Source organism: Carettochelys insculpta, chromosome 4 (assembly GCF_033958435.1).
Source record: "Carettochelys insculpta isolate YL-2023 chromosome 4, ASM3395843v1, whole genome shotgun sequence".
Lineage (NCBI taxonomy): Eukaryota > Metazoa > Chordata > Testudines > Carettochelyidae > Carettochelys > Carettochelys insculpta.
The window spans coordinates 34,940,013-35,206,218 of NC_134140.1; the positions used below are offsets into that span (position 1 = coordinate 34,940,013).

Genomic DNA, 266,206 nt, shown 5'->3' on the forward strand with positions numbered 1-266,206 from the left:
CCGGATATTTTTGCAGCCCGACCCAACTAGCAATAAATTTATGTGGGAAATAAAAACTAGAATATGGCCATGTAAGAATTATAATGTCAAAGACAAATTTGCACTTACATTTTATCCATATTTCAATCAGCATAGGGCTCTTTTTCCCTGGACCCAACCATTTTGTTTTAGATTGGCAATTGGTGGCTACTGGGGAAAGGGAAGAAAAGCAGGCTATGTTAATCCAAAATCATGCACTTTCCAAACACAGCTCAATGAGCAGAATTTTTCAGGACAAGTTCCAATGAGCGTTGGGCTCAGGGACTCCGGAATCTTACAATGTTCGCATGGCTATCTGTTAAAGAAAGTCACATGGGCCTTACTCCCTTCATGTAATAAATACTTGGCAGTATATTGTTTAGTTTTGTGGAACATTAAAAGATTAAACTAAATGGCATATTGTGTAAGAGGTCATTTTCTCCTGGTGTGAAAGATGCATAATAATTCTACTGAGGTTATATCTAGTATTCTGAACTGTGTAATTACACGTTACTAAAGACAGATACAACCCTTATGTTGCTGTGTTGCTTTTGTTATGATTCATGTTAGTCAATATTTATATAACTTTAAAAGTTTTATTTTAACTGTATATGATCTGAATTTTTCTACTGGAATATATTTGTACATGTTCAGGGATAAATATTGTCCCTTGGAGACAGATGGGTTTATACTTGTTTTGCCCTCACTAGAAGTCTGTGTGTCACCAGTTTGTTAGGGGATGTTGTAAGAGTGCTTGTAGCATTTTGTGGCATATCAGACATATTTCTTGACTGTTTTATAGGCTCCTGATGAAAATAAGTGTCTTGACAGAAATCATAATTCAGATAACTTACTGGAAGCTTTAAATGACCCATTGTTTAAGTGAGTTCTTTACACAAACACGAAAGGACTTCAAATGAGGTTTGTTTCAAGAAACTTGAATTGTGAGTAACTATTCTCTGCAGAATAGCTAACGGACCTTTTGACAGTTCAAATGAAACAGAAAACCACATCCATGGAGTGAATTTGTTTATTAACTCTTCCCTTACCAGATACTTTCCCCCTCTCCTTTTGTATAGGGTGAGATAGTCCAAAAGGCTTCTGCTTCAAAGTAAACCTTAGCTGACAAAAATTAAGTAAAAGTGTTATTTGCTGTCAATATTACCAGTAACTCCCAGGTTTCTCCCTGTTCATGCCCCATTTCCATTTCCCATCATACTTTGCTAGGACTCTGAGCTCTAGTTCCAGCCAACCTGGGCGCAATTCAGCTGGGTGAACTGGTTCTCAGAGAGAGAGGTTGCTGGTACAATTAACAGACACCTTGATCCTTCACTACGGAGAGGGAAAGGGAATGTAACATGATCAGCCACCTCCTCATGACCACAGGTCATGTACCTCAGCCTATATCTGTTTCTTTCCTTGAGGGCCCCTTACAAACTGCTCAGTTCACAGTGTTTCAAACAGAATTACCCCTTGTGTGTGTGGGTCTAATTTATTTAATGGCTATAAATCTTTCCTTCCTGACTAGAGAAACCGTGTACACCTTCTGGGCTGTTCTTTGTCTTTAATTCACCTTCCGCTAGTTCCACTCAGGCTGACAATGAAGATTGCCATAAACGGGACTTAGTGATCTCTCTTGCCTGATGTGCCAAGAAAAACACGAAGTCTTTACGCCAGGTTTTAACTGGCCCCTCCCCCTTTTTTGCAAGAGATCAGTCTTCCCTTCACTAATTCAACCATCTTGCTCAGGATTTTCTGGTTCTGGCTTCAAAAGCCCTCCAGTGTCAGCATATTGCTGGTGGGAGTCTTTCTTTCTCTGCAATTTCCTGAGCTTCTCCAGACTCCCATTCCCTTCTGACTCTTTGTAGGAACGCTTGTCCTTCATTGGGCCCCATCAAGGCTATTAGCACAAGCAGATGGGCTGGAGGACTTCCTTTTTAGGGTATTTCTATACAGCCACTGGGCAAGAGTCTTGCAGCCCTGGCTGACAGACTTACGCTAGCAGGGCTCGGGGTATCATGCTAACTACCTGTGTAGAGGTTGGCTTGATGTTTGGGCTTGCCTGGAGCTTGGTTTCTGAAGTCTGTCCCTGTCCCTAGACTGAAACGTTCATATTGCTATTTCTAGCAATTTAGCTTGTGCTGCTAACACAACTCTGTTGTTCCAGGCTACAAGACTTGCTCCCACTAGTTGTGCAGACATACCATTAAAGGCCCAGTTTACCCTGTGATACAGAGTAACAGCCCTCTGCTCACAAGGTATCATTCTTGAGCCCTAAACAGGCTGGAATAAATGTTATCCCAAGCCTCAGCTCAGCTTCTTTTCCTAAAGATATTGTTTCTGGAACAGCAAAGTGCTCATCCAAGAGGGGTCACTGTCCTAAAATCTGAAAAGGCCAGTATACCTTATTACAGGATGGTTATATGTTTGACACCTAGAACAAAGTATCTCAAATTAAAAACTAACTGCTGAAAAGGTAGGCACATATCTGGTTGAACATTTACCATGTGATTGGAGGATACATGCTCACAAAACACAAAGGTTTTCCTGTTTTAAGCTATTCAACTATGTACTGTTCTACAAATGGGGGAACAATTAAAATCACTTTTTATGTAAAATTAAAGTGTAGTTCTGCTAGGAAAAGTGATTATAAAAAGGGAATTGTTGGTTTCCGGGTATGTTGTCTGTCATTTATTTCTATTTCAAGTGTTTTCAGCTTTATAAGTATTTTTATTAGCCAACTTTGCAAGCCCCAGATGGGATCTGAGATCAAACTTGGGTGCTTTGCTCTAGTGCATCGTAAGCGGTAATAAGGCTTATTTAGCTTCTGGTTACATTTATGCAGCTCTCTTGTCTTTGAATTATGTACTTACCCTTTTGCCAGCCCGGTGCCTCCTTAGTGTAGCATGAGTTTAACAGTTTAGAATTTAATAAGTTATTCTGTTGGTTATGTATAAGGCATATAAGATTCCAGCTCACACCTTATCAGCTGTTTTGTCTCTGCAGGCAAACAGGAATGAAAAGCAACAATAACTTCTTTTGTCACCAAACTACTTTTCTTGGTAGATATGACCTGCATGCATATAGAAGGAGATCTCTTGGGTAAGATGCTGCTTCACATAGTTACTTTTCTGTGTGAAGCTTCTCTTTAAGAGTGAGTAGGACTGTAAAGCAAAATATAATTGTAATATTTGATGCTACCTGGTCAGTACCCAGATCCCCTACAAACCCCATTGTGCACTACAGTTCTTCGGCTGAGTTATTTGTTTGTATAGTTCATGAATCTTTAATATTGTACTAAGCATATTCATACCTGTCCTACTTTCTAGACTTTGGGATACAATTACCAGGAGCAGTCTTACATCTTTAAATCTCTGTAAGAATGAGAACCACACCAGCAATGGCCGAAATGCTAATGATCACTGTAGCTTCTCCTTAATTGGAAACACTGACACTGATAAGAATGAAAACGATTCCTTTGTTCTGAAAGTGATTCTTACAGGTTTTCTAATGACTGTTTTTTTATCTGATTCTCCTTCACTTCTCTTCTTAGACAGATCTATAGGCAAATGGAATGTACAGAAAGAATAATAGATGAACAGACTGATAGCAATACCATCTCCCAAACTGAACTTTTTTGTTAAACTTCTGATATCATAAAACATGTTTGGAAAATTCTTATGAGAGAGATTACTGAATGGGATGATGCCCAGAAATTTGTCAGAAGTGGAACAAATAGCTCCACAGCATTCAGAGGAACATAAGAGCTGTGCTTGGTTAATGCTGATGAGACGATGTTTCCTACAACAAGATGAGTGTGAAACAATTTGAAGCTTAGTACTGTTGGTTACTGCCCTGCTGGAAACAGCTGATTGAGATCATTAAATTGCAGGTAGGCAGTGCCTCCCGAGTGTAAGGTAGGAATGTGAGTGTGTGGTGATGACAGCAGACTTTGCTCAATACCTGCGTCTATATATATTGTAGGTTTCAGTAGATACCTGGCCGATCCCTTCACTCTATTGTCTGGGAAGAAAGAAGTGGTAAGTAAAAGCCACCCAGACAAACTCTCATTTTTTAAAAACTTTACATTAGTTTGCAAGTCAGAATCTCCACAGAATTCATTTGAAGCTCACATGAAAAAGTAGCAACTAGAGTTCACAGAGAAGTAGAATTGCCCAATGTGGTATAAATGAGTTCTTAAAACGTTCAGCTTCAGTCCTTTAATTTGTGCTCCTCATATTTTAAAATGGATGATATAAGAGTATACATTGTGGCATAATAAATATTTTTAGAAAGGAACTATATTTTTATTGAAGAATCCTAATGGGGAATTAAAAGTTAATTTAATAGTGGTAAAGTATTGTGTTAACCTTTTATTTGGTGAGATTTTAAAATAAAGACCCGTGAAGAGTGGTAGTACATATTGCAGGGGGGAAAGTCTAGAATGTAATCGGTAAAGCATTTCATGTAGTTAGTATAATAGAATAATGTTTATGTGCAACACTGTAGCAGTATCAAGCAATTTGTCCAGGATACATTTTCTTAAGCTAATTCAGTTTGATACATTGAGGCAAAAGGAATATATTAGTCTGATATAGTTAGCTGAATTAACGTGACTGGAACTAGAAGTCCACAAATATCGAGGAACTTTATTAGAGGCTCTTCTATTAGATCAGTCAGCCTTTTCTTGAGATTCTTTACGATGTGCTTCAGGTTAAGTCCTGATAAGCACCTGTTTTAATTTCCCTATTTATTATTAAGATTTTGTTCCTTTTAATTTTCAAGAATTATAGCTTGTTTTATTTAGGTACCTTTCTTCCAAGTAGCTCACTGCAAGTTTTATTTAGTAGTAGTTGTGAACAGTATTTTGTGAACTGTTTGTTCATGAGTTGATGGATGATTATTATTATTATTTGCTCTATTTTTGCATTGGCTTAGACATTAACTTTATTTATTATTTCATGTTATCTATGATTTATTTTTGACATGCTTTAGATTCTATTTTGTGAGGCAACCAGAAGCCTAAGGGCTCAATATAAATGAAAAAATGAATCAGTTTATTATCCATACACTGTAATTTTCCTTCTGTGAGGGGAAGTTTAGAAGTTTTACATTGTGGCTAGATTCTGATCACTTTATTCAGTCCCACTGAAGTCTCTGTTGCTAAAGCAAGGAAGAAACTTGTCCCTAGCAAGTTTGAGTTTGCATGTATTTAAATTACTCCCTTCTCTGTTATGCTTATTGGATTGGAGCATCAATGTGACAGACACTTGGACCAAATCCATAGCTGATGTAAATGGATATGAAGTTAAGTTAAAGATGAACTTGATCGAAGTTAATAGAGCTGCAGCACTTTACACAGTTTGACAAGTTGGCCCCTGTGTCTTTACAAGTCTTAAGTATTTTTCTAGTTATACATTTTAAAGAAAAATTCAACGTTTATTCAAAACAGCTATTGAAAAAGGGTTGATACATAATTGCTACTGAGATGGTTAGGTGATGAAATAGTATTGATTCACGTAGTTAAAGGAGAATATCGAACTGGCTTTAGAAATGACATTTTTAAAATGGTATCTCTACACCACGGTGAATGACTATAAAGTACTGTGTATATGTATAGAAGTCAACTTAGAAGAAAGCTTTCATTAAGTGGATTTTCCATGTCTTGCCTTGGAAAATGTATGAAAGATCTGGAAATAATTTTCACGTATGATAATCCAACTGATTACTATGTTTACTAATGGTTGCACATGAACAAATCAGTACTTTCTTCAGAGAGAAAACCTTTCCTGCCCTCTTCCAGCCCCCAGCATTTCATCTCAATTTTACTTCATCCAATTTCCCTGCAATTTTGACTTCTCTAAACTTTACTGTTTCCCAGTACTAGTTTCAAGTACAACTTGCCCTTTCACTGAACTGTCATGGATGGAAAGGTACAAACAATGCTTTGTGGACACATGGCAATTAGTAGTTTATATCTCCTTAGGTTAACTCCAGCAAAAGAGAGAGACTTGCAGCTGCTTTTAATGTAAAATTGAGAACTACTGATAGTTAAGCTCTACAACACAGGAAATGTGGAAATGGTTTAATGAGATATCTGGGAGTAATACCTGGTAATTCCATGATACCTAAAGCTGCTCAAGATACTGACCAAAGAGTTCAACTGTTGTGAATGTGTACTACTGTAAGTTTTCATACAAACTAGGGGGGGTCAGCCTTTGCTGGCATATGCCAGTGGGCCACTCATATCAGTATCGGAGAAGTAGCCGAGTTACTGCGTATCTTCAAAAACAACAAGAAGCCCCATAGCACGTTATAGACTAATGGATATTTTGGAGCATAATCTTTCGTGGGCAAAGACCCGCTTCATCAGATGCGTGAGGGTGCGGAGGGTTTCATGACCCATTGGCATATGCCAGCAAAGGATGGGTCTTTGCCCATGAAATGTTATGCTCTAAAATATCTGTTAGTCTATAAGGTGCCACAGGACTTCTCATATTTCAGGGTTGGTTTAAAATATTTCACTTTTTGTTCTTCTGCTTTGTGCTCTTTAAGGAAGGGACTGCTTTTGTTTATATTTGAAAAAACAATTAGCCCACAGTGGTCATGACCAGAAGCAAGAGTTGCAACTATAGAATCAAGAACAACAAGAAGTATTGTGGCACCTTAAGGACTAACAGATATTTTGGAGCATAAGCTTTCGTGGGCAAAGACCTGCTTCATCAGAGGCATGAGTGGGGGGGTGGTTTCAGAGGGGTATTTAAAGAGTGGGGTCCCAGTAAAAGGGAGGGCCAGAGCTGACAAGGTCTATTTAGCAAGGTGGAAATGGCCCAGTATCAATAGTACTTATCAAAAGAGGAAAAAACAAGTTAGATCAGATGTGAGCCTTTGTCAGAGTCTAATGGGGAGATATTAACTCCCAGGACAGAGAAGCTGCCTTTGTAAGCTGTGAGCCACTCCCAGTCTCTGTTTAATCCTTTGTTAGTGGAGTCAAATTTGCAAATACATTGCAGCTTGGAGATTTCTCTTTCCATTTGATTTTTGATATTTCTTTGTGTCAAGACTGTCACCCTTAAATCTGCCACTGAGTGTCCAGGGAGATTGAAATGTTCACCCACAGGCTTCTGTACATTACCGTTCCTGATGTCTGATTTATGTCCATTTATTCTTTTATGGAGAGACTGTCCAGTTTGGCCAATGTAAATTGCAGTGGGGCATTGCTGGCACATGATGGCATATATTATATTAGTAGATGTGCAGGTAAAGGAGCCCCTGATGCTATGGTTGATGTTAGGTCCTGTGATGATGTCACTGGTGTAGATATGTGAGCAGAGTGGGGCAGCGTGGACAATTGCATCACAGGACCTAACATCAACCGCCTCCTGACATCAATACCCCTCTGAAACCACCCCACCAACTCATGCATCTGATGAAGCGGGTCTTTGCCCACAAAAGCACATGCTCCAAAATATCCGTTAGTCTATAAAGTGCCACAAGAATTCTTGGTGGTCTCAAAGCTACAGACTAACACAGCTACTAGAATCATACACTTATGACTTATGAGGATGCCTAGAGGCCGACTAGATCACAGCTTTCATCAGTGTTAGATTTCCTACCTTGGAAATACTCCTTTCATACAGCATGCTAAGAATCTTCTGACGTGCTACTTCATGAAAGAAATACTTTCCATTTCAGTCCCTGCATCATTGTTGGTGAGAGCCTCTCAAAGTAGCATTTAAAATCCTGTCTAAAGTAAATTATTATGTCAAGGACTGTGGAAATGATTTTCCATTCCCTTACACTTTGTATAGTCATTTATATCTATGCAAAGCAGATATAAACAGCTACTATTTTGATGTGAAGTATCAGAGGGGTAGCCGTGTTCGTCTGGATCTGTAGCAGCAACGAAGGGTCCTGTGGCACCTTATAGACTAACAGAAAAGTTTAGAGCATGAGCTTTCGTGAGTTAACTCACTTCTTCAGATGCTGGTCAGCTTCTGAAGCATCTGAAGAAGCATCTACAGCATCTGAAGAAGTGAGTTAACTCACGAAAGCTCATGCTCTAAACTTTTCTGTTAGTCTCTAAGGTGCCACAGGACCCTTCGTATTCTGATGTGGTGAGAGAGGTGCCCGCTGACTTTACACAGGTATAAATAATATAAGCTGTGTCTACACGTGCATGCTACTTCGAAGTAGCGGCACTAACTTCGAAATAGCGCCCGTCGCGGCTACACGCGTCGGGCGCTATTTCAAAGTTAACTTCGATGTTAGGCGGCGAGACGTCGAAGTTGCTAACCTCATATGGGGATCGGAATAGCGCCCTACTTCGACGTTCAACGTCAAAGTAGGGACCGTGTAGACGATCCGCGTCCTGCAACGTCGAAATTGCTGGGTCCTCCATGGCGACCATCAGCTGGGGGGTTGAGAGATGCTCTCTCTCCAGCCCCTGCGGGGCTCTATGGTCACCGTGGGCAGCAGCCCTTAGCCCAGGGCTTCTGGCTGCTGCTGCGGCAGCTGGGGATCCATGCTGCAGGCACAGGGTCTGCAACCAGTTGTCAGCTCTGTGTATCTTGTGTTGTTTAGTGCAACTGTGTCTGGGAGGGGCCCTTTAAGGGAGCGGCTTGCTGTTGAGTCCGCCCTGTGACCCTGTCTGCAGCTGTGCCTGGCACCCTTATTTCGATGTGTGCTACTTTGGCGTGTAGACGTACCCTCGCAGCACCTATTTCGATGTGGTGCTGCGCAATGTCGAAGTTGAACATCGACGTTGCCAGCCCTGGAGGATGTGTAGACGTTATTCATCGAAATAGCCTATTTCGATGTTGCTACATCGAAATAAGCTATTTCGATGTTGGCTTCACGTGTAGACGTAGCCATAAAGGGCAAGGAAATGGAATATGAGGCCATGTGGCACCTGGTTTCAGCTTTTCTGCAATGTCCACTTTTTCTGTGAAATAATGTTTCCAAAGTTTCAGTGCTTCTCCTTGGGGAAGACCATAAACTTGGAAGTGAATATTGCTGTGATACATTCTGCACCAGAGTGAGATGAGACTTTATTAAATTAACTGTGGATAGCTGAAGGCCAGAATTCTGTTAATCAACCTACCTAGTTGCTGCAATTTACCTCCTCAGACATTTACCATTTCATTTAGCTAGGGTTGGGCTTCAGGGAAGTGGACATCTTTAGGTGATACTTAAGTCCAACCTCTACATGGTTGTATTTTGAGACTTATCAGGCTGTTAGGGTTTGCTGCTACTGTGGTATTGTCCCTGGGAACAACTGCTGAGGGCAGTTGCTTCTAGGAATTGGGGTATTTGAGGCATTAGATTCTGTTCAGCGTCTTGGACATTGATCAGACTTCAAATTAAATAAGTTTGATGTGTATATTTCATTCTATATTACCTCTCTTCTACCACCTATTCCCTTCCTGTCTTCCCCCCAACTCAATTTGCTCAGCATGCTTCATGATAATGAAACAGAAAGTATTTAAATATCAATAATAAAACTAAATGTCTTACCTGTGGAACTCCAGACCCGTTAGTGTTATCAGGCATTCTAATTATGAACTGTGTTCTGCTAAACTCTTGTGCTTAGAAGATTTCTTATGTAGTGATATGAAAGAGCTGGTCACCAGGTATAGTTTTCAAGCCCTCATGACTCTTCAGATCATACTGGTCTCATTTTCATGCTGCCCCAGTATCAGGGTAGGGAGAAAGCTCAAGTTCCACTTTTTGGTTGTAGCAAAACAGTTCTACATGTGTTTTGTAGGCAATAGAACCTGACCTGATGTGTGATGAAAACAAACTGCCAATCCAAACCTACACATGGATTTTAAACACTATTTTAATGTTCGCATTTAGATTTTTGATGTCTGCTACTCTTAAGAAATTTGTTCCAAGCTGTTTTAATGCTGAACATAGACTAATTCAACTTGTCTAACAGGGCTGGGTTGTTTTGACATGCACATGACTACGAGAATGGCTCCAGGCAAACAGAGAGAGACTGCTGAAACAAACAAGTGTGGGTTCTTTTCTCCACCTGTATAAAGATCATTCTCTGTGTGCTCTCCAAGTTGCTGTGTCTACACTACTGTTAAAACTTGACATACAGCAGTTGTGCAAAGGCACTGTTGTTGCCATCAGGATATTACCATAATTTTCCCAACCAGCATGGAAGGAGGAAAAGGTGTCTATGCTATAGAAGGAGGTGACTGATCATTCTGTGCTTGACTTTCTGCCTCAGCCATGGTTGAACACAAATACCCATTGGAGAAGGGACTGGAACCTGACTCTCCTCCCTCCCACATGAGTGCCCTAGCTACAGGGCTATCAAGACATTCTCACTCTCTCTCTGGCCCAGTGACCATTTAATTATTTACACAAAGAGGAATAGCTTCACAGCAGCAATTGTGACACCTACCCCTTAACCCAGTAGTTCATGTACTATCCAGGGAAGTAGGGGAACTGGGACCAAGCCTCTGCTCCCAATCAGACTGAATGGGGATTTAAAGATGGTTCTCCTGTATCATCAGTGAGTACTCTAACTAGGATATTGGATAGAAAGGGGAAAGGACGCCACCACCTCCTTCTTTTACGTAGGCCCAGATCTGACCCTACAGGCAAGATAAGCAGTGGAATACCTTGTCAGAAACTCCAGCTAGAGTTTACATGTGAGCTGGGCATCAGGGCAGAGTTGGCTTTACACACATCCAGCAGCAGGAATGTAGGCACCTACAGGATTTGAGGGGCAACTGCATAGGGTTTCGAAGATCTGATTTCTGGATTTAGGCACCCAAATCCGTTGGTAGGTCTATCCCTGAATTGTGTAACTGCTCAGGGCAGGGGCTATACAATACAGAACTTAAAATTCCAGTGACCTCCAAAGCATTGTTCATGTTAATACTCTTGGTAGTGTTAACATATGTGGAGCTGAATTTGGTGGTAGCAGCCAAGTGATAATTTAGCAAATATTCCCGACACGCATAGGCTGCATCTACACTAGAGAGTTTAGCTGACAGAAGTTACTGTCGGGACATGTTTCCCGACAGAATCTCTGTCAATAGAATGCGTCCACGCCTAATGGAAGCTCCCCCTGTTGACGCCCTCTGTCGACAGAACAGCCAACTGGAAGCTCTGCAAACAGGGCTGCTCAGTGAACTGGAAGCCCTCTCGGTCGACAGAGGACACCAACATTATCTTTTTGTCAACAGACTCTGTTGACCGAGGCACTATGCCTTGTACAGGAGCGACATAATGCTCCCGAGAAAAGTGCTGCATTCTGTTGACAGTTTCTTGACAGAATGCATTTGTAGTGTGGATGCTCCATGAGTTTTCTTGACAAAACCCCAGTTTTGTTAGCAAAACTGTAGCGTAGCTGCAGCCCTAGTCTTTACTTGCTTTGTAAAGGGCCTGCTCAAAGGAAAGGCTGAGACATTAGCCATATTTACCCATATTCTGTGCTAGAAGAGCACTATCGTGGTTCTTTTCTTACAGCTATGCTATAATTGTAACTGTCCAGTGTTTAATTTGTGTGGGATTTGGCAGGGCTGAGCCCTGGCGCACGTAGGCTTGGCACCTCTGGGCCTCCTGCATCAGTTATTAATGTAAAAAAATTGCTTGAGCCCTGGCACCTCTTTCATTACAAATTAAGCTCAGTAACTGTCTGTAACAGAGGTGTATAACACTGAAGTGATGTATATATGGAGTAATTTAGCCTTTGTTGAAAACAGCTGTCAACAACAGATGTGGCTGGACCAGTGCTAAAATCCATTACATGTGTTAAGACCCAATCCTGACCAGCATGCAGGCTATGAAAATGCAAATAGCCTCTCATTTGCATAGTTATACGGCTAATTTGCATGCCCCCATGGGACAAGGCACTGCTGCCAAAGGGTTTTTTCGCCAACAGAACCATGTCTACTTGCCATGTCTTCTGACAACAGCAGCCTCTGCAGGCAAGCAATCCCATGGAAGTATGCAAATTAGCTGTGCCACTACACAAATGAACATCCATTTGCATTTGCAAGAGCCCTCCTTTGCATCATGCTGCCGGCAGCATGGCTCCATGTAGGTGTAGCTGCAGAGTATAGGCATGTGCCTGAATAGCACAAATGGGCGCTATGATTTGGGTCCTAAAATAAGACATCCTGGAAAGATTAATGGAAATGGAGAGAGCAGGGTTTTAATTTCTATGGCTGCGTCTACACGTGCACGCTACTTCGAAGTAGCGGCAGTAACTTCGAAATAGCGCCCGTCACGTCTACACGTGTTGGGCGCTATTTCGAAGTTGAAATCGACGTTAGGCGGCGAGACGTCGAAGTCGCTAACCCCATGAGCGGATGGGAATAGCGCCCTACTTCGACGTTCAACATCGAAGTAGGGACGTGTAGACGATCCGCGTCCCGCAACATCGAAATAGCGGGGTCCTCCATGGCGGCCATCAGCTGGGGGGTTGAGAGATACTCTCTCTCCAGCCCTTGCGGGGCTCTGTGGTCACCGTGGGCAGCAGCCCTTAGCCCAGGGCTTCTGGCTGCTGCTGCTGCAGCTGGGGGTCCGTGCTGCATATACAGGGTCTGCAACTAGTTGTTGGCTCTGTGTATCTTGCACTGTTTAATGAAAGTGTGTCTGGGAGGGGCCCTTTAAGGGAGCGACTTGCTGTTGAGTCCGCCCCGTGACCCTGTCTGCAGCTGTGCCTGGCTCCCTTATTTCGATGTGTGCTACTTTGCCGTGTAGACGTTCCCTCGCTGTGCCTATTTCGATGTTGGGCTGAGCAACGTCGAAGTTGAACATCGACGTTGCCAGCCCTGGAGGACGTGTAGACGTTATTCATTGAAATAGCCTATTTCGATGTCGCAACATCGAAATAAGCTATTTCGAAGTTGGGTGCACGTGTAGACGTAGCCTATATGTTCAGTCCACAATAAAAATAGCAGGGCCCTCTTCAGATCCATACACTCAGGTACTATTTCAGCATGACACTTACACAGTTACACGTCAGAAAATAAAAAAAAAAAAAGGTTAAAGCAGCAATTGAAGTGGTTTTCTACAGGAGGCAAAATGAATGAAGAATTATAGCTACCTATAGCTGCATACTTAAATTTCTGAAAGCCTCATGTTGTTTGCTTCACTAGCAGGCAAAACTGAACTCATTTACAAATAGGGAGAGGAAATCATATTGTTGCTTCTTTTTAACATGTTGAAATCGCTGGAGCCTGGCATTCTCTTTGATGCAATCTTGTTTATTTATGAAGAAAAAGACTTCCTTCTCTGACTGCAGGAAGAACCAAGAACAAAACAAGTTCTGTAGTTAATCCCCCAAGGCACTTTAGATGATAAACTGGAAGGCTTCTCTCTAGCTTTTCCCAGGTCACATCATGCTCACAGTCTGTTGCTAAGTTTTTTTGTTCTTTGGCCCTGCTTCTCCTTTTCTGTGGTCCCAATTTCTCTGTGTTGTGCCTTCTCCCACTGCCACACCCCCACACACACCTGGTTACAATATGCCATGGAATCTCCCTGGCCACATGGTACTAGTTTGTAGACAGACTTTATTAGGCCTTGTTTTAGCTGTGGTCCCTTAACTGTTTCTTACAAATCTGTTAAATGAGGGGTATGTTCACACATAGTTTGAATGAGGTTTTAACTCAGCCCATAACAAGGAGTTACCCTTAACACGCCTCTGTTCCATTTCACTTATCTTCTCAGTGAGACCTAAAATGGTGATACCTAATAACCCCTCTGGAACAGAAAGAAAATAAATAATTTAACAGATTACAAATATTACAAACTAAAATATTTACAGAGAGGAAGCTGTGCTAATCTATACACTATCAAAACAAAAAGCAGTCAAGTAGCACTTTAAAGACTAGCGAAATAGTTTATTAGGTGAGCTTTCATGGGACAGACCCACTTCTTCAGACCATAGCCAGACCAGAAGAGACTCAATATTTAAGGCACAGAGAACCAAAAACAGTAAGCAAGGAGGACAAATCAGAAAAAGATAATCAAGGTGAGCAAATCAGAGAGTGGAGGCGGGGGGAAGATCAAGAATTAGATTGAGCCAAGTATGCAGACGAGCCCCTATAGTGACTCAGAAAGTTCCCATCACGATTTAAACCATGTGTTAATGTGCCGAATTTGAATATAAAAGCCAGCTCGGCTGCTTCCCTTTCCAGAATGGTGCGATAATTCTTCTTCAGTAACACACATACCTTGAGGTCATTGACAGAATGCCCCATTCCATTAAAATGTTGACTAACTGGTTTGTGGATCTGGAGTGTTTTGATGTCTGTTTTGTGCCCATTGACCCTTTGTCTAAGGGAGTTAGAAGTCTGTCCAATATACAAAGCATCTGGGCATTGTTGGCACATGATGGCATATATGATGTGAGTAGAGGATCATGAGAAAGTGCCTGTGATTCTGTGAGTAACCTGGTTAGGTCCAGTGATGGTATTTCCAAAGAAGATATGTGGACAAAGCTGACAGCGGGCTTTGTTGCAGGGAAAGGTTCCAGGACTGGTGTTTCTGGGGTGTAGACTGTGGCTGTTAGTGAGGATCCTTATGAGGTTGGGAGGTTGTCTGTAGGAGAGAACAGGCATGTCACCCAGGGCCTTCTGGAGTGTGGCATCCTGATTAAGGATAGGTTGTAGGTCTTTAATAATTCGTTGCAGTGGTCTGAGTTGGGGGCTGTAGGTGATGACCAGTGGTGTTCTGTTCTGTTGGCTTTTTTGGGCCAATCTTGGAGTAGCTGGTCTCTTGGTATGCGTCTGGCCCTGTCAATTTGTTTTTTTACTTCTCCTGGTGGGTAATTCAGGTTTATGAATATTTGGTAAAGTTCTTGTAGTTTTTGGTCTTTGTCAGTTGGATCAGAGCAAATGCAATTGTACCTAAGAGCTTGACTGTAAACAATGGATCCAGTCACGTGTGCAGGATGGAAACTAGAAGGGTGTAGATAAGTATAGCGATCAGTAGGTTTTCAGTACAGTGTGGTACTGATCAGGCCATCCTTGATTAGTACTGTAGTGTCCAGGAAATGTATCTCTTGCATGTTGTAATCGAGGCATAAGTTGATGGTGGGGTGAGCTGATGGGAATAAGGGGACTTCGAAGTAGGTGGGGTCCTTTCGAAAAGGAGCCCCGTGGGGATGAGCCGCAAGGCGGCGAGGCACGTCAATTTCGAAGTGCCGCGGCTGCCCGCATGCTAATGAAGCACTGAATATGCATTTCAGCGCTTCATTAGTAAACTTCGAAATGGCCATTTGCGTGGCCATTTCGAAGTTTGGGGCTAGTATAGACGTAACCATGATGTCACAAAGGCTTTTCATTTTTATCAGAGGCCATCAGATTTTCCCCAGAAAATCTGTAACCTTTGTCAGTTTTGTCACCTTGAACAACACTTCCTCAGCTCTTGTGCCCTAGCGCCCCTCTGCCACTTGCACTACATTGATGACATCTTCACCATCTGGACCCACTCAGGATCCCAAATCCAGTAGATACCGTCACTAAGAGCGCTGCCACTTTCACAGTCACTTGATTTTTTTTTTTTTTTTTATGGACTATACCTCAGGTCATTTTCAAAACCTTCGATAGCTATTAGCAAATACTGATTGCCAGCCTTTGTCACAGGCAACAGCTTAAGAGTCTCAGTGGTAATGGTCTCCACTGGTTTCTCCCACAAGATTCTACTGCAAATGGACTCTCCCAGTTTTAGGGGAACTCGTCTTTGTAAAGCAAACACCACATTTCCTGTACCCACTTTTTATGTCCTCATTTTATTTTACCTGACAGAAATTTTGTCTTGGCTTGGCTGAGGTTATGCCCATCCCAAGTGCCCAGCAGTACTGTAGTAAGATCACGACACACTGAAAAAGAAGTGTATATCATCTTTAAATTCCAAGCGTTCCCCTCAAAACTGTATGTAGGAGGAAACCATACATCAGTCAATTTTCTAATTATACACTATCAGGAGATCAGAAGCCTCTTTGGGAAGTTTGCAGTTTGTTCTGGGGTTCTTTCCTGCAAGCCTGTCCATATTGTTCGAGAGGATAAACCAGGGGCACTGGGCACCTCTGCAAATTAGTGGAAGAGAGGCGGACCAGTTCCAGTGAGTAACTAATTCTTTGCTCTCCTGCTTGGTGCAGTGTTTTTCAAATGCTGTCTTCAAATGCTGGAATATTACTATGCTTATGGCTGTGCCTACATAGGACTGTGAAATCTTACCACTGCAGTTCTTCCAATCACCTGACAAGCTGTTCCTTAAAATTCCTGAATCTAAAGAGGGAAGCATTGATTGCTTCTAGCCATAAACTTCCTCCCCTACAAATAGCAAGGAAGACGCTCTATAGATTTAACCACTTCTGGAGTTCTTTTTGGTTGGTGCATTAATCTCTCTTTGGAGCACTTAGGTCTTTACTATAATAAGGTACCATCCACTCAAGCCCCTCATGTTTTTATGTCCGTGTTTTCCTCAAACCATAAGAACTGACATCTAGACTGTGTCCAATATAAAAGGGTTTTTGAAACATGGATAGATGAAGCCAGGCATCATCACAAGAGCTTTTTCACCTGTGTAAATGCTACAGCACGCTTTGCTGACCACTGAAATGGTTTCCTTTTCTTACACAATCTATGCAGTGTTTTTGCAGTAGTTGGAAACCCACAAGTGAACTTCCTGTAACAGGATCTCTGTAAAGCTCAGCACTTATGTTACTGTCTGGGGCACTGGGTAGCTTCTTTAAGCATGTGTGATCTAATATCCATTATGTTTCAGCCTGTAACAACTTTGCCTATACACATCACAGGTCGTAATATGCACACTCAGTACCCAGACTCTTATTACTGTTGTTTAGATCTGGGCTATTAAATCAAAACTCTAGTTCTGATCTTTGTGCCTTAGTAAGATTTGCTCCTTCAGCTTGGAGTCACCTATTTAATAGTCCAAGAGAGAGGATTTCGCTAGACTCTTTATGCATTGTTTTGGCTTGCCTTAAATTTATAACAGCCCTTCTTTTTGTGGCCAGTTTTGTCACAGTACCAGCATTTAACTGACCTATTTTTAGATTAGTGACCATTTTCTCTTTTTACAAACCATGTTTATCATTTGTTCTAGTCATTCAATACTGTCATGCACCGGATTTGAATCCACTGTTTCATCATACATATAGGATACAGAGCTCATGGTGAGCTGTTCCAGTTTCCTCACTAGCAGCAAGAAAACTTCAGGTTCAATGGTAAAATTCCACAACCGAGTCTCCCAGGTCCTTTGCTGGTTCAAGCAAAGGTTCTTTTTTCCCCTCTCCTTCCAGCTCCTTGTTGTGTCGTGCTCAGCTCAAACTGAAGACTAAATCTAAACAACAGTCAAAGGTCTGGGTAAGTTCTGCAGTGCAATCAGAAATTGGCCACTCAAGTTTGCTGCTTGTAACCCTCCTTTCTATCCTTTCTCCCAGCCATTCAGCTGTAATGTTGACCTGGGCCAAAAAACTTCCCAGGGAGTTTTCCCTTCAAATAATTTGACCAGGGATAGCTTAACTTTTTTACTGCTGGGCTCTGTGGGCTACAAATGGGATAGAAATATTATGTCTGCTGGCTAGTTCAAATCCCTATCCAGGCTGCTACCTTCCATTGGTCTGTGATGCCTTGATTTCCTTACAGAGCAGAAGTTTTAGCTCTATAAGTCCTTTTTGCAGCCCGTCTTGGTTGGCTATCTCTTGCTTAGCCCACATTATTTCACAGAAGAATTCTGGTTTATGTCAGTCAGATTCCTGGTCACCTCATCACTATTCCATCATGGACATGTTCAAAGCTATCTGTCCCAATGCTTGGTAGTTATTGTTCCCCAGAGACTTCATCTCTTTCTAAATCATCTCTGAGCCCTTTCTGGCAAGCCTCTGCATCAATACCATTTGTGCAACTTCTGCTCTTTTTTTCAGATATTGCTTTAAATCCCGCTGACCACTTTTGATTTCTGCAAGTATCCCAGTTATTGGTTCCATCTTTGTTCAGTAGAAATACCAGCTCACAATCTTTCTCCTTGGAAACTGGATCCCATGGCTAACACTAGTGTTGCCCCTTTTCATGCCAAGTGGCTAGACACATTTTGGGGCCCTGGGGATTTTCAAGTTGGAGGTGGAAATTGATAGAGTCTGGTATTCTCTTTTAACCAATCTTATTTATTTACTAGCAGTTATTAAGCCCCACTTCTCCAAACACAGGAGGAACCAAGAACCAAAGGGGCAATTTCTTGGCTTATGACGCCAAACTTCTTCAGTCAACAGATCCAAAAACTCCCTCTCTAGCTTTTTCCAGGTTCACAGCATGCCTATGAACAATTGCTTGGTTTTCTTGTTTTTTGCTTTGCCTCTCTCTGTTCTTGTGTATTCTCGGTTTCTGTAAATTCTTTCCTCCTTCATTCTCTCTAACCTCCCCCCAGTCACAATACCCAGTGGAATCCCTTGCCCTTATCATGTTATATTATGGGCAGACTCCTTTAGACTTGTTGTAGGTGTGACTCCTTGACTGTCTCTTACAACGCTCTTAAATGATGGACGTGTTCACAACTCATCTTGAGCTGGGCTTCAGTTGAAATTATAACAAGTTCTTATGCAACTTGTAACAGTACTGCTTTTATCATCTGCCTAAGTTTCACAAATGAAGCTACAATATGATTTCACAAAAAATGCATTAATTCAGATAAAGGATAATAAAGAACAGAGTTCAAGGATGAACTGTTGTCTCTCAGTTATTTTTAGAGGTTGTTTCTGTTGTCATGCCCTGATGAGTATTTTCTTCAGACTCCAACACTAATCAGTGTATTTTCTTAGTGTCAGATCATGGCTCCTTGGCCTGAGTTGGAAAACGCTCAACACAATAACTATACTGACAACTCCTCCAAGCAAAATAAGGCCATGTCTGAAAAGGATGGAGAAAATCCCAAAGGTAATGTCATATAATTTACACAGCTATAAAATTCTTACAGTTGTGCCACAGTGGGGGTTGGGGGGAAGATGGCAAGTAATTAATTTGATTGATTTGTATTTATTTCAATAGACAGTGTGGGCTCACTTCGAAGTAAAGGTGGACTTCAGGCTGCATATTCTGACATTGCCTTGATAGATGAACCAGGGCAAGAAGACGACCCTTGGAGTATGCCAGTGCTTCAGGACACTGGGGTCAAGTGGGGAGGTAACAACTTGTCAGTGCACAACTTACTTACCTGTCTTTATTTCTTCTCATTTTCTGCACTCTTTCCCTTAATTGTTTCTTCCCAAATGCCCGTTTCTGGAGTTTTACCCACCACACAGTTTACCCACCTTTTTAAAGCATGGTGAAAGCTGTGGATGAAAGCTGTCAATATCTTAATTTCAGCTTCATTAACCCCACTACAAGTAGCAAAAACCTACCCATGAACAATCAAAAAAGGATGAATTTCAAACTTCACTGAGTCTTTAAAGTGTATAAAAAGCTTTTATGTGCAGTGATGCTGAAGTTAAAATTTTATTAACAAGAACATTCCTTTGGGTTTATCATCCACAGAGCTTACAACACTGTCCTTGACTCCATGGACTATGGATGGGAGACTCTCTGGAAGTGCTGAACTGTTCAAAAAGAAGTGCCAAATACATAAAGATTTGATAATACAAATTTCTCTTATGTTTTGCAGACCTGGATAACAAAGGAAAAATACTCTGTATACTAACAGGAATAGCAAAGTTTATTGCCTTGCTTGGACTACTCTACTTTTTTGTGTGCTCCTTGGATATATTGAGCTCTGCCTTTCAGTTGGTGGGAGGTATGAAAACTCTTTTGAAGCATCAGATTAGGCTTTGGGTGGGCTGTTAAATCTAATTCAATTCAAATTAAAGTAACTAAGCAAACAGCTGATCTCATTTAAATATACCAAGGGAGGCCTCTGTGATTAAATGTTGATCTCTGTTTGCAGGGTGCCTTTGTTTACTAAATTTCTGAGAAGCGTAGACATTAGAGATTAGTGTTCCCAGTTTATTTTGGAAGTCCCTTTTACTTTAGTGCCTCTTAAATACACAGCTGTAGTTGTGTTATCTTTAATATACGAAAGCTTTTTTTACCCTGTAGAGACTTACAAACTGGATGCCGATAGCAAGCTCCCACAATGCCAGGTTTCCTGTGCCCCAGGCTTGGGTAATTGCTGCTACCACTCAGCTTTGAAGAAAGAAATGTTACATCATATCACCCTTTGCTCTGCTCCCTTATTCCTAACACCTAGTCTCCAGATCACTGATAAAATATAATAAGCGCAGTCTTAAGGCCAATCAAGAAAATCCAGTCACCACAGCTCCACTCCAGATTGGTTAACAAACTCTTACATTATTACTTATAAGTAAACTCATGAATGATCTAATTTCTGGTTCATCTAAAAAGGTCCCCTTTACCCTTCTCTAGCTTAAGAAAATCTTCTTAGAGTTCCCAGGTCAGATTTCTTTCTCAGAACCTGCCAGGTCCCATTTCTTCCTAACTGGGTCTCCATGCTAACTTCTGGGTAGTCTGGATTCCTGGACTTCCCAATGGACTATTCTCTGATGTCAGGAGAATACGTTGCTAGCACCTTTAACCAAGTCCTAGAAAAACAAAACAAAACAAACGAACAAAAACGAAAAACAAACAAAAGCCACTTCTGGCCAATTCTTTCCACCAGTCTCTCCCAGCTGCTGGCCTTTGGGTGAATGGTGGCTATTAGTGATTAAGTGGGCCTTTACAGAGTCCTCAAATTTAAATCACTGCCTCATGTCCATCCTAGGTTTTAACTTCCCTCCAACCCATATGCAAAATAATATTTACTCACCACATTATCTTACATTCTGCATGTAATGTAAATGTGAACTAAAATCCTTTCAGTGGTGTCTAAATACATAAAGGCCAAATTCTGATCATAGTTAAAATGGTGTAGCTGCAGGATAAATCTATTGGGTTCTGTGGAGTTACTCCGTATTTTTACCAGTTTAATTGAAAGTAGAAATTAACCATGAATTATTCTTGAGTATTCCCACTGTAAACCAGAATCATTAACACTGTGATCTTTTTAAAATCAAGGTCAATAGCTGAAAAAATGCTCACTTGTATTATACTGTATTCTTATCCAGCTTCCACACCACTGTTGGTATCCGAAAAAGTCATTGACTTGCTAAAGCATAAGACCACTCAGGCAGGAAAAAGCTTAAATGAGTGAATGCCCCTGTGGCATTAGACCACAGGACTATGCTTAAAGTAAGGTAAAATATAGTGGGACTTCGCTCTATCAATACTTTCCCCATGTCTGTGCTTCAGAGAGCCACTTCCTTTGAAGGTCCCTTCAGAATAGCTATATCTATGTACAATGATCATGATGGTCCTTTCTGACCTTAGACTAGAAACATCTATGAATGTTTTTTTCCTGAAGGGATTCCTACCCCAAACTTCAAAAAAAAAAGGAAGGGGCAGGGGGAATACAGTTTTCTCTAAGGCCCATGGCCATTACTGTTTTTTCGGTCAATCAAAGGAAAGTAAAAAATGTAAGGTGTTTCCGATAACTCAGAAGGCTGGAGATTGTTCAGGATCTGAACTTGGATTGCTGGGTTATATTACCTTTAGACTCAGGGACATGGCCACATGCACATTGTTTTTATGCTATTTGACAAACTGCTTTTTTCCAATTGACTATATGGGGCCCTTTTCTCACTAAAATGAATCCTTTTCACAGGTAAAGCAGCAGGGGACATTTTTCGAGATGGTTCTGTCCTGTCAAACCCCATTGCTGGTTTGGTGATTGGAGTTCTGGTGACAGTCATGGTACAGAGCTCTAGCACTTCCTCATCCATTATAGTCAGCATGGTGTCTTCCACATGTAAGTCTGCTTATGTAGTGCAGATCACCCTCATTCCCTTTACATTCATCACATTTTACCTGCAGATACAGAAGCACTGGAAATGAGGAAAGGGCCTGCAGGAAAACAGCTTCACCCTTATTTCATCCTGATATTGAATAAGAACTGGAGAGACACTAAAAATGGACACAGTTGCAGAAAAGCAGCCATCCCCTAATAAAATCTGTTTGGCACAATGACACTCAGTCTGTTAACTTCTGCAGCACTTGCATACTTCGCGCTAATATCAGTTAGTGTAATTGATTTGCATCTGTCTCTTAGTTTTGTGGCATCTGCATGCAGGAGAATGCTTAGGCTAAGACAGCATGTCTTAGAACCTATCACTTGTGGCAACCCTATCTATCTTGTGGCAACATCAAGAAAACCAGTATGCGGCAAATGCTGAGCATGACCTTTGAACAATCAGATTAATTATGTAGCACGTTCTCAAGGGGCTTTGATAAAATACACTTGTTTGGTTAGAGGACTTGATTACACTTAACAGGACAAATCCTGATCCCATTGAAGTCAATGGCAAAGATCCCACTGATTTCAGTGAGTGTATGATTAGGTTGAATCAATGTATAAAGTTTGCCAAGGATTTGATTTTCTCCTAATGCTCCTTTTTTACTTTATAGTGTTGAGTGTAAAGGCTGCTATTCCTATCATAATGGGGGCAAACATTGGTACCTCAGTCACAAACACAATTGTGGCACTCATGCAAGCTGGAGACAGGAATGAATTTAGAAGGTATTGTGCTTTATGGCTTTCTTTTATGTTCTTAACGTCACAATAGCCACTTTATAGTTTAATTGCCCAAAGGGGTATATTATACTTTGGAAAGGCAAAAGTATATTTTTCTAAAGCTACATTTAAATGAGTTATTATGCAGTTTCAGTTATATACTTAGATATTTTAACTAATTAAAATAAGTCAACATTTAGTCTACAGCCATGAAAAAACATACAATCCTGCCTCACTTAAACAAGGGAAATTTTGTGATTGACCTCAATAGGCTCTGAACTGCTCAGTCATCATACATAATTACTTGGCAGTTCTGTAGCTTTATGCTTCATAAAGCTGTCAGCTTTGGCAGTACAGTAAGTACCATGCTCCCTTTGTTTGTGAGCTATGTGCCGCTATAAAGTACGGTACAATCTAGACTTAATGTAGTATAGTTGAAAATACACCTGAAAAAGATGCACAGTTGTTCCACGTTTCCACAGTTCTAAGAGATTCTGCTCTTGCTTACTAGAACTCTCATTTTTAAAGATAAGGAATATCCCTGGAGCCGATAAGATCTTTCTGATCAGTAGAATTAGAAGAGTGCTTGCTTTTCTGCCCACATTTCACCATATTACTATAATGGACAAAGAAAACTTTGCACAGGAGAGGTCAAAGTGACACTAAATAAAGTATTTTTCTCCTAATGTTTACTCTTATGATTTTTTCAAAATCTGTCAATTCCACAGTACAGAAGATATGGCAAGGCGAGGAAAGTGAAACATTTTAACCACTGACTATATCCATTATCAGTTTAGGAATTACTAACTTGACATTACAAAGGCATCCTGCCAGCTTACTGATAGACAGCAGTAAAAATGGGATGGGAGTGAGACTTTGTCACCCTGTCGTTCAGTATGTATAACAACAAATATGTGGGTATAACCAAATGTGTGGACTACATTTACTTGAAACACATTTCAGTGTGTTTGTTGTCCTGTCTTTGTCACTGGCATACAAATGATCTACCAAGTTGTTTGTTAGAGCTAAATAATGCATAGAAGGGAAAAAACTTTAATTACTAAAGTAAAAAGAAAAAGTTGCTTTGTAATATAATTATTAATAATCAGTTCTATCTGTTAATAACCTGTACTGTTCACATCACGCTCACAGGAGATGAAATGCATTGATACAGTCATATCTCAAAGAAAGAGTAAAAAATGACAAGGATCCACTAACAGTGAAAATAATACCATGTGACTGCATCGTCATTTCCATTGTTCAATTCTAATGTTTCAACTTCCACTAATACTCAACACTCAAGTAACATTGCAAACCTAAATGTATTAAATAGATTAGCATTGAGAAGATATGTTTCCTAGTCACACAGAATTAGGTTTTTAATTTTAGGAACTACATTTTAAAACATATATAAACAAATTAAAGATAATTAAAGGGAGAATAATAAGTTATTAAAGACATGGAAAAAAAGATATACATGGAAACAACTGTGAACGTTCAGTCTGCAGAAAAGCAAGCTGGAAGAGAAAGCTACAGTACTTGTTTACAAATATGCACAGGTTTTCTATAAAGAGGATAGGGATAAATAATTCATGCCAGTTCATGAGAACAAGGGTTTTAGCTGCAGAAGGAAAAACTCAGGTTAAGTCTAAAGGCTATGTCTAGACTAGAGGGATTTGTCAACAAAACAGTCATTTTGTTGACAAAACCCATGGAGCGTCCAGATTCCCAAGGGCATTCTGTCGACAATACGTCAACAGAACACAGCACTTTTGTCGACATCTGTACCCTGCTTGCCATGTGGAAGAACACCTCTGAGGACAGAGATCTATCAACAAAAAGACGGTCTGGACATTCTGAGGACCCTTCTGTCAACAGAAAGGGCTTCCAGGACATCTGGCAGCCCTGTCTGCTGTGCTTCCAATTGGCTTTTTTGCAGATAGAATGGCTGGGCAATCCAGCTGCCCTCTATCAACAGAGCAGATTGCTCTTTCAATCTGCTTTGGTTGTCTGGACGCTATCTGTCGACAGAAGTTTTGTCAGAAAATACCTTCCGACAAAAACTTCTGCGGACAAATCCCTTTAGGCTAGACATAGCGGAGGGGAAAACTGCATAACTTCAGTTAAACAAACTAAGGGGGAGTATGCAGTGTCTTCGCTGAATATAGTTAAGGCAAGACATGATACCCATCCTTCTGGGAGAATTACTTTATTTCTCTATATTTTAATCCCATGGGGCTGATTTTACTAACTGGATATAAGGTACTATTCATTGTGAGACACGATCTCAGACAGAGGCCCTAAAGATGGAATTATTCCTGCTTCAGTGCAGGCTCCTTTCCAACTCATATAACAAGATCTTTTATCTGTTTTATACATCTCTTTTTGCAGGGCCTTTGCTGGAGCTACAGTTCATGATTTCTTTAACTGGCTCTCAGTGTTTGTACTGCTGCCCCTTGAAGTCGTGTCTGGTTATCTTTATCGTCTTACTAATGTTATAGTTGAATCCTTTCATCTCGAGAGTGGTGAAGATGCCCCTGAGCTGTTAAAAGTAATCACAGATCCTTTTACAAAGCTTATCATCCAGGTGAGCTCTCACTTTAATGAGGCCACTTCCTTGATTCATCTTCAGTTAACGAAACTATTCTCAAGCCGAGGGACTAACTGTTAGTATTGCTGTACTCATAACAGAAAAACTCATTTTTAATTGTTTTTATTTTTGGTTCACATTTCATGAAATCTTATGTATTGGGTGCATGTTTCAAGTTTCCAAATTTTTTTTTTAAATTGCCAATTTAATGCTGTCACCTCAGCCAGACATGCGTGGGAGGACTGCCTGTGGACTGGTGAAAAACAGAATGAACAGGGAAACTGGAACATGGAGGAGTTGATTTTATATTAAATCAACTATGTGTGTTTGTTTAAATGAGGGATAGCTGATAATGATTTAGTCTAGGACACCAGGCAAATGATGCATGTTTTAAGTGTTTATAAATATATAAAAAGAGAAAGAAAGATTATTTTTCTAGGATCTAAACCCTTATTTATAGTTCTGGTTGGACAGGAGATCAGAACACCCTCAAGGTCAGGTTTGCTTTGCTCAAGTTAGCAGACCTATTGATTTCAGTGGGGGCTCGTTGGAGGAGTTAAATGAGCAGGCTACAGACTGGAATTACTGTTCTATTTGTTTCTTTTTTTTTTTTTAGCTGGATAAATCCGTAATAAATGCAATTGCTACAAATGAGGAAGGAGCAAGAAACAAATCCCTGATAAAAGTTTGGTGCAAAACTAAAAATAATGTGGTGAGTATTGTGTTAAAATGGCTTTTGTACTCTTAACGAAAGGTATTGACACTTATCTAGTACTCCTTTGTGCAGAAGGAAGTAGTCTAACATTATTATAAATATATTTACAGGACAAAAGGATATTTTCCATTACTGCTAATATTATTTACAGTAGCTGGGCAAGGTATTATATGTGAAGTCCGTGAGATTATTTTAAGATTAATTTTATTTGTTGCATAAAAAAATGAAGAAGATTTAACACTCTTGTACCTTTACTAAAGTCAAAAGAGCTGTCCCATACAAGTATGAATTTGGCCTACTTTGTGTGACATTAAACAATGCCGTACACCTTTTGATTTGTCTTTTTGTGATTGTCTTGAATCAAAAAAATATAAAGAATCCCTTTCTAAGTCCACTGTTATTTTTAAGATAGCAGATTTACCCAGCATTGCTTTGGTCTTTAACGCAATTAAAGGTTTTTGTTTTGTTTTGTTTTTTAAAGTAAAAGGAAGATGTCCATCCTTTATTTAAATTATTGCATTTTTAAAAAAATACCATATTAGTTTTTTGAAGTTAATTTTGATTTCAGACTTGTAAGAGTAAGGATTGTTAAATTTTTATTTAACTTTTTAGTAATTTTGTTTTTTAAACTGGGAATTCCACTCATCTATTTTTTTCTTCATCCCTCTAAACTCTTATCATTTGCTAGGTTTTAACACAGGACTATAGTCAGTTTGGTTTCTAATAACATTTTCTTCTAGTTTGCAAACCTTAAGCATTGATTTAGCTGTGCCGAAACAGAGCACTTCTCCGAATTTTTCCATTTGATCTTGTTTCTGTAAGGTTTATTGAGAAACAATCCTATTCCAGGTTCATCCTGTTTTCTGGCTCATTTTGGTCAGACCAGCCAATGGAGGGGTAGGGGGAAAGGGGACAGTTTCCCCAGGGCCCAGTGATTCCCAGGGGCTCAGGGGTCCCAGCAGTTGCTAGAAATACAGCAGCAGTGGCCAGAGCCCCAGACTCTTTACATTGCTGCCAGAGCACTGCCCTGCTTGGTCCACACAGCTCTGAGGGCAACGGGGGTGGGGGAGATAGCACTGCAGTCTGGGCTTCACTGAAGGCTGACTATGCCAGCCCTGCCCCTTCTGCCCAAAGCCCTGCCCCTTCTTGGGACACAGAGCTGCCCCCCTCCATCTTGCCTGGAGGCATGTGGAAGCTGTTGGCCCCCAGATCTTGATTCAGTCTCTTTCAGCATTCACTGAATTATGTCAGTTTTGAACACTTTACTTGATTTGGTGATTCCTTCTCTTTTCTGCTTGGCTTTATGAGAAGCAAACCCATTCCAGCCTCATCCCATTTTCCTGGCACAAGGAACAACTTACTTTGCTGTGATGATATAAGTTTCAACAAGAGGGAGCTGTATACTGAATTTGGTGGTCCTAGCTCTTACCATTTAGGAGTTCTTGATCAAACAGACAACTTCTCTAAAATATGTCACAGGTTCCTGGTCTTGCTGCAGACTTGCTGCATGTGGAAAGTATCTTTAACAAAGGGATAATAATAGCAAATTCTCCCTTCACTGTCTCTCTTTCTGTCTTGTCCATTTATATTGTAAGCTCCTCAGGGCATGGTCTGTATCCTGCTCTGGCTATATCTAGATTACAGGGATTTGTAGACAGAAGTTTTTGTCGGAAGATGTCTTCCTACAACACTTCTGTCGACAGATTCCAGCCAAACTGCCAGGGGATCGCAAGAGCAATCCACTGTCAACTGCCCAGCTGCTCTGTCGGCAAAACAGCCAACTGGAAGCACAGCAGATAGGGCTGCTCCATGTCCTGGAAACCTGGTCTGTCGACTGAGGGACCCCCAGCATGTCCAGACGGGTTATCTGTCAACAGAACTCTGTCAACAGAGGCATTCTTCCTCATGGGGAGTGGGATACGGCTGTCGTCTTACTGTCCGCTCCCTGCCACTCACAGGAGACTGAGTAACTCCTCTGAGTAACACGAAATTTGACTTACGCAGAGTTGCACATGAACACACACTCTACTTAAGTTGTGGGGGGTCTACTGTATCTTTAATTAAAGCTAGATACAAGGCTAGGCATAAGTAGCAGATATATTATGAGTAGAGCTAGCTGGACCATTTCCAGCTAAATGAAATTTAATTGGCACCAAAATGTTTGGACATTTTCATCTGTAAGGGTGGGATGGGAGGTTTAAGAAAATATACTTTGTGGTGGTGGCAGATTTGAGTCAGGCACAGCAGGAACTTGAGTCTGGGTCTCCCTGAATAATTTGGGATGGCTGATTCTGTTTTGATTCATCTGGCAGAGCAGTCAGGAGAGCCTGAGTGTCCATCTTCAGGTCAACGCCATCACTTCTGGCTTATAGAATCGAAAGTTAAGGTTTCAGTTTGAAAATGGATATTTTGACATGGTCTGCAGTGACAAAGGCATTTAAAAGGTTTTGTTTTCATTCCAATGAGGAATAAAAACAAACTTCAAAATCTTAAACATTGCCATGGAATAGAATTGTCATCCTCCAGTGAGCTTGAATTATGAGAATACCTTTTGTTTAGCCTTTTCTTTGAGGAAATATGATCTTTAATTAAGACTGGGACTCAAGAAATCTAGATTGAGTACCTGATTCCACCACACACTGGCTGTGTGACCCTTGGCAAGTCACTTAATCTCTCCGGCCCAGATCCTGAAAGGTATTTATTGTCAACTTTTATTGAAATCAATGGGAGTTAGGCACCTAAAAATCTTTGAGAACCTGGATCTCTGTGTCACAGTTCTTCTGTAAAATGGGGATATCATTACTTCCTTTCTGACTTTCTTTGACTTTGCTAGTTAGATTGAAAACTCTTTGGAGCAGGGACTCTTACTGTAAGTCAGTGAAGTGCCTATGCATGACGGGGTTCTCTAGGAGCTACCAACTATACAAATGATCAATCATGTTCAACTATAATTATGAAACAGGGAATCATATTTGATTTGCAGGGACTTCCCATATATCGGGGAGTTTGCCACATTTCTTCACAACAGGATTGATTGTTGGTATAAAAGCCACAAAAGGCAGTTTTCTAAGTCTTACTAAAATCATGGAAGTGTGACAAGCAGATTTCATGTGATATTTTACTGGTACTTTTCTGACAACTTCTAATAACTTTAAAGAGATTCTCAGCAATGTCCTGCAACCTGACAGCTGAGTCTCCTTCCTATAGTCAGCCAGTGGTGACTGGTGAGTGTGAACCACTGAGAAATTGAATGGGTGCAGTTGTCCACCTCCTTGGCAGCTCCACAGCTTTGGGACACAGAGGTTTTGATAGCATTGCTTCTGAATAGAATGGTCACTTGCAGACCAGCATCTGTTGCCTTCTGGACAGTTTCTGCCCGTTATTGTTGCCAATATGTGACTTAATTTGCTGAAGACTGAGTTTTCAAGGGAGTCTTATGCAACTAAGCAATATTATGCAGTCTCAGTGGAGAGGCCAAATATTAAAGAGCTGAGGTGACAGGCAGGGTTGAGGTATACGGGTAGGAAAGTGTGGGAAGCTTGAATTGCCCCTACCCATCTGGTAACTGTTCTGTTAACAAATACAAAACATCACTTAGTAGAGCTATCATGCTACCATCTTTCTTTATACTTTCCACCAGTGTAAAAAGCACTACAAATGCTTCTAAAGATGGGAGTCATGTTAGATTGTCTGTGGTCCCTTCTACACAGCATGGCCCCATAAAAAACAGTAGGTCATATTCCCCCTTTCATTTTTGCACAAGTCCCACTTATTTCATGGAATATGGCCCTTCCAGGTACTGGCACTGACTGTAAGGGCAACAAAGTGAGAGGTAACAGAAAAGGAAAAACTTGTCTGTGAACTAATGACAGCCCCAATGTCAAAGGCTCAGAGAGCCAGAGTTCAAAGTCTAACTGGCTGGTAACCACTTTCTTGGGCTGTAGAGCTCAACAAACAATCCATTCCATAGTCTCTTTCTCTGTGGAGGATTTACAGACCCCCGAGTTATATAATACTGTTTCTCTGTGAACTGAAGAGTCTGGGACTGTGTGTGTCTCCTACCCTGAATGAAGACTCTGCTGGTCTCCTATTTGTCTTGAGGCAACTGCTTTGAAATGGCAGACCCTGCTTGGCTTGACAAATCACAGCCAGCATGGCGGGGTCTGATCTAGTCATTTCCCTCCTCATAGGCAAGATTATGTTCAGTGAACAGATGAGAGGGCAAGTACAGGTCCCCACTGACAGCAATTAGTCTTCTGCAGCACTTTTGATCAGTAGATATCAAAGTGCTTTGCAAAGGATGCCAGTCACATTATCTCCTTTCTGCAGATGGGAAATCTGAGTCACAGAGAGGTGAAAGTGATTTGCTTAGGGTCACCCAACAAGAAGAGCTGGTGATAGAAGCAGGTGTCCCGAGTCCTAGTCAAGTACTCTACACACTAGGAAGCACTGCCTCCACTAATTTCAATTAAGGATCCATAGAGGAGAGAAGTTTCTTTGATTCAAGGAACAGTGAAATGGATAGAAATTGGCAAGGAATTCCACATTGTCCACAGAATCAAGTCTGAGCCATTTTTCAAAATACAAGCAAATCTGCCTCTTCAATGGTGGAATGCCATTCATTATAGGCTGAGTTTAGACCTGTTCACTGCTCTTCATTTATTATAGGAATGCTTTGTTGCAGTTCTTGAAAACTTTTGCGTGTTAGTTTTTAATACAAAGGAGGTAGTTGATTAAATTGTCTGTTTTGCATGGCAATATCTAGACACAGCAGAATGTCACTGTTCCAGGCCCAGCAAACTGCACATCTCCTGATTTTTGCTGGATGGGAGGAAACTTGACATGGACCATAAACAATGTGTCTACCACAGAAAATATTAAAAAATGTAAGTAGAAATACCACTTATTTGTGAGCTAAGATTGGAGACACTCTTACTTTGTGTATAATGAACAACAGATCATTACATACATGCAAAATGGCTGCATATATTTAGATCAGCTCCTTTGGAGTTATTGACCAGTTTCCTTTTGGTAGCATCGCATCATTCACATCCTATGTAAATCTCTAGCTGGGAGCCTTGAAATCAGCACCAAAGGTCTGCCATGTCACGTCACCCCTTACTAGTCCAGTGATATGGTCGTAGGGTTTACTTTTCAGGAATTATCAGAGAGGTAGCCGTGTTAGTCTGTATCTTTGAGAGCAACAAGAAGTCCTGTGGCACCTTATAGATTAACAGATATTTTGGAGCATAAGCTTTTGTGGGCAATGACCCGCTTCATCAGATGCATGAGTGGGTGGTGGTGGTTTCAGAGGGGTAGTTAAAGAGTGGGGTCCCAGTAAAAGGGAGGGCCAGAGCTGACAAGGTCTATTCAGTCAGGGTGGAAAAGACCCATTATCAGACAGCCTGCCAACCTTAAACAAATCCTCACCAGCCACTATAGATCACAAAACAGTAACTCTAAGCCTGGAACCAATCCCTGCAACAAACCCCGCTGCCAACTCTGCTCTCATATCTACACCAGGGATGATATCACAGGACCTAACATCAACCATACCATCAGGGGCTCCTTTACCTGCACATCTACTAATATATGTGCCAGCAATTCCCCACTGCAATTTACATTGGCCAAATTGGACAGTCTCTACATAAAAGAATAAATGGACATAAATCAGACATCAGGAATGGTAATGTACAGAAGCCTCTGGGAGAGCACTTCAATCTCCCTGTACACTCAGTAGCAGATTTAAGCGTGGCAGTCCTGAAACAAGGAAACTTCAAAAATCAAATGGAGAGAGAAATCTCCAATCTGCAATTTATTTGCAAATTTGACTCCATTAACCAAGGATTATACAGAGACTGGGTGTGGCTCGCACCTTATAAAAGGAGCTTCTCTGCCCTAGGTGTTAACATCTCCACATTAGACTGACAATGGGCTATATCCCCCCTGTCTTATCTGACCTGTTTTTTCCTCTCTTCCTACAGACTACTGATAATGGGCCCTTTCCACCCTGACTGAATAGACCTTGTCAGCTCTGGCCCTCCCTTTTACTGGGACCCCACTCTTTAAATACCCCTCTGAAACCACGCCCCCCACCTCATGCTTCTGATGAAGTGGGTCTTTGCCCGTGAAAGCTTATGCTCCAAAATATCTCTTTGTCTATAAGATGCCAGAGGACTTCTTGTTACTTTCAGGAATTGCTTCTTGGATATTTTGGCTGACCCTCTTCATTGGCATTGAGTATTGCTTGTCAAAGAAGGGAGACATATTTATCCTGCCATGAAGAATATACTGATTTGCTCCCACCTTTACATACCACTCTTTTGCACAAAATTACATGGAGGCACACTGCCCCTACACAACCATGTCTCTGTCTCTGTCTGTCTGCTCCTTTGTCTCCCCCAACAGTGTGCACCTCGTAGTTATGGCACGTGCCTATTAATGGAAGCACAGTAGTGTGGCCAAGGGACAGAAATAAAATTCTGGCTAGTCTGACTTCACCTTTTTTTCTCTTTTAGGCCAGCATCTTTTCGTGGGAACAAATCTTGCTGATCTTGCTGTCGGTCTCATCCTGCTTGCAGCCTCTTTGATAGTTTTGTGCACCTGTCTTGTGCTGATAGTTAAGTTACTGAATTCTGTGCTTAAAGGACAAGTGGCCTCTGTTATTAAGAAGACGCTCAATACTGGTAACTATGTGTTGTTTCTTTGTGACTATGCATACCTGTGGTGATAAGCACATTTCCTGGCACTTTGCCCTGGCTGAGCCAAAACGATGGTGTGAGTAAAGCAACATGAAGCCAACATTCTAGACTAGTAGTCATCTTGTCAGTGTGTTTTTTCATTTCTTTTTATACATCAGTGAGTGAATGTTTCACTTGTGAAGTGTGGCTCATTAAGCTGTGGAAGCCAAAGTCCAGACTCTGTTTTTAACGTACTGTATAATCATTAGCTGTTAGAATCCTGGGGGGTTAGTGTATATGTATATATTCTCAGTAACTATCACTAAAGTGCTGACTGCTCAGTCTGGCATGTGGCCTGCACTCATGTTACTGCTAAAGGTAATTGGAAAAAATTGCATTTTTTTTTTGTGATTTCACTTCTCCTCCTCCCATTCCTTCCCTTGCCTTGCTATACCCCCTACCCTTCCTTAAGTGAGATATGACAGCCAAAAGAAACATTCTCTCACCTGAATGAGTGGAGGCTTCAATCTCTCGGCCCACCTACATTGTTAAAAAGCGAGCTGCTTTTCTAGCATGAAGTCCCATTGAGCTAGGCCTTTTGTTGGGGTGCAGCTTTTGCCTGTTTTGCTTCCTAGATTGAGTTGAAAGGTGGGATTGACTGGTAGGGGGAGGCAGTCCTGACATAGGTCCACCTGAGGAAGAAAATGTGGTGCTCTGAATGGGGATGAGGTTAAACTAACAGGACTCACTGTTGGCTGTTCCTTCCTCTGGTGCACAGGATACCAGCAGCTCAGAGCAGAATTAGTCAGTTGCCACCTTTACATCTAGCTTGGAAGTGGTCACTTTCCCGGGTTTCTTATGTCACCTTCCCAATGGATTATGTCTTGATTTCTTAGCTGTCTGGAAACACAGCAGGGAAGCATGGTACATATTCTCTCTAATTAGGATCTTTAGGTCTATATTTTCAAAGTTGTTAGCACTGTTTGAGTGCTCAACCTGAGATGAATTAAAGAAGCTTGATTTTTGACAGGATGGGTTCTCAGTGCTTTGTGAAAAACAGGCCTACTGGAGGTGTCTGAAGCTGCCAAAATTGAGGCAACTGGAATTTGGAAACCATAGGCCTTGTTATTTCAGCTTATAACTTGAAAGGCATGTATATGCTGTAGCATTCATCTCCATGTAAATTCTTCTTCGACTATTTAAATTGAAGTAGCATCTAAGAGCCCTAGTCAAAGAGTGGGGCCTTGTTGAACTAGGTGCTGTACAAATATGGAAAGATAACTGGTCATTGCCCCAAATAACTTTAACATTGAATAAATAATATAATATTTTCACAGCTATGTTGTGTATAGCATAAACTACTTTGTGAATCTAAAAAGCATGCCTTCCCATCTTTACTTTTCAGATTTCCCATATCCTTTTTCTTGGGTAACCGGCTACCTGGCTATGCTTGTTGGAGCTGGTATGACCTTTATTGTTCAAAGCAGTTCTGTTTTCACATCTGCTATTACACCACTTGTTGGTAAGTTCTTTGGTCTTTTGTTTTTAAAGCCTCATATTTTGTATATTTCAGTCCAAAATATTCAGGCCTATTTACTTCTTTTAGGTATTGGTGTTATAAGCATCGAACGTGCTTACCCTCTTACGTTAGGGTCTAACATTGGTACGACCACAACTGCTATCCTCGCTGCGTTAGCAAGTCCAGGCAGTACACTACAATATTCGTTACAGGTTAGTATAAATCATGCTTATTATTATTTACAGACAGAAGTCAGAGATGAACTTTAACAGACTGAGGAGGATTTAGCTCTAATGACTTTGGTTTACAAATGTCCCATACTAATACTAGACCATTGTTATTCAAACCTAGGTCTTCAGGTAATTAAGGGTCACTCATCAGTTCTCAAACACTTAGGGCAGAGCAAAAAGGTACAATAAATGTTCACAGAATTCTGTTATATAATAAAGACTGATTTATCTGAGATTGGCTTGATTCTGTTATAGACCAAGATTTTCAGAGGAGAGTCTAAACATAGGCTCTGAAGTCAGGATGTAGACATGGACCCCAATGACTTGTATTCAGCAATGAACGCCAAGTAGCCGCTTTTGACTTTAGTATTGGCTCTGCCCTTGTGAAAAACAGGCCACTGATTTTAGAAACTTAGGTCTGGGAATCCATGTTTTAAAAATGGTAAATGGCTTTCCGGGTATATGGTGATGAATTTACCATCAAGGGGGAGAAGTCTCCTCTGTAACTGGCATCAGTGCATTTCAATAACTCACATAAACCGAATGGGCTGTTGACATACATGTAAAACAGGGAAATAACTACAGTAGTCATTTTATTGTCTCTACACAAGATAAACCAAGTGCAATCTCAGGCTGCGCCAAGTCCAGCTGAGTAGATGATATGTTAAATAATCATTTTATAACACCCCATAAAAAACAAAACCCTGTTTTTAAAATTAGCTGTTCTGTAATAACAGTTACAGAAGGGAAATGAGATAAGGGAGAGGGAACTACAGATTTGGTCAGCAGACTCTGGGCTTCTTTTGCCCGAGATCCTTCCTGAGGCTTTAGAAAACTGATCATAGGGTTTGAGGCCAGACAGGATCACCAGCTCATCTGTGCCATGTCTACACTTTAATTGCTAGAGTAGCTCTATTGCTATAGCAGTGCAGCATTGACACATGCTGCCGCCACAGGAAGTTTGTTCCCACAGCTGTCCTTAATCTGCATCCCTGAGAGGTGGTGGGGTAACAGAAGAATTATTCTATCAATCTAACACTATCAACAGGGGAGGGTTAGGCCGACTGAGGTGTGAATTTTTCACACTATTGAGCGATGTAGTTGTGTTGACTTAATTTTTCCATACAGACCTCGTCTGACTCTCAAATATATATCAGATTATTTAGTGCCCAATGTGTTTATAGTACTTTCCAGAACATGGACAAAACCCCCATACGTTAAATGTGATCATAAATCTATGTATGATAGTAGAGTAAGAGGGGAGTAAGGGTAGGTAGAACATAGATTCTGAGAAAGATCACAGATTTATCGATATTTAGGACATGGTATTTAAACTAACTGCTCAATATGTGCTTCCTTTCAGATTGCTTTGTGTCACTTTTTTTTCAATATTTCTGGGATCATTCTGTGGTACCCAATACCTTTCACGCGGGTACCTATCCGCCTCGCAAAGAGCTTGGGGAACATAACAGCCAAGTACAGATGGTTTGCCATTTTGTATCTCATCATTTGCTTCTTTCTGATCCCATTGGCTGTGTTTGGTTTGTCAGTTGCTGGCTGGCAAGTCCTCCTGGGTGTTTGTGGTCCCATCCTACTCGCGCTGATTGTGGTGATTGTAATTAATGTTCTGCAGTCCAAACGACCTCATATACTGCCTGCAAAGCTCCAAAACTGGGATTTCCTTCCCCTGTGGATGCACTCCCTGAGGCCATGGGATAATATGATAACTTCTGCACTCTCTTTCTGTGGGAGACACTGCTTCTGTGACAAGTGCTGCAAATGCTGCAAAGTTAATACTGAAGACGAGTTGGCCAAGGGTAAGCGGGAAAAGCCCATGGAAGTTTATGAGAACAAAGTTGAATTGGCTGATGAAGAAAATGGTGTTACAAAGTCACAACCAGCAGCTGGCTCTGAGAAAACTTTCTCAGACAACACAGCCTTCTAGGAGGGGATCCATCTGTAGTAACAAAGATACAGAATGAGACAATCAGTCTCTTCAAAATTAACTTGGACAATATATTGAGGAATAAATGAAAATTTGGGTTCTTGTATCCAGTGGTATATTACTCATCAAGGAATGCAGTAGAACAAATTGTCCTGGGTTTCCAGAAAGCCTAAGATCAAGTAAAAAGCAAAGGATGGATTTTTATCTGGAGGGTCTACTATATGGTATATATATACTATATTCAAAGCCAGCAATACCAAATAAATACATGTTGATATACAGTACCATTAACAGAATGGCTCCAGTGAGTTAAGAGACATATGGACTTTACAAAAACCACACTGTAATGTGCAGAACATTCTCCCCAAAGTATCAGGATATTAAACCAAACTCAACTTATGATGCTATGAAGTTTCTGGAAGAATAAAAAAATCAGAAGAAGAAAATGTTTTATGTAATGTTAGAGAGCTTTGCTGCTGTGTTTTGTGACTTCTAGCTAAAGGCTAACATTTAAATATTTTAAATGGTTGGTGCACTTGCCTTTTGAAAGTATCAAGCAGATGAGGATTGGGGTCCTACTAATGGGTTTGCTGGAATCTCTCTCCTAAACCACAAAACCACTTTTAAAGTAGTGGAAAAGATGGGATTTAGAGCAATAAAAACACAGAAATTTGAGATTTAGCATTATACCTGCTGCTGGGTTTATGATAAAATCACGCATTAGGAATCCAAATATTTAATAAAAAAAAACCTAAGTAAAATAATCATACAGCACATGCTGGCATGCCCCTTGTCCTTGCTCTCTGTTGATATTAATGGTTTAGTAATCCACATCACAGACTGACAAACATTTCAGAAGGAGCCATTTCTGAGAACCTCAAACTTTTCAAAAGTTAGTACAGTTTCATTGGCTTTATGTAGCTTAAAAATGACCAAATCACGGGAGAGTTAGTGAGTGAGGATTGGAAGGTAGGACAGCTGACACTTGTGAGGGGCAGTAAAACATCAACCCTGACGCTATGCAAATTTTTAGTAGGTGTAGCTGAGTTAAAGATGAGACTTCTAATGGAAATGCTGACAAGACCCTTCACTGTAGCATAGCTACTCCTTGCTGCTAAGGTAGATGTACTGCTGAACAAGTTTGCTGTTATTTTTATGTAATTTAATAGGCAGAACTCAGTCATAATGTAAATATGTACATGGGGGTGTGAAAATAAGTTCTTTACGCAACTCACAAGCATGTCAATTTAAAATGTAAAGTCTGCTTGTTTGTGTTATGTTGAATTAAATTTTATTCAGACTGAGTTTTTGATTTTTTTCCCCATTACCATGAGCCAATGACAAGATGCTAAGCATGGTTACAATTCATGTCTGTTAGCTCAGATGGACTCAAAAGGACACAACATAGGCCCAACCCTGCTGTCCTGGATCTCAATAGAGAGCTCAGAGTTAGGGCCATCCCTCCTTTTGAGCCTATTCCTTTTTCTGTTTTCTTGGTATTAATGTTTGTTGAACATTGTTGTTTTTGAACAACTCTTCTCATATGAACAAGATCCCTCGTGAGCCTCTGACATTTCTAATGTGCCCTCGCATGGCTTTCTATGATTATGTGCATTTCCTACTCTCAGCTTTTTGACATGTTAAATAACATCTAGACATTCTTGTGAAATCTGTCTGATTTTTTCATTGACTAACTTTAAAAGAGAAGAAGTTTCCTCTTTTTCCCTATTCAATTAACAGGGCAGCTCTTTGTTTTACAGTTTTACATAGAGATGTAAAAACATTCTCTGTTAAAACATTAGGCTAGATTAGGAAAAGCAATCAATACAAAGGAACTGGAGGAATTATTTTAGGCATATCAGTGTTCCAGGCTCCTTTCCTTAAACTATTCTACATTCAGTTCATATTTATCCTTCTTTGCTTTGGTCACTGTGGCCGTGTCAACGCTAGCCCTCTCCTTTTAGAGGGAGAATGTGAATGAGGCAGTTCGGAAGATATTCATGAGGTGCTGACATGAATATGCAGTGCCTCATTAGCATAATGGCAGCCACGCTTGATTCGAAAGTGCCGCTTTCAGAACTCATGGAGCCCCTGTAGATGGGGGCATTTCCAAAAGACCCCCTGATTTCAAAATCCCCTTCTTCCTATTTGGTTTTGGGAAGAATGGCCTTTCAAACTCAGGGGGTCCTTTCAAAAGCCCCCCGGCTAAAAGGGTGGCATGCATTCCGAAAATGGAACTTTTGAATCATGCGGCTGCCATTATGCTAATGAGATGCTGCTTATTCATGTCAACACCTCGTTAGCATCTTCCGAACTGCTTCATTAACATGCTCCCTCCAAAAGGAGGGGGCTAGTGTAGACATGGCCATTGTGTCTTTAATTTTAGACAGGACTCATGGATTTCAGCAAAGACATCTCTTTAAAATTTGAGACCACATGTCCTAACACATTCATGCCCAGACTCTCACAACTGGTATTTACACTTAACTTATAATTGTTCTGGTGTACAGCATTTTCATGAGTTATATTGTAATTGTCTTAATGTGATTGAGTTGTTTACATTATGTATTTGAAAACTATGCAATGTTTATCTATAATGTACAAAGGACATACTGTATATTTTGTAACATACCTTTTAAAAATTGCAATTGTAACTGTATACTGCATACTGTGGAGGCATGTTAATGGCTTCATTGTTTAAGTTACATTGTAATTTGCTGCTAATGCAAGAGGTGAGACTTTAAAGAAAGATTACAGCATAGCTAAATATCTTCATATTATTGCACAAGGAAGTTGAATTTTATTTTTCTAACCAGTTGTGAATTTTCTGTTCAGAGTAACTGTTGAGGCACAAAATTTCTAAAAATCATTTTTTAAATTGTAAGAAATTAAAGAACCTTTTGGGATTCTGTATCATTGGCAGACTATATGAACAATATGTGGCATTGTAATGTGATAGTCTTTGTAATCTTGGTTCTTCTTGTTCCAACAAAGTGCAGTGCATTGATTAAAAAAAAATAAAGTGATGTTTAAGATATATGCACGTACTTATATGTATTGGTTGTCAATGGAAAAATAGTTCTGAGCTGAAGAGCTCTACTTTGAAACAGCAAAGTGTAAAGGATATGAGGTTGTGTACCAGCCGAGGGTCAACAAAGCGAATCTTAGGAGGAATGTGCACCAACACATTTTCATAGAGGTGAACATGCTGCCTGTCAGGTTGATAACAGGATTCAGAGCAATCACAGATTTGTGGATATTTAGGTTGGAAGGACCATGAGAGGTCACCTAGCTCAGCCGTCAGTGTTGAGACAGGGCCGAATTCAATCTAGAACATCCTGACAAGTGCTTGTGCAGCCTGTTTGTCAAACCCTTCAGTGATGGGGATTCCACAAGCTCCCTTGGAAGCCTATTCCAAAACTTTACTGCCCTTACAGTTAGAAAGTTTTCTCTCAGATCTAACCTAAATCTCTCTTGTTACAAATTAAACCTTGTCCTCTTTGCTGGACTTTCAATGGGTATGGAAAACATCTGATACCACCCCCTTGATAGTAGGTCTAGCACGTTTGAATAATTATCAGGACCACCCCGCCCCCAATTTTCTGTTCTCAAGACTACATAAGCTCCTCTCAAATCAGGCTTTCTAAATCTTTTATTGCTCTCTGGACTCTCTCTAATTTGTCCACTTTTCTTAAAGTGAGGTGCTCGAAACTAGTATCAGAGTCTAGGTCTCCAAAACCAACCTTTCTGTTTTTTTCACGGTATCCCTGATGAGGTGTTAGCTAAAGTGACCTTTGAAGGTAACCCCTAGTCCCATAGTTCTGCTCTGGTCTGGGTGATGGGAACTGGGCTCTTCCTCTCTAGCAGGCCATGGTCCTTGACCCTGAAAGTGGAAGAGCATGCACTGGCTGAAATATGGCCAGCCTGCTTGCTCACTTTCTCCTGGGGAGGCCTGCAGAATTTACTGTATGCTCCTCTGGGACAAGACTGATCGCTGAGCTCAGGATCATAGCCAGAGATAAAGGATTCTTGGTAAAAAAGGATCGAACTGTGGAACAAGTTTTCAAATTACCACAAGTGTGTGCGGTAGGGGCAAAAATACCATGAGCCATATTTGCTGCTAGGGTAAATTAGTATAGGACCACTGAAGTCACTAAAGCTGGGCCAAATTATAATGCAGAAAATTACACCCTACATCCCTACAGCACTACAAGAAAAACTGGTTCATGAATAATACTGACGACAAATCCATGTGATCCAGTGGGAGTGTAAGCAAATGGGTGCTAGATATAAATATGGGGCATGGCATGGCCAACATTTAACAACATAAGGTGATCAGAAGAAAATCTGTTTCCATAAATGTGATATAAGTAAGCAGTTATGTCGTGCTCCATACAGTCCTCACTGTGTCAGAGATCAGGCTTTGTTTCTATTCGGCAGGCATTTTTAACCATACCAAATGCCATTAACACAAATATTTTTGTCCATGTGACTGGCTGGCTTGTTACTGTACTGTTCAGCTCATGCAATGTATTTTTGTAGGGAATGTTCAATGACTTGCAGCCTTCACCACTTTACTCTGAAGGGGAACACGTCCTCCATAATGAAGGGAGCTCAGGTGTGTACTACTTACATGGATAGTAATTAGCTTGGTTTTCACTAGACCAATGACAAAGTAGATTCACAATACAGCTCAGACCCCAGTTTTACAACATAGCAGAACCCCAGAAGGGAGGACAATATTGACATTCCATTTTGCTCATGCCTTTGTGAAACTTTCATAATTACCCCTTTATACTTCTTGCATGTACCAATCACTATACACGAGCACAGGGCACTGTAATATAAACAAGCAACTTAATTACAACAGGATATAATGTTTTGCAAGCAGATGACAGTAGCATGCAATTAATCCTAGCTCACACTATGCAAGAAGCATAAATTATGAGCTGGATAAACAATTTATGGCCTAGCCCATTGGTAGCCAACCAGTTAGAGACTAAGAGCCAAAATAGTCTGGATCACTTGCAAAGTGACACATATTATATATTTATTTTTATCTAGCATATACCTATTCCTGTCTCTATACAGATATATAATATATATCTGTAGACAAATAGATAAAAATAAACATATAATACATGGCTCAATGCTCTCTCTGGCACTCTCTGCTCCTTTGCTCTAACTCAATGCATCCACCCCTCCCACAGAGACAGGCACTCCCACCCTCCCTGCTCTAACCCAATGCCCTCTCTCTGCCTTCCCCTCCTCCCAAAGCCAGGCAGTCCCCCCGCCCCCCACTCTTACTCAATCCCCCTCCAGAGCCAGACAACCTCAGCCTCTTCCCTCCCTCCCTCCCTGCTCTATCCCAATGCCTGGAACTCACTGGAGCTGCTACCACTGCCGTCATGTGCTTCTCTCTCCAGACACTGCAGCACATGTACAAAGTGGTGGTGAGCAGTCCGGGCACCCAGCTCTGAGCAGAAACCACATTTCATTGACCCAAGAGCCGCATGCAGCTCAAGAGCTGCAGGTTGGCCACTTCTGAATGAGATTCTGCCCTCACTATGCAACTTGGAACACTTATTGGCTCTAGCAGGAGCTGTGCAGAAGTTACAGAGGATAAAATTCATTCCTGCACTACTTGATTATGGCCCAGAGCATCAGTTCTCAAGCTGTTGTCTGTGGAGAGCTAGTTGATGATAAGGGCCTGGCTCCACAAATATGCTCCCCTGTTAAAACTATTTGGCTTGGTATATGCAACCAGAAGCCGCTCTGCAGCTCAGTATTGAGTACCCACAACTAGTACACGAGAAACTGTGACGGGGTGTCAGCAGCTATAAACAGCCCTTTGGAAGGTCACGTAGAAGAATCAGGGTACTGGGTGTAGTTGGAGTATGAGGGACATAGGTAATTTGGGTCTGGAAGGACAGGCAACTTGTGGTGCTAATGAAGTCATTAGCTCACGAGATAGCTTGAAGAGGAATGTGAATGGCGTAAAAGGCAGGGCCGTGAGCAGGCACGGGAGGTTCTACATAATTGCTGCTATGTTGTGTTGCGCCTGCTGCATCAACAATCATTGAGGTTCTCTGATGGACTGTATGTGTTGCTTAAGTCACAAAGGGGCCTTAGTAGCCAATGTATCAGGAGCTGAAGGGGAAACCTGTTTGTAGAGACCCTGGTCATATCTCAGCCAGTCTGCACCAACCCCAAAATAAAAAATAACCTAATCACAGCTGACTATACATTTACTTTCTACGTACATATCAGTATGCCCAGAGTTTCCTGAGGCATGGATATTTGCTGAATTACTTAAGCCTGCTCGGACTTAAACATCTCCGTGTCTCTCTCCTCCAGCCACACAAACAGAAGACCCTGCAGCAGGTAACTGCTTCAATTCAAAAATCCCCCTCGCTCTTCCAAGTGGCTCATCCGGCTGCTGGCCAACAGAGAACTCACTCTTTACGGGTTCAACCCTTTACAAGCAGTCATTCATGGCAGGGTGCTTAATTTTTCCCCGTGAATTGTGCAAGGAGCCAGGGCACCTAACTCAGAGCTAAGAATTCCACTCATCAGTGGAATATTGTAGCAGCTAATAGCCTTTGTGGATCTTGCACCTGGTGTTGGTTCCACCTTGTTACTAGTTGCTATCTTGCATGAAGAGATGCATTATTTTCCTCGTATTCTTTTTCAGTGGAAGAAATTACTGTAGTTGTCACCAGAATGTTGCATGATCCCACACAGACAACTAGATGGGCTATCTAATTGTAAGGGATTCCCTCCCTTACTGTTTGCCCCAGCAGTGGTTGTTCCTTGGTAAAATGTATAGAACACAAACCAAAAGACAGTAGAAAAGCATTCTGCACCACCTTGCTCACAAGGCTACGTCTACACTTGCATGCCAATGAGGGAAATAAAAAATGCAAACAAGACCCTGATTTGCATATCTTGCACTTCATTTGCATAATCCATTTTCAGAAGAGATTCTTTCGAAAGAAAGAAAGCAGTGTAGATGAGGCTCTTTTGAAAATAAACCTCATCTTTGAAAGAATCCTTCTTCTTATTTGGCATTCTGCCGATAGGAATAAGGGGATTTCAAAGTTGGGGGGGTCCTTTTGAAAAGGGCTCCTATCTGGATGAGCCACGTGGCAGTGAAAAGCAGCAATTTCGAAGAGCTGCATCCGGCGGCATGCTAATGAGGTGCTGAATATGCATTTGAGCTAGTGTAGACACAGCCAAAGAGATAGTTTACTAAGAAGGTAAGGACTACAACAAATCCTGTGGCACCTTATAGACTAACAGATTTATTGGAGCACAAGTTTTCATGCACTAAGACCTACTTTGTCAGATGCATGGAGTGGGAATTCCAGAGTCAGGGCCTTAACTTAAATATACTGAAATATATAGGCACTTCAAATAGTACATTTAATTCACTATTAACTTAGGTGAGACATGGCCTCACACAAAAAGGCCAATTAGCAATCCATGAACGTAGACTCCCAGCAGTATTTTCAGTGAAAATACTGACTGGGAGAAGGCTAGGGTATTTCCCAAAGGGAACCCTAACTCCAGTAAACTGTGTTCTTTTATTACCAAGCCCTTCAAGCACACACAGTTCCATAGGCAGTCAGACTGATAGGAATAAGGGGATTTTGAAGTTGGCAGGGTCCTTTTGAAAAGGACCCCTGTCTGGACAAGCCGCGCGGCAGCAAAAAGTGGCAATTTCAGAGAGCCATGGCTGGCGACATGCTAATGAAACCCTGAATATGCATTTCAGGTCCTTATTAGTAACCTTTGAAATGGCCATTTCGAAGATTTGGGCTAGTGTAGATGTAGCCAAATTTCTCTAGCTATGGTAGCTGAAAGACAATGTTGTCTTTTTTCTATGTACAGCTCCTTTAAATGAGAGAGCCCCCTGCTCTCTTCAGGGGCAACTACAAGGGAGACACCATTTTGTGTTACTTCAGCTGTATATTGTATGGCAGGATTAGGCCAAATGCACCTTCAGAATAGGAGAAAGCCAGCCTGAAAAGGGGAAAGGATCCACTAACTAGAAGCAGAGGACAGCAAGGCAATTAGAAGCAGCTGAGAGGGAGCAAGTTCAGGCAAATTGGAGCCAGCTGATTCCTTTGCTGGCTTGATGAAGACCTTTATAAACCTCAACAACTGGCAAATAGGGGATAGAGTAAGAGGATGGGAGGAGAGGTGTTGGAAAGACAGCAAATGGTTGAGAGTAAGTCATACTTCAGCACAGTGACAGTGAGGGAGTCCTATGAGGAGGGGTGGGGCTCCTTGCCATGCAGGTGCATTGCAAGCCTTGGCTCCTGGGGGAAAGAGACAAGAGACTGACCCAAGCAGTGACCTGGGTAAGAGGGGCCGTTCCTGCAAAGCGTAGAGGGTGAGTTGCAGTGCATTCTATCTTCGTGAAGGGGAGGGCTTTTTACTGTTTTCTAGGAGCTACAGCTCTGTAAAGCCTGTATACTGCCTGTGCTAACTCCATTTTCAGCTTCCTTGTTGACAGTTCTGTGGAAACATAGCCTGAGTTGTGCCCTCTGAAATGGTAGATGAGGGGCAAAAATGAACTGAAGTAGCCTTGCAAGTCATCACAATTAACTGCTATTTAAACAGTTAGCTTTTTTTTTTTTCCAACTGTTATCACTCAGCAAGCACTCCCTGTCCTTAGAATAGCACTTGGTCAGGTACCTTAGATTCACCTGTGTGGTGATGGATAATGAATGCTGGATTTTTAACAGCAGTCACTTGTAGCTTTGGGCCTTGCCATCCTTTACTGTGAGTCATTTTAGCTAAGCCGCTGTTAGGGCTGTGTCTATGCTGTAGTCCTCTTTCAAAAGCGGACCGCAAATGAGGGAAATCAAAACTGCGAATGGAGTGCTGATTTGCAAATCTCATGCTTGATTTATATAGTCTGGTCCAATAGCCCCTCTTTTGGAAGAGACTTTTTTTTTTTTTTTGAGTGGTGGGGTGGGAAAGCAACTTAGCTGGCATTCTTTGAGGTGGGAACCTCTTTTCTGAAATAACTCTGCAAACCTATTTTTTTTGGTTCAGGAGTAAGGGTTCTTCAAAAAAGTTTTCTTTTCCCAAAAGAGCCCCTTCTACACTGCTTCCCCTGCCCTGCGCAAAAAAACAAACCAAAACAAAACAAAAACCTCTTACAAATCTCACACTTCGCTTCCATAGTTCCGTTCTGTTGCTCTTCTAGGAAATCAAGAGCTCACCTGCATTCTTGATTTCCCTCATTTGCATTACTTTTTTGAAAGAGGAAAGTAGTATAGACACAGCCTAATAGTTTCAGCCTCAATAAAATTTCTACACAGGATTCTACTGTGAAAGTCCACAGCCATGCAAAGGGGTTTGCTTATCCATGTTTCTTTGCAATTGGTACGGTAGTTGGTTTCTGTATGTAACACAGCATGCTCACTCACAAGACTTAGATGCTCTTTAATGGGGAAAAAAGACATGCACTCAGACCAAGTCTCACCAGATCTTTCCTCCAAAAGTTATGGTCATGTGTGAACCAAATCTCTCCCTCAGTTCTACCACTGCAGCTCCCCTGAAAATCAGTGGCAGGTGGCATGCATGCGTATCAGAAAACAGAACTTAGTCATGAGTGGATAAACTGCCCATAATTCAAATTGCTCACGAGGAATAGTAAAAATCATTGCAATTAAATGGTTGTAAAGGAGTCCAGAGTGACCTTTGTTCCATTGCCAGTGAAAGGTAAATTGCATAATAATCACATTTCTGGTGCCATCAACAATAAAAGTAGTGAATACTATTGTTTATGTGGCCATGACCTAAGATAATCTTTCTCTTCAGTTGACACAAGGAACCCTCAGGCCCCACCTGAGCTGTGATGTACTAACAGCAAAATTTCCCTCTGAGGGGATACCAGCATAGTGTAGGGCACCCTGTCTCTGCTCCTGGGCTGGCAGCTCTGTGCTTGCGTAGCCAAGCAGCCACACTGTAGAGTTGCAGATGACCACACCCTGCCACTGTGTCTGTTCTACTGTTGTGGTGAGATGGGTTTGATCCAGGGAGTGTTCATCAGGACTCTTAGCACTTCACTGGCTTGAGCTGCTCTCACAATTGGCATGTGATGTATTGCAGGGGATTATCTGTCCCTCCTGGGCAATGCCAGTTTAACTCTCCTCTGGGTCTGGGGCTTTAAGGTTTTGTGGGACCCCATATAGAAGTCTTTTTAACGACTTAAAACAAAATGCTCTTTTATGTCATGGGGGCTGTTATTGTGATACTAAACTTGTCTTTTAATTAACAAAGCCCTTCTGTGGTTACATTTAAGTCTTAAAATGTAGCATATAGCTAAGGTAATACAAACTAGGCTACTTCTTACCATACAACAGCTGTTCTATTAGGGTCTTTTTGGGAGGGAGTTTGGGCTCAGGAGGGGGTTCTTATCTGGGGCAGAGGCTGAGATGTAAGGTGAGGGAGAGGTGCAGGCTCTGGCCAGGACTTACACAGATGGCTCCAAGCTAGCAGTGCACCAGAGCTCAGGCAGGCTGTCCACATGCTATGGTCACATGTCCCAGGAGTGGTTGGTTGCTGGTATGTCTCTGTGCACCTCTATGGGGAGGGGCAAAGCGTACCTACATGAGCCACCCAGGCCTGCAAGCGCTGCCTTTGCAGCTCCCATGGACCAGCCAATGGTACCTGCTGGGGCAGGGTGTGGAAGCAGCATTCAAAGCTGCTGCTCCCCACTGACTGGGGACACAGCATCTGGCTGCTTGTGGGAGTGGTATGGAGCCACAGCTGGCAGGCATCTTGCTTGGGCCCTGCTGCACCACTGGACTGTTAGTGTCCTGGAGATTTATTTTTGCAGGGCCCCCACTCTTAGTCTGGGGTCCTGGGCTGCAACTTCTAATGTTCCTGCATTAATGTGGCCCTGCTCCTGTCCCTCCTTGTGGAGGTGGTCTTACTCCACCAGCATATGCAACTGGAGAATGTGTGGCTTTGTACACTCATTGCTTCTGTCTATTCTAGTCAGTGCCATGCCATGGATCCAGCACTGCTTGTGAATGCCTGTTGGAGAAGGGCAGAGGTAGAGGTTCTGAGTGAGGTTGGATGACATTACAGCTGCAGTTTCACCCTCCAAAGGTAGCAGGAGATCTCAGGGTGGTTAATTCATGGCAGACTGGGGGCATCTGTTGTATATTGGCACCACTGAGGATTCCCCATATGTAGATCAGCATGTCAGGTGCAGGGCCATTGGCACAGCATGGTAGAACCACATCACTGTGTGGACCTGGGATGACTAGCAGTGGCTCCAGAATTTCCACAGGTGGAAGCAGAACTTCATGGCATTCAGTAAGAAGTTTGCCAAACCATCCAGCACTAGGGGACACGATTGAGGAAGGCCTACATACTGGCACCAGAAGCCAGTTGCTATTGTCCTCTGGAGGTTGGCTCCCAAAGTACTACAGTTCCATAACTCGCCAGCTGGGAGCTGAGTTGTTAAGCCAACTTTCTTGGGGCTGTGGTTGGGATATTTGAGAGGCAATTAATACTGTGGTGCGTGTTGCTACTGTTTCTGGAAAAATAGCTGGCTTTGAGAGAATGGGTTTCCCATTGCTGTGCTGGAGCCATCAATGGATGTCATGTGTCCATGGTTTACCTGTGACAAGTAGCATTCACCTCACTGTTTGAGTAGCACTCCTGAATTTGACGTAGTCATTCTGCAGGCCTTGAGCAGCCACAGAAGTTCAGGACCAGAAACAGGATTCACTGGAAAGGAACCTGGAGACAAGATGATGAGATCTGACATTTACTTGCTTGAACAAAAAGGGACCTAATCCCCTCCAAACCCTACCCTAGCCACAGGAAACAAGAGGAGAGAGGTTGGTTAAACGCTGAGGAAATTCCAGGGTGGTGTTGATGGCATTGCCTGCAGAACTGTTCGCATTCCATTGCAGCCAGTGCCTTTGTACACTGCTCAACGTGTGCTTGGAATGGGCTCTGGATGCTGTCATTGTGCAGGCCTGGTATAGGCAACAAGAAAATGCACCCGTCCTCTGAGTCTGGGGCCAGGTTTGCAAAGAACTAGGGATGCAGCTCAGGATGACATGGGTAGAAAAGAGTTTGATCCTTTATTAAAAGCTTTGGCTCCACCTTCCTCCTTTTCCAAACACTCACACGCCAGAGTGTTATACAGTAAAGCCTATTTCTAAACACACACAGCATTACTCGTTCGCAGTATTGTGATTACCAACTGCCTGCCCGCAAACAATGTAAAAGAGCAACAAAGTGTAACGGTGTGTGAAACCTTGCCATTAGCTAAAGCACAAGCTGTGCCAGTCTCTCTGGCAATGGAACTGGAAGTCAGGAAAAAAATCTGTTCTCTCCACTGGCCGGACAGGGTGGTGTGAATGGGGTGCTCCTGCCCATTCCAAGTTATGGACTTGCTCATGGCCCACTCCAAGCCATAGAGGTCTCCAATGGTTTCACTGGCTGCTGGGTGGATGTACAGCATGGAGGAGAGCCCATGTGCACTACTTACGCTGTTGGAGCTGAGGCCTGCAACCTGGTGGACATCAGGGTGAGAAACTGTTTAAACAGCTCCCTAGGCTGTGCAATACTTGGAGTTTTGTTATAATCCTGTTCAACATCCTCAGCTTTCAAGTACCTAAAGGAGTTACAAGGAGGAGGGGAAAAAATTATTCTCCTTAACATCTCATGATAGGACAAGAAGCAACAGGCTTAAATTGCAGCGTGGGAGGTTTAGGTTGGACAATAGGGCCACCGCTATTTATGTCCAGAACTCCCTAGAGGGTGCTGCCTTTAGAAGCTCCTTGGGGGGAAAGTGGGCCTGCTGCAGGACTCTGGATGTGATTTGTCATTCTTGCTGTGCAAGACCTTGGCAGGTGGTGCCCTGCCCAAAGGGAGAGACTGACAAAGTTTTTTGCACCTGAATAGGGATGCAGCAGTGGTTTGCTGCAAATCCAGAAGTAACACTGCCACAAGCACTGAAATAGAAACAGGCTCTATTGTGATCTGTCCTTCAAATGTTGAAACAAAACCATTTATTTATAGAACAGGCTTCTTTTCCTGTGGGTGGTTTAAAAAGTTCTTAATCTTCCCAGATCCTTGAAAGATCCTGATAAAAGTGAAATTACTGATGGCCCTGACATACTTATTTCATTTCATATTGATCCTGAGCTACTTATACAACATGATGAACCAAATTCCACTCCTCTTACCAGTGCCAGTCCACGCTGATGTTGGCAGGATTATGATTTCACTCGGGTTTTTCCTTGGTCTTCCACAGAGCTGAATCATCAGAGTATTGTAAAAATAATCTTATCTGGCTAATAAGCAGTTAATGAAGAGCAGATAACTTGTGAGAATGGTGTGGCACATATTGAATGGAACGCTGAAACTGCTGTATTTTGCTCTGCAGCGGGAGAGTGTTTGCCTTCCAGGACAGTAACAACACGAGGGGCAACACAAGGCAGGTAGGAGTCACACATGCCTTCATTTGAAGTTGGTGTACAGTAAAAGTTCCATTATTCAGCACCTCTGCGAAACAGGGAGTGCTGGATAATCAAAAATGTCAGATATTGGAGTGGGACCCACTGCTGCTGGCCAATCATCTGGCCCCCGTTGGGCAACTGGCCCCACTGCATTGGCCCTGCCGGCTCAACTAGGCACATCACACTGGTTAATGCAATGTGATGGCGATCTGGGTGCCAGATAACTGAGCTTTTATTATATTTGGGTCCTGAAGAAATGTCCAGGGGTGGCTCTGTAGCATGCCCGACCTTTTGCCTCACAGTCTAAGGATTTTGATCACTGAAATCTTAGCAGTATCTGTCTATTTATTGTTGTTGTGGACAAAGCCACTGCATAGGAGGGCTGGACCGTGGGATTCCTTCTCTGCATATATTGCATCTTATCCCAAGCCCGCAGTCAATCAACTACAATGAATTTTGGCACTGATATAGAGAGGCCTGTTCTGCTGACAGTCACTGAAGTGCCCTGACCGTTGTTCTAGGGGAAGCTGCAGAAGACACTGCAGTGTCACCTCTTTTACAACCCGCTGCAGCACTGCACGCTGCAGGAATTACCAAAAGGGTGTTGAAGGGGCTCTACGGGGCATGTTTTCAGAGGTATGCCTGGGTCTGAGTTTGGCACAGTGCATTAGTGGGATGAAATGAGGAAATCTTAGGCAAAACATCTTCTGATGGGAATAGCAATTTCAACGTCTCACCACTTAACTTCGATTTGAATGTTGAAATAGCACACGGCGCATGTAGACGCGACGCGTGCTATTTTGACGTTGTGCCGGCTACTTCGAAGTAGCCAGCTAGTGTAGATGTAGCCCTAGAATAGAAGCATATGTTGTGCTTTTCCCTTTCTTGGTTTTATTACAGGTTTGATTTTAAAAAAAAAACAACACTATTTACAAATGAATGTGACTAAATCCATCAAGTTTTAAAGTCTGCCACTGAGAACCTGGTGTGCATAACAATGGTCACTAGCTCAAGATGTCACCTGTCCTTGTAAACCCCACATACTAGGAACTTACACCTTGATAACACCTTCCCTCTGAGGATCTTAATGTATATACAATTTTTTGCCTTTAATAGGAAACTGTCATCTTTTTTCCTGTACTTCTCAACCTGCCCGCACGCAAAGGTACAATCCAGTGCATGAGAATGTTTCAATAAAAGGGCACAGAAAAATCATTAGTCTAGGAAACGTACAAAGACGTGGGATTCAGTTAAGTGGAAATGACCTTATTCCATCTCCTTCCATGACTCAGTATTTCTCGTAACATATTTCACGATTATAAAAGAATGAGAAAACATCAGAGCGTTTGTTTTGCTTTTTTTAAAAACATGGGCAGGTTCCAGGAAGCTCCATCTACTTCTATGGTCACATGAATGCAGTAACTGAGCCAAGCAGGTGGCATCTCTGGAAATGAAGGGTGGTGTTTGTGGGGAGAGGCAGAAGACATTTCTCACCGGTCCATCTTGTGCTAGTGGCACAGAGGTGAGCTGAAGGTCAAAAGCTAAACTCTGTGCCGCAGCATGCGTGCACTGCTTGGAGCAATACTCCCCTGCTTGCACCATGCACCCCTGGCCCTGGCAGGAAGTGTGAGAGGGAAGGAGCTTAATGAGGAAAGCTTAATGAGCAAAGCTGTCCACAAATACTAAGCTCACTCTGGCACAAGCTGATTCATGGGCCCTGCTTTACATCCTAAACTGACACAGGTATAAGTTCATCACTCAGTGGTGTAGAAAAACCAGAGTTTGGAGCAACTCAGTTGCACCAACACAACCCCTGGTTAGACAATGCTATGTTGGTGGGAGGGGCTGTCCCATTGCCAGAGCCCCATCCTCTTGGGGAGGTGGGTTGCTGGGTTATGTGTGCTGAGAGAAGATGCTCTCCCACTAGTGTAGAGAGCAGCCTCAGTAAGAACTACTGTGGCACAGCAGAGCCAATACAGTACTGTAAGGGTAGACGAGCCCATAGTTTAAGTGCTGTGTGTGCTCAGGAAAGTCAGCAAGTCCAATACTAATGTTCCAGTCTCCTGAGCAACAGGGGTGCTCTTCCAGTAATCCACCACCCCGACGAGCTGCCCTACCCTTGTCTTTTGCTATGACCTAGGTCATGATGAAAGAAGCTACTGAGGTGATCTTCATGAGCAGCTTCCATTGCCTCAGAGGGGGCTATCAAACAAGCCAGAGGAATGACTGGCCTGCTGCAGATCCTAGAAGTCACGAAGGGCAGACATACAGACTGAAGCTCCACGTAGTGAGGAATTTTAATGCCAACCAGTGTCTTCCCCTACAACAGATTCACTGTGCCTGATTGTGATACAGGTACCTGAAGCCAATCTGGATTAGAATGATCCCTTACCAGGGCATGTGACGCCCAGATCTTCTTTTAGGTTGGGTGTCAAATTATACACAGCATAAAATTCACGATGACGCTGGTAGATGTCTATTAAGTTGTACCTTTCACAAGGTGTAGTCCCAAAGTATAACCCTCCACCTTCCAATGGTAACAGAGAGGAAGCCGTGCTAGTCTGTACACTAGCAAAACAAAAAGCAGTCAAGTAGCACTTTAAAGACTAGCAAAATAGTTTATTAGGTGAGCTTTCGTGGGACAGACCCACTTCTTCAGACCACAGCCAGACCAGAACAGACTCAATATTTAAGGCACAGAGAACCAAAAACAGTGAGCAAGGAGGAGAAATCAGAAAAAGATAATCAAGGTGAGCAAATCAGAGAGTGGAGGGGTGGGCGGGGGAAGGTCAAGAATTAGATTAAGCCAACAGATTGGTTCAGTCTAATTCTTGACCTTCCCCCCCACCCCTCCACACTCTGATTTGCTCACCTTGATTATCTTTTTCTGATTTCTCCTCCTTGCTTACTGTTTTTGGTTCTCTGTGTCTTAAATATTGAGTCTGTTCTGGTCTGGCTGTGGTCTGAAGAAGTGGGTCTGTCCCACAAAAGCTCACCTAATAAACTATTTTGCTAGTCTTCCACCTTCCAGGGCAATGCAGCCTCTTGCCTCAGTTTCCCCTCCTGGAGCTCTGACTAATTCCTCCAGTATTCAATGCAGGTTTGTTTCTAAAGTGACTTAGTCCCTCCAGCTAAATTACAAGAGTCCATCTCTTCTGTGGTATCAAACTCCAACCAACCATTCTTTTCTCGTGGCTTAGGTTGTGCAAAGACCTTCTTTCCCCAAAGGTTTGCCTTCAGCTCACCTTACGCTGCTCTTGTCGGTCCTCTTGGCTCAAAATTCTTCTGTCTTGGAGGCTGCATAATGACAGCTATACAAGTGTGACTGCTTTGGGCCCAGCCTGGGAAACCCTAACCATCAGGGCTGCCTGGCTCCGCCCAGCGAGCACTCAGTTTAGAGTTAGCAAGCAGGGTGGTCGGCCTGGGCACCAGATTGTTGTGCTGCTCAAGGTGCGTTTCTTTTTCGGCCAGCTTGATTTTTATAGACTGATGGCTCAGCAGCTACGGGTGGGTAGACTGGAAATGGTTTCCACCCTGACCCACCGAAAAGCTAGGGCTGCTCCTGCCTACAGCCACATGCTGCTCTGCTTTTCCTTTCCCAGCGCTTTTCCCTACACTTGCTACCCTTCTACCCTTCTTTGGCATGAGGATTCCAGAGTTCCTCTCTGTTCCTTCCCAAGTCACTGTCAGGTTTCTTTATAGCCCTCCATTCTATGCTCAAACCTCTCCTTGGGGTAGGGTACAGACAGCAACTTCCTTCTGCTTAGCCCTCCCAATTCCCTAGGCCACATGCTGCCTTCCCGGCATGCCTGGCTCAAGTCACCAATATTTATTTTCTCCCCTTGGGAAAGTGAACTAAGGTCTTATCTCATTACTCAATAGGTCAACATGGCAGCAATTGAACCATTGGCCATTGATTTATTGTGTCTACCATTGACATGATAAATTCATCTCTGAGCTTGCTCCTATTGATTCCAGTCCTCCACCAGGCTGAGAAGAGTAGCCAGTGTTGATGGGGTAGCAGCCGCCATCAACCTTACCGCACAGAAGATGCAACTTCAACTGTGCCCCAACCCTTCAGTACAGTACAGGTGATGCTTTAACCAGCTGGTGTAACCCAAAGGATCTGCATGTCTAGAAACAATGATTTCATTTCCAGTCTCCTCAGTGAAATCAATAAACTAAGAAATTATCAGCTGCATTCAATTTTCTGCCTCACAAAACATCCAGGGGATGTAACCAGACAGTTGTGTCCTCTATCCTGGGAGGAACTAAAATAAAAGCAGCTTTACTTTTGCGCCTTCCATCAAATCTCAGACCTCGCGAGTCAAAGAACACCAAGGTCCTACTTCCTCTGTGCATTACTGCTGTGCTGCAGTCCTCAGGAGCTGCGTCTACACGTGCACGCTACTTCGAAGTAGTGGCACCAACTTCGAAATAGCGCCCGTCGCGTCTACACGCGTCGGGCGCTATTTTGAAGTTAACTTCGATGTTAGGCGGCGAGACGTCGAAGTCGCTAACCTCATGAGGAGATAGGAATAGCGCCCTACTTCGACGTTCAACGTCGAAGTAGGGACCGTGTAGACGATCTGCGTCCCGCAACGTCGAAATTGCTGGGTCCTCCATGGCGGCCATCAGCTGAGGGGTTGAGAGATGCTCTCTCTCCAGCCCCTGCGGGGCTCTATGGTCACCGTGGGCAGCAGCCCTTAGCCCAGGGCTTCTGGCTGCTTCTGCGGCAGCTGGGGATCTATGCTGCAGGCACAGGGTCTGCAACCAGTTGTCAGCTCTGTGTATCTTGTGTTGTTTAGTGCAACTGTGTCTGGGAGGGGCCCTTTAAGGGAGCGGCTTGCTGTTGAGTCCGCCCTGTGACCCTGTCTGCAGCTGTGCCTGGCATCCCTATTTCGATGTGTGCTACTTTGATGTGTAGACGTTCCCTCGCTGCGCCTATTTCGATGTTGGGCTGAGCAGCGTCGAAGTTGAACATCGACGTTGCCGGCCCTGGAGGACGTGTAGACGTTATTCATCGAAATAGACTATTTCGATGTCGCAACATCGAAATAAGCTATTTCGATGTTGGCTGCACGTGTAGACGTAGCCAGGGAGTGCAAAGCAACACTGAGTCCACCATGGCAGGCTGCTGGAGCATCCCTAGCTGGTATCGAACTGCTGTATCCCCTGTCCCTCCAGCTCCAAATCCTCAGGATATAGCCAGGGCATCCCTGTACTACAGCAACCTCCAGGGAGATGAGGGACTGTTTCATTAGTGGCTGTAGGTGTAAACTGAGCTTGGCTCTGGTGACTTAAGTGCAACATGTTTGGGCTGTCCCTTATCGAAAACCTTTGTTTCCACTGGAAAGTTCAGAGACCACTTTAAAGCACCATTGTTTTGGGTACACTACAAATAAACCAGAGATACGTGCAGAGAAATGCTGATAACAAACGGCTGGAGTACTGTTATGCACTTTATTACGTGACAATGTTTTTGTCTCATACAACATGTGATGTGGTATATTGGATCTAAGCAGTAAAATGTGGGATATAACCTCAAAGACAGCAATAATAAAATTACTGTATTATGCTATGCGTAAACCTGGTTAGCAGGAGATACTGAGCTCAATTTAATAACAAAAGTCAGGGGTTGGTTTGTTTGTTTTTTGCAAATAATCATAGTTACAGTCCCAGGGAGAGAAACTTCAGAAGCACCTAAGTGATTTAGGTATATAATTCCCATTTGCAGAAGGGTCTTTACAGGTTTTGAAAGCTATTTAAATGCTGAAACGTGAAGTTTATAAATCCCTCTGGGGCATATGCATGAGTTAGGTACGAATTGCATGGTGCTTTTGTAACCCACGCCCCTAGATGGTTAATTGTCTTATGTGGTGGGCCCAGGTTCAAGTCTGCCTGTGGGGGAATTGCACTTTCAGGTGTCAAGCAGTTTTGTGCATGAATTGGTGGCAAACATTTAGGGGTCTAGAGGCTTTTACTAGTGGAAATGTGGGTGCCAAGGGAATTTAGGCATCTACAAGTGTAGTTGGCACTTGGGCAGTGCTTTGTGAGTGCTAGTGGTTGATAAATGTTGGAACTAGGCACCTAAGGGCACAGTTAGTTGCCTCATTGTATGGCAACACTGCAGTATAAGTCCAGGGTTAGCTGACTATGGTCTTACTAATCCAAGTTAGGTTAGCCTGGACTTGAGCATCTACAGTGTATTTTAACCCTAGGGTAAGACTCTTCTTACCTGTTGTTGAACCAAGAGCTCTGGTGTCTACACAGCAATATATTGACCCAAGTCCCCTGAAATACAGCTGCTCTAGCCCTGCATGTGTGGTGCACCATGGGAAAACATTGCCACCTGCCCTGCATTCTACTGGGAAGCTGCTTGCTTTGCAAAAGGATTGATGGGTTCAGTTCAGCTGGAATGATTCTAAGGGGTGGGGGGTGCAATGCTGAGCCGTGTGATTTCCCCCTCCTTACCTCCTCTGCAACAGTTGCCACCCCAGGCTGCAGCCACAGCTGGCGTGGCTGCAGAGCCTTGAATGAGGGAAAGCTAGTCAGAGCCCCACAGCCTGCGGCAGAGGCCTGTGGCCTAGGGGCCAGGATCCTGGACAGTAGCAGAACCCAAGACTGACAGCAGAGCCTGTGGGACAGGTGGCTGGGACCTCCAGAGGCAGTGAAGTCAGTGGTCAGAGCCCCCTGGAGCGGGCAGCTGGGACCCCGGGCATCTGTAGGGCCCTTGGGTGTGGGCTGGTGCACAGGACACTAGTGCAGGATACAAAATCTGGGGGTGGTGCAGCACCTCCCAAACCCCTATTTCTCATGCCTGTGGATGGGCTACTCTCGGCTGCAAACCCAGGAGACTCTAACAGTGTGCTTGCAGATTGGTGATCAGAAGCGAATGGGAGACTGTCACTTGAGAAGTCTGGGGGGTGGCTTCTGTTTTCAGTAGATTGTTGGGCTAAAGAGTCCTAAGAAAGTTGTCACATGGAATTTTGTGATACTTCCAGCTGACTCCCAAGACCTAAGTAAATCAAGGCTGTCTCTACACTACCAGGCAATAGGGCTTGGACAGGGGGGTCCCAGCTTCACTTGAGCTCAGATCATCCAGTCATGCAGCATCCTAGGACCCTGCATCTGAGCTCTGGGTTATTGCAGTTGCAGTGTAGACACAAAAGGGGTGAGGTATGACCTGAGGCTCATGCATAGGTTTACATTGCAGTGCAGCCATATGCTACATCCTCGTGAATCTAGCTCCAAGGGCCATGTTCAGCTATGAGTTGTTAAAACACAACTGAGTATTACCCTGCTGTGATAACATTGTAGAAACCTCCACTTAATCAAGTTGAAAATGCTGCCCAAAAATTTGCCCTTTGACTGCCATATACTGATATCTACAAATGACAATAGACCTTTCTCATGGCCTTGGCTGAATATGGAAAAAATATATGAACAAATCTATTTCTTTGGTCAACTTCAGCAGGTCAAATTAATGATTCATCAGAAGGACTATTTACACAACCCAGCAGATACGTCAGCATTTGTTCTCTTGGACAAAATTTGCCTGGGGACCTCTCAGTATATTTACCCACACCTAACGTGACATTAATCAATTCCTATTAGATCTGATCATACTGGTGATGATGTCTGTCATTTATAACTCTGCAGACCCAGGATCCATCTATAAGGTCCCAGCTGCCTGCTCCAGGGGTCCCAGCTACCTCTGGAGGTCTAGAAGACCATGGGGAAAGGTGCTCTTACACAGTAAACCCGTGATTTTTAGGGACCCTGATGTAGTGGACTTTGGGAATAGCATATGTCTGCCAGGCCCCCCATTGTTCCCCAAGCCCACTTAATTGGGGCCCGTAAAATCCTAAATCCTCCTCCTCACCCTCCAAAAAAGTAAGGCAACTTACCTGAGCCACTGGAGCAGCCTGTGCTGAACCCTCCACTGCAGTCTGGACCAGAGCTGCCACACCTTCTCCCGGGCGCATATGTAGGCAGATGGCACTTGTGTATGTGCCCCTACGCAGGTGGGAGGAGCATGTGGTGGCTCTGGTGGTGGCTCTTCTGGTGGCACAGCCAGCTGGCAGCTGCACCAGCTCCTTCAGTGGCAGCAGCTGTGGTGAGTGGTTGACATTTTTTGAGGGGGGAGAGGGGCGCTGGGGGAGCCTGGCGGGGGGGGGCGGGAGCAGTAAGCCCTTGTACTTAATGGACTTCTGGGTTTAACGGACCCCAGTTAGTCTGTTAAATTGAGGGTTTATTGTACCACTTCTAGATTACATGCGATAACGGCCGTGGCCAAATCCTCCTGAAGACAAAACCAGCGGTGCTTTTCACATGCAGGCAATGCCTTGTCTCCACTAGGCTAGCTCAATAGAAAACACATCTTTTTTTGCAGTGACAGGTTAGGCACCAACCCTCCCATTGGTTCCTGAACAGCTTGCAGGTGGATAAGAGGCCACTATCACCCAGCAATCCCTGGCATGGGTGCCAAGAGTGGCATATGAGCGGATATTTATGGGTGAATAATGCAGGAAGTCAGTCCCACCCCTCCTCCCAGAGCTGATCCAAGGGGCTGGTGAACCAGGCAGTCACCTGGGGCCACCCCTTTCAAGGGGCTGCCAAAAAGCTGGTCCAGTGTGTTGGGCTCAGCTGCTATCTGAGCAGCCAGCTTTCCCCTGTGCTGTGCAGTCCCTAGTGGGCATGCCTCTCCCGGGCTGGCCCCCACCACCCTGCCCATGCTCCCAGGCAGACTTCTGTCATGCTGCGTGTTCCAGGATTGAGCTGGCTGCTGGGTGCAAAGAGCCACAGCAAGTGGAAATTGACAATTTCATGACATGGACAGTTCTCATGGCACACTGGGTGAAAACCATGGGTCTAACGTGTGACATGGAGTCAGACACCTCATAGTTGAATAGTAGTGATTAGTTGGGAAGACCGAAAAGGCTTTGTCTTGCTAGTTAGTCAAGCTCTATATTTCCCCTGCTAACTAGGTAAAAGCAGAGGATGGATAATAAACTTTTATTTTATTGGCCTCATAAATGTGCTCCCTTATTTTTATTACTGCATGCCATTACATTTTATGCTGTGCAAAGCATTTTCTATCTCTAGTATCTACGCATGTACGTCACACATTGTCATAACTTGGTCTTCTGACAGATTCAGACATTTATTACAGTAATTTGTGGGCCCTTGCTGCTTTGTTTGAATCTAAATTTGCTGCAGACATAGTGGTGTGATAAAGGTTCAAATCTCTGCAGTATAAACAATATTTGATACACTTACAAGAAAGGCCATATAAAATTATGAGTGCAATAAAAGGCTGCATTATGTAGTGTTTCTGTTTGCTGAGTCCTTTTCTGCTCTCTCAAGAAGCCATTGCAGGGTGGCAGTAGCCCCTCAATTCACCTCCCAGGCAACAGCAAGGAGCACAAGTAGCCCAGATGCTCCTGAGTGATGGGTGGGAAGGTGGATGAGCAATAAAGGACAGAACAGGTGAACCAATCAGGGAGGAGATGGGAAAAGGAAAGTGGGGATAAATTGGGTCCCCATCTCATCCCTGTGATTAGCCAGTCCTGCCCCCAGACTACCTAATCCAAACACTCCTGGTGAGGGGGAGCAGCAGAAGTGGCACGGGCTGGAGCACTGTTTCCTGCAGGTCCTATTTGCCAGGAAGAGCGATCCTCAACCAATAGGTGTCTAAACAACAGACACCAATTCGCTCCCCTCAGCCTGCCACACCACATGGATTGACAAGATTGTATGGTTTGGAATCTAAGGTGAGTGCCTTATTCAAAACCACCGCATCAGGTGAAAAATACAACTTGAACGTTATGCCATACCCCAAGGATGATAGTGGCAACGTTCCTCTTTATTTTTGTTGCTCACCAGGGTGGCACTAGTTCTGGGAATTCCTTTGCTAGACAGATAACTGTCCTTGCATGAGGAGCCTAGGCATCTACCTTAAAAGCTAGGTGCCTGAGTCTCAGGTGCTGCACACTCACCCCAAGTTCCCACTCCCCACAAGTAAATCTAGTAGGATTTGCAAAAGCACCCCAAGATGCCGAATGCTGTGGCCTTTCAGCGGGACTCGGGTTCTGATCCTGTAGCGGCACTTTGTACAGTCCAGGAGGTCTGTCTGCAGCTTCATGCATTTGGTGCTTTTCTCACTTTATCTTCATTGTTTAGTCAAATCACTTGAACTCCCACCTGTCTTCTAGCCCATTGGAGGGCAAAGTGGTGGGGGTGTGAAATTTCATAAGGGCAGCGCAGCGCAATCACCTCCCTCCCACAGACTCTGCACAACTCCAATAGAGCCACCCTGAATGCCAGAGGCCCTGGGGAGACCATGACAGTGCCCTCCCTGGCCCAGGCTCACTCATGCCCATGCACAGAGGGTGGTGCTGCCTTTGGGGGGAGGGCTGCTGCCTCCCATCCCCAAACTGGTGGCAAAGATGGCTTGTCCAACTCTGCGCTGATGGAGAGGGGGGCAGAGCTGGCCCGGTGAATGGTGGATATTAAATGCCTGATTATAACTTATTTTACATTTAATTTATGCTGACTTTAAAGCCCCTTTCTATTGTTAGAGCATGGGTTTTTGTGACTGAGGCTCTAGGTAAATAGAACTAACTAGATCATATGGCTTTTCAATTACAATGTACTATGTTATAGACAAATAGGCGAGTTTACCATTCAAGTTTTTATTAGTGAAAATAACTGGACTTTGGTAAAAACAGTTCATGCTAATAATGGATGCTGTGATTATGTTGCTGAACTGAACATTGGAGATGGCCAAAATATTGACATAAAACTGGGTTTCTGAATAAATGAACATTTTCACTGACACTATCTGCTTTTCTAGAAAATTTTCTGGCATTTTGGTCAGAAAATCAAACCCCAAATGTCTCAAAATGCTTTGGCTTTTTGTGATTCTTGTTTTTCCAGTTAAAAGTCCAGATTGTCCATTTGCTGCTGAGCATTTTCTGAAAATGCTACAAGTAGTGGAGCACTGTTTGCTTGGGGTGTGAGGAGATAGCTTGAACAGATTATATCCTCCACAGCCAATTAGTGACCACAAGATTTGTGATGAGCTATCTTATCTGTAACAAAAGATAAAAAGACAAATAAGCCATTTACCACACAGTCAACAATAGAAAAATAATTTTATTTACTCTTGCAAATAAAATAGTGAAAGAGAGTCGATTTAGCCCGCTTTGATGCATAGATGGATACAATTACATCTGATCTGTACGATTAAGTGTACACAGCCCTGCTGAACACATACAGTCATGCCTGTCCTACCACCACTGATTTTGCACAGCTTTAAAATCAGACAGAGAAGATCTATAGTCTGTGTGATTACATCCTGATACCCAGCCTGTCCTAACTAGCATTTTTATTATTTATTATCATTTATATTACCATAGCCTATTAGACCTCTAGACATGAAATCAAAGACCCCTTTGTACTCAGTGCTGTGTAGACATATTAATTAATTTAAATGACACCTAACCAGCAATGTTGTTCAAGGAAAGTTTAAGATAAACTGGAGAGAAATCCCCTCCTCTGTTACTTAAATCAGACTCTGAGAAGAAACTGTTCACTGATTTAGTGTGGCAGCCCCACTGTTTGTGTGCGTGTTTAGGTAAAGGGGGATGTACTCTACAATCAGTTGCTCTTGTGCAGGTGCCCAATACATTCAAAACAAACACACGGCTGGTTGCCAGGCCTAGAGGAACAGGGCTACAGGAAATTTAGCCTTGTCTAACTGTTGGTAAATATGGGATATCATGGGTGAAATCTTAACCATACTGAAGTCAATAGGAATTTTCCCATTGACTTTAGTGGCATTGGGGTTTCACCCATGTTTTACCATTCCCATCAAAAATGAGACCATACAATGCATTTATATGTACTCTTGGTTCTGGTTTTTAAAAATTTCCTCCGCTTTTTATGATAGAGTAGATCAGTGGGTTTGCCGAGGTGTAACTAAGAGCCGGACATAGCCCACAAAGCACATTGTTAATACAATTGTATAAAGTTGTGAACTCGTAGCACTGTAACTGCTCAAGGCTATGCCTTCCTAACATTTGCTTTAGAATTCAACTCTTTAGGAGACTAAAACCTCAGCTGATCAAATGGGGATGCTGAGCTAAATTGTTTGTAAGCATAGATTCCTCTTGTTCTGTTGATCTAGTCTCACTGGTGTTTTCAGCAGAAGAATGTACATCTGGAGACTGTTCTTGCCTTGGTGCGTGAGAATCATTGGCTGTATTAAAAAAAACACACAAACAGATTAAATATTCAAAGGTAGTACTGTATATAACATACATGTACCTATCTGGCTGCAATAAAAATATATAAATATAATTACAGGAAAGTAAAATCAAGCATTGAAAAGTTGGAAAATTTCAATTAAAGTAGCCCAGTGTAACTTTAATTGTGTCTCTTTGGCCTGTATGCATTATGATGGCACCCAAATTACATCAATTGCGGCTAGTAATAAAGGACAGGGCTTTCAAAATCAAATCTATAATGCATCTGTGAATAATTTATATATGTTGTCACTCTCATTTCTTAATGATTTAGTAAATGTTATTTTAATAAAGGAAATTTGTAATTATAAAGGACTTTATTTGTATTTGAAGTGTTGATGGAGATTTTTCAAATCTTACCTAGGAAAGTATAATATTTTCACCTAGCACTTGTCTACATTACACTACAGCATGGATGATGGGGCATCAACTGCAGAACACACTGAAGTATTGAATGCTAGTTGCCTCATGCAGATGCTGCTATTGCAAACAAAACGATAGTTTTAGAGAAAGGGTGACATTCATGTGATGGTATCTTTTAGTTCTGCATTAGCAGTGTCCACACAGGCCAATCTGTGTGCAACATTTTGATATACTCTGCCATTCACATCCCTTTTGCCCAAACTGTACAGTGTAGAGACAGTGCCTTAGTAACTGATTTTTGTTCCAATAATACCATCATACAGCCATTCTATGAGGAGTAGAAGATAACATTTTTACGTTTGCAAGAAAGTACGATATAATGGAAACCTTCTTTCCACAGTCTGTCCTTAGTTCTTCCACAGTTTGCACATCTAAAACTGTCTTGTCCTTAGACATGTGCCTTCCTGTGCTCCCTTTTTTGTTTGTGGCTCATCGTGCTCCTCAGCTTTTCTGACTGATGATTTGTGACCTCCAGGAGCACTTCTCCTCCTAGACAATGGTTTTTGTATATCATATTCCTTTAAACTGAAAAAAGAACAGGAGACTAAAGGCTGATTTGTGGCTCCAACACTCAATCTCTACTTCCTCCCTATCAAAAAGAGAGCCTGGGCAGGATCTTCCAGTCTTAGATCCATTTTAATCTACTCTCGTGCTTCTATGTCTGATTCTGCACTGGTGTAAAATCTGAGCTTTTACCCACTAGTATGAGACAGAGATGCTCCCCAGTAAATATGACACTGGGACCAAGTGGGTAGGTTGCCAACTTTCCTGACTGGATGGACCACATGCCATTTCCAGCTATGGCACTTGGTCCATCAGGTCAGGAAAGTTGGCATCCCCAGGCTTGTGATTTGAGAAGCCCAACTGGCTCCACTACCCACCCATTTGGTGGAGCACAATACAGGTGCACAACACTCTGAGTCTAGTGGCAATAGTCACCTGAAGTAATAAACTCATTAGTCTGACTACATAAGGTGAGAGGTATAAGGGCTATAAAAGGAAACAATCTACTCCTTCTAGCACTTATCTCCTAAATGTAATGCTCTACTGGGAATCTTTGTAACCAGCTACCTTAGCAACAGGCTTAAATGAGGACAGTGCAGTGGGTATAACCTGGAGTATGAAATTTCAGAATGGATTAGGAGGATAAAAATCCTAAATAAAAAGTCTGGACTGGATAGCAGGGAAAACAGCGTAACAGTGCATGTTTTGGAGACTACTTTCCCAAGGAAAGTCACAGAAGACAGGTCACTTGAAGCATCTGAAATCTGGATTGCGGGGGGGGAGAAGAAAGCTAGAAAAAGTATAGCAGCAGGTAATCCTGCACTGGCAGAGAGAGGAACTTTCTAATTAGTAGATCTTTTTCCCATTTCTGGGACTCTCCAGCCAAACAGAAAGAAACTGCAATTTTCAAGCTGCAATGTTAAAAACAGCCAAGGTCTTAGGAACAAAAGCCATTAATTTATGCATATATCTATTACTCGCTTTTCAGAGGCCGAGACATTATGTTTTGGAGGCTGAGACATTATGCTTATTTAAAGCTGAGTTCTACAACACTATAAACCATAAGAACCAGAGGAAGTGAGCTTGTACCCTCATTAATTTGTTAGCCTTTAAGGTACCATAGGATTCCTCATTATTTTTGCTGAAATAGACAACACAGCTACTCCTTGGAAACTGCTCTATGTTCTAAGAATGACTGTCAGCTGCTCTAATCGCATTACATTTGGCTGGTGTTGGTGAAATAATGGTGAAATTGTTCTGCACTTGAAGCTAGAGTCTGCGCATCCTTACTCATGGAGTGGTGCTCTGAAGGCAAGAGGACTATTTGTGTAAATCAGATCTACTCTTGAAGTTAAATAGTTTGCAGGCCCTGTGAGATGAGATGGAATTGTAGGACACTGCTTGCCTTAAATTATCTATGAACTGCATGCTGGCACCAAATCTAGAATGTCTGTTATATCTTCATATGTAGTACTTTTCTAGGTTATTTCAGCCTGACTATGGCAAATACTTACCAGACAGAGACTGAAAATACTGCACCGCAACTGCAACCAGTATTGACACAAGAAAAGTTCCCATGAAGTAGACCTGCAGTAAGTTTAGAAATGTATTAGGTCAATATGAAGCCAGGGCATTGGCTATAACTCTACTGATGAATATGACAATGAAATATTACATACCAGAGTAGAATGCAGAATGTTATTCCAGAAAAGTCTCAAGTAAAAATAGAGCAAAGCTAATAGGCATGGATTAACTGATTCTTGATCGCTGTAACTCCAGCACCTATAAACAAAATAAAAATAATACTATTTAATGAGTACAAAGTACTCCTCTTTACTTCTGTAGCGATGGGAGCACATAAGAAAGACTGCTAGCACTGGTCCATCTGAAGTCTCACAACCCTTCAGTAGCAAAGCTGGGAACAATGGTCAGACTCACAAGTCTATGCATTAACCACTAGGCCATCCTTTCTCATTTATCTGTAAGGTGGTTCTACAATGTTGCAGATTCCCAAGTGAACTTGCACTACACACGGCACTTCACTTAGAGGGCAGAATGGGACTTGCTTTATGTCATGTCAGGAAAACTAGCTCTCTGTCAGTCAACAGAAAAGACACAATGGTAATGTACCCATAACTTAGAGATGGACACTGTGTTCCTACTCAGGGGATACATCAGTGGATGTAGCTGAGGTGGTGGAATATTCTTGCAGCAGTGCCCCTAAGAGTGTCTCCCAACCTCTTCCCTCCACATTGCTGTATGTTCTGAGGGTGAGGCTACAAAAGGGGGTGTGACACTCCCTGCTGCTGCAATTCCTTCCAACCTTGGCCTCCAAGTCAAAATTCTATTAGGATTCCCAGGAAGATGAGTGGGGACTGTGACTATTCAGAATCCAACCCCACAAAACCTCCAGTTAAAAGTAATCATTCATAGGGTAGTTTGGCAAGCTGCACCCCATACTGCAAGGGGGGATTCTGAGTCCCAGCTGAGTAGGGATTAGAGTACTGCTCCACCAAATGGTGCCCAATCCAGACGTTAGGTCTAGAGAGTTTTATAAAAGTATATATAGTGCTCCAAGTAGCAATTCTGTAAAATCTCTACAACTGGAATATGTCTATAGCAAGTGATGGAGGGATCAATTTCTCTGATAGTATGACCTAACCTGAGAAGAGATGGAAAGACTGCTATCTTACAGATTTTCTCTTTGCCTTCTCTAACCACTGCAGGTAAAAGCTGGAGATATACCGTGCCTTCTATGGTTATCTGCGTATGAAATAGAGAACTTTTTAGCATCTAACACATGCAGTTTTGACTTCCCTACGAGAGTGTGAGACTGACAGATAATCTGCCAGTGTTTTTCCAATTAATATGAAAGTCAGGTACCACCTTGGATTAGGACAGAGACTACCTCATCCTTGTGGAAGATGCATAAGATGCCATTTGGTGGTAACTCACTCATGCACCTTGCTGAGGTTGTGGCTACTATGAAAGCAGTGTTTATAGACAGCAGTTTTCCACAGACTCAAAGGGACATGTTATCAGCTGTTCAAGAAGTAAAATAAGATTCCATGATGGTATTTGGAATAGGGGATCTTTGACTTCCATGGCATCCAGGGACAGGACAATCCAGAAATACCATCAGGGTGCCAGCAGTTGGCGTGTGCCTATTGCTTAGCTGCAGAGGGACAACGGAGTCTGCCGAAGCTGAGGAGGGCATGCTTGTGTTGCCTGTGACTGGTGGGATTGAACAGATGACGCGTACCCAGCACAGACGAGGTTTCCTCACGCTAAAAGCAGGTGGGGATGAGGTGCCTCACAAACCTGGGTACACCCAGGAAGCACCACAACAAATCCCTTTTTTCACTATTTGCATTAATTGCAAGGACAGGTTTATAAATCTGCACCCAGGTAACCCTGCCAGGTGAGGATTTTTATTTGAAATTCTATCAATTTCTTTAAAGTTAATTCTTGAAGTTCCATTACATTTCTGTTCATCTGATCTACCAGGCTATTGTCCTTGCCTGTGAGGGAGGGGTGATGGGATAAATGAGCTGGATATGAAATCCCATAATGCAACTGTTTCTTTGCACATTTGGTGATACAATCCTTTTTCACTGTGGTGTCTGTGACAATTGTTACACCTTGTTCTGGATGTGAGGCAGACACAATTTGAGAGCCCAGAGAGTTGTTCTTATTTCCAGGATATTTATATGCAGTATCTTTTCCTGGGAACTCCAGTGAAACCTGAACTGTCAATCTGCTGAAATGCACTTCCCATCCTGTTAGAGGCATTGGAGGTGACCCGCTTCACCCCACAAAAGCTTATGCTTCAGAATATCTGTTAGTCTATAAGGTGCCACAGGTCTTTTTTTTTTTAAGAGAGAGACGAACTCGGCTACTTCTCTGATGCTTGTTCCCACTCCAGATATTTTCTGTTACCAAACACATCATCCCAGCCGTGTCTACACTAGCCAAAAACTTCGAAATGTCCATGCAAATGGCCATTTCGAAGTTTACTAATGAAGCGCTGAAATACATATTCAGCGCTTCATTAGCATGCGGGTGGCCGCGGCACTTTGAAATTGGCACGGCTCGTCCCGACGGGGCTCCTTTTCAAAAGGACCCCGGCTACTTCGAAGTCCCCTTATTCCCATCTGCTCATAGGAATAAGAGGACTTCGAAGTAGGCGGGCTCCTTTCGAAAAGGAGCCCCATTGGGACAAGCCGCATGGTGGCGAGCTGCATCAATTTTGAAGTGCCGCGGCTGCCCGCATGCTAATGAAGCACTGAATATGTATTTCAGCGCTTCATTAGTAAACTTCGAAATGTCCATTTGCATGGACATTTCGAAGTTTTTGGCTAGTGTAGACATAGCCCCCATGTGAGATCTATGGAAAGCCCAACTTCCTTATCAAAAATAACCAGTTCCCCTTTGTTGACACAAGCATCCTTCATATCCTTCCTGACCACTCTAGATTGGTTTACAGCTCTTAGTCTGAAAGATGTGTATTTCTGTATCAAACATGGGCATCAAAAATATCTTAGTTTCCTGATATGGACAAGACTACTTCCAGTACTAAATCTTACCCATCTATTGTCCAATGCATGTTCACCTTTCTATGGCTGCAACATTTATGCATGTTCCTTCTTCAAGATGTTAGGACTCATGGTAAACAAGGGGGAAAAAAAACCCTCTTCTGCTAGTTACAAAAAAGGATTCCTTTTATAGTAGCAGATATCAGTTCCCTAGAGAGCAAATCCTTTCTATTAGAAGAAAAACATCAATCCACTACAGAGGTGCTTTTTCTAGATCTCACTTAGAATCAGGGTCTTTCAAGTTTCATGGCCATTTATGACAATTAATGCTCAGTTCAGGATGAAAAATCTGCAGCATTAGCTGATAAGTCGCTGACCTAGCACAGATGACGTGAATATATAGCATCTTCCTATTTTCTGTTTGGAAGAGTGGTTTCGATTCCTGCAGCACCTAATGTCAATTTCAGCTTCGAAATCTGACAAAGTGGGTCTTTGCCCATGAAAGCTTATGCTCCAAAATATGTTAGTCTCTAAGGTACCACAGGACTTCTTGTTGTTTTTGGAGTGGGAATGGTGTCCTCTGAATTCCCTTGGCACCTCCTCTGTTGCTTAGTGGATGGAACTCTAACCTCAACCCATTCATGTGAGAGGGATCCTGAAACAGAAGTCACAGGATGGCTGGTCAGAGGAAAGGAATCAAACCAAATGGAGTTAACCACACAATAACATCTCCAGCATTCATCTTTCTGATGTGATGGAAATGTGAGCATTGACCTTCTAAAGAAGTTGGGAAAGATGATGGTGATTGGTGAGAGGTTACTGTTTGGGCTGAAGCTTATGATTCTCACGGCAAAGTTGAGGTCTGATTTTTGAATATGATATAATTGATGGTTCTTTCCCCTTTATTTGTGGCTTAAAATGGGCCATCTGCTATGGCTGTGTAGAAAAAGGCTACTGAAGCTGAAAATGACATCTTTCTGAATAATAAGATGGTGAATAAGAAGGGGGATAGAACTTTCCATGGCACCTGAAGACTGATCTCAAATTCATCCTCTGAGTTAAGTGGACACCAAGATGTCTTTCAGTAGACCTCAGATCTGTCATCTTCTCCATTATCTCCTTGGTCTTATTACTAAATAACTCCAGGACTGCTGAAGAGAAGATCTGCCTTTGATTTGGTTTCAGGTCGGAGAACAGAAGATCTGAGTGAAGCATGTCTGCATAGTGTGTTAGCTGAAGCAACCACTTTCAGGCTATGGCTACACTGAAGCCTTATTTAAAAAAAAAAAAAGGTTCTTTTGAAACAGATATTTTGAAATATCTTATTCTGAAAGAATACATCTGCATACAAAAGCTGCATCTACACTAGCCTGTTCTTTTGAAAGAGCAGGCCCCACTTCCAAGAAGTGCATGGCACGTCTACATACACCACACACTCTTTCAAAGATGAAATCAACGTTAGGTGCCACAGGAATCGAAACCGCTCTTCCAAACAGAAAATAGGAAGAGGATGCTCTTTAGAGGTCTTTTTTTGAAAAAGGACATATAGATGCTCCATGTCTTGCTTTTTCAAAAGAAAGGGGTCCACCATGGCAGCAATCAGCTGTTAGGTGGCGACAAGCTGCCCAGCCCCTGCGGCCCCATCTGCGGCGTTTCCTGTCCCGCTCTTTCGAAAGAGGGTATGGGTGTGTGTGGTGCATGTCCCTTTTGAAAGAGCGATCTAGTGTAAATGAAGCTAAAATGTATTTCAAAATACCATTTCTGGACACATAGCACTATATTGAAATAGTGCCACTGGAGTCCATTATGGCTTATTTTGAAACAGTGCTCTTCTGGGTCTTAAAAGCACTTTTTTCAAAATAAAATTTTACACACATTTCCTAGAACTGGAAGGGACCTCAGGAGGTCATCTAGACCAGTCCCCTGCCCTCTTGGCAGGACCAAGCACTATCCCTGATGTCTATTTGCCCCAGTACCTAAAGGGCCTCCTCAAGAATTGAGCTCACAACCCTGGGTTTAGTAGGGCAGTGCTCAAACCACTGAGCTCTCCTTCCTCTATTTCAAAATAGGCATTATTCCTCCTACATTGAGGGTTTTCTATTCTGAAATAATGCACCTGCTATTTCAATTTTATTTCAAAATAGTGCATGTGTAATCTAGATGGTGGTTATTTTGAAAGAACTCTGTAGCGTAGCCGTAGCCTCAGTGCTGAATCTACCACATGAAAAGACCCTCTGAGCATATTTAGCCATTGCCCGCCCCTGAGTTTTCTAGGGCTATGTCTACACTTGCATTCCTCCTTCAGAAAAGGCATGCAAATGAGGGAAATCGAGAATGCAAATGAGGTGTAGATGTACATATCTGTTGTCTCATCTGCATGTTCTTTTGAAATAAGCTCTTTTATTTTTTAGGAAGAAGGGTTCTTTCGAAGATGGGGTTTACTTTTGAAAGAGTTGCATCTATATTGCTTTTCTTTTGAAAGAATATGCAAATGAGGCACCAGATATGTTAATCTGCACCTCATTTGCATGTTCAATTTCCCTCATTTGCGTGCCTCTTTCAAAGGAGGAGTGCAAGTGTAGACACAGCCAAGATATTGGTCAGATTCCTTAGCAATCTGGGGAGTGCTTTGGCGAGATGAACATATTTTCCCCACCTGATATTAATAAATCAACATCACTGCTGACATCATTTACTATTTTCACGATGCATGATGCCGATGAAAAGACCTTCTTGCCAGTTGCACCCATCTTCTTTTACTTACTGTCGGGTGTGGAATGCACTTGCCCTCTTTTGGATCTTTGATCTACCCTGCCATCACTAGAGACTAAGGGGTAGGCTGTGCATGAAAACTCCTTGTAGGGCAACAAATAAAATTTGCCAGTACTTTTTCAACATGGTCTACTCCTTCACTTTCTCAGGCTAACTGCCTTCAAAAGGTGTGACAGCTTATCCAATATTGTAAGGATAATCTTGTTTTAAAACAGGATTGAGGTTCTTCTGGTATGACTAACAGAATTGCAGCACCTATGCCATTTTATCCACAAGTTCATGGAACTGTAATGCATCATCAGAACGAGGGGAAACTGAAAAGACTTCAATATTTTCATCCAGGAAAGATTCATCATCAAGCTCTGACCGCATCTCTTGACACTCTGGCTGAGTTACAGACTCCTCCTCTCCTTCAGAAAGAGTATCAGAAATTAAGGTGGGAGAATATGCTTTGAAAGCGAGTGAAGTCGACCGATCTGGGAATCTCCAGTGCTGAGGAGTAAGACATTTTCTGACACCCTTTGGTGACCCAGGTTCTGACAAGAATTCAGAACGTTCCTGTACCGTTTTTGTGAAGGCCAACAGGACCGCTCAGCCCCAGTGGTATCTGCCAGTCATGCCACTGACCTATCTCAGGCTGCTTGTCATATCGAAGAAGACATGCTAATCTCTAGTCACCACATCTACAAGTATAATCTTTCTCGTGAACATGGAAACTCATGGGAGGCGGTTGTTGGTACACCAAATATGAGTTGATCTTTCCTCCGACTGTGGATGCAGTGTCACAGCCAATTGGCTCAGACACAGGTTATGGAAGAAATTACAAGACCTGGCACGTGTAAAACTGAGTACTCTATATTATTTCTGATATTTGTATATAAAAGGCTATCTTAAGCATTTTACCAATGCAACAGGTACAAATTGCTAGAGTCTTGTTTCGCAGTAAAGTTTAAGGCTCCACTGCGGGACTGGAACACATGGCTAGCCTCGGTGATGTTTGCAACAAGTAATGAGGTGAGTAAAGAGAAGAATTTTAGCTTAGGGTATCAAAAGATGAAAATGTAAACTCACCTTTGATAAAGCTCCTCAAGGATGGAAATATTACTAGTGTGGAGAGTCCTGTTGATTTCTAAGTGGTCTAAAATGTGGGCAGGAATGGAATTACCTTCTTCCATGAGAAGGGCCAAATTAAAGAATCCCTAAAAATACATAAAATACATAATTATATAGAAGAAGATACATGAATCTAGGGCCTGATCTTGCACTACTGAGCTCAATGAAAGTTTTATCACCAACTCCACTGAGAGATGGATTGGGCTACCAATCATTATGTAAATAATTACAATTGCTTTTTTTCCCCTTTTTAACTCTAATACCATATGTTTATTCAGTGAACTTCACAGAACCATGAGTACCTTATTTCTCCAAGATATTCTCATGTGAACAGTATACTTAAAAGAGCATCAGAAACAAATGTGAGACTAACTCTAGTTCATCTTAGTGTAACATTTTGCTCCATTTTCTCAAATTAGCTCATTAAAGATCTAATCTTTTCATCCCTAGATATTTTCTAAATACAGCAACAGCTGAAGAGTGCATCACTCCGTGTTTTATGTTCTAGAGAAACATAAAGACTGAAAAGAGAAATGGACCACGTTCTGTTTCTCATGTGTCCCTGCCCATGAAACTGTACTGATTTCAATGGAAGTTGCAAATGTGCATCTGAACTATAGGGCTCTGATCCTGCAACTGCACCTGCATCTGCTTGGGCAAACATCTGACTTCAGTAGACACTGCAGAGGTACAAGGGCCTGTGTGGATGCAGTTGCAGAATGAAGTTTTGATGAGTCTGTTACATTCAAAACTCGAGACGTGTTGCTCTTTGCTCTCCATTTTTACCAGCTTTTGTAAACACTGGCAGTTTTTTGTCTCAAGATCCTCAAGTTGGGTCCCCACTCCGCTAACTTTGCTCAGATCACATGCAAGAATGTTTCCGGTATCAATGAGATTTCCATATGCATAGGAAGTGCAGGATATTAAAGAGTATCTGCTACAAGGATCTGAGAGCAGAATGCTGCCCCATGTTAAATTATTCATAGTTTGGTGCAGTGCCTTGGAATATCGTTGCATTCTGAGAGGATATATGCTGCATTCTTTTGTTGTTCATGGGAGCAAACTGGGCCAAGTTCATGTTAGGAGTAGCCTTGGCTTCAAGGGAAATGCAGCATTATTACTAACTCATGCTACAGTAACACCCAAAAGAGTAACATCAAACTAGGATCTTCACATTTGGCCTGAAAACATTCCCAGGATAATTTTAGTTCATCTTAGTGCCAAAGAGTGACCTTCTGACTCAGATCATACATTAAAATAAATGATACATTTATACGAGCAGGCATGTTTGCTGCACATATGTAACAAATCAGAGTAACCTGTATTTCGGCTACTCACAGATTGACCTTAGAACTGATATTTCAAAAAGACATTTTTATAACAGTGAACATACCTGTGAATCTCCCTCTAATGCAGCTTTTGCATACATCTGCACTGACAACGTGAGGTCTCTTGAGTGGTTCTGGTAACCATAGTAATAAAAGTCTCCCATTTTCAAGTAAGCTGTGGAAGATAACAGCAGCAGGACATTAAAAATATGTGTAGAGAGAGAACTGAACTATTTCTACATTTGAAGAAGTTACTGCATTTTCTATTTGGAGTATTGTATTATGAATAATCACAGCCTCTTTCTCCTTACCTTTGTGATCTTCTTTCCACCCCAAGCCCACCCAGCCTCTAGAAAAACACATTCTGACTGAAATTTCTCATGGTTCCTCTTCTGCCAGGAAATGTTCTTAGGAGAACGTTTCAGGTTAATGAGGCAAGGTATTTGTAAGGCATGAGTTTAATTTATAAAGTAGTTTTCCAACTCCTGCAAAGTTTTTATAAGACTGTGCAGTGTAATCTCTACCACAAAACAAACACTAACTTCTGAAAACCCAGATCAAAAAATGTCAATTGTTTTTTTCATTCAGCTTCTTTAGCAGAGTTACTAGCCCAGATCATTTTCACTGGCTTCAAATGCTTTGGTTCTGTTTAGACACTTATACTTCACCCCTCAACAAGGTAAATGAATACCTCTCCAACAGACAGAGCTGTGTTGTGCCTACAGAGAGAATTTCTCTAGGTTAGTTGTTCAACTCCTTCCCAAATACAGAGGAACTGAATGGCTAGAATTTACCTGGCACAGAGCCAAGTGATGCCTGGGATGATAAAGAATGGTGACAGAATGAGGAAATTTGATCCAAGTGTGTGAACATCCATGTGATTGTTACAGTAGCCCATACCGCAGAGTTTAATAACCCCCACGGGAGCCCAGGCTGCAGATTTTATAAACTTTAGCTATCAGCTTCTGTCGAGCTGGTACATTTTCTGCAGGTTCAATCCCACTACAGTCAGTGGGAACTTTGCCACTGACTTCAATCAGGGTAAGACTGAGTCCTATATTACTTGCAGACAAAAACTTATCTTTTCACTTTCATTCCAAAAGAAACCAGGTGTGAAATCCGGACTCCTTCTGAGCCAAGGGGTATTTTGCAATTATTTTCACTCCAGGAGTCTAATGAACTTAACATGCTTCTCTGGCATAAGATTGGGCTCATGAAGCCTGTAAGTTCTGTCAGTCAAATCACAGGATGTCACAAGCTGCATTAGAAAAACCTGTAGTGTTTGTAAGTTCCAGCGGGTTACTCACTCTGGACTTAGCTGGGTGCAGGCTTCTGTGGTACTGGATTTAAAGAGTGTGCTTGTTTCTCTCTTTTGTTGAACAGCTTGCATTATTTTTGCACTACATTTATGACAACAATGAAACACAGCAATTGTATCAGTATTTCAAAATAGGGGTAAACTAGTTTGAAGCATCTAATTGACTCAGGAGACTAAGTGTCATGGAAAGTCTCAGAGTTTAAGGCCTTTTCCTTAATTTGCTCGTTAGTGTAAATATTTTACACTGTATTGAAAGCTGTGACATTCTCATTGTAATCAATTATTAAAAAATCCTATTAAGTTCTGAATTGATAAAAAGTTTGCTGTACATACCAAAGGAGGGAGAATTGATTTGAGATATGGAGAAATTATAGTATCGCCAAACACAATTAGTAGCCAAATATCTTCTCGCTAGTTCCTGAAAAAGAGAGTGCTTCCATTTATATCACAGGAAAGTCGTCATTATTACTGATGATTAAAAAAGACCCTGCATTACTTACAGGTCTCTCTTCACAGATATGTGCTAAGTTTGTCTGTGACACTTCAATCCCAGCCTCTGCTGCTAAAACATAATGCACCAGAGCTTCATGCCTAAAATAGATGACAGAAATAAACACACAAACTGAAATCACAAGGATTTAGCTATAGTTAGAACCACCACATTAATTCTGGAACATCCATTTGGCAAAGAGAATTTGTGAGCAAGGTTTAGAAAGAAATGACTGGATATTCCATGCAACAGCTACATCAACTGGCCATATTTGGTATAACAGAACAAAACTCGGCCCAGGGTTGTTTTCAGCATCTTCTTTTCTGTGCTTTGAGGTAGAATCAGCTCCATGGGAGGTTCTACTCTTTCAAAGTGCACCTGCAAGAATATCGGGTATTTAAGGCTGAATTGTGACACTGAGATGGAGTGGCCCATTTCAGTAAGTCCCCCCTGAAATTAAAGATTGTACAAGACTGAAACATAAAAAAATACATTATAACTAATTGTAACTACAATTTTTTTTCCACACAAAAGAATTCTAAAGGAGTTCAGGTTTGGAAAAAAAACTACCCATACTTGTGCTTTGTTGACACCTCAGTGAAAGACAACCATTCTGTATGGTCCTGATTTTGGTGTGTGTTTCTTTTCAACTGTATTCTCAGTAGTCTGGAAGATTTCCTGGGTGAAATCCCAGCCCCATTACCATAAACATAAATTTTGATATTGACTTCAAAGGGAGCACACTTTCACCCTAAGTGTATATTGGGGAGATGTTACACTGTTTCACTACAAAATTTAACAAAAATAAATCACTCACATAAGATCAGCAAATTAGTTTTCTCAGATGGTGCAGATCAAACTTACCAGGACAATTCTAGATAGGCATTGAGAGCTTTTCTGATCACATGTCCTAAGTAGCCATTTTTTTCTGCAATATGTTTTGCCCAGCTGTAAAAGAAGAAACATGACAATGAATGAACACACATGTTTTACATGCGATAATCTGGTAGTGTTCTCACTGGGCACAATAAGCCTTTTGTTTTTGACATAAGCGGGTGCAGGATCACTCTCTTTGTCATTAAAGGCACCCATTTATACCCTGTATTTAGTTTCTTCTGGATTTTTAATGTTGGAACACTCTAATGTATTTTATTTCTGTAACATTTCAATGTAAATTCTGGAATAGCATCAAAACCAAATTCCAGGTCAAATTCAACATTTCCAAAGTTGATAAAATATAGAGTGGGTATGAATTCCTCTCTGTGCAGATACAAATCCTAAAGTATCCTAACTTTCTACTAATTCATACATTTTTGAGCCAAAAAGGAACAATCATAACGTCTAGTCTGGCCTCCTGTATGTTACAAGCCATACAATTTCACCCAGTAATTCCCACATCAAGACCATGGCTTCTGGTTGAACTAGTGGATATCTTTGGATGAAATTCCTACTGGTATCTGTGGAAGTTTTCTGCATAGATTAAAGACAGCATATGCTTCTATACCTTTTCTGAGGAATTAACAAGAAGCAATGGGCTTAAATTGCAGCAAGGGAGGGTTAGGCTGGACCTTAAGAAAAACCTACTCAACTGTCAGGGTGGTTAATTGTTTTGTATTTGTAGGCATCCTTCAGTCTGCATAGACTATGGATCGCACCCTTTATGGTTTCAATTGAGGACTTCATTTACAGTGTCTACTGTGACTATGAAGACCCACACGAGAGTGACAGTCCTTGCTGCATCTCTTGCAGATGTGGTGGGTGTCTGGCAAGTCCTTAGTGTGCTTTCTGTGCACTCGCTGCTCCTCTGCTAGCTGTCTGATCCTCATCTCACCCTTCTGAAGGCCCTTGTGTAACCCCTGCCTCCATCTGCTGCGGTCGTCTGCTAGTTCTTCCCAGTTGTCCAGCTCGATGTCTACCTCTCTGAAGTTTGTCTTGCAGACACCTTTGTAGCGCAACTGGGGGCGTCCAGGAGGTCTTTTGCCAGAGGCTAGCTCACCATACAGGATGTCTTTTGGAATCCTTCCATCATTCATCCTGTGGACGTGGCCAAGCCAGCGGAGCTGACGCTGCCTGAGGAGGGTGTGCATGGTTGGGATTCCAGCTTGCTCGAGGACGGCAGTGTTGGTCACTCTGTCCTTCCGTGATATTCCAAGGATGCGCCTGAGGCAGTGCAAGTGGAAGACGTTCAGCCTCTTTTCCTGGCGGGCATACAGGGTCCAAGTCTTGCTGCCCTAAAGGAGGGTGCTGACGATGCAGGCTCTGTAGACTTGCATTTTGGTGTGAGTGTACAGCTTGTTGTTATTCCACACTCTCTTGCTGAGTCTGGACAGAGTTGTGGCCGCTTTTCCGATCCTCCTGTTTAGCTCAGTGTCCAACGACACGGTGTCAGTGATGGTGGACCTGAGGTAAACGAACTCGTGGACGATCTCTAACGTATAGTTGTCAATGCTGATTGATGGGGATTCAGCAACATCCTGACCAAGTACGTTTGGCGTACTCGGGTGGCGCAGTGGTACTATATGTGAAGTATAATATAGAATCAAATGAAGCAAAAATCCTAAAGGAATCAAAATGTTCCACTTTTAAAAAGTGGAAGTCAAATCCTAGTGAGGAAAATAGAAAGGAACACAAACACTCCCAAATTAAGTGTCATAATGTAGTAAGAAAAGCCAAAAAAGAGTTTGACGAACAGCTAGCCAAAATTCAAAAAATGATAGTAAAATGTTTTTTAAATACATTAGAAGCAGGAAGCCCGCTAAAAAAGCAGTGGGGCCCTTGGACGATAAAGATATAAAAGGAGCGATCAAGGAAGACAGTGCCATTGCGGAGTGATTAAATGATTTCTTTGCTTCAGTCTTCACGGCTGAGGATGTTACAGAGGTTCCTAAATCTGAGCCAGCCTTTTTAGGTGACAAATCTGAGGAACTCTCCCAGATTGAAGTGACATTACAGGAGGTTTTGGAGTTAATTGATAAGATGAATAGTAACAAGTCTCCAGGACCAGACGGTATTCACCCAAGGGTTCTGAAAGAACTCAAATGTGAAATTGCAGAGTTATTAACAGTGGTTTGTAACCTATCCTTTAAATCTGCTTCGGTACCCAATGACTGGAAGACGGCCAATATAACGCCAATATTTAAAAAAGGCTCTAGAGGAGACCCAGGCAATTATAGACCAATAAGTCTAACATCAGTACCAGCCAAATTAGTAGAAACAATAGTAAAGAATAAAATTGCAAGGCACATAGAAGAGCACGAATTGTTGGGCAAAAGTCAGCATGGTTTCTGCAGAGGGAAGTCGTGTCTAACTAATCTATTAGAATTCTTTGAAGGGGTTAGTAAACATGCGGACAAGGGGCACCAAGTGGACATAATATACCTAGATTTCCAGAAAGCCTTTGACACGGTCCCACACCAAAGGCTTTTATGTAAATTAGGCAGTCCTGGGATAGGAGGAAAGATCCTTTCATGGATCGGGAATTGGTTAAAAGACAGAAAACAAAGGGTTGGAATAAATGGTAAATTTTCACAATGGAGGGGGTTAACTAGTGGTGTTCCCCAGGGGTCAGTCCTGGGACCGATCCTGTTCAACTTGTTCATCAATGATCTAGAAAATGAGGTAAGCAGTGAGGTGGCAAAGTTTGCAGATGACACCAAGTTGTTCAGGACAGTCAAAACCAAAAGGAATTGTGAAGAACTACAAAAAGATCTCAGCAAACTGAGTGATTGGGCAGCAAAATGGCAAATGAAATTTAATGTGGGTAAGTGTAAGGTAATGCACATTGGAAAAAATAACCCAAATTACACGTACAACATGATGGGGTCTAATATAGCTACGACAGATCAGGAAAGGGATCTTGGAGTTATAGTGGATAGTTCTCTGAAGACATCCACGCAGTGTGCAGCGGCAGTTAGTAAAGCAAATAGGATGTTAGGAATTATTAAAAAAGGGATAGATAATAAGACAAAAGATATCATACTTCCCCTGTATAAAACTATGGTGCGCCCACATCTTGAGTACTGCGTGCAGGTGTGGTCTCCTCACCTCAAAAAAGATATATTGGCATTAGAAAAGGTTCAGAAAAGGGCGACTAAGATGATTAGGGGTTTGGAACGGGTCCCATATGGGGAGAGGCTAGAGAGACTGGGACTTTTCAGTCTGGAAAAGAGGCGATTGAGGGGCGATATGACAGAGGTATATAAAATCATGAATGGCGTGGAGAAAGTGAATATAGAAAAATTATTTACCTTTTCTCATAATACAAGAACTAGGGATCACCAAATGAAATTGATGGGTAGTAGGTTCAAAATTAATAAAAGGAAATTTTTCTTCACACAGCACACAGTCAATCTGTGGAACTCCTTGCTGGAGGAGGCTGTGAAGGCCAGGTCTCTACTAGGGTTTAAAAAAGAGCTCGATAAATTTTTGCAGGTTAGGTCCATAAATGGCTGTTAGCCAGGGGTAAAGTATGGTGCCCTAGCCTTCAGTACAAGGGCAGGAGATGGATGGCAGGAGATAAATCACTTGATCATTGTCTTCTGTTCTCCTTCTCTGGGGCACCTGGCATTGGCCACTGTCGGCAGATGGGATACTGGGCTGGATGGACCTTTGGTCTGACCCAGTATGGCCATTCTTATGTTCTTATGTTTAGGCTGATGGTAAGCCCAAAGTCCTTGCACGCTTTAGAGAAGCGATCCAGCAGTTTTTGAAGCTGGTCTTCTGTGTGAGACACTACAGCAGCATCGTCTGCGAACAGCATGTCTCTGATGAGGACTTCCCACACCTTAGACTTAGCTTTCAGCCTTGGAAGATTAAACAGTTTCCTATCGGATCTTGTGTGCAGCAAGATGCCCTCTGTTGAAGATCCAAAGGCATGCTTCAGGAGGAGTGCGAAGAAGATCCTGAACAATGTCGGAGCAAGCACGCATCCTTGTTTGATGCCGCTCCTGATTCTGAAAGTATCTGATAATGCGCCATCATATTGGATGGTTCCTCTCACGTCTTCGTGGAACGACTGGATCATCTTGAGTAACCGTGGAGGACAGCCTACCTTGTGGAGCAGTTTGAACAGACCATCCCTGCTGACCAAGTCAAAGGCCTTGGTCAGGTTGATGAAGGCTATGTAGAGTGGCTTCCTCTGCTCCCTGCACTTCTCCTGCAGCTGCCTTAGAGAGAAGACCATGTCAACGGTAGACCTCTCTGCACGGAATCCGCACTGCGATTCGGGGTACACCCTCTCAGCAATCTTCTGGAGTCTGCCAAGGATGACGCAAGTGAACAGTTTACCAGTGACGCTTAGGAGGGAGATTCCACGGTAGTTGTTGCAGTCGCTTCTGTCTCCTTTGTTCTTATACAATGTTACAACGTTAGCGTCGCGCATATCCTGTGGAACCTCACCCTCTTTCCAGCACAGGCACAGTAGCTCATGTAGGGGTTCCAGGAGTGTGTCCGTGGCACACTTGATTACCTCTGGTGGTCTACCATCCTGGCCAGGGGCCTTTCCTGCTGCAATGCTGTCGATAGGTCTCTTCAGTTCATCCACAGTCGGTTCCTGATCCAGTTTGTCCATTACTGGTAGGAGCTCGACGGCATTGAGGGCTGCGTCAACCACAACGTTCTCGTGTGAGTACAGCTCGGAGTAGTGCTCAACCCAGTGCTCCATCTGTTTGGCTTTGTCAGTGATGACTTCACCAGATTTGGATTTCAGGGGTGCCATCTTGTTCTGGGTGGGTCCTAATGCCTTCTTCATACCCTCGTACATTCCTCTGCGATTACCAAAGTCAGCACAGGTCTGGATGTTGCTGCATAGCTGGAGCCAGTGGTTGTTGGCACAGCTCCTGGCTGTCTGCTGTACTGTTCTTTTGACTGCTCTAAGTGCTTGCTGGGTACTTTGGCTCGGTGAGCGTTTGTACTCCAGGAGTGCAGCGCGCTTCTTTTCAATGACTGGAATCATCTCATCGGAGTTAGCTTCAAACCAGTCGTTCGTGTTTCTAGCTCTTCTTCCAAACACCACTTCAATGCAAGAGTTGGAGCTGATTGGGCCTCATGGCCTACCTGCTTAGGACACTTCGGTGTGGGAACAGTGGACAGCGTCTCCTTGAACTGTGCACATACCACAATCTGTGCATCACAGACACATTCTTCCAAACGAAGCCACAGCACAGAGTGTCGTGGAGACACCCACGCTCGAAGCACTGGCATCAACTAGACGTGGTCATCACTAGGCATAATAACCTCAAAAACGTCCTTCTGACACGCAGCTATCATAGTGCTGACTGTGATACAGATCACTTGCTAGTTTGCTCCAAGCTCAAGCTGAGACCCAAGAAGCTGTACCGCTCTAAACCTGCTGGAAGGCCCCGCATTGACGCCAGAAAGACGGCAAACTTGGAGAAAGCTGAAAAGTTCAGAGAGACCCTCCAGGAAAATCTGCGCAGCGGCCCTGGGGGTGCCGATGTGACATCCAAATGGCAACATCTGAGGGATATAGGGTGGTTAAGCACTGAAATAAATTGTGTAGGGAGGTTGTGGAATCTCCGTCATTGGAGATTTTTCAGAGTGGGTAGACAAACAACTATCTGGGGTGATCTAGAGGGTGCGTGGTCCTGCCATGAGTGCAAGTGACTGGACTTAGTGGCCTCCCAAGGTCACTTCCAATTCTAGTATTCTACGATTCTATAATAAAATTACTTTTTTATTTTTGGAGAAAATGATTGAACGGCTCTAGGTGCTAAGAAACCATTGACTCTCTATGGTATTTGTACTGGGCAGGTTCCATCATATTTCACAGACCTGTAAATTAGTGATCCTTTGACCAAGTAGTAGACATGAATTTCATGTGAATATTTAATCCACCAAAAGAGTTTCTGTGATAAAGGACAGCAGTAACTTGATTTTCCAATATGCTAAGCACCTGCAATTCTAGGAGATAGCCGCAAATGCTCAGCACCTCTGAAAATGAAGGCACAACTATCTCCTTAACATTAAGCTATGCACACATTCAAATGGAGTAAGAATAATTGCAGTGGAACAATTTCTTCAGAAGAAAAATGCTATGAAATAATACATATTTTTTCACTGAGCTACTGAAAACCTGCTATAACCGAAATGATTTTTTTCATGAGATGAATCATCATTGGTTTATGGAAAAAAGGTTTCATTCCTCACATTACAGCTTTTTCTGGATCTCTAGGGAAGTTTTCCATATTTCCTGTGATGTAATACAGAGAACATCGTATGATTCCTTCTATGTGTCCGCCTTGGGCAGCTTTATAAAAGTACTCAGCAGCTAGCGTCTGCAAAGAAACAAGATAAAAATGAAAACCTCCTTGGAATACACTTGAGAATTACTATTTCTCTATATTTTCGTCATTTGAAAATAAATAGATAAATATATAATGATAACCTGGCTAATGAAACTAGCCAGTGTCATCACTATTTGTGCAGATAAGTGAAGTCAGTTTCTTTCTTTCTTCCACCTTAGCAGTTTACATTAGAAAAAGTCCTTTAAAGGGGAAATTGTGCGAGCATATTTATCAAATAGTAGAATATATAAAACATGAAACTGGCTTCTGGTGTCATACAGTGTGGTATTTTTGATACTGACAAAAATGATACCAGTAAGTCACAGTGATAGTGAAAGTGGAATTGTAAGCGTCAAGAGAAGGTACAGATATATTTAGGGTTAATGATAAAAACATCACAGTCCTGTCTACATTACAGCTTTCAGAGGTGTTTGTGGATGAGACTTTCCGGGACATAGTAGGGCTGTCCCACCTCCAATCTGACAGTCCTGATGCTGTTACGGAGGATGAAAGGCTCAGGGAAGGAGAGCAGTCAAGGGGAGCAGAGGGAAACCATCCCATAGTTTGGACCCTCCTTCCAGAGGGTGATGTTGTATCCTCTTGTGTCGAGGATACTTCTCCGGGGGAGGGAGTGCCAGCTGTTAGGAAGAAGTAGGTTTTAGTAGTGGGGGATTCGATCATTAGAAATATCGATAGTTGGGTTTGTGATGACCGGGAGAACCGTATGGTGACTTGCCTGCCTGGTGCGAAGGTTGCGGATCTCTCGAGGCATCTAGACAGACTTATGGGCAGTGCTGGGGAGGAGCCGGTCGTCGTGGTACATGTTGGTACCAATGACATAGGGAAGGGTAGAAGAGATGTTCTGGAGGCCAAATTTAGGTTACTAGGAAAGAGACTGAAATCCAGAACATCTTTGGTGGCATTCTCTGAAATGCTTCCAGTTCCATGCGCAGGGCCAGATAGACAGGCAGAACTTCAGAGTCTCAATGCGTGGATGAGACGATGGTGTAGGGAAGAGGGGTTTAGATTTATTAGGAACTGGGGACACTTTTGGGGTAGGGGGAGCCTATACAGGAATGATGGGCTCCACCTAAATCAAGGTGGATCCAGACTGCTGGCATTAAACATTAAAAAGGTTGTAGAGCAGTTTTTAAACTAAGAGGTGGGGGAAAGCAGATTGGTGCGGGGGAGCACCTGGATCGGACGGAGACTTCTCTTACACGAGGCTCCATAGATAGGGATTCCCTAGAAGTTAGTCAGATAGGGAACGTGGGAAATAATATATGGGCAAGATCAGATGTGAAACAATCGTGCATAAAAAAATCCACCACGTCTGTGAAAGGCGGACATATAAATAGTGGTAGTTTTCTAACGTGCTTTTACACTAATGCTAGGAGTCTGTCTAATAAGATGGGTGAACTGGAGTACCTCATATCAAAGGAGGAAGTTGACATAATAGGCATCTCAGAAACATGGTGGAATGAGGAAAATCAGTGGGACACTATCATACCGGGATATAGATTATATCGGAAAGACAGAACAGGTCGTGCGGGTGGCGGAGTGGTACTATATGTGAAGGATAATATAGAATCAAATGAAGTAAAAATCCTAAAGGAATCAAAATGTTCCATAGAATCATTATGGATAACAATTCATTCCTCTAATATGAATATGGCATTAGGAATATATTACTGACCACCTAACCAGGACAGTGATAGTGATGCTGAAATGATAAGGGAGATTAGAGAGGCTATCAAAATAAAAAACACAGTAATAATAGGAGATTTCAATTATCCCCATATTGATTGGGTGCATGTCACCTCAGGACGGGATTCAGAGATTAAATTTCTTGATGCCTTAAATGACTGCTTCTTGGAGCAGCTAGTACAGGAACCCACAAGGGGAGAGTCGATTCTCGATCTAGTCTTGACTGGAACGCAGGATCTGGTCCAAGAGGTAACTGTTACTGGACCGCTTGGAAATAGTGACCACAATATAATAACTTTTAATATTCCTGTGTTGGGAAGAACACCGCAGCGGTCAAACACTCTGGCATTTAATTTCAAAAAGGGGAATTACACTAAAATGAGGAAGCTAGTTAAACAGAAACTAAAAGGTACAGTAATTAAACTAAAATCCCTGGAAGCTGCATGGAAACTGTTTAAAGACACCATACTAGAGGCCCAACTTAAATGTATACCCCAAATAAAAAAACACAGTAAGAGACCTAACAAAGAACCACCATGGCTAAACAGCCGTGTTAACAAGGCAGTGAGAGAGAAAAGGGCAGCTTTTAAAAAGTGGAAGTCAAATCCTAGTGAGGAAAATAGAAAGGAACATAAACACTCCCAAATTAAGTGTCACAATGTAGTAAGAAAAGCCAAAAAAGAGTTTGAGGAACAGCTAGCCAAAAATTCAAAAAACGATAGTAAAATGTTTTTTAAATACATTAGAAGCAGGAAGCCTGCTAAAAAAGCAGTGGGGCCCTTGGATGATAAAGATATAAAAGGAGCGATCAAGGAAGACAGTGCCATTGCGGAGCGATTAAATGATTTCTTTGCTTCAGTCTTCACGGCTGAAGATGTTACAGAGGTTCCTAAATCTGAGCCAGCCTTTTTAGGTGACAAATCTGAGGAACTCACTCAGATTGAAGTGACATTAGAGGAGGTTTTGGAATTAATTGATAAGCTGAATAGTAACAAGTCTCCAGGACCAGACGGCATTCACCCAAGGGTTCTGAAAGAACTCAAATGTGAAATTGCGGAGTTATTAACAGTGGTTTGTAACCTATCCTTTAAATCCACTTTGGTACCAAATGACTGGAAGACGGCCAATATAACACCAATATTTAAAAAAGGCTCTAGAGGAGATCCTGGCAATTATAGACCGATAAGTTTAACATCAGTACCAGGCAAATTAGTAGAAACACTAGTAAAGAGTAAAATTGCAAGGCACATAGAAGAGCACGAATTGTTGGGCAAAAGTCAGCATGGTTTCTGCAGAGGGAAGTCGTGTCTAACTAATCTATTAGAATTCTTTGAAGGGGTTAATAAACATGCGGACAAGGGGCACCCAGTGGACATAATATACCTAGATTTCCAGAAAGCCTTTGACACGGTCCCACACCAAAGGCTTTTATGTAAATTAGGTGGTCATGGGATAGGAGGAAAGATCCTTTCATGGATCGGGAATTGGTTAAAAGACAGAAAACAAAGGGTGGGAATAAATGGTAAATTTTCACAATGGAGGAGGGTAACTAGTGGTGTTCCCCAGGGGTCAGTCCTGGGACCGATCCTGTTCAACTTGTTCATCAATGATCTAGAAAATGAGGTAAGCAGTGAGGTGGCAAAGTTTGCAGATGACACCAAGTTGTTCAGGACAGTCAAAACCAAAAAGAATTGTGAAGAACTACAAAAAGATCTCAGCAAACTGAGTGATTGGGCAGCAAAATGGCAAATGAAATTTAATGTGGGTAAGTGTAAGGTAATGCACATTGGAAAAAATAACCCAAATTACACGTACAACATGATGGGGTCTAATATAGCTACGACAGATCAGGAAAGGGATCTTGGAGTTATAGTGGATAGTTCTCTGAAGACATCCACGCAGTGTGCAGCGGCAGTTAGTAAAGCAAATAGGATGTTAGGAATTATTAAAAAAGGGATAGATAATAAGACAAAAGATATCATACTTCCCCTGTATAAAACTATGGTGCGCCCACATCTTGAGTAATGCGTGCAGGTGTGGTCTCCTCACCTCAAAAAAGATATATTGGCATTAGAAAAGGTTCAGAAAAGGGCGACTAAGATGATTAGGGGCTTGGAAAGGGTCCCATATGGGGAGAGGCTAGAGAGACTGGGACTTTTCAGTTTGGAAAAAAGGCGATTGAGGGGCGATATGATAGAGGTATATAAAATCATGAATGGTGTGGAGAAAGTGAATATAGAAAAATTATTTACCTTTTCCCATAATACAAGAACTAGGGGACACCAAATGAAATTGATGGGTAGTAGGTTCAAAACTAATAAAAGGAAATTTTTCTTCACACAGCGCACAGTCAACCTGTGGAACTCCTTGCCCGAGGAGGCTGTGAAGGCCAGGACTCTATTAGGGTTTAATAAAGAGCTCGATAAATTTTTGCAGGTTAGGTCCATAAATGGCTATTAGCCAGGGATAAAGTATGGTGCCCTAGCCTTCAGAACAAGGGCAGGAGATGGATGGCAGGAGATAAATCACTTGATCATTGTCTTCTGTTCTCCTTCTCTGGGGCACCTGGCATTGGCCACCGTCAGCAGATGGGATGCTGGGCTCGATGGACCTTTGGTCTGACCCAGTATGGCCATTCTTATGTTCTTATGATGGTGAAATAGGGGATCTGTTTTTGTCAGCGTCACAGCCTTCTGGAACAAAGCTAGCTCTCTGGCATCTGTACAAATGGCAAAAACACCTGGTCCAACCCTGCAGCCCTTACTATTTGAGTAGTCTTTCATGAACTATGCGCCTAAAGATGAGCTGCAGTACCAGTCCCAAACTTCCCTAGCACACAAAGCTAGTTTGTATAAGGTAACACAGGCTCCGCACGACAGGACAGAATTGCAGTAGAAGGGAGGAGGAGGAGAGTATCCAGGTCTCATAAGCAACAAGTTTTATGCAATAATTGTAATAAAGCAACACACAACTAAACAATTTCTTTAATGCAGGAACTTCTAACTAGCAGCCTCTACTGTGAAATGGAGACCAGGTATTTTTGGGCGGGGCCATGGACTCTAAAACTAGCTCCTGCATTTGACCCAACAGGGCCTGGTTTTATTTACTTTCATAGCATGCAGAAGCTCCTCTCTTTTCTCAGGCTTTTGGTAAATGAAACCAAATAGGACCATAAGGTGGATTTGTAGGAATGGGTATTAACTTGGAAGTGTATTATTATGGACAGGCCACTATTATATACTGTGTATTTTTATTCTCTAGTAGGAGAAAGATGCTTGCTACCATTTGCTGAGCAGCTTTTGCTGCTGTTCACAGCATATACATGCATTGGCTGAGGCACTGAACATGCTTACCAACTCCTAGACCATACTTGCCAGCCTCCTTTGGAGGCCTTTCACCTTTTGGTCCAAAAGCCTGAAGTTTGATAGCTTTCATCTGCGCATTCTGAACAATAATGTGATGGGTTGTAAAATTCTCTCTCCCAGTAATGCTATCCTTTGCTGGAAATAGAACATTATTTTTCTTGAGAAATAAAAAATGAAGTCCTTAAGTCCTGGCTCAGAAAGACACAAATAAAATATGGGCTGCATTAAAATTGCAAATCAGGCTTTGAAAGGGTAATGTAATTAAAATGTGTCTTGAAGAAAATTTTTCACAGTAGCTGGTTTTATTGCAGCTTCTACACAAGTGAAGTGTAACTGCTTAAAAGTTCTAGGACAGATTCTGCAGCCCTTCATCACACAGGATAGTACTTTACTCCATGTAAAGTACCATGGATGTCAATGTGGCTACTATGAAGTGAAGAGCAATTAGACAGCAAGATGGCAGAATTTGACACTCAACAGGTATAAAACAACTTTTTAAATAAGAACATAAGAACATAAGAATGGCCATACTGGGTCAGACCAAAGGTCCATCCAGCCCAGCATCCCATCTGCCGACGGTGGCCAATGCCAGGTGCCCCAGAGAAGGAGAACAGAAGACAATGATCAAGTGATTTATCTCCTGCCATCCATCTCTTGCCCTTGTTCCGAAGGCTAGGGGCACCATACTTTATCCCTGGCTAATAGCCATTTATGGACCTAACCTGCAAAAATTTATCAAGCTCTTTTTTAAACCCTAATAGAGTCCTGGCCTTCACAGCCTCCTCCGGCAAGGAGTTCCACAGGTTGACTGTGCGCTGTGTGAAGAAAAATTTCCTTTTATTAGTTTTGAACCTCCTACCCATCAATTTCATTTGGTGTCCCCTAGTTCTTGTATTATGGGAAAAGGTAAATAATTTTTCTATATTCACTTTCTCCACACCATTCATGATTTTATATACCTCTATCATATCGCCCCTCAATCGCCTCTTTTCCAAACTGAAAAGTCCCAGTCTCTCTAGCCTCTCCCCATATGGGACCCGTTCCAAACCCCTAATCATCTTGGTCGCCCTTTTCTGAACCTTTTCTAATGCCAATATATCTTTTTTGAGGTGAGGAGACCACATCTGCACGCAGTACTCAAGATGTGGGCGTACCATAGTTTTATATAGGGGAAGTATGATATCTTTTGTCTTATTATCGATCCCTTTTTTAATAATTCCTAACATCCTATTTGCCTTACTAACTGCCGCTGCACACTGCGTGGATGTCTTCAGAGAACTATCCACTATAACTCCAAGATCCCTTTCCTGATGTACTCCAAACTCGATTTTGTATGACATTTTTTAGTGGGACATGTGTTTTCCTCTGAAATGACTCTTGAGGAATGCAAACACATCTGCAGCAGGAACGAAGCAATTGTGACCCCATTACACTTAGTACTGCCTGACCCCAGAAGCAGTGCCCCTAACTTTAATGTGATTTCATATAGGAAGAGCAGCAGAATGTGACCCCCTCATAAGTAAACAGAACATCTTAAACAATAAAGACCATATTTGTAAACCAGACCTTTTAATAAAAAAATCACATCACTGACTATTTACTTACTCGATTTCTGCCATGCACTCCTGGGAAAATCCCATCTAAATGTAGGGCACCCAGGTTATAGGACGCATCTGGATTTCCCATTGCTTCAGCTTTCAACCAGTATTTTGCTGCTTTTTTGTAATCCCTTTTAAAATTATGGTAATACCATCCCAAACCATTCATTGCCTGATGTAATCCCTGCGGGTGAAGAAAAATAATATGACCACACACCATTCAGGTTCATCTGTGCTTTGGGTCATTTCATGATGCCTAATCGTCTTCTAGTCTCAGATTTCTGGAAAGATAATCTGTCTCTCTCTTTGGAACATGTTATCTAGACAGAGTTCTACCCAACTGTAACCAAGATGTTTGTGACTGATGGTATTTTTTTCTACTTTTCTTCTCTAAGGTGTGAATGAACCTCCAGTGATGGGGATTCAACAATCACCTGTGAAAGCCTGTTTAATGTTAGAAGCTTATTTACCTTCCTAGTTAAGAATGTTTTCCTAATATCTAGCCTCAGTCTTCTTTGCTACAGATTAAGCCCATTACTTCTTGTCCTACCTTCAGTGGACATGGAGAAAAAACTGATCAACATCCTCTTCATAACAGTGCTCAACATATTGGAAGATTATCATCATGTAATCCCTTCAGTCTTCGTTTCCCAAGACTAAATATACTCAGGATTTTTCACTTTTTCTCATAGATCATATTTTTTTTATCAATTGTTACTGATCTCAGCTAGACCTTCCTCAGCTTGAGCCCAACTTTTCTACAGTGTGGTGCCACAAGTGGACAGACTACTCCAGATGAGTACAGTGACTGCCCTTGTTTTACATATAACACTCTTGGGCTACATCTACACATGCCCCAAACTTCGAAATGGCCATGCAAATGGCCATTTCGAAGTTTACTAATGAAGCGCTGAAATGCATATTCAGTGCTTCATTAGCATGCGGGCGGCAGCAGCGCTTTGAAATTGACGTGCCTTGCCGCCGTGCGGCGCGTCCAGACGGGGCTCCTTTTCGAAAGGGCCCTGCCTATTTCGAAGTCCCCTTATTCCCATGAGCTCATGGGAATAAGGGGACTTCGAAGTAGGTGGCTTCCTTTCGAAAAGAAGCCCCGTCTGGACGCGCCGCGCGGCGGCAAGACGCATCAATTTCGAAGCGCTGCTGCCGCCCGCATGCTAATAAAGCGCTGAATATGCATTTCAGCGCTTCATTAGTAAACTTCGAAATGGCCATTTGCATGGCCATTTCGAAGTTTGGGGCACGTGTAGACACGGCCTTGAATAGTAACAGAGAGATAGTCGTGTTAGTCTGTACTCCAACAAAACAAAGCAGCAGAAATGTAGCACTTTAAAGACTAACATAATGATTTATTTGTTGATGAGCTTTCTTGGGACAGACCCACTTCTTCAGATCAATTTCATTTCCAGTACAGACGACATTTATAAGTACAGAGGACCAAAAAGAAAAAAAATTGCAATAAAAACTGACAAACCAAATGGGATGGAAGGAAGCGGGTAAGATAAGGGGGGGTGTTAATTGTCCTGTCTGAGATAATTACAAGCATCAAAGGAAGGGAAGCAGACCTTGTAATGTGTGTGGTAGTTGATGTCCCCTCTCATACCACGTGTTACTGTGTCAAATTTGAATATGTACCCTAACTCAGAAGTCTCATGCTCTAATCAGTTGTTAAATTCTCTATGTTGCAGGACACATATTCTCAGGTCTTTAACAGAATGGCCCATTCCATTGAAGCGTTCACTTACTGTCTTACGTGTATCAACTTTCTTGATGTCTGCTCTGTGTCCATTTACCCTTTGGCGAAGGTTTTGCCCAGTCTGTCCAGTGTACCTAGTCTCAGGGCATTGCTGGCACATAATAACATATATAATGTTGCTGGAAGTGCACGAGAATGTGCTTTTGATCTTGTAACTAACATGGTTATGTCCAGTGATGGTATCCCCAGAATAAATACGTGGACAAAGTTGGCAGTGGGGTTTGTTGCAAGTAAAAGTTCCAGGATTAGTATTATTGTGGTGTAGCCTGTGATTGCTGCTGAGAATCTTTCTCAGGTTAGGAGGCTGTCTACAGGAAAGCACAAGCCTGTCACCGAGAGCCTTCTGGAGTGTAGTATCCTGATCCAGAATAGGTTGCAGATTTTTAATGATGCATTGCAGGGGTTGAGTTGGGGGCTATAGGTGAAGACAAGTGGTGTTGTGTTGTTGATCTTCTTGGGCCTATCTTGAAGTAGCTGGTTTCTGGGTATTCATCTGGCTCTGTCAATTTGTCTTTTTTTTTTTTTACTTCTCCCAGTGGGTAATTCAGTTTTATAAATGCTTGGTAGAGGTCTGGTAGTTTTTGGTCTCTGTCAGTAGGATCAGAGCAGATGTATCTAAGGGCTTGACAGTAAATGATGGATCGACGATGGATCGTGTTGTGTTAGCTGGATGGACACTCGTGTAAGTATACCCAGAATGCTGGCCTTTTATGAAGCTGCACCAAATTGCTGAGTCATTAAATCTGTGAGCCACAGGGGAGCTCTTACAGCGGTGCAGCTGCAGCAGTACACCTACGCCACTGTAAGGTCTGTAGTGTGCACATAGCCGAAGGAAAGAGCCAATTTCCCCTGCCCTGTGTAACCATGAATTATCACAGCATGAGTGAAAGGAAAAGAAACTGTGAGCTATTAGTAGGTCACCATGCTGTGAAAGGCAATCTCTTTATGAGGCTTCTGTTCAGCAGTTCCTGGAGTTGCACCTGCTTACTCCAAATCTTGATTAGATTTGTGGGATTCAAATTCTCAGGATGACAGTGCTTTCCTAATTTGTGATCAAGATGTTGGAAGGACTTATTAATGTTCATACAGTTGATGTAGAGAGCTACTTAATAATTATTAATTATATCAGCAATATTTAGCTAGTACATAAATAAATATTTATTATTATAAATATTTTACCTTGAATGCTGCTTTTTTCATCAGTTTTAAAGCAAGTCTTGGGTTCTTTTTCACACCATGACCCTAAATAACATAACAAAATAAGTACACATAAGCAACTACTATCTTGAAACCCAGAAAACATGCTAATCAACATTCACAGCTAATAATTTTAAAATCAGATTTAAAATATAGTTTGTTATTTTTAATATGAAAATAAGTCAGGGGGAGCTCTGTGGCTCTGTAGGGTTCATTCATATAATAAGTTTAACCTAATCTTAATTGAGCCTTGGAAAATTCCACTTGTCCAGTTTATTTGGGTGAATAACTTTTCTGATATGCAAGTGAAACCTTCCCCACCCATTACAGTCATTTACTTTTGAAAACCAAACAGTGAATAGCTTTTGTGTTTGGGTTGATGAATTTTCATGATAATTTTGTCTTGGTGACTTAATCTGCTAGACCTGAACACATGCTGAAATAATTTTAGTAACTGGAAAATTACGCTAAGTGAAATCACTTTGACTATGTCTACGCTAGAGAGTTTTGTCAACATAACAGGAATTTTGTCAGCAAAACCCAGGGACTGTCCAGATTTCCAAGGTGGTCTGTCAACAATAAATCAACAGAACACAGCACTTTTGTTGACAGCCGTATCCTGCTCCCCCACAAGGAAGAATGTCTCTGTCCACAGATTTGGTTGACAGAAAGCTGGTTTTGACGTTCCTGGGGGCCCTGTTGACAGACAGGACTTCCAGAACTCTGGGCAGCCCTATCTGCCATGCTTCTGGTGGACTGTTTTGTTGACCAAGTGGCCAAGCAGTTCAGCCACTCTCTACTGACAGAGCAGGTCGCTAGTTTGATCCGTGTGGCAGTTTGGCTGCGATCTGTTGACAGAAGTTTTGTCGGACAGTATCTTCAAATAGAAACTTCTGTTGACATACCGTTCTAATGTAGACATGGCCTTCGAGACCTACTTTTTCTAACGGGGCTCTCAGTGCTACTTCTCCATTGTTATAAACCGCATACCGTCACCAACTTTCTTAAAATTTAACTAACATGAAGTTCAAACTGCAATGAGTTTGTCTCTTGCTCCCTACATAGATCCACACACTGAAAGGCTGCTTCCTTGTCCTGTTTTCTTCCGTGAACTATTGTACCTGAACCCTGTCATGTTTACGGCTGTATTGTTTTGTTTCTTTTGTACTCTTAGGGCCCTTTGATGGGATACGCAAACATGATGCTGGCTAGGAAAGGCTTAACAAGCTACTTGTAACTGAGTCAGTTCTGCCCTACTACACTGGCAAAAAGTATCAGGCTGGGGGGAAGGGGTTAAAAGGAGAAAGCCCAGCTCAATAGGTTGTTGACTGTGAAGGAGAGTAAGCTTCCAGCTCTCAATCTGTAACCAAAGCCTGGCTGGGACAAGGAAGTTAGGGCTGCTAGCCATCTGGTTTTTGACCAGACAGTCCAGGGGAAAAGGGAACCTAGCAGGGTCTGCTCAACAGGGCTGACCGGACTCTAAAAATCCAGTTACTTGCAGGAGCCAACCAGGAACCAAAAAGTGCAGCAGCTGCTGCGGGAGCCTGGAGGAGCACTCAGCAATGACTCCAGCAGAGAGGGGTACTAGCAGCTCCACTTCTTGCCACAAGTGTTTGTCTCTCTGCCCCACTCACCTCTGCACCTGCAAAGTCCAGCTCTCCTTCCCCATCTTGCCCCAGTTACTCAGCCCTGGAGCTGGTGCTCTCTCCAACATCCTGCCCCAGTCACCCCTCCAAACCTGGTGCCCTGCTCAGCTGGCAGGGGGAGGGAAGTGCAGAGAGCAGCAAGTGAGAGTGGAGTGGAGGGAGAGGGAAGAGTGGGGAGGGCCTCAAGGAACAGAGGGGGAGAAAGGGAAGGGGCAGGACCTTGGGGAAAAGACCTGGGGCAGGGAATGGGGAGGTTCCAGCACTCAAGGTCCAGTTTTCAGAAATCAGGTAGTTGGCCACCCTAAGGAAGTGCTTGAGAGGCTGCTGGCCGTCTCCGAGGGAAGGCAGATCTGACATGGGATTATTGTTCTGATTTTTGCTGTTGACTTGCCAGTAGTTACGGAGGCAGCTGGATGCAGCTGGTGTCCTGCCTGAGGGTGGTGAGTGCCAACAAAACCCCTTCTGTTGCTTTACACCTGACAGAGGACTTAGTAGTGATTGGCCCAAGCCTAGAAGTGACTAGACACAGTCCCAATCTTGCAACCACCACATGGCTTGAGTGGTCTCTCAAACTGCTGCGGGGAATATTAATCTGAGCCAATGTATACATCCAAAGCTCAGTACCACCTCTGTGCAAGTGGAAATCTTCCCGGTTTTCAGCGACGAGATCAAAAAGACCTAATGAAATGATAAAGATGTGTTTATGGACAATGGGTCTGCAGCCATATTCTAATAATTAAAGTTTGTGGAATCGTCCCTCAAGAGACAATACAGATATTGTGGAGTGGGGAAGCCATATAAGTACCAAGTATAAATTAGATAGTTTAGATAGGCAGATATCCCATTGGCTGGGATGCTTAAAACTAAACAGGACAAAACACCAGCACAGGCGGTGTAGTAAACAACCCTGCATGCACAGAAGGATATACCCGAGACTGAACTGGTCTTGTCTAACTTCAGTAATTCAGTGATACAGTGGATTGTCTTTATGAGACACCCTGACTCAGTGATTCTGTAGTGATACAGGGTCAAATTCTCTGTTGGGGGACTTTATTTGGTCCCAGTGATGTTGTGACAGGAGACAATTTGTCCCTTAATCTCTGTTGGTTCCTAAGGGTATAAACCTGTGGCTTGGGGAAAATTGTTGATTACTGGTAAGTGCAATTCCCATTCAGATCTCATGGGCACAGAAACGGTCACTGTAAAAACTAAACTGTTTCTATTCACCCATTTTGTTATTTTGATGGAGACTTTTCAATGTAGCTTAAGTTATTTAACTGGCATAAAATAGTGTCTGAAAGACTATGTCAACAATATGGACCTTACCACTGTGCCGCTGTAAGGTCTCCTATCTAGTCACTCTACACGAGCAGGAGGGAGCTCTCCTGTTGGCACAATTATACCACTCCCAAGGAACAGTGGTAGCAACGCTGGTGGCACAGCACTTCTCGCCAGTATAGCACTGTCCACACTGGTACTTCTGTTGTTGAAACCTATGTTGGTCAGGAGTGTGTGTTTTTTCACACCCCTGGCCAACAAAAGTGCTAGTGTAGAGCTCATCTCAGGGTAGGTATAGAGAGCAAATCCCCCTTCCACCAAGGGCGCAAGTCTCAGAGCTAAGGGCAGCTGACTTGGGCTCCCAATACAAGACTAAAAATGGCAGTTTAGTCCAGTGTTCCCTCTAATGTTTTCCATCCATGTTTTCATCCACCTGTGGAATGAGTTGTGTTATGTACAACAACGGACGGCAGATGTGCACCGCCAGTAGAAACACATGGTGCTGGCTGTGGGTGCTCTGCTAATCAGCTGGGCAGCACTGGAATCTCTCCTGAGTGGCCACACAAGATATAGTCATTTAGATATGGGGTGGGGCCTGGGCTCTGAAACCTGTCAGTGCGGGAGTATCTCAGACTCCATCCCAGCCTGAACTTATACAGTGCCAGTTTTAGCTCTGCAGTAGGAACCTGAGTCAGTTAATGGGGGCTCTGAGATTCATTGTCATGGGTCTTTTTTTTTTGCTGTGTAGACATATCCTAGATTCAGTATCATGATCACATAGTATGTCACTGCATAAAATGCACAAAGCCCTCTTAGTTATCTAAGCTCTGAAGCATGTACACCCAAAAGCAAATTACAAGGCTGAAGTGAACTGAGAATCCGAAGCACGTCTCTCACCTTGAATAAAACAATGGCATAATCGTATATCAGTATTGGATCTTCAGTTTCCAGTGCACCCTTTGAGTACCACTCTATTGCTGCTTTTGGATTTTTTGCCACCCCTTGCTGGCCCCAGAAGAGCATCTGTGCCAATCGTTGCTAAAAACAAAACACAGCATCTGTCACAGTAAATCTTAGGTGTAATGTGTAATTGGACCTAGATGGCAGGTGATTTTCGTAGATTTACACTGGTGATAAAGGTGTTAATAAGACAGTTAAATATGTAAAGTATTTTGAAAGCGGTTTGCTTTGTGTAATTTTCAGGGAAGGATTCCTATTAATAACATTTATAGTTAACAAGCCAATCTCAGACCTGGCATACAAAGATGTAACTACTATGAGAGTCTCTGGATTGAATTCAGTGGTGGATAAACAGTGATATACGGGCACTGGAAAATGTGTGCAGGTGGCACACTAGTGCAGCTTGCATGGAGCTGGCCTTCTATGTTTGTACAAAACAAGCATCAAATACACACCAAAGGAACGGAAAGGATAGTTGTAGCAAGTAGCGAAATAAACATGCAAGATGAAGTCCCCTAACGTGCCCTTCTCTCTACCTGGTGCCATCTTTTCAGTTGTTTTCACACTCAGGTTAAAGTATTGGATAAGACCAAATATCAGAGAAGAAATAAGTTTGAGAGAGCAACACGACAGCATTTCCAGCAATTTTACAGTTTCATGCAATGTGCATATAACAACAGAACGATGGAATACCTGTGCAGCTGCATTTCCTCTTGTAGCTTCATGTTTTAACCACATAAAGACATCACCATTTTCTTTAGTTTGGGCTTTTAATAGTTCATCATCACTTAGTCTTACAGTTTCTACAAATGCCTGAAAAAGAGAGTGAACAGCAAATTAATAAACCTTCCCTGACATCTTGAACAATTCTTTCTCTGGTGTCAGCTTTCAAAGTTTTGATATATACATAGGTCATAGAGCTGGAAGGGAGCTTGAGAGGTCATTGAGTCCAGTCCCCTGCACTCCCAGCAGGACCAAGCACCATCTCAAACAGATTTTTTTTTAAAATCTATTTGCCCCAGACTCCTAACGGGCCTTCTCCAGGATTGAGCTCACAACCCTGGGTTTACAAGGCCAATATTATCACTCCTGGTCCAATCCTGAAACCATTAACTAATTGTCATTTCCCTTCATCCATTCAGACCCTTCTGTTCTGTCAGGCCTGTGAGAGGGGCACAAACCAACACTCCTCCCCACCTACCCTAGATGTATTTTTCTAAAGCTCCTGAACATTGCACTGGAGCCCCAGCTATAAAACTGAAGACTGAGCTTGGCTGCCTGGCGCAGAAGCTGACACCTGACTAAGTTAAATTTATGGGTGTGGGACGTGGGTCAATTGTCTTGCTTCCTATCTCTCAATGCTAGCCTTCGCTTTAGCCTACCCCAGAAGAACAATTAGCATGGCACAGGTGGGCTGTGGAGGTTTTATAGCAGGGGCCTCAAGAAGAAAAAGGCTGAGAATCCTTGGTTTAGATCTGCACTGAGCAGATTGAGATGACGTGGTGAAAGAACTGGCAGCTGGTCTAGGTTAATGTGCCCACCTTTTGTAACACTGGTGATAGTAAAGATAGGACAGTTTAGAAATAAGACATTGTGTATGCAGATACAGATGTATCCAGCCTTCAACTATTCTTCATTGCACACCAGTATGAGAGCATGGGGGGGGAGAGGGTATGGATAAGAAGAGAATTACCAAAGCAGAAGAGAAAAGAAAAGGAATGTTGAGAAAGCAAACAAGTGTGTGAATGGAGAAAATGGGATGTTTCAAAAGAGAAAGCAAACCTATGAAAATGGCTCTTATTTAAGGACTGTAACTTACAACTTCCATCCTCCATCACATAGTGGAACAGCTGGGAGAAAGCTACGCAAGGTAGAGATTTCTATAGCCTGAAAATTGTGAAAATCCAGAGACCCCACAAACTCAAACAAGAGATGTTGTTGTTGCTAATATAATTAGTGGAGGAAGTACTCAGATATGACAGCAAAAGGTGGCAGCACAAAACTGAAAAGCCTAGTGTACACTAAAAGGTTTACTGGTATAGCTATATGGGAAAAACTCTCCCAGCGCAAACCCACTTTATACTGGCAAATAAGTGATTTAATTCATGTGGCTTTTAATAGTTCCCTGAGCAAGATAAGCTATGCTGGCAAAAACATTCCTTTGCCAGTGTAAGTGCAGCTACCTTGTGACTTTTGCCAGTATAGCTATGTTGCAAAAACCAGTTATATAAAAATAAAAAGAATCACACCTCAACTGACATTGGTATGCTTGCATACATTTCTAACACAGACATGGTCTATTAGTAATTAACATTTAGTTTGCAATTTGGGTGTTTTTATTCTTGTAATGTTCAAAATCCCTCTGTTATCCTTCTTTCTGTTATAAATCTCAATCCTAAACAGACAAGCTGTGTCTACACATGCCCTCTCCTTTTGGAGGAGGCATGTTAATGAGGCAGTTTGGAAGATGCTAATGAGGTGCTGAAATGAATATGCAGCACCTCATTAGCATAATGGCAGCCTCACGCAATTCAAAAGTGTTGCTTGTAGGTGGGGGACTTTCAAAAGGACCCCCTGACTTTGAAAGCCCCTTCTTCCTAAAACCAAATAGGAAGAAGGAGCTTTGGAAGTCAGAGGGGTCCTTCTGAAAGGCCCCCATCTACACGTGCAGTGGCATTCCAAAAGCAGCATTTTTGAATCATGCGTGGCCGCCATTATGATAATGAGGCACTGCATCGTCATGTCAGTGCCTCATTAGCATCTTATGAACTGCCTCATTAACATGTCCCCTCCAAAAGGAGAGGGCACATATAGACACAGCTACAATGTTACGCAAGTGTTTTTTCATGCCAAGATCCTAGCACTCATTTAGGGTTGTTAAATATATTTTAAATCTAAAACTATATGTTCCGTATATTCACAAGCCAGTTCTGAAAAAAATTTACTTGGGTTTTCATACAGTTATAAACACAGCTACACATTTTACAACTAGTTATGGAAAAGATATGGAGAGATGCATGGCTTTTTTCATGAATTTAATAAAGTCTGAGTACTAAAGAACAAACAGAAGAATGGATGCTTAGCTATCCTTAATATAGACCAATGTGATCTAGTGAACTGAGCATGATACTGAAAATTAGGTATCTTTTCCAGCTCTGACACTGACTTCCTAGGGCTGTGGTCAAAACACTTAAATGCTCTGTGACTTAGTTTTCACAATCTGTGAAATATATATAGGTAGTCCGTCGTGTCCGACGATGATGTCTTGAGCTTGCACAAGCTCATCAGTTGTGGACTCATGTGTGGCTGAGGAGTCCAAGCTTCGAACAGCATGGGTGTTCACAGTGGCGGCAAGGCAATTGTCCTGGCACTGTTGGTGTGGCTGCTGCTGTTGCTTTTTTCCTCTCATGAGAATCAATGAGGCATATGCATCGCTGCTCTTCAAAGTTGTCATACGCGTGTCATATGAGAGCACGCCAGCCTGTTCAGTCTTTTGCATGCTGCTTTAGCTGATCTGGTTTTAAACCAGCATGAGCAATATTGGCCTTCACGCAGTCTTGATACCTCTTGCGAGGCCTACCTTGATTCCTTTTGCCCTGGGAGAGTTCACCGTAGAGGAGTTGCTTAGGGATTCTTGACTCCTCCATTCGTTTGACGTGCCCTGTCCAGCGAAGCTGGGCTTTCAGAATCATGGCTTTGATGCTCGTAGTTCCTGCTCTGTCCAGGACTTGCAGGTTCGTAACTCTGTCCTACCATCAAATGTGCAGTATTGACCTCAGGCTGTGTGTGTGGAAGTGCTCCAGCAGTTTTATATGTTTTCTGTACAAGGTCCACATTTCACAGCCATACAGGAGACTGGTCAGGACTACAGCCTTGTACACTTTCAGTTTAGTGGACTGTCAGATATTGTGCTGATTCAACACTTGCGCTCTCAGACGTCCTAGTGCCTGGCTGGCCTGGCAGATTCTGGCATTGATTTCTTTGTCAAGGAAGCCATCATTGGCTATCACATATTTGTAAAGTACTTTCAAGATATAAGCTCTGTATACATAAGTATTAATGCATTATAATCTGTTATAATGGCAAATGAATTCAGATACACTTATAATTCTTTTTACCTGATCTCCTTTTATAGCATGTTGATCAAGAGCTGTCTTTCGTGCAATATTGTGGTAATAAGCATATGATAACTCCAAGTCTAGTGGATAATTGTTAATGCCTTTGTAATGTTTATATCCAAGATTCATTACTGCAAGTCTCTCGTTTCCCTGAGCACCAACCAAGCTGTATAGGAGCCCCTGGGAAAAATCAACAAACACAAGTGAATTAATTGGACAGCTAACAAGTTTGCCTACTATCAGTCATTTGGGGCTGTCTCACAGATTTTACAAAATGAGCAAAGTGCATCTGCAAGTATTGGCTAACACCCAAACAACAAAGTGATTAGTATATTTTATAAGGAAAGGTAATAAAAGAAATCCTATAACACTTGTACTGATGACACACTATGAATATTACCACCAAACATCTTGCTACCACTAGATAACTTTGCTATTTAGTATAGCTGCTACTCTTGGGACACCCAAAAGGCACCATCTTACAAAGGGGCAATAGGGTTGGAATTTTTGCAGACTCAGAACTCTGCTCTCATTGGAGTCAGTGGGAGTTTTACCACTGACCTTGGTAGAAGAGATGTAGGCCATAAGGGTGCACTTTTGAAAAAAAAAACCTCACCTTAAGGATCTGCATGTACTACTGGCTTGTGGCTGACAAAGGTTATCAGCCATAGATAGCATATTCAAAAACAACTGAAGGGGACTCAGGAGGGAACTTAATGTTAGCACAGAGCATAGTTGCAGTCAAGATGAGATTTAATTCTTTATTTCTCTTTCCTGAACAAGAAGTGGTAAACTTTGCCTCAGATTAATGTCTTGGAAGAATCTTTCAACTTCACCTCCTAATGCACTGACAAGTTCTACTGTGCCACCTGGCAGCCCCAACATTCTTTGAGTATTTTATATTATTGTACAATTTCATAATTAAATTGCTGTCACTAAGTTCATAATAAAACAGTCTTCAGTTTCACCCATATGTCTTTCTCCTTCTCGGATCCTCCCCGCTTTCCACTTGACCTTGTAAAATTACAAGGGATAGTTTTGACCTTATGATTAATTTGAAAAACTTAGGAGGTCAGATTTTTTTCTGAAACTTTGGGGAATCTCCCCTCTCAATCCTGTTTCAATATCATGGTCTTGCACAACAGACCACAGGATCTCTTTCTTTCTGGGCCCGTACAATCTGTTTCATCCAAGAGACTCCCTCACTATGCCCTTCCTACTGCCAAGATTTTTTGAAGGGGAATAATTATGTCCCATTATCCCCATCATCTTAAGGATATTTTCTTCACCAGTGATGTCAGGAGCCAGATAGCAGATCCGATTCCTTCAGTCTATATTTCTGAAGGCAGCAAGCTGGCCTGCACTCTCATCCAGAGTTCAATATGGATGAAAAGTAGCCCTCCATACATTCTTTCAGTGGCCTGAAAAGACTGTCACGCCATCCCAGTTCTCTTTGCCACTTTTAGGACTGACTAATCAATCCATTTCCATCATTAGTAGTGGGAACGACAAGATCCTCCAATAGGCTCTACTGCTTGTAGACCCACAGTTTATCAGAAATATCTGTGGCCAGCTACCCACTAACAGGATAAGATAAAGGAAGACTATTGGCCATGCCTTGAAGAGACCAGATTTGAGATGAGGAAGGTCACCATAACTGGTTTACTGTATTTTTTCTTCAAGTATCTCTCTGGCAACCCAGATATACTTAACACATTACCTGCAAAGGGTCTATGGGCACAGCAAGTCCTATCTCAAAAATAACTGCAAGGAAAAAGGAAGCTTTATGGTATCCACAGCAGCTGGAATCCATCAGGAAAGGTATGGAGGAGCTCAAGTAGTGTAGACCATCATCCCTGGAAAGATTTTTTGCAACCTTCTCAAATATCCTCTGGCCAACTTCCAGAACGGTATCATTTTGGCTTTCTGATGCGAAAGATACACCACAAGATGCAGAATTGAGATATGTGAAAATGGTTTAAATCAAAATGTTGACCATGCAACTTCATCTTATTCTTACTGGGACAAATTCTGCTACCCTCACTCATGCTCTGAAATAATTTTCTCATTTAAATCAACAGGACTTGTTTGAAGAATAAGGTATTAGTCAGCTTGAATAATGGAGGTTGAAGCTGGCCCATAGTAATTACCATTCCATAATTAAGCATTTAAATGAATCACCTGAATTTTGGCTGAGGACACACAACCCCTATGTGTTTCTGTACTTCAATCTTTTACTTTGTGTCCATTCCTCATTTGCAATTTGATATGGACAAACTACAAATTAAGCTTCACACCTTGTCCTTAAATAATGTAAAAAAAAAAACAAACCCAAAACCAAAACCAAAACCAAACAAAAAAAACTCTGCAACATGGGGAAAGGTCAAAGCCTGACAGCGTCTAAGGGACACTGTATAGTAATTTCAGAAGACAAGATAAAGGCATAATTACCATCAGCTGAACTGAAGTCCATCTCCCGCAGCAGTTTGAACAAACTGTGGTATTTATCCCTTTGCTCTTTGCCCCAGATAAAGGCATCGCATTTGGACTTGGGCCCATATTTACAGTTCAACTCAGAATAATAGTTTTCATGGATACCTGAACAAAGTGAGAAAACACAGAAACGATTTGACCTGGTACATGAGCAGGTCTTTGGAGGAAACAACTTTATATTTAAAAGACGTCTCTTAGATCAGAAAGAAGTATGTAAAATGGGAAGAGGAAAGAGAGAGGGACCAGAATGAAAAGCTGTTAATGTTGGTACAGCACCTTTTTGAAAATATAGATAATTTATTGTACCCTTTTCCATGGTCTTGCAGGACCATGTTGAGAATATTGTGCATACTAGATATCCAATTCATATTCTTGAGTGCTATACTAATCAATGTTATTAAAGCCAGCCTTCTGTTATTCCACTATTTTACACTTTGGTATAAATTTTGCCTCAGCTGCTTTACATGGAGTAACTATGGAACAGATCTTCCAGTATGATGAAAATTGTTGGGAATTTTAAAATTATGTATGCCATTTCTGCTATTTGCTTTCTAGTACTGTAAAACCTTGTGAACTTGGTGTAATAACAACACAAATTTGTATAACAAGACACAAAAAAACATACATAGTTCTGATAGAGAAGAGAGGGATTTCAATGACATATTATATTAGCCTAGAATCGTTTTATTGTTCATTTTATTTGTGTTCTTCTTAGAGGAGAAAAATCAGTACTTATATTGGAAACAAGCCTTTCCAGCATAGAGAGAAACTGTACAAGTTGAACCTCTCTAGTCAGGCACCCTTGGGATCTGACTGGTGCCAAATGAGAGAATTTGTCAGACCATGGTAGGTCAATATTGTCTAGCAGTATTACCAACACCTACACTGCTTACTGGGCTCTTTGAAGACATGTATGGGTAAATTACATATAAATAACAGCACAGAATACTGAGAGCCAGGACTGGTGGCTATAAACAAACTTTATGGGACCACAGGAAACTTGGCCACACCCATGATAAGTGGACATCTGGCGAACTAAAATCCTGCCAGACCATGGATGTTGCCAGAAAACAGAGTGCCGGACTTGAGAAGGTTTATTACCTTTCAGCACATTCTGCAGGAAAAAAAATTAATTTTCTTCTTACTAAGCACATGGTGGAGTTTATATTTTTTGTTATAATCATCATCAACTCTGTCTTTCATAAAAATAAAGCAGAGGAGCAAGCACTCAAGAACAAGATAGATGAATATATGGATCACAAAATTTAGTACTTACAATCTTTTTGCACTACTTGGCCTTGCTTCAAAAGGCGTCCATACCCTGATACTATATCTTGGATGTCTGCACATCTCTCATAGTAGAGTTCAATCTGTTCCATAATTTCTTTGTCATAATGAGGATTAGAAATCTAGACAAAGACAACGACGAATGATCATCACATAGCAATGCTGATAATTACACTTACTTAGGTCCTTACACAGTAAACCCTCAAAATACACGGCTTCAAGTTGCATATAACTTGCTTTATCCCGAGTTAAGCAAAATTTGAAGCTGTTCTGTGGCCCCTTGCCCCTGCCTTCCCACAGCTGTAGGGCTGTCAGCCTGACAGCAGCGCTGCTGGAGTAAGGCAAGGAGAAGCTTGGTGGGCTGGTCTGTTTCCCGGCTCCTGCAAGCCCAGAGGAGCCGGGAACCAGGCTGCTCTGACTTGCACCTCCGTAAATCAAGGGTTTGCTGTATATGGGTTACAAAGCCTACCTTTAGGTACGCCTTCATAAAAATCTATTAGTAGGTGTGTACATTTTGTAGGCATTGAAAGTAAATAGATCTTTACAGAACCCAAGATCACATGATGATGAAATTCAACAATGGTTAGTGACAGGTTTTCATTTGTCGTGACTTCAGTAAGTACACAGGGTCTGATCTTGTCATCAGTCTGCACACAGAACTCTCAGGAACATCAGTGGAATCTCCATAGGTGATGATGGCAGAAGAGTTCCAAACTATTGTCACTTTGTATACGCTTACCTGTTTTGTTTCCAGAGTATTCAGACGGTAGTATTTCATGGGTCCAAAGAACCCTTCAATGCCAGGTGCATACCCACTACCTCCAAGAACAAAGTATCCCACTGTGTCATCGTAATAGAAATCTTCCCTAAAACTAGAAAGCAAGACAGATAAATGTTCGGAGAAATTAGAGGTATCATGAAACAAACAAGAACCCTCTCACATTTTGGTAGGAACTATTCTAAATTCATCCCAAACCTCTATTTCTGTTCCCTGTTCTTTTATTCTCTCTTTGGAAGTAAAGGAAGTTTAGTTCTAAATGAATTTTTCTATGCAGGGTTTTAAGATGCTTTAAATCTACTTTTCAATCACACCTGTAGTTGATCTGGATTAACCTTCAAGAGTGTTCCTAGGCATACAAGCTGATAGAAGACATTTAATAAACATTTTGGCCTTGACTACACTAGCCCAAAACTTCGAAATGGCCATGCAAATGGCCATTTCAAAGTTTACTAATGAAGTGCTGAAACACATATTCAGTGCCTCATTAGAATGCCAGCAGCTGCAGCACTTTGAAAGTGATACGGCTCGCCGCTGTGCAGCTCGTCCAGATGGGGCTCCTTTTAGAAAGGACTCCAGCAACTTCGAAATCCCCTTATTCCTTACAGCAGATAGGAAAAAGGGGATTTCAAAGTTGCCGGGGTCCTTTTGAAAAGGAGCCCCGTCTGGACAAGCCGCGTGGTGGCAAGCTGCGTCAATTTTGAAGTGCCGTGGCTACCAGCATGCTAATGAGGCGCTGAGTATGTATTTCAGCACTTCATTAGTAAACTTCAAAATGGCCATTTGCATGGCCATTTCAAAGTTTTGGGCTAGTGTAGACGTAGCTTTTGTTTCACAAACATTTTAGAATCTCTGCTTTTTTCCTTTGATGTGATTTGCACGCTTGAGGTTATTTTTCCTCCAGATTATTTGTGTGTCAATAAAACACCAAGCAAATATTTTTTTGAAAGATGTACTATGAGTCTGTTGTCACAGTGAATATCTGCAAATTCATCTTACAAAGTTAGTCACATTTTGGAAACAAGCATGAAGAGGAAAAAGAAAATTACCATTGCTTACAGTAAAAGGTATTAGTACATAATCTCCCTTATTTAATAAAATCTTAAAATTCTTTGCACGAGAGTCAATGCTAGAGGAAAAAGAAAATTTTACATGAATTTTAAGACAAGAAATAGTCCAACAGTTTGGAGTAAAGGATGAAGAAAGCCAAAGTCAGAGGGGTAGTCAAAATAAAGGAGCTACACCCACCTGTGGACACTAGAAGCATGGTCATCATGCCATTGAAGTGGATGGAAATTTTGTTGTCTGCTTAAGAGGACCAAATCTGGACCATACTGGTGAAATCCTGGCTCTTTTAAGTCAATGGTAGTTTTGGCATTGATTGCAGTGGGGCCAAGATTGCACCTTAACAGTGTGATTCAAAGCCCAATGAAGTAAATTTTACTCTACAGCTGTGTCTACATAACAAAAATAACTTCAAAGTTGCTTACCTCAAAGTACAACTTCGAAATAAGCAACTTCAAAGTTGAGCTTCTTCACACCCCACTTGGAAGTTAAACTTTGCAGTAGGGCGCTTCTCCATTCCTGGGAATGGAGTAAGGAGTTCGAAGTTGGGCTCCTTACTTTGAAATTAACTTTGAAGTAAGGGAAAATGTGTGTAGACTCTCTGCTGGCTACTTTGAACTAGGGCCTAACTTCAAAGTTAACTTTGAAGTTAGTTCCTAGTGTAGGCACATTCTATTAGTTTCAGTTGTCTTTGACCATTGAACTACACTGTCTTTGACCATTGAACTACACCTTTGTACGCTGAACTACAGTGTCTTTGACCATTGAACTACACCTTTGCTTTTGTTGAACAGTAACTTACTTATCAAATAGTCCCATTTACTTTGGGAAGATTACTCATGATATATTTAATTTGTGTGCAAACAACAATCTGGCCCTATGATTGTTGCTGTGACGTGAGAGGGGGCTGAAGAATAGTGTCAGACAGGTCAGGTAGAAAGATTTGGAAGATCAGTTTTAGGTTCAGTTGCACCCCTCTCCCCTGCTATCACCACTCCAACCAAATACCAGTCACATTATCATGCAAAGGGGAATGCGTCTCTTACTTAAAAGACTGATGCTGGTGTGTTTTCAGATTCTTCCCAACACAGGTTATTTCTATCTAAAAAAATGGAAAATGTCAAATATAAGTTGTGACAGACTACAAATTGCAAGCTAACTGCCTTATTACTTTAAACACATTAGCTTTTAATTTTGAATTTTGTCACTTGCATCCTGTTGCATCTTTTGGCATGTTGAGTCAAACACTGTCTAATAGCCTAATGGGATTTTCAAAACGAACTATATGCTCTAGATACCACTAGGTGACTATCTGCATCTGTAAATGCCTAAATACTTTAAAAACTGGCTTCTAATCTCTTGATGCCTCAGCTCCTCATCTATAAAATGGCGATAATAATCACTGTCTAATCTGCTAATGTTTTGTGTGATACTCAAACACTACAGTGATGGGAACCCTAGAAAGAAAACCACCGAGCACTCCCTCATCCACTCTGGTACTCCACCAAAACGAGAAGTAGAGGCATTTTGACTCTTGCCTTTCCATATGGCATGTCTTCAGTACCATTGGATCAATGGGTAGCAATTGATCAGTTCAGCGGGGGTCAATTTATCACGTCTGGTACAGCTAAATTGACGACTGAGCACTCTCTCACCTACTCTGGTACTCCACCAAAACGAGAAGCATAGGTGAGGTCGGTGGAAGAGTATTAGATGTGGACTATACCACTGTGAAGATACCATGGTAAGCAGACCTTTACTATGGTATTCACATAGCTGTAGTTGTGCAGCTTAGGTTGATGGGCTGTGGTAGCATAGGTAAGACCATAATTTTAGGAGCTCTGATGAACTATCCAAGAGATCAGTACGCAACCCCCTTCAACAGCAAATGATTTATGGATTTTATGTTAATATTGACAAGTACATTTATGGCTGTACCTTGAACTGGGCTTCAAGCCAGATCCACTCCTGTTTCTAGAGGTGGAGGGCTGAATTACACAATACAGTTTAAACAAGCTAAAAAAACCCAAATATAAAATTGTTCATAAATGAACAATTTTTATTTTCTTGTTTTAAAAAGTAGATGGGGCTAGGGAACCCATGTTAAAATGAGGTAGCCTTTAAATTAAATATAAATGTACACATCTATCTTATGTATTTAGAAGAAAATCAGACAGCTTTGTGGAACCCTGATGTCCTCTAATTATATACATATACGTAGATGCCTGGAGTTAAGATTGTACAATCATTTTCATTTTAAAGTGACATTTTCAGTTTTGTCGGTTTTTTACCTTTGGAACAGAATTGGGCAGTGTGGTTCTTTTCTTTTATTCCATGAATTGGGCTTTTCTTAAACTTTGAGTGAAATCAATTCATCCATTTTCAAGAATGAAGAGAGTAAGAGGAAAAATAAATTTACACACGTGTGAGGCAAACATTTTTAAGGAGCTCTATTGCTTTAGTGATCTGTTGTAGAGATTTGAAGAGAGGTGAGGAGAGTGACACGGGGTGCCTTTGAGTGATCTGGTGACAGCTGACTGTGATTTGTTAGCATTCTGGGTGTGTAAAATATGTATTGTTGTCGAAGAGCAGTGGATTTTGTAATGTGATCTCTTAACAGCATTCTACTGGATCTCTGTATCAATGCAAACCTCAAGAAATTGTAGAGGAGGTGTGATTTTTTTTTCTATAGGAGTAAAAGAGGCTGGGACATTTGCTTCTGATTATGGAAATTTTTAGATTAGCTGACCCAGAAACTGGAGGGACCAGAGGTGGAAGTAACCCAATTGAGGGGAAAACTGAGCCACAGAAAATCAGCCCTACACTGCATGCACAGCTACATTAAAAATAGCAATGACAACAAATGTGTGTGGTTATGTGCTAGACATTAGCCTCTAAATCTAAAGACCTATTTTCAAATCCTATGTAGTTTCAAATCTCAGGTCTCTCATTCTCTTGTTGTGTGAGCATGTGCAAATCATACAACCTCTCTGTGCTCAATTTGTAGAAGGGGCCTAACCCAAAATAAATAGCCCTCTGCAAACCCCAACACTGTTAACCCTCATCATCAGCTACAAGATTGCAGCTATAACACCACACATACCTGTCCTCCCTTAAAAGAAAGATCTAGTCGAAACCACTGCTTCAGAGGAAGGCTGAAGCGAGTTTTCACTGCCAGGTCTTCTCCTTTGACAAGATGCATCTGTATATGAATGTAACCTGGCAAACACAGCCACAAATGAAAACAAGGAATTAAGTATAAAAAACACAAAAATAATAAAGCTAAGAACTGGCTCCTTGAATGTTGTTCATAATAACTCTGTCCTGGGAAGCAGTAAAATGATAATTTGACTGTACTACTGAGAATCACAGAAGTCAAATTCACAGAATTAGAGATTTTAGGATCAAAATAGAGTATTACAATCATAAGGTTTGTTGAGACCTAAGAAAGAGAGATTGTGCTTTGCATTATTACATGGGACAGAATTTCATCAAGCAATCCTTGAGTAAGCCTGCTCTAGTTGAGCTAGCACTTATTTTGAAAGAAAATCATCCAGTCTTCACTTCAAAAGAATTCAGAAGGATCTACCTGATCTTTAAATAAATTGTTCCAGTGGTTAATTACTCTCTCTATTAAAAATGCATTTTTATTTCCAGTTTCAACTTGTCTAGCTTCACCTTCAAGCCAGTGGACTTCATGATACCTTTTTCCCTGCTATATTACAGTCCTCAGCTTTCAGAAATCTTCCATCTAAGTACCTGTAGATCATGCTGAAATCACCTCAAAACCTTCTCTTAGATAAGATATAATGAGCTTCTTAAATCCTGCACTGTGAGACAGAACATGAATAATTTTGGTATCTCTTTTCAGAGCCCTTTCCAATATTTCAACATTCTTTTTGAAGTATGGACACAAGAACTGGTCACAGTATTTTTGTTCCAGTCTCATTACTTCCATACACAGAAGTAATGCCACTTTCTTTCTTCGAGTCCATATTCTCTAATTGACCTATGCAAAGACCATGTTTGCTCTTACTCACAGCTTGATGCCAGGAGCTGTGGAAAAGACCCGTCATATTTAGTTCATCCTCCCGAGAGTGTGGGACTATTCTTGAATACAAAATCAGAAAAGGAAACTGATGCTTTCTGAGATAGCTCAGGCTAGATGCAAAGATTCCTATGGAAATATTGTGGCCAGATTTAATTATTCTTAATCTAATGACACACTGGATATTTTTTGTTTCCAAATGTCAAAATGAAGCATTCTCCAGGCATGAGTTTAGCACAATAGGCATGACAAAAAAAGTTTGTAAATGTAGTTCTTTGTTAAAGAGCAGGGCTGACAAGTCTATTTCTCCCCTGAAGGCCTTACACTGTTATTACCTTGTTCAGTTAGAAATACAGCAGGGGTACTATACATTTCTCCTTGGTCAATAAAGTAGAATATTCCACACAGGTTCTTTTCGCAGTGATGGAGTAAATAAAGCCAAACTGAAATAGTGAACCTGCATGAGTAAAAAAGAAACAAACAACCTATTCTGAGGATATAGATCATATTGATTTTTAAAGGCACATTTTCTACTTAACTTTAGCAAAGCTCATTTACTTTGCTACTTTACAGAAGACATGGCAGTGACAACTGCTTGGGACAACACAAGCCATCTGAATCTTGCTGCTGAGAATTCCTCTTGGATATGCAGGTTTGCACTGATGCAGCACTGAGAGGTCAGGCAGAGTGCTCGATCTTCCAAGGCATGGAGTGATTTGAAAAGAGGGGCAGTTTTTTGGGGCAAGAGTGTAACTAGCTGTTCTGGTTGCACAAGGGGAGGACACAACAGCTTGACTTCTACAGGATGGACCTCCCTGGTCTGGCACCCTTGGGACCTGACCTAACCTGATTGGTACTGAACAAGGGAATCTGCCGGACCAGAGGAGGTCCCCTGCCTCTGGCTCTCCGGACTGCTGCCTCTCTCCACTGCTGGCTCCACTTCTGCCATAGCCAGCCTCCCTGTCTCTAATCCTCCCATCTCCAACCTGGCTACTGCTGGTCTGGCTGGGCTGCTGGCCCCAGCCAGATGTTGCCTGTCCCAGCCCTGGACACTGGTCCTGGCTGGGATGCCTCTGGCCCTGGTACCAGCCCCAGCCCTGCTGATGCCAGCTTTGGTTCTGGCTAGGCTGCTGCACACCAGCCCCATGGATGCTGACCCTGCCAGGCTCCTGGAATGGCAGAGTTGCTGGCCCCCCTGACATTGGACCCCAGCCCAACAAGGCTCCTAGAAGACAGCCCTCCTGACAAAGGACTCCAGGCCCTGGAACTCACAGACCATGGATATTGCCAGACCAGAAAGACCCAGTTTCGGGAAGTGCAACCTGTATTCTCGCAGCCATGTGCAGCGGCCAATTACAGTGTGACTAGGGAGTATAGTCCTGTCTTTCTCTGAGCCCCCTTAGGTGCCAGCTGCCTGAAAGGAGGGGTGGGCAGAGACAGATGTTAAGGGAAAACAAATTTTCACAACCTGGGGCCCAAAGGAAGGACGTGTTCACCTGAGAACCTAAGATTTGCTAGTAGTGTGGAGCTCTAAAAGCAGGGAGGTGTGAGCACACCTTCCTACCAGACAGAGCTGGAGGAGCAGCTCTCAACTATCACCAGGTCCCACACCACTGAGGAGGTTACAAATTGACGGACAACTTCAAACCAGTCCACTGGCATAGAGGCAGCCTAGACAGGCTCCACGAATGGGTGTTCACAGCTGCTGAGCCCAGTGAACTAATGAGCGGTGCATTGTGCAGTGCAGTAAGCTCTCGATTTAATGGACCAGCGCGAGGGGAGGGTTGTCTGTTGTTCCCAAAGGTCTGTTATATGTGAGGGTTTACAGCCCCCCCATCTCCAGTCCTCCCCCCTGAGAAAAGCAAAGCAAAACAAATAAAAGAACTCTGACTTCCAAGAGCTGCTGCTGGAGGAGCTGCTGGCCCCCCAACGTGCCTGGAGCAGCCCTGCTGCACACGGCTGGCGGAGGCTGGCAGGGCCACCGCGCAGCCTGCAGGAGCTGCCACTGGAGCCGCCGCGCTCTCCTTCCACGAGGGGTGGGGCACAAGTGCCATCTGCCTGTGTACACCCCCGCCCCTGCTGGGAGGACTGTGTGGCAGGTCTAGTGGAGGAGATGGCAGCTCCTCCAGGCCATGGCAGAGGTAAATCCCTTTACTCTTTTTTTCTTTTTTTTTTTGAGAGGCGGGGGTAGGGATTTAGGATTTACTGACCCCCAGCAAACTTCAGCAACAATAGGGGGCTAGATTTTGTTCCCAAAGTCTGCTAAATCGGGGCCTGTCAAATCGAGGGGTTATGGTAGTTGTAAGCAGTGGAAGTGCTCTGGGGAAAGTCCAGCTCAGAGGAATTACAGGAATCCAACTGGACATGTGCAGCTGTTGTAAAGTTGTCACAGGATAAATAGAAGTGCAGCCGGTACAGACCACGCAGCAGTGGAACTGTCTTAAAAGGCCAAATACCACTCTCAGTCATGTTGATATAAACTGAACCAACTCCACCGATTTCACTCAAGTTACACGGTGGATGGGGTGGGCTGGGTGAAACAGGAAACCAGGGGAAGGGTGAAGATCCTTCTCTTTTTCCCCTCAAGTCCTGACATAGGCCCAAGGAGTAATGGGATCCTGGGAAAGCTGCTGGAGGCAGGTTCTTCATGAAGTACAACTTTTCTGTATACTCTGGGAAGCAGGGAAGCTGTGGGGATGGGGACTTACTTTAGTGTTCCTAGAATATTTAGAGGGAGCAGAGGAATGGTCCCAAGCTGATTTGATGTTGCATGTCTCAGCCCTGTCCTCTATTCTCTGCTGAAAATACCCTCTTAAGCACCAGGAGGAAAGTTGCCCAATATCTTGTCTGAAATAGTGGAGATTGTCCCTTTAACATGTGATTTTCCATACAAGGGTGACTACAAGAACAGAGTCAGAGTTTAGCCTTTAGGAATTAAATATACTCATCTTCCATGATGTGCATTTGCTTACATTGGGTAATCGATCTGATGCTGTCTGATTGTCTCAAGCTCTCTGTTGTGAAATCTCTCGAACTTCTTCACAATTCCCGTTTTCTCAACGCTCGATGCATACGGAAAACTGAGGATCTCGACAGCATCTGCCAAATGTAATCACTCTTAGTCTGCCAAAAAATGTCAATCTACATTGACACCTTGTGTTCACATACTTTAAGTGTTTTAATTAAATAGCTCATAACACAGGTCAGACATTACGATCTAGAAAGCCCACAAATATGCAACAAATCCCTAATGTTAGGCCAACTCTCCCTTACACAATATACTGCAGCCTTGCAGAAGGTTACTCATAGGAGGGAAATAAGTATGAAGTCCATTCCTCATGGCTATTTTGAAGCTATGATCAGTGGTACTGAGTGCAAAAATTGCAATGGATAGATACAGATCTGTCCAAATAGCAACCTGCTGAACTTCTGACAGATTGTATGTTTCCCTACGTGCACCAAGATGGGTGGGTCAACTAGATTTCTACAGATATAGTCTGTATCCTGCAAGCTGTGGTTGTGGAACAATCATGGCTAAACCAAATCATGATATGTCATCATGTCGCATCTCAGTGTGATGACATCCACCAATCCACCAATGACACATTGGTTCACAAAATATGATGGCTACACCAAGGAACACACTAAAAAAGAAACCATTCTCAGGTCTCATGTCATTTTAACACAACATAACAAATGCTCAGTTACGCTGGTGACAAACTTTTTGTTCACGATCATGGCCTCATAACAGTTATGGACTATAACGAAAGTAAGGCCACATTAAACTACTGAGGGACAAGTTCTTCCCTTAGGTACATGAACCACTCACAATTTCACGGACAAAAGTACCCATGTAACTGAAGGCAGACCTGGGCCATTAAATCCTAACGGCTATGTCTACACTAGCCAAAAACTTCGAAATGGCCATCTGCTCATAGGAATAACGGGACTTCGAAGTAGCCAGGGTCCTTTCAAAAAGGAGCCCCGTCTGGATGAGCCGTGCGGCGGCGAGCCGTGTCAATTTCGAAGTGCCGTGGCTGCCCACATGCTAATGAGGCGCTGAATATGTATTTCAGCACTTCATTCGTAAACTTCGAAATGGCCATTTGCATGGCCATTTTGAAGTTTTTGGCTAGTGTAGACACGGCCAACATGTCAAAAACTTTGGCTGAAAACTTGATTTCAGTGATAGACATTTTTTCAGACAGTAAGTCACAGGTTGTATTCACTTCTACACCCATACACTGTTTTTAATGGGAATGGATGGGTATGAATGAAAACATAATCTGACCTACCATAAATTTTACCTCATTAGTGTTTCTTTCTAGGAAATGTAGCGAGATGCTTCAGATTTTGTTTATAAACGAAGTGTAGAATAGCAAAGCCACAGTTACAGATAACATGGACATTTCATTCTAAACCCTATTTTCAAGTTCTGTATCATGAAATGTTTGCTTCTGGGCAGAAATGTCACATATGCACTCTAAGTCCAAAGGCCAGTCTTCTCTGTGGGAAGAAGCAGGGAGATCCATTTCAGGACCTGAGCTTATTCTTTGTGTATCCACTGAGCCAGGGTGCATCACTTAAATCAAAGCTATTTCAATTACTGATTCTAATAATTTTGCTAGCAACAATAAATCCCTCTGAGAAAATATTTTTTACTGATAATGATAAATATACACTTTTATAATAACTTACACAAAATGTGCCCTTTTGGTCCCATCTTAGCTCCCTAAATAAAAGGAATGTGTAATTGTACTTACCATTCTCATGGGGACACTGAGGTATCCTGTTTGCCTGGAGCCTCCACAGGTACTCAGAGCTCCACTTAAAACATACTTTGTGATCTTTGTATGGACGCTCACAAGGTGGAACTGTTTCCAAAAAAGTGTAATTCCTGGCAACTGCCTGTAGGTAGCTTTCATTCCTCTTGGCATCAGAACCCCCAACAGGTTTGTGATTAATCCAGGCATATAGTATCACGGTATGCACAATTATAGAGTGTCGGATGAAGTAATCCTCTCTATAAACCATGATGCTTGGAAATTTCAAATGCACTGTTTGAGTTCTGCTTATACGAAGATGCTTCTCATTCTTCCATCTCTTCTTATACACCGGTACACCAGTTCTGAACTCCAGTAAAGCTACTGCTTCCAAAGTGACAGTGCAAGGCTTGGAACATAAATACTGTACTGAAACCTCAGAATCATTATGAACTCTTTTTTCTAAAATGTTTAAATGAATAAAATCTTCATAGGCCATACGCTGGTCAGACTGTGGGATAACTGATGTTGTCAGGAGGGTCTCCCTTCCAAAAGATGGCACAAAATTCTGGAAAAGAAAATTCAAAATGTTATATCCACTTGCCTGAGTTAAACCTCATTAATAATATAGTTGTATAGGTTGAACCTCTCTAATCTGGCACACCCTAGACATGACTAGTGCTGAACCAGCAAATTTGCTGAACCACAGGACGTTAATATTGTCTAGCAGCAATACCAACAATTCCGCTGCTTACTAGGCTCTTAGAACAAGCAGTCCTGTAACTCCTTGAAGACTAACAAGATTATTTATTAGGTAATGAGCTTTCGCAGGTAAGACCCACTTCTTCAGATTTTCAGCTACCCCTCTGGGCTCTTAGGAGACATTTAGGGGTAAATTAGAACTAAATAACAGTCCAGAACACTGAGAGCCAGAACTGTTGGATATAAACAAATTTTATGGGACTACACCCATGACAAGGGGAAATACAGCTAACAAAACTCATGCTGGACAACAGATGTTGCCAGACCAGACAGGATCAACCTGTAATAATATGTTAAACATATTTTTTCCATTTAAAATGTAAAATACAGTACTAGATACCCAAAGAGTAAAGACCCTTTCAAACAAGAACTAGATATAGCTTACTTAAGAGACATTGTTAGAATTTTAGGCTAATGTTTGACCAGTTTAAAATCTTAGAATTACGTATACAAAGAAATATATATATGGATATAATGTGCAAGTTGTCCTCAGGTAAAATCCTATCCACCAAGGAAATGACTTACTCTAGAAGGCACTAAGCATATTTTAGGACACACTCACCAACACTCCCTGTTGTAATTTATAGGATTTGGCCATTTGTTTTGTTTTTATTTAGTTGCATTTTTGTCAACTTTGTATTAATATAATATTAAAAATAAAATTTCCTGCCATAGAAACCTTTAAATTAGTAATCTGTAAAGTGGGATAACACCTAATCTGCTTCCCAGTCATAGTTTTTTTTGGATTAATTAATGTTTGCAATGCATCCAAAAGTGCATTACAACAATGAAACAGAACAGCAGAGCACCTATGTATTGGAAATCGACTTGGAAAGTGCAGCAGCCCTTATTTGCAGCAGTGTGGACTGGGCTGCGAATGTGTCACCTCTCCCACTCTGGTCAAATGGAACTGTTGCGCAGTCTGAAAGAGCAGTCAGTCAGCCTGTCCCATCTGAGTCTTTATGACAGTCCTATTCTGGGCCATGCAGGGTCCTTATTTTCATCATTCTAAGGTGTACAAGTTGGCTGGGGCCAGCTGGTCATGGTCCTCAGCAGTTCTGGAAACCCTTTTTGGCACTTAGGTCTCCACTGGGGGTTCAGTAGGCAAATGCACGCCAACCAATTTCACTGGGCTCCAGCTCCAGGCCCTTAAACTATACAGGCACAATCAGCCCTCAGTAATTCCTCCTGCTGTGTTAAGAACTCCTTCATGCCTTACTTGGCTTTGTAGGATTCTTCATACTGTACTTATAATCATCCCTCCTCTGGGTGTTGTCTCTGAGCAGCTTGTCACCAATTTACTGGGAGGACTTCCCTTCTCTAGCTTGCTAGCTCCTCTGCCAGTCTCCCTGTCCCTTTGCTTCTCAGTCCCTTTATTCTTCCAAGTGCTGTGAGACTGCCAGTCAACACTGGCTGGGGCATTTGCCAGTACCCCTTCATCAGATCTAAGGTCATTATATAATATGTGCTTGTCCCAGCTGTTCAATGATGTTATCTACTCAGGGTATTGGGTAGACCTCAAACTTTGATAGTTCCTTTACTTTGCAGAAAGTGATACAAAACCCAACTGATCTGTCAGGCTTGTGACCCAGGATGACTAGACTATGCCACATGGTTTGTGATTCTGTGATGACTCCCAGCTTTCACATTTTCACTAACTCCTCTCTGAGTACTACAGGTTGAACCTCTTTAATCCGTCACTTTCATCCGGCAACATCTGTAATCCAGCATGATTTTAGTTAGCTGGATGATCACTTATTCTGGGTGTGGCCAACTTTCTTGTGGTCCCATAAAGTTTGTTTACAGCCACCAGTGCTGTCTCCCAGTGTTCTGTGCTGTTATTTATCTGTAATTTACACCTAAATGTCTTCTAAGAGCCCAGTAGGCAGTGGAAGTGTTGGTAATGTGCTACACAACATTGACCTCCCATGGTCCAAAAAATTCTCTTGCCCAGCACCAGTCAGCTCCTGAGGGTACTGGATGAGAGAGGTTCAACCTGTACCTTTATTTTCTCAGGTATGCACCATATGGTTACTCTACCATTTTCCCAGTCTTAGTCTTGATGTGATGGAACATCAGGTCATCTTCTCGGAAGGCCCAGGACAAGCCATCTTTATTCCTTAAATTGCTTTTCCTTTGTTGCTCGTAGGTCAAATGTTCTCACAACTGGATTTCTGAGCCTGCATCAGATAACACTTTCTGTGGCCCTAATTCTGGCGTGTAGGGGTTTAGTGCTACACGTAGTCCTTCTCAAGTTGTCTGCAGTTTTAGCAAGTTGTCATGATAGACCTGCCTCTCTTTTCTCTGATCTAGCTGACAGACTTCATAACTCACTTGTCTGACCTGCTGAGTAATCTCGTACAGACCCTGGCATTTGGCCATCCATTTCAATTCAGAACTGGCTAATAACCAAGACTTAATCACCAGGCCACAACTCTCTTAGTCTATCCCCCTTGTGTAGTTCTACTCCTGGGATGCTTGGGCTTTTGTATCTTCTGTTTCTCACAATCTTGCAAAGCTTTCAGACAATCCCTTATCTGTAGGACCACACTGCACTGTACTGAATTTCTTATTAACCTGTCACTTCCACCCCTCCTTCACTACCTTGAGTATTCCCATTGGCAGCTGTCCACAGAAGAGTTCAAAAGGTAAGAAGTCCATTGAGGCTTGTGGGGTTTCTCATACTATGAACAGAAGGGGTGGGGGATGGAGAAACACTTTCCAGCAGCAAGGACAGGTTCTGATGAAGCATTTGAGCATCCTCCTGGGGTCTGATTGAATCATTCAACTAGGTTGTCTGTTTGGGATTGACATATTGAGGTGCATTAAGTTCTTGATTCAAGCAGATGGCACGCTTCCTTCATCAGCTTAGAGAGGAAATTAGTATGCTGTTCATCAGGATCTCCATGGGTAGTCCTATTCCTACAACTATTTTCAACAACTCTGATGCTGTTCCTGGCATCAGAGTGCTTTATAGATGACCTGCTTCTGGGTAGAGGGTGTCGTAAGTCAATGACAAACAGTATGTATTGGTGGCCAGAAGTACTCTTCTCCATGGGTCCTACAATGGTTATTCCTACCTGCTAAAACAGGATTTGCACCAGTGGAAGGGAAACCAATGGGGTGGTCACGCTTGGTTGGAGGCCACCAGTTGCCAATCAGGACAGGAGGCATAATAATCTTGTACCTCCTTTTGGATTCTGGTCCAAAAGCAGCAGAGTAATAGACAGGCGAGTGTTTTCTCTCAGCCCGGTTGGTGTGTATATCTGTGGCAGAGTTATGTGAGACAAAAACACAACAAAACACCTCTAGTTCCATGTGTGGGTTAGTGCACTAATGCATCAGCACCCCCGTTTGGTAAATCACAGTCAGTCAGCTAGCTGTGCTCATCTGAGTCTCTGTGATTGTCCTTTTCTGTACCATGAAAAATATTAGTTTCCATCCCTCTGGGGCAACAGTGGACAACCCAGGCTAGCGAGCGGGCTGCAAGAGTGGCCCTCCTTCGTTTTAGTGGGTTGCAAGATTGAAATCAGTCATGTGCACTAACTGTGACCCTAAGAATAAGATTAAATGCATTAATACGTGGCACACTGAATATCTCAAAACAAGTAGAAATGCTTCAATCCGTCATATATTAACAGAACTGTCACCAACTTCTAACAATTTAAAAAAACCTAAACATTTCCACTTACCTGACAATATCAAATCCCTGCTCGGTCTCTTCCCTACCTCCTCTCCCAAGTGTATCTTCTCCCTTCTCCGCTCTCTCCGTCCCAGCACTTCCAGAGCACCATGAATTAGCTGATTCTTGTAGCTCCAGGAGTGCTGGAAGGGAGGAGTAGGTAAGAGTGCGGCCCCCAGTGCATGAGAGACATGTGGGAAGCAGGGTGCACAGGCTGCACATGGAGCCCTGATGGGACACATGCAGCCCATGGGCTGCAGGTTGCTCACCACTGGTCTGGGGCATATTGGTTTCCCCTTGTATCTGGTGAGGGCTATCTGGTCCTGGACCTCAGTGCAGCTGGAAGCCCCTTTTGGTTCTTAAGTCTCCATCGAGGCTAGGGAAACCAAGCCACCCACTCCATCGGTTCTAGCTCAGAGCCGTTACACAAAGGTGGCAGACTCAATCCTCAATTCACCCTGAGTTTCCTCCAATCTCCTTCGGTTCTGTGGGCTTCTTAAGCCTGTATTTCTGATATTCCCTTCTTTGTGCTATTGTCTCTGAAAAATTTCTCACTAGTTTTCTGGAATGATTTTCCTCCTCTAGCCTGTTTGTTACTCTGGCAGACACCCCATCCTTTTGCTTCTCGTCTTTGTTTTCTCCCAGCTGCTGTGAGGCTGTTAAATCAGTGCAAGGCTGCCTGGAAGTTGCTGCGCTAACTCTGGTAGCCAGACCAACATGGGGTATGTTTGGAATGGATCCTTTATGAGGAGAGGCTAAGGGGACTGGTACTTTTCAGTTTAGAAAAGAGGAGGCTGAGGAGGGATATGATAGAGGTCTGTAAAATCATGAGCGGTGTGGAGAGGGTGAATAAAGAAAAGTTATTTACTTGTTCCCATAATATAAGAACTAGAGGACACCAAATGAAATTAATGGGTAGCAGGTTTAAAACTAATAAAAGAAAGTTCTTTTGCACACAGTGCACAGTCAACCTGTGGAACTCCTTGTCAGAGGAGGCTGTGAAGGCTAGGACAATAAGAGAGTTCAAAGAAGAGTTAGATAAATTCATGGAGGTTAGGTCCATAAAAGGCTATTAGCCCAGAGGGTAGGAATGGTGTCCCTGACCTCTGTTTGCCAGAGGCTGGAGATGGATGGCAGGAGAGAAGTCTCTTGATCACTGTCTTCAGTGCACCCCCTCTGGGGCACCTGGCACTGGCCACTGTCGGCAGACAGGATGCTGGGTTAGATGGACCTTTGGTCTGACCCAGTAATGGCCATTCTTATGTTCTCATGTTCTTATGCACATGGTTCAGTACAGCGATAGTAAAACAGAACAGCATCCTGCTAATTTCACATGCTAACACTCCACAGACTAAGGACCACAACACTGCATTAATTTACAACTGATTCACATCCACATCCATAGGGGCTACACACTTTTATTAATTGGGGGGAACTTAGATTTTATTGAATTTTATGGTATTATTTCCATCACCACCCCAGATTTCAAGGGAAGCTTTCTATACACCTGTGATGGGTGAGGAAGTGGACTTTCAACCTATGAAACACCACTGATACCAGGAAACAAAAAGAAAAAAGGTCAAGAAGGCATTTTCAAAAATCACTCCTTTATTACCAGGGATGATGAGCATGTTACTGGGTGTTTTTAATATTGCTGGACCAAATTCAGCTTTGGAGAAACTCCACTGACCTCAGTGAAATTGCATCTGTTCATACAAGATCTGAACATGGTCAACAGTCTTCTGAATTTCAATTCAGGCATGCTGAATTTCAAGATGTGTGCCAAAAGTCCAACATGAGAAATATGACACAAATGGTCCAGTCCTGTTCCCATTCTGTATCAAAAGCAAAACAATTCCCACTGACTTCAACTGGAGACCAAGAGAGCAAAAGCAGATCCTGCAATTATGCTGCTTTATATTGATTTATACAGGGGGTCCATTAAAAACTCAGTATTTACCACCACTCAGGTATCTTTATCCTTATTTGTAAAGAGGAGATATCACAGGATCACAATACCTCCGGAATGGAACAGGTGGAGTTGTTAAAGACACTTACTGCACAAAGGTTTCTAATGCATTAATGTTATGACTCATCACTTCTTAGATCAATAATATATACCAAGCAAAAGCGAGCAACTTCTAGTTTGTATAGGAGGAGAAAAATATGTCTTGTCAAAATGAGATGGATCCTTTTCAAAAGGTTATATTTTTAAGATCAATATCATCACAGAGTTAATAATCAATGTAACATTTCCCACTACACAATTTGTGACTCTTTTGTTGTCAGAGGCAAAGATAGTAATCTAAAGCCTGACCTAAGACTATGGAGCAGAGAGAAACACAATCCTTTTTACAAGGAAACATGCAGCATTCTCAAGATAAATGTTGACAATAAGAAAAGAAATTAGGAAAAGCTTTTTTCTTCCTCTTTGTGTACAAAAAATGACATGAAATAATTTTAAATGGTGTCAACAAGAGTTATGTACATTGCCCGCTGAAATCTGATGCCACGGTATTTCAAAGGCTCTGGGTCCGATGTTCAGCTTCTCAAAACTCACAGCTGGGGCCAGATTTGGAAAACTCCCATTTAGGCACCTATATAAAGCCAGATTTTCAAAAGCACTCAGGATATAGCAGTTTACAGAGTGATGCTGATGCTTTTACAACATTGAACTCTTCTGAAAATGTGGTCTTGGTTGTAGGTGCTGAAAATTTTGTGAAAATCTTGCCCCTGCTGTCTTCATGAAGTATAAGTTACCAGATTAATGTAATCAACTCTTCAACTTTAGCTCTCACGTGCAATCCTTAATCAAAACACGAGACCAGATTAAAGAATATTCAGATAAGTTGGATGCAGTTAAAATTGGCAGGACCTAATGAAATCCATCCTAGGATACTTAAGGAACTAACTAATGTAACCCCAGAACTATCAGTAATTATCTTCAGGAACTCCTGGAGGACTGGGTGACATCCCAGAGTACTGGAGAAGGGCAAACGTATGACCTATCTTTAAAAGGGGGAACGAAGAGGACTTGGGAAATTGTAGATCCATCATCCTAGTTTGATGTTTGGAGAAACACCAGAACAAATTATTAAACAGTCCCTTTATATGCACCTAGAGGATAACAGGGTTATTAGAAATGGGTAGAATGGATTTGTCAAGAAAAAATCACGCCAAACCAATCTAATTTCCATTTTTAGCAAGATTGCTGGTTTAACAGGTAGGGTAGAAGCAGAAGAAATGATAAATCTTAATCTTAGCAAGACTTTGGACACAGTCCCACCTGACATTCCCATAAAAAACTAGTTAAACGTGGCCCAGATCATATCACTATTAGGTTCGTACACTGCTGGTTGAAAGATCGTACTCAAACGCTATCTCTACACAAGAAGCCTCTGTCAACAGCAGTCACTGTTGGAAGGGATTTCCCAGCAAAACTTCTGTCGACAGAGTGCATCTACGCATAAAAGCAGATTGAAAGAGCAATCCTCTCTGTTGACAGAGAGCAGCCAGACTGCCTGGCCCTCTCTCGACAGAACAGCCAACTGGAAGCTCTACAAACAGGGCTGCCTGGTGAACCAGAAGCCCTGTCTGTTGACAAAAGGGCCCTGGAGCATCTAAATGGCCATTTGGGCTACAGAACCCTGTTGAGACAAGCATTATACCTGAATGAGGAGAGATATAACACTACTGATGGATGTGCTGGGTTTTGTCACGAACTGTCAACAAAGAGCATTTTGTGTGTAGACATTCCATGGTTGTTCCGGACAAAAGTTCAATTTTCCTGGGAAAAGCCTCTTGTGTAGATGTAGCCAAAGAGTAGTTATCAATGGTTTGATGTCAAACGGGTGTGGGGGAATATACATAATAGAATTCTATAGGAGTTAAGTCTTGGGTCTGGTACTATTGATTTTCATAAATGACTTGGATAACATAGTGGAAAGTATGCACATAAAATTCATGGATGACAGCAGGCTGCAAGGTACTTTGGAAGACAACATTAAAATTGAAAATGACATTGACAAATTGTAGATTTGGTTTTTGATCATAAGATGAAATTCAATAAAGTGCAAAGAAAAAAAAATTGAATGCACAACAGAAATAAAATGGGGAATAACTGGCTAGATAATAGCAGAGCTGGAAAGGATCTGAGGGTTAAACCAAATCAGAAACTGACAATGAGTTAATAATATGAGACAGTTTCAAGAAAGACTAATATCATTCTGGGACATATTATCAGGCGTGTTTAATGTTAGAGTGCTCTGCTAGGCACAGCCAGACAACTGTGTACAACTCTGGGCAACATACTTTAAGAAAGACATGGACAAACAGCAGAAAGTCCACAGAAGAGTAATAAAAATGATAAAAGGTATAGAAAACCTGACCTTTCAGAAAAGGTTAAAACAACTGGTCCTTTTTAGTCTTGAGAAAAAACTCAGGGAAAGAGCAGGTTTTAGTCTTCAAATATGTTAACAGGTGTTATAAAGAGGATTGTGAAGGTAGGACAAGAAGTAATGGGCTCAATCTTCAGCAAGGGAGATTTAGATTAGGTATTACAAAAAAAAAAAACAACTAATTATATGGATAACTAAGCTCTCATATGCTCTTCTACAGGAAGTCACAGAATTCTCATTTTGGGAGGTTTTTATGACCAGATTACACAGACAAGTGCCATAGATTATTTGGATTTACTTTGCCCCGTTTTCAAGCAGGAGAGAGTACTTGATGAGTTCTCAATGTCCCGTCCAGCCCTATATTGCTAGAATTCAAATGAATACAACCCTACAGAGAAAAGGGGATTCATCTTTTCAATAATAATTGTTCATAAGTAGGAGCTGCATAATTGGACCCTGTACAAGGACTGTACTTAAGTACTTGTAACCTGAAGTCTAGAAATATTACTTTTATTCATGAAGGCTGAAATAAAGATCTGTGAAAAAGCGATGGGTAAGAGTACAAAGTACAGTTGTACAAATGATAAAAAGACTTTAAAAGTCCAATTTTCCAGAGTCTAGAGAGACACTTAAGATCTGTAAATAGGCTAATACTTTGTTTAAAATACTGTCCACAGAAAAGCAGAAGAATTTTTTTTTTTAAATCAGTGTTAGAAAAAAATTGGAGGAGTTGGTACTGGAAGTCATTATCATTATCATCATCATCATCATCATCATTCCTGGAAATGGAAATAGGAGTATGTTTTGATGAGGCTTGGAAGAAGGATGGAGTGTTGATGAGGAGAGGGACAGTTGCGTAGGAACAGGATTACAGAAGGAAGGGCTGTGTACGGTGGCAGATGTATTTCTTGGGGAAGCAATAAAAAGGAAAAAAGGGGGGATTATGAAGAAAAAATAAGTGTGTGGTGGGACAGACTAATGGAGAGATGGCAGGGTAGGGCCAGCTTTGTGTGTATGGGAAGGAGTATGGAGGGTATGTATTATGGATGTGAGTGTGGGAAACTTACTGACAATACGTTTGGGGTTGTACTGGGAGTGTGTTGGTGTAGATGCATGGATGTACTGGGGGGGGGGGGGCTGTAGTGGATGTGTGCTGTGGTGGATGGAGGGGTGTACTGGGGTGCAGCCGTGCATTGGGAATGGGTTGGAGTGGCTGGAAAGACGAATGTATTTCAACTGCATGTGGATGGGCGGAGGCTTGTGCTGAGTCAGAGGAGTATCCCAGGAGTGTATTGAGGTTGACAGAGGTGTGCATTGGGTGTATGCTGGGATGGATGGAGGGATGTATAGGGAGTGTGCTGGGATGGAGGGAAAGATGTACTGAGGATGTGCTGGTGTGGGTGATGAGGTGAAAAGGGAGTGTGCTGGGAGCTGCACTGAAGGTCTGCTGGGATGGACGGAAAGATATACTGAGCATGTGCTGGTGTGGATGAAGGGATGTACAGGGACTGTGCTTGGAGGTGTATGGGGGATGGTGCTAGGGTGCGGTGGGTCTGCTGGTAGGTGTACTGCACATGTGTGGGGATGAATAGAAGTGTGTACTGGGCATGTGCTTGGGTAGATGGAGTGGTATAGTGGGAGTACGCCGTGCGCTGTTCTGGGACGGATGAGGAGGCGTATAGGAGCTGTGCTGGGATGGGGGCGCAGGGAGTGTGCTAGGGGAAGAACAGGGATGGATGGCAGGGTACATGGAGGTACACTGGGGTGGATGAATAGATGTATAGGGAGCGTGCGAGGGCTGTATTGGGGTGTCTGAAGAGGAGCACAGAGAGTATGCTGGGGTGGCTGTACAGATGTACAGGGGGAGCAATTTGGGGTGTGCTGGGGTAGATGGAGAGGTATCCAGGGGTGTCCAGAGGGGTTATTAGAGGTGTGCCGAGGTGGCTGGAGAGGCGTACAGGGGGTGTGCGTGGGGGGCACTGGGGCGCACCGAGAGGGGGGTGCTGGAGAGCAGAGAAGGTTCCTGCACAGGTGCCGGGTCTGGGCGCGGAGGGGGCCCCTGCTGGGGGCCGAGGAGCTGGCAGCGCAGCCTAGCCCAGCCCAGCCCAGCTCAGCGCGCCGCGGCGGGGGGTTCCCGGCCAGCCCCGAAGTGGAGCTAGACGGGGCGGCGCGGCGCGGCAGCAGGTGTCGGGGAGGGGGACGCGAGCTCACCAGCATCCAGAGCAGGAGGAGGCCCCCGCGGGGCACTGGCCGGGGCTCCGCTGGGCGCCGCATGCTTCCGAGAGCTCAGGCGCCGGCTGCTCTCATGGGCGCGGCGAGTCGGTGCCAGGGGCAGGGCGGCCCGAGCGCGCGGCCACGGCGGGGATCCGGCCACGGCGCTAGGCAGATCCTGCTTCCTGGAGCGCGGCCTGGGCGGGGCTGGCGCCTCGCTCAGCAGGTGCAGCGTGCGGGGGGCGCGGGGATGGCGAGGGGCAGAGCCTGCTGGGTTTGCGCGTCTCTGGCCCCGTTTATCCGAGTCGGGGGCTGCGTCTCCCCGGCCTGTGTACAGGCTTCATGGAATGTGCGGTTCCTTCCCTTTCCTGCCACCCTGTGGGGAAGGGGGAGGAGGGGACAGTCACTGGAGCTAGTTAGAGTCACACCTAATGTGACAAAGGTCATGTCAAAGCTGAAGCTGTGGGAGTTCTTGCACCACGTTCTGGAGCCCCTGCTGCTGAGCTCTGTTGGACACTGGATTAGCTAGTCCTAGGGCAGGGGGCAGCAACCTAAAGAGCAAGAAGAGCCATTTTTTTCCAGTTTGGTAAAAAAAAAATCGATAATTCAAGAGCAGCAATGCATGTGAATAGGAGACTTCCTTAATAAATAATCTCAAGTCATGCTTTTTGTAACCCGTTTTAAGAACAGTGCACACTCAATGATTTCTAATGTGATGCATGTTTGCTAAAGGACCTTCACAAACTTTTTACATGTTCTATTTCCTCACGTTATGTGTGTGTTTGTACCACGGTCTTCCTGACTTTCGCTCCCAAACCTTCTCTCTCTCCCTGGAGGACACTAGGGGGAATTATCCAACCTTTCAAGATCACATATGGTTTGCTATTTAGATATGAAAGTATCATTTTGGGGCTCTTAGACAGTCACCAATTATTGAAAATAATCAGGAGGGATTTTTTTTTCACTTTACAGTTACGGCACTGGGAGCCACAAAGAAGTCCTGAAAGAGCCCCATGTGGCTCCATAGCCACAGGTTGCAGATCCCTGACTTAGGGTCTTGGTCCAGTCTGGCAATTCCCATGGCCTTATGCCAGCCTTTTGCATTGTTTGCCTTTATAGACTCTCCATGTCATGTTTGGCCCATCACTTAACTTTGCAGTGCCTCAGGAATCCATCAGTCAAACTGGAATAAATTATAAGGCTTCATTAATTAACGCTAGTAAAGTGCTTGGAAAACACCTGTCCAATCTCTATAAAAGTGCACCTTATTTTATTAGTTATTAACCAGAACCACATAATTATAGAACTTACAGAAAAACAGACTGCATGGTTTGAAGTCCTTATCACATTTTATTCCTATTAATATTAGCTGCATTATGCTACAGCCTGTAGCATGTTAGGCACTGTCCACACACAAAGGAAGGCATAGTAGCTGCCATGAACAGCTCACCTAAAATGTACTATTTGACTTAAGCTTTCAAAGTTGAATTTCAATAAAACATATGGCAGGACTGTGCCAATTTAATAATGGAGTTTAAATGATTCATATATATTCCTGACACACTGTAATTAAGAGATGCATTAGATGATGGAGTTCAGTGTTATCTGTCATTTATGTCGACCCACAGAAACACACTGTTTTACAGGCTTAGGGGCTTCTTGACCTAACCAGACTACATGGGGCTAATCAATATGCTTTGGCATGCCATTTACACATATGTTCAGCCTTTAATGTCTGACCAAATGGACCTTAAATAGTATGTAGGGCCATGTGTGCTTCCTCTTTTTGTTGACTTTTAGCCTTGCAGGATATGACCCCTACATCCCAACATCTTAAGTAATGTACTATGTACAAGTTCTGTCCTTGAAACACTTGTGTCTGGTTGGAAAGGACACAATCTTTCGGATAACTATGCCTTCACATACCACAAATGCTTGTCCTTTTCAATATCCATAACTGAAAATTCAGCTCTTTTATAATGCAAAAGTATGAAAGGGGTTGGGTTTATTTTCCCCTCAAAAAGGACAGTGGGAGAGCAGCTTGTTACGTTAAAGATTCACACTGGCTATGTCTACGCTTGCCCCATACTTTGAAGGGGGCATGGTAATCAGGCTGATGGGAGATTACTAATGACGTGCTGTGATGAATATGCAGCACTTCTTTAGGCTAATTCTTCCCCACGGCAACTTCAAAGGCTCAAACTTCCAAGTGCCCGTGGCTATATGGTATGCAGGCACTTCAGAGTTTGAGACTTTGAAGTTGCCACGAGGGAGAATTAGCCTAATGAAGTGCTGCATATTTATCACAGCACTTCATTAGTAATCTCCCATCAGCCTGATTGCCCTGCCCCCTTCAAAGTACGGGACAAGTGTAAACATAGCCATGACGTCCTATGTGCTTCTCCTGAAAGACTCTGGCTATCTCTAGATTACAGCGATTTATCCTCAGAAGTTTTTGCTGGAAAATACCTTCAGATAAAACTGTCAACAGATTGCGGCCAAACTGCCAAGCGGATAGCAAGAACAATCTGCCTGATAGACAGAGAGAGGCTGGATTGCCTGGCCACCCTATTGGCAAAACGGACAACCAGAAGCACAGTAGACAGGGCTTCCCAGTATGCCCGGAACATCCAGACTGGCTCTCTGTCAAAAGATCTCTGTTGACAGAGGAATTATGCCTCTTGGGGAGCGGGATACAGCTGTTGACAAAAGTGCTGCATTCTGTCAATTTCCTGTGGTCAGAATGCCTGGGGAATCTGGATGCTCCCTGGGTTTTGTTGACAAGACCCTCTAGTGTAGACATAGCCTCTGTTGGCAACAGAAGTAATTGTAGATTTATGACAGAATCATCAAGCAAATGAAAGCTGATTATCTGAAAAGGGCAGTGACTTTTATTATTCAGTTTTTGGTAATACAGCCCACTCTTATACCTAACAAAACACATGAGCTGTGTCTACACGTGCACGCTACTTCGAAGTAGCGGCACTAACTTCGAAATAGCGCCCGTCGCGGCTACACGCGTCGGGCGCTATTTCGAAGTTAACTTCGACGTTAGGCGGCGAGACGTCGAAGTCGCTAACCTCATGAGGGGATCGGCATAGCGCCCTACTTCGACGTTCAACGTTGAAGTAGGGACCGTGTAGACGATCCGCGTCCCGCAACGTCGAAATTGCTGGGTCCTCCATGGCGGCCATCAGCTGGGGGGTTGAGAGATGCTCTCTCCCCAGCCCCTGCAGGGCTCTATGGTCACCGTGGGCAGCAGCCCTTAGCCCAGGGCTTCTGGCTGCTGCTGCGGCAGCTGGGGATCCATGCTGCAGGCACAGGGTCTGCAACCAGTTGTCGGCTCTGTGTATCTTGTGTTGTTTAGTGCAACTGTGTCTGGGAGGGGCCCTTTAAGGGAGTGGCTTGCTGTTGAGTCCGCCCTGTGACCCTGTCTGCAGCTGTGCCTGGCACCCTTATTTTGATGTGCGCTACTTTGGCGTGTAGACGTTCCCTCGCAGCGCCTATTTCGATGTGGTGCCGCACAACGTCGAAGTTGAACATTGACGTTGCCAGCCCTGGAGGACGTGTAGACGTTATTCATCGAAATAGCCTATTTCGATGTTGCTACATCGAAATAAGCTATTTCGATGTTGGCTTCACGTGTAGACGTAGCCATGGGGCAGCAAAAGCTGTTAAAAATTCAACATCCTTTTACCTTCTATTGAAAACTGAGAACTCATACATATCTGGTGTGGAAAAACCTCCAGCAAAACCACAAAAGACTGACCTGGACATCCTCAACTGATATTTGTAATGCAAAAACCAAGTAGCACATAATTTTTTTAAAAATAAGTCTTCTGTACAAATGATTGATGATGCTCTCACAAGCAATTTCTTTCTCTTTGCAGGTTAAATTCAAAGCACCAAAGGAAATGGATTCAGCTAGAATCAGTATCAGGCTCGTTACCTGCGGAAAAAGCCAGTTGGGCACCTCTAGATGTATACAAATAGAATAAAAAACCTCACCAACTTATTTGCTTGTTCTGCAGTGCCTCAAATCATACACATTCCTCTTCCTGTATGATGAAGGCATTAGAATTTATTAGTAGTTTCCATTGGATATAATATCATTCACTTTGTGGGTCATCATATGACATTGAAAGGATTTGCACTTCCGTGATGGATGAGCTGGTTACTGTCCAGGTTTGTAATTCATTTAGGATCAGTTATGATGAAAGGCACAATGGAGATGGCCTGTTATTAGACTAAACCAAGAAGTCATCCTGTGGCACCTTATAGACTAACAGATATTTTGAAGCATAAGGTTTCATTGGCAAAGACCCACTTTGGCAGATGCATCTCGGGAAGCGGGTCTTTTCTCACGAAAGTTTATGCTCCAAAATATCTGTTAGTCTATGAAGTACCACAGGACTTCTTGTTTTTGAAGCTACGGAGTAACTGGGCTACCCCTCTGAGACCTGTTATTGGACTCTATACCCATGCTACTGTGCAGTGCAGGATGTAGTGTAACAAACACTTTTAAATCACAACGAAAAGCTCCGCTAGGGGGAATGACGGGGCATTAAAAATGTGACACGTGAAGGATCCCGAGCGCCTGGCTAATACCCGTGTTATTCTGAACCTAGAGGAAACTAGGCAAAGGTGACGCCTCTAGCCCCCTGCCTACGATGCAACTCCTTCGGGAACCATTGTGTCCCCCTCCCTCTCCTACGTGTCCGTCCGTGCGCACACCAAGGTTTCCGTTCCAAGCCCAGCCCAGCCCAGCACACAATTCATCAGCGGAGACATTGTCACCAGCCGTGCAGCCTTTCCCGGCCTACTATAGTTACGGGCGCACGGACGTGACGTACCAGGCCCCGCCTTCCGGAACTCGCAGCCCGCCTATGACACGCTCCCGGAGGCTGAGCTGTGGACCCCCAAGGTGAAGCTGTGACAACGCGGAAGCGGGGCTCCGGAAGGGGGCGTGACTTACACCTCTGGCATGGTGGAGAGCCCAGCTTCGCCATGTCTCCGCACTTGCCCCGGAAGCGGAAGCGCGCTAACGTCAGTGCGAGGTCAGAGACTGTCGTTACCGCTAGCGCGGGGGGTTTGGCCTTGGCACTTAGCGCCATGGCGGGGATAACCCGGACGCTGCTTATCTTCGGCGGGTTCGTTGTCGTGGTGGGGGCGGCCTTTTACCCCATCTACTTCCGGCCGTTGCTGCACATGGAGCAATACAGTGAGTACGGCCCCCAACGCCGAGCCTCACGTGAGCCCCGCGGTTCCGCCCCCCGCGGTCTGCGCCCCACCCTGGAGGCCCCTTCCTCCCGGCGGTGCCCGGGCCCTCTTGTTTGTAGGGTGCCACGTGCCCGCCGCCCTTCCCCTGCCCTCCCGGGAAGGCCACGGGCTTAATGAGCAGACCCTTTTCGTGCGCGCCCCACCGAGCTTCCCTCCCGCTATAAGCCCGGGCCTCGCCCTCACTACACGCCTGTGTCCCATCCCCGCCGTAAGTACTTTGTTTGCCCTCGGAGTTATCCCTCCTGGACTTTCCTGATCGCTTGGGCTACGTCTACACTGCAGCTATATGGTGACAGAAGTAGCTGTTGGAAAAGCCCCTCTGGCAAAAACGTCTGTCGACAGATCACGTCCATGCGGTTTGCTCTGTCGAGAGACGTTTTTATCAGAGGAGCTCGTCCAACAGAATGGCCAACTGAAAGCTTAGCAAAGAGGGCTCCCTGGTGAAGCAGAAGCCTTATCTGTTGACAGAACCCCACCACCTGTGTGCGTCTACAGAGCTTTTTTGTTGACAGATACTGTTCATAAGTGTTATTTATCATCATGGAGAGACAAAATGTTTGCAGAAGTGCTAGACATAGTCTTTTGTTATTTCCCCCCCATGAATCCCTTTTGTTCAGCGCACCCCAACCTCTTGGCTGGCTGTCTCAGAGATTCAAGTTTTGTTTTGTTAGTCAGCCGTTTGTCAGGTAAGTGACAGCAGCTGGATCACTTGATGATTACCCGTTCTATTCTTTCCCTCTGGGACATCTAGCATTGGCTATGGTCAGAAGACAGGATCCTGCGCTGCATGGACTTTTTGTCTGACCCACTATGGGAAAATATAACGTTATTTTCATGGCTACCTCAGAGGGACCTTCATTTTATTTCAGTTGAACTGCCATGTTAGTTGGTAAGCACTTATGATCTGTTAGGGAATATCCACTTATTCAGACTGAAGCTTCCTAAAAATATATTTTCTGCTCTATTTCCTATCAAATCTGATCACTTTTATCCATATCCTGTTCTTCTTTACAATGTAGTTTATATATAAATTGCACACAAAATAATATGCTGAAAGAACTTTATTACGATACAAAGTCAAGCACTCAGAAGTTCAGAAACTGTAGAATTAAGGTTGCCTGTTCAATGTTGATGTTTATTCCTTCTTGCCCATGTACATTTTGATATAGTCCATCTCCCAGCTTCTCCTTTGTTCCTAGTGATATTTCCGCTCCCAGATCACAGCCCTAGCTGCTCCTTCCACAGTTGTATCTCTCTTCAGCTTCAGTTTCCCGTCTCTTTGGTCAACAAGTGTGAGTCTTCCCTTCCAACTCTGTCACAGGTGCTCTCCTTCCCTGTCTTCTGGAATGGAAGGGGGCAGCCTCTAATAGACACTGGACTAGGAATTCTTCTGCATAAATAGCTCAAGTGGAAACTTACAGCAAATATGTTCTTCTGTTGGCAAGTGTCAGGGAAATATAATGTGCAGTGCTAATAGCTCTCTATAGTAAAACACATTATGGTATAATAACCACACTCCCATTTTGTAAAAATCACGATACTAGGCCAGACCAATCTGTCTGTCTATCCAGGTCCATCTAGTCCAATCTTGAATTCCAACAGTGACCGGTGTCAGATGCCTCATACTGAATGAACAGAACAGGGCAATGATTGAATGGCATCCCGTTGTCCAGTCCCAGCTTCTGGCAATTGCATGTTTGAAACACATGCAGCTTGAATTTATGCTCTGACTATTTGGGCTAATAGCACTTGATGAATGTCCTGTCCTCCACAAGCTTATTGAAAAATATTTTTTTAAATCCAGTTGTACTTTTAGACTTCACAACATCCCATGGGCAGTGAGTTCCACAGATTAACTATGTCTTTTGTTTTAAACCCTTCATCTGTTAATTTCATTGGGTGACTTCTGGTTCTTGTGTTATGTAAAGGGATAAATAAAGCATCCGTGTTTATTTCCATACCATTCGGATTTTATATACCTCTATCATATTCTCTTTTTAATACTCTTTTTCTAAGGTGAACAGTCCCAGTCTTTTTTGTAATCTAGCCTCATATGGAAGTTGTTCTATACTCATTTTTGTTGCTCTTTTCTGTTTCCAATGCTATCATATTGTGAGATGGGGTGACAATATCTGCAGGCATTTTTCAAGGTTTGGTACCATGCATGTATATAGTGGCATTATGATATTTTATGTTTTATTATCTATCCCTTTTCTGGTGGTGATTAACATTCTATCAGCTTTTTTGAATGACATTGCATAGATGTTTTCAGAGAATTACCCATAAAGATTCCAAGGTCACTCTCTTGAGTGATAACAGCTAATTTAGACCTTATCATGTTGTATGGATAGTTGGAATTGTTTTTCCAGTGCACATTGTTTTGCAATTAACAGTATTGAATTTCAAATGCCATTTTGTGACCTGGTTATTCCTGTTAGTGAGATCTCCTACTCTGCTGTCAGCTTTGCACTACCTTGAGAAATCATCTGCAAATTTTGCCTCTTTCAGTTCATCCCCTTTTCCAGATCATGAATGAATATAGTCAACAATACAGATTTTTGAGAGACCCAATTTTATCCAGTGTGATAAGCAATAATTTTTTCCTACCCTTTATTTTCTATCTTCTTTATTTGTTACTGATCCATAAGAGGGAAGGTACTGTCATCCCAGGACTGCTTACCTTACTTGATAGCTTTTGGTTAGGGAATTTGTTAAAGGCTTTCTGAAACATCTGAAAACGTTTTTGTGACTGGAGCATACTTGTCCACGTGTTTCTTTGACTTCCCTCAAACAATTCTAATAGAGTGGTGGGGCATGATTTCCTTTTATGTATGTGATAATTTTTTTCTTTTAATATAGTTTCATCCAGTATGCCTGGTACAGGACTTACTGCCCTGTAATTGCCAGCATCACCTCTGAGTTCATTTTTAAAAATTGGTGTTGCAGAACCATTAACTGTAGTATGTAATTTAATACAGCAAACTTTTTCATATCTGACAGCCTCAGGACTGGGGGGTTACCATATATTCAAATATTCTGGATAATAGAGAGGTATACCTAGCAATGCATAACACTAAAGAAAAACAAGATTAGATATTAAGGAACAAACAAATATGTATGCAGAGTACTTTATTTACCAACAACACTAGTATTATACACTGCAAACTTATATTGTACTTGCTATATTTATTTGTATTTACTTTGACTATACTGTACTTATGGAACACATAACTAAAATTGACTTGTAGTTAAAATGCTGGTTGTTTAAGAGTTCCAGATGATAGAATGCTGGATATGCAAGAGTTTACTGTATTTGAATTCCTTCAGAAGACTGGATCCTTACTACTTACTTAATAGTGTTTAATAATCAATGTAGAATCATAGCATGCTAGAACACTAGAACTGGAAGAGACCTCAAGAGGTCATTGAGTCCAGTTCCCTACCCTTTCACCAAGACCAAGCATCGTCTCTAGACCATTCCTGATAGGTGTCTGTCTAACCTGCTCTTAAAAATCTCCAGCAATGGAGATTTCACAATCTCCCTAGACAATGTATTCCAGTGCTTACCACCCTGACAGTTAGGAAGTTTTTCCTAATGTCCAGTCTAAACCTCCCTTGCTGTAGTTTAAGCCCATTGTTCTGTGTCCTGTCCTCGGAGGCCAAGGAGAAATGTGGTGCCCAGAACTGGACACAGTACTTCAACTGAGGCCTAATCAGTGAAAGAATGACCTCTCATGCCTTGCTCACGATATGCCTGTTAATGCATTCTAAATGCATTTTGGAAGTCCTAAATAACCAGTATTCTATTTTTTTTTAAAAAAAAAAAAAAAAAAAAAAAGGGCAGTGAAGTAGCACTTTAAAGACTAACAAAATAATTTATTAGGTAATGAGCTTTTGGGGGACAGACCCACTTCTTCAGATCATAGCCATACCAGAACAGACTCAATATATAAATCGCAGAGAATACAGACTAACATGGCTATCTCTCACTATTCAGCATTCTAATGTATTCTAAAATCTCCTCTATTGACACATCATCTGAGGATTGTTAAACAGATTTGTTACCTAAAAATAATGGCTCAGTGTGGGGATCTTCTCCCCTACATACACTGCGGTGAAGATTGTTGGGGAAAAATTTATTTTGCTTCCTTCACTGCTTTGTTAGTGCCTTGATCATCCAGTGGCTCTGACTGCTTGTTTAGCATGTTTCCTGCTCTTGGGCTGCAACTACACTTAGGAAAAACTTGGAAATGTCCATGCTAAGGCCAAATTGAAGAATAGTAATGAGGCGCTGAAATGAATATTCAGTGCCTCATTCGCATGCTGCCGATTGCAGCACTTCGAAAGTGGCGTGTTTCGCTCACACACGGCTCATCTACAAGGGGTCCTTTTCAAAAGGATGCTGCAAACACTGAAATCCCCTTATTCCTGTCAGCTATTAATGTTTCTGCAACACCAATTTTTAAAAACGAACTCAGAGGAGATGCTGGCAATTATAGGGCAGTAAGTCGTGTACCAGGTATACTGGATGAAATTATATTGAAAGAACAAAATTATTTGATACATAATGTACATATGTTGAGAGAGTCGGAATCCTTTTTATAAAAAGAAATCATGCCTCACTAATCTATTAGAATTCTTTGAGGGAGGTCAAAGAAACACTTGGAAAAGTGTACTCCAGTCACTAAAACGTTTTCAGATGTCTTAGAAAGCCTTTGACAAACTCGCTAACCAAAAGCTATCGAGTAAAGGAAGCAGTCCTGGGATGACGGTATCAGCTGATAGGAATTAGGGGATTTCAGTGTTTGCAGGGTCCTTTTGAAAAGGACCCGCCGTGTAGACGAGCTGTGCGCAAGCAAAACCCGGCACTTTTGAAGTGCTGTGGCTGGCAGCATGCTAATGAGGAGCTGAATATTCATTCCAGCGCCTCATTAGTATTCTTAGATTTGGCCATTAGTTTGGCGGTTTCGATGTTTTTCCTAAGTGTAGACATGGCCCTGGTACTATAAAGAGCTTTGCTATTACTCCCCACCACCCGCCTTTAGCTAGTTGCTCTTCAGATTTAGTTTGTATCATGGTGTTTTTAAATAGTGTCCATATCGTTTGAAAGCATTTCACCCTTTTGATTGTTCTCTTTAATTTCTGTTTAAATGGCTTCCTCGTTTTTGTGTAGTTTCCCTTTTTTGAAGTTAATGCTAATGAAATATTTTTCTTTGGCACTTCCCCCAAGGAGGATTTTAAATTTAACTATGTTATGGTTGGTGTTAGTGGTCAGTTGACCTTTATTCACATCTTGGACTAGAGCCTGTGCGCCACTTAGCACTAACTCAAGAATTGCTTCTCCTTTTATGGGTTCTAGGAGGAGCTGCTCCAAGAAGCCATCATTTAACTTGAATCCCTTTGTACCTTTCTGAGGCAGTGTACGTATGCAGTAGGAGGATAGTTGAAATCTTTCATTATCATTGTGTTTTCTGTTTTTGTAGGCTCTCTTATCTCCTTGAGCACTTCACAGTCAGCATCCTAGTCAGATAGTCAGTAGTATACCCCTGTTTCTATTCTCTTGTCATTCAAACGTTCAATTTCTATACATAGATACTCTATGATACTATTAAAGATTTTTTTTTACACTGACTCTGCTGCTTTCTTTCACTTTCCATCCATGGTGACCTACTTTGTCATTACTATATATTTTGTACTCTTATCACTATGTTCCGTTAATTATTCTCATTTCACTGTTTGTGATGCGTATTATATATCAAAATTCTTGTGTCCCTTATTTCTTTCAAGTTCACTTTTATTATGTGCAGTGTCTGTAAGAGTGATAATTTTAGTTAGAATTTTGTTCTGCCTAATTTAGGCAATGATTTTTGGAAATTATTAACGATTTTTGAGAGTCTCAACTTGTAGGTGCCCACCTCCAGCCTGGATAGAGCCCAGGGAAAGGGCTCACAATGTTTTTGAAATCTAACTCCATTAAGGGTGTTATGTACCCTAAAATCACCTTCTTTGCGATAACTGACACTTTATCGTGGAAAGGCAGGTACTCTTTCCTTTTACATTATCTCTTTTTGGTTTGGTTATAATATCCAAAAATTGCCCTGCTGTTTATTGGCATAAGGTGCAAGCTTTCATGCTTTGTGATTATTATATTTTTTCTGGGCAGACTGCTGTTCATCAGTGTAACACATGAAGACTTTTTTTTTACTGTGTTGCTGCTGTTCTGATTCATAGCATTTTGTTAGCTATTGCAAGAATATATGGTGTCTCTTTTGTGCAATTTGACTGTTTGTTGTGTTTGCTAGGGAAGGAACAGGCAGCAAATCGATCTGGTATTGTTCAAGAGGATGTTCAGCCTCCAGGTACATCCAGTTTGTGTACTATGTTTCTGTGTCTATGTATTTATTAAAATTCTAATCGAAAACTATGATTTCAGGATTTAAACTTCAAAAGTGAGTCAAAACAAAAAAGCAGTAAAGTAGCACTTTAAAGACTGACAAAATAATTTATCAGGTGAGCTTTCGTGGGACAGACCCACTTCTTCAGATCATAGCCATACCAGAACAGACTCAATATTTAAGGCACAGAGAACCAAAAACAGTAATCAAGGTGAGCCAGTCAGAGAGTAGAGGGGCAGAAAGGGGGTGGAGTTCAAGAATTAGATGAAGCCAAGTATGCCAAGGAGCCCCTATATTGACTCAGAAAATTCCCATGCTGGTTCAAACCATGTGTTAATGTGTCGAATTTGAATATAAAAGATAGGCAGTCTCTCTTTGAAGAGTGATGTGACAGTTTTTCTTCAGTAACACGCAAACTCTTAAGTCGTTAACAGAATGGCCCACTCCATTAAAATTCAGACTAACAGGTTTGTGGCTCTGCAGTGTTATGTCTGTTTTGTTCCCATTAACTCTGTCTAAGGGAGTTTGAAGTCTGTCCAATATACAAAGCATCTGGGCATTGTTGGCACATGATGGCATATATGATGTGAGTTGAGGAACATGAGAATGTGCCTGTGATTCTTAACTAACCTGGTTAGGTCCAGTGATGGTATCTCCAGAAGAGAGATGTGGACGAAGTTGGCAGCGGGCTTTGTTGCAAGGAAAAGTTGCAGGTTTGGTGTTCCTGCAGTATGAACTGTGGCTGTTGGTGAGAATTCTCATAAGGTTGGGAGGTTGTCTGTAGGAGAGAACAGGCCTGTCACCAAGGGTGTTCTGGAGTGTGGCATCCTGATGACAGACAACCTCCCAACCTTATGAGAATTGTCACCAACAGCCACAGTCTAAACCGCAGGAGCAGCAGTCATGGAACTTTTCCTTTCAACAAAGCCCGCTGCCAGCTTTGTCCACATCTTTTCTGGAGATACCATCACTGGACCTAACCAGGTTAGTCACAGAATCACATTCTCATGTTCCTCAACTAACATCATGTATGCCATCATGTGCCAACAATGCCCAGATGCTTTGTGTATTGGACAGGCTTCAAACTCCCTTAGGCAAAGAGTTAATGGGCACAAAACAGACATAAAAACACTGCAGATCCACAGACCTGTTAGTGTGCATTTTAATGGAGTGGGCCATTCTGTTAGTGACTTAAGAGTTTGCATGTTACTGAAGAAAAATTTTCATACCACTCTTGAAAGAGAGACTGCTGAACTATTTCTATATTCAGATTCGACACATTAACATGTGGTTTGAACTGGGATGGGAATTTTCTGAGTCACTGTAGGGGCTCATGCCCCTCTACTCTCTGATTTGCTCACCTTGCTCAATTTTTTTCTGATTTGTCCACCTTGATTACTGTTGTTGGTTCTCTGTGCCTTAAATATTGAGTCTGTTCTGGTCTGGCTATGGTCTGAAGAAGTGGGTCTGTCCCACGAAAGCTCACCTAATAAATTATTTTGTTGGTCTTTAAAGTGCTCCTTGACTGCTTTTCTGTTTTGATAGTATATAGACTAGCACGGGCTCCCTCTCTGATACTATTAAAAGCGAGTGTGTTTAAAAAAAATCTGCCCATTTGCTTAGTGTTTTAATGTGTGATGTAGTGCTAAACAATTTTCTTGGGCCTGGTTGTTGCACAGAAATCGTACCATATTACCTAACTTGGCTTTGATATTGATTTAATTCAATTAGCACCTTTTTGTTTGGAAGATAGCTGCCATTTTTAAGCAAGCTTCAGAACATCTTGTTGTACAGATTAAACTGTAGATTTCTAAACCAATTAAAATTGATACAGCTTCTGTGTGTAGACTAGGATTTACTGTAAAACTGTACATTTGCCCTCAGTTTCTTGATTAAAAGCTTCTCTTCAGCAACAATGTAGAACTGAACGTGTATCTTTCCATTTTCAGAAATATTTCATTAACTTCTATTACAGTTTGCATCTAGCTTTTCTGGCATACTGTGCCAGCGAAAGAGATTCTTGCTGATAATCCTCTCATAGCCCTTACGTTTACTTTGCTTAAGGTACTAGCTATTAGGCATTCAAGGTTGGCAATTCGTTATGGTAGACAGGAAGGTATTTGTGTTTCTGAAATAGTTCATATCTATTAAGATATATTACAGGGTTATTTGTGTCAATGTTTTTATAAAAATGTAAAGTCAACTGCAGGGGAATATCAAAGAGAAGCAGGGAAGTGGTATTATTTCTATATCTGGCATTATTTCAATATTATATCCAATTAGATAGTCCACACTTTAAATAGGATGTTGAAATTTGACTGGGTTTCAGAAAAGAACTAGCAGAATGAGTTGAGATCTGGAAGATGCGCCTTATGAATTGAAATTACAGAAGCTCATTCTGTTTATCCGAAAGAAAATTTAAGCAGTGACTATGTCACTGTCTACTACAAGTACCTACATGAGACAGAGAGGTAGCTCTTTTCATCTAGATTATAGGGCTACTAACAGATGGAAACTAGAATAAATTCAGACTACAAATAAGTTGCAGTTGTTTTAATGCTCAGAGTGAACAATTTACCTGGATTCTCCATCACATGAATTCTTTAAATCAAGACTGCATGTCTTTCCAAATGATGTGCTACAGGACAAACAGAAGTTATGGGGTTTATTCCGAAATTACTGTGTGTGGTTCTCTGACCTATCATGAAGAAGGTCAGACAATTATAATTGTCTATTCTGGTTTATAGAAGTCTACGAACTCTTGATGGTGTTATTTTTTTGTTTGATTTGTAGGGTTAAAAGTATGGTCTGATCCATTTGGAAGGAAGTAACACTGTGTGCATCGCAAGGTGTGACTGAAGATGGACATGTTCAGAGCAACTGTTTTGACTCATACAAGGAGTGTATAGTTCAGGTGTTGCTGGAGAAGGACTCTCATTCTCAATATAGTGCTTGGGTAGTAACTTCAGTGAATGCTGTTTAAGTTCAGTACTTAGTGGAACAAAATGGTCTGTGTGATGACTGAGTGATCTTTGAGTTAAGTGTTAAAACACTTTTTCATATGTTTGAGGGAAGAGAAGAGTGCTTATTATGGGAGTTAATCTGTAGCTGCTCCCAAAATAAATATTAGTAGAATAAATTATGCAGGTCATTGTTCCTTACTCCACTGTTTGACTTTTCCTTTCTGAATTCATAAATACAGATGAAGTAAAAGAGGGAGGAACAATGCAGAAAGAATGTAGTATGAAACTAAATCTGTAAACAAATCAAAATGTTTTTATTTTTCACTAGCGTACATGTTGTTCTTTATTTCATTATCTTTATTTTGTAAATAGAAGCCATCACTGACAGTGTCAACGTGGGTAGTAGATGTCTTGTGGGGTCTTTCTGTGAGGATGCCTTTTTACACTGAATATAATTAAGCACTGCAGTAATTTAACAAAAAGGTGGCAGACTGCTCATCATTGGATTCGATCAAAATTGGATTTTTTTCTAAAATGTGTTATAGTTCAGCCACATCTCTGGGCTTCATAGAGGAATTATTGGGTGAAATTCTGTGATCTCTCATGCAGAAGGTGACTAATAAAGGTTTCTTTTGGCTTTACAATCTATTAATCTTTAAATGGCTGTGATATTTCTTGTTACTGTAGCAATTTCCTTCTTGGGGGGGAATAGCATGAGGTCCAACAGTACTGTGAAGTAATAAAACAATATAAATGTTTATTTCCCACTGTTTAGGTAGATTGTATGCGTAGGAAACGAGATTTGGGCCACATTTTCCAGCTAAAATAGAGACTATCTGCACTTCACTGTTTTCTTCAAATGGAACAGCCTCTGTAGCAAACTGGGATGAATTCGTTAGCATATGAAATGCAGCAAATCAGGGTTAGACCACTCACAACCTCCAGTTAAATATCACAGATGGGACTCTGTGCTGTCTCTCTAATCTTGCAGCTCAGGGACCAGGGAAGGCATCTTTGAACACTCCTAAGTCTGGATCTGGTCTGAAGCCTGTGACATAACTTAGTACTTGGAGACCTGTTACTGGCCACATCACTACCAAGGCCACCTGCTAAAAAGGTTATCTGCTATGAGTCCAAGATCTGACCTGTCCAATCCCTTATATCAGGCCTCATGAGGTGGTCCTCAAAAAGCAGCCTTACGCTTGTCTTCCCTAGTTCCTGTGCGGGGAGAATCCTCTCACCATATCTGCATCTCTTATAATTCCTTTATGCTGCTTTGAGCATCTTATTCGTGAGCTGGAGATGGAATCAGTTTCTCAGTGCCCCCCGTGTTGCTGACAGTGCCTTTGCTGTTATAGGGCACTGTCACTGTGCTGCTATTTTGAGTATTGGGTAGAAAACCAAGAATCTAATCTAATAAACTTGAGACTGGAAAATTTCACACCAGTTCAGGTACATTTCTTAACAAACTAAAATTGAGAAGTGGGGACAAGGGTGTTCTACCTCATAGAAAAGTCATATTGATCCATTGAAGGAAACTATTCCAATCAAGATGCTTTTGTTTAAAAACTAAAATACCTATATACCTAACTGTATCTATTTTTCATGGCTTTAGTCATGCACATAATTGTATAGATTTAAACATGGGTGAAGGCACTGTATAACAAAATATTTGGAAAGCATTTCTGAGGGTCAGCTTTTCTTCTGCAAGTGCTAACTACAAAAACAGGGTAAAGAATGTGCAGTGTTTCCACCTCTGTTAGGTCGTTATTAAATCATTAACCCTTGGGGGGGCGGGGAGGCATGTGGGGCAGAGATCTGCAAGGCTGTGAAAGCTGATAGAATTACTTGTCCTGTAGCTGGGGAAGCAAGGGTTCTAGTCCTGGCTCTTCAACCGGTTGAGGAGGTGGTGGGAACTCCCTTATGTTCCCATTAGATGCCAACACATGGGGCTAAGGTGTCTGTGTGAGCATATGCTGATATGGAATCAGAGTCTTTTACTTCTGGTTTCATGTGCAAAATATTTAAAGCATTCTGTATGTGTACAAAACCTTATACATGCTGTGTGAAAAATTAAAGATTACATAGCCATTGTTTTATATTTTAAATATCTTTTAAAGTATTGTGGAAGCAAAAGACCAGAGGCCTAGCAAAAGTCTGGTCAAGCTATAGCCTGGCCTGAGAGGCATGATGGTGGTTACGCTGAAGATATGCGGACATGAGAGATGAGACGCAGATGCTTCTAGCATACTAATAATGTGAAGCAGCTTTGAGATAAGCCAGACCCAGGCAGTACAAACTCCCATTAATTAGGAAAGTAAACTTTGAAATTTATCTGTTACTAAGTCATGTGACTATTGTTTTCTTTACTTTTAAAAGTATACATGCCTGCCCAAATTTGTATTCGGAGAGGTACCTGTAACTGGAGTGTCTGACACTATTAATAGCTTAAGAAAAAAATAACCTCAGCTCATATATAAGTTAACAAACAAAATATGCAAATAGGAAACACTGAGTGTTTCTATTAGGCTTAAATTTTCACTGAAGTATATGCTCTTGATTTTTCTCCTGGCATTAACGTCAAATCATTCAGGTGGACTTGTATGATCAAGATACAGCATTCACCAACATCCTCTAGGGACACGAACCACAGCCTGTTCACTCAGAAACAGCGAGAGCAAGTAAGCTCTCACCCACCCCTCTGGGAGAAGCAGGGAACCAACTGAGAAGCCCCAGCTAAGAGGAATCTGGACTCTTGGCCATTTTGCTCCAAACTTAAGGACTTGAATGGGGAGTGGTACAGCGTTCCTGAGCCAGAAACATAAGTCAGCGACCTCCCTTTTTCATGTCCACTTTCTCAGCAGCCTAGCCACTAGGCCACATAGCTACCAGGGACCCATTCTTATCAATTTTTATTGTAAAAACCAAAAAAGAGCAATTCTCATGGCTTGACTGTTTTTCTACACCAAAATAAATTAGGCAAGTTTTCCCCTGTTGCTTTCTAGTAATTATTGACCGTTAGGTTTCCCAGAACTGTGTACAGTCTTACTGACCTCAATTAGGCTACTGCGCAGGCACAGAGGTAAACAAAGATCATGTGTAGGCTTCTGCACTAGAACATGTTTGCTAAATGAAGGTCACGTTTGATAGGGAGAAAAACATTGCTTTGAAGCTTCTGAAAAAGTACTGTAAACATTGTGTTTTATATCATAACTGGTAGATAGAAACAAACAGAGCCTAAAGCCTAAATCTTTCCAATTTGGAATCTTACATCCGTAGGCTGAGTGTATATTTTGTAAGCTTGCATGGTCCTGGTCCTGGAGCTTGAATTCTCTTTTTGCCCATAGCAGCAGCTTGCCGTGTGACTTTGGATAAGTCACTTAACTTGGTGGTTTCTCCTTTTACCAATCTAGATACAGGAATGGCAGGTATAGTGCTTTGTAAGTGTGGAATGAACTCACTGCCATAATACCACTGGCATGAATGGGAAGTTTGCACAATGATCAAGGGTAGATCATAACTTTTAGTGACTGTTACTCAATACTTGTTGTCACATTCGCAGGAAGCTATCCTGACCTCCTTTTTGTTTCTTTCCTCATCCTCCATTTTCTGTGGGTTTTTTTCATAAATTTCCTGTTTTTTCCCCTGTTGGTTTGCTTTTTTTCAACTCCCAGTTCCTGCTTATTTCCAGTGGCTTCATTCCCAGCCCTTTCGTTTATTCTACCTACTCCTCAGGTCAGCAGTGAAACTGGTAATATTGATGTTGGTGTAACTGCTTTATAGAGTGCGACAGGCTTTCTGCTCATTTTGGAAAACACTGATTATGCCCAGTACATGTCTGGAAAAGAATTCTTCACAACCAAGAAGGCGAGAGACAGCTCTTGATTTTTTTTTTTTCTAATTTTAATTTTGACAGGGTCTTGTGATTTTTAAACTTTCTACAAACTAAAATTCCCCAAACACTGTTTGGTCAAAACATTTATCTTAATGGTAACTGGTTCTTTGGGCTGTGTTGTCCTTCTGTAATATATTCCATGACCTGCCCTCCTTCCTTGTTACTAGACTCTTATAACACCTGTATTCTGTACTGATGAAGGAGCTGAGGAAGGGATGGGATCATACTGTCCTTAATCCTGTCCAGTAAGCAGCACATGAGCACTGAGTGTTAATACAGCCCTGTCTACCTATTGACACTGTTGGCCAGCAAAATCTGAACTTGAGTTCAGAACAGTGCAAGTGCTCCAGTGAGGGAAGGTATGTGGACAATCCATCAGGAAGAATCACAGTTACCTTAAGATAAGTAAACATTTTGTTTTATTCCATAAAAAAAGTGATGTCTGGCACTCACCCAACCGAGCAAAACTTCCATTTTTTTTCCAAATATGCCTCTTAAATTCATTAAGATGTATTATAGCATTGTCATTTAAGCCCAGTTTTGTGTAAAATATGATGGAAGTATTTAATTTCCTCAGTTTCTCATGAAACACAACTTAATATTGCTTGAGTATCCTGTGATTTCCTTTTTAAATGAAGATTAAACTTTTTGCCATAATAAGCCATGACTATTCCCCACCCTTGCCATGATGAAGAACCTGCCCTTTAGTTCTAATTTGGTAAGGTGTGTAAACACATATTTAAGTCCATTGAAGTCAATAAGATTTAAGTACATGCTCATAATAAGCATGAGAAGTGCCTGTGTTTTGCTGAATCTGGGACCTTGATGATGATACCTTTTTGATTTTAGCGTAGCTGAGGTAAATTCTCTCTTTAACCACTAGATAGTGCCAGTGAGCCTCTATAGGCTCATTTGTCCACCCTCCCTCCCTTGACCAAGCTACATTTTCTCAAATGTCTGGGGTTTTTTGCTTTTGTACTGTAGTCTGGTGGTTTTTGACATAACTGGAGATATCATCTGTTCAAACGTGAGCTTTGTCAGCCATAGGCTTCCAGACGTTATGCAGTTACAATGGAGATTAAATTTCAGAGTACCCACTAGACCAGTGGTTCTCAAACTTTCTGGCTTGTGGCCCACTCTGCTCACCACAGACTTCTCTGTGGGCCACCAGTCAACCACCCATGATGCCAAAATGCATTTGCTTATTTTGAAATACTTTAGATACTTAATTATTCATATTGAGCTACTGCAACATAAAAATGTAAATAAGCATCTAAAACGTAAGGGGTGGGCGTATGTTTAGGTTTTGCTGTGTAAATCATGTTACTTTACCAAACTTCATTTTAAATACAGTCAAATATTAATTTATGTTCAAAACAAAAGATTTTAACTTTTGTCTTTATTTATGGCAAGGGTAGGAAACCTTTTTTGTTTCAGGGGTTGCTGACCCACAGAAAAATACCACCCCTCCTGTCCAAAACCAAAAAGCCACCAATCCTTACTGATGTGGTGCCTGACTGAGACATCTCACTCCCCTCCTGCTCCAGTCCCATGGTGGTGGGGGTATGGAGGACCCCATGGTTCAGGGGTTCCCACAGGCCAGATCAGATTTTGTGGGCTCCCCATGCTCTTGCTTGGGGCCAAAATGAGGGGTTCAGTGTGTGGGAGGGGGCTGCAGGATAGTAGGATAGGGATGAGGTGCAGAAGGGGTAAGGGTATGACGTCTGGGTCGGAGGTAGGGTGCAGGAGTGAGATAAGGGGTGGGAAGCAAGGTTCGGTGGGGCATCTGGCATTTCAAATTCTTGATTCTCCATATTTCTCACATTAATATTCACTGTGTAAGATGCTGATTCTCTTGTCCCTGCTATAACAACCCATACTCCCCCTAAATCCGGACCGTTCTCCTAGTTTTCCATGTTTTGGACTCACGTGGGGGTTTTGTTCAGCTCCCTCATGTCTGCAATCTTCTTCGACATTGCCATTGACTGGGTAGTGTGCCGTGCAACAAAAGACATGCCAAGAGGCGTTAGATGGACGCCTTTCTCATCCAGAAAATTGAACTGAAAGTCAACCACAGTAAGACAGCTCTCATGGCCTTTAATATTGGCCCCTCCGTCGCTATATGGACCAAAGATCATGTTCTCACTAATGTAGAAACATTCAAATATTGGGGCAGCAGAGTCAGCAGATGGCAGAACAAGCCAGAACATGTGGACCAGAATGGGTAGAACCAGGACTACTTTCAGGAGCTGAAATACAGTCTGGAAATTATCAAAATGCAGCATCAATATCAACCTTGAGATTTATCAGAGCTGTGTACTTTTAACACTGTAGTGCAGAATGCTGGGAAGTGACAGGGTGTGACATGTCCTAAGTGTCTTCATTCATGCAACCTGTCTGAGAAAATACTCCACATCTTTTGGCCTAGAACAATCTCAAACCAAGACCTGCTCATACAGACCACCCAAGAAGATAGGAGCTTAATCAGTACCGTGAGGCATTGGTGATGGATTGGTCATGTGCTTTGGATGGAAGCTGATTCCATCATCAGAATAGCAGTAAGATGGACGTCTGATGCATTGAAAAGCTATTGAAAGACTGGCCAGAAAAAGAAGTGGAGGAGCTTTGTCGCTGCCCTTAAATGCTGGAGGTGTAATGGATACTTACAAATTAAATAACCCCATCAGACCTAGGCTAAAGCCCTCTTCATTAAATTAGCCATTCTGAATGCAGATAGGTTCTTCCTCTCTATAGGAGGACCCCATCTCTGTCTAGCAGTCCTTCTTCCTGGAATAGTGTCCCATGGCCAAGGAGGTCAAAGCCCTGCTGGTGACGCCTTCCTCACAGCCTGGCATTCACCTTCAGGATGCATCGATCTGTGCCTGGGCTCCTGCTTTGGATCAGAAACATCAAAGAGAACACCAACTGCACCCCCAGTTCCTTCACTCTTACTTCTAGATCCCTGTTATTTCTGATGTGCTCAGGGTCATACCTTGTAGCATGGCACTTGCTGATGACTACCTTTCCATTTTAATGATACTTGGCTGGAGAAATCAGCTTGTCTTTTGTCTTTGAGAAAGGGGTTTACCCACTTCTCAGAATTGTCTGCTAAACCCATTTCAGCCATAACTTCAGCTTATGTTTTTTAACTTTATATATATATATTTGCTATATCCATTTCACTGTGATATTGACTAGTAAGCAATGTTCCCTCTATTTTTTTTTCCAATCCATGTGTGGCATAAATTTTATGTGCACCCCAGCAGGTGCAGATTTGCACCATGGTAAAAACACATGATGCCCACTGTGGATAGCTTTGGGCACTCTGTTAATTAGCTGAATGGCATGTGTCTCTATGCTGGGCAGATGCCCAAGCGCTCAACTTACAGGGAACACTGCAAGCACATTGTTAATTTTCAAATACCACCTAGCAACAAGGGATACTTTGTACAAAGCTTGTTACAATAGCGTGTAATGTGTGACTACAGGGGTACATTTAATCACAGTGAAGTACTCGGATACAATCGTAATGGGCTCTATATGAGTGCATTTCGTAGACAGAACAACCTCCTCCTTCCAGTAAACGAAACATCCTTACTCTCCTTCCATACCTCTTTGAAACTCCCTGCGGTCTTTGCATTCCACTGCTAAGCTCCCCTCCAGTGCCAATGATTCCTTTTGTTCTATCTCATTGCTAATTAAAAGAACATTAGCTTTTAAGGAACATAGTATTCCCATTATAGATATAAACCATAGTTGAGACTGCGTATGCACCTCAGGAATCCCAGATGTGACATAAGCTTGGATGTAGTGTTATTTGGGAAATCAAAAACTGAGAAATGCTATGACTAGCTGGACTACTTCTAAAACGGTGTAATTTTTTGCTAAACAGTTCAGTGACTAAATAGACCTCTGAGAAAAGTTACATAAACTCAGAGACTTCCAGTGATATTTGTTTATCTAGAAGTTTGTTACTGAGCTCATCAAAATAAAAAGCATTGGCAGCGGATTCGCCATGCATGAGACTATTGTTCATTCCATAGTAACTTTATTTGCCTGGAGCAAATGGGTATGTCAGAAAAGGCAGAGGCCCAGCTTTGTGTATGTCACTGCATCTCCCTCTGTACAGCGTCTTTCCTCCAAAGATCTCAAAACACATTGCAAACATGTTGAGTCCTACACAGGTACAAATTTATATCCGTGGATGAGGATACCCACAGACAGAAGTCAGTATCCGTGAAGCTGTAGAGCTCGTCCAGGAGCCTCAGTAGCAAAAGGAGCAGCATATGGGGCTACTGTTCCAAGAAGCCAGGGCCCCATGCTGGCTGCTCCACCGACATGGCTGTACCTTTCCTATCCCTGCCTACAGCCCTTCCCACTGCACAAATGTTACGAGGGATAGCTGCCAGTGAGTCAGGTGCCTGCTCCGGCGGGCAGTATGGGGCAGTCCAGTCATATAGGTGGAGCTGTCTGTACAGTGTGGTGGCTCCTGCGAGTGGCAGCCCCATGTGCTGCACCTTTAATCACTGTAGTTCCCTTTAGAGTCCTGCAGCTCCATGTAGCCACAGAGGATTCTACAAACATGAATAAGTAGAAGCATTCCCATTTTAGAAGCTGGGAGTCTGAGATTCAGGATCAAAGTGACTTGTCGCAGGTCACACAGTTGAACTTGGTAGCAATTGCTTTTCTCTTTCTCTGTTTCTTCTTAAGTTACGTATTTTAAGGGGAAAAAAAGAAATAATGCAATTTGCCTTTTCAGTGGAAAAACTAGGTTGAGGCAGTTCACAGCAAATTCAAGGCAGCATTAAGATATCAAAATTGGGAAGGTGCTCTTAAAATGGTTCCAATTTTTGTTGTTCTGTGACTCAGTCATGTGTTTTCTTATGAGCCATCAGAGATACCTCTTTGGACTCTTAGCTCATGATAGGGAAGGTGCAGTGACTTTGTTTCTTTCTCTTCAGAGGCAGGGATCGGCAAATACAAAGTACTCTACTTAGGAAGAAACAATCAGTTTCACACACAGGCTATGTCTATACTACAGTAATCTTTCAACAAAAAGGTGTTCCATACGAGATCTGGAAAATCTTCTTTTGAAATATGGTGTCCATACACCAAAAGCAGACCGAAAGCTCAGTCCACTCTTTTGAAAGAGAGTGGCCACAAAGCCCTAGCTGCTCTTTTGAAAGAACGGGCCAGGAAACACTGTGGATGGGGTCGCATGGCTGGCAAGCTCTTCCAAGAACTCCAGCCACGCGCTGCCTTAAAAGGCCCCTCCCAAACACCCTTTCCACACACACACTCTGAGGCCTGCCTTGCTGCACGCAGCTTTGCACAGCCTGTGTATAGTCCTGAAGCTCATCCCTCAGAATCAGGGATGCACAGCAGCCCAGGAGCTGCATGCATGCTCTGTCTGGGTTGCTGGCCACACTCCTTGTGGCCACCCTCCACGTCCTCTGGTGGCCCAGCCCCATCTGTGGGGGCCCCAACCCACTATGGCCCCAGCTGCTCCTCACCCAGGCCAGCCTAGTACCTCTGGAGCTACCTGACCAACTCTGGCTGGAGGGACCAGCTAATCCTAGGTAAGTGGGATGATGCGTGGTGGCTGCAGAATTTCCGTATAAGAGAGAAACCTTCATGGAGCTCTGCAGCTTGCTTGCCTCACTCTCTGATGCCAGGAAACCTGGATGCGGCCCATCCTGACCGTGGAGAAGGGCATGGTCATCGCCATTTGGAAGCTTGCCACCCCAGACAGCTACTACTCTGCGTGGCAGCAGTTTGGGGTGGGCAAGTCAATTGTCAGGGTTGTCCTTCTCAAGGTAAGGTGTGCTCTGCTCATAGGCCTGGCTTGGTAGAAAAGAGGAATGGAGGAGTGGGACAGGAGGGAGCAGTGGGAGCCGGCCAGGGCCAGGGGCACCCTTTCACACATTCACAAGTGTGCTTGATCTCTGTCCTCTGCAGGCCATGATGGCGATCAACCAAGTGCTGCTCTGGAGGCTTGTCTGTGTCAGGGACCTGGATGCGGCCATCAGGTTCACTGCCCTCAACTTCCCCACTGCTTTGGTGCAATTGATGGCACCCACATTGCCATTCGGGCCTGGACCACAGCACTGGCTGATACATCAACTGCAAGGGCTACCATTTGTTGGTGCTGCAGGTCCTGTTGGACCATAGAGAGGTTGGTTCATGGACATTTACATGGACTGGTCAGGCCGGGCCCATGACATGTGGGTCTTCCACAACTCCAGCCTCTGCTGGAGGGTAGAGGCAGAGATCTTCATCCCCCCGTGGGAGCTCACACTTGGGAATGTCACCATGCCCCTGTGTATGATGGGTGACATGGCCTACCCCCTGCAGCCCTGACTCATGCAGCCATACACAGGCCACTCCCATCCCACCCAGGAGGTATTCAACAGCTGTCTTGGCTAGGCACGCTACCCTATCGAGTGTGCCTTTGGCCACTGGAAGTCCTGATTCCACTGGCTCATCACACACCTTGACATGGGGGTGTGTAGTGTCCCCCTGGTCATGGGGGTGTGCTGTGCCCTCCAAGACCTCGTTGTGAGCTGACTGCTCAGGGAGGGCCTTGAAGATGGTCCACAGCATGACCACCACCTCGGCCCTTGTCTCCTGTCACCAGGCTAGGTCGGCCTGATCCACCGCCAGTTGTTCCAGTACCAGTTCATTTTGGCAGCGGAGGGCAGCTGTATGGGTGATGGCCTTGTTGTTCCACGCACGGTACCATGCCCTCCAGCTGTGGGCCCATCCAGGCAGTGGTGGGGGAGGTGGCCTGACCCTCTCCGCTGCTGCTTTTGGACTTTGTTGCCTGACTTTATGGACGGAGCTGGATGGTCCCAGTGGTAAGTTTGGGCTCTCCTGGCCCCCGCATGGTGCAGCTGTAAGCATGAAAGGGGAGAGAGAAGGAGATGGCATGTCAGTCCTGCAGCCCAGCCCCGAGGGCCATGCCCCGCACCTGCAGGCCAAGGGGCAGGAATGTGTGGGGAGCAGTGGCATGTGTGCCCTGGCCTGCACAGAAGGCCCTGCCACGCGTGGACTCTGCGGTGCCCTGGGGATGGGGCTGACCACTGTTGGCCCTGCCCCCGGGAACAAGCTAGCAGGCAAACAAGGGTCCCTGCCTAGGTGGCAGGTAAGCTGGGCTCAGCCTGCTCCCCTCCATATGTGTGCAGCTCACAGCACTGTCCTGTGTGCCAGAGGCATACTCCTCAGTGAGGCATCTGGGGTTGGGCCATTCCCCCTGTGGCTGGCACACCTCGGGCCATGGCAGGGGTGGACCCCCCGCTCCCCCAAGCCTCAGAGTCCCATCTGTGGAGTCATCCTCAGATGGGGCTTCAGACTCTGGCTCCACCTCTGTGGCCAGGCTGGAGGGTCCAGGCTGGTCCCCTTCTGGGTCTGGCCCCACCTCTGGTGAAGCAGAGGACTCCTTGGCTGCCATGTCAAGGATGGCATGCGGTCGGGGGGGTCTCCTCGCTAGCACAGAGGCTGTGGAGCTACCTATAGAAGGGGCAGGTGGCCAGCCCTGCCCCCAAGTGCCTGGCAGCATCCCTGGCCCAGACATAGTCCTGGCGCAGTTCTTTAACCTTGGAGCGCATGTGCTCCAAGGTCCACATGGAATGGCCTCAGGCAGTGAGGACAGTGGCCAGCTGGCCATATGGAGGGGCACTGCACCTCTTATTGGTGGTGATCCGGAGGACATCCTTCTCGTGCCAGAGGAACAGCAAGTCACACAGCTCTGCCTTCACCCATGATGGTGCCCTCCGCTTTGTGGGCAGGCTCCTGGGACCTCTCAGCTGGCTCACTGGGGGACTCCAGGGGTTGCAGGGTGGCTGTCTGTCTGTCAGACATGGTGTAAATCAGTGCTTGGGGGGGTTTGTGAGGGTATGGTGCTGCAAGGGTTGTCTCCTTGCTGCCTCCATGTTCTTGGCTTCCTGCCATGGGGTCTGCGGGGCTCCCTGTGTCTTTAAGGAGGCCGGACACAGGGAGCAAAGAGCTCTGCTAGCGTTTGCCAGGACATCTCCATGCTTCGGATGGCCGGCGCCATGGAGGACCCCTCTTCCGAAAGAAGGGTCCGTGGAGCATCTGCACACACTTTTTTATTGAAAGATTCTTTCAAAAAACAGTGTCTTTTCTGATCTGGGAGTGGAAGAGGGCCTCCAAAAGAAGCGTTGCATTCTTTCAATTCAGATCAAAAGAGCGTGTTTTCTGTGTAGCCTCTCTGAGGGTTCTTTTGAAAAAGGCCTGGCTTTCTTGAAAGAGCTTGCTAGTGTACATGCAGTCATACAGAATTGGAAGTGACTGTCTAGGAAGGAATACTGCAGAAAAGGATCTAGGCATCGTAGTGGTTCACAAGCTAAATATGAGTGAACAGTGTGGTGCTGTTGCAAATAAAGCAAACATGATTCTGGGAAATGGTTTCAGAAGGGTAGCTGTGTTAGTCTGTATCTTTGCAAAACAAAGCAAGCAGTTCTGTAGCACCTTGAAGACTAACAGTTTTATATATTAGGTTATCAGGTTTCGTGGGAAAGACCCACTTCTTCAGATTCTGGAGCAGAACAGATTATTCTGGGATGCAATAAGAGGGGTATTGTGAGCAAGACACAAGAAGTCATTCTTTCACTTTACTCTGCATTGAATAAGAGTCATTTGGAGTATTGTGTCCATTTCTGGGCACCCCATTGCAAGAAAGATGTAGAGAAACTGGAGAAAGTCCGGAGAACAGCAACAAGAATGATTGAAGGTCCAGAGAACATGAGCTATGAGAGAACACTGAAAGAACTGGGCTTGTTCAGTTTAGAAAAGAAGACAGAGGGGCCATAATCATAGTTTTCAAGTAACTAAAAGAGTGTTACAAAGTGGAGGGAGAAAAATTGTTCTCCTTGGCCTCTGAGGATAGGACAAGGAGCAATGGGCTTAAACTGCAGCAAGGGAGGTTTAGGTTGGACATTAGGAAAAACTGTCAGGATGGTTAAACACTGGAGTAAATTGCCTAGGGAGGTTGTGGAATCTCCATCACTGGAGATATTTAAGAGTAGGTTAGACAGACATCATTCAGGGATGGTCTAGAGTCTAGACGGTGCCTGGTCTGAATGTGAGGGCAGGAAGCTGGACTCAATGACCTCTCGAGATCCTTTCCAGTTTTATGATTCTTACCCATGTGCAGAATTATTGCTTCTTGTCCTATCCTCAGAGGCCCAGGGGAACAATTTTCTCCCTCCTCCTTGTAACACTCTTTTAGGTACTTGAAAACTGCTATCAGGGCCCCTCTGTCTTCTCTTTTCTAAACTAAACAAGACCAAATTGTTTTAGTTTCCCTCCTAGCTCGTAGTGCATGGGGCACCTGAAAACTTGGAGCACCACAGGGGCCCCACTTGCCTTTTACTTTCCCTGTCCTGTCACTTTGCTTCCTACAGAGAGGAACCAGTTACTTTAAAAATGAAAAGCCTGCCAGACCTCTTAGCAGAACACTGAACCTGTGACAGAGTCTGTGAAGTGGCAATGAAACCATTCCATAGGCGTTTGCCAACCCCAGGTATACACTCTCAATTTCTGAATTTACTGTGTCAATCTATAGAAGCTAGGGTTAAAATCTGCTTTAAAATATTTCCTTAGTATGTTGCTGAAGATTATAAGATCACGTCTCTAAAATGCCATGCTCCCCCACTACCCGGCTGACATCAGGTATAAGGGCATCAGTTTAATGGTACTGCATAGGGCCCCATAAATCCTAAGGACAGTCTTGCAGCTGGACTATATTCAAGAGAATTAACTCAATGGTTCTTAACCTTTTTCTGGTGGAGGTGGCCCTTGTGATGTCCAGTGTGTTGTTTTACAAAACAAAGCTAGGGAACAGCCTGGAAAGGAGTAAGGATTCCAGGCTGGAAGCAGAAACTTCTGATCCTCCTGCTTACGTGTTTTTGATGAGAAACACTTGGTCCCCTGTCCTTCGCCCAACGAAGGCTTGTGCATACCACTGCTTGTATCATTCAGGCCTGGCCACCAACAGGGGGCAAAGGAGGCAGCCGCCCTGAGGCCTGGTGATTTTAAAAGGGCCTAGGGCTCTTGGTTGGTTCCTTGGCAGCGGCAGCAGCAGCTTGGAGCCCCAGGAGTTTAAATCACTGCTGGAGCCCCAGTCTTCACCAGATGCCCTCCAGGGTGCTGCTGTTGCATTTTTAGTGTAGACTAGCTCTCCTTTCCTGCTCCTTTTCAGCAGAAATTGCCTCCACATCAACCAAAATAAAGCAAAAGGTGCGTGTCCTGCCCTGACTCCTTAACTATTACAATTCTTAACTATATGGAAAGCTTTTGTTTTGTCTCATTCTCACAGCTGCTTGGCTGATTGAGATGGGTGATTCTGCATCATGTTAACGGTTGCATTGCGTACTTGATTGAAGGGGAGCCTTGAAATCTGCTTGCTTGGGTGATTTGCTCCTTTGAGCCTTTTGCAGGCTCATACAAGTAAACATGGTTAAAAGCTTTTCTATTTTATGTCTCAGTTGCTGCCAATGAGCTGCCTCACCCAGCTTTTTAACTGACCTATTTTATCCTTTTTTAGCTTGGACAAAATTGTGTGGTTTAATGTGTAGTGCTTGGTAGCGTTAAGATCATTCTTTTTCTGGTTGCCATTAATCATTTATATTGCGCCCCAAATGTTGTTACAAACCAGAATTAAACTATTATCATTGTCTTGCAGATGGTGTGAAAATTTAGGCCAAGGACATGGGATAAGATTCTTCCCTGTATAAAAAGTCTAATGGGTCATGCTGAACAGATATGACCACTTCTGAAAGACACTACCTGCTCCATAACACAATGTATCAGCAACAAAGAGTCCTGTGGCACCTTATAGACTAACAGAAAAGTTTTGAGCATGAGCTTTCGTGAGCACAGACTCTGATGCATCTGATGAAGTGAGTTTGTGCTCACGAAAGCTCATGCTCAAAACTTTTCTGTTAGTCTATAAGGTGCCACAGGACCCTTCGTCGCTGTTACAGATCCAGACTAACATGGCTACCCCTCTGATACTTAACACAACGTGTGGAGCTCAGTGGGCCAAATTCAGTCCCTCTGCAAGCAGGAGTAATTCTATTGTTTTCAGTAGCACTGCATCCATTTGCACCCACACCTCTTGTAGCCCAGGGTCTGTAATCTGAGATTATTGTATTGAGATTAAAAACTGATTTGAGAAATTCCACCCCTGATGCTTAGACCACTTCTCCCTATGGATACGGCTGTGTGCGCATTTTACCATGGGGAGAGGTGGAATGAAATGAACTAATGAAATCGGGGGGGGGGGGGGGGGTGTTCATTTTTTTTTTCCTGATTCATGACAACTGCTATCATCACAAGGATCCAGAGAAATCATTCTGGCATTTTAGGCCATGTAATCCTTTCTGTAGGTGGTTGTTTTTTTTTTAAAAATCCTCTTTTGGGGACAGAATTCTTGGTTACATTTTAAAGGACATTTCAAAAATCTACAGAACAGCCACTATTTCCTCTTTGTGCTTACTAGACTCTTCTGGGCAGATTCTAAGAAATAAATCTCCCAGCACAGCATGGCGGAACTAAAGGGAAACCAGCCCTTTGCCGTCTCAAACATCTGTTCTGAAAGAAATGACTTAGAGGCAGGAAAATTTGTCACTTCAGTGTTGCAAATGGTGTGAAACCAGACTGTCCTCCCACCTTGACATCTGTGTGTGAGGGGTGGGTGGGGGAGATGCGGTGAAGAGGTGTTGTTACATCAATCCCTTTGTAAAACAAATGCTTGGCTGGGGGAGAGAGTCTGTCACTTCAGTCAGACCAGCTGGGGAAAACCAGACAGCCCTGGGGAGGAAAGGAATTTATGTCATTTTAGCAATGTATGTAATTTGCTGAGGAATCTCAGAAGTAGTAGGTCCTAGCTACTTAGCACAGGAAGCTCAGCTACAAAAGAGATAAAGACCTAAGGGGGAGAGAGAGAGAGTGATCAAAGCTAATGAAATAGTCCAATAAAAAGGAGGAAAGAAACCTAGGTAAGTATGTTACTAGTAGCCAGCTGAATCAGTGCATGAGTGTTCTGAATGTGGTACATGAGGCTGCACCAAACTCCAGGCCTTCCGTTAACCTGAACTATGAGAAATGTGCATTTTCTCATCTGTCTGTAAAATACCCCAGAAGGATCAAATAAAACATACATTAATGGGTCTACGTGCAGAGGTTATATAACAATGCTACTAAATACAGTCTTGGCAGCACAAGGCTCTCAATGTGACGTTTTCCTCAATGTATCATGTAGAACGTTAGGTGTGTCTACACTAGATTGCTACATTGAAGTAGCAAGCACAATGGAGGAGCCCCAACAGGATGTGGAGCCGGAGTCCAGCCCTGCACCCCCAGGGCTGGAGCCAGGACCATCCACCCCACCATTCGAGTGGTCCAGCGAGGAGGGAGAGCTGGTGCTGGATGTCCCCTGGTCGGGCATCTGCCTGATGGGCCTCCCCTGACCATGATGGTAGACTGTCAGGTAGGTACCCCATAGGGCACCCCCCCAGGGCATGGGGTGGGGGCACCATACTTGACCGGGGGTCCCCCCACGTCCCCAGCAGACCCCGGCCCTCCAGGGCCTCGGTGGACAATGAACCAGGGATAGTGCCATGGCCACCAGTGCCCATCAGTTCCCTCACCCATGGACAGCACCACACCCAGCCCCCAGGAGGAGGGGAGAGGGGGCGGACCATGGGAAGGGGCCACCCACAGGGCCACTGCACACACCGATGGGGGACGGGGGATGGGGATCAGATGCCCATGGGGGGTGTGGGCCATGGGGCAGGGCTTGGTACTCACGGCCTCCCTCTCTGTTCCCCCACCACTGTTTCTACAGCCACACCATCTGAGGGCCAGGACAGCTCCCCCCCAGGTCCCCAGACCGTGACCTCCCAGGGGCACAGCTGGTGCAGGGATGGGCCTGCACCCGCCAGGGCCATTGGTGCACGTCCCTGGACCCCGAGGTGGCCGCTGTCCTCCAACACCAGGCAGACATCATGGAGCGGAGGCTCCACTTTGAGGAGCAGGAGGCCACCTGGTGCCAGGAGGCCTGGCAGGACTTTGTGGCCACCTTCAGTCAGGTGGCCACCACCTTCAAGGAGCTGGTGGCCTGGCTGCGTCCCCCCACTGCTACCTCCCTGCTGCCCCACCTGCCAGCCCCACAGGGCAGGAGCCTGCTGGGGCCAATGACAGGCCTGAGGACCCGCCCCAGTCGTACCTCCCCCTCCTCCTGGCCCCCAGACAGTCTTGTCAGGGACCCCGGATAAGTTGGGGGGTAGAACCAGCAACCTGGATGTGGTGGGGGTTGTGCCCATCCACCCCACCCTGGAGTGACGGGCCAGTGGCTGGCCCATCCATGTGCTTCCCCCATGTATTATAGTTGTCCCCCCATGTACATAGTGATGATATTTGTTGATTATTCTGAAATCATAGGCAAGCAATTTGATTGGTTAACAAGAAATCAGTTTCATTTTTCCAAAACCTCCATGATATGTGTGCTTTTGGTGGGGGCAGTGTGCAGGTGGTGGGGACAGTGTGCAGGAGGCCCACCAGGGATGGCCTGGGTAGTGCTTACTGGGCCCCCTGATCGAAGGACTCCGGCAGGGCCTCCCAGACCTAGTCCCCCTTCGGGTGGGCCTGGCAGCTAGGGGCAGCACCCTGCTGAGGGTAGCCCATTCTGACCTCAACTGCCCACCCCTGCACAAAGGCCTCCCCCTTGCTTTCCACCAGGTTGTGGAGCATGTAGCGGGCATCCACAACCTGGGGGATGTTTGGGAGGCCCACATCTGGGCAGGCCAGGAGGCAGCACCACCAGCTCTTCAGGCACCTGAAGGCCCACTTGATGACCTGCTGGGCATGGTTCAGCCAGGCGTTGTCGCACTTCTGGCTGGCATTGAGGTGGCCCGTGTACAGCTGCATAAGCCAGGGCTGGAGGGGCTAGGCCTCATCTGCCATGAGGCAGAGGGGTACGGTGGTGTCCCCCAGAGGGAATGTAGGTCCCCACCTGCAGTCGGTGGCATAGGCCCAAATTGCGGAACACAGGGGTGTCATGGGTACAGACGGACCCACCCACATATGTGTCCTCGAAGCGGTTGCAGCTGTCTACCACGGCCGGTAGAACCATGGAGTGGTAGCCCTTCCTGTTGATACAGCGTCCGCCACTGTGGTCCAGGGCACGTATGGGGATGTGGGTTCCATTGAGGACCCCAAAGCAGTTCAGGAACCCCATGGTGGCGAATCCCGTGATGGCCGCATCCAGGTCCCTGACTCGGATGACTCTCTGGAGCAGCAGGGCGTTGACAACATGCACCACCTGTGGGGAGGGGACATGAGCACCCGTGAGGGTGTGCAGAGTGTGCCCTGCCCACCCCCCCACCCCCGGGTGGGTGGATGCCCAGGCCTCCTTACTTCCATCACGATGGCCTCGACTGTGACCTTGCCTACACCAAACTGATGGCCCACAGAGCGATAGCTGTCTGGAGTGGCCAGCTTCCAGACAGCTATTGTGACCCTCTTCTCGACGGGGAGGGCGCACCGCATCTGTGTGTCCTGGTGCCTCAGGGCAGGTGTGAGCCACTGGCAGAGCTCCATGAAAGTCTGCCAGTGCATGTGGAAGTTCTGTAGCCACTAGTCATTGTCCCACTCCCCTACGACCAGGTGCTCCCACCACTCGCAGCTGGTGGGGTAGCTGCAGAGCCGGCGAGGCAACTGGGGAGAGTGGGAAGCAGGAGTGCCCAATGGTTCAGGGTGTTCTCTTCTGCCTCTGGGGAGGGCTCCCCTGCCAGGAGCTGCTGGGCGGCTTCCCATGCAGCGTCTAGCCGGGCGACTGCCCCGCAGGAGGCAGCTTCGAGGGCTTCCAGCTACTGCTGGACATCCATATCTGCTGGCTCAAGGTCTGTGAGGCTTGTGTCACCAAAGCAGGGCTCGTGCAGTGCAGGCCAAGTGTGTCTGGGAGGGGCCCTTTAAAAGAGCAGCATGCTGTTGCCCCAGAAGTGCAAGTCCACCCTGTGACCCTGATCACAGGCTTTCCTGGCCCCTTATTTTGAAAGGGGCTGCTTGTATATGTGGACGCTCCCTTTCTGCCTCCGGGGCAGGCCCTTTTGATGTAGCGCGTTGCTACTTAGATGTTCAATGTCGATGGTGCCGGGCCCAGAGGGTGTGTAGATGCTCTGTGCAAAGTAGCATATTTCTATGTCGCTACTTCAAAATACGCAATTTGGATGTAGCGCTCTAGACTAGGCATAGCCATTATGTACAGTGTAAAAGGTACCATACTTTGCAAATGGTAAGAGTGACCACCCACAGTGGGGAAAAAAGGAGGAAGAGAAGAGTTTGTCTTGTTACACTCAGAAAGAGCTTAAATTCCTACAGTGACAGAGGCTGTATTACAATTTAGGGCCTGATTTTGACAAGCATCACTCTCCCAGCGTATACAAACCGACATTACTATTTGCAGAGTAAGGACTATTCAATGTGAATAAGGGGAGTGACGACAGCCTTCTGAAGTCTGGGCTCAGCTGTTTCAGAGCATCAAGGCAGCAGCTATGGGTGAGGAAAGAGTTTCCTTCTTAAGCGTCTGTTTTAGGGGCTTGGTTTTTTGTTTTTTTTTAAATTGTCACTGGGTTGAGAGTTCTCGTGTGTGTGGGGAGATGGTGCAATTCTCTTTGGCCGTTGTTCTGTTATCTAAACATGATATCTTACCCCACTTTATGGACAGTTTCAGCTGCTTTCCCCCTCCTCCCCACCCCCTGGCATTTCGCTAACTCCTTCTAGATTTAATCTTGCAAGTTCAGAGTGGGCTTTAATGACAGTCTCCCTGAGGAAAAGGTTCTTTGCTAAGTCAGATACAAACTGACTGGAGCGTAAACAAGTTCCCAATGAGATAAGAGAGAGCACTGCACAGACCGTCATCCTCCTGTGTACCAAGGGGCAAATCATGACCTTTCCAGGGAGCCTGCCTGCAGAGATGCCTGCAGTGCGTTTGTGTTGTGAAAGACAAAATTTCAGCAACACATGCCAGGGATCTGCACTTCTTGCAGGAGTTCATTGCAACCTGTTGCCAAAGGAGAAGGGATATAAGTGGGGTTTAAGCAAATACAGAGTGAATGGCCCCTTCTCTCTACGGTCTGGCTAGGTGATGAATATGCTACTGAAGCTGCAATACAGAACCAAGCAATCTAGGTTAGAAAGAGATTCAACCCTTTGCTCCTCTCTCTGCCCCTGAGCTAAACCAGGTTACTCTGGACTTTGCACAAGATTGGCGTTTACTGATGTAGAGGCCGTACAAGTATGGCTGTATCTTGAGACCTACATGTGACACTGTGCAGCTATTTCACATTCCCATTGTTTCCCCATTTTTAAAGGTGAAGAATTGCAAAGGAAATAACTTATGAGAAATTATTGTGGAGATTTTGCATGCACAAAAACTGGCAAATTCAAAGCCATGGTGCCTATATAAATCCTAGCCATTCAGCTGTATCACAACTCAGCACATCTATGCTTGAGGGCTGGATTATGATTGCTGTAGGGGGCTAGAATTTTGAATTTCCTGACTTGGAGATTCCCATCAAAATGTTGCATTAATGTGGCTTTTTGTATTTGTGATTAGTTTGCCTTTGACAGTTGGTGGCTTTGACTTGCAATTTGTGGCAGCTGTTTAAAATATCACGTAACTTGGCATGCCTTGATACAGAGCTACAGTGGCTTGTCATATTTCACTGTTTTCCCACAGCATGGACAGTGCCTCGTATTCTGGGCTCTGTGGAGGTCTAACACTAATGGCACAGTGTGGGGTTTTTTTCTCGACAGGATCGCAGGTCCTAGTGTCCCTCCTTTATGGCTTCCACTAACTTAACATTTCATTCTTCTCTGTGAAGTGCTCAGACACCAAGGTGATGAATACAGTACATAAATGTGGCCTTTGTAGATAGGTTTGCATTAATATCAGTGATCCCTGTTATCTTTCTTTATGATTAACTGCTTCTGGATTTCAGGAGAATGAGATTTTTATTTTGAAATTACCGCCTCCCTGGAGGAAAAAGTGGATAACAGATTTTAATGGAGGAACTATTACAGTTTCAGAGTGCTGCCTGATTTTTTTTTACTTTTCACCATTACATTTCTCTTTTGGTCAGTCCAACTACCCAAAGCAGATCAAAGAAGACACAGACTAGCAACATATCATGAGGCAGTGGCTTGAACATGTGACAATGGCTTTGGATCTGGTGCAAACATGTGAAATATGGTTTGAAAGTTTGATTTGATTTCAGCTAAATTCCTGGATGAAAAATGAAGTCCCAGTGGATAGCAATCATAAATATCTTAACTCAGCATAACTGTTATGTTGACAGTACACTTGATAGAAAGTTCCTGAGATTAGCCCTGATCCCAAGGGTTGTGAAATTTGTCCAGCGCAGAAGGTGCTTAGAAGCATCACATTGCCTTCTTGACAGGCATCTAGGGAAAAACCCCTCCACATTTGGCAATTTGCTGTCAATATTTGTATAACTCCTGATGCCACTAAAACTGCATGTGTTGGCTTTAAACTAACAAAAACAGAACAGCAGCCAACCTGGAGAGTTGGATATGTTTCCATGCACAATTGGGTTTATTTGTTTAGGTCTCATTTATTTGCTTTCAGATGACTCAGATAGGAGTATAGCAATCCTTTCAGAATGAAGTAGTGTTCTTGTGTATTTTGGGTATCACATTTTAGCCAAATGTGGGAAGCATTGGCTGCTCAATAGTATTTTCCTATTAAACTTCCAAGAGGAACTAAAGGAATGTCCTTTCCAAGCCAGGCTGTTTTTCTAAGCAGACTTTCTCCACATTACTGTAAAGGAGTACAGGAATTTCAAAACACTGCATTGTGCAATAGCTAAAAATTGTTTGAATTAATCACTTTAGCTTTTTGTTGCATTCTTAAATTCTCTTCAGTCTCATCCACAGTGTACTGCCATTAGCCCTCTGGGACATGTTCCAATAAGAATGTACAGTAGATGTACAGCCCTGTGCAAAGTTTAGAATCTCCCGCACCAGCAGACCAGCTCCGGTTTGCTAAAAACAATTTCTTGAATAGACACAGAAATATTTTCATTTTGGCAGCTTGCCAAACTTTCTACTTAGCGTTAGTCACAAAAGACAGATTGCTTCCAAATGGACATGCTTGCACACGATTTGTGTTAAGTTAAATTTCTAATGTTTCAATCATGACAATGTGAGGCTTCTCAAGTAATCCAGACAGCCATGAACACAGGCTTTCTCCTTTAAAACCACTCAAAGGAGTAGGAGGCCATTTTTGGGCACATGCATGGACATATGCACACACCCACCTTTCCTTTTAGCAAATTTGCTTCTGCAAATGCCTCCATGGATGAGCCTTCAGAAAGTTTTGACAGCTTCCATAAATCCAGGTTGTTCTAAACAAGGTTGTGAAATGTAAAGGTTAATGCATTTAAAGGATTTCCTGCACTCACCAAAAGTGTGCATCTGATTTATAGCTTTCTTGATTGTGCTTCCCACTTGCCCTCAAAAAAGAAATATAATAGCATAGGCAAATAGATGATCCACTTAAAAGTTTGACATGATTGCCTGAGCTATAGTTTAGTTCAGTCTTAAATCTCAAGCCTGAAATCTGAAATCAGAACTAAGAGAAACGCATGAAGTGCCTCAATGGAACAGGGCCATACTCCGCTCCCGGCCTCAGAATGCTTTGGAGAACAGTGTGATCCTCGCAGTGCCCAGCAGTTGAAATAGCTTATCCTGAACGGGGAAAAAAAGCTCATGACCTGAAGCTTGAAACATAACACAACACAGAGAAAAGTAAAACCATGGAAAGATTTGCTCAGAGGGTCTAAGATTCCTAGAAAAATGTGCTCCATTCTCTCAGCATCCAGAGCTGATGAGTAGGGGTAAGTGCAACACAGTATTGTGCTATTTTAATTTCATGCAGTATCAATTTATGATACATTCAGGCAGAGCTTCTTTTGTTTTTTCTGTTTTTTAACAGAAGAGGAGGCAGTCCTGAGCCGGCTGTCCTCCATACCACCCCAGTCAATGCTGTGGCTGGGGCTGCCAAGGTGCCAGAAAGTACCAGCACAAAAAAAGCACTGCAGTCAGAGCACTTCACTCTCTGCACCCAAAGTTACCTTCCAAACGCTGTCTGGAGCAAAGGTAGCATATCTCTCTCTTCTCCCTAGCATGCACACGTCCCTCGGTGTTATCTGTCTCATTGCGGTTGATCCAGGAGTGTCATATGGTGAGGATGGTGGGGGAGGGGGAACAATAGCCCCCGCCCCAAAGAAGGCTGCCATTGCAGTACATTGGCTCCTGCCTCCCCTCTACCCAGGCATGTGAGAAATGTAGGGTGCTTTATTTATGCATCTCTGGCTCTGCCGTTTCTCTGAGGTGCTTCCCCTCCCCCTGCAGCCACACTGATTGAAAAGCTAGTTCACCTTCTCTCTCCTCCTGGGCTAGCTATTCTTTGCTCTATCGCCTAGGAATGGTTCGCTGTAAGAGCAGCAGAGCTAAATAAAGACCACCTGCAGGGGTCATTTCTTGCTGTCAGGAAAGAAACGTGCTGTCGCACCACAAACATTGCTTAAATTACACTCCAAACTTTCCTATTTTTTCCAGCTCTCCAGTTTTGATGGGAATGACAGTATTCCAGGGTGGGCCATCTATTCTTCCATTTACTTCCACTTCCCACTTGTTTGAGAGACTGTTTCCTTTACAATGGGCTAGGTCAGATTACCAGGTAGGGCCCAGGTTGTTGCACACAAATGTTGATTCCTCTGCGGGCTAGCAAATGCACTTTTGAATCCTAAGGACTTTTTCCCAGAACACTTTTGGTACTGGGTTACAGTGCAGAAAAAACAAATCCTTGCCCCATGCAGCTAGACATGTTATAGCTGTGTGTCTTCTCTACGATCCTTCGCTTCCAGCTGGTGGGTAATCTTAACTCCTGTTTACTTTTTCATATTTCTGAGGGTAGCAAAATCTCTGAAACTTGAGTACTTCAGTGAATGTCGTGGAAATGATGTTTATACTCTTAAATCCTTAGGGTAAGGTTACACTACAGTTTCTGGTTTGGGGTACATTTGTATCTAGAAGTAGAAACCCAAACACTGCACTTGACATAGCAAGGTTAGTTCTTGTTTCAGACTTATTTTGAACTCAGGTGCAGTGTAGCCTGCACCAACTTCAAAATAAGGTAGCTCGAAATAACATAACTTACGCACCACAAATTGCATCAGTTATTTCAAGCTAGGGCCACAGTGTGACACTAAGATTGGAACTTCCTTCCAATCCTTTCTATTTACTCATAAGCAGGGGTGAAAGTAACACATTTCTTACAGGTAGCGTATTCCCACAACCTATCCCCCACCTCGGGGGAGCCACTGTAACAAAGCAGTGCCTGTAAGACATGGGAGTGTGGAGTGTACCAGGCAGAGGGATGGTGGCTGGGGGGAGGTTCAGGAGGCAGGGGCTGAAGTGTGGGGCACTATTGCTGCTAAGAGTTTTCATCCATGAGTGGAGTGAATTTTGTCTTGTGCACCAAGAGTGAGGTCGTGTGTGTGCTTGTTCCCATGTGTGCCACCATGGCACCGCACCCATCCGTTACTAACAGAGACATTTTTAAAGCAGGCATGCGCATGCATGTGCACACACACACACAGAGGTAAGGAGGGAGCCCAGTCCCCACCCCCACACACACATTGAATGGGGAGCCTAGACACACACACACACACACACACACACACGAGAGGGAAGGAGGAGCCCAGAGAGACACACACACACACACACACGCCCCCCAGAGAGAAGGGGGAGCCCAGAAACACACACACACCCCAGAAGGAAGGGGGAGTCCACACACACGCTCCAGACGGAAGGGGGAGGCCAGACACACACACACACACACACAGAGATACGGAGGGAGCCCAGCCCCACCCCACACCCCAGAGGTAAGGAGGGAGGCCAGCCCCACACATACACTCCCCCAGAGGGAAGGGGAGCCCCTCCCCACACACAGACAGACAGAGGTAAAGAGGGAGCCCAGCCTGCCCCAACCTCAGAGGGAAGGGGGAGCCCACACACACACCAGAGAGAAGGGGAGAGCAGCTCCCACCACACACAGAAGGTAGTGGAGACCCCAGCCCCACACGCACACAATAACAACAAGGGCTAAGTGGGGCAATTGCCCCAAGGCCAGCCCTTCAAGGGCAGCTGGGATCTCCTGTCCCCTTTGATGTGCCACATGGAGCAGCATTGTGCCACTCTGTCGGCTTGGGAGGGAGCCAGAGGGCTGGCTGACTACCCGCAGCCTTATCTCTTCCCACCTGGCCCTGACCCCAATGTGGCTGTCAGCTCCACTGCCTGCCTTCTGCCATCCCCCTAAAATCTGAAATGACGTCTCTGTCCAAAGCTCAGTGAAGTCTATGAGAGAGCTTCCACTGACTTCAATGGTTGTTGGCTCCAGCCCAGTTCTTTCTGAGAGTATTTTCTCCAGTATAAGTGGCCTTCTTCACAGTCGATTCAACAAATTGTATTTTAAGTTATAGCTGCGTAAACAGGAAATCAGATATAGTCAAACACCAACTGGAGTCACAGAGAAACACCCGGCAATATGTTCTCTGCCCTCCAGTAACACAGAAAAGAAGATAAAAGCAGTACTATATTACCTTATAGCTCTCACATCAACGCTGCCTAAAGTTTGGCATATATGAAAACTGGGGGGATGTAGTGGATTATTTTATGTATTATATTTTCTGACTGTTTCTTTGCTATGGTGCAAAGACTTGACACTTGGGTAGTTTTACACCTCTGCAGGATGGCAGCTCAATCACCTTTAAATACGCCTCTGAAACCACCACCCCCACTCATGCATCTGATGAAGCAGGTCTTTGCCCACGAAAGCTTATGCTCCAAAATATCTCTTAGTCTATAAGGTGTCAGAAGACTTCTTGTTGTTCTCAGGTAAGTCAGTTGCTGGTTTTGCCCTTGTTCTCGGGGCTTATGCTATGCAGGCACAGAGTGCTTCCCATCCCAAATGAAGCTGTTAATGGGGAGATACCAACGGTGAGTGGGGCCATTTCTAGTGGGATTTCCCATCAATGAGTTTGTGGAATCCCTGTTATTTTCAGCTTCTTATCAATCATGTAAATAAGATAAAATCTTTTCTCATGAGTTTCCTAGAAGACACGACTGGTTAGTAAAAATGAGGACAGGGTCATTGTAGATAATTTCCTCACCATGAACTTTCAATCGGGCCACTGGCCCCAGCAGCATGGGGCTTGGGTGGCTCAGGATGGCATGTGGGCGGCTCGCCCTGGCACTGTGGGGCTTGGGCTGGTGGCTCAGGAGGCTGGCCTGCGGCTGGGGCAGGTGGCTGGTGGGTGGGTGGCTGGTTCCAGAAGCGCAGGTCTTGGGTGGCTGGTGGGCAGGTGGGCCACTGGCCCTGGCCACAGGTGGGTGGGCAGGTGGCTGGCCCCGGTGGCATGGGGCTCTGGTGGGCAGCTCTGCCAGTGCAGATTTCAGGCAGGTGGGCGGGAGGGCGGCTGGCATGGGCAGCTCTGGTGGTTGCTTTGGGACGCAGGCAGCTGGCCAGCTGGGGCACCCGCAAGGGGCCAAGGAAAACTATTTGTTCTTATTTTTAATTTTAAATAACATTTTATATGAACTTTTGTGTTTATTTTAAATTACAAATTAATTTTTTTGTTAAAAGGGGGGTTGGATGTTGGTAAAGAAGAGGCAGGGGGCATGAGGGTTTCTCAAAAATCAAAAGGGGGGGGCGTGATGCCAAAAAGTTTGTGAACCACTGATCTAGGCGCATCTCAGTAACTCAGTTCCCTGCCCTGATTGTAGTACTATTGGCCATTAATGGTATTCAGTCACTTCTCTTTAACTCTGCTTGCAGCACAGTGCAGTTTAGTTGCCCATGGATTGAATTACTTTAGCTTAACTAGTAACATGGCTATGGTCTGAAGAAGTGGGTCTGTCCCACGAAAGCTCATCACCTAATAAATTATTTTGTTAGTCTTTAAAGTGCTACTTGACTCCTTTTTTTTTTTTTAGCTTAACAGAACTAATAAGGCTCAATATGGAGCTAGCTGATTGAAGTATAAAGGCATATGATTTGAGTCATGAGGAAATGTTAGTTGGGTAAGAGATGATGTTTTTGGCTGGTGTGATTAATTCTGGGTTGACTCTGAGGAATCCTGGGCTTGACTTACCAAACGAAGCCACAAATAGCCTGCAACAGTCTTACCACTCAACATTTCTTTGAAGCCCATGAGCACTACTTGAAGCCCATTAGCACTACATTAATTCCATCTGCATTTGTGCAAATACCAAGCCACCATGCCTCCCCAAAGTTGAATTTGCCATGATTGTGGGATGGCCATGATTGTGGGATGGTCAGGAATCTCGGGTCTGTAGAAATAGGGTATTTCCTTTTTAGGAGAGAAATAAGTGGACACAGGCATAGTATAAATAAATTATCCTAAGGTAGAGTTCCTGCAGCAATAATTCAGAACAAACATGGATACTAAATAAATAGTAAAGACCGCATGACATAGGCTCAGAGTAAGGGATTCTCAGGAATAATCTTCTGCATATCCCAGCAAGCAAAGTGCTTCTCTGCTGTTTCTGCTCCAGCTGTTTCCAAAACCAGATATTTGTAAAGTGGAAAGACTTCTGCGGAAATTACTGAACTAACTAAGTGTTCTTGAAATTGAAGTTGATAGATTGATAAAATGGTGGAAGAAGGTCAGCAAACAGTGGGGGAGGCAGGAAAACAGATAGAGGAAGGAAAAGGAGAAAATGGGGGTGGATGGAAACAAAGCAAACTTGAGAAGACAAACCAACCACAGGAAAGGAGAGGAGGGGCTGGGGAAAGAAGAACTGAAGTAAAGTGGGTGGAGGTGATGGGGATCTGAAAGGAAAACAGAAAGGGGACTCACCAGATAAGTCAACATTCTATAGCAAGCTGGTCAATTTTCCTCAAGCACACCATGACGGAATTTATGCCCCATTCAAAATATACACTTCTTGGTTCCAAAATGCCATTCTTATGAGGTAAACCATCTCTTTTGTGGCTCCTGGATGTCTGCTTCTCTCATATGTTAGTATCTAAACTCTTACAAGAAGTATGTGGAGCAAACAGAAGTACCCCGCTTAAGGGCTCTGAAATACAGTAGCTAGAGCGGGTTTAAAAAAAAATTCAGACAAATTCTTTTCATGTATCCACTAATGGATTTGCAATGGAACTTTTTTCTTTAAAAACAGAGGATTTATATCTTTTTTTGCCCCTTGTGTTCCCTTTGCTGCTGAGTTTAATCAAATTAATAGTTCCCAGCAGTCCACCCTACCCTATTATTTTCATTTTGCCTTTTGTCACTCTGTCACTTGAAACCTCACCTACTTTGGAAATGTTAGCATGGAAAAATGGGTTTAAAGAGAAGAGTAGGAAAAAAAATACCTTCTGTTACATTCACTGACAAAAAAGTGGGGAGAGGGGAAATACAAGCAAAACAAAATGCAAAATTCAACTTGAACTTTTTTGTCTCCAACTCCCTTACCCACCACTATATAATCAACCACCACTATATTATTTGAGCAGGTGACTACGAAAGAGAAAGTTTAGTCACAGACTGTTGTTACTGAACAGGTTATCTAATAGCAAGCCCTTCTGGTATTTCCCATTTCTTTGCCCCCCAAAGTCTGCAAGTTTCTTAGCCTAGGAGAACACACCTAAATAGACCGCACAGATCTCTCATGTCTCTAGAAAGAAGAAAAAAAAAACTATTTCTTTCCCCACCTCCAAAAGTGAACTTCCTCAAGAAAAATGAGATGGTTTATTAGTGTGGTTCAACTATAGACACAGCCATAATGTGTAAAGGACCAGCTGTTTAGTGTGGCTACAACAGGTGTCTTTTTTTCAGGTTTTTTGCCCCATGTCCCTACTTGGATTACTATATTACTGTGTTTTCCATTGTTGTATATTATACTGTTGTAGCCACGTTGGTCCCATGATATTAGAAAGACGCAGTGGGTGAGGCAGTAACTGTTATTGGAGCAACTTCCATTGTAGGTGAGAGACGAGCTTTTGAGACTGCACAGAGTGCTCATCCAGTCACTGCAGACCTGAAGCAAAGCTCTGTGTAAATTCAAAACAGAAGTTGGTCCAGTCAAAAATACTGTCTCACCTACCCTGGTCACAGTGCCCCAGAGACTAGTCCCTGAGTTCTGTGCACAGCTTCTTCAAGGATCTATTAAAGGTAGACTTTGGAGGAATCAGGGAAATGGTGTATGAAAAGTCAAAGTCACATAATTGTCTGTGAAACTCCCATAGTTCCTTGGGGAATTCTTACATGGTTCATGTGCTTGCGTGATTTCCAAGTCAACCCACTAAATGGAGGCCAGGTAAAGATACTTCTACAGTATCTGTTGAGAGAGACTACTGAGAACAATAACTGATGAAGTTCTTCCTTCAGCAGTCCTGCTTCAGGCCACATCCAGTGTATACAACTCCAGGCATTGTTTGAAAAGAGAATCCACCAGATGAAGTACTACTTTTGGGGTCTGGTCCATGAGTGCAAACAAACAGGACTGGATTGGTTTTGAGACTTAACATAAGCAACGAAACTGCAGGGCTTCAGCATATCTCACAATACACTGCACATATTAAAGTGGGAGTTATCCAATATTTCGAGATCACATATCATCTGCTATTCAGATAAGAGTTATTCATTGTTGGGCTTTTAGACATTTGTATACATCTGAGATGAATTAGTCTGGAGAGCGCCAGGCCAGAGAATCAGGATGAGAGATCACTGCTCCCCATGGAAAGGAGAGCGGTAATGTTTCTTGCATCATCTTCTGAGGCATTTGGTGCTGGCAGCTGCTGGAGAGAGTATACTGATCTAGAAGGGTTTTGGGTCTGATCCCACATGACAATTCCTAAGTTAAACAAAATCACATTTGCTGGAAACTTGAACCAAGATAACATAGATACCACAAAATCCTGTTGTTGCAATTATTTATTTCAGTCCATTTTGGCTTTTTGGTGTGTTTATTATAAACTAGATTAAGCTTTCTTAATAGAGCAACTAGAGACCGGGAATAGGATGGTCAAGGATAACAGATGTTATTGCACAGAAACAGATTAAAAGTTAAAACTAGAGGGAAAATGGTAATCTTTGCAATATCCCTCAGAGACAGAGGAGGACAGGTATCAGAGAGGTAGCCATGTTAGCCTGCATCTTCAAGAACAAGAAGTCCTGTGGCACCTTATAGACTAAGAGATATTTTGGAGCATAAACTTTTGTGGGCAAAGACCCACTTCTTTGCCCACGAAAGCTTATGCTCCAAGATAGCTATTAGTTTATAAGGTGCCACAGGACTTCTTGTTGTTCTAGAGGACGAAAGGAATAGCTAGGTATACATTTCTAAAGGATGAGTCCTAAACACAGCACACAGATTAGTTTTAAGTGTGCATCACAGAAGAGACAGAGTTTCCAAAAGAGACAGGAAGCATTAATCTGAAACAAGAAACTAGGTTGAAAGCCCCAAGCCAAACTGAACTAGCGCTGTTTAACTGGGTGATTACTCCTCTGAGGAAGGGAATTAGAACATCACTTGGAAGTGATTTTTTCCCTCTTCCCCACTCCTCTCTTCCCCTGCCACACTCACCCCAGCTTTTCAAAAGCAGCTTTGCATGCAATGAGGTCAGTGCTTAACTACAAAGACCGCTGACGTGGGGAGCAGCATACATGGTACTTGATTAATTGACTGAGCAAGGAAAACATCTATTCATACCCTTGTTGGGACTTGTTAAAAGATGATGTTTAATACCCTCTCCTGCGCCCTACAAAAAAAAATCCACAAACGAGTTGGGACAAGAAGGGGAAGAAGCATGATGAGTTTGCAAGATGCCAAAGTGTGGGGGCCCCCCCCCCCAAGCCATTCTACAGTGTCAGAGTGGCATAATGTAATTAGCACATGCCAGTGAATCCGGTCTTTGCATACACAGCATTCCTGTCCTCTTTTCATAATGCAAATGAGGGTGATATACATATAGCCAAAGGGGATCAGGTATTGCCCAGAGCAGGGGGTCAGCAACCAAAATAGTAAGAGCCATCTTTTTGAATTCGGTAAAAAAGTCAAGTCAAGAGCTGCAATGCCCGTGAATACCAGATGGTCCTTAGTAAACAATGTCAAACAGTACTTTTTGTAACCCATATTTTAAAAACAGTGCATACATACAGATTTTTAATGCAATACATGTTTACTGCAGAATGTTCACAAACTTTTTACATGTTCTATTTCCTTACACGTTACGTGTTTCTTTGTACCATGGTCTTCCTGACTTTCACTCCTGAACCTATGTTAATTATGCCATTTCACATTTATTTTTAGTTTTCTTTCTTAAAAAGTGTGTTGCCCTTCACAGCAAGAATGCCTCAAACTTTCTTTTCTTTTACAAAATCAGAACTTTATTGGCAAGATGATCAAAACACAGACAGAGTATCATATCCCACAATGCACTGCACATCTTAAAGGGGGAGTTATCCAACATTTCGCGATTACATATTGGTTGCTATTCAGATATGAGTTGTTCGTTGTTGGGCTTTTAGATGTTTAACATTTGTCAAAAATAATCAGGAGGGTTTTTTTTAAACTTTGCAACTAAAGCATGTGGAGCTACAAAGAAGTCTTTAAAGAGCTGCATGTGGTGCTGGAGCTTTGGGTTGCAGACCCCAGGCTCAAAACAGTGCCATCTTACATATGACAGAATCATGCGCAAATTTCTTACAAAATAATCCTATGATTTTATTCTTTCTTTGCCTAACAAAGTTGTTGTTCGTTCCTTTGTTCGTCTAACTTTGCCATCATGGAATTGTAGGAGAGTGGCAGAAGTATTGACCTTCATGGAAAAGCTGGGTCATCATTCTCAAGCAGTCACATTGTTACAAATGGAGTTATGATCCCCACTGTTGTTTCAGCAGGCCCTGATTACTCCCCTTTACCCTGACTTATAAAACTGTATGGTGATTTCAGACAATCTGGAAAAATAAGTTTAACTAGTCATGCAGTAGAATGTACATTAGGCAGATCAAAATCTCATTGGTGCTGCCTTCAAAATTGTATTGATACCATTGTCACTAATACAGGACACATTAATCAGGCTTGCTGTGCTCTGAATCGCATCTGCCAGGAGATGGCCGGGGGAGCTTTTTAGCCAGAGGCAGACTCAGGACACTACTGGATATCTTAACTGGTATATGCAGCCAGATGGCCCACCTGCCACAACTGGTGTTGACTCCAGCTGCACAGTGGAAATCAGGGATGCTTTATGTGCTCATATAATGGATTACTTTCTGTGGTAGTGTGAACCAGCTTTCAAAAATATTTATAGGTGTATAAGTATTGTGAATCATGAATTCAGAAAACACTGTGCTATGCATTTTCTCCATAGGGGCTAGCTACTGCAAGTTTGTTAATGGGCATGTGGTGGTGATCATTAGAGTTTCTGCCACTTTTACTGTTACACATGTAAGGAATGTGCCAGCAGGAACTCAATGCTGCTGAAGGCTGGGAGGAATGTATCCTCCCCCAATCATTTGAATGAGAATGCAAAGATGTGCATATGTGATACCTTGCAAACGAAGCCTGATGGGTAGCTCGGAAACAATGAGATTTTGTCTATTGTAAACACATTGCTGTAAAATCACAATTTATGCTATCACTCAGTGTAAGAATTGTGAAATCTCACCAATGCTCCAAGTTGTTGTTGAGGACAGGGCAGTCATCATAACTACAGAAGACAGGGATTACACAGGGCTCCCTTAGTTTAAAACCTAGTAAAGCAGAAGGGGAGGGATAGGGGTTCAACTAGTTGGTTGAGTCTCTTTGTTCTGCCTAACCCTTGGCTGTATAGTTATGAGTCTGGTTTGATTAGCTCAACCTACCTCTTGAAAGGTAGAGCTGGATACTAGTGTATGGTTTTTTGTATGAGACTTTACTCTGGTAGATGCGAAGAGCAGAAATCACAGGGTTTTGCCTCAGGCTAAGCCCCCAGTGGTAGATGGCTAGTAGGAGCAGAGATAGCTGGTCAGAGGAGTGGCAGACAGACAGTGCGACTGGCGGACAGCTGGTAGGAACAAGCAGAACGCTGGACCAGCGCAAAGGGGGCATTGTCTCAGATTCCATGAGGGAATGCATCAGCGTGAGGTGTCAGTGCCCGCACGGACTGGACCGAGTTGTAAGTGGGGCATTTGAATTGGGGGTGCGGAGAAAGTTGGGTGTGTGGATTGGCTGTTTACAGTATTGGAATGGTGAGTCTGAGAGGCCCAGGACATTGCTCAATTCATTTGAGCTGGGACCGTTACATGAGGATTGATTATGAACTCTGGGCTTGGTATTTTCCCAAGCTTATGCTACTTGACCTTTCTGCCTCTTTTATTAGAAGTTCTTTTCTACACTCAGACTCTGTGCTTGCAAGTGGGGAAGCATTGCCTGTCTGAGGCACCCAGGGGTGTGTGAATTTCCCAGGCTACTGGGTGGGGGTTTGAGCCGGTTCTGTGTGAGATGGAGGGAAAGGAACCCCTAGATGTTGAACCCGGGCCTGGTTGCTGACAACTCCTTGCGGCAGAAGGGTTACACACACAAAAGCTTGTGGTAGCCTTGGCTGTAAATTGAATGTTCTGTTTGACATGCATATCTACATGTGGTAAAAATCAGAAATGCAGACTACCTGCCATCATGCATCATTCTCTGCACTTAAACAAATTGTCCAGGGTCCATGTTGTCCTTGGCCAGCCTTGTGCATTTGGCATGTGCAGGCCTCCCATGGACGGGAGTCGATGAGTACACCGGGTACTGGTGTCCATTCTCTGTGCTAGTGTTTGCTTGTGACTTGGTCTAGCCACCCTCTGCATTGTCCAAAGGGTAGCTGCTCTGCAGGGTTTCATAAGGATAGGTGAGATCAGGAACAACAGCTGAAAATAACACTAGATCCTGCAGTCTGGCAGCCATCAAGTCAAGTAATTGCTTAAACAGTTCCCTCTGCTGCCCTCTGTCTTCCTCCTTCTACTTGTGAGCCTGGCACACTTCATGAATCTGTCCCACAATCTCTCCTTGTGCTGTGCAGCTTCTGGGTCTCATTTTACCCTGTGTAACCCCAAAGGCATGGAGACCACTGACAGGGGAGAGTGAATTGTCTGCCCTGCTGTCTTGGCTGAGAGCCAGGTGGCTTTTAGTCCATGCTGTAGAACTCAAGGCTTTAGCCCCTGAGGTTGCAGGTTCATTTCCTCCTGCCAGTGACCTGGGTCTGTTGGCCTTACACATGCAAGCATCTTAATCCTTCCGTTACTACCTTTGGATCTTCTGGATCTGCTGATTTGTTTTATATAGCAGGTCTCCCTCAGCTCATTTTTGATGGTTTTTGTTGTCTTCCTGCTTCAGTAAGGCAATCTGCACCTCCAGGTTCCTGGTGCAAAGTATTTACCTTTGTAAATACCCTCTGTGGAGGCTCGTGACGGGAGAGACAGAACCTCACTGTCTGAACATAATAAATACATGCTATAGTTTATGAAAGGGGCTTCTTGAACTTCAGCCACCTGAAGTTCCTAGTGTTTTCTGTGTGAAGACTGTAAAAGTATCTGTTTTGTTTTTTATTTAGTTTGGAGCTGCACTGAAAACCAGCAGCTGCCCTGGTAAGTTATATGTTCAAAATGCTATTCGAAGTATCTCTATATACTTTTTTTATTGGGGGTGGCGGCGGGGGGAGGAATAAGTGGCTTAGTTATGTGGTATATAGATGAGTTGGTCAATTCTGTTAGCACAGATTTGGGAGACAGGTGATATCCTGGAGGTCCCTGAGTGGAAGCATGAACTACTCCTCCAGGCCAACAGAAGAGAGTTCTCTGCATATGATAAAGAGTTACTTTGGCATACAGTGACCAAACAGTGCATTGTGGGAAGGGAGGGGCATGTGAGTTATAGAAGTGCCTCTAATAAGTATGCTGTGCCCTGGAATGTAACAGAATGTCTGGAGTTCCCTCTCCATGACATGTCGGTTTTCATCACTATCAAGCCATGGGTGAAAAATTGTGGTAAAATCAACCATCCCATGCTGCTTGCTGCACAGCCTCTTTGCAAACAGCCCATATCCACACAAATTCTCACTCAACTGCTGTCCATTGGGCTGCCTGGTACAGTCAGGTTGTCTCCCTCCATTGCAGTTTGGACTAACACAATAAAGTCAGCAATGGATCAAACACGCACTCTGGTTTTGTTTATACTCATTAACAGACAGGGTTCTGGGCACTCCATTCGTAGGCAGTACAACACAATGTGTGCATGGCTGATCTAGATGGTGTATTGTATTATATGGAGCGGGTGGAGGAGGGATGTGAAGACAGGATGCTATGAATTGCGGCACACCAACCCATATATATACCAACTAGTAAGTAAATTTGTACTGCTCGTTTACCCTTTTCCCTCTCTTTCCAGTGTCTGTTTTGAATCCCATATGGCACTGGGGGAAAGGAGTGGAGGTTAGGGGGATGCTGTGGGTCTTGTCTAGAATGGAAGTACACAGAATCCTGGGCTGTATTAAATTAACAGACCTACAAGCCAGAAATCCTTTCTATCCATATATCAACACGAAACGTGGCAGAAAACACTTACCTGTACTACTTGCACAAGTAGGTTGCAGGGCTGCTTGTACCAGATATGGGCTGGCTACAAAACTTCCTTCCTTTAATATCGTGCTGGCTGTTGAGGTAACCAACTCAGATAAGGTGTGTCACACATAATGCTACCTAGTGGCTGAAAGGGATAATATAGTTTAACATTCTATTACTTCCTCCCCACTTTTTCCATTCTTCCCACTTACCACTTTTTACAAAATGTACATGGACATTCTATCTTTAATATGTAGTATGTATTAAACTGCTAAGTGTGTCTGAATCGTACTGGCTTTCTAATTACATGACCCACGTGCATGGCAAGTTGGACATCTGGCTGCCCATTAGTTGCAATGACTGTCTCTGGTTGGTTTGAAATCTTTTGTGTTGCTGGTAGCCACAGAACACGATGATGGCATTTGTGGAGTTTGCTATCTTAATTGTTCTTTCTGAAGAAAAAACCGTAGGGCTGTGTCTACACAAGCATTACACTTTTGAAAGAGGCATGCAAATTAGTAAACTGAAAAGGCAAATGAGGTGATAATTTACATATATGGTACCTCTTTTTCATATTCTTTTGAAAGACCTTCTTTCGAGAGGAAAAAAAGCAGTGTAGAAGCAGCTCTTTTGAAAGTAAACCTCATCTCCAAAAGAATTATTTATTTCAGGAAGAAGGGTTCTTTCAAAGATGGGGATTACTTTGGAAAGAGCCGCTCCTATGCTGCTTTTTCTTCTTTCAAAAGAAGAAATGTAAATCTGCACCTTATTTGCATTTTCAGTTTCCTCATTTGCGTTCCTCTTTCGAAAGTGCAATGCTCGTGTAGACACAGCCATGATGTTGACAGTTTCTGTTAGGCTATGCACAGTCCGTCTCTACTGTATGTGATCTGGGTGCTGAATGCTTTTTCTCTGACAACTGGAGTGTCCATTCTTTTTCACCATCCAGATTGTTACAAACAAGAGCTGATGGCCGTCTGAGTGTTGTCTGCTGTAAAAGTGCTTGTAAGGTTCTGTTGCCTTTTTATGAGATTTGACTGCTCTCTTCACATCTGGCCACCTTGGGAAAGAATCTGGAACAGTAGTTCTGAGTCTCTTCCCATCAGGAATTGTGCTGGACTACATCCAGTAGCTGCTATGGATGTTGAACTATAACTCAGAGGAGCAGGAAATGGATCTTCCTGCTGTAGGATTTTCTTGGCTGTCTGTAATGCTCTCTGAACCTCTCCAATTTCTTGCGCATAATGGGGCCTGGTAGTAGTGTAATCAAAATCATATTTCCTTTGGAATGACTTTAAATTCTGCTGCAGTGCATTATGGTCCATTGTCCATCACAGTCATTCCAGAATACTGAACTGAGAGAAGTGCATTCAGTTTCTCAATAATACTGCAACATGTTGTGTCCTTCAAGTACGTTATTAATTATATATGTACACGAGCAAATTGACCCAGTGTTGCTCTGCTAATGAAGTCAGATAAGGTTGTTTTTTTTTTTTTCCCTGATTGGAAAATGAAAGGATATGGTTTATGCAAATGATTGAGGGATAAACGTGCAGGGGAGTTGAAGGAAAGCAGCATGGCTTCCCCTGCATGGCACTGTGGCTAAGTGGGGATAGTAAGGATTGGAGTAGAGGGGCACTTACCTCTCCCTGCAGGCTGGAACGCCCTGTCTCTGGTGGCTCCTGTTTCCTTCTGTCACTGCACCCCAGTGGCAGCCCTGCTGTATTGCTGTTCCCTGTGCTTGCTGCCCCCAGTGGTGAGTCTGAAGTCTCCTGCCAGTGCCCCTCCCTTTCCATGTTCTGGGAAATCCTGGAATTGCAGGCATTTCCCACTTTCCAGGTACAACGAAACCTTGGTTTAAGTTAGGGCAAGTGGAAGCTACACACCAAATTTTGTGGTCATAGTGCTAATGGTTTGAGGAGTTCTTGAACAAACGTAATGCCACAGACACTCTAAAATATATAGAGTATAGGATGTTTCAACAAGTTTATAAATTCTTGCCATGTCAATATCAGAGAAGCTACAGTCATTTTTACAATATTTAAGGAGACATTATACAGGAATGCAGTCATTAGATGTCTATTTAACAGGGTGAGACCAGATTACAAAGTGAGAATTGTTACATAATGTCATTTCTAGTGAAAATCATTCCAAAGGAAATATAATTTTGATGGACCCTGTATATCTATAAAATATTATTATTTAGTGTTAGTTTTAGTGTTATTTAGTATAATAGTGGGGTGGGTTTGCTGATGAATGTGCTTTGAGTACTGAATAAGAGATAAACATATCAAATTATCTATACTTAATTTTGCTGGATATGCAATTGGTATGTTAATTTTTCCATAACCACAACCACTCATATTTTTTTTTGAACCATACTTCAGTGGCTTGGGGTTTTTTTTTTTTTTTTTTTTTCTTTTTCCAATGAGAGGATACCAATGGCTGAGCAGCTGTTAGCAGATGAGAGAGTAATTCTTCATTTCCTTTGGTGCGACCACTTCTAGTAAGAAGCCCCAGGAGGATTACCAAAGGATCACTTGTAATAAATATCAAACAATTTCTGATATTTGGCTACAGAGTGCATCTCAGTACTTCATAATGACTGTGGACACTTCCACCATTTTTGGGCAAAAAAATAAAAATCCTTGCAAAAATATCCTTTCACTGCAGTTTTTCCAGCACTTATTCTGAGTAAGTCTTTGTTTGTTTAACCTATCTGGTGTGAGGTATTATTGAAATGGTATCCTAAAAAATTTCTGGTGATCTTTTCTCAGTCAAACACCATTTTCTGGGGGAACTTGTCTATCCATATCCTATCTCCAGTACATCACAAATGGACCATTTTTGATGAAGATAACCGTTTGCAAAGATTGGTTATAAAATTAGCTATGTTTCTTTCAGAACTGACAAGATGTCAACTCTTCTATTTACGTTAGCTTACTTTTTCAACTTTGAGAACCTGCTTTAAAAAGAAAGTACCTCATCTGAAAGTACTAATACCGGGGAAGAGTGGGGGAGTTCAAGTTAGTTTTGATCTCTGAACAAGTTAGAAAAGTTTCTTTACAGCATAGCTGGCCAACTGGGAGAGCCATGGAATGTACACAACCTTTGAAGATTTCTGGTTCAAAATTTGGGTTTAAGAGTTGTCCTATTTTCAATGGGTGAGGGAAAGGAACTGATCTTCTCTCTCATTCTGTCCCAAAGCCAGTAGCCTTTGCTAGAGGTCGTGTGTAAACTTTCTGGTAGATATGATTTTTTTTTTAAAAATATTTTAATATTTTTATTAATCCGTGGTAGCCTCACAATGTTTACCCTGCTGTAATTTTCTTGCTAATAGAATACAATAGAGACACTGCGCGCGGCTGGGTTAGAGCGCCCCTGAACCCTCCACTGCTTCAAATTGACTGGTTTGGTGATATCATAGAATATTGGAAACAATTAGTGCATCCTATTTAATGGGTCTGTACATGGTATCTGTTCTCACTCTTGGTATTTCTTTATTCCATTTACATTCTAACCGCATCCCCTGTATTTCTGCTAGAGCTTTATCTGGGTTATTCGTAGAAAGATTTTGAAATAAGGTAGGCCTCCTTGGCAGAATACTCCCTTCAAGCCTTCTTTTATTTACTGAAGTATAGGATTGACACCTGAATCACAGTGCTCTTCTAGATTATTTGAGATTTGAATTCCCAGGGATCTTAAAGAATTTGTTGCCATTTATAACTATGTTTTCTGGAGGATTGATTTTTTTTTTCCAAAGTCTGAAAAATTTATAGTTATTTCAGATTTAGGATAAGTTACTTACTTTAAATTCAGATGCTTTCCCAAAATCCTGGATTTTTTTTAAAAAACTAATTTTGGGGAAATATTTGATTTAGACAGTATCACATGGAATATTTTTATTTTCTAATGCAGTGTTTCCCAATCTGTGTTCTCCAGAACACTGGTGTTCTGCTGATGTGAATAGATGTTCCATGAAATAATTTGATGCTATCGATATTTTTCTTTCTAAAATATTAATGATTAAATTTAATTTAAACAAACACATTTGTAATAATATAGTTATCATGTGACTTGTGCCCAAACAATCCAAGTCAATTCAAATTGTTTTGGTACAAGACAGGCTCAGAGAAATCTCGCAATGCTTTACCTGATATGAGGATCCAGCTCTCTAGCATCATTCCTAATATTAAGTGGATTTATGATCAAAAGATGCAAAAACACTCTTCGCTTTCCAAAAACAATCAAATGTTACAGAAAACTAAGACATCTGAAAAATCTTACTTCTTTTCAGTCAACTTTTGAGCATTATGGCTATGTCTACACTCAGAGAAATCTTCGAAATAGCCATGCTAATGGCCATTTTGGAGAATTACTAATGAGGTGCTGAAATGCATATTCAGTGCCTCATGAGCATGCTGCTGGCCATGGCACTTTGAAACTGCTGCTTTTCACTCCTGCATGGTTCAGCCATACGGGGGTCCTTTTTGAAAGGACCCTGCCAACTTCATAATCCCCTTATTCCTATCAGAAGAAAGAGACCTTACCTGAGTTACAGGAAGTGCATAAGCTATCTGTTGAATCAAGACAAAGCATTTAGCAAAGATACTAGCTAGCCCATTAGCCTATTCCAGATGTGGCCTCACCAGTGATGAATAGAGGGGAATAACCACTTCTCTATATCTCCTCACAATGCTCCTCCTAATGCACCCTAATATGCCGTTAGCTGGCTACAAGGGCACACTATTTACTCATATCCAGCCTTTCCTCCACCATAACCCCTAGGTCCCTTTCCACTGTCCTGCTGCTTAACCAGTCAGTCCCCAGCCTATAACAATGCTTGGGATTCTTCCATCCCAAGTGAAGGACTCTACACTTCTCCTTGTTGAACCGCATCAGATTTCTTTTGGCCCAATCTTCTAATTTATCCAGGTCACTCTGGATCTTATCTCTACCTTCCAACGTATCTGCCTTACCCCCATCTTAGTGTTGTCTGCAAATTTGCTGAGGGTGCAATCTAGTCCCTCATCCAGGTCACTAATAAAGATGTTGAACAACACGGAGCCTTGGGGCACTCCATTTGAATCCGACGGCCATGCAGATATTGAGCCACTGACCACTATGTTGAGTCATTGACCACTGTATTGAGCCCTTGACCTCTTGAATCCATTTAAGCTCTTTTGAGCTAATAGCCCATTGCTTTTTCACGAAACATCTGCTCAGTATACCTAAGGGCCTTTTCAATGGCATCTGTCATCAACATATTCAGTTTCCCTCTAATATTACTCAATTCTTTTTCTGAGTTTTTTGAACCTACGTTTTTTATGGGTCTATTGTGATCTTTTGATTTCCTGTTCTTGTTCTATTTTTTTTCTTGAACTCTTTCTTTCTTATATTTAGTTGAAGCTCTTATTATCAACTGACCCCTCAACACCGCTCTGCCTGCCTTCTAGAGATGGCCTCTTTTGATATTGAGTACCATTTATTTAGAAGTAGTGAACAATGTCCTCTTTAATTGCTTTGATCTGATCTCTGGCATGGTGAAACAAGCCATTTGTTTTCCAATAAAGCAATCTTTCTAACCCGACCTCACTATCATCAAGTATTACTTCCCCAGTGCGTGATTTTATACAGAATGCCTACAGGCTCTTTCCTTTCCGTTTTCTATTTTTCTTCAGCCCCCTGCAACCTAGAAATATACCCCTCCTATCAACCTTAATTTCCTCTACATTTTAAAAATAACCAACGCAGCTAATACTGATCACCCCAACTTAAGTGAATTTCATATTATTCTCTTTATAATATGAACATGGTTACTGTCCAGTTGCACATTCTTAGTGACTCCCAAGAAGTCCCATTCTGATTAATGTTTGTATTACTACTCTGGTATGAGTTCTTCTCACCTTCTTCTCTGATATTGCCAGTATCGTTCCTAGAGCCTTTTGTCTTTTATTTTTCTGTCCTCTTTGTCCTGGGTTTACTCATTTGCCAAAAGTTTTTCTGTAATCTTTGTAAGTTTTTATCATCTTTGGAAAGATTTTTTTTTTTGTACATCTGAGTTTGGGCTTCTAATTTCTGGAGTGTATTTTTTCTTTGTTTACAATATTGTATGGTGCTTAGATTTTTTTGGAGGCTGAATGAGAGTTTGAATGGGAATCCCCATCTGTAGTGGATATTTGATTTCCTGAATGCTGCTGAACATTCCCCAGTACATTTTCTTTCTCTCTCTCTCTTTTTTTTTTTTTAAAGTTAGGGCAGAGAGGTCATGGAAATTTTGCAGCTTGTGGCTTTTGAGTCTGAACTCTGCATGCTCTCTAGCTTTTTTTTTAATACAATATTTTTCTGCTGATAATCAGAGAGGTCTCCGGGTTTATTATTTCTGAGGCCAAGGTCAGGAAGCGCAGTGCATTGTGTAATCTCTCCACTTTTACCTCTTTCAGTGAACTCTGATATAACAACTCTACAATTACGGAGTTTACTTGCTAGACTGGGTTTCCTTCTTCAGCCTCTTCAAACAGTCCATTAATTCTCTATTTTCTATATCATTCAGTTTTAATCTTCATCTTTTTTCTTTGCTTCATCACTGCCACGAGGCTTTGCAGCTCTGTTCCTCTCTCACTTGCTTCTCGTAATCTTCCGCCTATCACTGTGACTCTCTTGTCCAAGTCAGCAAAGGCTCTTGGTCATCCGTCATGGCCTTAAATGGACCAATCAGTTCCAGAATGTCTGCTAGGGTAGCCATTTGATCTTCAGTGGTTGAGGGGTTCCCCTTCATTCCTCTCCCCTGGTTCTTTGCCTGCACTTTGAATGCCTGTCTGCATGACATGTGATGTTTGTTAGGATTCATTGCAAGCATGTTTAGCCGTATCTCTACGTGCCAGCAGAGTCTGTTTCCCAGTGTTCTGTTCCTGGTTCTGAGGCTGCAGAGTGTTTACCCTGTATCCTCCATTCCAGCTGTGATACAACAAAGCTTTCCCTGTGTCCCCATTCGCCCTCCTCCTCCTTAGCTGGCCCAAATATACCTGCCATACATGCCCCTAATCTCATCCCTTACAACTTATGACCATGTTCCATTTTGGAGGATCATGAGTCTGGGGTCTTTGTTCCATCCCTTTTGTAGCCCATGCGAAGTGTAAAGATCAAGTGTGTTCTGGCCAACACCAGGGTTTTCTTTGACTTTTAGTGTTTCTTAAGCGCCTCCCTCCACTTCCTTCTTTGCCCCACAACTTATTTGACTTTGGCTTGAGAGAATAGCCCGGCAGCCTTCCAATGTGCGTTTGTATGTTGCACTCCCATCATACCCTGTAACCCTACAGCATTTCTTATCTGTTTGCAGTATAACAACATCCATCTGGCCAGACAGAAGCACCACACACTGACTGCTTGTCCGTTTGTTCACTCATCTATCAATAAGCAGATAAGAGTATCAAAAGTCAAACCCAAAATTACGTCTCAGGCTAACAAACAAACCTGTATATGAACATTCAGTGTTGGTATTTCTGCCTGTGGTGGCTGCCATGCACTCACTTGGCATTGGAGAAGATTCTCCATTTTGTGAGCATAAAACTTTTTTTTTAGTGAGAGAGCTTTTTACATTTTCAGATTTCCCTGGAGAATCCATCCTTTACAAATCTGTGTCTTGGTTTTTGGGAGGCATTTAATAGGGTTTGTGGGTTGAAGCAAAGCAATCTGTGTCTGGCCCATGCCAGTCCTAATTAGTTTTAAATAATTGGATAAATTGCCCACTCTGACCAGGGAATTTAAATTTGCATGAAGCCACAGCTAGGGTCTTCCAAGGTCTAAACAGAAGTTTGTGTATTTTATGGCTCGACATAGTATAAAGCTTAATTGTACTCATTCTCTTTTTCAAAGTCCAGTCCCATCAAATCACTTGAGTTCTTTTCCTAGGCCTGCCAGGGCAGCCAGGCCGCAGCTGAGAAGGCTGCTGGTCTTAGATCCTCCAAACACATGTACTTTTGTCTTTGCAAGTTGTTTCCGTGCGGAACGACTCCTGCAATTCAGAATGCCTCCAGGGATAATCAAGGTTGTATGAGGTAATTTCAACTCTGGGAGAAGTTGAAGATTATTTGAAGTCCATTCTATGATGATGGGTTCATTTTAAAATCAATAGTCTATTCATGAAGAGTTAGTTTCACTCTCCAGACAGTCTCTGTGCCATCATATATGATAAAGCCCACATTGTTTCATGTTCCATAGGTGCCTGTCTAATGGTGGTTCTATCTCTCAATGCCTTAGTGTTGCAAGCAGGTGAAAAATGTCCATACTTTGTGCATTTATTACATACTTTATCTTTAGCTGGGCAGAGGTTTTGAGCTGTGAATTTCCCATATTTTGTGCACTTGTTCTGAAAAACTTTGTTTTGGCTGGCATTTTCTCAGAGCCTCCAGGCTTTTATGTCAGTGCTGTTTAATGTTTGTGTCTGTTTAAAGCTTCAAGCTGGTTTCTGATGTTTCAAGTTTAGCAAGTTTCTCTAGGTTTCACTGTCTTACTAGCTCAGACTATTGCTGTTGCTATTTTAACAGCTCAGTCTGAGGTGAAGTCCTTTTTTTTTTTTTTTTTTTTTAATTGCAGCTGCTGGGGAAAATTGTTTGTCACTTAACCGAATAATAAGTCTCTTTTGATACTTTCATGCTCTGCAATACCAGAATTAAATTTTTCAACCTACGCATGAAGAAGAGCTCTTATACAAGATTAGCTCTGGTTCCTGAGTTCTCTGGATGGAAAATGCTCTCTCATAAACTGCCTTTTTGTTTTGATAGTATATAAACTAGCACGGCTATTTGTCTGTTACTTTCCATAAATGATATTTCTCTGAGTGATAAAGGAAGCATTAGATATAGCCAGAATCCTTTCATAGTCATTTTTGTGACCATCATCTTTAAAGTTAGAAGATTTAAAGATATGCTGTACCTGCTTCAGGATACAATAAATTATAGCTAACTGTCTCCAGTTTTCTTTTGGAGTTTGCCTGCAGTGCAAAATCTTGCAAAATATTTCCAATTCATCCTTCTGTAGGTTTAGCAAAAGTGGCAATTGTCTACATAAGAAAGGCCATACTGGGTCAGAGTCATTGAAGAGAGACCTGTTGATAGATCAACCCTGCAACCTTTGTTTCTGCTTCCCCAGTCTCTCTGTTCTCCTCTGCCACATCATGTCATGGGTTCTCCTACATAATAATAGGCTCCGCATCTCTACTAGCAGGTGAGGCTTCTGCAGCAGATATGAGTTGGCTACAGAGCTTCTTATGTACAGAGGTGCACCAGAGATGTGTTCTTTATAAGATCTTTTAATGTAGTGGTTGGCTCTATAACCAGCTCTGATAAGGTATACTAATGATACCTCATAGCAGCTGAACAATAGAACACTGCTTAGCACTCCATTACAGATTTCAGCCAAGTTCTGCCATGGGTTGCTTCCTAGTGTCATCCCCATAAAGGACCCCTGAATACAGACCGAGGATGAAGTATAGGAACCCCAGCATCTCAGTTGGTTACTGACATGAATTCCACTGTCACTTCCTGCCCTTCATCTGGCAGCTCTCCTCTGTTAGTGCCTGTGATTGGGAGGTGGGGAGCATGACAAGGTCACAGTTCCCGCTCAGCAGCATCATGCACCACTGGAAGTTCCATGCAATTCCCATTACCAGTCACATTCCTTGTAAAAGACTCAGGACAATGGGTGGTTATCACAGGTACCATTAGCATCCTTGACTCTGCAGCACTATTCCCTTTAACTTTTTGCTTCCATGCGCAGAATACATCTTGTTACATGCACCGAGACCTGTGCTGATATGCCCCACCAGTAGAAACAAATGCTTGCTGAATGTGGGTCATCTGCTGGGCAGCATCCCTCTCTCTCTCTCCCCTAAGTGCTCAGCTTAAAGAGAAAAATGTTCAGCAGTAGTCTGTCTTTAGCCACTTGACCCACTCTTTCTCTATTTTGATTTGCTATGCAGATCCCCTCCTGTTGGCAGCTGTTCAGATTATATGAATGATAGAGAATCACTCCATGAATATTGAGGGGGGCAGCAAATACACAGACAAAAACGATCCAGTGGATATAGTGTACTTGGCCTCTCAGCCTGGAACAAGGCCCCTCACCAGAGTCTCTTAAGCAAATAAAGAATGTTGGGATAAGAGGAAAGGTTTTTTTCATGCATCAGTAACTGGTTTAAAACATAGGAGACAAAGGGTAGAAATAAATTATTAGCCTTCAGAATGGACAGAGGTGAATAACTGCGGACCCCAGGGATCTGCATGGAATCAGTGCTGTCAACATACACAGAAATGATCTGGGGAAAGGAGTAAAGAGGGAGGTGGCAAAGCTTTCCATGTTACAAAACTACTCATGATAGCTAAGTACAGAGTTGACTGTGAAGAATTACAACTGCATCACACTAACCTAGGTAAGTGGGCAACAAAATGCAGATGAAATTCAATGTGGATAACTGGAACTAGATGTCCTTTGGAAAAACAATCACCACTGCACACATACAATGATGGGTTCCATACTAGCCGCTGCCATTCAGGAAAGAGATCTTGGAGTCCTTGTGGCTATTTCTTTGAAAACATCTGCTTGTTATGCAGCAGCAGCAATCAAAAAAACTATAGAATATTAGGACTCATTAGGAAGTGGATAGACAATAAAACAAAAAAACCCCACACCGCTACAGTTGGAGCTTGATTATCTTTCAGCCTTTGTTCCCCAGGGCTGCCAGACAAATGAAGTTTTCTGGATAGTCAAGCAGGGTCACCAGCCCCGTGGCAGCTGGCTCTCCTCCGTCAGTCCTGCCAAGCTGGCAGCAGAACAGATGCCTATTAATTGAGACTACTGGTTATCTGAATGCCAGAGAACACTGCTTTTACTACATATAAATTTGATGGCAGGTCTGCACCTTGAACACTGCCTGCAGTTCTGGTCACCCTATCTCAGAACAGGTATATGGGAATTGGAAAGTGTAGGGAAGGGCAAGAAAAATCATTTAAGGGAGTGGAATGACTTCCTTGTGAGGAGGGATTGCAAAGACTTAGGACTGTTCGGTTTAGAAAAGAGGTGATTTAAAGAGGGACATGACAGAGGGCTATAAAATCACGAATGGTGTGAAAAATGTGAATAAGGAAGCATTATTTACCCCCTTTACATAGCACAAGAACTAGGGTCATGAAATTAAGAGGCAGCAGGTTTAAAAGAAACAAACTGAAGTATTCTTCCCACAATGCATAGTCAGCCTGTTGGGCTGGTTGCCAGGGCAGGCTGCAGAGGCCACAACTATAAGTGGACTAAGAACTATTACAATAATTAAATAAGTTCAAGGACCACTGGTCCACCAGTAGCTATTAGTCAAGATGATTGGGGATCCCACCCCATTGCGCTGGGTTTCATTAAGTCACTAGGAGAGGACTATGGGATGGATCACTTTATAATTGCCATGTTCAGTTCATTTCCTCTGAGGCATCAGCCACTTTTAGAAGACCAGAAATTGGGCAAGATGGATCATTGTCCTTAACCGATATGGCATGCTCAGATTCCTATGATCATTTCTCAAACTTTTCCTAAGTCTAAGCTCTTGCTCACCTCACATCAGTGGTGAACCAAAATCTGGCTGCGTTCCTTGGGCCTGCTAGCAGTGAGCTTGAGGCAGGAATTCCTCTTGCTGGTACCCATAGTTAACACATGTTGGCATTGAATACGGTATTCAGGTGAGCTGCCTGTGTTCTGATGAAGGGTTAAACATTGGGCAGCTGCATTTGAACTACAAAGTTGTCTTCTGTTCCTGGGTAGTGAGTGCCAGGACTGGCTCTGGGATTTGAGGGGAAACTACCACGTTGGTAAATACTATTCACATTAAAATAGCTTTCTGCGGCACATGGGGCAAATAGCATGCACATGAGGGGACTAGCCTTAAGCATGTAAATGTTGTGACTGTCAGGAGTCAGAGGGTCATTACTACTCACACAGGGTTCCATTTTTCTCTTGTAAGTACTCATGTTATAATTCCCACTGCCATTGATGGGTACCCGTGCGATTGACCTTAAACTGTTGCTATCAGTGAGTTGGATTTGATAAAGCCTGTTTGTTTTGGACCTATTATTTAGGCATGACCCTAACTGTGATAGTGAGTTTGTTTAAGGCAGGATGGCTTGCGAAATGTTAGATGAAGGAGAAGGGGAACAAAGGAGCAAAGTTTGTCTGCCATCAAAACCTCGGCGCCTGAAATGTACTCTTGCAAATATACCGTTGTCAGTGTAGGTTGGCATTTTCAGGCATATGTTGGAATTTCTTGTTTTCACACATTCAGAATTGGATACTTCTTTGCCTGCAACTGCTTAGCACTAGAACTTGCAGCTTTTAGTGGTGCTTATAGCCCATTATCATTTGAGTAAACTGTCTTGGCACCAATAAACTTTGCAGCACTTTCCTGCACATGTCAGATTTGGGATATTTACTGTATTCTGGATGCACATGCTGTGGTGATTTTGTATGTAGTAAGTGAAGAGGAGATGCCAAAATTTAAATATATATTTCCCATATTTTTGAGATGAAGGAATTCAGGCTAAAAGAACAACCAGATTTTTTTTCTTGTCTTCAGTGGTCTCCAACTCACTTTACCCTAGTCAGAAAACTTTCTAGAAATATTCTCTCCACTTACAGGTGTATAATTTGTTACCTGGTACCTTATAGAGTACATCCTTGCAAAATGAAAGCACTGTATGAAAACTGAATGCTTGCTTGTGGTTGGCCTACTATGAAATGTGTAGCGAGTAGAGGTTACCGTTTCATCATGTACTGGATGATACTTTATCCATTGAAAATTCAGTTTTCTTATTAGTCATAAATTTTAAGGTCAGAAGTAACCATTATGATAATCTAGTGTGACCTCCTGTATAACATGGGCCTTAGAACATCACCCAATAATTCCTTGGTGATGAGCAGGAACCAGAACTCCAGGTCCAAACATCTTTGAACACTGAACCATAGACTTCATAGCCTGCATTTTTCAGAATGGGTCAAATGGAAACCTCAGACCCCAATACCCTTGAATTTTGGTAGAGGTTGGATTTGATTTCACTTGCATTAGGCTCACTTCAAATTCAAGTAGAATTATAAATTGCTTAATGGGGAATATATTTCACTGGTTATTGCAAGAAGCATAAAAAGACAAGTGTAAAATTCAGGAAAGATTTGTTTCTTTGGACAGATCCACAGGGACTCAAAGACAGAACAGCTCCGATGATAGCAGATACAGTAGAGTTATTATTTTAGCATAGTAACTACTTGCATAACTCACTGATTAAGACCAAGCACAAATTAAAACTGCCGGATCAATCCTGATTTTTAGGCATTGACACATTTGGAAAAAGTCCGGATTTCATTTCTATTTTTTGTTTTGTTTTTTTTAGCTGTAGACACTGAAGCAGAGGGTTGCCTGTTTTTATTAGCCAATTCCCTTTCCTTCCTTCCTTGGCTCACTTGCCTCTTTGGTGAGTAATGGGGACATTGCTTCTCGGGAACACAAGGGCAAAATTTCAGTAAATTACAAAAGCATGTTTGTTACTTGCAAAACTTTTTGCATATTTCTGAACAAAGTTCATGGAAATCTCAATTATTGTGAAGAGACATTTAAAGACTGAGTTACCAAAAATGAGCATGTGAGGCCCTGCAGAGTTTAGTGCAGGATTGGAACCCAAAGCTCTGTGTACCTGAACATGTGACCAAGCAAAAAAAAAAAAAAAAAAGATATTGGCACTTGCAGATTAGGTAATTTCCTTATTCTAGCACATACTGACATCTATACAAAACTGATACATCTAGGTGCTGTAGAGACAATTTAGGTTCCTATTTAGTTTGCAAAATTTACTTTCTTGAATTTCCTTGTTCATCCTGGCCTTCCCCCATACTGGCTGTGTCTACACTTGCATTCCTCTTTCGAAAGATAAATGCAAATGAGGGAAATTGAAAATGCAAACGAGGCACTGATTTACATATCTCGTGCTTCATTTGCTTGATCTCTTTTTCGGAAGAGATCCTTGTGAAATTAAAAAAGCAGTGTTGACGAGGCACTTTCAAAAATAAACCCTATATGTGAAAGAACCCTTCTTCCTAGCATTCATTATTTCTGAAATCCATTATATCAGGGTCCATTAAATCTAGGTTTTACTGTATCAAAATTTTATTGGTACCTAGTGTGTTTTGTGTGGACCCTAGGTGTTCAGAGGTGCCACAGAGGACAAGAAGGAATATTTTAAAATATATTAGGAACAAAAGGAAACCTGAAGTTGGTTTTGGTCTGTTACTAGATGGTAATGGTACTATTATCAATAATAATGCAACCAAGACAGAGGTGTTCAGTAGAGATTTCTGTTCTATATTATTTGGGGGAAAAACCGATGATGCAGTCTTATCAGTTGGTGATAACTTTCCATTCCACTAGGAGCTCTGGGGGATATCAAACAGAAGCTACTGAAGCTAAACACTTTTAAATTGTCAGGTTTGTATAACTTGCATCTAAGACTTTTAACAGAGCTGTCTGGAGAGCTTGCTGGAGCATTAATGTTGATTTTTTTTTTTTCAATAATTTTTGGAGCACCAGGGAGCTTCCAGAAGATGGAAGAAAGACGATGTTCTGGCCATTTTTAAAAAGGGTAAATGGGTTGACCCAGGTAATGATATCAGGCGGACGGGCTTATAAATCCCTTGCAAGATAGAATGGTGAATGCAGGATTTGATTAAAGTAAAGGAAGGGAATATAATTAATGCAACTCAACATGGGTTTATGAAAAACAGATCCTGTCAAGCTAACTGGATATCCTTTTTGATGAGATCACAAGTTTGATAAATGAAATAATATTGATGTAATATACTTACATTTCTTTAAAGCATTTGACTTGGTGCCACATGACATGTTGATTTAAAAACTAGAAAGCCATAAAACTAATATGACACACATTAAATGGATTAAAAACTGGCTGAAAACTCTCAAAAAGTAACTGTAAACTGGGAACCATCATCAAGTTGGTCTGTTTCCATTGAGGCCCTGCTAGCATTGGATCTTTGCCCTGTATTTAACATTTTTAAATCAATTACCTGGAAGAAAACAAAATCTTTACTAATGAAATTTTCAGATGATCCAAAAATTGGAGGCATGGTAAATAATGAAGACGGCAGATCACTGACTTAGAGGAATCTGGCTTGGTTGGCAAACTTGAGTCAAGCAACCAATATACTTTTTAATATGGTTAAATATGTATGTAGGAAGAAAAAAGGTAAATGATACTTTCAGGATAGGAGGGTCTAGCCTAGAAAACAGTAACTCTGTGAAATGCATGGAGGTTGTGTTGGATAATCAGCTGAACGTGAGCTGCCAGTGTGATGCCATGACCAAATTATGAACACAATCCTGGGATGTGTAAAGAGGGGAATCCTGAATGGGAGTGGACAGGTTATTTTACTTCTGTATTTGACACTGATGCAAATATTGCTGACATACTTTGTGTGTTTCTGATGCCTGCAATTCAAGGCAGACCTTGATAAATTGGAGGGGGTTCAGAGAACAGCCGTGAGAATGCTTAAAGGATTAGAAAAATCTGCCTTTTAGTGATAGCCCCAAGGAGCACAGTTGATTTATCTTACCAAAAAGAAGGTTTAGGGGTGACTTGATTAGCCTGTGTATACACGTATGGGGGGAAATATGTTATAATGAGCTCTTCAGCTTACTGGAGAATGATATAATGTGATGGCTTGCTAGAAGCTGAAGCTAGACGAGTTCAGATGGGAAATACAGTGTAATTTTTAATCATGAGAATAACTAAGCACTAGAACAATTTAGCAAGAGTCATGATGGAATCTCCAATTCTTAAATTACCACTGGATATTTTGCTAAAGTTTGCTGTAGGAATTATTTCCAGGAAGTTTTTTGGCTTGTGCTATTCAGGTGGTCACACTAAATGATTACAATGGTCCCATCCGACTAGAGAATCTATGAAACCTAGTTGAGACTTTAATTGTTATCCAGAACAAGGATGTGGAGAGGGAACAGATTTGATATGAAGGCATAATAGAAGATCAAATACGGGGAGGGGGAAGGGGAGAAAGGAGGGACAGAAAGGATAGATGTTCTCTGGCAGCCCTGGAGTGACTAGGAAGAGGTGCAGTAGGTCTTTTGGAGGGTTAGATTGCAGATGCTGAAGTCACCCACTGAAAGCCTCAGCAGCAGTGAATGGTTCATTTCTGAAATGCTTTGTGAAATGAATGTAACAGTTGTGATGGGGTGAGGCAACCCTGTGGAGACAGGCTCAAGATGGATCCCACTTAGGTCATGCAGTCTCTCTTCCTTGAAGAGCCCACAGCCAACAACAAGAGGGTAGCTCATGCTCTATTTCCACTCAGTCTATATAGTCACTCCACTGAGGCTGCTGACAAGGATGTCATCAGAAGTGACAGATTTCTGTGATGCAGAGAGTGGTTCACTGGAAACTGAACAGAGAGGACATATTCTGCATAACCCAGTAAATACTAGATAATGGCTTTGGATTACTCATGGGTTGGCAAGATTTGACCTGGGGACATAAACATAAAGTAAAGCTTGTATCAATGTCAATCTTGTGAACCATCAATATTTATCTGAAAATTTCATTTAAATATTTTCACGAGCTTTGTACTGATTTTAGAGCAGTTTTGGGGAGTTTGTACTAGACTTAAAATACCTTCTGCATGTCTCTGTTGTTAGCAACTTGCAACATTATTTATCCAGTTTTACTTCTTGCACATGTAATTACCCTGTGATGTCCTGGAAACCATTTAATTTCTAATCTACCTATAATTCATTATCGTGGATTTCACTGGAGTCTGTCTGCCATGTTAATAAAAGTTCAGATACATGATCATATAAAAAAGAGTGAAAAGTGCTTTAAAATGTCCTGCTTTGGGAGAGCAAGGGCAGAAAATGTTATAGTCCATCATCCAGCAGAAAACTTATTATAAAATGAGAATAAAGATGAGAGGTGATTTTAAGCAGTCTGTCTTGAGAGGCAGATCTAGAAAGGCAGGATCTGTACCAACCACAACAGTCTAACCGATAAGAACATCCATAAAACCAAGTAAATCAAACCATGTAGTAAATAATTTAGGAGCAAACTTAAACAACAATTAATAAGAATAATGATATTGGCACAGGGCGTTTCCTGAGGTTTGACTAGTTGGAATTAATGTCCCAAAGTGATGCTTTGAGTCATCAGCTTTTTCTAAGGAGACATTAAGCCCCATGAACAGCCCAGAGCATATTTTTGTTTTTTATTAGTCATTTGGCATCTATATCAGTATAAATTTGCAGTATTTTAGCTGCTTGTGATACTGCAAATCTATACTGGTATAAACTTTTCTAGGTTGGCTTAAATTAATGTGTTTGCAGTTTGTCAGATGCCTAATGACTCATAAAAACTAAAGGATGCTCTGGGCTGTTGGTGGGGTTAACATCTCCCTAGGAAGAGCTGATGACTCAAAGCATTGCTTTGGGCCATTAATCCCAACTAGCCAATCCTCAGGAAACACCTTGTGCCAACATTGTTATTCGTATTAGTTGTTGTTTAAGTTTGCTCCTAAATTATTTATTATGTGGTTTTTTTGATTCACAGCTTTATATTTTGAAGTAACTTTTTTACATGGTCTTTTTGCATTAGGTCTATAAACATGGTCCAGCTCTACAAGAATTGCATCTTAAATCAAAATGCCTTCTCTGTTTGTGTAAACAGATGGGCGCCTGGGCACCTTGGAGACAAAAATCTTGACCTGAAAGAGGCAGAGCACTGGGGGAAGAGTGGGCTTATGTGGGAGTCTGACACCAATGACAACAGGCTGCATTGTTCCTTTTTAGGAGACTAAGTAAACGAATGATAATTTTGAAAACAAAACATGATGAGCCTAATATTTAATCCCAGGGCCCAGACCTAGAACCCTATATCCAATAAAGGTAGACACAGCTTATTGTGCAGACTGCAGAATATGTTTACTTAGATTCTATTATGGTGACCGGCATAATGGTATCTGAAGGCCTGAGAATGTATAGCTACGTATCTCGTGTCTCTGTCTGCTAATTAGGGTTAGGAAGAATTTTTTTTCCCCACAGATCCGTTCATCCCATAATTGCCTACCTGACAGTTTTGTGCATTTTCCTCTGAAGCAGGTGTCGTTGAGCATTGTCAAAGAGGGTATTAGACTAGACAGGCCACTGTGGGATCCTGTAAGGCAATTCCTGTGCTTCTATTGTGCTAGATGCTTGTGGTCCTCAGGTCCTATCAGTCATTTGAATTCCTTCCACCTTCTGGTGTTCACTTTTTGATTATCTGACATCAATCCCCTGAATCTGGTTATTTTGCCTTCATATGCCCATAGTTCTCTCTATAATACACACTTGGAAACTTTATTTATAGAAGCGTAGAGCTGGAAGGGATTCCCAGAGGACATTTAGTCCAGTCCCTGTACTGAGGCAGGATCAGCTATACGAATATCATCCCTGAAGTACGTTTATCTAGACTGTTCCCAAATACTTCAGATTACAAGGATTCCACAACTTTCCATGGAAACCTATTCTGGAGCTTCACTATCTTTATAGTCCCACATTTTTGTTAATATCTAACCTGAATCTCACTTGCTGCATATTTTTAATAAATTTGATTTTTAGCCTTGTTCTTATGAATTCAGATTTAAGCTATGTTGAAATTCTACCCACTGTTTTTCCATGTCAAGCTTCTGCGTGCCTATTGCCCTATGCAAGTTCGAAGGCATGAGCCGTGCATTGTGGGTACCTATCCCACAGTGCCTTAGCCCTGGCTGTGGGTGTTTCATGTTAAAATCCCAGAATGCAAAGCACTGTCCCAGAATTCAGCTCTCCCCCAAACCGGCCCAGCTTCCCTGTGCTGTGTGTCCTCTGAGGACATTGGTGTAGCAGTGGGCAGCTGTGCTATCAGCCCTGTCCACTCCCTGCCTGGTTCTGTCAGCCACACATCTGCTGAGGACATTGCTGTGCCTTCAGCCCTCCCCCAGCCCCGCCCAGGTTACCTATGCCACGTGTCCTCTGTGTACATTGATACAGTGGCAGGGAGCTGTGTGATCAGCCCTGTCCACCTCTGCCTGGTTCCATCAGCTGCATGTCCAGATCTTTATATTTGCAAGCCTGGGCATTGCAGAATTCAAATTCTAATTCAATCAAAAATTCACTTCCTGTGACCTTTTTCCTGTGCACCTGGATGGAGAGCAGCGGAGAAGAAAGCGGCTGTACGGGGAGGGTCACTGCCTAGTTTTGTGGGCTACATACGGGACGCTTCTGGAGGCTAATAAATTTGAATTAAAGACATGGCACTTCCACACTTGCCTTTATTCAAAATTTTAAATTAGAAATTGATGCTATACCCATCCAGTAATATTGACATTTTGTTATCAGTATTAGGGCTCACTAATGCGAGCTAATGGTATTTACAGTGATGTTTTAATAGAGCTAACTCCTTTTAAATTGGGTTTATCTCATAGTGTAGACACAGCCAGAGCTGCTGGACTTAACTTGAGTGGATACGGAGAACAGTAGAGCATCATCCTCTATTTAACAGCCCTTCACTTATCTGAAATTTATCAAGTTCTCCTTCAGTCCCCTTTTCTCAAGACTAGATGTGGCCAGGTTTTTTAACCCTTCCTCATAGGTTATTTTTTTTAAACCTTTTATCATGTTTGATTTCCTCTGAACTCACCAATTTGTCTACATCTTTCCTAAAGTGTACTCTCCAGTTCTGCAAAAATGATGAGAAGTCCTGTGGCACCTTATAGACTAATTTTTTGGGACATAAGCTTTCATGGGCCAAGGCCAACTTCATCTTTGCCCACGAAATACAGACTAACATGGCTTACCCCTCTGATAGTTGCCTCCAGTTCTGGGCAGCACTATAATGGAGGCCTCACCACTGCTGAGTAGAGCAGGAAAACTACTTCCCATGACGCTCAAACAATATTTCTATTAATACCTTCCAGAATTATATTACCTTTTTAGCAACTACATCACACTGTTGACTCCTATTTATCTTGTATCTACTCTACCCCCCCCAATCATTTTCAACAGCACTACCATTTTAACTAGTTAATTCCACATTTTGTATCTTTTTTTTTTCCCCCCAAAGTGTAGTAGTTTGTGTTGGTATTTATTGAATTTCTTCTTGTGAATTAGAGTCCAAATCCCCCATTTATCAATGCCTTTTTGAACTGTAGTTGTGCCCTTCAAAATGTGTTTATTGCCTCATTGCTTGGTGTCATCAGCATACTTTTCACTCCATCATCTAAGAGTTATTGATTTATATTCTTCAAGTATGTTTAATCTAGAGAGTCAAAGAGCTTTACAAACGTGCATGAACTAAATCTCCAGCAAGCTAGGCAGTACCAGCCCCATTTTGCAGACAAAGGGCAGAGAAGTAAAGTGACATGCCCAAGATACAAGTGTGATTGCAGTAGGTCTGGGAAGAAAATACTGGCAACATGATTCCCAGTCTTCTGCTCTACCCACTAGAAAATAGAAACATGTTGCTTTGCAATGGTGTGGTGGGCTGTTTACTGATGTTTGCACATCAGTGTCACTGCAGTATTCACAATAAGTGTAAGGGATACTACAGCTATGTTAATTAGCCATAAAGCAACATTCTAAACCTCTAAATTATAACCAATATGCATATGGGGGTGGGGAGGATACTGGTATCTAGCAATAGGTAGCTGGAAATGTACTTTTCAAAAACCAAAATAACTCCTCAGTCAGCTCATCTGAAATCCTTCATGGTGAGAGGTTATGATCAATGCCACAAGAGTTGTTTATGTTAGCACAATATGCAATAGTGAAATAACTGGCAGCATCATTCAGCAAAGAGTCATTCCTTGTATAATAACAGTAATTCCAGATGATCCACCATCCACTTTAATTTAAGCATGAAGTCTGAGATCCAGCATCCAAAATACTTTAAAGCGTATACTGTTAACCCTTTAGGGACTTTCATTCCTTTAATGTAATTAACATGGTTTCATTTGGATGGAAATGGTTGTGATCTTCCCAAAAATTGTTTGATTGAAAAAATAATAAACTTTCAAAGTGATATTAGGAGACTGGGATCTTAAAATCTATTCTACTCATATGAATGTTTAGAAGCCAGAAGCTTGCTGTTCTAAATCTTATGGCATTTTGTGTTCTGTTCTTCTCCAGAAGAAGTCATCCAAGTTATCTCCTCTAACCTGACAATCTTGTGGACCACTGAGATGAAGGCAGGCCATCATGCAGCCCATGTGCTAACCTAGGTTGCCCGCTGCTACTGTAGAGTCTGTCTGACAAGTGTTATTACCATGCTCTGTCCATAATGAACCTGGGTAGGTGCCTTCATACCTTAACGGATCTGGTGGTCATTGGATGGCTCACCTGAAATCTGTGAGGGTCATAAAGCCACCAGCACCACCCCACCCCTCTTTCCCACCTTATTTTACTTCCCAAATACTTCTTCCATCCCAGAGCACACTCAATCTACATGCAAAAAACGGTGTCAAAATTTTGTGTACAGGCGTTCCCTGCATCCCACTCCAATGTTGTGTAGAATCATGCTGCTTACATTATGCACAGGTCTTTCATTGGATTAGAAGCTTCATAGCAGATACCAATAGTTATCACTTAGCTGTAAGCTGCATACCTTTCAACAATGATATGCCCTAATTCTAAAGTTATAGGTTGGACTGTGTCTCTTCCCTCTTACGATTTACATTAGAAATAAAGAATGAGGCAACTGAAGTTAGAGGGCCGATTCTGTAAATTACATGAATGACGCCCACAGCATAATTATTTTGTCTCTCATCACTGATTTTTGTCAAGCGTTTTGTCCCATGGCAGGTTGAGAGGGATAATAAAGCCATTATTCTATGGATAAGTCTAGCCTGCAAACTGATGTGTGACTGAAGCTCAAGTTAATGCACTTGCAATAGCATTATCTCCACGGGCATGGTTTAAAAACAGCAATGCGGCTGCAGCAGAAGAGGCCGGCAACTTGAGGGGATACACAGGCTCCCCCCCAGCGTTTGTACAACCTGTGCTGAACCCCTGATGCTGCATATGTACTTTCTTTAGCCAGGGCTTTTTTTCTGGTGGAACGCACTAGAATGGAGCTCCAGCACCTTTTTTCCATTAGAGCACCAGAAAAAATTTCACCGCCAGTCCCGCAACAGAGTGGGGACCATGGCAGGAACCCCCACCGGTCCCACAGCAACGCAGGGACTGGGGCATTAAAACTGAACACCCTAACTCCTATGACGAATCATCAGACTTAAGTTCCAGCACCTTTTTTTCTAGAAAAAAACTGCACTGCTTTTTGTCTTGCTAAGCTGGGTACATCTGCCTGAATTCCGTTCACTCTTCTGATAGCAGACCAAGCACACACCAGGACAGGGGCTACTAGGTAAGCTTTCAATCTCTCAGCGAGAGGATAGGGTGTTCAGCATATTGCAGGATCAGGCCTATATGAGTTATCAGAAGTTTTCAATGAGGTATCAGCAATAGTTAAAAAAACAACGTACAGGGCTCTGGTTTAAAATTAGAAAAGAATCACAATTATGAATTGAGTTTTCCTTCATCTCTGTGAGGGGCACTGACTTCATTTGCTACAGTCCTATTTTATGACCCATAGCACCCCTGTGTCAGGGTCACACAACCATTGATATATTTTGTTTTTTCCGAAGTGCTATGGTGCAGGGAACTAATTCCATTTCATGGCAGGATAGCTCTGTAATGGTGATTAAGCGCTGTCCCGAAAGTCACAAAGGAAGCTTGTGGCTAAGTCAGGAAATGAACCTAGAGCTCCCAAGTTCCAGCCCAGTGCCTCAACCACAACACCAGCTTTTCTCATGTTCATAAAATAAATGGCAAATTAGGTATTGATACTGAAATACTCTGCAGCAAACTGGCTGAGGAGCCTTTCTGACAGTGACATGGATGGAGTGTACAGTTTTGTGGTCACTTAGCAATGGTTAGCATTTGATTTATTAAAGGGTTACCCATCACTTTATTGCAAAACACTTCTAATCAGATGACATGTAATTAAACATTAGGAACAAGCTGTACAATTATTTATTTCAGATACTACTCAGCATAGCTGCAACAAGTGACAATAGTATTCAATTTATTTTCTTTTATTATACTTGATTGTGATCCATCCTCTCCACATTAATCAGACTATTCAGTAAGGAGCAATTCAATAGGTAATTAAAAAGAGAGCTTTTTGCTAGCCCCACATGGGGATTAAAATATACTTTTATGACTGCATCCTTGCTGCATGCAAACGGCCAGACTATCTGCTGTTAACCATAACACCCATGAATGTGTTTCAGAAACATACTGATCGGTCACAGATGCTGACAGCTATTAAAAGCTTAGTTTCAACAGCTGCAGGCAGAATGTGTTGCTGAATTCAACCACACAGACTTGCTTGTACAGGTTTTTTTAGATGCTGGCACGTACCTTAGGTTTTTCAAACCCTCTGATAGAAAAACTCTGTAGTGGACCCTGTAATAAAGCCATCAGGGCTCACTACTAGCTGTTTCTCCAAGCAGAAAGTGGATGGTAGGCTTGCAGGTATGGAGTGAGTTGTTATGTGCCTGCTAACTCTAGCCTATTGCTGACAAAACCAGCAGAACAGCAGTTCATACTGCCCTTTCGAATACAAAATGTGGGTTGTCTTTGTCAGAATTCATGACTCTTTGTACTTTTTTTCTTAGGGATCATTCCTACAAATACACAAGCACAGACATGGACTGGGCAACTATCCCAAGTACTCAGCCAAACGGTGAATTTGATACAACATACTTGCATGGCCACAGTTCCTTATTAGTTGGCTGTACCCAGGTCAGGATCCAGGCACCACGCTATACTTATGCAGAAAGACCTATCCCATACAGCTTAAAATCTGAAAGATGAATCAGGCGTGGGTGTGGGTGAGGGGGTGGGGTCTAGGATCAGGAATCCAGTATACCAGCAAAACAATCAGGATGATGATGACATATAGTTCCTTTATTCCAGATCTGTCATATTTAGCTCTTTTATGCGATTTGTATTGGGATGGTTGAGTAAACAGAAACGATAGAGCAGAGGGGGAAAAAAAGAGAGGAGGATTAGAAAGAAGCTTGGATAGTGGAAATGGGGAAGTCATCAGTGGAGGAACAGTGAGAAAGAAAGGGGCTGGACCAATTTGGAACAAACAGCTAATCAGGTGGAAAGAAATTATCCAGAGCTTGAAATTTTATATGAGTGTACTAGTATCCAACCACTGTAACCACGGGGAGAAGAAAGAAATGTGGATAGTAGCTGGGCCTCTCCTTGCCTGGTAGCTGTGAAGGCTGTTGCTGTGTGAGTCCCTGTTGCTACTCACGCTGGTAGGGCACTGAATAATAAAGATAAAACATGTTACACTAGCAAAACAGAAAAGAAACTAGAACTCCTAAAATAATATTGTGTGTCATGAGCCTTAGTGAGAAACCAAGTATAGCATCTGATCCTGCCTCACTGAAGTAGCATTTAGCCAATGACAGCAGGATCTGCTCTTCAGTCAAGAGCCTAAACCTGAGAGATGATGACCACCTACAACTTTTATTGAAATAAATAAACACAGAGGGTGCCAAACACCTTCTTCAATGTACATGCAAGAATGAATGGCCAATCCCACTGACGACTTTTACTCTCGAGGAACTGTTCAAGTCTTCAGTGAAGTTTGTCAGTAGCTCCATCAGAATTGCTATTAAAGAAAATGTGGAGGCATAAGTGACATGAAGGCCCCCACTGATATGTAGGATGATGGGAAAATTCCATTTAGACAATGGAAGCAGGACTGAGTCCTGTAATTGTAGACTCCACAGGGCACAGTCTGTGTTAGTACAGTGCCCAGAACTATGGGATCCTCGTCCATACAGAGGGCTCACAGATGCTACTGCAATGCAAATAATAATTGTAAGTGTCAGAAATATGTTCTTCTAGCCAGAATTTCCATCTCTGTGTCCTGTCTAAGACCCACCCTTTAGGGTGACTGCTGACTAGGGCTATGGCTACGTTTGCGAGGGTTTTTCAACAAAACTGAGTTTTGTCAACAAAAATCACCTCAAGTCCACACACAAAATGTGTTTTGTCAACAGTCTGCCAACAAAACTCGGCATGTCTGCCGACAGTCTCCTGCCTCCTCCCAGATGAGGAACAGCGCCTTTGACAACAGATTCTGTGGACAAAAGAGCTGTGTGGATGCTCTGGGGCAGCCTTCTGTCAACAGATAGGGCTTGTAGGACACTGGCCAGCCCTGTCTGCTGTGCTTCCACTTGGCTGTTTTGTTGAGAGAGAGCTGCTGGGCAGTCTGACCGCTCTGTCAGGTGAGCAGATTGCTCTTAAGTCTGCTTTAGTGTATGGCTGCACTCTGTCGACAGACATTTTATTGGAAAATCTCTTCCGACAGAAATGTCTGTCAACATGCTTCTAGTGTAGCCGTAGCCTAGGAGAGAAGGCATACTCTGAACTTACAATAGCCAACATAAGTAACTAACCAAAGTGTGGGTGGAAGTGGGAAATATTAGATACATATCACCTTGTTGATTCAAACAGAAGTATTTTCTAAATGTATCAATTAGCTTAACTCAGTGCATCAATCAACATTTCAGCTTATGCTGATTTCAGTTTTTGTGGTATCTTCTCCTTTGCACCAGCTGTTACTCTTAAAAGAATCTCTCCCCCCACCACCCCATTGTGGTCTGTTTTTGTTTTTTTTTTTATAGTTCCTTGCTCTGAAACATCCGGGTAGTTAGGGATGTCATTTTCCAAAACCACATTTGATTTGTTTATTACCTCATCCCAAAATTTACCACCAAAACATGTGCAACTAATTACTTTGAGAATGTCCACAGCCCCAGTAAATATCATTCCCTTTAATCCAGCCATTTTTCATTCTGTCTGGTGTCCAATAAATCTTACAGAGAATTTTCTGCTGGATCAATTTGATTTTATGCTCATGTGCAAATGCATTGATGTTGCAGAATATACTATTCCATCTCCTGTGGTTAATATGGTATTAGAGATCCTGGTTCCAAGAATTCCTCTGACTCTCTGTCAAGCATTTCAAGGGTGTTTAAAAGGAAGGTTATAAAATAAAGACACCAAGTCTCTGGTCTTGGCAAATAATATCTAAAATTGCCAAAAGATTAAGCTGATTTAGGAATACATTGTGCCTGATGCTTATTCAAATGTAACTACTTCCACTGGGTTTTACTTAGCCGATCCTTCTGAAAGAATTGCCAGATAAATATAATACATCTATTGATCTGCAGCAGAGTCACGAGGCAGATAATTCCAGCCCATCTTGCTTAGACAATTTTAAGTTTATTCTGTATTAGGATAACTCCATTATTGCAGCTCATCCAGTTGATATGGGTAATTTTTAGAATTTTTTTAGAAGGTTTAGCCTAAGTTTTCAGGCAGTTAGGTGCCAAAAATCCCCCACACATAAATTAGTGTTGTAAGTATACAGACTTTTTCCCAGTAACCCTATTGTAAGGCCTATAGCTATATTGGAAGGCCCAAGCCCTTCATCTGCAGCTAGACTGAAAGAGCAGCAGCCATTAGTTCTAAAGCGGGGTGTGTCATAGAATCATCGAACACTAGAACTGGAAGGGACCTCACGAGGTCATCGAGTCCAGTTCCCTGCGCTCTTAGCAGGAACAAACACCCCCTAGATCATCCCCAATTGGTGTCTATTTAACCTACCCTTAAATAACTCCAGCGATGGAGATTCGACAACCTCCCTAGGTCATTCTCCTATCCCGCCTAAATTTCATTAAAATAATGTAGTACGAGGCTGTTAAGAAGGAGGCCTTGTCCCAATAGCCCCCACTTTCACCATATAAAGAAACAGGTCTCAAGATGGTTACAGAAAACTTAGTGTGACAGCATTTCAAGAAACGCCTCATCAATAGCTGGGGATGTGAAATCCTCATTCTGTCATTGTGGTCCTCACTTTTCTATTGCTTGTTGGCATGATCTCTGTCTGGTTTTTAATTGTTTTTGACTGCTGTAAAATTTTTACTAGGTATAAATCAACTAAGGTGGTGGGGTACGATTGGTTAGGTAATTTTGCGACAGTATGTTAGGAGGGGTTAATAAAATGTTAGCAAAATAATTGGTTAAGGAATAATTAAATGGGATTCAAGTTTCGCTATATAAACTGTAGTCCAAGAAGGAGAACATCAGGAGGGGATAAAGTGAAACCGGGTGGATTTGCACAACTGTATCTGCCAGCAGAATCTGGTTGTAAGCATAAACTATTACATTTAATAGGATTGGTTTCCACAGAAAATAGGATTTAGTACCATGGGTTCATAAGAATGGCTGTACTGGGTAAGAGCAATAATACATCCAGCCCAGTATCCTGTCTTCGATTGTTAGCTGGTGCTAGATGCTTCAGAACAAATGTATGGAACAGGGCAATTATTGAGAGATCCATTCCCAGTCATCCAGTTCCAGCTCCTGGCAGTCAGAGGTTTGGGGATGTCAAAAGCATGGAATTGCATCCTTTACTATCTTAGCTAATAACTATTAATGGACTGATCCTCTTGGAACTTATTTAAAAACAACAACAACAACAACAGTTAGACTTGTGGCCTTCACAGTACCACCTGGCAACTAGTTCTATGGGTCGACTGTGTATTGTGTGAAGAAGTACTTTCATTTGATTGATTGCTTTAAATCTGTTACTTATTAATTTCATTGTATGACCCCTGATCCTAGTGTTACATGAAGGGGTAAATAACACTTTCTCATTGATATTTTTTTCCACAACATTTGTGATTTTACAAATAACTATCATAGCCCCCTTTAGTCATTTCCTTTCTAAGATGAACACACCCTATCTTTTACAGCTCTTCCCATATGGAAGTTGCTCCAGCCCCTGAATTATTGTTGCACTTCTCTGTATTTTTCACTATTCGAATACCTTTTTTGCGATGGAGCCACCAGGACTTCAGGCAGGTGTGGCATTTATATGGGGACATTGTGACACATTCTGTCTGAGCACATCTCTCTTTTTTAATGGCTCCTAGTATTTTTTTAGCTTTATTTGGGTTTACTGCTGTTGGTTGAACAAATGTTTTCAGACAAATTTTTGACTCCAAGATTTCTCTCTTGAGTGGTAACAGCTCATTTAGACCCTATCGTTTTGTATGAATTTAAGATATCTGAATAATTTCATGAATATGAACGGAGAGATAGCTGTGCTAGTCTATATACTATCAAAACAAAAAAAAAGCAGTCCAGTAGCACTTTCACAGCAGTTTGGAAAGAGAGGCAGCTGAACTCTCTTTTATATTCAAATTCAACACATTAAAACATGGTTTGAACCAGGATGGGAATTTTCTAGATCATTATAGGGTCTCTTATGCAAACTTGGGTTTATCTGATTCTTGATTCCCCTCCCCCCCCCACACACCCCCTTCTGCCCTCTGCTCTCTGATTTGCTCACCTTGATAATATTTTTCTGATTTGTCAACCTTGATTAGTATTTTTAGTTCTCTGGGCCTTAAATATTGAGTCTGTTCTGGTATGGCTATGGTCTGAAGAAGTGGGTCTGTCCCATCAAAGCTCATCACCTAATAAATTATTTTGTTAGTGTTTAAAGTGCTACTGGACTGCTTTTTTGTTTTCATGAATATAAGTATTTCAAAACCTGCAAATCCATCCATGTGAACTTTCATCCTAATCTGTCTCTTGGCAATACATCATTATTTTAAGCATGGTTCCATTTTTGTTAAAAGGCATAATTAAGGTTATTATATGCTATCTTTTACTTGGTCAAATGTCAGCAATGTGATGGGTGCTGCCCAAGAAACAAAAATTAAGATGGTCCGCCACTGCAATTTTACAGCCTAGAAGACAAATACAGAAAGACTAGACTCTCTGGCAGAGCTAGGAAAAGGACTCGCTTCAAATTTTCTTTTCCCCTCTTATTTTGATAATGTTTTATTTATTACACATATTGAACATGTAGCAGAAGTTATTTTTCAGGGTAGTAGACTACACGTGCATGATATGCCAAGTCCAACCCTGCAAATATTTACATGCACATAAATATACACTTATTACTGTTTGTAGCCCCATTGATCTTAATGAGCCTATGACAATAGTAAATGTGTGTGAAAGTAAGAATTTCCCGATCAGATCATGTGTCCCCATCCGTTTCAGGTTTGAAGAAAACTATTTATTTGGAAGAACACATTTTGTGTCATCTTGCAGTTGAACAGCTCTAGTAGCATATGTGCTTTTTCTAATCTACAGGGCTGGAAACTGAGTAAGAGATACACCTCAGATCAGATTCTGGTGTAAAGCTTATCAGTGAAACTCCATTGACTAAAATGAGGTTGCACCATTGTAAATGAGAGCAAAATTTTTCGTATGTGAAAAGTGTGCCAGGAAAATCTTAATATAATTGCATTAAATTATTGGAGATTTAATAGCCCTTCTCTTGCATGTTTTGCAATTCTGACAATGCACAATCCTTTTCTCTTGAATAAATAATCTGGTCCATAAAGTAAAGAATTTTGGCATGCATTTCACATTAATGCTAACTAGATACAGGATAGATATAAACCCCCAGAGTTCTTATGGTAGAATGTGTTCCACATGTGTATGCCATCTAGTAATATTGCATGTACAGTACTTTGATATTCAAAGGTCATTTTTGATCGTATAGGATCTGCTCTTGTGAGATACTGAGCAAGAGCCTTCTGCTATGCCTCAGGGAAATGTGCTTTCTCAGAAGGTTCCCAAAATGCTCTCTTTCCCCTGGGGAGGAGCTTCTGAGAAGCTTAATTGGCATAAAAGCAAGGTTCTCCAAAAGAACGTGGATATGCCAAATTTGTTAAAACTGGTTATTCTTTTGCTGCTTTTTTTCCTTGTTGTCCTCATCCAGCATTCTGATATTAAAGGTGCAGTGTAAATGTATAAAATGTAATGTCATCCTTAGCAGGCCAGTTGCAAACATTAAAACTAGCTACTGTTAATTTTGTAAGAAACCAGCTTCAATACATATGCTTTAGTGGCAATTAAATGAACATCAATGTTTCACTGTTTTAAAAAGCTTTTATTTACCAAATTACTTTGAGACATTACCTCACCTAATTTAGATAAGTTTTAAATGCTTTTTGAGGCTTTGTGCAAATCTGAGCATAGTAATATGCAGATAAAATACTTGTTGACCTATGTTCTAGTTTTTGCCAGTCTAGTTAAGAATACTTCAGTTCTGCTACATGACTATGACTGAGACAGTGACCAAGGAACTGTTGTAGAGAAGGGGACTTAAAATACCTTTTGGTAATAGAGAGGTTGCAAATTGTGTAACACTGACTTATGTGGAAATGAAACTAAAAGTTGCTAGATGAAGATAATTATACAGCCTAAATTATTTGTTCAGCTTTGAGTAACCTTGCTGAGGATGTTACATTCATATTTTTCCAAAGTGGCATTATAATTTCCTCATATTTAAACACTTGTTGACCTACTTTTAGTTACTATGTCTGACTCTGAGAATTAATTGATATACGTACGTTCTGCAACTTTTTTCTATGCTATTCTCTGAAAAAATTTGAAGCCGCCTGAGTGTGTATAAACCTCAAATAATTTTAGATAATAATTCTTCTCATCTCTTCAAATGTATATTCAAGTGAGATCTATCTGATTGTCCTACTTACTTTTAGATTTAATCAAAGACCCATTTGGAAAATTTAAAAGTTAGGGAGCTAGTGTAGATGCAGCCCTTACTTCGAAGGGAGCATGGTAAGTAAGGTGTCGGGAGATTATTAATGACGTGCTGCAGTGCTTCATTAAGCTAACTCTGCGGCCCCGGCCCCCACCCCCGCAGCAACTCCCAAGTGTTCAACTTCGAAGTGCCCGCTCGCATGTATCTGCGGCTCACCTGCTGGTACTTCAAAGTGCCTGGGGTACTCTGAAGTCCCTTTTACTCCCCAAAATTTTGGGGAGTAAAAGGGACTTCAAAATTTCCCAGGCACTTGGCAATACTGGCGGGTGAGCCGCAGTGACATGTGAGCCGTCACTTTGAAGTTTGACACTTCGAAGTTGCCACGGGGTGGGAATTTGCTTAATGAAGTGCTGCATATGCAGCACAGCACTTCATTACTAATCTCCCGACACCCTACTTACCATGTTCCCTTCCAAATAGGGAGGTAATGTAGACAAGCCCAAGGATTTTCAATAGTTGGAGTACCTGAAGGGGTTTGGACTCCTAAACCAGCTCTACCATTTATATTTTTCCACATTTGTGACAGAGCTTTTGAGCTTCTTCTCACATTCCTCGGAAATAGCGTTCTTTACTGAATGTGTTGCACCCTGGAATCACTTTGTAACAGCTATGGTTGCTCAGTTCAACAACCCAAAACAAGTGAAAAAACAACCAACCAACCAACCCAAACACACTACGTAGCAACCACTAAGCAGTGATTTTTTTCTAAATCTGTCCCCATTCTCTCTAGGGTCCTCTGCTCCCAAGGAAACACAAACCCCTCCACCTACCTTGTCTCAGTGGCCCACTGGCAATCATCATCTAGCCCCTTATCTCAGGGGCAAACTGCCACTCATCTTGAAGTGGCCACTCATCATTGGCAAGGGGTTAGACCTCCTGTCATTTGCATCCTTGGTGCCCTAGTACCCTCAGGCCTTGTCTCAGGCCCTGCAGCCTGGGAGCTTGCCTGGCCAGAGCTTCCCTGGCTCTGTCTGCATTGTATCAGGAAGCCCCTGTAGCTTCCCTGGTAGTTAGGTCCCTCCTGCTCCACAAATGGAGTCAGAGTCTTTTCTCCTCCTCTCAAGGAACCCTCCATTTACACTGCCTAGCTGGGCCCTAATTAGCTGCAACCCTAACTGGCAGCTAACTGCCCCAGCTGCTGGATTTTCCAGGGCTGAATTTAACCCTTTTCCTGCTGGAGCAGGATAACCACCCTGGGTACTTTATTCACATAACTTTGAAACACTGTCAGAGACAGTGCAGCTGACTGACAATCAAGCCAATTGCTGCTCAGGAAGTTCATGCTGTGGTCAAGTTGTAAGCTGAACTCAATACACTGAAGATGGCTTTGAAACCACAAAATGACAAGAGATGTACTTGTTGCTCTGTTGATTGCTTATGACACCATGAACTGTCATACACTGTTTGTTTAAATTGGCAAGAATTCTGAGAAATAGCAAGATTGTCAAAGTCATCTCCTCCCTGCTCAAGCTTCAATATTTCTCTGTAGAGGTGGATGATCAGAAAAGTCAATAGTATCCCATTGGAAAGATTGCCCCACGGTTCAGTACCATTACCTTTTCTGTTTAATGTGTACAGAACTCCCCCATGTGCAAGGATTCATTCATTCATGCAGACGATCTTTGCATCACAGCCTAATTGAGAAGAGTTGAGGACATCGCACACATTTTAACTAATATCCTTAATATACTTGGAAAATTCTATTTCATGTGGTTCCTTTGAATGCCAATCCTAGAAAGACACAAGTGTGCACCCTCCAGTTAAAAGTCAGGCCAAACAAAAACTGCAGATATAGTGGAATAGTAAAATAATACAATCCTTGAGTACTGTGAACATCAGCTATACTTTGGGGTCACATTAGACCAAATTCTGGCAGCCAAAGAATGTGTTAAGTTTAAAAAGAATGAGAACTTCAGGAATTGCATGCTCCAGAGACTGGCCACTACAAAATGGAGGGATGAACCAAAATATTTTGTACAGCCAGTCTTGCCGACAGAGTTCCTGGTGAGATGATTGCTTGGATGGCTGGCCAGGAGAGAGTCAATGCTGCCCGTTTGATTAGCAGAATGCCCACCACTGCCCTCAGATGGCAGCACATGTTTCCAGTGGTGGCGCACAGCCACACATGCCCTGGGGCACATAACAAAATTTATTCCACCCATGGATGGTGGATAATAGAGGGAACACTGTTTGTCGGGATTGTACAGCTGCAGATTAGCATGCCACTGTATGGCCATGCTCAAGCCAGGCACGCAAAACCGATACTGAACTGATCCTGTGATGATCCCACAGGGACTTTGAAAGTGGGTCCCACACTCTGTCCATACAGCCTTGCAGCGATAGTATCACCAGCAAAGGGATGGAATGCTTTCAATAAAAAGGAGACAGAGAAACAAATGCATGGAACACAACATCCATTGTAAGGCCACTTGAACTGACCAAGAGACTGAAATCTAGACAGATATTCACTTCCAATAATCCCTTAACCCAAAAGGCCCCGGTGGGTGGCTCCTGAATAACAAAATGGTGGGGATTGCCCCACATATGACTGGTGAGAGCCAATGCCAATAGTGAGCATTGCCTGAGGCCGTGCCCCTTGTCAACACCTAGCACGTATTAGACCTCATCCTGACAGATGAAGAGGGACAGAACTAAAAATTAATAGTAGTTTTGGTACAAGTGATCATGACTTGATCACATTTATAATGTGCAAACAAAATAAAGTCCAGACTAGTGTTATATATAAAGGACAATTTCATAAAGATGAAAACAATTTTGAAAAGATGAATGACAATTGGGAATTGTTTAAGAAAACTTTACAAGCTGCCCAAACTACCATGATCAAGGAAGAAGACCATCTTGGTTAAAAAATTGCCCTGGTTCATAGGGTGTCACCTGACCCTTTTTAAGGTTACTACCTTGATTCATGGACAATTAATCTGACTGCGATAAAATTTTTACCCCAGAATGAGGCTACATAGAACCAACACAACAGAGTTCCATATCTTGTGGGGACTCTCAGCGTGGATGACATGGACACAATGAGGGCAAAGTAAAACTTTAACTAGCTTTGCTCATTGTTTTAATAAAGCTGGACCCAAGCTGCATAAAAAGACCAATAATATGATATCAGGGTTATCTGTGGTAACATTCTTTGCATAAGCTCTTAGAAATGAACACTCACAACCTTCCCTTAGGATCTGGTAGTAAGAGCTAAAGGGGCCAGCCCTGTCTCTGCCATACCACTACGTCTGGTAGTTCATGTTCCTCAATGAGTTGAAAGTCAAGTAGTAGAAAGCAGACAGTGACAGAAGAAAACAGGAAAAGAACAAATTCTAGACCACACAGTGGCTGTCCTGTTATAGGGTCTGAACAACATCTGTTCATTTCTCAGTACTTCATGCACAAACTTAGCTTTTTAACCCACATAATATTTAAGGTGTACTTAGCCCATAGGTCAATATATTGATATGTGCAATTACTATTTTAGTATCCTATCATATCTGCTATCCCTTACTTAAGCAAATTTGCTGTTATTACATTCACATTCATTGCAATAGAATTTACTAGTACATTCCAGCTCCTACCATTGAAAAAGGCCTCCTTAGTTCCCAAAATGTAAAGGTAGCTGTTATCTGTGCTAAGGGTTTTGGCCTACTTGACCACACTTATGTTAATGTACCATAGGCACTGATGCCATGGGTGCTCCAGTACTGAAGTACCCACAAGAAAAACAAAGTGGTTGCTCTTCACCCACCAGCAGCCTTGCAAATCAGCTCCTCTTCTTCCCTCCCAGCATCTCCTGCCTGCCATGGAAAGCTGTTCAGCAGCACTGGCAGGGAAGAAAATAAACAGGGACAGAAAGTGGTGTGGTGGGGATGAGGCCTTGGGGAAAGGAGCAGGGTAGCAGTTAGGCCTGGGGAGGAGCAGGGGTTATGTATCCCTTTATGCTTATGCAAATGTCTTGCAGTATACAGACCTGTAGATTTTTGCATTATACCTCAATGTAATGAAAGCAACTGAATATAATTAAGGCAAGTCAGTAAATATGATAGGCAAGATGGCCTTGTGGGCCACAAGGGGAAGTGAAGGAAGCTAAACAAAATTAATATAAATCAGAAACTCAGAATTGTAGAAAACCAATAAAGGAAGAAAAGGGAGACAAGGAAATATCCATAGATAGCAAAGTCAAGAACAGTAAGAGGAATATTAAAGTATTAGGAAAATGAATGTGACTATTAATAATGAACATGTTATTAACTTTTGTATAATACCTTACCAGGCATATTTTGTAAAACCTATTGGAGTATCAGGTAGAATGTGAATACATGGATGCTTTGGGGACACTGTGGGAGCTATAAGCCTCATATCAGTCCTGGGCAAGGAAATGGTGGCTGATACAGAACTTAATTAATAAAGAATTAAGAGAAGGCAATATAATATCAACCAAAATGGTTTTGTGAAGAGCAGACTATGTGATGCTAACTTGATTTTTTTTTTTGGATGAAATTACAAGTCTGGTTGATAAATATAACAGTACTTACAGCCCTTACTTAAATGATGGGGGACTCTGTCCTGGGAAGCAGTGACCCTGTTGACAGAACTTGGCACTTCTGTCAAGAGCCTTCTGCCTCTCCCCTATGAGGCAGAACAGCTTTCTTGACAGAATCTGTCTACAAAACAGCCATGTGGATGCTCCCGGGGGCCCTCTGTTGAAAGACAGGTTGTCTGAGTCGGGGTCAGCTTTGTCTGTTCTGTTTCTGGTTGGCCGTTCTGTCGAGAGAGGGCTGAACAGTTTGGCTGCTCTTTTTCGACGAAGTGGATCATTTTGTTTCAATCCACTTTCGTGTCTGGCCACAAGCTATCAACAGAAGTTTTGTCTAAGATCTCTTCCAACAGTAACTTCTGTCCACACAGCGCTGTAACCTAGACAAAGCCATCAGTACTGAAGAGTCAAAATAGGAGATGTTGGAATGTACCTCTACAATTGTATACAGAGCAAGCAACTGGTGGAGATGCCTGTTTACTTCTTCCAGCATAACAATACTCCCTCTCACCTCTGCTCATCCTCCCCATAGAGTATAAATTGTCGACACCCTGAATGACTTACCTCTGACATAGAAACAAGAATAATGTTGGGGTTGGGAAGAAGTGAAAGGGGTCACAGAGAGAAGCAGGTCATGAAGCATGCACACAGTCCTTCACAAGGCAGGAAAATAGGCACCCTGATGTGAGGAGAGGAAGGGGACGTACTGGGTCTCTGAAATGAGATAGAAGGCAGTACTGAGGACGCACATAGAGTGGCTGGTATGGTGAGAAGACAGGAGATGGCCAGTATTGCAAGAGGGTATAACAGGAGGCACACAGAACTGCTGGCGCAGGGAGATAGGGAGGAGTATTTTACCACCACAAAAAAAAAAAAAGGGCATTCCTGTGAAAATCCTGAAGAATGAAAACTAGTTTGAAATCTTCCACAAAAAAATCCTCGGCATTTTCCATCTAAGGTGCTGTGGTAACACACAACAGCCACACTTCATTCTTCTGAATCACATTTCCCTCTGAAATGTGAACTAGGACACCATTTGCCTCTCCTGCTCTGTGGCGATCCTATTTCAACCCATTATTTCCATTATACGTGTACCAAAACTAAATCTAAATATTCTCAGAACTCTAGTAGGGGTCGTAAAATACAGAAATAAATTCGATGCGGGATAATGGCCTCATTATTCTTTCCTACCCTTCAAAACTGATAAGGAAATAGGAATTCCAGGAAGTAGCTTTCATGGGGCAATCCAGGGGAAGGAGTATTTGTGTATACAGGGGATGTTAGAAACCTTTGAAGGAACTGAGTGCTTTGAAGGGTCAAGTAGAGGATCTGCTAACTCTGAAGGGGGTGATGGTCCTTTCTTTTATAAGCCCTGGCTTTCCATTAGTTGTAGCACTTACTTTGTGCGCCAATGGCAGTTCATAGCCCCAGAACCTCTGGATTTGTTGCATCAGTTATGATGCAAAAAAATTGCTTGAGCCTTAGCACCTGATTTCTGGTTCTCTGCCCCCTTGTAAAAATTAAGCACTGCTTAGTTTCAGCAAAGCCCCCTCAATGGAAGTATATGACCTCTATTTTTCCAGTATATTATTGCCTTTTGACTTTAAAAACCACTAAAAAGCTGGGTCTCTGTGCCTATAGTTGAGTCATGTGGTTCTGCATGCTCATCCTAGAAGGAGGTGCTAAAAGCCCCGTTGGAATTTCTCATGTGCAGTGTTACTGTGTGAACGCCATTTAGTGTTGTGTTAATTTCCCACTGCTGTATGATTTTCATATCCTTGACATAAAGAAAAGAGACTGATTGTATGGGCTAGATCACAGCGGCCAGAAAAGACTTCTTAATTGAAACAGACTATACCTTGTTTAATGAAACACCAACCCCATTCCCAAGCACCACTCTGTGCTCATAAAATTAAGTACATTTATATGCACAATTATACATCTGGGTAGACTTAACAATACGTCAACAGAGAATAGCTTTAAAATGCATTTTCCTAGGGGAAATTTAATAGTATTTTTAGGGTCAAATACTGAAGCCAGTAGGATTTTCCCTGAGTCAACTCTGTAAATAAGTTGGGTTTTGACATCAGACATGCAGGACATCAGAACTTTACAAGGGAAATAGAGGAAAGAACACTGATGAATTTTGGAATAATAGGGCCAAGCCACAATACTTCATTAACGTCCCTTTTAAAATCCAGCTTCTAAGGGGTCCTTGAGAAATGAACAGCGTAAAATTAAATTATTTTAATGGAATCATCAACATGGCCAATAGCTTGAGCGAAAGTTCATACTGTCAGTGGGAGGAAGTCTAGTTTGATGCTTAAAAGGTGCACCTCTCACTTAGAAAACCCTAGTGCCTGCTTTTGTGAGCTTGGGCAAGTTGCTTAGGGTGTCTCCCCATTTCAGTTAAAAACTTGCAGCTAGGTCAGCCAGCTGACTCAGATTAAGGGGATGTTTAATTGTAATGTAAATGTTCAGGCTTGGGCTCCTGTTTCTTGCAAGCTTGGGAGGGTCTCAGAGCTTGGGCTGCAACTTGAGCCCAAATGTCTCCCTCACAACTAACTGTCCCCTTTACATGAGTGAGCCAGCATGGGCCAGCTGTGAGTGTCTTAATATAGTATAGACATGCTCCCAGGTGAGCTCCTGCTGCCCAGGGAGTATCTGCACTGCCTGTGCTTAGTTTTGCAGTCCAAGCCAAAGTTAGTTGGCCAAGTCTCTGAGTGTGGGTTCCATGGGTTTTTCATTGCAGTGTAGATCAACCTTTTGTCTTGCTGCACCTGAGTCCGCTACCTGTAAAATGGCAATAACGATAACACTTTCCTGCCGTGAAGGGTTTTATGAGTGTAAGGCCAACAGGCCGAGGTCGTCAACAGGAGGGAATGAACCTGTGACCTTAGGGGCTAAAACCATGTGCTCTACAGCATGAGCTAAAAGCCAGCTGGCTCTCAGCTAAGGCTGCAGAATGGAAACTTCACTTTCCTCTGTCAGTTGTCTCAGTGCCTCCAGGGTTACATGAGGATAAATGCAAAGAAAGATTGTGAGATATTCTGATTCTATGTGTGACGGTTTCAGGGTAACAACACCTGTATTTTTTCCTCCATAAACACTTGAGGTAACCCAAGTAAAGTTTCCAGATCCCACCTCTCTTGGGTGAAGACCCACATCTTTTTCCTTCCTGATCAGAGTTTTAAGGCTGCACAGACCCTTTCATTACAATGTGATATCCCCAGATAGCCTGTACGCCTAAAGGCTAGTGCTTATGCTGTACTTTTTCTCCAAGGGCTATGTACAGTGCATTGCCAGCAGTTACAAGTTACCACAGGTCTTTCTCAGTAAACACTTGTATTCTTAATGTAAATCATTACAGAGAAAACAAACAGATTTAAACCACATTAAAGTACCAAAAATTGCCCACTTTCTCTTTGGAGAACCTGATAAGTTAATGTCCCTTCCAACCCTTCCACAAGGGCTGGGGCCTCCCTTTGGACAGAGTCAGAACAATTTGCTAGATCAGAGAGAAGGCCTCAAGTTAGTTTAAGCCCTACCTTTTTATAGGAAAAACCCTTTCTGTATTGGTTTCTGGAAAACCCAGTTTGAACTACAATATGCAAGCCTACCCAGTGGGTGGTACCTCTCTGGGGGTGTTTTCTACCTAGGTGATTACTCACCTCCCTCTGATTTTGGTTCCTCTGGAGCACAGTGGTAACTCTTTGCTGATAGTTGCATACAATCTCTGACCCACGGTGATTTGTAAACTTAATTTGATACGGCCTCCCAAATTATTCCATGTGATTTCAGACTCTATCACATTGGGGCAACAGGGGGCATATAGTTTGTTATCTTAGGATATGTCTACACAGCAAAGCTATTTTGAAATGACAGCCCTTATTCTGAAATAACTTTGCTAGTTTCTACACAAGCCAACCGCTATTTGAAATAGTAGTTGGCTTATTTTCAAATAGGTAAACCTCATTCTACGAGGAATAACACCTATTTTGAAATAGTTATTTTAAAATAGGGGCTGTGTAGACAGGGAATAGAGCCTATTTCAAAATAGTGCCATAGTGCCAGAGTGCACCCAACAGCTCTGTTTCGATATAGGCTGGATTGTGATTAGACGCTGTATTTCAAAATAGCTGAGGGCTATTTTGAAATGCATTTTGGCTATGTCTACACTACAAAGATCTTTTGAAAGAAGCCCTTCCAGAAGATCTTTTCCAAAAGAGCTTCTTTTGAAAGAGTGCCTCCACACACAAAAAAGCAGATCAAAATAGCGATCTTCTCTTTTGAAAGAGGGCGTCCACACAGCCCCAATCTTTCAAAAGAATGGGCCAGGGATTGAAAAATCAGGCGCCATGAGGACTCCTCTTTTGAAGAAAGGGCCTGTGGAGCATCCACCCATGTTTTCTTTCAAAAGAAGATTTTAAAAGGGAGCGCTTTTCCTGAAATGGGAAGGCAAGAGTGATTTCAAAAGGAGCACCACATTCTTTTGATTTACTTTCGAAAGAACACTTTTTGTGTGTAGATGTTCCGTGGGATCTTTTGAAAGAGCCTCCTTGTTTCAAAATCTCTTTCTAAAGATCTTGCTAGTATAGACGCATCCTTTGGCTGTGTCTACACCTGGCCAAAATTTCGAAAGGGCCATGCTAATGGCCAAATCGGAGAATACTAATGAGGCACTGAAATGAATATTCAGTGCCTTATTAGCATGCTACTGGTGCAGTACTTTCAGAGCACTTCAAAAGTGCCATGTTTAGATTGTGAGCGGCTCATCCACATGGGGTTCTTTTTGAAAGGACCCTACAAATGTCAAAATCCCTTATTCCTATCCGCTTCGAAAAGGGCCTCGTGGAGATGAGCCGCGTGCGATCGAAATGTGGCGCTTTCAAAGCGCCGCAGCCAGCAGCATGCTAATGAGGTGCTGAATAGTCATTTCTGCCGCTCATTAGTATTCTCCAATTTGGCCATTAGCATGGACCTTTCAACATTTTGGCCAAGTGTAGACACAGCATTTGTGTGTAGCAGTGTTATTTCAAAATAAGCTATTTCAGAATAGTTCTTTATTTCAAAATAAGTCTGCTGTGTAGATATACCCTTAGTCTTTCCATTGGCTTCTATGGACACTGAAGCAGGTCTTAAAGTAATAATGTAATATTTTAACTTTTTTTTCTATAGTTCTTCCTCTCTTTCTGTACTGTTTTGCTGTTTCACTTGTGTCAAAGCTAAATTTAGACTAAATTCTTTGGGTCAGAGAACCTGACTGCTGCTCTAATTTATGTCATAACTACTGGGAGCTGAAAATGCAGCTGAAAATTGGCAGAGCCTAAGGCATTCTGACCACTTTCCTTTTCCTCTGCTAACTTCATCAGGATGAGTTGTGTAAGAGACCCTAAGCTGGACCTGAGCCATGGAAGTATCTTTGTACATTTGGGAGATTCTCCCTTGGCCAGCGCAGCTCTGAACAACCACATTGCACTGGAGGATCTGGCCCAGAGTCTTTTAAATGGATTGTCTTCTAAATTGTATATATACGTTGTGGCAAAGAAACTGTATGTGTGTGCATGCCTGTGCCTGTAATACTAGGGTGACAAAGGCTTTGGCATGATATTTTTAGAAACATAGGCAAAACTCCTCACTGAATCCACCCCCTCCCTTTTTGTGGTTAAGATGTTTTATGCCTACTGTAGCTTCCCCAAATTACTGACTCATTTTTCTCTCTTTACTAAGATCACTCTTTCAAACCAAAATCATCCTGTAATAAAGCACTTCAGTAGTGGGTCCATGACATTTTAGGTTTAATGGAAGTACGTGAATTCTCTAAAGTTAATCTGCATTTCTTTGCAAAAGGTTATGTTATAGATGTGACAGTCACAGCGAAAGAGGAATATAACTTACTCAAGACATGAACCAGGAAGTCTAAACTGTAGTGAGTTTCATTTAGCCCTTCAAATGGAATATGTAAATTGCCTCCCATTTCCCATTTTAAACTAATAATAACCTATCCCAACCAATTATGCCAACCTCACTGGAGTATATTGGGGAAGGGGGATGTAGGAGAAACACACTTTCTGATTCAGGTGGTCAGCAAACTCCAGTACATTAACTCAGACCTACCTAAACTCTCATGTTATTTTTTTCTGATCATCTAATAATACTCAGTCTTAAAACTGTTTCTATTGCAAATGTTTCCTCTACATGTGCATGCACACACTTTATATTGTCCTAACAGTAAAAGAAAATGTTATCCCTAAAATGAAGGGCAGACATAAGAAACAGAGTGTTTGTTAGACCATCACTATCTAATGTCATAGCAAGTACACACATTTAATTTCTGCTGAAGACAATAACAATTTTTTGTCCCCCTAAGGCCAGTTTGAAGAAGAATGTACTCCAGGAGACATAGTACATCAATTTCCCTGAAGGAGAAAAGGCAACAAATTAATCTAAGGCTCAAGTACATTAATTTACATGAATAGGACTTTTATGGACTTGACCATTACTTTTCAGAAGTTCTAAGTGAAGAAGTGATTCAATTAAAATAAAAAATGACTGTTTCTCCAATTTAAATTCAAATCCCCAATCTCCTGAGATTCTTACAACATATTATAGTAGTTACAGTCTGTCTCTTCAGGGACTCTTGCCTATAGACTTGAATGTACCATGGAAAAATTGCTTAGCTGTGCTCATACTAATAATACACACATAAATGTTCATGTTTTTGTTCCAGTTAAATGATGGGATGCTTCAGAAAGTGCAGTGTTTGTCCAAAAATGAGGTGTGTAGATGACCCTCTGATCCATATTCTGGGGTAAAGAATCAAAGCAAAGTATGAGGATACATACGTAAGTCAAATGACTTTGGAAGACTTTTGCCTTAAATTATGGAAGGCATCACAGCATTCAAAAAATTAATGGAGAAAATTAGCTAAATACACATTGTATATAGTCCAAATGCATTGTATATTTATGTAGCAGGACTGGACAATTGTTCCCATAAAAATCTTCTTTCTAGTTCTTCATTATAATGCAAACTTCTTCAGTTGTTTTGTCTTTAATATCTTATTTATTGATGTTTTCAGTACACAGTATTTAAATATTTTCTCTTTACTTCTGTAAAGAAGTTAAATTCTTTTTATAGAGAACTGGAAGAATAGTCACAAACAGCTTCAGTGCAACGCACGCAATGATATTTGGGTTAGAGAAAATATCTGCTTACAGGAAAGTGCTTCTGCTAAAAAAATTAGTCCATTATCAACAAGCATGGGAGTTCTGGTTGTCATAGTTGTGGACTGTTTGTCTGCAGATAAAGAATCTTGGTGAGTGGCATAATTGGCCCAACTTTCTGATTGCTTGTCTCCTGTGTGAGTCAGGTTTTGGGCCCCCGTGCAGGACTGGTAACAAAGTTCTTGTTTGTTTGTATCTTTGTTAGGAGTGTGTGGGGTGGACACCTGGGTCTTTAATCAAACCTTGTATTTGAAGCCTCTGAGTGATTGACCCATCAATGACAATGAGGGGAGTGAAGCTTAGCAGCAAGATTTAACATATAAAACAGTCAACACACAAAATCCTGGGAGACCTAACAGAATTTGGCACCAGTGCAACCACTGCAGGAATATTGTGTCCAGATCTGGTGTCCACAGTTCAAACAGGATGTTAACACACTGGCAAGTTTCTGTAAAGAGCCATGGAAGTTAATAAAGGATTGGAAAACACACTTGATAGCAATAGACTCAAGGAATTCAATCTGTTAGCCTATCAGTGAAGATAAAGGAGTTACTTGATCACAACCAATACAGAAATATAACTATAGAGGTCTTTTCAATCCAGCAGACAAAGGAACAACATGGTCCAATGACTGAAAGTTGAAGCTAGACAAATTGACTGAAAGTAAAACAAAAAAGCAGTCATGTAGCACTTTAAAGACTAACAAAACAATTTATTAGGTGATGAGCTTTCGTTGGACAGACCCACTTCTTCAGATCATAATATAAAGCACAGAGGTCCAGACATTGTTATCAAGGTTGACAGATCAGAAAAATTGTTATCAAGGTTGGCAGATCAGAAGAGCAGAGGGACAGGAGAGGTGTGGAGTAAGAAAATAAAGAGTTCGATAAAACATCTAAGTATGTAAAAGAGTCCTTATAAAGGGTCGGGTAATTGCTGTCCCTGTTCAAACCATGTGTTAATGTGTCGAATTTGAATATGAATGTTGGTTCTGAGCATTCCCTCTGTAGATGGTTGTTAAAGTCCCTTTTAAGTACAACACAAACTTTCAGATCTTTTAGCAGAATTGCCCACTCCATTAAAGTGCTGGCTGACTGGTTTGTGTATTTGGAGTTTTTTGACGTCTGTTCTATGTCCATTCATTCTTTGTCGAACAGTATTTGCAGTCTGTCCTATATACATAGTGTGTGAGCATTGTTGGCACATGATGGCATATGTGATGTTAGTTGAGGAATAGGCGAATGTGCCCATGATTTGGTTAATTAATGTGTCTAGGTCCAGTGATGGTAGCTCTAGAATAGGTATGTGGACTAGTGAATAAAGGATGTATATAGGACAGACTGCAAACACTCTTCGACAAAGAATGGATGGACGTAGAATAGACGTCAAAAAACTCCAAATACACAAATCTGTCAGCCAGCACTTTAATGGAGTGGGCCGTTCTGTTAAAGATCTGAAAGCTTGTGTTCTACTGAAAAGAGATTTTAACAACCGTCTACAGAGTGAAAGCTCAGAACCAACATTCATATTTGACATGTGAACACATGGTTTGAACAGGGACAGCAATTACCTGACCCACTATAAGGACTTTGATGTTTTATCAAACTCTCAACTTCCCCACCCCACACCTCTCCCACCCCCCTGCAGTCCCTCTGCTCTTCTGATGTGCCAACCTTGATAAACATTTTTGGACCTCTGTGCTTTATATATTGAGTCTGTTTTGGTAAGGCTATGATCTGAAGAAGTGGGTTTGTCCCGTGAAAACTCATCCACCTAATAAATTATTTTGTTAGTCTTTAAAGTGCTACATGACTGCTTTTTTGTTTTGGTAGAATGCAGCCTAACACAGCTATCTCTCTGTGACTGAAAGTAAAACAGATTATTTGTATCAATGAGGATAATCAGTCTTTGGAACAATACACCAAGAGTTTACTGGATTCTCCATCTCTGGAAACTTTTAAATCAAGATTGGGAAATGTCCTTAAAGATACATCCTGCTAGTTTAACCACAGCTATTGGACTTGATGCAGGGATTAATTCAGAAAAATTCTATTGTATATGTTATGCTGGAGTTCAGATTAGATGATCACTATATATGAATTTATATTCACACTTTACGGCCCTTTTAGACTTCTAGAGCACTTTAAATCAGACATAGTAAAAGTAAAAATCAAGCCGTATACTTGACATATGCTGTTACGTAAAGCTCAGTTATATTATGAAGTCTCCTTGATTATCTTCCTTCTTATGTTGTTTGATTTCATATAAGATAATATTATGAAAACAGGCAGAGTAAAGGCTGTAGCTAGTTCCCAAGAGCAGAGAACATTCCAGTATTTGATGTGTAACTTCCTTAGCTGAAGGGGCCAGACTGTAGGTTAACTTTCAGAAGTAACCTTGCAAATTTTTGGGCATAGCTCCAAGAAAAAGAGGCACAAGTTGAGGAACTGACATAATTTTTTAACACCACAACCTGCATATTTCTGGAGGCAAACACTGCTACAACCTATAGCCAAAATCAATATTGGTCTAGTCCTTCATCCAATCCACAAATGGCATTATTTAGAAGATATAACTTTTCTTGGTTAAAGTTCAAAGCTAGTCTCCAAGGATTTGCAAAACTATGAAGGAAAAAAAAGGAATTAGGTTTCCAAAACCCCCTGGCTTGCTTTCAGTCTCAGTAGGAACTGTTAGTCATTAGAAAAAGTATCCAAATACCCACTACAATTTTTAGATATAACCTAAGCCTAGAACAGCAACAAAGCAGAGAGCGAGCGAGAGACAGAGAAAGTCATTGAAGTTTATGTCTAAAAAAACTACTAAAACTTTCTGGCTCATTGGATTTCCTTTTTAACCTAAGGAAAGAGTGTTGTATGATGGGAATAATTCATTGTTGGATATAGAAGTCTATGATCTTGGAAATCCATGGAATCACTTCATAACCACGAGATTTTTTTATCAGCTTTTCTGTACAACATGTGTCCACAGTAACAGGTCAGCAGCTACACAACAAGAAATAGACAAACCCACAAGATTAAACACAGAGATACTGATGTTTTTTTTCACATAAAGGTTCTAAAGAATCTTCCCTTTCAGACCAAACATAGGGTTCTGTATCCAGCCTCTGTTGAGGTCAGTGTCAGATGCTGAACAAGCTTTGGACACCCCATCAGCATTTAAGCTGCATGGCAAAGTACCAGTGCATTTATTAATTCTCTGGGGCATTAATACGAGTCCAAGGGGAGCTCGTGCTAAAAACAGTTTTGAATGATATTATGTGTTCCAGTGCTTTTTTTGTTTTTTTTTTTCTTTTAAAATAAGGGTGGGGCCTGAACTCAGCCAGGCCCCTGCTCCCCAGCCAATCCTGTGGCTGGGGCTGCCAAGGGGCACAAAAAAAGCACTGGGTATTCCTAACAAGATTGAGACAGTCTCTTTAGAAAGCAGCCTTTTCCATTGTCCTGCCTTGGAAGACCATTAAGTAGTTATGATGTTTCCTGCTGGCCCAGGTGTGCTAGAATTGGTGGATGTGAGATGCACCACACTGCCTTTAAGTTCAATTTACAACTGATGTATATGGGGCACCTCATTTAAAGGCTCCAACTCTGTTGCTGTTCTAAGATTTGGCATTTGGAATTGCCCACTTGAGGATGAAGTGATTGGAGTCTGCCACCATATCCAGTGTTAGTACCAGACACCAGCCTACGTACACAGTTGATGTAGATGATCTCTATTACTTGCTGCTAACAGCTGGGCCAGTATTTCTATTCACCCACCATTCTCCTGTTCCACTGGCCCAAGAAAGCCCCTACCAAATTTAAGCACTTTTTCCCCACATGTGACTCAGACTGGAGGTGGGGAGCCAGACACTAGTCCAGCAAGAGAACAACAGCTGGGATCCTCCCTCGATAGCACAGTAATCCTATATTTATCTGTCTGGTTGGATCAAGAGGAAGCACTGAATGATATGACCTATAGCTTCTGAGGAATGCACAATACTGGGGCAATGGTAGTGAGAGGGGGATAAGGGGCCCACATGAAGGGACCAGCCGGCAGCTGGTGGAGGGGCTAGTGGGGCCAGAGGGCCAGTGCCAGCAGCAGGAGTCTGCCTCCATTCTCTACCCTTCATGTTCACTGGCAGGGGAGGGGGCAGGCCCATCCCACGCTCCCCAGCAGGAAGCAGAGTGGTGCAAGATGGGGTTGCCTTGCTGTGCTTCCCCCTCTGCTGCTGATGAGCACAGGTGGAGGGAAAGGTAGACTGACTCCTGCTGCCAGTGCCGGTGCTGGTCCTCCAGCCTTGCTAGGCCCTTGGATGGCCTCAGCTTGGGGAAGAGATGGGGGGGTAGTAGTGGGGAGAGGCAGAGCAAGGATGGGGACTGGGTCAGAGAAGGGTTGACTTGGCCCTTTCCCAGGCTGGCAGGAGGGTCATGAAGCCACTAGCTCCCCAGATCCACCTTATCTGTCACCTCCACACAATCTGATTATAAGTGCTTAAATCTAGTTTATTTTCAGTAAAATAGATGTGGCCCTTGCTGTGTCAAAATGGGAGCAGCATTTCACTAGTTTTTCTCCTAACTTCAGCCAGATCCGTTAGGGTCCTTTAAAGCCGTGCTTCTTAAACTACCTTCTGTGGAACACCAGTGTTCTGTGAACAACTCGCAGGCGTGCCGCTAGCATCTGATGCTTTTTAAATATCATACACAGATGGTCAATGTTTTCTATTGTTAAAACCAGATACAATGTTACTTCTTCACTGCTAGGATACCTGATTAAATTACTTCATTTTGGTTTTGCAATATATGTTTTTCGTTTTTTTGTCTGACAATTTTTTTGAAGAAAATCTTCATAAGTGTTATTCATAAAAAAATATTAATCTGGTGTTTGGTGGTCTCAAAACATTTAAGAAATGCTGCTTCAAAGTTCACTTCCCAGTTCAATATGAAAAATCTAATATACTACAGAATGAGGATCTGGTTCAAAGCATGAAAAGTGTGTTGCCTTTTAAAATATGTTAGAGCCCCTATAACCTATTTTAAGTGGGAAAATGAGAACTTGTCTTGTTTACTGCTAAACAGGCACAGAAAATAGCCTTTCATTTTTCCATACATTTTATGTTGCTGTGGTCACACAGTAAGCTGGATTTCAACTTTGGGGGTTTAATAGTTCCAGCATGGAATCTGTGAGGCATACATTTCATGTTAATATTTTTATTATTTGTACACCAGAGAACTGATATCTCCAATCCAACTGAGTGTCCAATCCCTAGGAAGCTCCTTCTTTCTAACTAAAATCCATCACCAGTCATATGACCTTTATTGTATCCCATTTAGTAGTTAACCTTATGGAGTGGAAATCCATCACTCTCATGAAAAAACTTGCACAGATACAGACAGTCATCATCTTCCTCTCCAAATGCAAATGGATGGGCATCATACCAAAAGGACTGAAGGTGAAAAATCCACTACAAAGCAGTTTCTCCTCTCTTGGTGTTTACACCTCCACTTCAGCTGCTGGAAGTGGGCCACACCATCCCTGACTCAATTGACTTCTTCAACTCTGGCCTTCCTTTTGATTGAGGACTGCCTCCTTTTTATGAGCCTGTATAATTAGACCTCTGGAATCTCCACTACATGCATCTGATGAAGTGGGTCTTTGCCCACGAACACTTATGCTCCAAAATATGTTAGTTTATAAGGTGCCACCGGACTTCTCCTTGTTTTTGCAAATAAGGACTAACACAGCTACCCTTCTGATACTTTAGTCCTCTCTTTTCCAAATCTGAATCTTACTAATCTCTCCTCATCTGGGAACTGTTCCATACAACTAATCATTTTTGTTGCCCTTTTCTGAATGGTTTCCAGTTCTAATTATATAATACCTTTTTTGAGAAGCGGCAATCACTTGTGCACAGTATTTAAAAAAGTGGGACCATATGGTCCAGCTCCACAGGCAGCAAACTCCTCACGCTCTCTGTCATCCCCTTTCAGACCTCCTAAACTTCCTAGTCTGCTTTGGACATAACTATTTTGAGTAGTTCTGTGTCCTCTGCAAATTTTGTCACCTCACTCTCTACCTCTTTTTCCAGACAGTTTATTATATTTCATAGTACTGGTCCCCATACAGGCCCCTTTTCACCTCTCTCCTTTCTGAAAACTGATCATTTATTCCTGCCCTTTGTTTCTTATCTTTTAACCATTTGCTGATCCATGAGAGGACCTTCCCTTTTATCCTAGGACACATTACTGTGTTCAGAGCCTTTGGTGAGGAACCTTGTCAGAGGTTTTCTGAACATCTAAGCACATTGTATCCACTGAATCTCACTTGTCCACATACTCGTTGGCCCCCTCAAAAAAACTCTAACAGATTGTTGAGGCATGATTTTCCTTTGCAAAAACTGTGTTGACACTTCCTCAACAAACTATGTTCATCTATGTGTAACCTCAGAGGCACTGAGACCATGCATTAGGGAGAGTGAAGTCTCTGCTTTACAGCCTTGGCTGAGAGCCAGCTGGTCTTTAGCTCATGTGGTAGAGCTGTGGCCTTGAGCCCCTGTGATTGCAGGTTCAATCTCTTCTGCTGACACCCTGGGTCCATCAGGGTTACATATGTCTGACATTTCTGTTTCAACCAGTTTGTCTGATACTGAAGTCAGGCTTACTGGCCTGTAATTGCTAGAATCATATCTGAAGCCCTTTTTAAAAACTGGCATCACATTAGCCATCCTTCAGTCATTTGGTACAGAAAATGACTTAAAAGATATATTGCAAAATTACTAGCTGTGGTTGTAATTTCACATTTGAGTTTTCAGAACTCTTGAGTGAATACTATTTGATCCTGGTGACTTCTTACTGTTTAATTTATCATTTTATTCCAAAATCTCTGTCACCTTAAGCTGGGATGGTTCCTCAGATGTGTAAGCTAAAAAGAATTACTTATGGTTTGGGAAACTCCCTTACATTCTCAGCTGTGAAGACTAGTGCAAGGAATTCATATAGTTTTTCAGCAACAGCCTTATCGTGCCAGGCTATGTCTACACTAGAGAGTTTTGTTGTCAAAACCAGGGTTTTGTCCACAAAACTCGTGAAGCAGCTACACAAAATGCATTTTGTCAACACTCTGTTGACAAAACTTGGCACTTCCACCGACAACGTTCTGCCTTTTTCAAATGAGGAGTAACCGCTTTGGCGACAGTTACCAGTTCACCAGACAGCCCTGTTTGCTGAACTTCCGTCTGGCCATTCTGTTGAGAGAACGGCCAGGCAGTTTGAACTCTCTCTGCCAATGGAGCAGATTGCTTTTTTCAATCCACTTTTGTGTGTGGACGTGATCTGTTGACAGAAGTGTTGCTGGAAGATGTCTTAGGACAGTAACTTCTGTTGACAGATTGCTGTAGTGTGGACGTAGCCCTAGAATCCTTTAGCATCACAATCGTCCAGAGGCCCCACTCATTGTCTAGCTGGCTTCCTGCTTCTGATGCACTTAAAAATTACTATAACTTTTTGAGAATGTTGCTGTTGTTTAAATTCTTCTTCTTTTTTTCTTTTGTTCTTTCTTTGGCCTTCCTAATTATATTTTAATGCTTACTTGTCAGAGTTTATGCTATTTTCTGTTTTCCTCACTGGGGTTTAACTTTCACTTTTTAAAGGGTGCCTTTTTGACCCTCATTGCTTCTTTTATATCGTTGGTTAGCCAAGGTTGCATTTTTTTGGTTTTCTGCTTATTATTTTTTTTAATTTTAACCTTGTTTTTCATAAGTAGGAATACTGTTACATATTATTGTATTATCAGTGTATGTCAGACCTGCCTGAAGTGTGTTGTTTTTCATGTCTGTTTTTCAAAAAAAAAAAATTCCTAGACTCAAACTTTAAGGCCAGAAGGGACCATTGTGATTGTCTAGTGTGATCTCCTGCACAAGGCAGACCACAGTATCTCATCCCTACAACAGACCTTTTGGCTGAATTATTGAAGGTCTCAAATCATGATTTAAAGACTTCAAGGTACAGAGAGTGCACCATTTCTTTTAGTTTAAACCTGCAAGCAATGTGTGCCTCATGCTGCAGAGTTTAAAAAAACACTGCTTTAATCTGCCCTACTGCATAACTCAGGCCTTAAAATTTCACCCAGCAATTTCTGTATGAAGTGCAATAACTTTGTGGTTGAACCACAGAATCTCTGTTGGAAAAAAACATTCAAACTTGCTTTAAAGATTCCAAGTGACAGAGAATGCTCTACGTGTCCTACTCACTGATTCCCAGAATTTGGAGCTCAAGTACAAACAGGAGCATGGTATAAATTCTCAGAGGCTACGCCTACCCTAGCACTCCCCTTTCGAAAGGGGGATGCTAAATGAGACACACTGGGATATGCTAATGAAGCATTGCAATGAATATGCAGCGGCTCATTAGTATAATTGCAGCTGCGGCACTTCAAAAGTGCCACTTCTGATTGTGCATGGCTTGTCTACACAGGGTCCTTTTCAAAATGACCCTGCAGATGTCAAAATCCCATTTTTCCTATTTGGTTATTGGAATAAGGGATTTCAATGTCTGAGGGAGTGCTAGTGTAGACACAGTCAGAGAAACAGAATTATGTCTTCCTTTGCATCTCGTGCATGCTAAGGAATATTGTCAAAGTAACCAGATGTAGAAATTAGAGACACTGACTCATCTGTTCTTGTTAATGTGGGGATGTTCCCTACTGTAAATTTCCAAGTACCTTGTCCAGCCTTGTTCTACATTACCTGAACAAAGGACTCCCCACTGCTTCATTTCTGAGACCATTCCACTAATACACCTTACTATCAGGGACTGGGTTATTCCTAATTTAAAACCTATATTTTCCTTTTGTTGAATTTGATGTAATTCCTAGTTATGTATTATTCAGCTAAAAGACAAAGGTATCCCTCTTATAACTTTCAGTCACTTGTCAATGTTACATATTTTTTTTTCACTTACTAAAATTTGTTCCACTATGTACAAACCTGAAATCAAGCAAGGTAATATGAGTTAGGAAAATGAAGGAAGTCCTATAATTACAAAACCAGCCTGGATCCCACTGTATTGGCCACTTTACAGTTAGATGATCCCTGCAGCCAGAAGAACAATAGCTCTACCTGCATGCTACTATGCCACAATGATGGAGGAGCCAGAAAGACCTCTGAGGTTGTAAATTTTCCAGTGTCACAGTCAGTAACTAAGGCTGCTGCTACACTACCATGGTCCTGTTGGAGGGGCCATGGTAAGGAGGCAACTCAAAGCAAGCTAATAAGGCACTGATAGGCATATTCAGTACCTCATTAATATAACGGTGGCCACGCGAACAAACATTGATTTTTCAGACTGACAGTGAAGATGGGGGGCAGTTTCAAAACAAGTGCCCTGCTTCAACATTCCCTTACTCCCGCAGAACTAGAATGGAGTAAGGGAATGTCAAAGCAGGGTGCTTATTTTGAAGCTGCCCCCATCTTTCCTGTCAATCTGAAAATTGATGTTTGTTTGTGTGGCTGCCATTATGCTAATGAGGTGCTGAATATGCACATCACTGCCTCACTAGCTTGTTTTGAGTTGCTTCATTCCCATGTCCTGTCCGATGGGACCATAGTAGTGTTGCAGCAGCCTTTGATGGAAATGAAGTCCCCTACTCTAAGAACTAGGTTATGCTGCCAGCAATCAGTAATAATGAAATAATATTTTGCATATAGGGCAAAATTCTCTTCTTGATCACTGTAGTGTAACTCTGGAGAAACTTCACAGAAGTCAGTAAAAACAACGAGAAGTCTGTTAGTCTATAAGGTGCCACAGGACTTCTTATTGATTTTTGCAGATGCAGAAATAACATGTCTATTCCTCTGATACTTGTCATTATAGAAGTCAGTGCGGTTGCTTTGGAGTGATAGAGCAGATTTTAACCTACACAGCACTTTTCATTAGTCTCAAAGCACTTTTTCAAGTAATCTATATACTATCACTTATGCAGATAAGGATAGGGAGGCACACAGAGATTAAATGGCATGCCCAGGAAAATGCAGTGACCACATGGCAGAGACAGTGATAGAATTCTTCTTTCTTCCAGTCCCATGCTCATGCAGGGCCCTGTTCTGCTTTGTCACATATCCCTCGCTCACACACGTACATGAGAACAGAATCTAACATCTGTTTGTGGTCCTGACATGCTGAAAATCTACAGTTTTGAAACCTTCTTTCATTAAGGCTCTAGCTGAGATAAAGTCCCTCTTGTGGGTCACTTGATAACTAGTGGGATGTCTTCATGTCATCGTCCTATTTGTGAGTCCGTTGATGGCTGATCAGCCCAGTTCTGGACCCACTGGTCTTATCACAGATGGAGCAGATGCTGGGAGCTGTTGGAGGAACACTAGGCAGTTTTTGCTGCTCCATTCTTCTTCTCAACTTCTCCTTGTCTGGACTGCAGGAGGACCTCTCAAATTGTGCCTCCAAAGTACAGAAAGTGGAAAGGTTGTACAATATGTGGAAGCATCATTGGTATCTAAAGGATTGTGCTGTTGTAGCTACAAAGGACACTTTCTAAAGGAATTTTGGACCTATCCATAGCAGAAAGAAAAGAGGCTGTTCCAGGAAGAAAGTCATTCAGTAGGCCTAACTTTGTTATCTGTTATGCCTTTGCAGCCCTTGATGAGGTCAATGGAGTTGCACAGGTGTAACTGAGAGCAGAATTGGGCAAATAAGTCTTTGTAAAACAATCTCTATATGAACTTTTAAACATGACACCTTCATATTAGGAAGCAAAGAGTGCTATATGAAAAACAGGATGTTTCCTGCTGAGGCAGGAAACTATTTTAAAAACTGTCAAAGCCCACTGCACAAAAATACTGCAATTACAAAATAGTGATGGTTTGCTCTTTTTTTCTCTGGTGGTCTGGCATAGCTTACTGACTACAGGGACTTCCTGTTTTTGAGCTCCAGAGAGCCCAAGAATCAAAGTTTTTAAAAAGATGGTTTTTTTTTTAAATGCAAGGTGTATGAAAGACAAAACAGCACTAACAAATACAGGCTGGATAAGAGGGCCAAATGTTAGCTTTGCAAAATATGCTATTTCTAGAACTATAGTTGGGCTGCCAGGCATAACCTCAAGATACAGAGTAATCCATAACTCACACAGTGGAAAGGTACTTTCCTTCTCAACACAGTTCTATGTTGTTCAACTAGATAAGCATGGGAAACTGGGACCCAAAGACCCCAGGGAAAAAGCGGGTTGCTGGGACTCTGCGAATGGAGCAGAATACTAGGCCCTGGGTTGGTGTCTGGGGCCCTGGTGTTGGCAGTGGATCCCCCAGGTATGGGGCTGGCTGCCAGTACTCCAGGTGGCAGCAGGGGCCCCAGGAACAGGATGGAATCTGGATCCTACTGTACGGCTACCCTGGACACGATACCTGGTGGTGCTGGAGTACTCCCTGTACCTTTACTTTCTGCATCAATGGGCCCACACAGCAGCCATGGCCCTGGACCCAAACCTTCCATTGTGTGATCTGGATGGCAGGTGGGGCCCACAGCCCAAGACTGCACTGGGGCAGACAGACCCTGGATCCCCAGCCTGCTGTGGAGGACCAGGTGGCAGCCAGCAACCTGGAGCCTCCTGTGTGGCAGAATAGCTGGCCCCAGGTCCATGGCCTTTAGTATAAAGCTGAGCTGGCCGCAGATGTGTGCTACCTGGGCTACAGGTTGAGAACTGCTGGAGTGGATTGACCAGAGTTACCAGCAAACTGGAGAAGCTCTAAAGAAGAGCTGTGCGTAAGCTCAAAAGCTTGTCGCTTGGAGGAGCAGAAGCCAGTTCTATAAAAGATGTTACCCCACCCTCTTAGTCTGTCCAGCAAACAAGGCTGGCATGCAAGCAACATCTCAGGTACTAACCTGAGGTATTTGTGATTACTAAAGTTGTAGCACAATAATCTCAGTATGTAGGCATTGTAATACGAGAACAGACTGGCTCAATTTACTACTACTTATTTATGGGCATTTTTGTAAATGTCACCTCTGTAGTATCTAAATGCCTAGTCCAGCTCAAAGGCTGTTTATTGAAGTCATGGGTGGAATGATGGTCAGAGATGGCTTTTCTGAGAAGTAATTAACTACACTGGTCCAGTCTGACGCCTCTCTCAGAAATACCCACAGAAGGGCTCCAGGAGGTGAGCTAACCTCAGATATTCCAATATTTCTCTGTGGGCTTGTCTACACTACCACCCTCCTTTGAAGGAAGGATGGTAAGTAGGATGGTGGGATTTTACTAATGAAGTGCTGTGCTGCATATGCAGCACTTCATTAAGCAAATCTCCCCCTTCTCCCCTCCACGGCAACTTCAAAGTTTTAAACTTCAAAGTACCAGCTCGCGTCTAGGCGCGGTGCACCCGCCGGTACTCCGAAGTGCTGGGGCAACTTCGAAGTTCCTTTATTCCTCAGGACTCCTCAGGACTTTGAAGTACTGGTGGGTGAACCACAGCTAGACGTGAGCCGGTACTTCGAAGTTGCCGCAGGGGGTGGAATTTGCATATGCAGTGCAGCACTTCATCAGTAAACTCCCAACACCCTACTTACCATCCTTCCTTCGAAGGAGGGTGGTAGTGTAGACAAGCCGTGTGATAAATGAGTCCCTGTGATACCTGTGGTAAGTGAGGATTACCCCTCACCCACCATGCAGTTAGCTCATCTGGCACCTTACTTGTCCTGGTCTGTAAACCCCTATGTCTTGATGTCTCCATGGACACAGGTGACCTGCATAAGTGCTGCCATCTGCAGCAGCTCAGATTTAGTTCAGCTCTCCTCTATTGACAGCTGTGCATACTCTCAATCCATGTATCCAGACACTATCTCATTCCAGCTGCTCAGACACACTATACTCCCTGGGAGCCTCCGACGCTGAAATCTCAACAATAGCACATTCTGCCATTGTCATGTTCCCTACAGGGTAGAATTTCTTTGTCCTTCTGACAACAGAATAGAAGCAGCTGGTTTATCCACCATCATATTCTGGTTCCTTTTTACTTCCCTATGCAGCCTTTGAATCCCTTCCACTCATTTTTCTTTGTTAGCTTCTCTATCTGTCTCATGGTATGCCCCTGGCTGTGGTAGCTTCTCTGGCAGCTCAGCTTACAGCTATTCTCCTGTTTGTTGCACAGCCTTGATCATGTTTGATAGCAAGTAAGAGCACACCTCAGACGGCAGGCTGCCAGACAGAGTTTCTAAATTCACTTCCAATACAACAATGTTCTTTCGTCTCCCTATTGTCTAGAATTTCAAAAGAGCTGGATTTTTCATTTTTATGTTTTGAAAATGGCTGTTAAAATTAGAGGTCTTTAAATCTGTGCTTTTACATTTTATTACTTCCAAAGATGATATATGTTAAGTAAAAGTTCATAGTGCTTCTGTCTACACCTCTGATTTCTGAAACACCAACAGAGTTAATTATCTTACAAATGTTTTTTCTTGTGCCCACAATAAGAGATGATAATTTGTATTTTGGATATTTGTAGTGTTGTGGGGTGGTTATCCCACTCTTGCATGGAAGGATTAAAGCAGGTCAGAGTGGCTGTGCAGAAGCCCAGGCAATCAGGGAAGGGTTTATTGGGAGCCAATCAAAAGTAGGCTTGCTGGATCAGCCTGTATATGAAGGGTTGCTCAGCGGAGTAGAGGACTGTCTCTCTCTCTCTCTCTCTGGCCTGCTAGGGAGAAGGACTGTTATCTTAGTATTGGGTAGGGAAGGGCAAGGCTCAGCTCAGCTCAGCTCAGCTCAGCTCAGCTAAGCTAGACAGGGTCTCTGACTCAAAGGGCAAAGAAGATGCTTGAGCTGCAGGGACGTGACCCAGTGAAGCAGGCAGTAGAGAAGAGGTGGAGCAAGGCAGTAGGTAGTTGCTGCTAGAGGGTCCCTGTGTTGGGGACCAGAGTAATGGGTGGGCCTGGTCTCCTCCATCCCCATTTGGTGATGATGAGTGACTGAGCTAGACAGCAATGAAGGGTCCTGTAGCACCTTATAGACTAACAGAAAAGTTTTGAGCATGAGCTTTCGTGAGCACAGACTCACTTCATCAGATGCTGGTCTTGGAAATCTGCAGGGCCAGGTATAAATAAGCCAGAGCAAGGGTGGGGATAACAAGGTTAGCTCAGTCAGCAAGGGTGGGGCTTACTACCAGCAGTTGATCTGGAGGTGTGAACACCAAGGGAGGAGAAGCTGCTTCTGTATTTAGCCAGCCAATCACAGTCTTTGTTTAAGCCTGAGCTGAGGGCGTCGAATTTGCAGATGAATTGTAGCTCAGAAATTTCTCTTTGGAGTCTGGTCCTGAAATTTCTTTGCTGTAGGATAGCTACTTTTAAGTCTGCTACTGCGTGGCCTGGGAGATTGAAGTGCTCTCCTACGGGTTTTTGTATATTGCCATTTCTGATATCTGATTTGTGTGCGTTTATTCTTTTACGTAGAGACTGTCCAGCTTGTCCGATGTATATAGCAGAGGGGCTTTGCTGGCACATGATGGCATAAATTATATTGGTAGATGTGCAGCTGAATGAACCCACGATGGTGTGGCTGATCTGGTTAGGTCCTGTAATGGTGTTGCTGGTGTAGATATGTGGGCAGAGCTGGCAACGGGGTTTGTTGCATGGATGGGTCCCTGAGTTAGAGTGACTGTGGTCCGGTGTATAGTTGCTGGTTAGGATTTGCTTCAGGTTGGCAGGTTGTCTGTGGGCAAGGACTGGTCTGCCTCCCAAGGCCTGTGAAAGTGGGGGATCATCGTCCAGGATGGGTTGTAAATCCCTGATGATGAGCTGTAGAGGTTTTAGCTGAGGACTGTAGGTGATGGCTAGTGGCGTTCTGCTGGTTTCTCTCTTGGGCTTGTCCTGTAGTAAGAGGCTTCGTGGCACACGTCTGGTTCTGTTGATCTGTTTTTTCACTTCCTCAGGTGGGTATTGCAGTCTCAAGAATGCTTGGTAGAGATCCTGTAGGTGTTTGTCTCTGTCGGAGGGGTTGGACAGCAGTTTGCTCTGGGGAGAAGGGGCTAAACTGAGAATAGAAGCGAGACACTGAGGTGAGTGGAAGATTAGAAGAACAGAAGCTGCCAGTCCTCTAGAAGGGGAGAAAGCTGGCTGAGCCCTGAAGAGGATGTTGTAGTCCAGGAGCAATGAAGGTCCAACTGTGAAGACAGCTGTGGTGGCACTCGCGGAGAAGGTGCCCTACTTTATGAGCTAAGTCCTTGCATAACCAGCAGGCAGTGCTGTGGTGTTGAATCTGTGCCCTGTTAGAATACGGAAATTGACATTACAACAAATGCCTATGTGAAGGAAATTTGTCATAGCCCCATTTCCACTGTAGCCCTACAACTATTCTATTTGCGCTTGCTGATGAGCATTTTGTCTATTAGAGTGCTGATGCTAATATCTGTGACTGAGATTTTGCATCTGTTCTTTCTGGGACAGGAGTTCTGGTTGTTCTCAGGGCATGATGCATTGTCTTTGAGGACCTTAGATCTTAGTTCAGCAAGACACTTAAGCACATTCATATTCTGAGCCTTGAAGTCAATTTATGTCCTCCAAGTTGTATGTGTTTAAGTACAGTAGGGTCTCAACATTCACAAGGGTTCGGTGTTGAGAACCCTCGTGAATGTTGAATTTTGCGAATATGGTGCCTGGCTGCCAGCGCTCCTGCCTGCGGCCCTCTGGGAAGTGGTGGCTGCTGGTGCTTGCAAAGAATTGAATTCGCAAACATTTAAGTTCACAAATCATGAGACCCTACTGTACTTTAGCAATTCAGTGCTTTGAATCTGCTAGCTGGATTTCAAGCATGTGAGGCTTTATATAACTCCAAACTTCTTGGAATATAATAAATACTCAGACTACTGATGCATGTCTTTAACTTTGCCTTAATAATTTGTGAGTGACAGAATAGATACAGTCTATCTGATGCAGCACAGACTTCACGCTTAGGTCTTGATCCCATGATACAATTTAGTGTGGATTCTGATCCCTGCTATCACTTTAGTTTCAGTTTTGAAAATAGCAGTAATGCTGATTAAATTGGACCAGTGAAGGGTAGTTCCTGCCAGTGGGAATCCCTGTGTGTTAGATAAATGCTGTGGTTCTAGAGTGGACCTAGCCTGGAAACAAGGGGTGGCTCTCTACTGCACCAATACTCAGCTCCTTGAGGGAATAGGTGTTGCTGGATTCAGTACTTAAAATCCTACTTTTAAAACATTTAAATTCATAAGCAGGGCACAATAGGATGCATGGGATAAACACTGAAGTGCATTCCTGCAGCCTGATTACAAACAGTATTTCCAAAGTACCCCACACCATGTTATCTAGCAACCAAAATACAACATTGATTCACAATAAATGTATTCATAAAGGAAGATATATTTGTTCAAGCTACTGACCAGATGAAAGTTTTAAGAAGAGAGTTTTGGTTTCAAAAATACTTCCATGCTCAAACACCAGTTGGCCTTCATCGCATTTTTTAAATAGACACGTCCCTTCTTATTTTGGGATTGGTTGTGGTTTGCATCACTGAGTGGGTCTCCGCATGTCATACTCAGTAAAGGGCTAATCCAACATTAAAATAGCATTATAACTATTTATCATACTATTTATTTTACACTTGTATCAAGCACTCTCACCAGACGCACTCTTAAGTGAAGCCACACCTTCCACTTACTGTCTGAAAATGCGTCATAGTATTGTTTGCTTGGTTTCTAAGTTCAAGAGCCATTACATACATTCTGCAGGAATGATTAAGAGAGAAGTGACAGCGCTGCTGGCAAGAGTGATGTCAAATTTCTAGTGTTCATTATGCAATTAAAAACAAAGTCTATTCACTGAAAGTGATCACAATGGCCGGTCTACGCTAGCAAGCCTTTTGGAAAGCAAAACCGAAAGGAGGGACCCATTCGAAAGAACCCACAATGCGTCCGCACACGCTACGTGCTCTTTTAAACTGTTTTCAAAAGATTGTGGCGTGGCTTTCAAAATCGCTCTTCCCTGCCTGTCTCAGCAAGAGTCCGTCCTTTTGAAATCCTCTTTTGAAAAAGGGCCAGTGTAGATGCTCCGCAGATCACTCTTTTGAAAGGGCAGTCCTCCATGGTGCCAGCCAGCTGGCATGTGGAGACACTTCTGCCAGCATATGAGGGGCTCTATGGCTGGAATGTCTGGCTGTGTTTAAAGATGCACCGGCCCAGAAACCGCATGCAGGAAGCTGAGAGTGTGCTGGCTGCAGGCACCACATGAGCCTGCAGCAGCATGGCCTCACAGCAACGGCAGAGGCCAGTGAGACACCCCACTGGCCCCATGGAGACATCCCAAGATCCCCATGGCCCTCAGGGGCCACACTTTGACCCACCTGAGGAGTCCCTGGAGGGCAGCCAGGGGACAAAATCAGGCTCCCTCCTGGAGTGAGGAGGAGACAGAAGATCTGTTGGGCCTGTGGGGGGAAGAGGAGAAGGAGAACTCATGCTTGGATGGGCAGGGGGCCCTGGCTATCGAGATCCCCTCCAGTAGGGACCCCTCCACCCACGCAACTCCCGTAAAGTTCCCGAGGGACTGTCAGGGACGTGACTGGGGAACTGGACACCCCGGGTCAGGGGTGAGGAGGGCCACCCAACACAGCCAGCAGCGGGCCAGCCATCCAGCCACCTGCCTCTTCCCAAAACATTCTAGCTGGGTGCAGCCTGCGGGGTGGCCTGCGCAGAGCACTCGGCACCCTGGGCTGTGGACAGCACCACAACCTGCAAGCCCGGGGAGGGGGCCTCAGAAGGGAATGGGTCGCACCTGGTATGCAGCCCACCCATGTGGGGACCCCCAGGTGCCCAGAATCCCCTGGAGCCCACCAGCTGCCAGCAGGGGGACTGGCCATGGAGGGTGCAGGACATGGCCCCTGGGGCCAGACCAAGGGGCTGACAGGTCACCCCTCCCCTCTTGTCTCTACAGCACCACTAACTGAGGGCTGGGTGAGTCCTGTCCAGGACTGGGACAGCCTCCCCCACCACCCCCGGCCGGCATGCCCCTACTTACCCATGGTCCCATCTCCTTCCCAGACCCACCTGGGCCCATGGACCCACGGAGGTAGGGACCCCCATGGTCGCTGTGGGTCATGGCCCCCCCGCCCCCGCTCCAGGTTCTGCTGCCCTCACACACTCTGTACATAGTTCTCTCCACTTATCCCTGTATATAGTTCCCCCCCTCCCCATTTGTATTATTGTGTCAGGACAGATCATTTTACGTTTCAGCAAACACCCCTGTGTCCTGTGTCCTGTGTGATAAGTGGGGAGGGGGGATGTGTGCATGTGGGGGGGTGAGGGGCACACATATGGGGGCAGTGGTGGGCATGTGTGAGGGGCTGCGGTGGAGGGTGCTGGGGGAAGGTCATTGGGGCAATGCAGATCAGAGGGAGAAAGTGATGACAGGCATGATATTGTGGAGAGCACCGCACGTAGCCACCACTGCGGGCACATTCCTGAGGCTGACCTCCAGCCTTGTGAGGAGGCAACAGAAATGCCCCTTGAGCCGGCTGAAGGCTTGCTCCACCGTGCCCCAGGCTCAATTCAAGGGCTCATTGAAGCACTCCCAGGTGGGATCCATCTGTCCTGTGTAGGGACACATGAGCCATGCGTGGAGGGGGTAAAAGGCATCTGCCACTATGCACAGAGGCATGCTGGTTTTCCTGATGGGGTCCCGCAGGGGCACATAGGTCCCTTCCTGCAGCCCAGCCAGCAGTTCCAGAAGATCCGAGCATCATGGGCCTGCCTCGACCACCTCATGCAGATGTCCAGGAAGTGGCTCTGGGCATCCACAAGGGCCTGCAGGAACCCAGAGTGATACCTCTTTCTATTAACATAACAGCCCATGCTGTGGTCTGGGGCCTGAATGGGGATATGGGTCCCATCCAGGGTCCCAAAACAGTTGGGGAAGCCTAGGCTGGCAAAGCCCTCAATGGCAGCATCGAGGTCCATGAGGTGGACAGCCCTCCTCAGGAGGACCTCATTGATCGCTCAGACAACCTGCATGGGACAGAGGGCATTCACACCATGAGTAGGTGTCATGGTGCCCATCCCTGGGCCCCTCCCCCATCTCCGATAGTCACCCTTTCCTGGGGGCTCCCATCCCACCTGAGGTGAGTGTGTGACCCCAGCCTCACATACCTCAACCAGAATGGTGGCTAACTGAGCAGTGGCTGTCCAGGGTGGCCAGCTTCCAGATGGTGATTGCCACACATTTCTCCAGGGGAAGTGTGGGCCTCATCTGCGTGTCCTGATGACAAAGGATGGGGGCCAGCCAGTGGCACAATTCTAGGAATGTCTTCTTCCTCATGCGGAGGTTGTGGAGTCACCGATCGTCGTCCCACCCCCACATGATCTCCCAGTCCCACCACATGGCACTGGTGGGGTGGTGCCACATGCGTCAGATGGCACAAGGGATGGGGCATGGCTGGTGCCCCGTGGCAAGGGCCTGCAGGACCGGGGTGCAGGGTTGGCCTCTGGAGGAGGAGGAGGGCTGCGGCAATTATGGTGGCCAACAGCCTGACCACATCGTCACTGGCATCCCCTTCGGGCAGCTGGATGGTTTCCATGGGTGCCTGTAGGATCTGGCAGTATCTCCGGGCATGGGGTCTGTGTTGCCGTGTATGCCACAGTGGCCCTCAGTGTGTGCAGGCTGGGGCTGTTTGGGAGGGGCCCTTTAAGGGAGCAGCTGGCTGTGGGGCCTGGAAGGGCTCGTCTGCCATGCAACCCCATCTGGCATTTCCTGGCTTGTTCTTTTGAAAGGGCTCCAGGGCTGTGTGGACACACCCCTTCTAAAGACTGGATCAGTGGATTGCTCCACTTTTGGGTGTGTCCACACTCTTCTGAAGCCCGGTCTTTTGAAAGGTGCCTTCCGGAAGCTTGCCTTTCAAAAGCTCACTGTAGTGTAGACATGGCCAATGTCTACCAGAAATCTTGGCTGATGGGGCACCTGTTTTCCTTTCCTGGCTCTTTCTCTGGTGAGGTATATATAAAAAAAATTACTAGCATACTTCAGAAGGGCTCTCTGCTTAAGCAGAGCCACCTGCCAGTCCATACTGGGAAATCTTTTGGGGTTTAAACAATATTTGTTTATCTCATAAATTGTTTGGCGTGGGTAAATGGCAGAATACAGTGCAGCTGCCACGATGGACAGGAAATATGATTTTTTTCCTCTCTCTATAAAGCACTATTTAGCCATTTACTAATGTTTATGTATTATTCCATTTCTCTCTCCATATTACAGGTAGGGGAAAATGAGCTTGAGAAAGATTGACTGAGTTTTTTTTAAAACTACTTAAGCGCTATGGGGTGTTGTGTTCATGTCTTCTAGGAAAGTGGTTCCCAGCCCGGGTAGGTGTGACCCAAGGACATTCAGAAGCCTCTTCACAGAGTACATCAACTCTTCTGGATATGTGCTTAGTTGCACAACAGACTACATAAAAAGCACTAGACAAGTCATTGCAAATGAACTATTTGTTTATACTCCTCTGGAATTTAAGTATAATATTTGTATGCCAATTGATTTATTTTATAGCTACATTGTGAAAATGAGAAAGCGAGCAAGTTTTCAGCAATGGTGTGCTATTGGCATTTGTATGTCCGATTTTGTAAGTTTTCAAGTGAAGTGAAACATAGCGGGTAGACAAGACAAATCAGACCCTTGGAGAAGTACAGCAGTCTGGAAAAGTTGAGAGCCACTGTTCTAGGCAGCTTGGGGAAAGATTCCATCCCAAGCCACATTGAACATCAGTGGTTGAGCTATGGCCCATATTCAAGCCCTCCTGGCTCTCAGGCCCATGTGCATTCCACACGCTGTGCTGCACCATGTGCCATGGAGATTTTTCCTTTTGCTGTCTGTCTGCATAATCCTCATAATAAAGCCATACTTTTTCCACAGGCACTTCTCACTTATTCTTAACTCGAGTAGGCTATAACATTTTTCTGTAAAAGCCTTCAGTCTGCTTTGCTCCGTGAGGTAAGGGGAGAGAAGCCAGTAAAGTTAGCCTGTTTTCATTTAAGTTCTTCAGACTGACTCATACTCTCCAATCTCTTGCCCTTGGGGAAGATACAAGGAAATGATGTAACTCTCTTGGATTTTTCATGCCTTATATTTTATTTTGGCATACGCGGTGCTGGGGCTGTTGTGTAATTAGTCTGTACTAAACTAAAATTCAGCCCTTTCTTTTCCTCTCTGTGTCTGTATTAAGGTGACCATGTTGCCCTATAGCAAATGCAGGACACCAGCCTCCAGGGATGGGGACAGGGCTGCTGGCCCATGTCAAAGCTCCTTGGCGATAGGGGCTGCTGCTGCAGGGTGAGGCATCAGGCATGGGGGCTCTGAAGCCTACAGTGGGGAGGCACCAGGGATGAAGGGAAGGGGTGTTTCAAAGCCTCCCAGAAGGTAGGGCCAGGGAATGAAGCTGGAGCTGCCCCCTGGAGGTGTGGGAGGCTGGGGAATGAGGCAGCTGCTATGGAGAAGCTCCCTGACAGCAGGAGCCTAATGTAGAGCACCAGAGAATGAGGGAGCCATCCCATTGTGAAGTTTGGTCGTACTGGGAGCTGCCATCATGGGATGCCAGGAATGGGGCAGCTGCTGCACAGAAGAGCTCCCCTGCAGAAGGAGCTGCTGCCACAAAGTGAAGAGCTCCGGTAACAGGCAGCCACCCAGTGGAGGCACTCCCTGGCAGGAGAGGCTGCCACCCCAAGCCACAGGGTCCAGGGAACAGGAACCCCACAAAATAGGGGACAATTGTCTATTTTCTTAAAAAAGTCGGGCTGCCTGTGAGACAGCTTAAATAAGGGACTGTCCCGGTAAAAATGGACTGAATGGTCACCCTAGTCTATGTACACATGCTAGTGTAAGTGAAGCAGACAATGTTTGGGTTTAAAAAGCATTGATTGTAATGACTTATTGGGTTACCCATTTGTTGTATGCCCAATTTACAATCTAATGTTAATAAATTGGCTGCTGCCTATGGCCGTGTCTACATGAGCTGATGGGAATAAGGGGACTTCGAAGTAGGTGGGGTCCTTTTGAAAAGGAGCACCGTCTGGACGAGATGCGCGGCGGCAAGGCGCGTCAATTTCGGAGTGCCGCGGCCGCCCACATGCTAATGAAGCTCTGAATATGCATTTCAGCGCTTCATTAGTAAACTTCGAAATGGCCATTTGCGTGGGCATTTCGAAGTTTGGGGCACGTGTAGATGTAGCCTATAAGTGGCATACAGCTATTTTAGGACTTACAATTATGAAGTGATTGTAGTTCAGAGACATTTTACCTTCTGTATTTTGTTGACTAGGCAGAAGTTCAAATCAAACTACAGATCCAAACACTCACCCAGCTTCCAGGTATGCCAGCTGTGGATGTGAATTTTGGTTCAAGCTCCCTTGTCTTTTATTGAGTTGAAGTGGAACTGCAGATCTGAACAATCCTGGACTGTGAGCCATCTAAAATCCAGATCCAAAGTATGGCTTGAGACTGTGGCTGGTGTGCGTTTGTGCATGCACGCCACTGGTTAGGGGGGTCTTACAGAAACTTTTCTCAGTGTTTCTGGTCTAGAAATTGGGCTGGTGATGTCAGAAGAACAGGTTTTGGCACGGAAAGAAATATACTTCTTTCCTGCAGAGAACGCCTTGGGTAAAGTGTGTGCAGGAGTCCTGGTTCTGTGCTTCCAGAAGGGGTGGGCCCAAGGGCTGAAGGGGTGGGACCGATAGCAGCCAGCCCTGACAGCTACCCAGAATGCGGCGCGCCCCCACGCTAGTTCTTAGCACTGCTGCGAGCACACAGCCTGGCACTTCAGAATGTGCTCTGGCAGCAATTTACAGGGCCCATGGCTCCTGTCGCCATCACTGCTATTGCAGCAACAGCCAGAGCCCAGGCCCCTTTGAATTGCCAAGCCCTGGGGCGATTGTCCTCTTTGCCCCCGCATGGGTGGGCCTGCTTCTTTCCTGGTGCTGAGGTAATAAGAGGCCCTGAAAGCACATTTGCGCCAGGCTTGCTCACGGTGGGGTACCTGCCCAAGCTGCAAGTGATTTCAGTTAATAAGCTTGGGAAGCAGAGGCATGGGGCGTGCTGCAGTACCCTACAGATTTTGTGCCCCCACCAGGGCCCCAGCCTCCAGATCACACCCAGGTGCCCTGCTGCTGCCCAGGGTCCCAGCTGTCAGCCACAAAGGGTCCCACTGGTGCTGATGGCCCTTTGAGAGTCCTGGCTCTCAGCCCCAGGATCTCTGCTATTGGTCCTGTGACCACAACCACTGGGGGTTCCACTGCCATCCAGGGTCCTGGCAGATTTGCTGTAGGCTCCAGGGCCCCAGCAGTCAGCCCCACGCCTGTAGCTCTGCTGTGGCCCCAGTCGGGGGTGGTGAGGGACGTGGAGCAGGTAAGATATGGGGAGGGGGTTCAGCTCAGCTCTCCCACCCAAAAAACTGTTCCAGCATCACTGCTTCAATGGCAGCTGTCAGCAGGATCCTGATGACAGACATTGCTGCAACCAGTCAACGGCAATTACCGACTGTCTGTCTGGGCAGCCTGGGACTGTGAGTGCCTGCATGACAATCACAAGGCTAACAAGGCTGCTGGGGAGCATAGAGGGGTAGGAAACGGTAAGCAAGAGGACAGCTCCAGAGGTGCTTAGCGGGTGACCCTGCGTTGGGGAATGAGGACTGCAGGGAAGCCTGTTCTTGCTAGAGACTTTGGGCATATAAGACGGCAACAAATGCACACCTTGGCAAAGGGTTAACAACCCAGGGTGCGTTTGTGACCGCAAAGCCATAGAACTGGCTGGGGGGGCAAGGTTACTGCATAGTGACAGAGGCGCCCTGTGACAGCTTGTCTGGGATCAGCGACGCCCTAGGCAGAAGAGGATATGTGAGGGGGGATCTGCATTTAGGCTGGAGACCTGGGCACCAGGGATGAGAATCTGCCTCTGCTAGTGGAGCAGCAAAGAACGAGCCAGCAGGCGGGGAGGCAACTTCTCCTGAAGGGGCAGGCAGGGCAACAGGATTTAATCAAAGAGCAGGCCCAGGTGCAACAGCTGCTGCAGAGGCTGGTGAGTGCCAGTGAGGGGACTGGGAATAGAACAATGGGCCTGGAACTATGTAAAATGGAGCTGGGGCATGACCCTGAGGCCTTTTTATTAACCTTTGATTGACAGGTCCAGGCACTGGATGACATAAGGGTGCATGGGCGCTTTCGCTGGCTCCTTGTCAGGCCAGTGAGGCTCAGGCAGCCTGAGCGAACATCAGGCAAAAGACTACGACACTCCAAAAGCTGTTGTTTGGGACAGCGTCGGCCTGTCCTCTGAGAAATGCCACCAGAAGCTCAGAGTGGGCAAATGGCATGGCAGGGCCTTGGTGCAGAAATTTCTGGACTGGGCAACTCAGTGCTTGCAGCCGGATAGAGCAGTCATTGAAGCCCCAATGGATTCTATTGTTCCGGAGCAGTTCATATGGAGTAGTCCCAAGACAAGGGTCTGGGTTTGGAAGCAACAGCCAAAATCACTTGTTGCGGCAATGAAATTAATGGAGGATGTGGCACAGAAAATAGCTTTGTATGCTGATGGCTAAGGTTGCGGGAAAGAAGGCTGAAGAACCCCAAACAGCAAAGCCCAGTTCACAGAATAAGGTACAGGAAAAGATGAAATTCCTGGCAAAAGATTTGAATTCAAGGCAATCACACTTTATTCCAATATATTCCATGGACAGAAAAGTTACGTCTACACTAGGGGAGAACTTCAAAAGAGTCATGCTAATGGCCAAATTGGAGAATACAAACGAGGCACTGAAATGAATATTCAGTGCCTCATTAGCATGCTGCCAGCCACGGCACTTTGAAAGTGCCATGTTTCACTCGCACATGGCTCATCTACAGGGGGGTCCTGATAGGAATAAGGGGACTTTGATGTTTGCAGGGTCCTTTCAAAAAGGACCCTGCTGTAGACAAGCCGTGCGTGAGCGAAGTGGTAGAGTGCGACAGTTAATCCTCTCTACACTGAACCTACCCTCCCAACAAGTAAACTAAACAAAAGTGTGGAATAAACATGATGTTTTCCTCCATAATACTGATTGCTCTGCTTCTCACCTCTTCCCCAGCCCTGTGGCTGTCCTATTTCTATTATAAACTCTCTGGAGGTAGTGACTGTGCTCTTGTGTGTTTGTACAGCGCAAGCACAATGAGCTCCACTTTTGGTTTGATCTTAGGTACTACAATAATGAACATATTAAATAGTTACTAATACATACTCTTCCAAGCATCTGGTACCTGCATTTCTAATAAGCACCTAAAATTGTTACTGTTAGAAGTGAGTTTAAAAACAAATGACGAGTTAACCATTTTTTTTCTCCCTCAGACTTCAAATTCTGATTTGGGTCAATTCTCATTTTGAATGATGGCTTTGGCTAATTTAATATTTTTCTGAACCCTTTTGTGGACACGGGACACATTTTATACTGTTTAACTTCCACTGTTCATGAGCCTTAGAACACCTCAACTTGCTTTTCAGGGTCAAACACCAGGCTAAGTGGGTGTGTTACAGAAAACGCCCTGTTTTGTTCAGCTTCTAACATTTGTTTACATGGTGTTTTCATTACTTAAAAACCATAAACAAAACCAGAAGTCTGTGATAAAATCTAAGATGTGAAAGAGAAACCTCGATCCAAGCAACAAAAAGGGAGCTTTTCACACAGGTGAATTTTTAAATGTCAACCTTTCATAAAACCCAAGTATTACTACAGATGTGCTTGCACATTTTTTTCTGAAGATTGCCCTTAATATAGCCATAGTAATGGGTAATAGTAAAATATACAGATTTTCAGCTGATGCAAATTGTGATCGCTCTACTGAGGTCAGAAAGGGACTTGTGGATCTCCCCATAATCCTTTGTTTCTAAAAGTGGACAAATCAAATTCTATATTTTCCTGATGAAATAAAGGAAAGCTCCCACTGCGAGGGGCAAGTATGTGGTATTTCCTTTTTTAATATTACAGTAGAACCCTGAGATGTGCACTCAAGTTGTGTGTATCTCAGTTTAACGTGACTCAGGGTGGTGGGGAGCTGGCGCCAGGCTCTAGCTCCTCACCACTCACAGGAGCAGGGAATAAGGGGATTTTGAAAGGTGCAGGGTCCTTTCGAAAAAGACCCCCGTGTAGCCGTGCCGAGCCGTGCGCTTTCAAAGTGCTGCGGCCGGAAGCGGCCTAATGCTAATGAGGCGCTGAATATTCAATTCAGCACCTTATTAGTAATCTTGGAAATATGGCTGTTTCGAAGATTTGTGCCCGTGTAGATACAGCCATAATGAATGGAAGCATTTTAATGTGATCATTGCATATTTTAGAGTTACTAACAAGTCAGAAGTACAGCACATGAAATACGTGTGGGTCAATCTACATACAGGTAAATCATGTAAGAGAGTACCGATAGCCATCTGCTATGGAGAAGGCATTAAGATGAGCAAATCCTTAACTATCTATCTACAACATGCAGAAAGAAAACATTGCATGTTATTGGGGAATTTCAGTGTGAGGGATATATGCTGAAAATCTCATTCTTTCACTTGTAAAAATCCTTGGCATTTCTAAAAGCAATAGAAAATAACTTTCAAATATCAAAACATATTGCAACCACTCTGGCAACTATCTTCATAAAACTCTTGTTGTGACAGATAAAGATGAATTGATCATTGAAGTAAATATTGATCATTTCCTTGGTGTAAGTGATGATTATCTATTTAACTTTTTATCTACAAACAGAATATAGCTCCAACTAGTTACATATTTACCTACGTTTTGAATATATCTATATAATCTATATACATCTATATCTAATATAGATGTAAAGGTGTATAGATAAGCAACCTAAAACATGTACAAGTTCAAATTTACAGGACAGGAAGTCATTTGATAAAGGAAGCAAAAGGTACCAATGAACTGTGTATGGCCTATGTCAGGGGGCTGCAACCTGAGGCTCTGAAGCCTCATGCAACTCTTCAAGGACTTCTTTGTGGCTCCTGATGCTATAATTGTAAAGTGTATAAAAGAACCACAACAAAAAAAAAAAAACCTTCTGATTTTTGATAAAGAGTGAACATCTAAAAGTCCAAAAATGGACAACTCAAATCTAAATAGCAAATGATATATGATCTCAAAATATTGGATAACACCCCCCATGTCCTCCAGAGAGAAGGCTTGGGAGTGAAAGTCAGGAAGACAGTAGTACAAACACACACACAAAGTGTGAGGAAATATATGTAAAAAGTCTGTGAACGTTCTGCGGTAGATGTATCGCATTACAAGTCATTGTGTGTGCTGTTCTTAAAATAGGGGTTACAAAAAGTACAGTTTGACATTTTTTACTAAGGATCTTCTCATATTCACATGCATTGCAGTTCTCGAATTATTGATATTTTTACTGAACTGAAAAAAATAGCTCTTGTTATTTTGGTTGCTGTCCCCTGACCTAAGTGATTAAGGACAATAAGGAGGATGTATTTAAATATATCACCGATATCCTAGCAATGATATAGATGCAATATTAGTCCAGGATGATAAAATTATCAATCCAGATATAGAACAGGTAGACATGCTTTCTCTAGTGAGGTTTGAGCTAGTGTGCAAAAAATAGTAATGTGGACAATGTGGCTCAGGCTCTCAAGCCTACTCAATCCCCTGAGACTGAGCGTGGGTAGCTAGCCTAAGGGGCTGCCAGAGCCTAAATGTCCACCCTGCTATTTTCAGTGTCCTAGCTCAAGATTCACTAATGTAGTGTAGACCAATGGTTCCCAAATTCCCAGAGGGGCACAGTGGAACATTTGGGGACCATAGAAGGCCCAGCTCAGCCCCCATGGGAGATGTGGAAGGAGCAGTACTGAGCCTTGCCCTGCTGCCAGGCCTGGCCCCTAGCTGAGGGTCTGTTTTTGGCCCCCAGTCTTGACACACTTACCCTGGCCTAGGGGTCTGCAACTGAAATAGCGAGAAGTGCCCCCCCCTTTTTTTTTTCAAATTCAGTCACAAAATCAATTCCTCAAGAGACACAATGCACAGGAATACAACACAGTCCTTTCAAGAAAGATGAGGAGAAATTGGAGAAGGTCCAGAGAAGAGCAACAAGAATGTTTAAAGGTCTAGAGAGCATGAGCTCTGAGGGAAGACTGAAAGAACTGGGCTCATTTAGTTTAGAAAAGAGAAGACTTAGAGGGGACATGATAGCGTTTTTCAACTACCTAAAAGAAGGTTACAAGGAGGAGGGAGAAAAATTGTTGTCCTTGGTCATTGAGGACAGGACAAGGAGCAATGGGCTTAAACTTCAGCAAGGGAGGTTTAATTTGGACAGTAGGAAAAACTTCCTAATTGTCAGGGTGGTTAAACACTGGAATACGTTAACTAGAAAGGTTGTCGAATCTCCATCATTGGAGATATTTAAGATCAGGTTAGATAGATACATATCGGGGATGGTCCAGATATTGCTTGGTCCTGCTATGAGTGCGGGAGATAGGTCTCGATGACCTCTCGAGGTCCCTTCCAGCCCTAGTGTTCTATGATTCTATGAAATGATGTCAAACCATACTTTTTGTCACTGCTATTTTAATAACAGTGCACACACAATGATTTGTATCAGAAAATTGTTACCCCCATCTCCAAGCTTTATTCACTTCAGCCCCCACATCCACCCTCCTACCCCAAACTTTAAACCCCATCCGTCAAACTGCCCCCACCATCTCCACGCTTAATCCCCAACAGCCCCAAACCAGCCCCCTCCATCCCCATGACTTACCTGCCAGAGATGACTGGCTCTCCCACTGCTCCCCTCTGCCGCCTGGGTGTTTATGTTAAGGGCTGTTTGAAGGGAAGTGTCTGATTTCAGCTGGGAGAAACTGAAAGCCCAGGGTCGGGGGCAGACACCCTGCAGTGACCCAAGGTGGGAGGGAGTCACTGTGATGGATGTGCACCCTGGGTGTGACACAATCAGGGCAAGCCATGCAGTGCAGCTCCACTTGTGCTGGTTTAAGCGCGGCAGGAGGTTCAAGCAGCCCTTCACGTCGGACAGCAGCTCCCCTGTGACTGGGAGGCAGAGCCCTCTTGCCCTTCCTCTGCCAGCTGGCATCTGCCCAGCCTCCTTCTCATCTTCCCCAGCACGGATCTAGCAGGGCAGGCTTGGTTGCCCCTCCCCACAGCTCTCCTTCCCCTGTATGAAGCACACAGGCAGCTGCCAGCTTCTTCTTTGGGGGCTCCCTGCCACTGCTGACTCCACTTCGCGCTCTGGTGGCTGGCGCCACTTAAACAAAAAAACGTAAAGCCTGTTTTAATGGCAGGCTTTGTTTAAGTGGTGGCAGCCTCCAGAGTCAGCAGCGGCAGTGCTTGGAGCCTCAAGTGGCTCCTTAAAGAGCTGCATTGCGGCTATGCAGCCCAGGTTGCCGACCCCCACCCTAGACAAATTTCCTGTCCCTGGAGCTTCAATCTCACTCCTGTCCTTGGGGTTGTGGGGACACAGCTGGGTCTAAGGGGTGGGGGGTGCAACCTCCTAAGTTTGTGCACCACTAGTGTAGACCCTCCCAGATGGTCCCACTGAGTCAATTTCTTGAATACTGATTCCAGCCATAGTATCCAAACTTCATGAAAAAACTGGAGAGGCTTTAGGAAAGAACTAAAAGAATGATTGGAGGGCTAGAAAATTGTGCCACATAGTAAAGTAGCTCAAGCTGTTAAATTTATCTGACAGAAGGTTAAAGGACAACTCGATCGCTGTCTGCAAGTAGCTGCACAGGGAAAATATTGTTGGTAGTAGGTGACTCTTGAATCTAGTAGGAAAAAGGCACAATGAGATCTATTGGCTGTAAGTGCAAGTCAGACACATTCAGGCTAAAAATAAGGGGTCCATTTTTACAGTGAGGGTAATTATCCATTGAAACAACTTACATAGCAATATGATGTCATTGGAACCCTTAAATCAAACTGGACATGTTTATAAAAGATACATAATTTGTGGGCTTGATGCAGAAATTATTAGGTGAGGTTCTTCACCCTGTATTATGCAGGAGGTCAGATTAGATGATCATGATGGCCCTTCTGATCCTGAAGGCTTCCTGCCTGATGTAGCCCTACTTGCTGCTCAAAGTGGCTGGCTGCCAGGGCCCGCGCATGTGTCTCTGCATAGCGTGTGCCCTTTGTGAGGAGGGTCTCCGTGTTCTACCCCTACCTCCAGCACCAGCCTTGCAGCCTTCCACTTGCTGGAAACTCGTTATTTGTTGGTCTATATCATCCTGACAAAATGTGTGGCACTGCATATAATGGTACAGGATTTTCCTGTATCTCATTAACATACGTTCCAAACCACACAGTGCTTTCAAATAGAGGTTGGCAAACAAGACAGTCTTAGACAAAGGAGTGTGTGTTTGTGGTAATTTACATTTAAGCAGTAAACAGTCATCAAGCTGGGAGGAAAACAAGACAGATCAAACAGGGGAGAAAAAAGCCAAGAGGGAATATCCTTCCATAGAGATTATTTGCCCCGTAGAACCCAGCTGGAAATGTTTTCAATAGCGAGGGGGGCTCAGGGGAGAAAGGGTCTGAAACTATAAAAAGGAGGTACAAACACACCAAGGCACACCCCACCCCTTTGCTCCCAGCCTCTAGCATTGACTGCACCTTAAGAGTCTGAGGAAGCAGGTGATGAACTGTAGGTGAGGGGTTAAGTTTAGTTGGAAAGTTTATAGTTATCTGCTGGAGAACAGGGTGAGAAACTTTGGTTAAATCTAATAGTTTGTTAAGCATCGTTAAATGTCTTTATCTTTATTTTTCTTGTTACTGTTGTCAGACTTTTATACCTCACTACTTAACATCTATTTTTATAGTTAAACTTGTTTCACTGTTTTATATAATCCTGTGTCTTTAAACCTGAGGTGTCTGAATAACTATTTTAGATGAAAATCTGGCATATGATTTCCTAAGGAATAATGGACTTCAAATATCTGATCTGTCCAGGAAGGGTGGGGCAACAAAGTACATAACTGGGGGAGGGGGAACTAGGACTGAGGATGCTTTGGGATTGCCCTGAAGTATAAACAAGGCCAGCGAGAACCAAAGTGAAACCCAAGTGTGGCTGGCAGGCTGCAGTTACACACAGACACAGAGTGTGGCTTGCATGCTAGAAGGCTGTATGTGAGTGGCCAACATACGAGTGCCTTCAGCAAGGCAGCCAATACTGGAGGGTAGAGATGACACAGCCCCCTGTTGGTCGCATGTATTACAGAGGTTGGACCCATTCTGAATGTCTCAAAGCTGGTTGTGATGGTTTGGGGGGTTCAACCCAGACATGTAAGGGGTTGTCACCACTTGCCCTGCAACTCTGGGTGGCTTGAATGACATGCTACAACTCATAGCTCTGACACTGACAGGCAGCCTACAAGCATGCAGGTCACACCCTGGCTTCCACTGCCTAGTTGCTTTTTGTGTAATGGCCTCAACACCTTCTCAGTCCTCCACAAAACTATCTGCCCCTGGCATCTAGCCCCTCCCAAGCACATTTACAGAAATGACAAAGTTTGTCAGTCCTTTAAAAGGATGTTGCATTGCAGCCAGTTAACTGGGATTAACACACACTTTCCTCTAGTTAAATAGTAACAGAGAGGAAGCCGTGCTAGTCTATACACTATCAAAACAAAAAAGCAGTGAAGTAGCACTTTAAGGACTAGCAAAATAGTTTATTAGGTGAGCTTTCGTGGGACAGACCCACTTCTTCAGACCATAGCCAGACCAGAACAGACTCAATATTTAAGGCACAGAGAACCAAAGACAGTAATCAAGGTGAACAAATCAGAAAAAAAATTATCAAGGTGAGTAAATCAGAGAGTAGAGGGGCAGAAGTGGGAGGGATCAAGAATTAGATTAAGCCAAGTATGCAAACGAGCCCCATCCTGACCCAGAAAATTCCCATCCTGGTTCAAACCATGTGTTAATGTATCGAATTTGAATATAAAAGAGAGTTCAGCAGCCTGTCTTTCAAGAGTGTTGTGAAAATTCCCCTTCAGTAACACGCAAACGCTTAAGTCATTAACAGAATGTCCCACTCCATTAAAATGCTGGCTAACAGGTTTGTCCAATATACAAAGCATCTGGGCATTGTTGGCACATGATGGCATATATGATGTTAGTGGAGCAACATGAGAATGTTCCCGTGATTCTGTGAATAACCTGGTAAGGTCCAGAAAAGATATGTGGACAAAGCTGGCAGCGGGCTTTGTTGCAAGGAAAAGTTCCAGGACTGGTGTTCCTGCGGCACTGTCTATACCATATAGACTGTGCTGCAGGAACACCAGTCCTGGAACTTTTCCTTGCAAGAAAGCACACATATTTGGCGAAATCTAATTCTTGACTTCCCCCACCCCTTCTGCCCCTCTGTCCTCTGATTTGCTCACCTTCATCATTTTTTTTTCTGATTTGTCCACCTTGATTACTGCTTTTGGTTCTCTGTGCCTTAAATATTGAGTCTGTTCTGGTCTGGCTATGGTCTGAAGAAGTGGGTCTGTCCCACAAAAGCTCACCTAATAAACTATTTTGTTAGTCTTTCAAGTGCTACTTGACTGCTTTTTTCCCCTCTAGTTAGTGCATTGAACTGGGTTACAGTAAAACAAGTTTATTTAACAAAAGGACAAAGGACTAAGTGATACCAAAGAAAAATAAAGATAGAAAGGGTTGCAAGTCACCAAAAGCACAAATTCACTTCCAAACAAAAACCTGATTTAATAATTAGACATGCTTGTTCACTAAGTTTGCTTTAAGGTATGGCTGACCAAACTGTCAGGCCCTGACCCTTCAGAGAGCTCTTAAGTGCTTGGTTCCTTTGTCTCTTTAGCTGTAGGATACCAAATGGCTTTTTTGCTCCACTTACATCTTCCCAAAGTTCATAGACTCTGCTTCAAGAGGCAGCCAGGCCTCCTTTCTCCCAATCAGACAAAAGCAATGAACCAGAGCTAGTATCCAGACTGGGACTTGAACTTTGCAGCAGGAAATTGAGATCAAGGGGTTTCAACCCTATATAGGGTATGCATCAGTAGTAAAGTTCATTACAGACTACATTTAGACTGCATCATTTTGAAATAATCTGCACAATTTGCATAACACAAATTGTGTAAATTATTTCAAAATACTACCTTATTCCAAAGTTGGTGCTGTTTGGACAGCACCAAGGGCTGCTGGGGTTGCAGTCTCCATTCTAAATGAGATTATGTGGTCACTTCCCCCCATCACCCTCCCTGATCTTTTTATGGTTTTATATGCCACATGTAAATGTTGGGGTTTTTTTCCTTTGGGTCACGCCTTACTTAACTTGCATAGAAGACAGGCTGACAGTTCTGTTCCTTGCTGTCTAGGACAAAAACTGTTTCTCCCTTTCTTTGGTCGCAGACCTTGTAGCATAATATCAAGGAATATCAATGTCATTGTTTAAAATTAATACATACATTTCACAATTATATTAATCACCTCTGTGGCTTTTGTTTTCAAATGATAAATTAAATGCCACTTTTTAGATAAGGAGAATGACAACAATGTGTCAGATGTAATAAGTATGTCACACCCAACAAGAGTTGCTGACACAGTGGTGAACAACCAGTGGGCTTCTATGTAATAGAAGTAGACTCTTCTGTGTCTTCATAACCAAGTTCTCCTTTGAACTACACCAAAGCAGCCCCATTCACTTCACTGAAGCTTTACTCAAAGGAGAATTTGGGCTTTATCATATCTGGGGAAATAATCCAACTAAATAGCTAAAACTTGTGGAAAACTTGGCATGCCAATTGTTATGATTATATTCAGAGCTGTTTGTCTGGTGATATGTTCTGGTACTGCATACCGGCATCACTTTGCCAGGGTTCCTGAGGCTGGGGCTGCTGGCAGGGCTCAGGAACCAAGCCGTCTCCTGGCTGTGGGGTTGCCAGAGCTCCCCCCTCCCCCACTCACACAGCAGTGCAGGGCTGGGAGCCAGAGCCCTCAACATCTCTGCAGCAGCACAGGGGCTGGGAGGTGCCATGGGGCCATGAGTCAGAGCCCCCACACCCCATGACAGAACAGGGGTTGAAGCCAGAGCCCCGGTTTGCCTGCAGCAGCAGGGGGCCAGGAGCTGGAGCCCCCCCCTTCAGCAGCTCCATCTGCAGGATTGGGTGCTAGGGGTGGGAGAGCTGTACCAGGTCACAGCAGCAGTCTCTGGAGAGTGTTGAGAGGTCAAAAGTTTTCTTTTACCTGTTCAGCTCGTCCTGACTTGGACAGGCACTTGCAGCTCCCATTGAAGTAAATGGTTCACTTCCACTTCTGTTTCCGATGTTTTGTGTCAGGTTGCTCTTGACTCGTCTGCGAAGTGCTAAAGGACCCACTAAAAACTGTAAAAATACAACACTGTTGTCAGGAAGCAAAAAGCATTAACTCCTCTTCTGCGAAGAAGTATACAGAGCAGCCACATAGCCATTGGCAATACAGCCACTTATCTAGGCATGCTGCTGTAGTTGGAAAAGGAGATGGAGACCCTCTGGATACCGGGTTTGGTCTAAGAGTGATTCTCAGGCCTCTGCTGCTATTGCTCATCCTGCTGTCTGTCTGGCTTACCTAACTATTGATCCCACAACTGTAGAGGGAAAGTGAGAATGAGCCAGTTGTATGGCCTTGTTTTGTGTGTGTTTGTTCTTCTCTGCACTTTTCTAGGCAGGAGAGACATATGTTGGTCTTGTGTTTCTTACATTTCTTCACAGCTACCTCTCTGTTGCATTTCTTCAGTGATCTCTGCTGTTCTCTGGAACTAGCCAATGTTTGTGGCATGCTGCTAAAAGCTGAGAATTCCCACATGCCATTCCCAGCTTTGTCACTGAATTGCTTTGTGTTTCTTTCCCCCAGGTATAAAATGGTGGTTATAATACATACATGCCTATGTCACGGAGGTGCAGTCAGGATGACTGTATGTAAAGCATTGCATAAAAGATGTGATTAGGTTATTTTCATTTGTGATTATTTATTTCGTTATGTTTAGGTCATTTTATTTTTCTTCTGACTATACTCCTTTCATTTCTGTTTGTTCCCACAGGCCGTTTCATCTGTCCATACTTCTTCCTCTGCCTCTCTCCCATCTCTTTCATTATCACATTCTGCTCCTTTAAATGCAACACACTCTTTGTTAATGGTACTTCTGTTGTGGCTTGAAACAAGACAGCGAACTGCTGCTTGACTAGCAGCTTTTTTGTCTGTTTTCAGCTGCTCTGGAGACATTGTCCATTAATTTCTCTCTCTCCTGCAGAAAAGACTGGCACATGGGGAGTGTTGGCAAGGGGGAGGGACGACAAATTCAGCATATCCTTCTGTTTTCAAATCAGCAATTGGGAGCAATCTAGTGCTGTCTCCTCCACCACCAACACCCATACTGTTTATTGTAGTACAATCTCTCACTTTCTACCTATCTTTTAACCTTCTTTTCTAGCCTGTCTCCCCATTTCTCTCATATAACATCTCTTCCCTCTCACTGGATTTGTCACCCTTCAGTCACTAGTGCTGCTCCAGAATAACCACTGTTCTTGTAGTACTTTAAAAACAGTATTTTCTTTGTGTGTGTGCTCCTGCAACAAAGTTGAAACGAGCTTACCTTTTTTCCATAGCTGTGTGTGTTCATACTTAGAGCTTTTAAAGTGGAGCATGAACAAGAAAATAAATAAGCCAGTATTGGCAGCTGTTCCGTTTTGGAAAATAAGAGAATACAGTTATGTTAAAGTATTGACTAGGGAATGGCTGTTTAACATATTTAGTGCTCTACAACCCTTTTCTCCTCCCAGAGTTTTATTTATTTATTTTTTGCACCCTGAGGCCCCTCAGTCACACCACAGTACTCTTTGGGCTAAGTATTATGCAAGCACACAAAGGAAGAGTCGGTACCTGTCCTGAAAAGCTTTCCATTTAATTAAGACAAGATGAAACAAGTGGGTATGATATACAGTCAGAAAAAAAAGCATAGTGACGTGATTATACATTATACACTAAGTGTGATCTTGGCTGGTTTTGAATAATTCAAAATTGACTTATTGAAATTACAATATGGCCATAGGATTTTCTCTTATTTTATTATTACAGTATTCCCTATTGGCCACTTACCAAGCCATTACCAGATGGCACTCTTCTGTAGGCATTGTGGTAGAAGTGGGTCTTGAAAAGGGAGTACAGGATAATGAAATTTTGAATTATTTCAGGAGGGTGCAGAAGAATTGGCACAATAGTGGCAAAAGGTAGTTGAGGAAAGAACCTGTGATTAAAGCTGATGTTCTGCCAGCGAGACAATAAAAATACTTTTCTGGGCTAGATTTCCGAAACTGCATAGCATGCCCACTTTATGTTGGGAGCTCTTCTGAAAATCTGGCCTTAGATTTATAACATGGAACACGATCATATGGCTCATCCACAATATTTTGTACGTGATTTTTGTTTAGATTCCTTATGACAGCAGACAGAGGTGGAAACAAATTTCATTGGAAAACTCATGAAAGAAAAAAAGTAACACAGTTTAGCAGGAGTGCTTACAAACATCTCCACATACCTCTGCACACGAGGACATACACACACTTTCTGTCTATTGTTTGGAGACAATTGAATTTTTGTAAGTATACTTATTTCATGAGGCTAGAATGCATTCTTGCTTTTGCTTAGTCTGTTAGTTAATTTAGCACTCATGAAATATTCCTGGATTGTTAAATTCTACATTTATCTGCAGAACTGGTAATGGTAGCCCTCGTTTTCCGACAACTAGTGTCTAGCTGACAAATGTGCCTGAACTCCGATCCGCAGGCACCATTTATGGGGGGTGAGAATGTGATCTGTTATCCGTGCTCATTCAGTCCTCGGCCTTTCTGCTCAGGCTGCCAGTGAGAGTGCAAATGAGTGCCAAATGATATGATTTCCATGACGTGGACACCTGTCCTCTAGGAACTACACTGAGAGAACAACAAACAGTGTCTCATAGGCTACTGGATAGTCATCAGATGATCATGACTTTCAGTCTCTCACACTTCAGCCAGATTTAGATCACTGACCTGGAGGTGAAAGCCTCTTCCTGCCTTTAGTAGTAGTCCCCTGAGACATCCAGTCTGTCAGCTTGTTTTGTTTTAAGGGGCACTCCAATTATATCCACTTTACATGTGCAGCAGTATCATATACAACCTATAAATGAACTGCTTTTCTGACTCCATACAGATTTTTTTTTTAAAAATCACCCCTTGTCACACAGATTTTTTTTTTTACCAAATCCTGTCTTTCACTTTGGCTACTCACTTGAAAGCTGTATAAATAGAACGTGAATTTTGTCGCGCCCAATTCAGGACTGAGCTACACTGTGGCTTCTGTGATGCATCTGCTGAGGTAGCACCCATTGCCACGGTTTCTGATGAAATTTTTGCAGAGTGGCGTGCTTCTCCCCATGCTGCAAAAGGCTGCAGAACTAGCTGCGGAGAGCCTGCATGGTCTGGTGTGTACTACTGCTTGTAAGGCCAAGTGCGTGGAGTTTGGCAGGAAAGTAAATGCAGCCAGCGTGAAGGTCTACTGCTACATGTTATGTGCCTGGCAAAACAGTGCATGGTGGAAGCAGCAGGCATCAGCTTTATACCTGTTGCGCAAGAGTAACAGGATATATGCAGACTTACCTCTGCCAGGGCTCAGTCAGGTGTTAGAAAGGATTTGATACTAGAGCAGCTGAGGGGGACTGCAGTCAGTATCTGCAAGGGCCCCATGCTAACGATTTGCTAACATCACAAAGCAAGCAGTCATGTAGCACCTTAAAAATTAACAATTGTATTGATTAGGTTATGAGTTTTCATTACCTAATCAATACAATTGTTAGTTTTTAAAGTGCTACATGACTGCTTGCTTTGGTTTGTGAAGCTACAGACTACAGTAAACCCTTGATTTAATGGGTGTCTGTTAATGCCATAAGTCCGTTATATCCGAAAGGTGATTCTGTATGATGATGCGCTGACCTTCCCAGCCCATAACTCACTCCTGTCCCCTGCCCCGCTTGCTTTTCCCCCTTCTGCCCCATTCCTCCCCTTACACCTCCATCTCCCTCTCCCAATTACCAGGAGAGAAGCTGAGTGCTGGCCTTCCTCCTTCCACCTCCAGCAGCTCTCAGCGCTGCGGCCCTTTCAGCCCCGAGGCTCTGAGCCACCCGCGAGAAGGTAGAGCAAGGCTGCCCCCAGCCTGCCAGCAGCCAGCAGCCTCCGACACCAGGGCTGCAGCTCAGTGGCTGCTGCTCAGCGCCATTGCAGGCTGTGGTGGCCACGTGCTGACATGCTCCACACACACAGGGCTGCAGGGGGAGAGCTCCTGCGCCCTGCTGCAGCCCCCCTGGCTCTTCTGGCTCTGGTGGCCCCAGCTGCTGTGGTGGGCCCCTCCAACTCGGGTAGCCCCAGCTGCACTGGCAGCTCTTCCAGCCCTGGCAGTGGCTCTGGTGTGTCTCTGGCATTCTTTATTTTGCATGGGAGGGATAGGGGGCGGGCTGGCAGACAGCATCCATTATTTCTGAAGTCCATTATATCATGGCCTTCAGCTCATGTGGTAGAGTACTAGGCTTTAGCCCCTATGCTTGCAGGTTCTATCCCTGGTGCTGGTGACCTGGTTCTGTTGGCATTACAATGGGGGAAGGGATAGCTCAGTGGGTTGAGCATTGGCCTGCTAAACCCAAGGTTATGAGCTCAATCCTTGAAAAGGCCATTTAGGGATTGGGGCAAGTAGATGTCAGGGATGGTGCTTGGTCCTGCCAAGAAGGCAGTGGACTGGACTAGATGACCTCCTGAGATCCCTTCCAGTTCTAGGAGATATGCATCTCCAATTACAAAAAATGCCCATTAAATCAAGGACTTACTGTATTTACTAACCAGACTGTGCAGCTCAGTGAAATGTGGAGAATGATGGACCTGGTAGGATGTGAAAAATACTATGCAGCAACACAAGACAGAGTGCTTCTGTATATTCACAGGGGCTGGGAATGAGGGTTTGATAGCCTTTGTCTATACACACTGGAAAGCCCTAGGTACATTTTGCAGCAATCAACACTATGCTATCAAGGAGGACATGTTGCCACTTCTATATCAGAGAGGTTTTTTTATGTGAGTCAGTTTCTCTCTGGCTGCCTTTAGGGCTGAAGAAGGGCTTAGGTCAGGGGTTTGCAACCAAAATAGTGAGAAGAGCCAGTTTTTCAAATTCAGTTACAAAATCCATACTTCAAGAGCCACAATGCATGTGAGTACAAGACAGTCCTTAATATAAAAACAAAAAGCAGTCAAGTAGCACTTTAAAGACTAGCAAAATAGTTTATTAGGTGAGCTTTCGTGGGACAGACCCACTTCTTCAGACCACAGCCAGACCTGTCCCACAAAAGCTCACCTAATAAACTATTTTGCTAGTCTTTAAAGTGCTACTTGACTGCTTTTTGTTTTGATAGTGTATAGACTAGCACAGCTTACTCTCTGTTATTAGTCCTTAATATATAACATCAGACCATACTTTTTGTAACCCCTGTTTTAAGAACAGCACACACAATGATTTGTAGCAGTTAGAAAGTTTAAGTTACTTTCACCCCTGGACTGGAGAGCAAAGGAGGACAAGGAAAAAGCTGCACCTGGGGATAGGCTCTTAAGCAGGAGGGAGCAATGTTTGTATTAGTCCTCCACACCCACACACCCTGTCCCTACATTTCCAGAGTCTACCACCTCATGGCCCCCAAACCTGCCCTCAATCTCCAGGCTTTACCTGCCTCAGCTCCCAAATTCGCCCCCCCCCCATCCTCAAGCTTTACCCCCCATTCCTGCAAACCCACTCCCTCCAAGCCCCAGGCTCAACCCCTCTCAGTCCCATACCCACCCCCACAACCCCAGGATTAATCTGACTCAGCCCCAAATTGGCCTGCAGGACTAGCCCATCCATGGCACTGGCTGGGGAGCCTTAACCTGGAGCCATGTGCACCCAGCAGATGGAATGCTGGCATGAAGGTGTTCCGCTGGTGGGGGTGAGTCAAGCCATGCCAACCAGAGGGGTGTGACCACTCAGGTATCAGGGCAATTGACGGGTTCTCTGCAGCTCCCTGCCCTGCCGCCACTGAAATAGCAGAACTAAATTCAGTTGGTTTAAAGGCCAGATCCCTCCCATGGCCCTGCCGGACGTTAAACCAATTAAATGTCTTTTGTTTCAGCAGCAGCAGCCGCAAATGACTCCTTAATGAGCCGCAGGTTGCCAACTCCTGGCTTAGGCTATAGCTGCATGAGCTCTCTAAAATAAACACTCTAAACCCAAAGGAGAGAGCTCTCCTGTCAGCTTAATTACTCCAGCCCCCAGGAGAGGTGACTGCTATGTTGCTGGGGGAAGCTCTCTAACTATGTCAGCATTTAAGTTGGCATAGGTCATGTTGCTTGAGGAAGGAGGTGATGACTCTGAGGGACATAATTCATGTCAACTTAAACTGCAGTGTAGTCAGAGCCATCCCATCCATAGAAGGATTTGAGGCAATCACCCAGGGCCCCATTCTTCAGGGGGACAGACATGTGTGAAGCCAAGGGGTGGCCTGGGAAATTAGCAGGGGGCCTGACGCTGATAGCAGAGGTCAGGTCTGCCTCTGCACTCACTGGCTGAGGTAGGATTACTCCCAGAGTCACTTGGGGGGAAGGGGCTTCTAGGAAGAGAGAGGAAGAAGCAGAACAGGGTCAGGGTTTCAGAGGAAGGGTGGAGTGCGGGTGGTGTGGTGACAGAGGAGGGGCAAGAAAAGGTGGAGTGGGGTCTGCAGTGGAGACCTGTAGACTCCACATGCCTCTAGGGATAGCCCTGAGTGTAGCCATAGCCTTAGACTCTTAGATCCCTCAGAAGTACCATGGTGGAAAAGCCTGACAAGAGACATCTGAGCAGAATGAGGAGATCACTTGATCACAAGGGAAAAGGTTACTTGTTTTCCCCTTCAGATGCTTCTGCTTATCAGACATGTATTGCACTCCCTGCTGGAAACCTAACTAAACTCAAGTTGGAAAACTAAGCTGAAGGAAATTGTTAGTGAGAGAGAAACTCTGAGTTCACTCAGCACAAAGCCGATTTGAAATTGGGATGCTCAAAGGATCCTCCAACTCTCTTACACCATTGATTACTGGAACTTGTTAAAGTGTGAAATAAGCAAAAATCCATCCTTTTAGAGATTCTTTGTGCACTTAGGGAAAGGCAGAATCATGGAGTGATCTGTACACACAGATCCATGCACAGAAAAAGATACAAAGATGCATGAAAAGTTTTTTTTCTTTATCTATACTATTATTAAAGGCTGGCTTCCTGCCCCAGGGCTGCCGGGGTTCCCCCAGGCCTGACAACATCCCTGGGGTTGCAGCTGCTGGCAGAGCTCCATGCCCCGGACAGCTCCCACCTCTGAGGCTGCCAGGGTTTCCCTGGCCCCGTCTGAGTCCCCAAGGCTGAAGCTGCTGGCAGAGCTCCGCGTGCCGTCCAACTCCCAGCCCCAGGTCTACTGGGGTTCCCCCAGCCCTGGCCAGATCCTCAGGGCTGGAGCTGCCAGCAAGCTCCAGGCTTGGTAACCACCACAGAGGGGTGGGCCCTGCTAGTTTACATCGCTGCCTGAGGCATCTTGTTCATGTCTCAAAATCCATTCCTATGTCTGACACAAATACAAGGCTATGATCACTGCTTTTCAGCCAACTGGTGACATTCACCCCACCCCCATTTATGCCAGCAGCCTGAAATTACAAAGATGAGATCCCCACTATGTCTTTTGTGATGCATATCAAGTTTTTGTTTTGTTCCTTTGTTTGGAATGTGACAGAGCATTGTGTTCCCTGTGTCTAGGGAGCAGGTTTGCTTTATTGTTCTTGTAAATGTGTACTGCCGGGTGCAGCACAGTGGTAAGCATTTAGTTTGTGCCTGACTGACGCCGACCCGGACAACTGCTCTGACCCCAAGCAGATGGTGGTGCAGGCACTCCAGTGATCTGGAACTAATAGCATGTGCCATTTCTTTTTGTTTTGGACAGACAGCCAGGCCTTACATTTCCCTCCCCTATGCAGCAACAGCTGTATATACAGTGCAAGCTGGCAAAACTCTAACTGTCACTTCAGTGCTCCACCTCTGTCATTAATCATAGGTTCTCGGGTGCTGAGACTTCATCAAAATGAGCACTGCATGCACACAGCAGGGCTCTTTCCACTATTAATAAAAACAGTGTGTGCTGGAGGGTAATTCAGACCTCTCTCTGCCCAAAGTAGTTGAAATTTTCCTGGAGAGAGAAGTAAAATGGGTAATAAATATAAACATCCTCCACAGAGTTTTATTTCCTGACCTTGGTACATATCCTTAAAAGGACAGAGAAATAGGTCAGGATAAATGATATCATTTGATTTTCCAGCATTCAAACAAGAGATGCTATGATTTCATTAACTTTTCATCTCCTTTCATTGTTGTTTTTGTCAGTGGGTCAAAATGAGGGGCTGTTTGGAAAATGGTATGTCGAGCTCACGAAAGTTTCCAAACTATAGTATCTTTCCAGAGGATACTCAGAGGATTTATTTCTCCAGAATGACAGCAAAGTAGTGGTATCTGTTTTTAAAAATGAAGAACCTGATTTTATATAAATCAGTGTTGGTCACAGTGTGTGGGACATCTCATACACAGTGGAATAACCTGCCCAGTCATCCCAACAGACAGGTTTATAGTTCATTCAAGGCTTGACAGCAGAGCCAACAGCCATCGCAGACCCCAGGTTAAGGTATGAGGGGGCCAGTTGTGCACCTCTAGAAGGGTGGGAAGTGGACCAACAGCCCCTGTGGGCACCAGAGCAAAGAGGAAGGTGCGGGGGGCTCGACTCTGCACCCTAGAAGTGGCCAGGCCCAGGGCAGAAGGGACATGGCCAAGGGCAGTTGCCCTGAATGCTGCTGGGACCACAGCACTGGGTCCCTCACAACCACACATTGTGGCGTTGACATGCTACCAGCATTTCAAAGGGGCCAAAAGCTCTGGCCACCACTCATGCCTAAATAGCAGCAGCAGCAGTGGCTGGAGCTCCGGGTACTCTTGAAAGGCTGGGCCTAGGGGCAACTGCCCCCTTTACCTCTCCTTTCAGTGGGACTGGGCGCAGGTCCTCGGGCAGAAGGAGGGGGACCTCAGGCAGTCTTTAGTGTTTGCAATATTACCACCGCCTCCAGGCCTCAAAGCCATGAGCATGGTATGTCTCCAGTAGCAATTCAAAGGGGGCCTAGGGCTGCTGCTATGGCTGGGAGTTCAGGGCTCAAGGGGTTGCTGGGATGCAAAGCAGTACACCAGAATGCCCTGTGACCTATCCTCAGCCTTCCCACGAGTCTCAGCAGCAGAAAAGGAAGAATTGTTCTATGGGATAGCTACCCGGAGTGCACTGCTGGAAATGCCAGTGCAAGTATGGTCATGCTACTGTGCCAGCAGTTGATAGCATGGGTACACACCAGTGGTTTTCCTGCAGCACTCTGGGGCTAGGTCTGAACTGCAGGCTTCTGTCAGGAGATCAGAGGTGTCTCGGCAGAAGTCTGTCATGTGGAAACCCTTCCACGAGGAAGAAGGGATGTCTCAGTAGGGGGTGTTCCCTAACATTTGGCCCCATGTGGACAGGCCAAATGTTGGGAAAGCCTCTCCTGATAGAACTGTTGGCAAGAGATGCACAAATGGGGTGAGCTATTTGAGTATCTTTTGCCGACAGTTCTTGGCAATCTCAGCACAGCTTGAGAGTAGTCCTGTAACTGCCAACTCTTTACATCTGCCAGTGTAGACAAAGCCTTAACTGTATGAGTAGCTTTTCTCCTAAGAATAGTCCCATTAGTTTCAGTGGGTCTGTTCACATGAGTAAAATGATTCATGTAACTTGTTAGCAGGATCAGGGCCCAAAATGAGCAGAAAGACAAACTGATAATTAAGTAATGAATAATATAGGTGGCAGGCAGTCTATCAGTTGCTACTGAAAGGGTTGTAGCAGGCTAGGTCATTTAAAAACTGAAAAAAAGCCAGAGTTAAGTGTAAAGAGCAAATAATGTTAAGTTAATTCTGAAATAAATATTGCAACAAATGAAATTATATTGAATGCTTAAAAGTAACCAAAATTCATGATGTTTACACTCATTTCAGCAATAAATATAAAGTCAGTACCTCAGCCAAAGAGCCTCAAATCTCTTTGTTTGTTTGTTTATAAAATGCTCATCGCTATTCTATCCAAACACAAATGGGCTAGACAGTTACCAAATCATATTTCACTTACTCCCTGAAGGGTTATTTTAATAATGAATATCATATACATTGCATAAAAACAGTAAACTATTCCTATGTGTTTCAGAATTTACTTCCACTAGTAGGTATTTCAGATTTCAATAGATTATTATTGGTAACCATGTTATCAGGATGGGGTATAGGCAAACATCACACAGAAAAACAGTGGTTCAAAATAAAAAGTTACAGCATAAAGGTCCTACTAGGTCCTGAACAGGGTAAATTTGTACAACTTTCATTTTCACAACAAATAATCCAAAATGACAGTGATGTGGCAGGATTAAACACTAATTTTCTCGAGGATGAATTTTCTCATCAATGTCTTCAATTTATTCTCTTCTGATATAAAAAAAAAAACAACTTCATTAGGCATGTGTATCTTTCCCATTTATTTTGGTCTAATTATAGAACCAAACTAACAACAACAATTTCCTCTTAGATTGGGTATATCCTTTGCTTTGTGCTGACTACCAGCAAAGGGGTCAATTTCCTGGTTCTGCTCTGAAGTCATTATTGGGAAAACTACTGTGTGTGCATATAGTGGTACTGGTTTGTAGAATTGCTGGTTAAGGATTTCTATTGGTATTTTACCCCATTCTACATAGTATGTGGTTATGGTTGTGGCCCAGACTGAATTAAAATTGAATTATAATGGCAAATAGTCTCAGCAATAGTTTTATTTCAAGAGTATACATGTCTAGTGACTTTTTATGGAATAGGTCTTCATTGTAATATTTCCATAGCCAGCTTGAAACTCCCTCATGCACTAGGAAACCTAAGTATGTACAATCAAGAATGTTTTTGCATGTGTAAAAATCATATTTGAGTTTTGGTTATTTGAGATTTTCCTAGAAAATCACGGTTTTGGTCTTTTCTGCACTGACTTGCAGAATTCGTGTGCTGAAATAGGCAAACATAAATTATTTCAAAGGATGTTATTAATAGATGACCAGATTATCTACAGAGAGCAAGCATTTTAACTCAGCCATTTAGTGACAATTTTGGGTGTGAGATTTGCTCCAGCATGCAGGTAGGTCATAACGTGCATGATGAAAAGATTAGAGCTGAGGGAGTTAGTTACTCTCTCCTATAAGAAGGTACCTATTTTAATTGTAATTGTAGTATATTTTTACCTTATAGGTGATAGATTTGTACATAGTTAATTATCATCTGTTTCAATGTGATTTCAGAATTGTAGCTGTTGAAGATTCAGTCCAGAGTGTAATTTTAATTTTAGATAAAACACAGGCAAATGTCTTTTTTTAGGGATATCTTTTTCTATGCTTATTCTTAAGCATCCATACAGCTGTAATTGCATTAAAAATAAAATAAAAAGGGAACAGTTTAATTCCAGTTGTAACTACATTGATTCCAGTAAGGTTAAATCAAAGATGAATTTGCTCCTATTAAGCTATTCTCATCTCAGAAGCAATCCTATATATAGAATAAAGAATGGCAAGGAGAACATAGACAACGTATCATCTAACTTTTCCCTACACATTTTGAAATACTGGGGGAGATGCTTACAGATTGAATTTCAGAGGATATTTGCTGTCTCTCATTTCAGTGAATCATTGTGTTATAGTATCTAAGGTTTGCTTAAAACAACAGACCTGTGGTGTGTTACATATTTACCACTGAATGAAGCAGGTACTCCAGGAGCCACAGGACTAAAAACTCCCTAAATTCTCACTTAACACCAGGGTGGGGCCTTTATAATCTCCAGAACCCTGACAATGTCCGCAGTTGTGAACTTTGACTTTTGGGTGTGGGAAAGAAGTAATGAGCACAAACTCAGTGAATGTGTCTACACTGCAGTTAAACGCTTGCAGATAGCTTGATTGAGCCTGCCTCAGGCTAAGTGGCTGTTTAATTGACTGTAGATGTTCAGGCTTGGACTTGAGTCTGATCTCTGGGATCCTCTCCTCTCACAGTGGTCCGGAACCCAAGTTCCATCCTGATCCTGAATATCTACACTGCAATTAAATAGCCCCTTAGCTCAAGTTCCACAAGTCTGAGTCAGCTGAGAGTTTCTAAATGCAGTGTGGACATACTAGCGGGGTACATAGAAAGGAGACCATTCAGATTTTCAGCCTCATGAGCAGGAGTAAAAGTAACTTAAAGTTTTTTACAGGTACTATCAGATCACAATCTGGGTCCCTGCTAGATCTTTAAATAGCTCCCTGCTGGCTTTTGCTGCAGCTCTGACAATTCTTGCCGGAGCTGCTCATCAGGGTGCACCTGTTTACTTTCACCTCTGCATGAGAACCAGGCACTCTTGAGTACATCCTGTGTGTGTAGAAGCATAGGGAGATGGAAAGGGCCTATTACCTAAAGGAGTTGCGGAGACAGCATGACTGATCTTTTGAAAAAGCTAATACTAGATAGAAGGGTACTTGTGATAGGCTATAGGGGAGCATCTAGCTAAAATAATATGAAAAAAATTACGAGATGGTCATGCTTTCTGGGAGGTGGTGTGGGGGACAAATGGTAATACAGCATGAGGGATTGTGGTTTGAGAGAGAATTTTTTCAATGATGGTAAAACAAATTAAATGTTGTGGAGCATCAGGCTGTGCACATTGTTAACCTACACAACCACATTATATTAATTCTGTTAACCTCCCCCTTCCTCCCCCTCTTCCTTCCTATTGTTTGTTATACTCACTTGCTGCATTTTGTCTTTAGGCTGTAAATTCTCTGGGTTGGGGCTGCAAGCCTATTTCTTTTGCAGTGACTGTAACTTGACTGCAGCTTTTGGAGGGCTACTGTAATCACAGTAAAATTACAACATTTACTACGATATCTATTTGCAGCAAGATTTACACAGAATATCATTTTTTGTCCCAGTGATAATACAACGCAAATGTAAACTGTTCAGTTTCAAAATCACACGTTTATGAGGTTGCTATATCAACTATTCTGATTGATTGTAAGGAGATACTTTAATTATCTCCTCCTTTACTTTGAACTATGCTGAATAACAACTTTTTTAAACGGCAAAGCACTTCTGAGATCTAGTTGTTACTCAGTGAGCAGTTTAAGTGATAACTTTTGTTGGGATATACACACAAGCTTAGATGTAAGATATACTTTGGGGGCGACTGTATTTATTTTCTTTCCTAGAAAAGTTGTTGAATCATATTGCACTGCTCGTTCTCACAAAAGTCCAGAAAGGCTACAGCATAATAGGTACTAGTAAGTAGCTTGTGTGATCTACAGTCAGAAATGTAAACAGAAACATTGAGATGAAATTTATTACTTATAATAAACTAAAATAGACTGTGAGGTAGAGGCATATATGTCAGTATTTTCTTTGAGAACCAGGACATCTATCCCAAGACAAAGCTCTTTGTATACAGTGCAGTCGTTGTTCCAACACTATTGTGCGCATGTGAAACCTGGACAACATACAAGTGTCATTTGAAGGCACTTGAACAATATCATCAACCCTGCCTCAGGAGAATCCTAAATATCTCTTGGGAGACTAGATGCATAAACACTAGCATCCTGGAAGAGTCAAACATGATCAGCACTGAAGATACTGTCATTCATCAACAACTTCGTTGGACTTGTCAAGTGGTTTGGATGTCTGATCAGTGCTTCCCAAAACAGATTCTGTTTTCCCAGTTGGAGGAAAGACAGAGGAAAATTGGGAACCAGCTGAAGCAATATGAGGACATGCTGAAGGCACACATGAAAAATTGCAGCGTTGATGTCAACATTTACGAAAACCTTGCCAAAGATCATCCTCAATGAAGAACAGTAATCTGTGAGGGGGTGGTGCAATTTGAGAGGTCCTGCTGCAGTGCAGACGAGCAGAGGTGCAGAAGACTAGAGTGTCAAAAACAACCGTGCACCCCTCCAACAGCTACTAACACCTGCCCCTTCTGTGATGAGATCTGCAGCTCCAGAATTGGGCTGATCAGCCATTAATGGACTCACAAATTGGAGTATAACATGAAGATGTCCGACTCGTTATCAAGTGACTGCCAAGAGAAGATTTTTTT

The 266,206-nt window shown here is 43.0% G+C and overlaps 3 protein-coding genes across 4 annotated transcripts; 2 read left to right on the top strand and 1 right to left on the bottom strand.

Moving 5' to 3' along the window:
• The first annotated feature begins 3,029 nt into the window (after positions 1-3,029).
• Positions 3,030-39,344, top strand: SLC34A2 (solute carrier family 34 member 2). Of its 2 annotated transcripts, none has more exons than XM_074991769.1 (13): positions 3,030-3,120; positions 18,830-18,944; positions 19,056-19,190; positions 19,669-19,797; positions 21,721-21,864; positions 22,521-22,632; positions 25,018-25,213; positions 25,833-25,928; positions 30,697-30,817; positions 32,450-32,617; positions 34,017-34,133; positions 34,218-34,342; positions 35,724-39,344. In XM_074991769.1, exons 2-13 carry the CDS (start codon positions 18,839-18,841, stop codon positions 36,303-36,305), a joined length of 2,031 nt encoding a protein of 676 aa, XP_074847870.1. In that variant the 5' UTR covers positions 3,030-3,120; positions 18,830-18,838; the 3' UTR covers positions 36,306-39,344. The 2 variants fall into 2 exon arrangements, with proteins under 2 accessions (XP_074847870.1, XP_074847869.1); XM_074991768.1 differs by lacking the exon at positions 3,030-3,120 and adding an exon at positions 4,043-4,058.
• A 21,154-nt stretch (positions 39,345-60,498) lies between these two features.
• SEL1L3 (SEL1L family member 3) lies at positions 60,499-125,387 on the bottom strand. Its single transcript, XM_074991770.1, has 24 exons — positions 125,035-125,387; positions 113,983-114,550; positions 112,192-112,318; positions 109,555-109,676; positions 108,275-108,390; positions 106,218-106,273; positions 104,068-104,200; positions 103,318-103,450; positions 102,000-102,146; positions 101,269-101,474; positions 99,549-99,728; positions 96,124-96,243; positions 95,368-95,508; positions 91,529-91,591; positions 88,586-88,762; positions 81,772-81,899; positions 75,469-75,552; positions 74,615-74,705; positions 74,448-74,532; positions 72,862-72,971; positions 71,427-71,554; positions 64,728-64,830; positions 64,563-64,635; positions 60,499-62,075 (listed from the first exon to the last, which is right to left on the bottom strand). Exons 1-24 carry the CDS (start codon positions 125,095-125,097, stop codon positions 61,933-61,935), a joined length of 3,297 nt encoding a protein of 1,098 aa, XP_074847871.1. The 5' UTR covers positions 125,098-125,387; the 3' UTR covers positions 60,499-61,932.
• A 4,673-nt stretch (positions 125,388-130,060) lies between these two features.
• SMIM20 (small integral membrane protein 20) lies at positions 130,061-140,316 on the top strand. The gene is made up of 3 exons (XM_074992571.1): positions 130,061-130,255; positions 136,617-136,673; positions 139,503-140,316. Exons 1-3 carry the CDS (start codon positions 130,147-130,149, stop codon positions 139,538-139,540), a joined length of 204 nt encoding a protein of 67 aa, XP_074848672.1. The 5' UTR covers positions 130,061-130,146; the 3' UTR covers positions 139,541-140,316.
• Positions 140,317-266,206: the final 125,890 nt, after the last annotated feature.

Excerpts from the sequence above, each read along its gene's own strand:
- SLC34A2 (XM_074991769.1), top strand. The coding sequence starts at position 18,839 with ATGGCTCCTTGGCCTGAGTTGGAAAACGCTCAACACAATAACTATACT. Across the intron at positions 25,929-30,696 it reads GCAAAACTAAAAATAATGTG|ACACAGCAGAATGTCACTGT; the intron begins GTGAGTATTGTG and ends GGCAATATCTAG. Across the intron at positions 34,134-34,217 it reads TGCTATTACACCACTTGTTG|GTATTGGTGTTATAAGCATC; the intron begins GTAAGTTCTTTG and ends TACTTCTTTTAG.
- SEL1L3 (XM_074991770.1), bottom strand. The coding sequence starts at position 125,097 with ATGCGGCGCCCAGCGGAGCCCCGGCCAGTGCCCCGCGGGGGCCTCCTC. Across the intron at positions 96,244-99,548 it reads ATGCTATAAAAGGAGATCAG|GCATTTGTAGAAACTGTAAG; the intron begins GTAAAAAGAATT and ends TCTCTTTTTCAG. Across the intron at positions 64,636-64,727 it reads ACATTCTGCATTCTACTCTG|GTCTACTTCATGGGAACTTT; the intron begins GTATGTAATATT and ends AACTTACTGCAG.
- SMIM20 (XM_074992571.1), top strand. The coding sequence starts at position 130,147 with ATGGCGGGGATAACCCGGACGCTGCTTATCTTCGGCGGGTTCGTTGTC. Across the intron at positions 130,256-136,616 it reads GCTGCACATGGAGCAATACA|GGAAGGAACAGGCAGCAAAT; the intron begins GTGAGTACGGCC and ends TGTGTTTGCTAG. Across the intron at positions 136,674-139,502 it reads AGAGGATGTTCAGCCTCCAG|GGTTAAAAGTATGGTCTGAT; the intron begins GTACATCCAGTT and ends TTTGATTTGTAG.